Genomic DNA, 288,358 nt, shown 5'->3' on the forward strand with positions numbered 1-288,358 from the left:
CTGGGGTCACGAGATGTCAGAGCTAACTTTGGCTTCAGCAGGCCTAGTTGGGACCAGGGTCTTCCCTCAAAACAAGGGAACAAAGAGCTCTCTCAGCCCTGAGTTGGCCAACTTCACAGATCATTTAAACTGGCTTTCGGCACTTGGCAGGACTGCCTGACACTGCCATCTCTCACGGAAAAGCACATGTCTCCTGAAAACAAAATAATGGCGTTTGGTTCAATTTTACTGAACTCTTCTTTTGAGCTGGATGTGTATTATACTAGTTTTAAAAAACAGACTTTTAGCTAGCTCTGAGGATAACTAACACCAAGAGCCAATAAGTGGATGCAGGCATTTTAGCTGTCCTTAATTCTGGGGAAAGTTGCTTAATATGGTAAGAAGTAGCAGCCCATCTCATCATCCTGGCATTCCGCATTTCTGTGCTACTACTGCAGAACCTACCAGTTCTCCCATAGTCTTGCCTTAGATGGACAAAGAGTCTGGTCCTAAGGGAATAGTTTGATTAGCTGCTTCACATAATCTCAGACTTTTGGGGAATACACTTCCCATGTTATCAAAGAGAGAGAATGCTCTCTGACACGTGTGTCCCCTATGGATTGGCTGGTTCCATGGGAAGAGCACCTCAGGGCACTCCCCTCTGAGAAGGTGATGGTGTTTGTGCCAGGGATGCTCACCTACTGCCCTATAAGGAGCCGATGCCATGATCGTCACTTAGCACAATGTAAAAGTGCTTCTTAGTTGACAAAGTATTTGCAAGTATAGGTATTATTAGAGAATTTCTACCAGGGATGGGCCTTCAAAGACGAGTCAGATTTTGAAAGATGGAGGTGATATGAATTATTAGTGTCCAGGGGGCATGAAAGAGTAAAAGTAAATGTTGAGTTTTGGAGGGTGGGAGAATAAGCATTCCTATGATAATGGAAATTCATAATTCTTGAAAAGGTGCAATAATGGAAGTTGAAACACTGGGTTAAGATCAGATAAACCATGGAAAATGTTGAGCACCATGCTAAGGAAGTGAGAATCACTGTTTTTTAGGAGTGATAAAATCTGACCTAAAATCTCAGGAAGATAATTCTAGTGGCAGTGTTAATGGTGACATGAAGACACAAGGATGAGGTGGGAAGAACAGTTACAGAGTTTAATCAATAAGACAACAACAGGAGAAAAAAAAAGAAAGCTCAGATTTGAGAAACGTTACAGAGAACAGATTACTGGAATTTGAATACTGATTGGATATTGTGATAGAAACTGTAAGTGATCTCTCCCAGTATCTTCCTCCCTTGCATTGGCTTCCTAGAGATGCCATTCACAAGGCACCACGCGTTGCATGGCTTAAACCATTTGTTGTCTCACAGAACTCCATACTCAAAATCAAGGAGTCAGCAGGGCTGGTTCCTTTTGAGGCCTGTGAGGGAGACTCTATTCCAGGCTTCTCCCCTAGCTTCTGGTGACAGTCTGCAATTCTTGGCATCTTTTGGCTTGTCATTAGCTCAACCTCTGTCTCTATCTTCAACATGGCACTCTCTCTGTGTGTCTTAGAAGTGTTACAGAAACAGGGGAGTCCAAAAACAAACCCCAGAGTTTGCGGCTGGGAGATAGGGAGCAGGAAGCAGCTTTCAGGATGCCCTTGCATGCCTGGAGCTAGTGGCTGGAAACGTTGCAAAGATCCGCTTTACTTCTAAGACTCGGGAAGATGGGAGGGATCTTGGACTGTGGGCTGGTACGGAAGAAGCAAACCGAGCCTACGTAGGGTTCTGTGAATGGTCGGAACTGTTTGCAACACCCACTGCGTGATAGGACGCAGGGGGAAAGAGGAGGCAGGGAGGAAGAGAGAAGCAGCTGTGGACATTTTGGGCTGGCTCTGGCTCTAGGAGGCTCTCTCTCTCAGGCTCTCTCTGGCCCTCACGCCCTCACTCTCTGGCTCTTGTGGGCTCCCTCCATCTGGCTTGGAGAAGGGATCTCCAGGCTGCTTTAAGAAGAGGCTCTTGCCAGGCTGCTTTGAGAAGGAGAGGAGATCCATGCAGTTTGCAGGAAGAAGGCAGTTTACAAGGAGGCTGAGAATCCAGGAGGTCCTGCATTGAGAGCTGGAGGGCACCGCAGCACAGAAAGGACCTCCCCAATCAGAACTGAGTGATTGGCAGCTACTGGTAAAGCTGAACTGTGCCTAGGAAGTAGGGAAACAGTGTTTCTGACTTTCCTAAGACTGGCCAGGTCTGGGAGGGGGAGGCAGGACTATGTGTAAATAAACAATTCTTTTTCTTTTCACCAAACTCTGGTATTGAGAGTTATGATTCTGGCAGTGGGCAATCGGGCCCCTAACTAAACAGCCCATGGGTTCTGTTTCAATCGGAGCAGCCCAGGGTTCTGTTACAGAAGAATCTCAGTCGTCTTGGATTAGGGACCTACTCCATGTCCGTATAACATTGTATCTTAACTAATTATATCTGCAATGTCCCTACTTCCAATTAAGGCCACTTTCTGAGGAATTAGAATTTCAACATATCTTTGGGGGAACACAATTCAACCCATAACAACCCCCTTCCCTGAAAATGCAGCCCTCATTTGGGCTGAGCAGGTCCAGGACGGAGGCTGTTTTTTGGCCACGTGGAAGGATGCTGGCCAGTGAGGTGATGGTGGAATGGTTGTGTGGCAGATTCTTCTGCAAACTTTCCTTCAGAGACAGCGTACATGTGCCCTTTTGACCCATCTTAATGATTTCCTCCATCCTACTTCTAGGATTAAGATTGTCAGCTACAAACAAAGCGATCTTCACACTTAACCGATGATGATGACGAGTGAGTGACAGGGCATTTTGGACACCTCGGGTAAGGTGTTAACGTAGCCCTCTTTCAAAATGATAATCCAAAAGTTTCTACCTGAAGCTGACTGTAGCACACAAGTGACCTTTTTTTTTTTTTTTTTAATGGCTGACACAAATTTAAAAAATTAGAATTAAAATACATTTAGGTAGGACTAGTTTGTTGTAGGCCCAGCCACACCCATTTACCTTACTCCTGGCTTTACCTAGTTATAGTACATGCCTGTTCTCTGAAGGGTTTGCGTTTAAGACCTCTGAAACATCTTTGATTATCTGTTTAACATTTATTTGGAATAGAGGTTGAAGGCTGTGGGGAAGGCCCCCTGGTGGTGGTGGGCCACCCTTTCTTCACTACCCAGAGCAAGTGAGTTTTAGTACCAAACTCATAGATTCTACTTAGCTAAACAGAAACCCTGCAATTACCCTGACACCCACTGGGGAGAAGAAATTTAGCAATAGTTTGTGTTATTCTCCAGTATCTTAGGTCTCTCTTCACCGGTTAGCCCTTCCAGCAAAGCAGTTTATGAACACGTTTCTTCTATTTTAAAACACAGTCGCCTTCTTGAGAAGAATTTTGGTAAGGGGATTACCTTTAACTTGCTACATTTCCAAGGATATTTTAGCACCTTAAGATGGACACTTCCCAGGCCATCTTGCTCTGTCCGACATTTCAAACATAGCAGGGTGGTCTAGTTTCCTGAAACTGGGGATATTGCAAGGGGGGCAGTTTTTGAGGAGGAACTAACGAGCTCAATGAGTACATGTAGAAGTTGAATCACCAGTAAGCCATCCAGGTGGATTATTCAGAGCAGGAAGACCATATCCTACACTCTGGAGGCGTTGTCAAAGTGGATTTACACAGAGTCCTGCTGGATGTGCTGGGTTTGGATATGTGCCCACGGAGAGAGAGTTCAGGCTGGACAAACGGCATGGGCAAATGCACAGAAACATTTGGGGCAGTGGGAGGGTGTTTCAGATCTGTACCACCTCTAGACAGGACTCTCACCTGATCTCCACACTACTTTCTCTAAAGCTTTTCTGTGACTCTCCACAGAATCTTTGGTACTTAGAAATCTCCTCACTGAGTAGACTTCCCTATAGCAAATACAGCCCATTTATAAATCAGCAAAAACTGTCGCAATCAGCAACATGAGCACAACTGCCCATAGCTGCTGCTCATTGGCCTGTAAGTAACAGCCTCTTCCTGCTTAGTGGTAAAAATAAATAAAATAAAATAAAATAAATCTGACTAATTAAATGCACTGGTACTATGCTGCATACCTAAGTCAATTTTAAAAATCTGTAATGAGCATAAAAAAGAAGAGTAATTTTTACCCACTTCTTTCACTTACATCTTAATTTTTCCCAACTGCCTTCAATGGCAAAAGAGCTCTACTTGGCTGAATTCATATAAACATGTGTGTAATATACAGGTTGGGTTATAAAAGGGTGGTTTCTTAACTGGCGTTAAGCTACAAATAATCCTTAAAAGAGTGGTTTTCTCAGCTCAGAATGCAGACATTACAGTGTATTTGTAGCAATAAAAAGCTGGAATCAAGCTAAGTATCTAAAAACAGAAAAGTTTAAGCAAAATATATGTTCTTATTATGACATTTTATGTAATCATTTAACATAATTTTACAAAGAGTTTTAAATAGAGGACATTCTTATTAAATTTAAAGCAACAGAAATCTGTATGGTACAAATTCTTACCTAGTATGTCACAACAAATTAAGTAAACAGGGGTGGCCAAAGTAGGTTAATAATTATTATTATTATAATTAATAAATAAATATTAATTCAAGAATAAACTCTGTGTTTTGTATGTTCTTTTGCTCACCCCTGTATATTATAAAAAGACTTGCAGGTATATGCTGAAATGTTTGCAGTGTTTTCTCTGATTGGTGAGAGACTTTCCTATTTTAATATCATAAATATGCTACTTTTTTCATGAAGAAAAAATAATCAACTCAAAGCTGTATTTCTCTTTTTGTGTTGTGATACCAAAGGGACTTTTCCCATGCCCAAATCTCTCAAAGGAACACATCCCAACTTCTACCCTGTGGTGCAGACAAATGTGAAGGGGAAGAAAATGATTTGCTCAAATATATTGATATTGTTAGAAAATGCTTATCTAATGTAAACACAGAAAGGGAATGTATAAACATAGAATATTATAAAGATATATGTAAACAATTCTTCTTCCACATTTTTAAGCAAAGACCCATGACTATACGAAGTTGGCTTCTTGGAATACAACATAAGGGAGGCATAGGGGTCCCTGCCATTTCTAAAATAGTGAGGATTCTCATCACTAACATGTCAGGTACCCACCCCCTCAAAAAAACAAAAACAAAAAGCAACAACAAAAAGAGTATCAGTTTTTAGAATTACTCAAGGCAGTATACCTTCAGTCCATATAGAGACTAAGAGTAAGAGCTATTAACAATTAAAAACAAAAAACACAAAACACTAATGTAACTAGAAGCTAAAACAGGGTCTTGAAATCTTCTCTTGGGAAACATGTTTCCAGGAAATTCACCAGTATAAGGCTATTCTCCTCCATCCTCACTAATTCTGGGGTAGAATGAAAAAGATAAGTGACATGTAGATATTTCCTCTCATAATCTGTTCTTTAACTCAAATATGGAATCATCATGTAAATATTTATCACTGAATAATGTATTACAGTTAATAAAAAAAGGATAACTTTCTATGCAATGAAGTTTTAAAAGCAATATACCATCGTATTATTGGCCCATTTCTAGATTAATATTGTTTTCACTAAGAATACTTTTAAACATAATTAAGATTAGATAGTGTATACAAAGCAAAAAGAGCAACCTAGACATGTTAATGCATAATTATCAAGAAGTTCCCAAAATTGTGGACTGATATTCTCTGTAAAATATGAGTCAAGGTTTATGCAAATATTTTATTAACCCTTCCCCCCCACAAACTCACCATCTTACCATGGTTAGGCAATCACAAGATAACAAAGGCAACCCATCAGAACAGATTCAAAACACTTCTTTGAGTGCTATAGTTATTTATTTAAAAAGAAACTGACCACAGAATAAAATTTTAAGTGGCTTTGTGAAAATATTTTTATGTTTTGTAATAATGGGGATAGGGAGTCTTATTATTTTTCTAAATTGTAAGGTAGGAAGTCGTATCAAACTAAAAAATATCACATGAACTCATAAAATATTAACAAGGACTCAGCAAGACAAATCTTCCGATCTACTTTCCAATTTTGCAATCTTATAAACACTGAGCATACAGTTAAAAATAAATTAGACCCAACTTTTACATATCGAGAAAGCTACAAATCATCAATAATAAATAATTTTAGGGAATAATCTGGATTTTTTTTGTGTAACTGGGTTTCTTAATTTTGGTTTAGAGCTTGATTGGAAAACTTCAGGCAAACATTTGAGAGTTGCACTTTCACTCTGCTTTCCCCGCCCCCTCCTCCTTCCACAGTCTCTGACTCAGAGACTATTTGGAGAGGACACCTGTTTTAAATGAATCCACAGGAAATACCTATGCTGTCTTTTCATAATTTGCCCCTGCTTCTGGTTGGCTAAAATGTGATCATGTTGCCCACAAACTGATGAAACTCCAAATGTGACAACATTTACTGGAAGGCAAGGGGAGTGCAGTTTATATTTATTTTCCTTCCATTAAGCCCTGTATGTGTAGTGTAGGAAAAAATAAAGAAGTAAAAGGGCAAAACCAGTTTAACCCTGAAGATTAGTATTAAATTACATACACAGGTCTTACATCCAAACTCAGAATGATTTGTTTTTAGGCAGAAAGCAATCGTGTAGAACAGTTATCTGTTTCTTTATAATCTTTTATTTATAAACCTCTTTGTCCAAAGTTCACAGTCTGTCTTCTTATATATTAATAGGATATGTATAAACCTCCTGTGGAAAGAGCAGGGAAGTCTATCTGTTGGGATAGAATTTACAAGGGAAGCCCATAATGATGAACAGTAAGTATAGTCTAACACTAAAAACCACTTGGATCCAAATAAAGGAAGTCACTCTACCCGTGTTCAGCCTGACACCCCACGGGCTCCACAGCACCGAGCACCGAGAGGAACAACCCGGACATCCACTAGCTGGGGCACGGGTCGACACTTCGGTCCTTTCCTTCGAGCAGAGTTCCCGACCTCCCTCCCCGCCCCACTATTGTCACCCGCCCCGCCCCCAGAGGTCAGGGCGCGTTCCCTTTCCGAGGCCATCGGGGGCAACCCCTCCTCACCCGCCCCCGCCACTCCTGGGTCGCCTAGGGGGCGCCCCCGGCCGGGACTCCTGGGCCCTGAGATCGCTGGAACAGAATGACGGAGATGACGAAGGAGCTGACGCCACGCTGCCTGCCCGGCCACCAATAGCGCCCGCACAAGCCACCCCGCCCGCGCAGGTCGCCCGGGCACTCGCAGTCACCGGGCTCCAGCTGGGCGCGCCCCATTCAGCGCTGTCCCGCCCGGCAGTCCTCTGCGCCGACTTCCCACCGCGCGCGCACCCTGCGCTTCCAGCCCCCCCACCCCCCTTCCTCACCGCCCAGGCAGCCCAGGCCTCTGGCGAACATGGCGCTTGTTCCCTGTCAGGTGCTGCGGGTGGCGATCCTGCTGTCCTACTGCTCTATCCTGTGCAACTACAAGGCCATCGAAATGCCCTCGCACCAGACCTACGGAGGAAGCTGGAAATTCCTGACATTCATAGATCTGGTAAGGCCGTCACCTCCCTCCCCCCAACCCCCACCCCCCACCCCGTCCGCCCTGCACTTCAGCCTGAGTATATTTGTGGGCGCTCCAGCACCTGTGCGCACGCGCCGCTGGCATCCAGCCTTGTCCTCGTCTCTTCCCCAGTGATTGCATCTAAAGGCCTGTCTGCCGGCAGCCCTTCTGCACCACCCACGTTACCTGGTTGCTGTAGCTCAAGTGGAGGTGGGGTGCAGCCAGGCAGTGGGCTATTTGGAGGGGAACACAGACCTGCTTCTAAGAAGTGACATGGAAAGATGCTCAACTTAGTCAATGGATTGGACAACCCTGATCATGAGGGGCCTCTGACTAATTCACCCCCAAGGTGCTTTCCAGAGCACCCATCGTGGGATCAAGTTGCGGCAACTGTGGAAACGGTACTGTCGAATTACTCGGAGCTTCCTCTGCCAAGACCAAAGTCCTCCACACACAGAAGAGAAAGCGCCTAATAAAGTTGTCTTTTTGCCATCTGGTTATTTTTATTTTTTTGCCCAGCATCAGTCATTTCCTTACTACCTTTCACCCAGAAACATTAGGGAATAGGGATTTTCAAAATGCCTTTCCAGCGTGTGACCTTACACCCTGATTTCTTCTTTTTCCGTGTAAACACTGAATTAGTTTGCATAAGCAGCCCCTCTTTTGGCACAACATAACAGCCTTGGCAATTGCAGTTGTTTTTTGTTTGTTTCTTTGTTTTATAAACTATTGGCTTCTGGCACTATAAGGGCCAGAGAATCAGAACATGAACATAAGGCCCAAGGGTGGAACGTAAGAACTTCAGAATGAAAAGTGGCTAATTTACTCTGGATCCAAAAGATGATCAAGTCTGGGCAGAGGGTTCCAGCAAAAGCAACCACTGCTAAGGACTACAGAACCCATAGAACCAGTTCCTGGGAGGCCAGAACTGTCTGTCCAAAATTATATACCAGGCTGGCTACACAAGCAAGATTATCATCTCTGTTGACCCTCCATTTTGTTGAAGAGAACTTGATACTTGCTTTAAGGTATTTCCAAAGGCTTAGGATCCTTAAAAAAAATAAATAAAAAAGTCACAGAGTTTTTGTTTAGAAAAGTCACCTTATGTTTATGTCATATTAGATATGTTCAGAGAAGAATTTAAGTTCTTTTTTTCCTTAGACGTCTCCAAATTGTGCTCGTACCCTAGGGCACATGGTGTACCCAAGAATTTCAGTGTTTCAAGGTTTTCATTTTTCAAGTCTACTTCCGTGTCTTTTTTTGAAATATACCTCCCTCTGAATATGGATGATGCCTGCCAGTTCTTTTTCTTGTTCTCCATTCATCCAAGGGATGAGCAGTTGACAAAGCTCTGTGCTGTATTTATCTGTTTCTTTTAGCATTCAGAAGCTAAGATGATTGTCACCAGGACTGTCTTCATATTTGACTGAAAAACAAAGTCAGACTTATTTTGACAGGAAGGTGTATTGGCTTGATTGGCTTGTCAATGAGGATTGGCTCTGCCAATTATGATGTATAGCATGCAATTGCCATAGTTTGAATGAATGAAATCTACAGCTCTGAGGTTCTCATATATGTGTAGTAGAGTGTTAGAAATCATGTCCCTTCTTCAAGTGTTTAAACTTACATTAGAAATGTTTACATGTTATTTACAAATATGTGCCTAGGTTGTCATAATTCTTTTAGGGGCTATGCAAACAAAATTCCTCTTAGATCACCACAATATCCCCTTCCTCAATCAGATCTCACTGAGAGCTGGCCCACTGCCGTGTCACCAAGGAGCAGTGTTGAGCTAAAATACTGATGGAGACCACAGCAGGGCCATAGGAGCTATGAACAGTTCTCAGAAGCACCTTGGCCTTAGATATAGTGTGGAGAGGAGCAGAGGGGGATCAGCAGGTGAGAAAGATGGAAAGTGAAGGTGTTGGTTAAACCATGAGAGATCACTGCCTCTCATAGTGGCCTTGCTTACTGTGTGTTGAAAAACAAGACTCACACAAAACAATATATTTCTCATAACCTCTGTGTGACGAGAATCTGTAGTAGAGCCTGTTTGACTCTACTTAAACTGTCAAACACTCTATTTTAGCATTTGGTGACTGGACTTGTCTCGTAAATAACAATCATCAAAAATATACGGTGTCTATCAGAATTCAGGCATAAATTCAAATTTGAAACTTTTACTTTGTTTCATAGTTAGATTTAGTTTGTATGGGGCCTTCAACCAGTCAACCAGTCTTTGAAATTCCTTACTCTCTGAGGTTCTGATTGAGATATAATAATTCTCTTTAACCAAGAGTTCTTGTGAGAAATATATGTAGAATATATTCACAGGGGGACACTCATGCAAAGTGATATATAGATGTATCACTAATATATATAAATATACATATATACACACATACACGAGATCTGTCTGAAAGAAGTCCAACCATTGTTAATATAACGAGAATGGTTTGCGCAATATCAATGTGACCTGGCAGCCAAGGAGAGTGGACTGGAATGTGCATATATGAACAATGACAACGTCACGGTACTAGTCAGTGGGGGCAGTAGACCCAATCGGGTGAGCATGTATACTCTGACTATCGCATTCAAAATGAGCAAGTAGAGCAATGAATCGGCATCAGATTTTACATTAAGCTTGAACATTCCTCCATGGAAACGAATTGGATGATCCAGAAGGCTTTCGGGGATGATGCAATGAGTGCAGCACACATAAAAGTGTGCCACAGATGTGTGCTTTAAAGATGGTTGGGAATCTGTTAAAAGTGATCCACGTTCTGGGAGGCCTGCAACAAGCAGAACCCCTGAGAATGTTGAACATGCATGGGCTGCAATCAACAAAGATCAATGACTGACAGAGTGAGAACTAGAAGCTGATCCGGGGATTCCAAAAACTACTGTGTCCGAGAGCTTGATGCAGGATCTTGGCCTGAAACATGGCATGACAAAACTCATTCCCCGGCTTCTGCTACCAGAGCAGAAGAAACACCGTACTGTAGTTGCTAATGACTTGATTCAAGCCACTACCAATAAACCAGATTTCCTCAAGAAGGTCATAACTTTGAAGGGGACTGAGGCATCATTGTCCTATGGTCCTATGTACAGCGTTTCTTCTGTCTTCTATCTTCTTCAATGAGTTTCTATTTTTCCTATTACATGGCTGGATACATTGTAGACAGACTATATGGATTTATAGTCTTTAGGGCTTAAGCATTGTGTAGCTGTTAAAACAACCAACCTGTCAATTCTTAGGCATGGCATGAAAAAATTAGGCTACTATAATTTACCCATTTAACTTTTCATTTCTGTGTGTTTAAAAAAACTGAATAAACTTTTTTGCTTAGTGCCTTGGACAACTTTAACGATTCGAAGCTCATCAGAGCAATTCTGGAAGAGGGTTTAGCTTTTCAAAATTGTAAGGAGAAGGCCCTTTTTCTAGTCAATTTGGCTCACAGGGAGTCTGGACATTTATTCTGGTGGCCACAGTCTGGTTCCATGTTCCACAGCATCAGTTTACCAGAATGCAAGTTGGGAATCTCAGGCGATGTGTATCCAGGAGCAGATGGTTACATGACAGTGGCCATTCCAGCTCTAGCCATAGCTTTCTTTGAGTATGAGTCATCCCAGTAGAATCAAAGCACATGGTTTAAAATCGAAATGCAAGATATTGCTCTCAGTAATTTTATACTGTTATTCTCCTAGAGCTTCTTTTTCCAGCTTTGAAAAACTGAGAGAGAACTACAGTGCTTCAGGAAAATTGAAGTTAGTAAATGGAAATGAAATGCTGTGGTGTGGTAGGCAGAATAATGGGTCCCTAAAGATGTCCATGTCCCTGCAATCTATGAATATATTAGGTTACAAGGCAAAGGAGAGTTAAGGTTATTAATTAGCTGATGTTAAAATAGGGAGATTATCCTGGATTTTCCAGGTGGGCCCAAAGTAAATCACAGGAGTTCTTAAAAGTAGGGGAAGGCAGAAGAGGAGTCAGGTAGAAGAGGTTATTGCTGAAGAAAGTGACAGAGAGATGCAACATTGCTGGCTTTTAAGATGAAGGAAGGGGCCAAGAGCTAAGGAATGGAGGGAGTTATCTAGAAGCTGGAAAGGACAAGGAAATAAATTCTCCCCTGGAGCCTCCAGACCTGGGTTTTAACCTGGTGAGAACCATTTTGGACTTCTGCCCTCCAGAAATATAAAATGATAAATGTGTGTTGTTTAAGGCACTTAATGTATGGTAATTTGTTACTGCAGCAAAAGAAAGCTAGTATACATGGCTTTATATCCTCAGACCTAGAAAAAAAACATCTTAAATGTTGTTGTGCTTATGCAGTGACTCAGCTGGTTTCTTATGTATATTAGGTAATTGGTTAATTTGAGCTTTACCCAAAATACAGCTTTTAGCCTACTGCATCTATGAAGCTGTGCAGAGGAGACATACATGTAACAATAGGCAATATGAGAATCTACAAAAACTGAACAACAGTGGAAAAACCAGGTCTTTGTTTGACTGTGAAGTATTTTGGAGACTATCACTATGCAACATGCCATACCAGGAAGAAGAATACCCTTAACTAGAAATAAGCTTGAGAGAAAGAAAATCTAAACTGATTTCAAATACTTCCTTAACCAATATTACAGCTGATGAATTTTCTTCAAATGATACAGATTCATTCACTTATCACTAATGAAAGAATACCTACCCCTCTCAAGTTATGTAACAATACCCCCCAAAATTATTAAAATGAGAAATCAGAATAAAACCAGCATAAATAAGTTAAAAGAAAAAGGCAGACACATGTTGAGGCCTCAAACTAATGCTGGAGTATAATAATTATTTTTTAACATTTGAACAAATGGAAAGCTTTCTTAACAAACTTTCAGTGAGCCTTCTTTTCTTGCCCTAAGTCTCCCTAAGATATTTGAAATAATAGGGATTTTAAAAAGATATATCAATCAGAACTTTACTCAAATGTGTATAGTAGAATGCCTAACACATTAGCCAGAATCAACTGTTTTGAAAAACATGAACTGGACATTTGTTACTAAAAATTAAATTACTACTGACTTTGGATTTAGGACATTTGATTTTTAAAGATTAAGACAAAAATTTGATTATCCCATCTGCTCTGTCTGTGCTGCCACCATTTTGAGAGTTATCTCTTAGGGCTGCATTTCACCCGTTAGTTACTCTCTCTGTACTGACTTCATTTATGCATGTGCGGAAGATCGTTTGGGCCCTGCCTCCCGGAAGTGTGGTCTGGCAACCAGAGTATCCGTCTTACCTGGGAGCCTGTCAGAAAAATGGAGCCTCAGCTCCACCCCAGACCTTCTGAATCAGCATCTACACCTTAATAAGATCATCAGGTGGTTTGTCTGCACATTGTAATGTGACAAATGTTGCTCTAGGCCACATCGTTTCTGTTTTGTAATTTAACATGGAATAGCCTCAACATATTAATCCTGCCTACTATACTTAAAACATATTTAAACATGCCCTGGCAAGTGTGGCTCAGTTGGTTGGAGTGTCATCCTGTAAACCAAAAGGTTGCAGGTTCATCCCTGGTCAGGGCACATGCCTGGGTTGCAGGTTCGGTCCCCAGTCGGGGCATGTGTGGGAGACAGCCAATCAATGTTTCTTTCTTGTATCAATGTGTCTCTCTCTTTCTCTTCCTTTCCTTTCCCCTCTCTCTAAAAAATCAATAAGCCTGTCCTCAGGTAAGGATTAAAAAATATATATATTTAAACACATTTCAAAATATATTGAAGGTGACTTTTATGGTGACGTGGTTAAAAACATGTTGTTAAAAATGACAACTTTAAAATAAAAGGAAGAGAAAAATATGTGGTAGGCATTAGGTATAGATTATTTATTGCTGCTATGAAACAAATTTAGCTAATCTTCAGGGCAACCAAGGCGAAAAATAATACACATTTGATTGCATTGTCCCTAGTGTTGGCATAAAGGAAGCACAGCAATTTATCAGAAAAATACAGTTCTTTCCAGGCACCGACTTTTCAAGCTTATTTATCACTCAGATTGTCATATAAAGAACATTGGGCAGCATAGTAGATAATGCCTTTGATTGATTTTTAGCAGGATATATAGAAGTATTTATATAGTTGATGTTTCTTATATCATCATTTCAGAAAAGCCAAAGGCACGGTCTTATATTTTGACTGGGTGAAGAAGACATTTTTGTAGAGGTTTAAAATAATATAATCTAGGCACTTATTTTTGTTTTCTAAATCTGTATTGGGAAAAAATTTAAGAAAACCACAGAGTGAGGAGGATGAATAAGGTCCCAGATGTTGAAAAGCTTGGGGTGTTCAAAGAGCAGGAAATGGTCAAGTACACCTGGCAGATACTTATTTTGCTTTTAGACATGCTAAGAATTTTTGACACAAAATAAATGTTAAAAAGGTAGAACTACATAAGGATACCAAACAATGCACATGAGTTTGTCTTATATTTACTTATTACTTATAATAAAATATTCTTTTCTCATTTATGGCTTAATTTTAAATAGGAAATAAAATATCTTGAGAAGAGATTCTGTATGTCATTATGTAACTATGGTACTTAGTTTTGCCAGTTAAAACCACAGAATGCCACGTGAAGGCCAATAGTTCATTGAGTACTCAGTGAACAAAATGAAGTAAGTTTTTTGTTTTGTTTATATATATATATATTTTTTGGATATTATAAAAAGAGGGTGGAACTGCCATTTTATTTTAAGCAGAATCATCCTTGATCCTGAAATATGCACAGAAACTTGAAGGGTTAAATAATGCCTTTTCCTATCCCAGGGGAAGAATTGTGAGTATAATGCTTTGCCTAGCACCCTCTTTATCTTCTTTGAAAGTGTTTGTTTTGGATCAAACATCAAATAGAGGCCTGGTTTTGTCAGAGTGGGGAAGATAGTTGAGGATATAATCACCCATTCCCTTTCTCAGTTGCAACCGTTATTGAAATTACAGAAAGTCATCTGACAACTAGTTGAGGTCACTTCTTTTCCCATCCCTGTTATCCCCCATCTCTGCTATAACATTTAGCAAAATTAGTAGCTGCTCTTGAGGCTTTTCATTTGTTTCTGTTACCCTAAATGTCATGTGTTTCTGTGGAACTGTGAACAGTAGTACAATTTTCCATATTGAATCAGATATTCTTGTGATCCAAGCATGCTTGGAAAAATCTTAGTGCTTTGGATTCTGTAACAACAGAGCTTTCCTTTGTGTCCACCAGCCTATGGATAGACAGTTGAAGGGCCCATTTCTTACCTACAGAGCGGACCTACCATAGCACAGTGAGCACAGAGCCCTCTGTGAATGCAGGACTTCCATTGGTCAGATCTATTCTGGACCATGATATGGAATCTAGCTCTGATAGGTGTGGTCAAGATAGTCTAATCCAGAAAAACCAGAGAAATTATTTGAATACTGTTCTTTTGAATCTTGAGAAAATAGAACATGTTCATTACAGCATTTTAGAAGCATGGAATTCTAAAAAGTCAATTAGATAATGGTATAGCCCCTGCATATTGACTTATATTTAGATGTGTCATGCTGTTATTATTTAAGAATTTAATATCTCAAGAAATACATAGAATTATAGAAAATTTGTATAATACAGAAAACCATAGGGAAGATAATATATTCCATCTTAATTATCCTCAATTTTCTGTGCATCTTAACATTTGAGGGCTTTAATGTGGCATTTTTTAAGGAACTTTATACACATTTTTATTGAGATAATTGTAGATTCACATCAGCTGTAAGACATAATACAGAGAGACCTGTGTAGGCTTTACTAAGTTTCCCCCAATGGTAACATCTGGTACAACTGAATCATAATCTCACAACCAGGATATTGATATTAAAGCAGCCAAGATATGGAACAGTTACATCACCACAGATACCTGATGTAGCAATTTTATGGCCACACCTACCTTCTTCCTTAGCCCCATCTCTGAACCCTGTCAACTGTTAATTTGTTCTCTGTGATTTTGTCATTTTAATAATATGATATTATATAAATGGAATCGTAAATATGATTGGCTTTTTATACTCAGAATAATTCCCTGGAGATTCACCCAAGCTGCTACATGTGTTGATGGTTTGTTACTTTTTATTGCTGTGTGGTATTTCATGGTATGGGTGCATCACAGTTTGTTTAACCAGTCACCCCTTAAAGGATATCTGGATTGTTTCAAGTTTGGTGCTGCTGTTAATAAAGCCACTATCAACATTCATGTACAGGTTTTTGTGTGAACCTAAATTTTTAATTTTGCATAAATATTTAAGAGGGTGATTGCTGGTTGATTGTGTAATAGTTGCAATTTTAATTTTAGAAGAAACTGGCAAAATGTTTTTCAGTGTCTGTGTCATTTTACATTTTACCAGCAGTGTGTCAGTGATAAAGTTTTTCCTCATTCTTGCCAGTTATTTGATGTTGTCAGTATATTTAATTTTAGCAATTTTGATTGGTATGTAGTGATGTCTCATTGTGTTTGTAGTTTGCATTTGGCTAACAATGGCTAATAATGTTGAACATCTTTGAGTTTACTTGCCATCTGCTTATCCTTTCGAGTGAAATAAATAGTATTATATTGTTAAATTGCACTTTCTGGTTGTTTATTGTTAGTACATAGAGATACATTTGATTTTTGCACGTTGATCTGGTGTCTTGTGATTTTGCTAAACTAATTTATCCTTAGAGATTTGCAGTAGACTGCATGTGATTTTTTTGTTTGTTTGTTTTTGTTTTTGTTTTTGTTTTGTTTTGTTTTTTTAAGTAGACAATTACATCATCTGATGACAGTTTTCTTCTTTTCCAATCTTCAGGGCTTTTTTGTGTTTTTCATGTTTTATTGTATTGTTTAAGACTTCTAATATGATATTGCATAAAAATGATGAGAGTCGATATTTCTGCCTTATTTTTTAGGAGGAAAATAGTCTTTGCAGTTAAATATGATGTTAGTGATAGTATTTTTTTCATATATCATTTGTCAGTTTGATTGTATTTTCTTCTACTCCTTGTTTGCTGAAAAGCTTTAAAAATTATAAATGGGTGTTGAATTTTGTCACAGGCACTGACTGCATCTATTGATATATTCATATAGATTTTATTTCTTTTTTCTGTTAATATGATGAACTATATTGGTTGATTTTAAAATATTGAACCAGTCTTACATTCCCTAGGGCAAATGCACTTGATTGTGATATATTGCCTTTTTCTATATTGCTGTATTTAGTTTGCTATATTTTGCTGACTTTGCCTCTATATTTATTATGTTTATGAGGAATATTTGGTTTTTTTTTGTTCTGACTTCAATATTAGTGCAATTCTAGCCCTTGTTCTTCCTTAATGTTATGGAAGAGATTAATTAGACCTGATGCTATTTCTTTATTTCCCAATCTACCTGCAATGTGTACTTTTCAGGGCCCTCAGGTATTCTGTTCAGAGATTTTAGGTGTAACCAGTAATGGTGATGAGCTGTGGGCAGCTTTTTCTACCTTGGCTGGCACCAGAAATGGCTTGCATATAATTTTAATATCTGCTTTTTCCAGCTAGAATATTTTGTATACATTTTCCCATTTTTAATGAATGTATATTTCTTCATATGGGTGTTTACCCTGATTGTCTTAGTGAACATATGAATAGATAATTTTTTTCATGTATCTGCGATTATTTCCTTAGGATAAATTGTTAGAGGTGGAATTACTATACTAAAAACTTTAGGAGTGTATCTTAGCTTTAAGTCAATCAATTTCACTCCCTCCAATATTGAGAGTACTTATTTCTCTATATTCTTGCTAAACACTATGAATAGAAAAATAACACTAATGACTATGCAAGGTTCTTCAACTTAACAATTTCCTCTCTAGGAGTTGCCCTGCGAATATTCTATCATGTATCTTACAAATGTAAGTGAGTAGCTGTCATTAACTCTATGTTTGTAAAACGTTGTGGTATTGGCACGTTTAGTTTGGGCTCATTAATACTTGAACCAAACATGAACCTTCAAGTGCCTCGAGCATCCTAATTAGGACAGAACTGACATGGCTGAGCTGAGCACTAGTTTTCTGTGCACAGTAATCATGGGTTGCTTGTGCATTCCATTCACCTTACATTAAAATTGTACTGTAGCTAGTCATGAGTGATTTATTAAATCCAATTTGAAAAGTCAGCATTCAGAGCCCAAGGAAAGTGTGTTTGCTCTTATATTACACATCCTTTTCTTTGTGATTATATTTACACATTTTTGTTATTTTCAGAAAGACACATGAACATTAAGAATACATATAGAATGGGAAAATATCCTTTCTAAAATATTAAGGCCTGTGTTCCAGGCCAGAACAGATCACTTGTGTATCAGCCCAGGTCCTGGCAGAGAAAAGATGGCATACTCAAACTAGGTAATTTGATTGCGTTTAGTGAAGGAACAGTTTACAAGGGTGAGCAGGGTATAGAGAAGTAACTGTGGGCTACTAAGAAGGGCAAAATCACAGCTAGGCTGAGAGTAGCGGCCTTTGGTGCTCCTCCAGTACGCAGGGCCCTTCAGGGAGTCAGTGTCAAAACAAATACTCTAAGTTTCTTTACCTTGGGCTATCCAGTCTCCTGCTTAAACTGGAAGAAAGGTCAAAGGGTAAGAAAGCCTCTTCGAAGCAGTGCACAAAGACATACCAAAATGAATGAAGGAAAATTTATTGAATTTAAACCCCCTACCACAAATTCAGAAGTTTCTGGCTAATTTGCAACCAATTGTATATGATAAGGAATGTTTTCTGTTTCACAAAATAGTCTATTTATAGTTAAAGATATAAAATGGTAATTCTTAACATAGTATAAAAATGATAACTCTTAGCAGAACATACTGTCAGTTTTTATTGGAGATTTATACACAACCTACTGTATATCTATTAAATAGAGGCTTTATAGCAGGAGAGAAGAGCTCCTGGGTTCAGGAGTCAGACTGAATTTGAATCTCAGCCTTACCATCTACCAGTTACCCAACTGGTAAATTTCTTACCTCCTCTAAGGCCTAATTTTTTTTTTATTTGTTAAATGGGAATAATAATGGTACCTATCACATAGAATTGCAGTGAGGATGAAATAAGATGATGTGTTAGTTACATGAACCAATGCCTGGCACATACCAAGTACTTAATAAATGTTTTCTATTATTTTTTTATTATACTTTAATGATTATGCTATTACAGTTGTCCCAATTTTCCCCTTTGAACCCTCTACCTGGCACCCCCCCTCCAATCCCTCAGGCAATCTCCACACATGTCCATGGGTCGTGTGTATAGTTCTTTGGCTACTCCATTTCTTATACTGTACTTTACATCCTCATGGCTATTCTGTAACTACCGATTTGTACTTCTTAATCCCCTCACATCTTCACCTGTTCCTCCACAACCACTACCACTTGGCAACAATCAAAACGCTCTTCATATCCATGATTCTGTCTCTGTTCTTGTTTGCTTAGTTTTCTTTTTAGATTCAATCTTTGATAGATATGTATTTTTGCCATTGTATTGTTCATAGTTTTGATCTTCTTTCTCTTAAATAAGTCCCTTTAATATTTCATATAATAATGGTTTGGTGATGATGAACTCCTTTAGTTTTTTCTTGTCTGGGAAGCTCCTTTTCTGCCCTTCAATTCTAAATTATATCTTTGCTGGGTAGAGCAATCTTGGCTGTAGGTCCCTGCTTTTCATGACTTGAATATTTCTTGCCAGTCCTTTCTAGTCTGTAAAGTTGTTGTTGTTTTTTTTAGAAATCAGCTGACAATCTATGGGGACCTTTCTGCTTTTCTCTTGCTGATTTTAAGATAATCTCTTTAACTTTAACCTTTGGCATTTTAATTATGATGTGTCTTGGAGCGGGCCTCTTTGCATCCATCTTGTTTGGGACTCTGCACTTCCTGGACTTGCATGTCTATTTCCTTAACCAAATTAGGGAAGTTTTATTTCATTATTTCTTTCAAATGGATTTCCAATTTCTTCTTCTTTTTTTTTTTTACTTCAAAATTAGGCCCTTTATTTTTGGATTGTCACCAAAAGTCACTTTGGGTTCAGGTGCATTGTAAAGTGTCAGAGGAAAAGTGAATCAGTAGGAGACAGAAAGTAGGGCTACAGGCAGTGCTGACCTTTCCTTAAGGGAAGAGAATCAGCCATAGAACAGAATACTGTTGGTTTTGCTGTGCTGAATAAAGAAAAGGAAGGGATGGCCAGCACAGAACCTGGGGGTGATTCTTGCACATCAAAGCAACATGATGACAGCAGTGGCAGCCGCAGCCTCCGTGCCTTCCTCGTTGACCTCCTCAAAGGATTTGTGCATGACCTTGGACAGAAACAGGTCTCTCATGGACAACATTCCAGAAAAGTCTGCCTTGGCCTAATCATAGGTGTCAGCCAATCCCAAAGAGTGAAGTACATCCTTCATGTTATAACACTCCTCCAGTTTAAATCTAGGTAGGACCACTTCCACCTCTTCTTCATCCATCGTGTCTGGCTTGGTCAACTCTATGAATTTCTCATAAATTTTTTTCCCACCGTTTCCAGATCAACATTTCATCAGGAAGCATGATAATCATATTCTGCTCTTTGCCAACATAAGGAAGCACCAGAACTTTGGTGAATAGTTCTCCTATGTAGGTCATATTAAAGGCAGATTTCTTAAACATCATTTGCACAGGCTTCTCCTCATTCTTGCTGACTTGAAATGATCGTTCCTTGGTGTGCTCTTTGTTAAACTCAATATCCAATTTCCTTTGAAGTAGATGGCATTCACTAGAACCTGACAAGTAGCCAGATTAACTGAAGTTGGAGACAGCAACTCTGTAATTTTACCTCCTGTCTTGTTTGCTACCCAAGAGTTTATGTTTTCCTGGCCTCCTCTGTAACTTTGAAGAAGTTGACCTCTTCCATCTCTGCTTGGAAGAATTTGTGGTAGTAATCTTTGAAAGATAAGTTAAAAACATAAGACTTTTCTCCCAAGAGCCTGTTGGCAGTTCTAAGCAAGGACTGCGTGCCAGTCCTGTTAACTTCAGTGAGAAGTGATTGGAAACCCTGGAGGATGTCTTCACCTCCACCTTTACTTTTACTTAAAGAAAATGCCAGGACCATCTGGACAGCAGTGTTTCCTTTGCCCCCAGGAGGATCATAGCCAGGGCAGAGGAGATGCTCATCAGTAGTAAAAACACATTTTCTGAGTTGTCTTCACCCAGCTTTTTCAAAAAGTTTAAGGTAAAAGTACCATTTGTTTCTGACAGAATATCCATGATGGGGAGTCCCAGAGTGTCTGTGTTGCAGTGGGAGCGAGTGAAGCAGCAGATTTCCAATTTCTTGCTCTGTTCTTCTCCTTCTGGCCCCCTATAATGTGAATGTTGGAATGTCTGAAGTACCAGAGGCTGCTAACACTATCCTCATTTATTTCTTGTTCTGATTGGTTGTTTTTTGCTTCCTTATGTTCCAATTTATTGATTGGATTCTCAGCTTCATCTACTCGACAGTTGGTTCCCTGAAAATCGTCCTTTATTTCAATTGATGTATTCTTCATTTCTGACTGGTTCTTTTTTATGCTGCTGAGCTCCTCACTAAGTTCCTTGAGCATCCTTATAACCAGTGTTTTGAACTGTGCCTCTGATAGATTGCTTATCTTTATTTTGTTTATCTCTTTTCCTGGGTTTTGATTTGTTGTTTCACTTGGGCCATGTTTCTTTCTCTCCTTATTTGGCTGCCTCCCTGGATTTGCTTCTATCTATTAGGTAGAGCTGCTATGACTCCCTGTCATGGTAAGGTGGTTTAATGTAGGCCTAGCAGTAGTAGCAGCCAGCCTAGATTCATAGTTTGGCTTCACCTGGGATCTCCAAGCCGAACAACATGAGTAGCAGCCATCCCAGATTTCTCTATAGCTCATTCAGGGTAGCCCTGGATAGAACATAGGTGGTGGCTGACCTTGGCCTGTACAATCTGGGAAATCCCAGTGCCTGTGCACCAGTGGACACCTAAAGACAACGTCAGAGCACCACCACCTTGGCCCTGCACAGCTGAGCCTCCACAGAGGGCGGAGGTTAGTGGTCAGTGGTCACAGCCAGTCCTTACAGCTGACTGGCCTGTGTAAATACCCCCCATTAACCTGTCAACAGCAATCAAGGCTCAACTATAAGAGGAGGGTGTACTCAGCCCACACGAAGGGCACACCTCAAGTACCCAGCTTCGATGATAAGGGAGGCTGTGTCACTGGACCTTACAGGACACCTAAATGTTTTCTATTATTATTCTAATTGTTAAGTGCGTACCTGAGACCAAGGACAAGAACCATGATTTGAGAGGACTGTAGTCATTTTAGGATGAAATTAATTGTTTAACCAAGTATAGTGTTCAGAAAAGATAGAGAGTCCAGCAATTAGGTGCACAGGCTCTGGAGTAAGGTCTTGGAAAAGTTACTTATCTGTTTATATATATATATGAACACATGAGCTTTTTTTCCTGGTGAAAATTACACAGAACTAATCTGGCCAAATATTTTCTAATAGAGATAGTGCTTTAATGACAGCATAAGAATTATTTGTAATTAGCACCTGAAAATACTAATCTGAGTGGTGTGGGCTTTTACTGCTTCCATTGCAGTTTATATGAATAAATATAAATTGATATGCCTAAACTATCTAAATTAGCTTTAATAAATCATTAATACATTTTTATGATTGGTCAGTTTCAAAGGTAAATTCCAGTCTTATGTAGGCCTCATCCACTCAGACTGCTTTTAAACTGTGATTTCAAATAGCATAGTATAAAAGAAAGAACTTGTGTTGTTGTCACTATTAATAAGACTTAAATTTGATACCTCACAAGTTGGATTCCCTTGGACTAAGATTTCATCTGTAGGTATACTACCATAGTTCCATGTTTGTATGGACAGTCAATAGACAACTATATGACAATAATTGATAAGGTGTTTTCCTTAATGACTTATCTGTCTTCAAACAATAATAATAAAAAAGAAAATATATTTCAGTCTAGACATGGATCTCTAGCAAATATAAGTTAGAAGTCAGTAGGTGTATATCATAGATACTGTAATAAAATTGCAATTGCTTTATTCTTACTTCACATTTTTACTGAAGGTCAGCCTAACATTGTAACTTAAAATGATTTTTTATTCCAATACATTTAGTGTTTCCATATGTTAACACGAGTTAAACTCACAACTTCACTGTAATAAACATAATCTGAACCAACTTCTGTTTGCCATAGAAAGCCATTATGATGTGACCTGATTTGATATTTTAAAAATTGCCATTAGTGACCTTAGGCACAAATAGAAAAGGGAGCAACACTGTGCAAGCAAATCTAAATTGTAAATAGAATGCTTGTCAGATGTGACCTCCCTGTTATTTCTTTTTCCTGAAATGAGACTTGCACGGTTATTTTGTAGTGGGAGAATTTCCAGTCTTTATGCCTTCCTTATTTTCTCAATTTTTTAGAACCATAGATTCCACAGTCCATCATAAACACCTTTGCATATCCTCAGTTACCATATATATCCCTCTTTGCCTTTAAATTTATTCACCCAGAAAATTTGTCATCCTGATTAAACCAAACTACCTACCTACTCATGTCTGCAACTGAGCAGCTGAGCACTAGTAAAGAAAATCACAAAAGCATGCCATTAGGTTATGACCACAGATATCAAGTGGGCCCTCCATACTTCCAACAATGTACTACATTTCCCTGGTCAGTTGAACTTCTTGTTTTCACAGTGCCTCCTTCATCTATGGCCCTGTGTCCTCTAATCTTGGTCATCCTTCACTGATCCTCTCAGTGTTCATTCAGAGAATAATCTTCCTATTGGCCAAAGAGCATAATGAACTTGCTGCTTGTTTCAGTAGGACAGACCTGGAGAAAATTACGCTAAGTGAAATAAGCCAGTCAGAGAAAGACAAATACCATATGACTTCACTCCTATGTGGAATCTAAGGAACAAACTGAACTAACAAGGAAAGTGGGATAGACTCAGATGAAGAGCAGAAGACAGCTAGTGGGAGGAGGTTAGGGGGTGAGAGTATTGAGCAAAAAGGAAAAAGGACTCATGGGCATGGACAACAGAGTGGTGATTACTGGGGGAAGGGGAGTATTATGGGAGTAAATGGTGATGGTAAAAATGATAAAGATTTTTTTAAAAGCAATCAGAAGAGACTTCTGTATTCTCCCATCATCATCAAATCTCCAAATCTACTTTCAGCTGAAAATGTACTCTGTGTTCCTTAGTTACGATAGGTGAACTGTCTTCTTCTTGGACAACTCTTCTGTGTGTACACTCCACAACTTCTAGCCTACTTGAACATTCTATTACTGAGATTTTGTCCTCTTTCCCCTGTATTATCTAATTTTTCATTTCAATTGCTTCATTTCCATCCATTTGCAAACATACTATGCTATATCTCATCATAAATAAAGCAAAATAAAATTTATCTTGGTCCTGAGTTTTTAGTGCCACTCTATTTCTTAAAATCTATTTTCAGCAAAGCTCCTTAAAAGAACTGTCTACACATCCAGTTTCCACTTCCTCTTCTCACATTCTCTCTTAAACCCACTCTGCTGAAAGAGCTATAATTAAGGTCATCATTCACCACTATGTTGACAGATACAAGGGCCAATTTCAAGTCTTTATTTAACTCAAATTCTCAGGAATATTTGATCCAGTTAGTTACTTTCTGTTTCTTGAAACACTTTTTCAAACTTGGCATCTGTGAAAATATGCTCTTCTAACTTTCCTCCTACTCTTCTGGCTCTTTCTTCTTTGTTTTCCTGTATGATATCTCTTCCTCTTCTTAACCTCCCAGTGTCAAAGGCCCCCAAACCAGTCCTAGATCCTGTTCTATAGTCTTCGTTCACTAGCATGGCTTTAAGTACATTTTAGGTGATGATGGTCCTCTGAATTTATATCTGGAATCCCAGTCTCCCCTGAGTTCCATATTGCTATTTCCAACTGCCTGCTTTATGTCTCTGCTTAGAGAGTAATATATATTACAAACTCATGCTCAAAATCAATGTTCTTTGTTTCAACTCCCAAACCTGCTTCTACTACATTATTCTCTATCGCAATAAATACCACTACTATCCAGGACTACAGTGTAGTACAAATCCAAAGTTCATGTTCTGATGGGTCAATTGAATTTTTATTTGAATCTTCTATTTATTTTTCTCATTGGGCGTCTCATTTGTTTGAAATAGACTTAATAATGTAAACAATTTGGTAACTCTTTCTAACTCTTGAAATTTTCAACCTGTCTGAGAAACTACTATATTAATTACATAATGAAAATGATCAACTATTATTTCTTTGTTTGAGAAATTATTGAAGACCAGATAATAACCTTCATAATAGCCAAAGAACATAATGCAAAAAATATTCTTTTAACTAGTTTCAGGTCTTGGAAAAATTTCAGCAAAAGGCTTTTTGATTTTTTAAAATTAGTTTTCACCTAGCATTTAGTGGAATGACCATACCTATATTTTGATTCTACCAAAGATGGCCATGTTTGGATTTGACCAACAAGTGGCAAATATTGTGTAGAAAATCCAAAAGAATTGACCCCAAACCTCCTGGGACTAATAAGTGATTATATATAGTAAGGCTGTAGGATAGAGTCACTTTCCCATATACCAGCCATGAACAAATGGAATTTGAAGTTAAAAACAATACAATTTACATTAGGATTTCCCGCAAATGAAATACTTAGATATAAATCTAACAAAATGTGTACAGCATATATGAGGAAAACTATAAGATTCTGATGAACAAAAATAAGAAAGAACCAATAAATGGAGAGATAATCTATGTTCATGGCAGAAAGACTCAATATTATCAAAATGTCAGTTCTTCCCAACATGATCTATAGATTCAATGCAATTCTAATAAAAATTTCAGCAAGTTATTTTGTGGATAGCAATACACCAGTTCTAAAGTTTATATGGTGTGACAAAAATAAAAACACCCCCCCTCCACAGAATTGCCAACACAATATTGAAAGAGAAGGACAAAGTTAGATGATTGACAGGCCTGACTCTAAGACTTAGCTATAAAGCTACAGTAATGAAGACAGTGTGGTATCGGTGAATAAGTAGAAAAATAGATCAATGGAAAAATAATAGAGCCGAGAAACAGATCCAAGTAAATTCAGACAACTGATCCTTAACAAGGAACCAAAGGCAATTCAATGGAACAATGATAATTTTTTTTTAGCAAATGGTGCTGGAACAACTGGACAACCATGTGCCAAAAAGTAAATGTAGACATAGATCTTATACCCTGCATAAAAATTAACTCAAAATGGATCATAGACTTCCAGCCAAGATGAAGGCCTAGAGCAGTGGTTCTCAACCTTCCCAATGCCACGACCCTTTAATACAGTTCCTCATGTTGTGGTGATCCCCCAACCATAAAATTATTTTCGTTGCTACTTCATAATGGTAATTTTGCTACTGTTATGAATCGTAATGTAAATATCTGATATGCAGGATGTATTTTCATTGTTACAAATTGAACGTAATTAAAGCAGAGTGATAAATCACAAAAACAATATGTAATTATATATGTGTTTTCCGATGGTCTTAGGTGACCCCTGTGAAAGGGTCATTTGACCCCCAAAGGGGTCATGACCCACAGGTTGAGAACTGCTGGCCTAGACAGATACACTGTGCCTTCCTCCACAACTAAGAAAGAATACAACTATCTCAAAACTAGAGACAACCAGAAGTTCCATAAAATCAAGCTGCATGGAAGTCCAACAAACAAAGATATAAAGAAGAAATACTCACCCAGACAGGTAGGAGGGGTGGAGCCGGGGTGGAGAAGACACAGTGTGATGGTGGCAGCGGTGGTGGCAGCAGTTGTGGCAGCAGCGGCAGACTGGCAGAAAGCACAGTCTCACATTTAAAAAACTAGGGAGGGACACCTGGGGAGTACTCCCAGCACCAGACCAGACCATGCAGCTCACGGTCCCATCACTGGGGAAAATAAAGCCTCATTGCTTCTGACTGTGCAAACCAGTGGGGGTTGGGGCGGAGGCAGAAACTGCCAGTCTCTCAGTAGAGTCTGCTTGTTTAAAGGGAGCCCATGGTCCTAGAACATCTGCAAACCCTCCCACTCTGGAAACGACAGCCAGAGCAACAGCTAGAGAGGCACCAGTTCGATACAGAAGTGGGAGGAGTGCCTGGAAAAGGGGCGAGTGCTAAGCAAGCAGCGTTGTTCCCTCTCAGAACCCTCCCCCACATACAGAGCCACAATGTGGTGAAACGGGTCGCCCATACTGACGAATACCTAAGGCTCCACCCCTTACAACATAACAGGTGCAAGAGCTCTACCTAAGACACAGGCAAACAAAAACAGGAGCCTGTCAAGATGAGGAGACAGAGAAGTATGGCCCAAAAGAGTGAATGTATCAAGGTTCCAGTGGGATAACTAAGTGATGAGGAGATAGCCAACCTAACAAATGAGGAGATAGCCACCCTAACAGATGTAGAGTTCAAAACACTGGTGATAAAGATGCTCATAGACTTAACAAATATGCTTAACTATGGCAAATGCATAAGGGAAGAAGTGAAGGCTATGCTAAGTGAAACAGGGAAAATCCACACAAAACCAATGAGAGGAAGAAAACCGGGGTTCAAATCAATGATTTGGAATATAAGGAAGAAAAAAACAGTCAACCAGTACAAAATGAGGAAACAACAATTGAAAAAAATGAGGAGAGGTTTAAAAACCTCTGGGACAACCTTCAATGTGCCAATATCCAATTCAAGGGAGTGTCAGAAGGAGAAGTTGAAGAGCAAGAAATCGAAAGCTTATGTGAAAAAATAATGAAGGAAAACTTCCCTAATTTGGTGAAGGAAATAGACATACAAGTTTGGGAAGCACAGAGAGTCCCAAAGTAGCTAGACCCAAAGAGGATCACACTAAGATACATCATAATTAAAACGCCAAAGGTTCAAGATAAAGAGAGAACCTTAAAAGCAACAAGAGAAAAGCAGAGAGTTACCTACAAAGGGGTGCCTATAAGGCTATCAGCTGATTTCTCAGAAGGAACTTTGCAGGCAAGAAGGGACTAGCAAGAAATATTCAATATGATGAAAAGCAAGGACTTAAAACAAAGACTACTTTATCCAGCAAAGCCATCATTTAGAATGGAAAGGCAGAAAAAGTGCTTCCCAGACAAGGTAAAGCTAAAGGAGTTCATCCTCACCAAGCCATTGTTATATGAAATGTTAAAGGACTTATTTAAGAAAAAGAAGATCAAAACTATGAACATTAAAATGACAACAAACTCACAACTATCAACAACTGAATCTAAAAAATAAAAACAAAAACAAACTAAGCAAACAACCAGAAGAGGGAAAAAAAAAAAGGATCACAGATTGAAATGTAAACTGCAAAACTATAAAACTCCTGTAAAATAACATAGGAGAAAACATAAATGACCTTAGGTCATTAGATACAGCACCAAAAAGCATGATCCATGAAAGAAATAACTGATTGCCTGACTTTATTAACACACAAAAAAATGTATGCGCTATGAAAGATACTCTCAAGGCAATGAGAAAACAAACCACATACTGGAAGAAAATATTTGCAGAAGGCATACTGATAAGAGGCTGTTATCTAAAATATACAAAGAACTCTCTCCAAACTCAACAATAAAAAGAGAAACTGGATTAAAATTTGACCAGAGACCTTACCAAAGAAGATACATGGCAGCTAGTAAGCATATGAAAAGATTTTCCACATCATATGTCATCATGAAAATACAAATCAAAACAACAAAATGCCACTGTACACCTATTAAAATGGCCATTGACACAACAAATGCTGGCAAGGATGTGGAGCAACAGGAACTCTCATTCATTTCTGGAAATGGTGCAGCTATTTTGAAGGACAGTATGGCTATTTCTTAAAAAATTAAATATACTCTTACCATACAATCTAGCAATTTATGCTCCTTGGTATTTACCCAACGGCAGTGAAAAGGTATGTCCCACCAACACTTGCACACAGATGCTCGTAGAAACAATGGAATGTTACTCAGCGTGGAAAAAAATGAGCTATCAAGCCAAAAAAAGACATGGATAAATATTAAATGCATGTTACTAAGTTAAAGTAGTCAATCTGAAAAGGCTACCTATTGTATGAGTCCAACTATAAGACATTCTAAAAAAAGGCAAAACTATGGAGACAGTGGTTGCCCAGATTGAAGGAAGAGGGAGGGATGAATAAACAGAGAATAGATGATTTTTAGAGCAATTAAAATACTCTATGTGATACTTTAATAATGGATACATGTTGTTATACATTTATTCAAATCTATAGAATGTATATCACTGAGAGTGATCCCTAAGGTAAACTATGAACTTTGGATGGCATGTCCTTGTAAGTTTATAAGTTGTAACAATTGTACTGCTCTGGTGAGGGATGTTGATAACTGGGGAGGCTGTACTGTCGGCCAGGGAGTGGTATAGGAAATCTCTGTAATATCCTTTCAATTTTTTTGTTAAGCTGAATGTGCTCTAAAAAAAATTAAATCTTAATAAAAGAAAAAGTGGTAAATATCAAAGAACTGAAAGCACATTATTAGCTCTTTTTGTATGCTGTTACTACTACAGCTAATTTCATAAGCTTTTTGGCCAGAAATGTTGCAAAGATCAAAGAACTTTCAAAGGGATTTCTAATTAACAATGAATATAGGTTACTCTCTGCATAATCCAGGCTTTCTATGTCCTATTCCATGGTGTACATCACAGTCTAAGCAAGATAGAGACTTTTCAAAAGTAAATCATGGGAAAAATGATAAATACAAAGTAGCATAATCGATATATGCATAAGGTAATAAACATTTATAACATTGATTTGACTAGTACTGTTGCTTTTTTTGTTATGGTTCTTTTCCATCCTATATTTCTGCCTTCTGCCTGGAGATAGCTGCCATTCTGAATTTTGTGTTCATCATTCTCTTAAAAAAAAATAATAATATGTACTCCTAAACAATATACTGTGTTGGTTAGTTTAGTTTGATTAGGGCCTTCATAAAAATGGTATCATTATGAGGCTTTCTGTGTCCAAATAGAAATAGCATGCTTAAACAGGATAAACTTGACAGTACAATGAACCATTGTGATATTGTTTACATGCCTGTGTTTCTTATTGCCTTCAGTACTGTGTAATTTGGTCTTGCAACTGATTAGCCAATTAGGAATTGGAGGGATGATATGTAAATGTTACTGTCTAACAGACAGAATGATTTATTAGAAGCATATCTTTGTGGAATTTCACCTGCTTTGTTGTTTGGGAGGCTCAGTGCCAAACCAAAACATGTGTGTCAATGGCAGACCTGTGGCCAGCTTTTTAAGAGAATTCAGCCAAAGTTGAATTCCATTCAAGTACAAGTTTGGGTTGTTTAGCCAGTAGGGTTGGACTGGTTTAAAATATATCTACTTTTTCTATAGCTTCTATCAGCATTGTTGAAACTTTCAACACGCATGGCTCTCACCTAAGGGCTCTGATGCCACCCACGGACTACGCTAACTTAGTTTCTGCCACTGCTTGTGCTAGTTCTTTCTGTTCTCCCAGTGCCAGCTGCCAAGTGAATTCTCTGAACCACAGATTTACATGAAGATATCTTTCCTTTGCTCTTCACGTGTGCCTCATTGACCCAGGTTGTTTACTTTGATCTCAGAGATGGTTAGGATTTGGTTTTCATTTAAATAGTCTTTTGATTTTAGTATTTTGTCTTAATGTGATTTGGATAGAAAGTGCTATAAATTATTTTTATAAAGAAAGCAGAAGAAACTGACATTTTGCCATAACTTTAATCTACAAATAAAAAAAAAGCATTCATTTACTTTAGGAGATAGAAGTCAATATTATGAAAACTGTTAAAGCTTTCTAATTTTAAAAGTGCTCCCTTAATTTTCTGTTCTGTCTTTATTCTCTTTGTTTTAAAGGCAAGTGAAATATATTTACCCCCATAATGACTTTATAAAATGCTAATGGTGAATAAAATAATATGAGCATACTTCAAGTTTATTGTCTTAAATAATTAATTATACTTATTATAAAAGTTAGAATTTCATTTTGTATCATCTTTGTATGCATATCTGAGAGACTTTTATATTTCTTATAACTCTTTCTACTTGTATTGGTGTTGAATTGCTCTAAATAGTAGCTATAACTAAGTTTATAAAAGTGAGATGTTAGGTTTTTATCCTTCAAATTTCTATTTTAAGGGAAGAGGTGAGAAAATATGATGGTGAAGTCGCACATGTAGAGGCATCTAGGAGACCAGTGAGCCCGATGCTCAAAAAAATCCTGGTGAGCACATTTCATCAATTAAAGTACAATTAGCCTACAAGGGTGCTACCTGTCAATTATTCACAACATTGTATGAATTACTCTAATTAGGCAATCATGTTGTTTGCCTTCTACCATTCTAGCTTAATTTCTGGGGCATTATTTACTAGAGGAAAAAGGAGCAAGTTGGAAGGGTTGCGGGGAGGAAGACCATGCTTGAGAGTGTGAATTCCTTCTAGAATGGAGCTTGAAGCAGGTAGAGGTCTGCAGGGGCTGGAGAATGTTGGAGGACAGCATGCAGCGTGAGGCCCAGAAGATCGGACGGACAGAGCCCAGAACTGCTTGTCTGACCTGCCACCATAGAAACCATCTACTGTGACTTCTGACTTAATGTCTGAGCAACCATTTTCAGACCAAAGAATGACTTAAAACATCCAGGAGATGTTAAATGGAAATGTCTTTATTTTAGGATTCTTCAGATATTTTTCAAGACCACAGACAGATAATATTGTTTGGCACTGCATTCATTTTAACCTTCTGAACCCTGAAGGAAAAAGTGTCCTAGATAAAATAATAGTGGTTGGTATTAATTTTCATCACCATCATACACTTCTACTTTTTGTTTTGTTAACAGATATATAACTCAATAAAATACAAGAGTTCGTTATGAGCAGAGGTAGATGTATTCATTTAATCTTTCATCAAAGCTAAAACCAAACTAAAACAAAACAAAACTAAAAACCTATATACATTGGATTAACACTTTATTTATTATGTTATCCCCAAATCTGGAAGATTTGTGTATACATTAGGCACAAATACCTAGCGTACATATATGTTTTAGGCCATTAGCAGTGAATATGTTCTTTCAGAAAGTGTCATTGAATTATACATTTAAAAGGCAATGAAAAATAGCCATTTTTTATTAGTTAGCTTGTTCACTCAACAAACACTTGTCAGTACTTCCTATGTACCACTCTGTTAGGTTATGATAATACAATGACAAGCAATGCTGTCATTGAGGCATCATTTATAGCCTGACAGGGTAGGTGCGATAAATGCAGAAGTTTTCTGAAACGAGCCACTGTTACAGATCTCGTTTCATAGAAATGTACACTTGTAACCTATATGATCCTACTAATCACTGCTAGTCAACCCAGTAAATTTAATTTAAAATAAATAAATCATTAAAAAATGTTTTTAAAAGGTAATATAAAGTGAGGTATTTGAACGCCCTTCTTCTTGGTACCTTCTAACCCAGAATTGTTCACTAAAGGAGAATTACTAAGGCCTTGAAAGGGGTTAGTCATTTCATTAGCGAGGATTCTTCTGAGTAACTGAGTTAAAAGTACTTGCCACATCAGAACATTTTGCCTTCATTTTCTGCCCTAAATGGATGGACTTGAGAGTGTTTCTGAGAGTTGTGATTGCTGCTTCTGGTGGTGATGATAGTGTTGGAGGTGATGAAAAGAGATTTCCGTATTTATTGTAACCTAGCCCAGAGGTGCTCCCCTGAGGCTATATGATTAGCAGAAGTGCATGGAGGTGAGAGTTGTTCCACGCTGATTTTGGAGAATCATCTGCATTGCCTTTCCTGTGCTTCCTTAAGACTCCTTTAAATTTAAGAGTCTTAAAACTAGTCATTCCATGGAAACAGACAAGACACTAAAATGAAAAATACTAACACTGAAAAGTGACAGTGCTTACAGCCCTACTGTATAAAGGCCTTTGGCTTGAATTACTCTAATCCCTTCACAGTAGTAAACAGAGGACTCTGGTCTATCAATTCTGAGGGTGGAGTTTCCTTCTGACCTCAGTTTAGTGGAGGGATTCTTTTCTCTATGAGGGCCCCTCTTCCCAACTTGAAGATGCCATCTATGCAGAAGGCTAGTGGTTCTTTGTCTCAACTGGCCACTTTGTACTTCTGAAGACCTCTGGGTGTATGACATTTGGTTCATAAAGACCTTTTAGCCTTTCCCAGGCGTAAGCTCTCCTGTTTTCATTTTGTGTTTCAGTGCTGGCTCACAGAAAACCACAGAAGCCATAGAATGTCTTGAGTGTGTCCCACAGCTGTAGAGAGTAGGCCTAGAACTAAATGCTAGAAGTAGAGACTTGTATCCTGGGCAGAAAATGTATTAGCAATTTAGCTCAGCTAAGCTAGGATTGTCACTGTGCCTGACAACTCATTGCTACAGTCTACATTGTCACAAAATTTTGTTTAGAATAAGAGCAACATGACATAGATCAATGAGAATACAGCAGAATACTGAGGGTATCATCAAGCAAAAGTAATATAGGTGGTTAACTACGGTCCCAGGCCAAGAAAGCCAGATAAGCCAAAGGAATTTCATCAAAGAGAACATGCAAGACAACAGCAAGAGTGGGAGGTACTGAGGCAGTACTTGAGGGAGAAAAGCAGAGCCCTGATGGCTTTTGGGGGTGGTGAGTAATCTTCGAGATGGTGCTGCAGGCAAACCCACATGGGGTGAGCAAAGAGAGCATAGATCTTCAGAGGAGAAAAATCAGGAAGTTCCAAAATTTGTTGTGTATTGTAATTTTAATATCCCTTACATTCTTAAATTTAAAATATTTGCCTAGAAGTATGATAGCTGGAATGCTTCCTCAAATTGACTATAAACATCATGAAGTGTATGTAGGTTTTACTGAGGAAAAAGTGTCAAACAATATCAATGTTTTTCCCACAGCTCCAGAAAGAAAAAAAAAAAAGCATCTACAAGCACAATTCAAATCTTGAATTGGCAATACAAGTGAAATGGATCGTTTTCTATATTACGAAAGTTCTGATTTGTTTTTCTGAAACTTGGTAGTCTGGTTCTGATCTAGTTCTTTGCATTGGAAGAAAAGTAGAAGGTTGGGATTTTGACACAGCTGGGGTATACACTCAGTTGCAGTAGCTCCCATTCATTAAGATTTTAGCACTCCAGGCAGCCAATGGGGCAGATGATAGGAACAGGGACTGACTTTGGTGACTAGGTGGTAGGAATGGCTGTCATTCAGGAAATGGTAGCTTTTCTACAAGGATTTTCCAAAGTCTGATGAATGATTACAATGAGATTTTATGCCTTTCATTGTACATTGCTATGGGTTAAATTGTGACCCTCCTAAATTCTTATGTCAAAATCCTAAACCCCAATATCATCGAATGTAACCTTATATAGAAATAGCATTGTTGCAGATGTAATTAGTTAAGATGTGATCATAACGGCATAGAGTGGACCTGTAATCCAACAAGACTGGTGTCCTTATTAAAAGGAAAAATTTGGCACAGACACATGCAGGGAGGACACATGTAAAGATAAAGGCAGAGATTGCAGTGATGCTTCTACAAGCCAAGGATGCCAAGGATTGCCAGCAAACCACCAGAAACTGGGGGAGAGGCCTGGTATAGATTTCTTCTCACAGCCCTCAAGAGAAACCAATCTGCCAATACCTGGATCTCAGACTTCTAGCCTCTAGAACTGTGATGTCTCACAATGTGTTTCTGTTGGTTAAGCCCTTCAGGTTGTGGTATTAGAAAACGAATACGTGCATTATCTGTGTTTCTTATCTGTCTATCCCAATTCACTCTGCATTCATTGAGGTCAGGGACTACATTCTAGTCATTTCTGAATGCTCAAAACTTAGCAGTGTCCAGAACACTTTGGGGGCCCCAAAATATTTGTTGAATAAGTAAGTAACTATGCTGATGTCTACCAATAAACACTCAGACATCGCTCAATTAGGAAAGCATGTATTCTATTTTCCCAATTCTCAAACTTATTCCAGTTTAGTAATTTTGACCCTGGATTAGGTTCAAGGTGGCTTCCCTTGACTACTTCTCACCAGATTCTACCAGTGCACTTCATTCAGATATTTCTGTTCTTATAAATATAAACATAACAACTTTCACAGTATCTACAGATAAGTGAAGTTTTTATACCACCATTCTGGGAAAGCTGTCATTTACAAAAGAATTTGTATAGATTGTATTAAGTACTTGGTTAAGGTTTTCTAGAGCAAGGAAAAGCAATTTTTTAATTGATGGATGAAGTCAATAATCCATTTTAATATAAAGATAGCCACTCATTGTATAGATGTGTCTTGAATAAATAAAAGAACATAAGTAGACACTTTATTTACACCATGCAAAATGATAGCTTATCCAAAATATTCCCATAGATGCAGACATCTATCATCTAGATAGTAGAAAACAGTGATACAAAATTATGTGTTTATGCCAGTGAACTGAGGTATTTTTGAACTATAACTGAAAATGTAGTTCCTTAAGTGGAGCACTTCCTCCAAAAATGCCGGCAGCAAAAATATGCCAACTAGCCATATGTAAAAACTTCATCATCATTTACTTTAATTTTAGCCTTTGTACCAAGCGGGTAAAAGTAGAGGGGAAGGACCCTTACTGGAGCCTATTCAGAGGATGAGATGACTGAGGACAAGGGAAGAGGACAAGAATTCTTTACCTTCCGTAATCGTTCTTGGAAACTCCAAGTTAGAGATCTCTCTGGAAGCTTGAAGATCAACTAAAATATTCTCATACCATCATAAACAGGAAAACAATTTTAACTTAGTATCTTTCGTGTGTTTCAGTTCCTGTGGTTCTCTGTGCGTGTTTGGTCGTGTTTCTTCTAAAACAGGGACATAAACAACAAACCCTTCCACTAAATTCCCGATCCAGTTAAATGTGATGGACAACATGGTTTTACCTAAAACTTCCTTCTGAAACTCATTTGCTTGAATTACTGTTGTTTTCTCTGGAGTTATTCGTTTTCCTTAAAAGTGTAGGCTTTTCAACATTTCAGCACAGAAGCTTTTATGCTGAATTACATCTCTCAATTTACAGTTAAGGAAGAATTGTTTTCAAAGTACAGGGAGGAACATAAGCTCTGCGGTCAGAGGCTTATATTGGCTATTCTCTACTGTGTTTACTGCATACGATTACTAGAACAAGAGTGTGAATTCGAGACAGACACTACACTGAAACCTACTTCTAGAACATTGCAGATTTACTCTGCTAAAAATGATAAGATGAAAATCTTCTTTAAGAATCCTTCCTTGCTACATAGCATTTAAGAAAAATGTACTCAATTTAAGACAATATCTTGAGAAACCTAGAATCAAGCGAACAGACTTGGAAGGAAAACATCTTCTGACCACTATGGTCAAATGTTTGTGGTGTCTGTTTGATAGAGCAATAAGTGAAATAGAACTCCTTGCTTTTCTTTTTCCCTGACCTAACTAACTCTGTTTCTAGGAATAAAAAAAAAAAAAATAGAAGAGGAAGGGCAATTTGAAGCTCAGAGAATTCTCACTTAACAGCTTCAGCTAGATGGATCCCAGAATCTAGCTTTCGAGTATAAAATTACACCTTGAACTGTACGGGAGGATATTAGCATGTACCTTTGCCAGTTTCAGACACATAGATGTGGTATACATATAGATAACTTAGCTTTCTAAGATATTTACTGTCAGAAATGCCTTTTAAACCTTGTACTCGTCGGCACCCGTCCGTCTCGAGAGACGATGGTGTAGCTTCTTAAGAGTCTATCTGCACCGCCGAGAATGGCTGTGCAGTCCGACTCGGGAGTGACACGGTATCTGTCTCCTCCCGTGTTGAATCGACATCTTGCGATGACGCTGGAGTGTCCTCTCCAGTGAAGCTGAAGCTACAGAGCCTGGGCAGGGTGATATGGAGGGTCTGCTGTTGCCCATGCAGCAGACCCCCCCTCTCTTCGCAGCTGAAGGATCCAAGGGAAAGACGCAGTCAATACAGCTTGGCTTCAGGTGCGCCGCAGGAGTTGCCGGTGTTGACTATAACGTCAAACCGCCTTAGGGACTCCGGCTCCGGATTTCCTGTCGGGGTTTACTCCCTTAGCCTTTCCCCTGAAGAGGTATGCCGCAAGGCAGCGGAGGTTTTTTGGAGTCAGAGTTTTCCTTCTCTGAAATCTTGTACTATAGTTGTGTAATATCATGATTCCATACACTTGACTCCATCTTACTAAATTTATTTATTTACTCACTCACTTATTCACTTATTTTATTCCATTTATTCATCTATTTACTATCTAAGCCTAAGAAATACACTGAGAACTGCACACATTGCATATGATCAAAGCTCAAAACACTTTTACAAAAGGAACACATCTATATAAAGCAAGTTGTCAAACACCAACATGCCAGAAGCCAGTCTCTGTCCCCTCTATGTCATTAACCCTTCAGAGGTAACCACCATGATGACTTCTGTCACTGTAGACTAATGCTGTCCCTTCTTGAATTCTATAGAAATGGAATAGTGCATGTACTGTTTGTTTCTCTAGCTTCTTTTCTTCAGTTTTTTGTCTGTGAGGTTTATGCATGTGGTTGCTTATAGCAGTACTTTGTTCTTTTTCATTGTCGTGTAGAATTCCACATCATGTGTTTGAAATTTACTTTCCATCTTATTGCTGATGCATTTTTGAGTTATTTACAGTTTGAAGCTATTGAGAATAATGCATTTTTGAACATGCTTGTATATGTGTTTGGTGCATGTGTTTGGTGCATATCTGCCAATGAGTAGAATTGCTGGGTTAATGGATAAACGTATATGATCAGCTTAGTAGTACTTCCCAGTAGTTTTGTAGAGTGGCTAAAAATATATATATTCCTTCCAGCAATTATTCCGGTTATTCAGTATCTTCAGTGCTTTAAAGTGTCAATATTTTCTCAGATTTATTTATTTTATTACTTTTATTTGGCTCTTCTGGGGGTATACAATAATAAATGTGGTTTTAATTTGTATTTCTCTGATCACTAATGATGTTAAAAATTTTATTTGCTTATTGACCATTTAAGTAGCCTCTTTTATGAAGTGCCTATTGAGGTCCTTTGCCATTTTTAAGACTTGGGTGGTCTGCTTTTTACTTTCTGATTTGTAGGCAGCTTTAAAGAATATGAGACCTTTTCCAAATTTATATGTACTATAAATATATTTTCTTCCTTTATGGCTTATCTTCAATCTTTATGGTCTGTTTTGATCAACTGAAGTTCTTACTTTCAGAGAAGCTCAAATTGTTAATCTGTTTCATTATTGTACATGCTTCCTTTTGCCCTTTTAAGAGATATTTACCTAATCCAAGATCATGGAGATATTCTCCTATGCTATATTATAGAAGTTTTATCATTTTCAGTTTCACATTTATGATCCATTTGGTAGTGATTTTTGTGTGTGGTATGAGGTACAAGTCAAAGATTTTTTCTCTTTAGCCCAAAGAATGGCAGTGGCAGCTTTGTTATAAATCAGGTGACCGTATGTGTGGGTCTGTGTCTGGACTCTGTTCTACTCCACTGGTCTATTTATCTTTGCACTAATGTCATTCTCTTTTAATTACTACAACTATAAATTATGCCTTGATATCTGGTAGTATAAGTCCTTCAACTTTATTCTTCAAGATTATTTTTTCTTCTTCTTGGCCTTTTACATTTCCATTTAATTTTGGAATCAGCTTGCCAAATTTTAACTCTCCAAATTTAGGTTCTTAATTAAAATAACATAGAATCTGTCATCAATTTAGGGAGGGTTCCCATTTTGCAATATTGTACCTTCCAGGAACAGAATATGTTTCTCCATTCCTATAGGGCTTTTTTAATATTATCTCAGTAAAGTTTTGTGGTTTTCTCCGTGGTGGTCTTGCACATTTTTCATTAGCGTTATTCCTAGTCATGTGCCTTCTTTTTAGTAGAGAGCAGTTCTAGTTTGTACAGAAGCAGAATCTTCCTTTAGGCTCACTCCCTTAAACAAGATATTATGGAGAAACTTTTTCAAAACTAAAGAGAGGAAGTGCCCTTGCACCTTGAGGAGGAGGTGTGGGGTTTTCATCCGTCGGTTTGAGGTAGCTGAGATGCAGTACGTGTCGTCCAGATGGAATCTGAAATATCATTAAAAGCAGCAGATGTGTGTGGGACGACTGGCAGAGTACGTTGCAAAGCAGACTGGCTTACTGCCTTGGCTAATTTCATGGCTCAATGAAGAAACCAATGTGTATTTGAAGTATCCAAAGTACAGTCATTGATTGGAAACAAATGACCATTCTAAATAAATAGGTTATATCCTGCACTGGTCACCAGAGATTAAAAGTTTTAAAATGAATGATCACAATATTACCAAGGTGACTGAGTAGAGGATCCATTTGTTGGATTTATCATTAAGCGTATTTCCCACTAGATAAAAAACATCTTCAGGATTCAATACATCATGTTTGAGTCACTGAGAGCATTCCGTTTCAGAGTTGAAGTCTCTTGGGAATCCATCTAATTACTACTTTGTTTTTCTTTCCTTTCTCAGTCATGCTTCCGGAAAGAATATTTCTTACTCATTGACTTCAGTGTCTCAGCTGGCAATTCACTTCTCACTCTGGCTCTTACTCCTAAAGTCCATTGTAACTACTCTTATCATGAAGACACAAAGGCATCCTCATTGTCAGATGCAGTGAAAGCACTTCTCCTACTTCTTTCAACATTTGAGGTCATTGAAATATCTCTTCTCCATGGCACGATTCTTTCAGCGCTTCCCTGATAGTCACTGTCCTCTCCTGGTCTTCCCCCCACCACTGGGACACTCTCAGGCCCGTGTTCAGGCTCTCTTTCTTCCGCAAATGTTGGTATTGCACTTGACTGGTTCAGACTCATTGTTGCCTTATTGTAAACTTTCATTCTGGTGGAACTTGTTCACTCCCGTGGGTTCATTGGCAGCGCACTATATTGATGTTTTGGGAGGCTGTTTTCCTACCCTTCAAACACATAGGGCCAACTACCTGATGGACTTCTCCATTTCAGTGCTCCAATGGCACCTTAAATTCGCTATGTCCAAAAGGAAATTTGTAAACACACATATTGGTCAATGGCATCCTCTCCAGTAGTCCGGAAGCAGGGAAGTGGTGCTTATTGATCCTTCGTTCTCCTTTCTCCTTCTGTATCCACTGATGGTTAGTCTTCCTCCTTCACATCCTTAATATGGCCCCAGTCTTGGTCTTTTTCTCTATGTCCACTTCCTTTTTTTCTATTCTCACACTTGACCTTCATAAACAGCCTCCTCACTGGCCTCTGTGCCTTCAATATTGTCATGCTCTAATTCATTATCTGTTCTCGCAGTGATCTTTCCAGATGTGCTACTCCTGTTTAAAACTCTTTAATGGTTCCATTTTTTCCTTTAGCGCTTTTCCTTTTGCTTTAAACTCTTTATCATGGTTTTCTAAACCTAGTCATACTTGACCCCCTGTCCGCTTCTTGAGCCCTATCTCTTGACAATACCCCTCCTCTACCTGATGTGACTGGTCTCCTGAATTTCTTACAGTTCCTTGTACCACTCTGCCTTCCCTTTAGAAGTGCTGCTGCTTTTTCCCAGAACAGGCACACTGCCCTCCTTATCCATCACCCTCCTTGTAGGGATGGCCTCTTCCAGAACTCAACTCAGACAGAACCCACTCTAGGGGACACCTTTTCCCATTCTTCCCCACCAGTCTAGATTACATTATTTTGCATTGTAAGTGTTGGTCTATTTTGATCACCCAAACCTGAACTTCTTTTTTTTTTTAAGTACTTTATTTATTTATTTTTAGAGAGAGGGGAAGGGAGGGAGAGAAAGAGAGGGAGAGAAATATGAATGTGTTGTTTGCCTGTTGCGCGCCCCCAAATGGGAACGTGGCCTGCAATCCAGGCGTGGGCGCTGACTGGGAATCAAATCAGCAACCCTTTGATTCTCAGGCCAGTGCTCAATCCACTGAGCCACACCAGACAGGCCAACCTGAACTTCTTGAAGGCAAGGAGCCTTTCATGTTTATACCCTCTCTCAGTGTCTGTTTTTATAAATGGGCACTGTGCTAGGCTCTGGGGATGTAAAGATGAATAAGACTTTATCTCTGCCCACAGGGCTCTCACAGGGAAGAAGGTGATACAGAAATATCAACAGATAATTACTGTGCAATTTGTTCAGTGCCACATTACAGGTATTTACAAAACATGAAAGAACGAGCACCTGATTCTGGGTCTGAGAGACTTTTGTTTAAGTGTACACAAGGGATCTAGGGAAATGATGTGTGGAGAGGTAATCCTCCGAGTAAAGATCATCAAGGAAGATTCCTGGCAACGCGTGGCCAGTTTCACCAGTTGCTCTCCAGAGATCATTTCCTCGGATCGCTAGATTCCGAGAACCGTATGGCAGCTAAAATATTTAAAAACGGTACCTGAACATGCAAATAAACATTATGTAGCTTGAGTGGAGAGATAGATGCATTGAGATGTTTTTTGGTCGGAGAGATATATATGCATTAAGCTTAGCTGAGACTTGAAAGAAGCAGCAACTTATTTTGTGTGCCTAGGAGGTCGCTGACAAAAATTCTAACCCGGCTTGAAGCGAAAGTTCACCCTGACTTTGTCTGTAAATGTCTGCCTTTAGGGTGAATAAGGATCTAAAGCCTTGACAGATTAATGATGTCTTTTTCTGATATACTGTTAAATCTCAGAAAATAGTCCAGTAAAACAAGATCTCTATATTTTGCCGCCCTCTCCCCCCCACTAGCCATATCCAGCAGAGGAATTCAAAGGAGGGATCTGGGCTAGAAATGTAAGTATAGGAGTCATTACCATGAAGATGGTATGCTAAGTCAGGAGGCTGGATCAGATCTGTCAGGTAGTGATTGCAGCTGTAAGAGAGCAGAGGCTCATGACTGAGCCCTGGGGTACACCAGAATTTAGAGATGGAGAAGGTAAGAAAGACCCAGAAGAGAGGGTAATGCCCACTGGGAAAGAGGAAAGGGCCAACTTGAAGAACAATCTACATGAAAGCACATTATATGTCATATAAACTACCATATAGAAGATCATTTAAAAGCATTATGAGCTTTTGGAAAAATGCAGTATATCATGATTTTTGGTGCAGATTTTGATTGGGTCTATTTCATGTATTATCTTTACCCTATTCACTATGGTCACCACCAAAAATATTTTTTCTTGATGTGTGGTATTGAATTGTTTGTCTCAGGAGAAATTTCCTGATGAATCACTGTTTTTATAAGAAGAAACGTGTATTTTTATTAGTACCTGTTGGAACTCCAGAGGATTTTGATTTTCCTTCTTTATTCCACCCACAACAAAAATGAGGAGACTAGCTTTATCCCTGTATGGGGCATATTCACCGATTGTTTTAATTGTTCTTTCCATGCACAACATTGGCTTTTGATGGGGTTTTTTTCTATTTATTAGTATTTAAACACACACTTAATATGCTCATGAGAACAATATTGGTGCTAGGCATTCAGTTACTATCCATTGTTTTATAAACATATATTTTATATTAATACTTGTATCCTTAATTTATAGATTTCTACAATGTCTGAAATTTTTTAGAATCTATCGGGTTTTTTTGTTTTGTTTTGTTTTCATTTTTGTTTTTTTGTATTTTATCCCTGACTTTTATCTCATTCACCCTGGAGCTTACTGCCAAGGCCAGCCCTGGATCTCATTGTCATTAATAACAGCTTGACTTCTAGATCATTCTCCAACCAGTCTCTCATCTTTCAGTTTGTTCCCCCCTTCCAAACCTGTGACCCTTTAGGTAATTACTTTTTTACTGCTATATATTATTTTTTTAATATCTCTATTTATTCATGGTTCAGTCTGTGTACATCTGGATTGTTTTCTATGTTTTTCTCTTTACAGTAGTCCCACCTTATCCATGGGAGATATGTTTTAAAATCCCCAGTGGATGCCTGAAACCACAGCTAGTACAGAACCCTATATATACTATGATTTTTCCTATATATACATACCTATGAAAAAGTTTAATTTATAAGTTAGGTACAGTTAGAGACTAACAACAATAGCTAATAATAAAATAGGACAGTTATAAAAACATACTGTAGTAAAATGTGTGAATGTGGTCACTCTCTCAAAATCTCTTTGTGTACTTTACTCACCTAGTCACTTGAAAGAAGAACAAAAGGGTTCTCTGTGGCATATATGCATTGCCAGCATCGCTACTCTTGGGCTTTGGGACCATTATTAAGTGCAGTAGGGTTACTTGAACACAGGTGCTGCAATTCTGTGACAGTTAATCTGACAAGCAATGCAGCTGCTAAGAGACTAACACTGGACAAAGGGGATGATTCACGTGTGGGGCAGGGGCAGCACAAGTTTTCATATTTATTTTGTTGCCTAAGTAATTGAAAACTAGACGTATTTCTTAGTTTCCTAATATAATAAATAACAGTACCACTTCATACTTTAAAAAATTCACTATAATCTAAAGGATAGAAACATATACCTACAACTCCAATCTCATTCCAAGTTATACACTGTAGGGTCTAGGAGACATACATAAGACTTTTCTTGGGTATATGCATCCTCAGCAATACTAGATAATGCTATTATTTTACAAAATGATTGAGCCAAAATATACTTCTACTAGCATCATTCCATATCATCTTCCACACTTGATATTATCAGACATTTTTGTATCATTTAATAAGTTATACAATGTCATGGATACCTTTATTTTGTCTGAGATTTACATTGTCACTCTAGTTGGATGGTGGTAAGACTCCTGTAGCACAAGCTTCATATTCTCTCAAACTAAAAGAGTCCTGGGATTTTATAAATACTCAATATATAGGTAAAGTTTTGTGGACTCATTGATGAACTGGTGGAAAACAGAAATGAAAAGAATGGTAAATCTTATACCTTGTAGGCTCTGCACCAGTCAACTTCAAAATGATAATATTAAACAAATTAATATGATAATATTAAACAGCAGCCAGGTTGAGTTAAAAATACCAAACAGCCCTGGCTGGTGTGGCTCAGTGGATTGAGCACTGGCCTGTGAACCAAAGCCTTGCCAGTTCGATTCCCAATCAGGGCACATGCCTGGGTTGGAGGCCAGGTCTCCAGTTGGAGGCACGCAAGAGGCAACCACACATTGATGTTTCTCTCTCTCACACCCTCCTTCTCCCCTTCTCTAAAAGTAAATAAATAAAATCTTTGAAAAATTAAAAAAATACCAAACACTGTCGGATAGGGAGTGAGACTTCTCTAAGCCCATCCAGAAGCTTTTGTCTGAAAATCCTATTTCTGACGGCAGAAGTCAGCATCTAGAAACGGAACTAACTGTATAACTGTTTTCACATTCAGTTCCCTCTCAAGTATTTATCCACAATTGTACAGACATAGCCTTTATGTAGACTCAATATTAGACCAAAAGCAATAGATTTCTAAATATTTTGAATAGGAACTGCTAGGGACAGTCATGTCTTTCTATTAGCTATATTAACACAATTGCACCTGCATTTAGTTTATTAAATATAGATTGTGCATGACTACATGGGATTATCTGATTCTATAACATCTAATCAGTGAAGATCGGATTTGGTCTTACTTCAGGTCAAGGTCCTTTTTGTTTAGGTTTCAGATTTATCTAGATCCTTAATGATTATGTTTCACACTTAAATCATCTTCTGTTGAAGTAAATGGTTACCATGAGTAAAAATTTAAGAGGATAAAAAATCATTTTCTAATGTTAGAAAATCTTCAGAGTGGATTTGTGTTGTAAAAGACACACTGTTTTTCAATAATTGATCATCACTGTTATTGTGCTTAAATCTAGATATCGTATACTTAGCAAGTATAGATTTCACTAAGAAGTTAAGCTCTTTAAGCATGTTCACATTTGCAGCGCAACCTACAATCATTTAATAGTCTGCATTTCTGCATTAGTATTTACTAAGTGCTTTGTACATATTAGTTAATCAATAACTATTTGCTAAATAAATCAATGGTGTGTTTAATAGTGTTCAAAAAATTCATGCTAATATTAATAGTTTAAAAAATCTTTAAGCCTATAAAAGTGTTGAGTAGTTCATAGTGTCCACAAAGCCCAGTGGAACCACCCGAAGGGGAATTTTTTGTTATTATTTGCAGATTGGAATGGAATCTCTGGAAAGGTCCCGCCATGCTCTTACTGGGCTGCTGCTGGAGCATGGCATGATTGCGCCCGTTTGTGAAGCCTCTCCAAATGCCTTCTTTAAATGACTTCTCCCTGCTACTTATATATTGAAAGCGATTATGTGATATTGTAACGAATTTTGTGGACAAGCTTTCCTTTCCAAAGCTGTTATCTAAAAGCATTATTTCTGACAGCAACGCTTATTTTTCTTTCTTTTTATCTGAATGAATTGCTTGCCAGTGGTGATTTATGGTTTACTTCATCGATTTTCAGTAATGAGATAGAGCAGTATGAGGTAAATGTCTGTGTACATGGGCAAGGATTCTAAATCACATTCTGAAAACCACGGGCTTGATGATGCAGTGAGTCCATCTCCTCAAAAATGCTTGTGGTGAAGATTCCTTGAAAATGCTTGGGCTTAGAGCACATCACTTAAATGACAGATTTAGAAAAACAGAGCTACAATCATTACAGTGAGAGAACCATATTGGCTATTCAGGCTAACCCTCTCCAAGGGTAGTAGAGGCAATGCATCAGATGGGCATAGTCTCAGTGGATTAGGGAGGCAGAGAGAGCCTCTGGTACTTTTAAATACATTGACTTCTCTATAGAGTAATGTTCAGACATAATGGGTCATGGCTTCCATGTAACTGACAGACTCCCTACGGTCACTGAGAGGGACTCCCGTGGCTGTAGAATGGCTAGGGATGTATAGATGTCTCAGGCAAGGAAGGCACTGGAAATAAACGCAAAGGAATCCTTGTGGAATTCATTCATCTGATTTCATTCTGAGTCACTGTCCCATGGTGCTGAAGTTCTTTTGGCATTCATTCTTGATCTTGATACTAAGGAGAAGGAATTATGCACCATTAAAAAGTAAGATATGGGTGGAATGGAGGGGGAATCCCTTGAAGATGAGGTTTAATGGTTCTGCTATTTTATAGCTTTTGGATCCTTTTCACACATTTTTAACTCTTTCAGTCAAATTCACTCTTCACTGAGCAGCTACTGCCATGGGTTGGTTTCTGGCTAGAACCGCCTTGAAAGTTTTATGAACTGAAAACAAAACGTTTTTGGTCTATAATGCCACAGGCTATGTGACTATAGGTGAGATACAGGGAGGCTTCGAGCTCAGACCATTTCTCCAAATATATTCTTCAGTCTTCTGCATGGGAGAAATTACACACACACAAATACCATGTATGTTACAAATGTATGTTATCTATCTATCTAGTATACTCTTCTTCCCTAGACTACATACACATTTATTAAAAGTTACATAATACTTTGTATTAGATAGATTTTCATTTCTTCTTTATCATCTCCCCTTACATGAATGCTCGTATCCTCTCACATAGAGGACTCCTCGAAGACTTCCCTTGTGACACCTACAAACCTCCCTGTCTTCTCATCTGTTCTCTCCACAGTTTTTATTCATTTCATGATCTATATCATTTTGGTTTTATTGCTGCCCCCTGGAGTTCCGTCTTCTTATGTTTTCTGTCTACTATGTCTCAAAGTAACTTCAAGCAAAACCTTCAAAACAAACATTATGGTACACTTTATGTCCACTTTATGAAAATACAATATAAGTAAAACATGGTACACCATAGTATAAGTCATTGGAAAGGTCAAGACAACTATAATCTGGTTTTTAAAAATTCACATAAATAATTATTCAATTTCTTATTCAATGTGCTGCTTTTCCACTTTCGTACATTCTTGGTTCTTGCCTTACTTTGGCCAATCAGGCAGAAATGTAACAATTACCAACTAATTAAAGTAATGACGTGACCTGATATATAGACTATAGGTTTGGTGTAATTACACATAATTGAGGATTGTGAAGATGACCTAATAAAATGAAATTAAAAAAAACTATTCTGGATAAACCATATTACACATGTTTGGGACTAAATGGTGGAAGTCTAATCAATTTGCCTTCAAAACTGTGATTTCCTGACAAGGAGAGTTGAGGAGGTGGGGAAAGATATAGAGGGACTTAAACAGCAGAGAACGTTCTAGAAGAACAGATGCTAGAGTGACTCAATGTAAGCTGGGATGTATTTTTCATTCTGATAAATACCTATTTATATTTCTTGGACAGAAGTGGTACAATTGACCACTCCATCTCTACACATGACACAAAGTAATAAGAGCAACCAGCCTGGTAAGAACTCAAAGCCAGATGGTGCATGTGTGTGTCATGCTGAGTTGATGCCAGCTTCTCAGGATGGCTGGAGCTGAATAATGCTTCCAGGTAATCCTACTTAAAATCCACTTGTGCATCTCCGTGTAACCTTTACATTTTTAACAGTTATTTTAATGTTTCAAGTTGCAATAGACAACATGACACCTATTGGCAATAGAAAAACACAAGCAAAATGTCTCTGATGTGATTTGTTAGCTGTCAGCTCAAATCAAATTCTAACCAAGTAGCAGAAATTTGAAGTGGTTTGACAGTATTGGCTAATTGCTTCTTACGTGAGTAAATAACCGAAAGTCAGCCTGTATTTATCCCCAGGGAACGGCAACCTGTCCTATAAATTTTAGGGATTATATTTTGAGGATTAGTCAGTGTGAGTTTGAATTAAAAAAACTGACAGAACTTAACAGTTCCCTCTCTGCCTCCAGATGTTTGTAAATTAGGAGAAAATCATGTTGAGCTAGCTCTTTTCCCTGACCTCTGAGTACGCACTTTAGGGGAAGTCTTCCACAGCAGGTCAGGTCAGGTGCTGACAAGCAGAGGCCAACCTACTGGAGAGGTCTACAGAGAGTGACAGGGTAGCCACCTGGTAATAGTCAGGGGGCTGATGAGGTAGATGACTCCTTTAGATCAGAAGCTAAATCAACCGTAAAAAGTGTAGGACTTCAAATACCATTGATCTTATAAGTGGCAAAATGTTTGGACTATTACATTTATATTTGCAGAAATTCTTTTGTTTTTTGATTCTAGAATATGAGACTCGGTTCTCCCTTTCCTTTTTAAATCTTCAGAAAAACATCTGTGTCCCAAGAATCCCTGAGTTGTTTATTTATTTAACAAACTTTGAGTAATTTAATCCCTTGTTAAATCAGTTTTTGTTTCTTCTATTTTGAGGCCCAGCTTAATTAGGTATACACACATTTAAGATCATTATGCCATTTTAATGAATTGACCCTTTATCATTATGAAGTGTTCCCCTTTATTTTTGGTAATATTTCTTATCTTGAGACTTATTTTTGATATTAATATAACTATTCCAGCTTATATTTAGTGTTTGCATCTATACACGCCTAACAAATCTGTAACTTTATACTTAAAGTGCTTTTTGCGTACTTGATTTTTAAATGCAATCTACCAGTCTCTGACTTTTAATTGGAGAGTTTAATCCATTTGCATTTAATGTAATTATAAACATCATTGGCTTAAAGTCTGATAGCTTATTGTTCTCTTTGTTTCATCTATATTTTGTTACTTTTCCCCATTTTCTGACTTCTTTGATTGTCTTGATCTTGTTACTATTTTAGCTTATGGGCTGTGATAAACAGAATTCCTAAATTGCCCCCCAAAGATGTCCCCCTCTAGTCTCAGGAACCTCTGTATCAATGACTTATAACTCTTCTGATTGTATTATGGTATATAGCACAGTTGATCTTCTGAGAGGGACATTATCCATGTAAGTGTGGTCTTATCACATGAAGCCTTAAAGGCAGAAAGCTTTTTCAGGTTAATGGCAGAAGGGAAAGTTAAAAATATCTGAAGCATGAGAAAGGTTTGTATACTGCTGCTAGTTTTGAAGATAGAAGGGACCAGGTGTGAAGATTGGAGAGCATGTACAGGGAACCAAGACTAAATCTGGCTGACTGCCAATAAGTAAATTTGAAACTCAGTTTTACAGTCAACAGGGACTGGACTCTACCAACAACCAGATGGGCTTGGAAGTAAACCCTTTAATGGAGCCTTGAGATAAGAGCCCTGCATGAGGACCACTTTGATTTTGATGTTATAATTCCCTGAGAATTGAAGCCAGAATAACCCACTGGGTTTCTGACCTACAGGATTGTGAACTAATAAATTGGTGTTTATGTAGCAGAGACAATTAATACATTAGCTAAAGATCTCCACTTCATTCTTTTAGTGGTTGCTCTAGAGTTCACAGTATATGTCTTTAACTTAGCACTGTCCATTTCCAAATAATGATATATTATTTTATATATAAGAACTTAACAACAGTATACATTCCATTCCTTGCTCGTTGTCCTTTGTGCTATTGTTGTCATAATTTTATTTCTAAATATGTTTAAAGCCTCACAATATATCATTATATTTTTGCTGTAGTCAATTATCTTTAAAAAATAAAATAAATTAGAAGTTTATTCTGTGATATTTAACCACATATTTACTATTTTTAGCAACTGTCATGGCTTTGAAGAGATTTCTGTTTCTATCTAGTGTCCTATTCTCCATTCCGTTAACATCTTTTTATAGTGAAAGTCTACTGACAATGAATTCTCTCAGCTTCTTTTTGTCTGAAAAAGTCTTTCATCTCTGACAGTTTTTCCCCCTTAGAGGACTTAAAAGATATCAGTGTTTTCTGACTTGTGTTGTTTTACACAAGAACTCTGTATATTTCTTATCTTTATTTTTCTATATGTGATATGTCTCTTTCCTCTAGCATGTTTTAATAGCTCATCACATATTATCAGTATTTGATTGCCGTGTTCCTTATGTGGTTTTCTGTGTATATACTCCATTGTTTAGCTTCTCGAATCTATGGATGTCTAATTTTCATGAAATTTGGAAAAACTTTAGCCATTTTTTAAAATACTTTTTCTACCTGATCCCCTCTCCTCCCTAAGGGCTCTAGTACACATATTATTAGACTGCTCGACATATTCTAACAGTACACTGATGTTCTATTACTTAAAATTTTCTTTATCTGATTCATTTTGGATAGTTTCTGTTGCTGTGTTTTCGGGTTTTTAACCTTCCCTTCTGCAGTGTCTAATATGCTATTATTTCTATCCAATGACTTTTTAATTTTAGGTAATGTCTTTTTAATCTTTAAAGGTTTTATTTGGAGTTTTTTAAATATCTTTTACTTCTTTCATTATTTTCATTTAACTTCTTGACCTCATTTAATTTAGATGTTTAGTGTTCTTGTCTGTCAATTACAATATGTCTGTAATTTATCTGTTTTTATTGAATGAGTTTTCTCTGGGTTAAAGATTTCCTACTTCCTGATACGTCAAATAATTTTTTATTGTATGTTAGATATTATAATGTTGGATATTGTTGTGCATTTAGATTGTGTTACCCTCCTTCAGAGACTGTAGAATTTTGTGTTTGCAGGCACTTAAGTTACTTGTAAATCAGCTTGATATTTTTGAGGTTTGTTTTTAAGTGTTGTTGGAGTGGCTCTAGAGGAGCCTTTATTGCAAAGCTATTTTGTATTTTAGCACCAATATTTAGGTATGAAATTTGTTAGGTTTCTACTGAATACCTGTGGTAGTCAATAAGTCCTCTCTGATTGGTCAGAACTTGAATAACTCTCCATTCTGAGTGAACTCTGAAAATTGTTTAATCCACGGTTTGTGGTAGGCAGAATTCTAAAATGACCCTCAGTGTGATATTCACCTTTGTATAATTCTTTCCCACAGGATTTTGAAAGATCCTGTGAATATAACCATTCCTGTCATTATATTACTTTATCGGGGGGCGGGAGCAGAGAGAGAGAGAGAGAGAGAGAGAGAAAGAGAGAGAGAGAGAGAGAAAGAGAGAGAGAGAGATAGAGGAAGTCCACGGTGTGCCTGACTTCATCAGATGATCCTTTCAGAAAAATAAGGAATTTCTCTGGCTGATTGTAGAGGAAAAGTCCAGTATATGAAAAGGTTGATTATATATTTAATTCAAATGTCTAGATGTTTATGGTGAAAATTCAAATCTGGTACTAGTTACTTGATCATGGATTTTTAAAATTCACTTACTCTACTTAATTTGCAGCTCACTAAATCCTGCTATTATTAATCAGTGTTTAAAAGTAGGAGAAACTGAGTTGGAAGGAAAGGAATTGAAAGACACTAACCAACTATATCCCAAAAGTATTTTAAAACACTCTTTTTTTAACCTTTTAAGTTATGTAGAAATATTTTATAGTAATGAATTATATAGAGAATAATATAATAAACTTCTGTATACCTCATCATCAACTTAAGAAATAAAATATCATCAATACAGTTGAGGCCCTTGTGTCCTTTCCCTAATTCTTCCTCCTCATCGACATGCCTGCATTCAGTGTTTTTAATTCCTATGCATTTGTTTTACTTTATATACATGCATTCTTAAAATTATCTTTCATTTTTTGCAATTTATTTTAATTTCAAAATGTGGCTTTTTTCTGGTTTCCTTTTTTGTTTAATGTTTTGTTGTGAGAATGAAAAGTTGATAAGTGCTTAGAATTCCATCGAATGACTATAACACAATTTATCCAATCAACCATTAAGAGACATTCAGATGGCTTCAGCCTGCTTGAAGCAATGACTGCTGATACTAACTTTCAGATAGGTGTAACTATGCACATAGGACCATAAGAGAGTAGATGATAGAGTTTATGCATCTTTAAATTACTAAATATTACCAATTGTTCTTCAAAGTGTTGTCCTAATTTACATTCCCACTGTAAGGTTTCTAGTTTTTTCACATCCTTATAACCCTTGGCACTGTCAGAATTGAACTGAATAATTATATAGGTGAGAAATGCAATCTGTGATCTAAATTTGCATTTCCCTAGTAATTGATTAGAAGGGACACCGTTTAGTATGTTCACTGGTCAGATTGGTATGGGTATGATTATTCCTGGGTATGGCCACTTCGATTTCTCAAATCCTACTAGGGTTGACCTAAAGACCTAACATCTAAAGTCATAAGATATGCTATGGAAAATGTTCCCAAGTATAAAATTATTCCCCAAATCATTTAAATTATGTCTGGTCATCACAACAAAATTCTTGCCAGCTGTTCAGTGTGCCGTGCTCGGTTGCGGAAGTCTTAGCTTCTGCTCTGGTTTTTCTGGTTCTAGAAAGAACAACAATAAACCTAAGTCATTGAAGCTAAAAGAGAGGCTAAGTTATTAGACTATAACATTACTCTGGCAAAGATTGGCTAATAATAACAGGATTTGGTGAGCTCAAAAAAGCCCAGTGTATTATATATAAACATATTACAGGATTTTAGTTTATTTAACTAAGCCCAATGATGGAGCCTTCGTTATGGCTTCTGTAAGAGTTGGAACAAAATGAGTAACAATGTGAATATGCCAGTACTGTGCTAAGGGCTAGAACCAGGTAATTGTAAGGCTCCTTCTTCTCTTTGTACTGTGCTCAGTGGGGAACCCAATGACAGAGCTTTCACAGATTCTCTCCACTGCCAACATGGAAATGTGCCAAGAAAAAATTATGTTTCCTAAACAGGTAATGAGTAAAATTCTATCTTTTACAAATAAATACATCATAAGAAAATTATTTCTGGTAGAAGAAACCAGAATAATTCCCTGGAATCTCTTCTTGCTGCTAAATGGGTATGATTTTGAGCTCAGGGAATATATTTTCTTCCTGTACCATAACTTTAATTATGATTTGACAAGCTGTATTTCAGTATGCTGCCTGCCTGCACTCATAGCTCTAGATCATCAATACATTACCCCCACTTTTAGAATTTCACAAATAATTGGGCTGCAGCATTTCAGTGTTTCTCTCTGTGATAGTTCAAGTAAAACATACCTAAGGTATGTAATTCAATTCAATTTGCAATTGATTTGGGAATGTACAGTTGGTCACTTAATTTTTGGAAAATGGTGTGAGTATCTAAGTTTACAATGCTTTGTAAAGATTTGATTTCGTAACAACTGAAACCCTGAGGAGTTCATTTAGTTCCAGTTTGACAGCAATCTGCTCTGCTTCGGTATTAATAATTGCATTCAGTTGATTTCTCTATGACTCATGAACTAGACCCTTTCTACCACTTCCTTTGGTAAAAATTTCTGAATCTAACAGATGAAAGCATAAAAAGGTTTCTTCACATTCAGACTAAATTATTTATTATTCAGACTACCCTGATCCTCTTCTTTGCACATCTTAGATGTTTGTTAAACCCCACTAGTCAATATAATTAGACCACAAATGTGATATTTTAAAATAACGGGCATGTCATTTTGATAATTGATGTTCCTTTCTGTTGACCCGCATGTACATGCATGTTTTACATTAGTGCTTAGGTGAGCAAAAACGGAAGTAATGTTTTTAAGATGAATTTTCTCACGTATCTTTCTCTCCGTTTTATGTTTACAGCCAGCTCTTTAAATGTGCTTCTGATCCTTTCTTATCCTGAGTTGTGTTACAAACATGTAGCTGGTTTGCTGTTGTGCTGCTTGGGCCTCTGTAGACCTTATGGACTAATACCAGCCGTTGTCTCCCTCCAGGTTATCCAGGCTGTCTTTTTCGGCATCTGCGTGCTAACTGATCTTTCTAGTCTTCTGACTAGAGGAAGTGGGAACCAAGAACAAGAGAGACAGCTCAGGAAGCTCATTTCTCTTCGGGACTGGATGTTAGCTGTGCTGGCCTTTCCTGTTGGGGTTGTGAGTATGATGTAGAATGCATTTAACCACAAAGAAACTTGGGTCATACTTTAGACTTCTGAGAGAAAAAGGACTCATTACAGGAGGGTCCAATATTAGTTTGCTCTAACTGCCATCACAAAGCACCCCAGACTGGTGGCTTGAACGACAGAAATTTATTTTCTCACAGTTTTGGAGGCTAGAACTCTGAGATCAAGGATTGATTTTTCTGAGGCCTCTCTCCTTGGCTTGTAAGTGGCCTCTACATATATTGGATTATACCCTCCGCCAATGGCATCATTTAACCTAACTTCTTCTTTAAAGGCCCTACCTCTAAATGCAGTCTGAGGTACAATGAGATTAGAGCTTCGACATATGAATTTTGGTGGGACACAATTTAAATTTCTTAAACTGACCAAACTTTACATGTATGACCCTTGGGTCGATGATCATTCTAGTGTTTCTGAACTTGAGAGAGATGAAATCGGTATTAACTTATACTTCATCAGTTACTCAACTGTTCTGTTAGCCAATATCACTTAAGTAAATGTTGATTAATGTTTGAGTCTGTCTGGAACATAAACCATATTACTTTAAAGGACCAGAGACCCATGAGATTGTATAGGTTTTTGTTTTGTTTTGTTTTTGTTTTTGTACATGTGGGTAGCCAGGAGATGAAAGAATTCATAAATCTCAAGTTGTGAGTGCGAGTAAGAGGGTATATTACCTAATCCAAATTCAGACCTTTCATCTGACAGCTGATTTCTGGGAATAATAGACACCCAACTGACCTACGCTAGCACATATACCACATCCAAGGTCCAATGTAGCAAGAGTCAAAAGTTGTTTTTTAATCCTTCCAATGGCTCATGTTCATATTTTTCAGCTATATAGCTGGCGGAAGCTCAACATGCTTGCTCTAAAGCTAATTAGTAAGCACCCAAACTATCACTAAATTACTTTTTTTATGGACTGAGTTGTATGTTCCTGTATAAAATAGCCCTTAGCTCTTGACAACAACACAAGATGTTTATTATAATCTGGTCACACTCTTCCTTTTTATCCCCTGGAAACCTAAATGGGTGTTCAGATTGAAGTGATCTAACAAATCTGTCAAATTCTATTGCTTAACATAAAAGAGTTAAATGCCTTATGCATTATTTAATATTTCTTTCTTTGGACTTGCCTTATAAAATTCTAATGCTTTCTAGCAAAATAGTCATCTAAGAGAAAATTGCCATTGGCATAAGGTATAAAAACATATACTTTCTGCATGAAGAGTTATTCAAGTCTGTATACTTTTTTATTTCTTTTCATCTCTCACTCCCTTGGTGTTTCTATAGACATGTCATTGCCTCTGAAATTCTTCCCTGAATAGAAGGAATGCAATAGTAACACAATACAGAAGTAAATAGGAATACAATATTAACATGTTTTTGATTAGCTCTGCCTCTCCTTCTGTTATGTGATGATGTCAAACAGTGTCTCTGGGGCTTAAATTGTGAATCTCGCCACTCTCATCAAAGGCTCATTACATATGCTTTTTAGACGTTTGGACATTACTTTGGCCAGAAATTTTTGCACCGGCTTGAGACTTGAGATATTTGTTATGTACAGATATTTGGTCCATACACTTCTTGGTTTGTAGAAAGAATGCAGGGCAGACCTTTTTGTTTGCTTCCTTGTTTGATTACATCCGATAGTTTGTCCTATGTTTCACCATTTTTGTTGTTTTCTTTGTGTCTTGAAAGAGGAAAGAGAAGCAATAACACCTTTAACAGCTTCTCTCCTTGTTTAAACCAGAAGTCATTACATCACATTTTCATTACATATGTATGCACCTTCCCTAGCTGATGAACCTCACAGAGAAAATTACAAATAATCAATCAGAGAGGTACAGCTTCACTGATTGCGTTAACTGATTTTTTTCTTGCCCACTGATACTTTATAGTCAATATTTATATTTTTCATAATCTTCCTTCCTTTTTTGAGTCAGTTACCATTTTATAGTCACTGGTCTTAGGCCCCTCTGTTATATTTTTTCTCCCCTCCCTCCCTTTCTTCTTTTCTCCCTTCTTCTCTCTCTCTACCCCCTAAATATTAAGGAGAATCCTGGACAGTAGTCTCCAGAAATCTTATGTTTTCCACTGTCTCTCTCCTACTCTTTAATTTGACTATTTATCCAATTTATATCAGATTTCTCACTCTATTACACACAAATTCATTCTGAGGCAAAAACTGGCAAATGGCTTCTTCCCAGACCGCATTAATTTTATTGCAAAGTTGTATTAACAGAGGATATGAACTTGGGTTTTTATATGCATTTTAACCTGTTAAATAACAAAAATTTAACCTAGTGACATTAGGGATCAAATTGGCTTTATTCAGTGACTCGTGAATTGGACAGCATCTCATCTAGCCAACAGAAAGGAGCTCCACTGAGCTATAGAAAAGGAAAGGTTTTTTTAAAAGAAGGAAGCGGTCAGAAAAAGAAATTATTAGGCAAGAATGTGTTGTTTCAGGCAAGGTTGCCCTCCTAACGGGAATGCAAGGAGCCTATGGGCTGGATTATCTCACTAATGCTCACTAGGTCATGTTAACTGGTTAAAAGTTGCATTCCTGACAAGGGAAAACTACATCTAGCATAAATATTAAATCTTGGTTTGCTGACACGGGGCTTAGTACAAGTGACTCCATTTGGGGTTTGTTGTCTCTTTTCTAATAAACCCAAATATTTTCTTCATCAGCACATACAATTTTCCAGTTTCTTTTGCCTTCTCTTCCCCAAGGTTATTTCCAAGCTCTCTTCTTCCTTGTCTTTGCTGTAACCTCAGAGCTACCCCTGCCCCTTCTGTATCTCTCTTCAGAGCCCCCAACTGCTCCGTGGGTCCTGGAATCCCACTGTAGTTTTGTCTTTCTTCCTTATTAAAATGTGAACCCTTCCTGGAGCAATGCCACGAGGAATCACTTGAAGAGGCGTCCCGTTTGCTCTTGCTGTGGCTCCTGGCCTGGAGGGAGGCGCCCAGCCTGAAGGGTTTTTTTCTAACTTGAGAAAAATGGGAATAGCACTAATGCCCAGGATTGCTGGACATAGAATTATACGAGGAGGAATCTGTAGTGTAAGAATGTTTATCATATGAACAAATGATTAATTATAACATTTGTTATTAAGCATCTTTTACCGTGTTGGTTACCGTCAAAAACTCCAGAGCCTTGGGAGTGGCTTCCTAAGGAGGAAGGTGCAGAGCCACTCAGCACCGGCCTGCGATCCCTCCAGGCCCCAGGCTCTGAGTGCCAGGTGACTGCCAGCCTCTCACAGTGCCTTCCCTGCCACTGTCTGCTGCCTTCCTCTGCCCCTCACCTTTTGTTTGTTAGCCAGAAGTTTGTGGGGACAGCGATGTTTATCTTTGCTTCTCGGTGCAGGACAAAAGGGCAGCAGGCCAAAATCGAGGGCACCATGGCAGCTGAATTTATCACCTCTGCTCAGATTTTCCTGAGGAGACGTCTCAACCCCAAGCTTTTCCTAGCACTTTCATTATCTCTCTCTTTCTCTCTCACCTCAGCTGCGACTGTGGCAGCAAGAAAGACATGGGAGGTTACCTAGGATTTGTATTTTTTTATGCTAATGCTTCCTCCCATAACGAGGTTAATTGAGAGTTGACAGTAATTGCTTTGTGCGGGCACGAAGCATCAGTACGGTTTTGTGACCCATGGCCCTAATGCACCCACTGTGTGGACTCTCTCTTTCTCAAGGATATATAAAAATAACGGAACATTCCAATCAAAGATAATTGGAACAAAGTTTGCTTCAGTATAACCTTGGGGAGATCAGGCAGGGTGGCTGGAGCGCGCATAGCATGTGTCATCCTGATTTGAGTGGGTTCCCATAAACGCGAAGCTGGCCTTGGTTAGTAACGCTAATGGCCGGAAACCACCGCCACTCCCCAAGCCTTGCCACTCACTTTGCAGGCAGAAGCCACGGGAGGCTCTTCTTACCATGTGCCGTTTATTTCTGAACCCTGTCACCCTTTCAAAGAAGCATTACAAACAATTCAATGACATTATGCGGTCTGGAAGCACTGAAGCTTATTAGGAGCAATCAAACTAAGAATGTCTTTTGTCTCCTGTGAGTTCATTGACTTTTTGGCTGGCAGATATTCTTCTAGTTAAGAGAACAAGCTAAGGTTTCAACAAAAAAAAAAAAAAAAGAAAAAAATGAGGAAGAAAAAGAAAAAGAGAAACAACAAAAATGAGTATGATGAATCCTACATGTGTCTCCAACTACTATACAAACAGCTCTTTTGATGACAATGGTCGTATGTTTTCCATTAATTCAAGTCGATGCATCCCATTCAATTGCAGCTGCTCAGCTTGCGTAATACACGTAATCCAACCTCATCACTTTCCCAGGATACCTTTGTCCCTGGTGCTACTTAGTTGCTCTAGACCAGATGCTGGCTGCTGCTAAACTATCCTTGACCCACTCAGGGTGAAGATGGAGGATTCCCTTCCCTTAATAAAGAAGAATTGTGTCTGGGAAGGCCCTGGAAGATTGGATATGTTCTAACTTGTGATAAGCATCTAGCATATAAGAAAGAAATCAGCATGTACCAAGATGAACTTTTCTGAAATTTTGCCTTCTTAGTCAACTATTTCTCGTGTTATAATCATGTTCTTCTAAAGACTTAGTGAATATTTTATATGCACCAACCTGTTCTAGAATCCTTTAGAACTTATTTTCATTCTTGTGATGGGAACTCTTATGTGTAGTACCTGCTCCCTTAGGAAACATATGGAAAATGAAATTTGAAATCTCAAATGCAGACTCAAAGAAAATGCATCTAGGAATTATCTTTTAAAAAATGTTTCTCGAAAATCTTCATTTACTGACACACTAGCTAACACTAAGCCCTCCTTAAAGTGCATATACATTTAGATATTCATACTCCTACAATTTAAAATACATTACTTTTATTTCTGATTTTAAAAGTAAGAGTTTGATTTAAATGTAAAGAAAGCTTATTAAATGATATTAATCACTAATATTAATGTCTGTTAATATAACACACCAGGGAAGGAAATTTGATTCTACTTGAGAATGTAAATAAAAATAATGCCCTTCCTTTTTTAAATTATATTTTATTGATTATGTTATTACAGTTGTACTGATATTTTCCCCCTTTGCCTCCTCCACGCAACACTCCCTGTTCCCTCAGGCAATCCCCACACCGTTGTCCATTTCCACAGATCATGCATATTAGGTTTTGGCTGCTCCATTTCCTATACTGTACTTACATCCCCATGGCTATTCTGTAACTACCTATTTGTACTTCTTAATCCCTTTACCTCTTCACCAGTTCCCCCACACCCCATACTATCTGACAACCATCAAAATGCTCTCCATATTCATGATTCTGTCTCTGTTCTTCTTGTGTGCATAGTTAGTTTTTTCTATTCAGTTGTTGATAGATATGTATTTTTGCCATTTTATTGTTCTTAGTTTTGATGTTCTTTTTCTCAAATAACTACCTTTAACATTTCATATAATAATGGTTTGGTGATGATGAACTCCTTTAGTTTCTTTCTTGTCTGGGAAGCTCTTTGTCTGCCCTTCAATTCTAAATATCTTTGCTGGTTAAAGCAATCTTGGCTATGGATCCCTGCTTTTCATGACTTTGAATATTTCTTGCCAGTTCCAACTAGCCTGCAAATTTCTTTTTATAAATCAGCTGACAGTCTTATGGGAACTCCCCTGTAGGTAACCAACTACTTTTCTTTCGCTGCCCTTAAGATTCTGTCTTTATCTTTAACCTCAAACATTTTAAATATGATGTGTTTTGGAGTGGGCCTCTTTGCATCCATCTTGTTTGGGACTTTCTATGCTTCCTGATTTGCATGTTTATTTCCTTCACCAAATTAGGGAAGTTTTCTTTCATTATTTTTCAAGTAGATTTCCAAATTCTTGCTCTTTCTCTTCTCCTTCTGGAACCTCTATAATGTGAATGTTGGAATGCTTGAAGTTGTCCCAGAGGATGCTTACACTATCCTCATTTTTTGGATTCTTTTTCCTTCTTATTGTTCTGATTGGTTGTTGTTTGCTTCCTTAGGTTCCAAATCATTATTTTATTTCTCAGCTTCATCCACTCTACTGTTTATTTTTCTCTAAATTGTTCTTTTTTAAAAGTACATTTTATTGTTTATGTTGTTACAGTAGTTCCAATTTTTTCCTTTTGCTCCCCTCTTCCCAGTACCCCCCTTCCCTCCAGCAATCCCACACCCCTTAGTTCATGTCCATGGGTCATGCATGTAAGTTCTTTGGCTTCACCCTTTCCTATATTATTCTTAACGTCCCCCTGTCTATTTTGTACCAACCAATTATACTTCTTAATCCCTGCACCATTTCCCAATTTCTCCCCATTCCTCTGCCCAGCTGATAACCCTTGAAATGATCCCCATACCTATGATACTGCTCCTATTCTGGTTTGCTTAGTTGAATTTCGTTTTTATTTTTTAGATTCAGTTGTTGATAGTTGTGAGTTTCTTGTCATTTTAATGTTCATAATTTTGACCTTCTTTTTCTTAAGTAAGTCCTTTTGACATTTCATATAATAATGGTTTGATGATGAGTTCCTTTAGCTTTACCTTGTCTGGGAAGCACTTTATCTGCCCTTCCATTCTAAATGATAGCTTTGCTGGATAAAGTAATCTTGGTTGTGTGTCCTTGCTTTTCATCACATTGAATACTTCTTGCCTGTTCCTTCTTGCCTGCAGCGTTTCTTTTGAGAAATCAGCTGATAGTCTTATAGGCACCCTTTTGTTGGTAACTTTCTGCTTTTCTCTTACTGCTTTTAAGATTCTCTCTTCATGTTTAACCTTTGGCATTTTAATTCTGATGTGCCTTGGTGTGGTCCTCCTTGGGTCTAGCTTGTTTGGGACTTTCTGTGCTTCCTGGACTTGTATGTCTATTTCCTTTGCCAACTTTGGGGAGTTTTGCTTCATTATTACTTTGATTAAGCTTTCAATTTCTTGCTCTTCCTCTTTTCCTTCTGGCACCCTTACGACTCGGATTCAGGCATTGATATGTTTAAAGTTGTCCCAGAGGTTCCTAAGCCTCTCCTCATGTTTTTTAAATTTTTGTTTCCTCATTCTGTACTGGTTGACTGTTTTTTTCTTCCTTATGTTCCAACTCATTGATTTGATCACCAGTTTTCCTCCCTGTACCATTGGTTTTGTATGGATTTTCCCTCATTTCATTTAGCATAGCCTTCACTTCTTCCCTTATACATTTGCCATAGTTAAGCATACCTGCCAAGCCTGTGAGCATTTTTATCACCGGTATTTTGAGCTCTACATCTGTTAGGTTGGATATCTCTTTGTTTGTTAGGTTGGCTATCTCTTCGTCCCTTAGTTCTCCCACTGGAAGCTTGATCCTTTTCCTCTTTTGGGCCATACTTCTCTGTCTCCTCAATTTGACAGGTTCCTGTCTTTGTTTGCCTCTGTGTCTTAGGTAGAGCTGTCATACTTGTTATACTATATGGGCAGAGCCTTAGGTATTGGTCAGTATGGACCACCCCTTTCACCAGCTTGTGGTGCTGTATGTTGGGGGGGGGGGGATCTGAGTGGGAACAATGACGCTTGCTCAGCACTCACCCTTTTTCCAGGCACTTCTTCCACTTCTGTATGGGATTGGTGCCTCTATAGCTGTTGCCCTGGCTGTCATTCCCAAAGTGGGTGGGTCTGCGGATGTTCTAGGTCCATGGGGGCCCTTTAAACAAGCAGACTGCTGAGATACCTGCAGTTTCTTCCTCTGCCCCCACCCCCACTGATGAGCACAGTCAGAAGCAATGAGGCTTGATTTCCTCAGGCACTGGGATGGTGAGGTGTGCAGTCTGGTCTGGGGCTGGGAGCGCACCCCAGGTGTTTCTCCCTACTTTTCAAAATGCTTGACTGAGCTTTCTGCAGGCCTGCTGCTGCCACCGCTGCCACCACTGCCACCACCACACCACGTAATCTCTGCCCCGACTCCGCCTCTCCTACCTGTCTGGATGAGTATTTTTTCTTTATATCTTTGTTTGTTGGACTTCCATGCAGCTTGATTTTCTAGAACTTCTGGTTGTCTCTAGTTTTGAGGTAGTTGTATTCCTTCTTAGTTGTGGAGGGAGACACAGCATGTCCGTCTAAGCCTCCATTTTGGCCAGAAGTCCCTAAATTGTTCTTTATTTCAATTAGTGTATCTTTCATTTCTCACTGGATCTGTTTTATGCTTCTGAGGTCCTCACTAAGTTCCTTCAATAACCTTTAACCAGCGTTTTGAACTCTGCATCTGATAAATTGCTTATCGCCATTTTGTTTAGTTTTATCCTGGGGATTTGATCAATTCCCTCATTTGGACCATGTTTCTTTATCTCCTCATTTTGGCAGCCTCCCTGAATTTCTTTCTGTGTATTAGGTAGAGCAGCTATGCTTCCCTGTGTTGGTAACATGGCCTGATGTAGTAGGTGTCCTGTAGGGTCCAGTGGCACAGCCTCCTCCATCACCCAAGCTGGGTGCTCAGTGCGAGTCCTCTTTGTGAGCTGAGCACACTCTCCTCTTGTAGTTGAGCCTTAGTTTGGTTGCTGTTGGCAGGTCAATGGGAGGGATTTACCCAGACCAGTCAGCTGCAAGGATTGGCTGTGACCACTGACCACCAACCTTTGCCCTCTATAGAGGATCAGCTGTGAAGAGGCAGGGTGATAGTGCTCCAACGTGGTCTGTAGTTGTTCACTGGGTGTGCGAGCTCTGGGATTCCCCCGGTGGTGCAGGCCAGCCCCAACCTGTGTTCTACTCGGGTCCACCCTGTGTGAACGATAAAGCAGTCTGAGATGGCTGCTGCTTGTGCTGGACTTAGAGATTCCCAGGCTAAGCCAGGCTGTGAATCTAAGCTTCCTGCTGCTAGGGCTGGGCCTGGGGCCACTTAGCAAGAGGTACTGGGGCTGAGGGGTTGAAGAGGCTGGCTGTTGCTTGCTTGATAGGATTTAAGAAGTTGTGAAGCATGAGCCATGACCAGCCATTCATATGGAAAAGTCACAGTTCACAGTTTTGGAGTGCCCATAATTTGGATGGGATGAAGTCTCGGAGAATCTCCAGGGCTGGGCACACAGTGTTACCTGGGTTGATAGAATCTCAATTATGGTACCCACCTGCCGGCTCTGTGGCTCTGTGTGGAGAGGACTCAGAAAAAGGTCAAAGGCTGCTCCCCACCTTTCTGTCTGGGAGATAGTTGTCCCCAGCTCCACCTTGATACCAGACACCTCAATTCCTCCCTGTATGCCACTGGTGCCTTTCAAGCTGCTACCCTGGTGCCGGAGCTCAGAGGGAGTGAGTCTGAGTAAATTCTTTTGTGAGTTCTTTAAGGGGAACTGCTTAGGACTCCCACAGTTTCTTCCACCAACTTAATCTCCGCTGGCTTTTGCAGCCAGAAGTTGTGGGGTCTTATCTTCCTGGCACTGGAACGCTGGGCTGGGACTCCTTGCTCTCAAGGTATCTCTCCCAAATTTTTATCCACCACACATGGATGTAGGACCAGGCCATTTTGCATTTCTACCCCCTTTACCAGTCTGGATGGATGTCGTTTCTCTAACTCCTTAGTTGTCAGACTTCCATTTAGCTCAATTTCTGACTGTTCTGAGTGATGGCTGTTCTATATTTTAATTGTAATTTTGATGTGGCTGTGTAAGAAGGTGAGCCATGTTTACCTATGCTGCCATCTTGATTGGAAGTCTATCCTCCTTTTGTTATTTAGGGAGAAATTTTTAAAGAGCACATTGTTTACTTTGTTCTACAAGCTTTGGATTTAATTTTAAAATACAATTAATATCCACTGATCCTCTCTTTATTAAATTTTCACACAAGTTCCTACAATCAAATTCTTTTTTTTATTTTCTTTAAGCCTCCTCTGATATTTTCAGTTTCTTCACATGCTCTTTTCCTTTCTATTCACCTTTGACATTAAACATACAATATCTATTAGATTTTATTTTATTGCAAAACCCAGTTCATTTAGAGTTGAGTAAACAATATGCTTCTCCTCTGAACTGATATGAGTGTGAGTTGAGTTGCCTAAGAGGGAAGGTTCACAGATGAGGATTCAGTCAAGATCAATAAGCAAAATGAGCCCTTTCCTCCCCAATCAGGAGACTTACCTAACCTAGGTGACTTTTCTTACAATTAATTTTTTTATAGACTTTCAAAAGACCAAGGACATAATGTGATTAGCCACATGTAACTGGTAGAGAAACAGTTGCCTCTCAATCGTCTTACACATTCTTTTATTTTAAATGAAAATGGAAGATTTTTTGCCTAGGTGGCCTACTTAGTTTGTACAGTCATGCCAACTCATAGTAGTCAGCTTTATCAGTGCTTGCAAGACAAATCCCTTCAACACTAAACATAATCTCCCTTCAACAATATTTTATTCTAACTGCTCATTATTAATCATACTACTGTGAAAATCACACATTTCTATCCAGAACAGTCAGAGGAGTAAAGTCTACTAGGCAACAAGTACTTAATGCTGGGAGCCAAAATAGTAGAGACTAATGATTGATCTTGTTCTTCAAGGGTCTCACAGTTTAGAGGAGGTGACTTTATAAGCTATGTCACTAGGAAAATAAAATAGAGCATGGTGGCCCTGTTCACTTTGGCTCAGTTGGTTGGGCACCATCCTGCAAACCAAAAGGTCACTGGTTTGATTCCCAGTCAGGGCACGTGCCTGGATTGTGGGTTCGGTCCCTGGTTGGGGCACTTACAGAAGGCAACCAATAAATATTTCTATCTCACCCTGATGTTTCTCTCCCTCTCCTTCTCATTCCCTTCCCCTCTCTCTAAAAAAAAAAAAATTAATTAATAAAAATAGAGGAGGGCATGATGAATATAATAATACATGTTTAACGTACAGAGTAGCCCAGAAGAGGAAGGGATTAATTTTAGTGAGTGGGAGGTCCTGGAAGACATCCCAGAAATGATGATATTTGAGCTCTATTTTGAAGAACGACTAAAAACTTATTGGATGTATCATTTAATGGTACTTGTAAGTAACAATGTCCCCAGATATCCACCTGGTTCACTTTTTCATTTCATTCATGTCTGTGCGCAAATTATTACCCCTTAGAAAAGCTTCTATGAATACCCTATATAAATTAGCCTCCCATTATTCTCTATCCCCTTGCCTTGTTTTATATTCTCTACAACGATTACCATCAGCTGCTACATTCCATGTTAATTTTTTGTTACTGTAGTGTATGTCCTGTGACTTGGTACATTCCCTCTGAGGCCAAAGAGGCTGTATATCTGATATACTGCTGCAGCTCAAGCATCAGAAGCAATGTCTGAATAATTCAGTATTTGCTGACTGAAGATCCAACCAACCATGACTTTTAAGCAATAAAGGTATTTAATATGTCACAAGACAAGAAGCCTGTAAGCAGGTAGCTTCAGAGTGATATTGCCCAGTATTGTCATTTGAGACTTAGGCATTTCCTATTTTCCACTCTTCTGTCACCAGGTGTTGACTTTTTGTCCTTTGACTTGACACCTGCCATCTCAAAAGGGTTGATAAACACCAAACTTCATATTTTTCACAGCCATGTTCAAGACAGGAAGAGGAAGACACTCTCTAGCTTGCTTCTCCCCCTGTGTTTGCCTCTTCAAATGAATCTTTCCTAGAAGGCCTGCCAGCGGACTCTCCACAGGTCTCCTTGGCGAGGACTGTCACTTGGCTAGAACAAGCCACGTGGGAGGCTGAGACTGCTAGCAATGGAAGCGAAGGGGATGAAGTGACTGTGGAGGCTTAAACTAGGATTTGTCCTTATTGGTTGGCCCATCGGTACCAGACAAAATCAGGGGTTTCAGGATACATAAGTAAACAAATTTTGAGGATAACAATTAAACATCAAATAAATAAAAACTAATAAGATTTTAAGTAACGTTGTTTATCTGTGTTGATATGAAAGATAGATACAGCGGAACTATGAGACTAATCAGAGACATTTGCTATTCTAGCTATGAAAGATACATTTTTCTACTTCTTTTCTGCCAATACCATTTTTGTGCATTTTTATCACTATTGTCATAAAAAACTATCTAAATCTGAAATCTAAGAAGTTCTTCTCATACTACACACAAATGGTTTACGTTTAGTTTCTGAAGATATGAAGTTTGTCAGAAGTGGCCCTGTTTAGACCACCAGCTCAGATATGCAGACCAACCAGGTTCAATGAGTAGGCTCTTCCTTTCATAGTCCCCTAGAAATTGTAGAGAATTATCTTTCCCGGTGTATCATTTTACAGAGTTACCGCTCTCTCTGGGCGAAGGGCCACAAAATCATCTCAGAAAATGAAGATAGCTTCTTTCCTTATCTATATCCATAAGTGAAATATATTTATGAACTATGTGGTCAAGAAAAGGTAGAACTGATCATCAGTAACATTCATAATGTGATATGTGTTATAAAATAGACATACGATTCCTATTCTCAAAAACATAACCCCCAAACCAGGATCTTTTGTATGCCCTTGTTTGGGGACCAGGAATAAGATTCAATATTAGTTTTGGTTAAAAAACTAGAAAATGAAAAACGAAACACTGTTCATTTTCCTTCTTCCTTCTTTGCATATCTCTCTTCCTCCCTATCTCTCTCATTATCTTTATCTCTTTATCTCTGTCCGTCTCTCTTATCCGCCCCCCTATCCTTCTATCCTAGTCATTTCCTTCTTTGTATAAAAAAGAAAGAATGATTTGCTGTGTGGGTGTTCTTAAAATTACTACAGTTCCTGTGGGCTTGTTGAGCTAACTCTTACCTGTTTAACTGGATCAAAGTGTGCTGTGTTATATCAGCTGACATCAAAAGGAACATTTCCCCCCCAAGGAAGGAGCTACTGGACTTTCCACCTACACGACATTCAGCAGCTGTTAGCTGGGCCCATGCACTTACCATGCTAATGACTTGCCTGGATAGGACTTTCATTCAACGGGGATGAAAGTTGCAGCATCATTCTGACTCAGGGGGACGAGTCCTGGAGACACAGGTGGGAAGGGGAGATGACGAGGAAAGGAGACAGTGACAGTGAGGAGAGGGATGTGTATAGCCATACTTCACAGGCAGCCCTGCTAGCCCAGCGCACAGTCTCCCCAGCTCCTCTGAAGAGAACATTCCAAGGAGTTTCCCTTCCAAATGCACGGGAACAATTATGTGCTGGGACTTCAGCTTGTGCTGGCGGAGTTGACGGCCACAGGAGGAGAATGAAGGCAGCTGTGTCCCAGAGGGAGTCAGGGAGTCCTTCTGTCCAGTCCACTCCTTGGCTTCTCTGGGTTCCCCACCAACTTGTTCATCTGTCTCCAAATGGGTCCTGGGGAGGGACGTGAAACAAGAAAGAACCCCAAGCATAAATTAGAGGGGTACTCGAGTTGGAAGGTTCGAGTAGAGAGGGATTTTCTGCGTTTCTCTTTATAACCTTGCCCCTTCATTTTAGGAGAGCCCCTCTCCTCTGTTTCACCTTAAAAATCACCTAGCAGAGCAGCGTGACCACCTCCATACAAGCACAAATAGCTAGACAGAAAGGAAAGCCGCAGCGCACCTGCGCCCAGAGAGTGACACAGACAGGGGCTTGAGCATGGAGTCAGCAAAGGGAATCAGCCCTGAGCTCTGTTGCTATCGTCACATTTTTGTCTGACTATTCAGAAATACTACCTGTGCCCTTCCCCACCCAATGGCCTTAGAGTTCTAACAAAGACACCTCACTCCCAGAGGTGTTTGCTGTCCCCTTCCTTTTTGGGTCCAGCCTATGGACGAGCAGTTCCACTTCCACTGTCTGGGACCTTTCACCCTCTCCCCGTCCATCGTGGAAAAACCCACCAACAACTCAGGAGGATGAAAACGCTAGTAATGAGAGCTGACTTCTGCTACACGCTACTGTGGGCCTGACACTGCTCAAAGCTTTCTTCTAATTATGTAACTCTTCTTGTCCCAACGGGTAGGCCTTTCCATCATTCCCAGTTCACAGAAAGATGCTTCCACTTTAGTTTTTAAGAAGGGGTTTCCACTCTTCAGGTCACTTGCCTGAGGCCCACAGTTAGTGGGGTGGCCAGGACTTGAAGCCAAACACTCTGACTAATGGAGTCCTTGCTCTTAGCAAGTACTGTAAACTTTTTAAGAAAACAAACCTAACTTGGCTTTACATCATTCACTTGATGGACATTTTCAGCTTCATACACAAAGTCTGAGCTGACCACAATTTCTAATTTAGGAACATGCATCCAAATAAGAAAGGGAGTTATGCAGAGTCTGGATCAAAAGTCACTGAAGCTGTTTCCTTGAAGCTATTTAACAAAAGACTCTTCATTTGTGCTCACTATTGTTTCCCTTTGATGTATTATTTGGCACTACCCAGCCAGTGGTTTTAGGCAGTTTTATAGGCAGGTTTGCAAAGTACACATTTTGGCAAGAAAAGAAAATCTTTCCGGCGTGTCTTCTCATTTCAACAATTGAATACAGATTTAAGCTCCCACATATTTCCTCAGTATGCTTATTTTTAATATGTGAAAATAAGGTCTTATCAGTAGAAGTAAGTACATTTTTTTGAAGTGGTTACTAAATGTATCAAATATCATCTATAAATCACCCCTAGGCTTCCGAGAAGGCATGGTTCATAGCTGCACAATTGCAAAAGAATATTTTTGGCAAGAAATGATCCAATACATTCTGCATGTGTATCCTAACAAATGAACTGTGCCTACCCAGTGAAATATTTTACTAAGAATTCCTTCCTGAAAACTACTTTGTTCTGCTGTATCAAGAGAGTTTTCATTCAAATCTTCTTTCCTTTATAAATCTATAACTTAGCCTCTCACCTATTTTTAAAAAATATTTTATTTATTTATTTTTAGAAAGAGGAGAAAGGAGGGAGAAAGAGAGGGAAAGAAACATCAATGTGTGGTTGGCTCTTGCATACCCCAAACTGGGGATCTGGCCCACAACCCAAGCATGTGCCCTGACTGGGAATCGAACCAGTGACCCTTTGGTTTGCAGGCCAGTGTTCAATCCACTGAGCCACACCAGCCAGGGATCACCTATTTTTTGATAAGGATTTCAGGCAGGCTAAGTCTGAAGGGGTCTAACCTCATGGGCCTCAGTGTTGCTCAGCAAAATCTTCTTGTAAATAATCTTGTCTAGGTAAGTGTCTTCTATGTTATGTTGCAGGATACACAGAGGAACTTCTGTGCACTTTATCTTAAAAAGTGAGGCAAGCCAGTTAATTGGGGAGATATCTTCCATTTTGGCATATTTAGTTAACATTTATTGAGTGCTATGTCCAGCCACTGTGTTAGACACGGTGACATAATTTCACATACCTGGAAGGGCATTTTATGTAAACAAGAGGTAGTAAGAAGCTCCCTGGTCCCTGCCAACTGTGACAAGAGCAATGGGATGCTGAGGGGCGGGAATGCTGCCACCACCCTGGCTGTAACAGCTGGTGTTCGCTTTGTCCCAGACCCACCCAGAGAATAACGCCTGCCATAGTGGACCTTGGCCCGTGATGTCTGATGAACACTTTGTGCTTGAAGAGTCTCAAGCAGAAAAGGTAGTAAGGGAGGAGGAAAAAAAGTTCTAAGAGAAAAATATATCCACACATGGGAGATTTTCTTTGGGTCTCCTGGCTCTGTTTTGCACATCGGCATCAAAACAGGTATTTCTCCCCAATCTTGGCACCTTCATGAACTGCTGATCTTCAAATTAAATAGTTTAGTATAACATCCTGGCTCTTAATTGACTAAAAGATTTCTTCAGTCACTAAAAAACAAACAAACAAACAAAATCCATATTGGTTCACAATTCTAAGGGGTGGTCTAAGCAGATGACAAGGAATTCAGATAGACCAAATGCCAAGTGCTTGCTGTCAGAAGACGGATGGCTGAGGCTCAGGCTGAGACAGGCATCTGTGAGCCCTTTTGGTTCCAAAGATGTCCATTTGCTTGTTGATTCTTTCTGCTTTATTTATACAGCATAGATCATGATGGGGTAACTTAAAAGGCAAAAATGAATGTCCACACAAATTTCCACAATGAGCATTTATTACTTTTATAATTCAAAAAGAAAGAAAGAAAGAAAAACAGAAAGGTATTAGAAAAGCCCTCATGCAACTTCTCATATTTGGGAAAGAATCACAATTATATTGGCAACTGTATTCTCACTTAGAGATGTTCAAGCTCTAAATTTAGAGGGTAAATTGTTCATAGAGGGGAAAAAAGAAGGAAGATTTATACATAGTTGATATGATACTAAAAAAAATTCACCAACCTCTCCAAAAGTTCTTTTCCTGTTGCAAACTCTATACAGAACTTGCTTCATATTTTCCTAGTTTGTTTCTGCCTATAATCTAAACTGAAAAAAGACAGAAAACCTAACCTCCTTCCTGTCTTATCTCCATAACAATTGAGAGGCAATGAGGTAGTGATTTGTGGATGCCCCAGTGTGCTGGGACAGTATTCAAGTGTCGTTATAGCCCAGAACCAAAATTCAGACACTCGGTTTTATTAGTCTATTTTGAGGAAATCCTTCTCTCAGTAAAGGAACTCATGCCAGCTAAAGCTGAGCCCAGAAAGATAATTCAGCAATTTATAATGTCAAAAAGATTGTCAGCAAGACTGGAGTCTGCATAAACTCTCCTTAGAGTCAGACAACTTTGAGGAAGACAAAGGGTAGCCAGAAAAATTCTGGGTGAATTCAAAATCAAGGCAGTTATTGGATGATGTTCGTATTAGGTCATCAAATTTCTGTAGCAGGATGCATTCTTTTGCACCATAGGGGTTGACTTGCAGGGTAAAGCAGAATACTGCTTTGAGTGTCCAGGGGACCCTGTTCTCTGTACAAAGCTGAAGACACATTCCTGCTCTTTGATACCCATAAGCTACTACCCACTATGATGATCACTTTTCTCCTGTTGGACATGGCCTTCTGGGAGGCTGTGATTCATTTGATCAGGCTTCAGCTTCTACTCTTATATTCTCTGACATAATAGAACTAGTCTTGTGTGAGGTTTATGGGTATGTTTAATTATTTTATTTGTTGTCCCTTGACAGAGTGTGAAAGAAGCCTTGCTTCATTAGTTTAGAGTGAAATTCAGTTTAAAATGGACATAACTTTGAACCCATAAAAACAAGGTTAGTTATTAAAATGCTAAGATGACCCACCTTGTGGGGTGATCTCACTTGGGAGAGGCCTAAAGAAACAAGATGTAGTCAAAAGCTTGAGATGTGGAGACAGACCAACCCTGAGCTCTAATTTTGCATCCACCACTTACTTCCTAATGAACCGACCACTTCGTTTTATAAGCTCTCGAAATCTTGGTTTCCTAATGTAAAGAGAGGGTCAATAAAACCTAACTGGAGAGTATTATGTTTAGCGAAATAAACCAGACAGTGAAAGACAAATGACATATGATATCACCTAATACAGGAAACTAATGAACAACACAAACGAGCAAAATAGAACCAGAGGCATGTAAACAAGGAACAGACTGACAGTGACCAGAGGAGAGGGGGTGAAGGATAAGGGGGGAAAGAAGAGGAAGTGTCTAGTCAAAGAACTAGTATAAATGACCCATGGACATGGACAACGGGGTGGGGATTGACTGTGGGAGAAGGGGTGGATGGGGTGGGAGGGAGCAATGGGGGAAAAAGTGGGACAACTATAATAGAAAAACAATAAATAAATAAAAATAAAAATACTTTTTAAAAGAACAAAAATATCTAACTTCCCTGGGTTATTTTGAAGGACGGAGAAAGAGAGTCTTTAGAACAGTACCTGGCACATGACAAGCTGGCAAAGACTGTCAGCTTCCTTCAGTTTGCCCTAAAGATGGCCTCATGTCACAGAGAATGTCATGTTAGATGACAGCATCTATCGGTGTAGCACGATGCTGCCCCATTGCAAACACTCACTCTGAGGGGTACAGAATGCAGCCAAGGGGGTGTGTGGTCATCCCATCCAGAATCCCAGAAGGAATTCTTATGTTTTTAGATTTCTAAATGTTTAGTGATTTTTATCCTTTCTATTAGTGGTTTCAAACTTAATTGCATTTTGACCAGGGTCTATGATTAGTAAGATACCTATACTCTAAAACTGCTTTGAAATTTGCTTTCTTGGCCTCAACAGCGGCCAGTTTTCATATTCCCAAGGTGCGCTTAAAGAGAAAACATGTTTCAGACCACCTGAAAGCACCCGTCAGGCCTCAAGCCCACGTGGTAGTTATCTTACGGTGCTGTTGAATATCTTACGGTTACGAATTTTCAGGGAAATTTTCCATTCTCTTTCCTCTCAATACAAAGCTAAGGTTCCAGCAGGATGTTTCCTCACTGTCCTCTTCTCTGACTGTGGTTATTTCTCTTACACAAAAGGTGTGACCTAGTGGGGTACTAGCTTTATGTGTAGTCTATCTCTTGTCTCCTGAATGCCACAGAGAATCCTAGGACAAGCTCAGGGTCACTGTGTTTGATGGGTCCCTTTGGAGGAAAAATTGGCCCCTGTGATTGCTGACCTTCTGGGATTCTCACTTTTGCTTTATTTTGGCTTCTGCAGTTTTACCATTTTTTGTCACAGAGTGGTTTATTTTAAAAGATGATTTATGTTTCCTGGGTATGTTCTGAAACAATAAAAGCAAGGTTCTTTAGTATGATATTATATATTGTACACCTGAAAAGAGGATATGTATACACACATATATGAACCTACAAGTATAGACATATGTGTGGGTGTATACATTTTTTTTCTTGTATTTCCAAATGCAACACTAAAAAGATTTAAGAAAGAAACTCATAAGTTGGTATTCTCAGGAAACACCTGCATCCCCAAAATGAGATGAAAATAAAATGAAAACCTATTAACTAAAATTTGAGTAAGGAAGGGAGTGTGGTGCCAAGGTGTAAGACAAGACCCAAATATCAGTTAAGACCAGCAGATATTCTAGGATGGTACTGCCTTTCTATGCCATGGATATGTATTTGCCAGAAGGAAGGTGTATGTACCTGGTCAAATAATTCTTGTTGAGATGCTTGAAATTCCACAACTGCATTTACTTCTAGCAAAGGCAAGGAGAACTCTCCTGACTGGCCCTGGGTCCTGCACTACTGTCCTTGCGCTTCTCTACTCCATGTTCAATCCAGGGAACTAGCATGGTGGTTATTCTTCTTTCTTTTCCTTTTGGTTTTTCTAGAAGGATAAACCAAACATTTTACTTACCACACATTCATCGAGTTCCTGCTATATGCAAGCCTTTCAGGAGGACCCAGAAATGAAATAGTCTTTGGCATTTAATTTTTCATCCATTCAATTATTCATTCCTTCAGAAGTATATATTGCTATGTGCAAAATATATTCATGGGTTAAAATCATTGGCTCTAGGGTCTCACTGTCTGGTTTCCAGTTCTGGTTGGCCACTTACTAATTTTTTAACTTTGGGAAAGCTACTAAAATTCTCTAAGTTTTTTTCATCTACAAAACTGGAAAAATAGTAATAGCTACCTCAAGGTAGTTGTAATTGTAAAATAAGATCTTGCTTGTGAAGCCTCTGGCCAATACATAGTAGAGATGTAATCCAGGCTTCCTAAAACACTGGGAAAGGTAGAAATTATATAATATTCTCAAAAGGACAAAGTGCAGTAATGGAGAACAAAGCAGTGGTTGTCAGGCGTGAGGTTACAGGGAGGATGTGGCTCTAAAAGAACAGTCCTAGGAAGTTTCTCTGTGGTGATGGAACCCTTCTGAATCCTGAGCATGTTAGTGGCTACACAAATGTAGATGTATAGTAAAATTTCTACAACACATCCTCCAAAATACGGCTGCATGTAAAAACTGGTGGAATCTGCATAGGTCTATAATTTAGTCAGTAATCTTGTACCAGTGTCAGTTTTCTGGTTTTGAAATACCCATCATGCTTGCATAATATGTTATTATTGGGGCAAGCTAGGTGAAGAATACACAGGAGGACTTCTGGCCAAGATGGAAGCCTAGACAGACACACTGGGTCTCCCTCCACAACTAAGAAGGAATACAACTATCTCAAAACTAGAGACAACCAGAAGTTCCAGAAAATCAAGCTGCATGGAGGTCCAACAAACAAAGACATAAAGAAGAAATACTCACCCAGACAGGTAGGAGGGGCAGAGCCAGGAGGAAAGGACTCAGTGTGGTGACAGCAGCAATGGCAGCGGTGGCAGTGGTGGCAGTGGCAGTCTGGTGGAAAGCACAGTCATACATTGTAAAAACTAGGGAGGGATACCTGGGGAGCATTCCCAGCACCAGACCAGACCCCACAGCTCACAGTCCAGTGCCAGAGAAAATAAAGCCTCATTGCATCTGACTGTGCAAGCCAGTGGGGGTTGGGGCAGAGGAAGAAACTGCTGGTCTCTCAGCAAAGTCCACTTGTTTAAAGGGTGTCCATGGTCCTAGAACGTCTGCAGACCCACCCACTCTGGGAACAACAGCCAGGGCAACAGCTAGAGCGGTGCCAGTTCCATATGGACGTGGGAGAAGTTCCTGGAAAAGGGGCAAATGCTAGGCAAGCGACACTGTTCCCTCTCAGACCCCAACCCAACACACAGTGCCACAACATGGTGAAACAGGTTGCCCTGTACTGATGAATACCTAAGGATCCACCCCTTACAACATAACAGGTGTGACAGCTCCACCTAAGACACAGAGGCAAACAAACACAGGAGCCTGTCAAGATGAGGAGACAGAGAAGTATGGCCTAAAAGAGGGAATAGATCAAGGTTCCAGTGGGAGAGCTAGTCGACAAGAAGATAGCCAATCTCACAGATGAGGAGGTAGCCAACCTAACAGATGAAGAGTTCAAAGCACTGGTGATAAAGATGCTCACAGGCTTGGTAGATATGCTTGAGTACAGCAAATGCATAAGGGAAGAAATGAAGGCTATGTTGAATGAAATGAAGGAAAAGCCACACAAAACCAATGGTGAAGGGAAGGAAACGAGGATTCAAATCAATGATTTGGAATATAAAGAAGAAAAAAACAGTCAACCAGTGCAGAATAAGGAAACAAGAATTGGAGAACACGCAGAGAGGCTTAGGAACCTCTGAGACAACTTTAAATGTGCCAACATCCGAATCATGGGGGTGCCAGAAGGAGAAGAGGAAAAGCAAGAAATTGAAAGCTTGTGTGAGAAAATAATGAAGAAAAACTCTCCAAATTTGCCAAAGAAAATAGACATAGAAGTCTAGGAAGCACAAAGAGTCCCAAACAAGCTAGACCCACACCAAGACTCATCTTAATTAAAATGCCAAAGGTTCAAGATAAAGAGAGAGTCTTAAAATCAACAAGAGAAAAGCAGAGTTACCTACAAAGGGGTGCCTATAAGGCTATCAGCTGACTTCTCAAAAGAAACTTTGCAGGCAAGAATGGGCTGGCAAGAAGCATTCAAGGTAATGAAAAACAAGGACTTAAAACCAAGATTACTCTATCCAGCAAAGCTATCGTTTAGAATGGAAGGGCAGATAAAGTGCTTCCCAGACAAGATAAAGCTAAAGGAGTTAGTTCATCATCACCAAGCCATTATTATGTGAAATGTCAAAGGGACTTACTTAAGAAAAAGAAGATCAAAATTATGAACATTAAAGTGATAACAAACTCACATCTATCAACAACTGAATCTAAAAAAATAAAAACAAAATTCAACTAAGCAAACCAGAATAGGAACAGAGTCATAGGTATGGGGATCATTTGGCGGGTTATCAGCTAGGAGGAGGAAGGGGGAGAAATGGGGAAATGGTACAGGCATTAAGAAGTATAATCGGTTGTTACAAAATAGACAAGGGGAAGTTAAGAATAATATAGGAAAGGGTGAAGCCAAAGAACTTATATGCATGACCCATGAACGTGAACTAAGGGGGGTGGGATTGTTGGAGGGAAGGGCGATCCTGGGCAGAGGGAAACAAAGGGGGAAAAAATTGGGACAACTGTAACAACATAAACAATAAAATATACCCTCCCCCCCCAAAAGATTACACAGGAACTTTGTTATTTTTCAACTTCTTGTGAATCTTCAACTATTTCAAAATCCAGAGTTAAGAAATAAAAATATAAAGCACCAAGAGAGCTGTGACAATGCAACGACAAGGAAACAGACTGGTCCTTGCTCCCAAGGAGCTTGCATTGCACTGAGAAGAGAAACTAGTCATTACACTGTCAATTTTTGAGTCATAATTATGCTCAATATTATGTAGGAAAAAAAAGCATTATGCAGAATGATAGCACATGCAAGGAAAGGGGGCAACTCAGGGAAGGGTTCTCAGAGGTTATGAGATTTTTTATCCCATCTATATGGAAAGTGTGGTGGGAGTCATTCCAGGCTAAGGGACAGTGTGAGGCATCCTTGCAGATGGAAGGAGCCTTCTGGCAGCTGAGAAGAGCCAGCAAGTTAAAGAGCATATGAGAGTCTGTGTTAAATGAGCTAGTGTCGTAAGCAGAGTGTTGCGGTGGGCAGGGGAAAAGTAATTACTTCTGACAAGAAATTGGAGGGATAGGACTGCACAACAAAAGTAACACATGATGGAGCTCAAAGTTTGAAAAAAAAAGTAATGAATTTCAAGCTGCAGTTCTAAAAGCGCAAAGGAATGGATGCTTGAACTATGCAGTGAGTTTGGGAAGCTCCATGTAGTATGGGGACTGGAATCCTGGAAGAAGCTGGAAAGAGACTCAAAGAGAACTGGGGGCCAGGTCACAAAGGGACATTTTTCTTTCTTTGCATTCAATTTTATTTTATTTTATTTTTTTGAATTAACCTGATATCTTCATATATTTTACTTCATTTTTCAGATTGGTTTTTTTTTTAATTTTTATTGAATTTATTGGAGTGACATTGGTTAATAAACTTACGTAGGTTTCAGGTTCACCACCCAAAGTCAAGTCTCCTTCCATCACCATTTATCCCCCTTTACCTTCTTCCACCTTCCCCACCCCTCTTCCCGCTGGAAATCACCATACTGTTGTCTGTGTCTATGAGTTTATTTTCCTTAATCCCTTCGCCTTTTTCACCCAGCCCCCCATACGTCTCCCCTCTGACAGCTGTCAGTCTGTTCTCTGTCTCTGTGAGCCGGTTTCTATTTTGTTTGTTTATTTTGTTCATTAGATTCCACATATAAGTGAGATCATATGGTATTTGTCTTTCTCTGACTGCCTTATTCACGTAGCGTAATGTTCTCCAGGTTTATTCATGCTGTTGCAAAGGGTAAGATTTCCTTCTTCTTCTTTTTAAAAAAAGATATTTGTTTGTTCATTTGTTTTATTTTTAGAGAGAGGGGAAAGGAGAAAGAGAGGGAGAGAAACATCACTGTGTGGTTGCCTCTCACTCACGCCCCCAACTGGGGACCTGACATACAACCTAGTCATGTGCCCTGCCTGGGAATCGAACCAGCGACACTTGGTTCGCAGGCCAATGCTCAATCCACTGAACCACAGCAGCCAGGAAGATTTCCTTCTTTCTATGACTGAATAGTATTAATATTCAATTGTGTAAATGAACCACACCTTTATTATCCATTAATCTACTGATGAGCACTTGGGCTTCTTCCAAATCTTGGCTCTTGTAAGTATCTCTGCAGTGAACATAGGGGTGCACATATTCTTTCAAATTAATGTTTAAGGTTTCTTCAGATATATTCTCAGAAATGGAGCCACTGGGTCATAAGACAAGTTCCATTTTTAATTTTTGAAGACCGTCCATAATGCTTTCCATAGTGGCTGCACCAGTTTGCATTCCCACCAGCAGTGTGCTAGGGCTCCCCTTTTTCCACATTCTCACCAGCACTTGTTCATTGATTTATTGATGATGGCCATTCTGACATGTGTGTTGTGGTATCTCATTGTGGTTTTAATTTACATTTCTCTGATTATTAGTGAGTTGAGCATCTTTTAATATATCTATTAGCCATGTGTATGTCCTCCTTGGAGAAGTGTCTATTCAGGTCTTTTGCCCATTTTTTTTAAACTGGATTATTGGGGTTTTTGGTGTAAAGTCATATAAGTTCTTTATAAATTTTGGATATTAACCCCTTATCAGATGTACCATTGGTGAATATGTTCTTCCATTCAGTGGGTTTTCTTTACACTTTGTTGATGGGGTTTTTTGCTTTTATTCTGTGCAAAAAGTTTTGATTTTACTCTGCAAGCAAAGTTGTGGGGGCAGCACTAGAAGTTTTAAATAGAGAAGTTCTTAAAATTTATAATTAGATAACTCTGAAGACAAGATAAAGCATAGACAAATTTGTTTTTAACTGAAGTCAATGGGCCTCATTAAGAGGCTACCTCCATAGTCAGGAATGAGGACAGTATGGCCTGGGACCTTTTGTAAGTCAGCTCAGTGTACAGTGGGGACCTCAGATCTAGGCACTTCACTTCTAGGAATTTTTTCCTCTGATATATCATATGTAAAAACATTCACGTAACATGTCTATTGCAGAATTATTGGAAATGGCAATAATTGGAATGACTGTATATATCCATTAGTGTGTGCTTAAGTAAATTATGGAGGAAAATCATATAGTGGGGTACTATGAAGCACTTAAGAAAAATGGGGTATAATCAAGTCAAATAAATTGCATCAAGAGTATTTTCTCTAGCCTGTCCTTTCCCTGAAGGACGAGGATATGGCTGTACATGTTGGACAAGGAATTTAGGTCAGCCTAGACCAAGGGCCTTCAAAACTCTAAGCAAAAAGTACATGTTTGATTCCTGAATTAAGGGCTGCAACACTCTATCCTACATCAACTGAACTCAAATCAATCACTTCTATTAAACTAAGCGGCTTCTCTGTGAGCCCAGCCCCTCAGGTTCAGTGCTCACTGCACCAGCTTGCAGGAGGCCCAAGACCTTAGTCGTTCATCTCCTTGCCCATTATGCACAGAGCGCTCTGATGCTGGTATGGGTTTTTATGCCCAGAGCAACCCCATTTTCTGGACTTGCCACTGTTCTAATTTTTTCCCTGTCCTTTTTTCTTTTTTTGTTTTGGTCTGTGTGTTTTGTGTGTGTGCGTATGTTTTCTGGCTCCTAGTGATTCCTCTTCCTTTCTTATGTGCTCAGCGATACATTTAAAAGTATATTTGTTGTAATTTATTTAGCGCCCAGGGTTTCAGAGCAGGAAGGTTTTCCACTGTGCAGGACTGCAAAGAGCTAACCCCCAACCGTCGTTACCAAAGGCAGTCTTTCCTTTCATTGTTTATAATATGACTTGCAGTTTTTTATAGGTTTAGTTTTTGTCTTTTTTTTCATTTTTTAGGTTCTGTTCATTCACTTTTACAGTCTTCTCTTACTTTGTTTTTTCTTCTTTGTCTCAGTTTTTCTCCTTTGACCTCTATTCTTTAATGGATAATTATTTGATCATAAAGTACATTTATCTTGGCATAATTTTTCTGGTTTGTGTTATTCAATTGCCTTTGGTGGGGGGGTCATATTCTATTTTCTCTCTCTTTTTGGGAGACAGTGTGGTGTCTATGAATACATTCCATGCTATTCTTTTTCTTATGATTGCTCATCCTCAGATTGGTCTGTTCTTCCTGAGCCAGCTCTTTGTGAAAGGCTAGAACAGGGGACAGGCTGAGGAACTGAGCCAGAGCCATCTGAATTTCCAACTGTTTTCCACCACAACCACCCTCCCCGGTAAAATGGCTTCTTTCTGGGTTCCACTCATTTTTCTTCCTTGACTCATGTCGATCACAGCCCTTTTGTATGGTGGCAGCTTGGTCTTTGCCAGGTGAGCCTGAGGCTCAGCATGCAGGCTGGTTACCATGGATCCTTTCTTGTTTGCCTTAACATACCCACACCCGGTTTCTTGAACAGATGACACGCTGGCCCATTTTCACATATGATGTTATCACTTATGACCCTTGAAGTCAAGCAAGGATCAGGACATTTCCCCAGTGCTCTCATGCGTCTCAGACCTCCTGTCCCCAGCAAGGGCCATTTCATGTGCCTTAGAGTGTGCCGCCTGTAATGGCCTTTCTGTTCTGCTTGCTCGACCAGAGAGCCCTTGGATCTTGTTTTTTATATCAGAGTCTTCCCCGTCCTGGTTCAATTTTCCTAAGTATCAGCAGTCATTTTTTTAAAGATTTTATTTATTTATTTTTAGAGAGAGGGGAAGGGAGGGAGAAAGAGAGAAACATCAATGTGTGGTTGCCTGTTGCACGGCCCCAGCTGGGGACTTGGCCTGCAACTCAGGCCTGTGCCCTGACTGGGAATCAAACCGGTGACCCTCTGATTCTCAGTCCAGTGCTCAATCCCCTGAGCCACACCAGCCAGGGCGCTGGCAACGTTTTTAAAAGAATGATGTTTGGTTATGGGTGTTTCCTACTTCCATTAGTTTCATTTGTGTTTCTCATTCTCCTTGTTCTTGGTTGATTTCAGGAAAGAGAGCCTTTAATCTTCCGTTTTGATCTAGAAGTGCAGAGAAGGTTTATTTCAGGATGATGGGAAGACAAACAAATGAAGGAGAAGCTAACTCATAGGTCTGAGAAGGGATGGACTAGAAGAATAACCTTAGAAAGAGGAGTGTATGAAGGGCCTATCTTCCTTACTGACGAGAGGACAAAATGTAGGGAGAACAGAGAAAGAAATTTGAGGTCAAGAGGAAGAACAGTGAAGGTGTAAAAGAGCACTTTCTCCTATGGGAGATGTGGGGTCTGACACAGAGGAGAAGTAGCATTATAGCTTTGTTCATTTATTCAGTACATTTTTATCATAAACATGTTATATGCCCAGCATTGGAGAAATTGCATGGAACAAGACAGACATGTTCTCGTTCTCTGAGCCTTCTCTTTCTGATAAAAGAGCCAGGCAATGAACAATTGGATAACAATAAAAAGAGCCTTAAAAAAAAAAAAAGAATCAGGGTCTATGATAGAAAATAATGGCTCAATGGGGTCACTGGGGAGGCCTCTATGAAGAGGTGATGTTTAAGCTGAAGGAACAGAGAATCCGGCCACAGGAAAATGAGGGGAGACGATTCCTGGCATAGAGAGGAGAAAATGCTATGGCCCTGAGGCAGGAAAGAGCTTAATGAGTTTGAGGAACAATCAAATTGCCACTTGGAACTTATCGAGCAAGAGAGAATATGACAGAAACTGAGGGTGGAGGAAAGGCAAGCACCAATTCACATGGGCGCTTATAAGAGTTGCGCTTTTATTCTCACATTATTATTCAGTCAGAAGAGATCATTAAGGATCTAAGTGTATATAAATATGGATAAATGATCAATTCTACCAAAAAGATGAGAATTGAACGTCATGAAAAAAGGCATATAACATTAACATGTGCTTTGGAAACTCTCTAAATGGAGATTCTGGTTTTAAGATAATTTGAGCAGAATGCATAGCATGAAAAGTACAGCCCTGGCTGGTGTGGCTCAGTTGGTTGGAGCATTATCTTATAACCGAACGGTTGTGGGTTTGATTCCCCATCAGGGCACATACTTAGGTTGTGGGTTCAATCTCTGGCCCAGGAACCAATTGATGCTTCTCTCCCACACTGGTGTTTCTGTCTCTCCCTTCCTCTCTCTCTTAAAGCGATGTAAAAATATCCTCGGTGAGAATTTTTTAAAAGTGTAATGTTATTCATAATTATGAGCAGAGGAATTCCATGTCACACTTCTGAGAATGAGTACTAGAAACTAACTGTCCTCTGGAATAAAAGACACTATAACATTTAAGAGAGCCCTAGGCTTCACTACGCGTTTCTGAATTTGAGGGTATGGCTGATGGAAGTCAGCCAGGAGGGGAGCATTTGCTGAGTCAGGATGTCCTAAATCTGGAAAATGGCAAGACAAGGGCCATGTTAAAATGACACAGTCGCTCTGTGCATGGGGGCCATCTGAGACAAAGCCAACAGTCCAGAACACACACCTTATTCTCATGCTCTGTATGTTTGGTAAGACAAATCACAGCTGGGAACATGTCTAAGTACAATATTATCTCTCAATCACTCTATGACCATGGGAAGAATTAATGGGGGAAAAAATCACACATAGGAAATCTGCAAGCACATAGACTCCCAAAACAAAATTTAAATTCTTCCAGTCAGTATTCAGTAAAGTCTGAGTACTGGTAGATTTGTTTTAAAAGGAAAAGCAGTTTCATAGGATCATGTCATGTTGACGCTATAGACTTTAAACACATTTTCATTTATTTCTTCCTATTTTCCTTCTTTCTCTTTCCTTCCCTCTCTCAACAGTGGATATTTGATAGCATGCTAAGTAGCTTTATAGACCAATGATAAGTAACTTTTTCCTTTGACCACCTTCTTGGCACTATTCTCTGCAACATCCTTTGCATTCTGTTTTACTTAATTCCAAAATATTCCCCACTGACCAGTGAAGCTTCTTTTTACAGTAGGCTAGTGCTGATTAGCTTCAGCTTCTATTGGACTCCATATGAGAGACTCCTTACATAAAAGAAAAAGGGTGAATCCAGTTTTCTTTAGCTTTCATTTCTCACAGTTCCAGGGGTTCAAATGAGGGCTCAGTGACTTGCTGTGACACAGGTATTTTTGTCTGGGACACTTGAAGGACTGGAAAGTGACAGTGCTCCTTTCACTCCCAGTTCAAGTACAGTATCCTGGCCTGGCAGCTGAGAAGCAGCAGGTGTGCACTGAGGAGTAACTGGCCATTGGTCCTGGCCTGAGAAGGAGCTTTTCACAACAGTGGAATGTTTCACTATCGCTTAGCCTGTTCAAGAGCACCTATTTTTATTTTATCTTCGTGCCCTGGTAGTAGAGCTCAAGCTTATTTTGGGTTTTCTGAGACCATACTATCAAAAGGATATCAGTGCAGGAAGCCAAGAGACTATCACCTGTGCTGTGTTTATATCTCAAGAATTGTTTAGAAGGCTGATTACTCAGTTAGCTGTGCCTCTTGACCTTCTAGTATTACACTAAGAAAGGTGACTAACATGTTCTTGAAAGTCACTTCACTTTTAATAACCCATATAATTCCCTCAACATATGGTAGGAGATTGACCAAATTGCACTATTAAGTATTGATCCCACAATGCTCTTTGCATGTGGTAGGCACACTGAATGATCATTTATGGTTAACAGAAAGTAGTTCCCATCAGTGGTGTGCTGGTAAATGATTAACAACCAGTTCTCCGGGGGGGGTGGTGCCTGATCTGTCATATTTGCTGATTTCCATAGTAGAATATTAAGAACAACTTTATAAATTCAAAAACGTAGATGAAATGGAGAAATTCCACAAAATGCAAAAATGACTAAAACTAAAGAAGAATAGAATACCTGGAAGTTCTATATCTATTAAAGAAATTGAACTCATAGTTAAATCTCACAAGAAAACCTAGAAGTTCAGATGGTTTCACTAGAGAAGTATATCAAATAGGTAAGGCAGAAATAATATTAATCTTGCACAAGGTCCCTTAGAAAAGAGAGGAAGGAACATTTCCCAATTTATCTTGTGAGGATGGCATTATCCTGTTATCAAAATTAGAAAAAGATATAATGAAAAAAGAAAACTAACTATAGATCAACATTATGAATGAAGGTGGAAAATATATGCCCTGGCTGGTGTGGCTCAGTGGGCCAAGCGTCATTCACAAATGAAAAGGTCACCAATTCGATTCTCAATCAGGACACATTCATGGGTTGCAGGCCAGGCCCCTGGTTGAGGTTGTGTGAGAGGCAACCAATCGACATTTCCCTCCCACTTCCCCCCTCCCTTATCCTGTTTCTAAAAATAAATAAATAAGATTTGTTTTTAAAAAAAGGTGGAAAAAATATCATAACAAAATATCAGCAAGTTGAATCCAACAATACATAAAAATTACAATACATAACAACTAGGAATTTAAAGTTGCTTTAACACTAAAAATCAATAAATATAATTCATCATATTAAAAGAATAAAGGAGAAAAACTACATGATCACCTCAAAATATGCAGCAAAGCTATCTGAAAAAAATCAGTACTCATTCATTACATACATAATTTAGCAATAGATGAGATAGTCCTCAACTTGATAAAAGATGTGCAAGAAAATCCCGCAGCTAAGATTAAACTTAAATGTCGAAAGACTTAACACTTTACCAAAGAGAGGGAAGAAGGCAAGAAGACTCATTCTTAATTACCTCTAATGAACATTGTGCTGAAGGTCCTAGGTTGTGCAATAAGAAAAGAAAAGCAATAAAAGGCATACAACTTGTAAAGGAAGAAGAAAAAAACATCTTGATTTGTATAAATCTAAAATACTTTATAAAATATTTTAAAATACTTTGAAAATACTTTATAAGATAATTCAAACTATTAAGTGAATTTAACAAAGATACAGGATACAATGTCAACATACAAAAATCATTTGTGTTTTTATATACTATCAACAAAAAATGTAAAAGAAAGTCAGTGCTATCTACAATAGCATTAAAAAAATCAAATGCTTAGTGATAGAGTTAACAAGATAGGTGCAAGATCTATATATTGAGAACTACAAACATTGAGAATTTTAAGAACTAAATAAATGGAGACATAAATTAGGTTCATGGGTTATAAGACTTAATATTGTTAAGATGTCATACCTCCCCAAATTGAATATATTATTTCAATAGTTATAATCATAATTCTAGCAGGATATTTAATTTTATAAATTAATCAGCTGAGATTCTAAAACTTAGTAGGAAATGCAAAGGACTTAAAATAGCCAAAACAGTTTTGGGAAGAACAGAGAGGGAGCATGTGGTAAACAGAATCCTAAGATTGCCCCACGATTACACCCACTGTGCAGGCTCCAATACTTCCCTCCCCTTGAGTGTGGGAGGGGCCTGTGAATATGATGAGATATCACTCTCATGATTAGGTTACATTATATGGCAAAGGTAAAGGAATTTCCACCAGTGGCTCCATCTGGATTGAAGTGGCATAATGCCTATGCGCACACCAGACCGAATGTAAAACTTTGGTTCTTACCTACAGAAACAGATGTCTCTTAATCATCTCTCAGGTCAAAGGATACACTTCACAGTCAGCCCTCTGGGATCAGACCCAGGAAGGAGGCCCACGCAGGCCCTGAGGCATACTTGTGTCTATTAGGGAAGCCCAGGGTCTTGGTTTCCTGGGATGCAGTCTAGAAGAGAAGGGGTGCTGGCTCTGGGTAGACAAGCCACTAGGCCCTGGCATCGCCTGATTCCATAGTGAGGGAGGAGGCTCAAGGTGGCTAGAGTAGGGCCTGCGGAAGCAGCACACCTCACAGCTTCATATGCATACGAATGACCTCAGGCTCTTATCAAAGTGCAGGATCAGACCTTACCAGTTGGGAGGTGGTCTTCTGCACATCTCACAGGCTCTCAGGTGCTGCTGATCCATGGGACACACCTTGTTAGCAAGGCTGTGAAGCTTGGGGCCCAGGTCTAAGGGCGGTGACACTGATAGTCACTACATTTGAAGTCTGTAGTGGAATGAATAAACTAAAATTGTGGATAATTAGAAAATTACTCATTTTCCTTGGAAGAATCCTAATGATAGTTAACCTTAAGCTAAGAATAGACTTTTTTCTTTTTTCATCTTGTGCATTTATCAGCTGAGTGAAAGTAGTTGACCCAAAAGCAGGATAAAAAACTGAGGACCCCAGTAATATTAAAACTATGTGTGTAATCTACATTTGCCTATTGTAATTATCATTCAGTGTGTTTTATGAAAGAATAAATGTTCATAACACCTTAGGTTTTAAGAGTGATTTTTTTTCAGGCAAGATAACCCATGCTGTAATTGAGATATTTGCAATAGAACTTGGGAACCCATCTGATTACTAGCCTTGAGCTATAACCACCTGCGATTTCATAAAAAAATGGCATTATAATATTTATTAATTTCATTAATAAAAATGTGGGGACATAGATGACATAAGAAATGAGATTAAAATTATTTCTATTGAATATTCATGCTGCACTTATCATTTTGTAGTATTTATTATTTGAGTCATAACTGCAGAGACTTTGATCCCTTCCTCTAGGATGGTTCCCATTTTTGTGCTACATGTATTGACTATTTACGAAAGCATTCACTTTTTCTTTTAAATTCTATGTTGAAGGTTAAGACCTTGGGCCACTCATTTCTTTATTGTATCTGAATGTATTCTCTCATCCTTAATTTGAAGAAAGATGATAATAAATTCAGGACTCTTCTCTCTTTTGATGATTATGTTGCTGATGGGTCAAAATCAGCCTCTGGAACCCAGATGAACTTGTAGGTTATTCCGAGAGAATTAGGAATCTTTCTTTGCCCCTCACACTCTACTTCTCACTGCAGCGAAGGCCCCCGCTTAGGCCATAGAAATTAATATATTTGCTCGCAATGTGACTTAGAGACATTTTACAGCAAGGATTTTAATGCTGTTAGTGGTGAAATAGGAACTTGAGATTAATTTAAACCACATGATGGATTCAAGGAAAAGGGACACCCGCTACAGATTCTTGAATGTATGCTGACTCTGTACAGTGGGGAATGGGGTCCAAAAACCACCAGTGAACTTTTAAACCCTCTTGAGAGGAATCAAACCATCAGTCAGCCCTGGGAGGGAGCTGAGGCAGACAACAGACAGACCGTTTCTCTCTCTCACAAACACAGCTCTCTGCCTGAGAGAACACAATTGAGAAATCAGGGAAAGAAGAGGGACCCCGACCATTACCACTAATGGCATGAAGTTAGAACTGTCTTTCCGGTCATTAGCTGGTTTACCGATTTGTCTTTTATTATAGATTACAGATTCTGTGGGGTACTTTGAACAATAGATAATTAACAAATTGTATGTTGTGGACAGTTGGTGAATTTGAAATAAAGGATTTCTTTTCCCTTCCAGTTCGTTGTGGCGGTGTTCTGGATCATTTATGCCTATGACAGAGAGATGATTTACCCGAAGTTGCTTGATAATTTTGTCCCAGGGTGGCTGAACCACGGAATGGTGAGTTGACTAAAACAAATGATTACCTTTATTTAAAAAAACTAGTAAGTGCTACTTTCTAACTTAGGCTTTCCATTGACTCGTTCTAAACAGCTGTGAAATATTGGATGGTTGTAATGCAGTTATAACCAAAAAAGACTACTGAATGTAGATTTAAAAAGCCTTCCCATGAAATTGAGTCACAATTAAAACTCTGCAGTAGATGAGTCCACAGGTTATACAAAGCATCAGCGGTGTTAGATAGTACAATGGAACGAGCTCATTCTGGGATGAATTTGTGCCATTGAAAGGCTTGTCCACTCTTGGAACATGAGGATCGATTCTCACCTGCACAACTATTCACACCCTGCTCCACCTCCACTCACATCAGTGCGATTGTGTGGGAAGTAACTGCGTCTGGTGCCTGGAGAATTTCCCCCAGAGGAGCAGCAGGGCTGTTCTGTTCCCTGGGAGGCGGGCATTGGAGGTGTCCTCAGGAGTGGCATCCTTGTCAAGGCATATCTGCATGCAGATGTTAGGTCTTCTTTTTGCTGTCAAATTCTTTCTGATGTGTCAGCCATCAGGTCACCTTTCCAAGTTTCAAATCAAGTACTTTGGGTAGTTTGCACATCTCTTCACAAGATTTGAAAAGATATTTTGTGCAGAGAAATTGTGTATCATCTTCCTTTCTGCTTCTGGAATTGAGTATAGTTTTGGTCTTAAGTAAGAAACCTGCTGTGTGTGTGTGTGTGTGTGTGTGTGTGTGTGTGACAGCAACTTTTAGACTGTCACTGGGTGCTCCTGGTGAAAAGGGGCAACCCATCACAGAAATTATAGGGGAGCAAAGAAATGGAAATAATGTCTTGAAAGTGAAGGCTCTTTCATGACTATGTTTTAGCAGTCCTCTTCCCTGTATGACCTTCCATTCTTTGCTGGGAAACTCCTGCTTATCCTGCTAGTTTAACTGACATCTCTAAGAAGTTTTGCCTTACTCCCCCAAGCCAAGTTAGCGGTTTGGTCATTTGTGCGTGCACAGCACTTCCATATCTCTGTTATACACATCTGTATCCCCCAGGGTAAAACAGCGCCTGCAAATGCCAAGCGCTCTGTAAGCTGCCTGGCTTATCGTAGGATCAATACGTATTTATTAGGTTGATGAATAAATTCAATATTATGCCAGTTTCCATAATGCCTTGCTGGTCAATACTAACAGCTACTAGTTTTGAGAACCTGCTGTGCACTAGGCATTCTATAGTAGTTATATCATTTAATTTTCACACAGGTATTATGGATGAGAAAACATTATCCCTTTCACAGATGAAGAAACGTAAGCTCACAAAGTTTCTGATACCTGAAGGACCTTAGCAGAGTACCACTGATGCATCATATCCTATAGAAATACAGTCCTTGACTATTTGGATCCCTCAATTGCACAATATTACCTTCGGGCCAGAGAATTAATTACAACCTTAGCAGATCTTGGCAGTATTTAATGTTTCCGACAAATGGGTTTTTGAGCACGGATACAGCCATTAGAACTTTAGCATGGGTCTCGTCGTTTTCCCTTGATTCAGTTGGATGGGTTAAAATTCTCACTCTTAGAGGCAAACACTATACAGAAATACAAGGAGGATTTGAGTGACACAAATACTTAGGAAAGATAAGATATAAATTAATTAACATGTCAAATCCTCTCAGGTAATATGAGCTCAATAGATTTCTTTCACAGTGAATTTTGTCTCTTAGTACAGATAAATGACAATGTCCTTGCTTTTCTTCATATTTCAATTTATGGTTCCAAGAGTTACAAATAAAAAGTTGCATATGGTCACTGAGGAATATTTTGCAATTTTAAATAATTTACATTACTCTAAATTTGTACATATGAAATTTTAAATACAATATGCCTAAAACAATGTTGGTTATTGATTGGCAATTAAAATATGAACACTAAATGCTGGGATTATGAATGATTAAATTTTTATAAAATGTGTAATATTTGTGAAATATAAAAAAATTAAATAAGTGATTTCAGCTTTGTTTAAATTTTATTCGAAAGTTCAATAATAATTAACTACAATTTGTGTTTGCTTTGAATTTTAATAGACGATTTTGAATATTTAATTTTAAAAATAGAAAAATAATTTATAATTATTTTAATTTCATATTTTGATGAAAACATTTAAATTTTGTACACTTTGATTATAATTATACTTTATGTTAAATTAGTTAGATTTAGCTTAGAGTAATGCTATCCGTAGAGTTCACATTTTGTAAAAATTTTCTTTATAACAACAAATTTTATGAATTTATTGATATGAAGGCAAGAAAGTAAAACTTTGAAATATTTATACTATACTAAATCATTTATATTTATATTTGTAACTTAAGTCAATTTGTCTTTATTTTACTATTCATACACATATTTTTCTGTTTTTTGGGTTTTTTTCCAGTGAAAAGCTAGTTTATTTGTCTTTCATTGTCTATTTCAACTTGTACAGAGAGGGATATTTTTCCCTTGTCACTGGATGAAAGCTTGATGAAGATCCCGTAGATTTCTAGTCACGTTTAGAAGGTATAGAATCCCTTGATGCAAACACAATCTCATTATTTCAGTACATTAAAGTGTTCAGTCACATATATCAATTGGCATTTTCACCTTTATTCAAGATAATTTGCCTTCCCATTCCTCTGCCAGCTAGGGTCAGTCTTCAGGAAGGCTTCTGGTTATCTGAAAAACCAGTATTAGCAGTCTTCATTCTCTTTATCACTCAATTGTCACCCTGCTGCTAGATGCTAATTTTAATCCCTGTGGGGTTGGTATGAAGGGAAGGAGGATGAAAAAGGAAGCTAAGAAAGTTCCTCGTTGACTAATGTTACTGCATGCACGCTTGGTGCATCCTGTGCCTGGCAGACATGTTAAAGCTGTGGCCTCTGTTGCAGGGTCCTTTGTGGGTTTCTTGAAGGGAACATTGGTGTTTTTAGACTACAGCTTCCATGATAGAATGATGCCTTTCAGCCTCCTGGCCATATGGGGCCTCTTAGCTTCTGCCTCCAGGACCCACTATTGTTATCTCTGGCTGTTGGAGACTGCCTTCTTGGATAGGGATCATTTTGAATGACACAAAGCCTAATAATGTTCCTTTAGCTTGTGTCATATGTGGTCCCTAGAATTCTTTTTTTTTAAGTGTATTTTATTGATTATGTTGTTACAGTAGTACCAATTTTTCCCCTTTTGCTCCCCTCTGCCCAGTACACTTCTTCCCTCTAGCAATTCCACTCCCCTTAGTTCATGTCCATGGGTCGTGCATATAAGATCTTTGGCTTCACCCTTTCCTATGTCATTCTTCACTTCCCCCTGTCTATTTTGTACCAACCGATTATGCTTCTTAATCCCTGCACCATTTCCCTATTTCTCTCCCATCCCCCTCCCAGCTGATAACCCTCCAAATGATCTCTATACCTATGATACTGTTCCTATTCTGGTTTGCTTTAGTTGAATTTTGTTTATTTTTTAGATTCAGTTGTCGATAGTTGTGAGTTTGTTGTCATTTTAGTGTTCATAATTTTGATCTTCTTTTTCTTAAGTAAGTCCCTTTGACATTTCATATAATAATAGTTTGGTGATGATGAGTTCCTTTAGCTTCACCTTGTCTGGGAAGCACTTTATCTGCCTTTCCATTCTAAATGATAGCTTTGCTGGCTAGAGTATTCTTGGTTGTGTGTCCTTGCTTTTCATCACATTGAATACTTCTTGCCAGTCCTTTCTTGCCTGCAAAGTTTCTTTTGAGAAATCAGGTGATAGCCTTATAGGCACCCCTTTGTAGGGAAGTCTCAGCTTTTCTCTTGCTGCTTTTAAGGTTCTCTCTTTATCTTGAACCTTTGGCATTTTAATTATGTGTCTTGGCGTGGTCCTCCTTGGGTCTAGCTTGTTTAGGACTCTCTGTGCTTCCTGGACTTGTATTTCTATTTCCTTTGCCAAATTTGGAGAGTTTTTCTTCATTATTTTCTCATTTAAGTTTTCAATTTTTTGCTCTTCTTCCTCTCCTTCTGGCACCCCTATGGTTTGGATGTTGGCTTGTTTAAAGTTGTCCCAGAGGTTCCTAAGTCTCTCCTCATTTTTTTCAATTCTTCTTTTCTTATTCTGCACTGGTTGACTGTTTTTTTCTTCCTTATGTTCCAAATGATTGATTTGAACCCTGGTTTCTTTCCCTTCACCATTGGTTTTATGTGGATTTTCCCTCCTTTCATTTAGCATAGCCTTTACTTCTTCCCTTATGTGTTTACTGTACTTAAGCACATCTGTCAAGCCTGTGAGCATCTTTATCACCAGTGTTTTGAACTCTGTGTCTGTTAGGCTGGCCATCTCGTTTTTTAGGTTGGTTACCTCTTCATCACTTAGTTCTCCCACTGGAACCTTGATCTATTCCCCCTTTTGGGCCATACTTCTCTGTCTTCTCATCTTGACAGGCTCCTGTGTTTGTTTGCCTCTGAGTCTTAGGTAAAGCTGTCGCTCCTGTTCTATTATTCTATTTTGCTTTATGAAAATATATATAACAAGGTAGGGTGATAGAACATTTTAAAAAATACTTTACTTAATATGTAACCTCTAAATATTTCTGTAAATGATCTTTGACCCACTAGGCCTGCATATTTAAATTTTTATAACTACATGAATTCCTAGAGAGAACGTACCCTATACTTAGTAGAGCCTGAACATAATTTCTGGGGACCTGGAACCCTGAACCAAAAAACCAGATGCAGTTTATAAGTCTAACATGACACCAGTTCAGAAGACATTATTAAGTCAGTCTTGAATTTGCAGCATTTAAACTTCCCAGCACAAAATTAGTCAGAAAACAAGCACAAAGGAAAACTCACAGACTCTGACATCCACAGGGTTTTCATTATGACATACAATAAAATTGCCAGAAGTTAGACAGGAGTATAACTAAAGGCAAGTATTCTATCACTCCCTTTCCACGCTCTCTTTTTCTCAGCAAATAATCCTAGAATTTATTTGCAGAAGAGAAGAGGAAATGGTTAAATAGATGAGTTAGAACAGTAACACATCATTGGTGTGAACCACTAAGTTATCTCCAGGCTCCATGAAAATAATAACAAAATTTTTTAAAAATTTACTACAATTGAACTATAAACATATAAATATAGCAAACTTAAAAGGAATCGGTTCAGTGTCCAAAATCAAAAACTATCTATCCTTGAAGACCTATTTATCGTTGCATCCCCCACAATTCAAAAAGTACATGACGGCTATAAGGCATTCACTAAGAGTCAATGATAAAAAAGATGTTTGTGCATTTGCTTTTGAAACATGGAAGAATCTCAGGTTTACATTTATAGCCTTCTTCCACCTTTCTACCCTCAGCCCAGTGATGACCAGACAGAAGAAAAACAGGTGATATCAACAAATGAATCAGGTTCCAAAATGTAATGAGAAAGGTCATGGACAGTTGCGTGGGGATTCCACACAGCTGCAACATGGGGGTGGAGCGTAGTGCTGCACTTTGATCTAATTCAATCTAGCAAACATTTTTTGAATACCTATGATATGCAAAACACCCTGCTAGGCACTGGGTGGTTATAGGATGAAAAAGACACTTGTAATTTTAGAAGATAGAAATGGCACATTTGAAGTGAAGGAAAGTAAGTAGGAAAAGAACTCCACAAGCCAACAGAATAGTTCCCGACAGGCTATGTTCACTCTGACAAGGAGAAGCACTATTGTTTGGGTTGTGAAAATAGAACCCTGAACCTTTCTCTTCTGCTGATTATAGTTTTAAAACATTGCCAATGGAGTAAATATACATTAAAGCAATAGGTAAATAAATAAATATTTAAACTCCAGTATGATCACAGACTCTCATTAACACTATAACAGGAAAAAAGAAAACAAGGCAGTATCTCTGTTTATTGAAGACCTAATTAAATGTTTATGAAGTGCTTTGAGAATGCATAGTACTGTGGAAGGTTAGGATATTATTATTATTACCACAGCTCTTTAAGCATACATGACCTAGATATTCTCATAATCACAGCAGAAGTTGTTCATTCCCCATACAACTTATAAGGAGAGGAAAAAAATAAATCCCACCTCTCTTCATGCTTGATTTGTCAGTTGTTTTTGTTATATGTAACTGATCCTCAAGAGAACCTTACTTTAGGGCACTATTTATTCTGTTCAGTATTATTTTGACATTTGATAATTACTGAAGTTTTTGTACATCTGTCTTTCCCAGAAAAGAAATGCGTTAAATGCTGCTTGTATGATCATTGGTTTTGTAGAAACTCAGATTTGACATTATTCTTTCTGTGAATTTCCAATTCTGGGGTACACAGATTATGTCCTTCAGTGCCCAGGGAACCTGTGCCACCCTGAGAGTGAATATTTTATAAAATAATCTGTTAGTTGAAAGAAGACCATTGTAACCATTCCATTAAAAAACAAAAAACTTGAACTTTCTCAGTTTTCCCAATATATTCTAAAGTAGCTAGAAGATATCTGGAAATTTTTAAAAATAAAAGTTAAACTAGAACAGAGGTCATAAATTTCTTGGGAACCTCTTTCTAAGACTCCCAGTGGAGCTCCCAAAGAAAAAACAAATAAGACCCCAAAGACCTGGGAACAAGGAGTTAATCCACAGTGAAGCAGACACTTTCAGCAATGCAGCACACTGTTCTTGGGTGTAAGCTTTTTTCATACTCGATTTTACTGATCATAGCTTCTTCCCTTGTGCATTTTTATTTGTGATCATTAGTTCCACCAAGTCCAGTTCTTCTGTCAGAGTTTGCTGATCTAAATTTTGACATGAAGATTTGATTATGCTATTTACATCAGTAACAGCTTTAGATTATTCAATGTTAGCTGTTACCGATTTTATTGCTTATTATTCCAACCAGAAGTATTATAAATTGGAGAACATGTATCTTTTTAAACTGGTGTTTGAGAAACCTTTGAAGAATTTTTGAGATAGAGAGACCAAAAGGGTTTTCCGGTTTCACACGTGAGAAGCTTAGAAGTTACATCTTTATCCTAACAAATTAAAGGCGGAACAGACTGAAAAATCAACAGCTCTTCTTATATCCTTAAGAGACAGGAAGACATGGTGAAAACTGCTGGCCCCAAGATTGGAGAGACAGGTAGGCATATATAAAGAATAACAACTTACTGAAGCAGAGATTCATAAGCAGAAACTACCATGGGAACCGGTGGGAACTGGTACCAGAATACGGACAACTGAGCTGTAATTGATGGATTGCTGGAGGCTCAGAGTGGGAAAATCTGGGAGGTCAAAATTCTAGAGAGACCCAGTCTTAGGGGTCCCCACGATATTGTGCGATTTACTCCCATGAACTTGACTAGGTCCCCACAGTAAATATCTGAAAAAAATCCCCTCCTGCTTCCATCATCAGGAGGGGAAAAGCAACCTGTTTTTAAGGTATATTTTATTGATTATGCTATTACAGTTGTCCCAATACCCTGTAGTATCCTGTTCTTAGCAAGGTCTGCCCTGAGGGGAAGCCAACCACAGCCAAAATCACTGAGCGAGAGGATATATTGGGAAAGTCCTCAGAAAACTGAAAAGTAAAGAGAACAAAAACTGAAAAAAAGCAGAACAGAATACCCAAGGACTGTGGGACAAATTCAAAGGTGTGATACATGCATGATGAGATTACCAGAAGGAGAAGAAAGAGAAAGGGACAGAAAAATAAGACTGAGAATTTCCTCCAAATTGTCAGACACCAAACCACAGATCCAGTAAGCTTAGGAAACACCAAGTCGGATAAATACCAAAAAATCTACACCTAGGCATATTGTTTTTTAAATACAGAAAATCAGAGGTAAAGGAAAAATTCCTGAAAGAAGCAAGAAGGATTGAGAGAAGTAGAATGAGAAATGGGACCTAAGAGAGGCTAGAATAGAGAAGGGGAAAAGAGGGGAGAAGAGGAAAGGAAATGAGGTAATGTCATGGGTGAGCAGAGAGATGGCTGCAGGAAGAGGGGGACTGAATAAGGAGATGGGAAGAAGAAGATTGAGGGAGAGAGTTTAAAATGTCCTAGGATAAAGAAAGCACGGTGGCTACGTCATACAGGCTTTTTTAATACCATATCTCCTCCATAGCTTTTTGAGGTTTAGGGGTTAATTTTCTTCTCTGCAGGGCTTGGCAAAGGGCTTGGCATATTATAGGTACTCAGTAACTACTTTATGAATCAATAGATGTTAGTAGGTTGAGCTGGCACCCTTACTGTTCCTTAAATACATCAAGCACCCTCCTTGTCTCAGAATGCTGCTCCCCAGAAATCTATTTGGCTCACTCCTTCACCTCCTTCAAGTCTTTGCTCAATCTCACCTTCTCAGAAAGGCTTACTCTGAGCATCCTATTACGCACTGCAACTACCCCAGGGCCCCCCAGAGTTACTTACGATGCTTTTTATCACCCCCATGGCACTTACCAACCTTGACATATTACGTGATTTTGCTTATATTTTGTATTTGTGGCTTATTATTCATCTCCTTCTGCTAGAATATAATTTCCATAAGGGCAGAGATCTTTGTTTTATTTACTGAGTTATCCCAACCGGCTAGAACAGTACCTCTACACAATGGGCAGTCAATGAATATTTGTTGCATGTCCATGTGTTCCTTTGATTGTTTTCCCACTCCTTATCTTTTCCCCTTCTTAGTAATCGACAGAATATGCAACCCCAAACCATTCACTTCTTTCCTAACTTGTATTTTACTTCACTCTTTAATCTCAGCTTCACTGCAGCAAAATTCTGCATGCATGACCCCGCATCTCAGAGGGTCTTTTTGGTTTTTACGTGTCATGTTACTACTACTGCCTGAAAAGGCCTAAATTAAATTCTAAAGAACACACCATAGGTACCTGAAACACCTAAGAGCTACAGGCAAGTATCTAATAACCTGGATCAAATTTGTTGAAAAGCTTCTATATATTGATTATTTTATCTGGGTATTATTTATTTCTCCTCTAGGGTAATGGATGATGGCTTTTCAAAGCAATTTCCTGCCATCACAGCTCTCTTTGTAGAACTAATTTTTCATGTAAGAGTAGAATTCAAGGCTAATAATATGTGGCTTATACTCTGCCCTTTTTCTTGCTACATCTAATAGATGAGCAAGCCCAGCAGTAGTATGAGTTCATCAAAAGGTCTGTAAGTTATATTCAGATGTTTTGGGGTCAGCAAAACCCAAAGTGTGGTTTACTCAAGTTCTTTTACCCCTAATCCTTAAATCCATAGATATTTCAAAGTAAACTTAATTCATATGTTTCTCATTCATTTGCCATTAGCTCTTCATAGTCAGGGGAGGGAGTGGGACAGGGAGGAAGGTATTGTCTTAGGAACTGGCTTCCTTCTTCACTACCACAGACAGATCATTCATTAGTCACAGACCCAACTCCTTGGCAGAGGTCCATCCCTTTATCCTTTCCAGTTCCCTCTTAATTGAAGTTTCAACCTCAGCAAGCATCTGCGATAGCTGCCAAGGAAAGTGAAGTGGAAAAAAGCTGCATTTTCTGTCTATATCATGGAAGCACAGAATCCCAGAATCTTAAACTTAGGGAGTGATTTTAAAGATCAGCTTGTCCAGATACCATGTGATACTCGTATCTCCTGTACAACAACCTGAAAAATTCCCTCTCAGTCCCTGCTTGAGCATCTCCCACGATGGAGCTGCAGCAGTGGACCAAGACCATGGGTCTTCAGCTACACAAAAGACCTTTGTAAGGAACTGAGTCTTCTATTCAAGTTTCAATTCCCAGTCCCTTCCTCTAGTCTACAGGATTCAAATGCCAGTCCTCTTTGTCCCCCTCATGCTCTCTTCCAAGAGGATCTCACTCTCTCCCAAGGCTTTGGTCTCTGTCACACATGGGACATTCCCAAGTCTGTGTTTCCTGGTCCACTTTCCCAAGGAGCATCACACTCTGCATTTGACACAATGACATTGAGATGAACATATTGAAACAAACTCATTACATGAACCCCGCATCTAAATCTTGTTACTCATCTCATGTTGCCATCTTAATAAAGGCAAGATGCATCTCAAAGCTCCCCTTTATACCACATCCCCCAGAGTTAACAAGCCTATCAGATGTACCTCCAGAGTAGCTCCAAAGTCTGCCCCAGCCTCCTCATCTCCACCCTCTCTGCTTTGATTCAAGGTGTTATCATCTCTCATCTCTTTGCCTCCCCTCTGTCTCCTCACCACATTTTTCTCCACCTTGCTTCCTCCGTTATCTTTCTAGAAAAGTTGAAATTCTGATGGCTTCTTGCTATTGGGTTGGTCAAAAAGTTCACTTGCTTTTTTCCATAAGATGGTTCTAGTAGTGTTTAGTTGTCTTTAACTTCATTCAAAACAATTTTGTTCGATTGTATTGGGGCAGCTGTCATATCAGTGTGCATTAAAAAAAAGTATCAAAATTGCTGAAATTTGGTAAGCATTTTAATATTGAAGATGGAAGAAAATATGCAACATTTTTGGCATGTTATGCTTTATTATCTCAAGAAAGGTAAAAAGGAAACTGAAATGCAAAAAAAAATATCTGCGCAGTGTATGGAGAATGTGTCAAAAGTGGTTTGCGAAGTTTCATGCTGGAGATTTCTTGCTGGATGATGCTCCATAGTTGGGTAGACCAGTTGAATTTGATAACAATCAAATCAAGACATTAATTGGGAACAATCATTGTTATACCATGCAGGAGATAGCCAACATATTAAAAACATCCAAATCAATAAAGTTATTGGTGAAAATGTGTCTTTTATTTTGTGGGAAAGAACGAATGAACTTTTTGGCCAACCCAACACATTCCTTTTTCAGACACCACCCGTGAGTGAAGCAGTCCTTAGGCTCCTAAGCATCTGAGCGCCTCCTGCTGCACTCAGGACACCTTGTTCCTACACCTATTATTTCTCTTATCACATTGTTTGGTTACTAATTATTTATGTGTTCATTCTTGCGATGGTTTATGAGGCCATAAAGGACTGCAACTGTTTCTTTCCATCCTTTTCTCCAGAACCTAGTGGAATGTCAGGCATTTAGTGCACACTCAGCAAATGGTGATGGAAGAAATGGTGTGTAGGCCATTCACCATCATGCTCAGTCTCCCCGACCAAGCTTCAGCTTGTCTAGATTAAGTTTTATAGGTTCGTACGCTTTGTCAAGTGCGCAACAAAGCGATTTAGCCATTGTCTTTGCTTATTAGTGTTGTCCAAGCTTCCATGAATTTTTTGGTAGTTTCATTATACTTTACATTAAAACTTCCATGTGATTTTTAGCTGGCCACTATGTGGTTAAACTAATTTTTAAATTGTTCTTATTTTCATTTTTTATATGCAAAATGTAGGACCCTTATATGTATACCTAGTGGATTCCATCTTGTTAAACTCAATGTGAATAGGGAATCGGCTCTGGAGGAGCCACAGCACCAAGAACTTGAGGATCAATGAATGGATATACTGGGATTTGATAAAATGATGTTTTATTTGTTTTGAATTGAGATACTAAAGTTTGCGCCATTGAGTAGAAGATACTTTGAAGGCTACATACTGAGTAAAGTCAGTAACAAAACAGCTGAATTTTCAGGGCAGTAGATTTTAACCACATGTAACCATGCTTAGAGAGGAATGTTGAGCCTTAAGGTCAAGACAAGTATTTGGATTGAGATGGTACATGTGATGGCAGAAGGCAGGGTGGACAGCAGGAATGAAAATGAAAATGATTTCTATTTCCCAGAATGGAGAAACAGGAAAATTATTAAATATGTATAGTGGAGATAGTTCTGTGACAAGGGTTCTTGAGAGGAAAAGGTTAGGGGCTGGGAATTGGCAACAAGTGATCGGTGGCCTGGGGACCAAACTTACCTATGAAGGAGAGGTGTTGCTTTTCCCATGTTGGCTGGATTCTATATATCTAGAGTTTCTCAGGGGCCATTGTGCTTAGGGAAAGTAGGAAAAGAAACTTCTGAGAGCCCAGAATCATTGTCCCAAATCCATACCTTGGCTTCAGACTATGGAGACAGCAAGAATGGGTTGATGGTCTCCATGTTTTCCTCTGATCTGCACACTTCTTTTAAGTTGTGTAGAAAAATCATCGGCTAAAGAGAAGAACGGAAAAGACTGTAGCAGTCCACTATAATACATCCAACCCAACTTTTTTTTTTTTTTTTCTGTTCGTTTTATTCTAAACCTAAGCTACCAAATCTGTCTCCGAGCTGCCTGGCCTTTTAAGGACACTGGCTAACTTCCCTGAGCCTATCTATACTTCTTCTCAGGTGAGGCTTCCCCAGGAGGTTTCCAGGATCCCCCTCTGCTAACCTGTGGCTAAAAGAGAACTGGAGCCAAAGTTAGCAAAGCCTCTCCAACCTGCCCTCCAGGACATCCCAGGGCTGAGTGTCCCTCCCACCCTCATTTCTCCTTGGAACTTAGCCTCTGCGCCTGTTCATGCACCAGTCCTCTCCTGACATCATGGAACTCGCTCTTCTTTGTGAGCGTCTTTACCCAGTATGCACCTCTGCTGCAGCATCCGCTGCACTGGACTTGCAGTTTGCTGGCACATTTCTTTGGGGGCAGGCGCATGGTCTCAGCCCCTTCTGTATATTCCCATCACCTGCTCAGTGCTTGGCACATAGTAGGCCTCAGAAAATGGTGTTTGAAAGAATGAATGAATAAATGATTAAGTGAATGGATTTCTATCATATTATTTAATGTCTCAGACTGGTAACACTTTCTGGAGAGGAAATAAGATTACTTTCTCTAAGGAGACTTAGGCTGGTACCTATAGTCACCATTTAATTTTCTACATTTCATACCCTAGTCCTTCAGTCTAGAACCTTATAGTGTCTTCGTTCAGCTCATTGGTTTATAATTTTGATGATCAATCTTCCCCTTTTGAATAGCAGAACTGTATCTGCTAGCCTCTGTGTGTGTCCAGCATAATAATAATTAGTCCAAGTTCACATGGCTTGTGAGTGAACTGTCTGGGAGTAGAATGCTAAGGACCTATCTCCATGGAACTTTGTTAACATCTCATTAAAAAATTTTTAAACATGAAATGTCATTATATTTCACCAAACATAATTCATTAGGACACATTCGTGGCATTGTAGATTATTTTCCTTTTCATCTAAGCAAGGATGATTTTTTTCCTACTGTTTTACCATGTTCATATACATATCCAGGGAATGAGCTTGCAGTTGATCTAATGAGGATGTATTGTAACCTAGATGCAAGGATTAGCCAGCTGGTGGAAATACTTCCCCTTAATACAACCCCTTTCCTCCTTATCAAATGCATTAATTTTTGTGGCCTGGTAATATATCTTACAATCCTATATGTGCACTTGCTCACATTGCTACTATCTATATGTGCTAGGATAAAAAGACTGATGTTTGTAAGCACCCCTTTCTGTACTGACCCTGCTGCTATCACCACACACAACAGAATGTCTGTTTTGCTCCCTTCTTTTTGTTACACTGGATTGACCAAAAGAGCCACTGTGTTTCTGGATGCTGTGCTTCTAATTGATGCAGACAAGTGAGTAACCTAGAAAGAGGGACTGAGCCAAATGACCGCTCCACTTTTCTCTGGTTTTATTATTCTGTGAAAACAGTTCCACCAGTGGAGAACTTAAGAGTTTTTGTGGGAATTCATGAGGTTGGTCATGGAAGTACATAGCACAATGTCTGACACATATAGTAAGCCTAATAAATATAAGTCACCGAAGTCTTCTAAAATAGGATAGAATAGGACAAGATCATATAAGATGAGATGAAAGTTTTACTGTGGCTAATGATTTTCATTTATTATCATCTAACAAGTAACAAGTTAGTGTCTAACTGTCTAAAGCTTCAAGGAAGGAAGCCCTGGTGGAAATCCTATATTTTTAGCAACCCTGAATTTATCTATACTCCTAAAGTAAAAAGGTAGTTAACAAAGTTCTCTAAAAGCTTATATAAAATGCAAGATAGTTATCCTTGGACATAGAATTCAAATCTTATTCTTAAGCATTTCCCCTCAGTTGCACCTATTCAAAAGAACATTGCTTAAATTCAGAATTTGACTGCTAATATTCACACATATGGCAAATATGAACTAATCAGACCACAGATATTTTGCTGCATTCCACGGTGTCTCATTTATTTGTTTAATTTGCAGCTATAGCAACTAGATTCTGCCACTTTAGGCTTTTACACAGAGACCTACAGTCTGATCAGCTTGGTTGAAGTTTGGCACTCAGCACTATACTCAATTGAACACATATGCACAAACTCACCACATTTTTTAAGCTGGTTCTCACACAGGGCAGATATATACTATTTGCATTAAAATATGAAAAGCAGTCTTCTGCATGGACAGTAGACAATTAAAAATGTAGCGACTTTCTCTTCTGTACCATTTCAAATCTTACACTTTTCTTGGCATGCTTCTCCAAAGCCCATCTGACGTTGAGGTAGCCTGTCTCTCCACGGAAAGCTCACTCCAGCAATGACTAATGGATTGACCTGGTGCCACACTAGTGCTGCTCCATGCATGCTGCTCTGCACAAGATGAGCATTTGGAAATGACCTTGAAAAAGAATGTTTCCAAGTTAATGAAATATGGGCCTTCAAGAAGTGCCATTCCACAAGCAACTTACAGAAAGGTATTTGCAGCATTGTCAAAGCTCAGCCTCTTAATTTGGCATTGGTTTACCAAGAGTGTTTAACATATGAGGAATGATGCTCCTTCTTGATTTTATTAGTTGCACTTTGTAACAGGTTGGAAAAATTAGGTAATGGAGAAACTGGCATTCCACCATTGTTTCTCTTAGGTGTTTTCTTTTCAAGCTTTTGCTGAAGGAACGGAAGATGCCCAAAGGGTGAAGGTGCAGTTAGTGGATAAAGAGAAGATGGTTAGAAGGTGTCTCTCTGTACTTGTAAACTGCCCAATTGATGGGATTCCATCTACCAGATTTAGGCTCCAGGAGAGGAGCATTGCCTTCTCACAGCATGCCCAGCCATAGAATAATCTGTTGTAGTTTAAAAATGCTCGTTGATGATGACGTCAACTGTGGCTATATGGTTTTCCAGACACTGAGTAATGTGTTTGTATTGATGCACAATGTCTCCTTCCAACTGCGCTTCTCACGCTGGTGAAGTTGGCTGGCATTTCAGGACACGGATAATGAAGCTGTGCTTTAACTTTATTTGGTAGTCAGTGATCAGTCTCCTGGATTGGCATGACTTTGGAATGTCCCCATCAGCTTCCTTCCCTGTGACCTTGCTTTCACAGTCGCAGAGAGTGTATGACAGGTCCAGGTCAGGGCCAAAGTGGGATGTTGGAAGAACTGGGGAGCAAGACATATTTCTCTGAATTCACTCTTAATTAATTCTCTTAAGCTAACTTTCAGATTCATATGCAAGATCAGATGCAATACTTCTTTAAAAAAAAAAAAAGAAAGACCAAAGGGCTCTGGCTGTCTTGGCATTGTGTCTTTGGTGCTGACGGTTCCCAATCTGCCAGTTCTATCTTCAAGTGCCAGGACATGATTCAAAAGAAAAAAGAAGACCATTCAATCCTTTTAGAACATTCTGAGCAGACTGTAAAAGAGTTCTGGCCATTCTTATTTTTTAAATGCTGATAATCCTCACTAAGTAATCCTAGGAAACACACATCTATAAGATCAGGGCAACATACCCTCCACAGCAACTTCCCAGAGCATTTCTTCTTACTTCATCTGGGATTTTTCAATAAGTAATTTGATATTTCTGTAAGTTTATACTGGAATCACTAAAATGAAGACGTTTTTTCCTTTTAAGCTCAAGTCTTCCAGACTCATCATTTTGTAGAGTTACATAAGTAAGCCTTGCAACTAAGCTAAAAATCTAAATTATAGAATATAGCTGTTGCAAAACTTCATATTTTATACAGTAACTTAGGTTAAAACCAAAACATATTTGCAAAAGTTTTTTCATGCAGTCAGTCATATTGAAGTGAAGCTTGGTGATGCTAAATGTCATATGCTAAGTTATTTGCTTGTAAATTTTTTCCCCAGTTGCCTGTTTTGGGTATTTCCTGAAAGACTCTGTCATAGAAAACTCAGAAAGTTTTCATTATCTCACCCTATTTCCTTTAACTACCTATATTTATGGTGATTTGCTTTATATTATAATGCCACACCTTTTTTTTTCACTCTTAAATGTTTTTAGTTAGGCAACACATTTTCTTGAGTAGCCTTCATCCTTAATTTAGAGTAATCTCATATTAATATGCCTAATCTTTAATGTATTTTCTAAGACACTTCTCAATTTCTTAAATCAAGAAGGGATGTGGGTAGGGAGACCAAAAAAGGGATGATAAAAAGAAAAATGCAGCAGGGAACATCAACCATCAGGTATACCATGACTTCTGGTACTTAATATTGTAGCTCTCAGGAATCAAGATGCAGAATAAAAAGAGAATGCCCAAGCCAGTGAGATTTGACACTCAATAACCCTTTGTCCTTGCCCTTCTGCTCACTTCAGCACTGAGCACTACCTTTCTCTTCTTGATGATATTTTTTTTATTTATCTTTTCAGGGGACATTTAAAAATGAGTTGGTAGAGAGCTTAGCATAGTCAGCATAGTCAGGCAATACATTTACCCTTAAGGTATATTCACAGTCTCACCATCCTAATTTTTAGAATCATATGAGATTATTCATGTGTATTGGGAATAGAATGTAAAGCATTTTCTTATGGAAAAGCTAATTCTGCATCCTCACAGAGCTTCCCACAATTGAACGGGTGCTTTCTTTCCAAAGCCTGAGGTAGGGACTTTCTCAACCTTTATTTTAACATGATGGCACTTTGTCCTACTTGCTTTCATTGCGAAATATCTTAGATATTTTCTTTGTACCTTCATATATATTTATACTGGAATATACAATTGAAAGAAATATGATATTGTATTAGTCAGGATTCTCCAGAGAAATAGCATCAACAAGACACACGTATATAATAAGGAATTGGCTCACATGATTATGGAGGCTAAGAAGTCCCAAGGTATGCAGTCAACAAGCTAGAACCCCAGGAGAGCAAATCACCTAGTTTTAGTCCAAGTCAAAAAGCCTGAGAACCAGAAGAGGCAATGCAGTGGGTTCTAGTCTAAGTCTGAGACCAAAGACAGAAGGTGAATGATGTCCCAGCTTTAGAAAGAGTAAAAGAGCAACAAATTCTCCCTTAGTCAACCTTTTATTCTATTTAGCGGATTGGATGAGACCCACCCTCATTGGGGAGAACAATCTGCTTTCCTCAGCCTACTGATCCAAATATTAAACTCATTAAAAGCACCTTTCTAAGCCCTGGCTGCTGTGGCTCAGTGGATTGAGTGTTGGCCTGCAAACCAAGTGTTGCTGGTTCAATTCCCAGTCAGGGCACATGACTAGGTTGCACATCAGGTCCTCAGCTGGGGGTGCGAGTGAGAGGCAACCACACAGTGATGTTTCTCTCCCTCTCTTTCTCCTTTTCCCTCTCTCTAAAAATAAATAAGTAAGTAAATAAACAAATTATATATTTTTAAAAACAAACAAACAAAAAACACCCTCCTAGACACAGAAAAATGTTTAACCAAATACCTGGGTATGCCATGGCCCAACGAAGCTGACACATAAAGTTAACCATCACAGATACCCATTGAAAACCCCTTTTTTCTTTAAAGAACAGCTCCGCTTGTGGAAGTCTGCAGACTTCCATGCCATGAGAGTTGCATTCATGTTGATCAACTCTGCTTGGCCCACATCTCATGCTCCAAGGTGTTGATGGACTCAGTCTGGGAGAGGACCCACGCACCATGAGCACTTTTTAATGCTCCGCTCCGATGGCTCTGAGGCATGGCTCTGAAGCATGGTCAAGGATGGTTTGAGAACCCTTAAATTTGTTGGTCTCTAGGCTTCCTTGGAGTCAATGGAAGTGGCTAATGGAAGAACACAAGAGGAATGTCACCTTGGTTTATGGCTGGAGCTGAGCTGAATGGAGCGTATGGCACACAGACAAACCTGGATAAATGTGCATAACCACGTTAACTTAACCCTTATGAGGTTGTTACAAGGTGGCATCTGTGCCTTGGTTTCTGCTGGGATAAAATACTGGCACCATCCCCAGATTCTAGGAAAAATGAATCAATAGTAACATTTCTTAGAAGATTAAAAACATAATACATGTGTCAATTAGTATTAATCCTTGAAAATATTTATAGAGTTAAATTGTCTGTAACTAATTAGAGATGGCAGTTAACAGGGGACATGGGTTTCCTCTGAGTTATATGAAATGAAATATAAATATTTTATATAACTATTTCCTACAGAAAGGATTTTTTTGCTTGTCGGTGGGATTTTTTTAAGTTTTATTTTATTTTCTTGGAGCTCATTACTTTTCCATAAATCCTATAAACAGAATTACATTGAAGTGAGTCATAGTCTTAACACTTTTTTGAAGCTTCTTTTTGCCAATGCAACTTGGAATATAGGGGATTTTTTAAAAAACTGTGTTTGAAAAACATGGGAAAGGAAGGGAAGAAAGGAAAGAGGCAAGAAAGGAAGGAGAAAGAAGAAGGAGGCGGGAAAGAGGGGAGGAAGGAAGGAAGCAAAAAAGGAAGAGAGGGAAGAAGGGAGGGAGAGAAGGCACAAAATATTTTACTTTAGATTACATTTTTTAACTCAGTGACATTATAAAGGTGAAATGTTTCATGGTATCTCATTGGGAACGTATTTTCCCACAGAAATTTTGTTATATAAGTGGTAATTAATTTTCGAGGCAAGCTATAAACTCTCCTCATTCCATGTTGAAGCCGAATGATTGCACATCCCACTGATAAATAGTAGACTACAGTATCGAAAACTTGTAGTTCTGAAGAACATAAAAGCAATAGAGTCAGTTGTGGGGTTGCTTAAAACTTTTCACTTAAATGCTGGTGCTGGAGGCAAAGCAGATTTGATGTGAGAGGCCTGAAGATGTTCAAAGCATGTAATGCTGATATTTGGGAGCACTGCTCAAAGGAGCACAAGCCATTCCTTTTGAGAGTCTCCGCAGCCAGACGTACGCTTTATGCTTTGCACCGAAAATCAACACACCTTAGACCATATTCATAGGTCTGCAATAAAATGCTGCCCTTCCTTTCTACAACAAATATTGATGGAACACACACTATGTGTGACTTGCTCCTTACCTCTTATCCCAGAAGGAGAGCGGGAAGAATCCCTCTTCTTGTGGAACTTATAATCTAGGGGGGGAGACAATCAAATAATCATACAGAGAGATGACCTGTGATTCATACATTTTTATGAAAAAAAGATATTATATGACTATTAAAGTTGATACCTATTTACAAGAAATAATGATGATTCGCATAGTATGTACCTGGGGATAGAGAGGAAATCTTTGTTAAATACTTGCCATGGATCAGCCACTTACTTTAGGCCATCCTATTTAATCCTAGTGATGCTGAGCGGTAGAGGTCATTATCACCACTTCTCAGATTCTCATCTGAGACTCAGAGACATTAAGAAATGTGTCCAAGATGGGAAGACCCTGTGCAGCAGAGCTGGGGTGCAAACCAAGCCTGTTAGGCTCCAGGCACTTGCTGCCAATCTAAACTGTCTATTCCACAAAACCACTCTGGAAATATTTCCTATTATTTTAATCAACATTTTTTAATATAAGTATCCAAACAATAATCTTCACCTTGAATTTAGTAATGAAAACAGTGCTTTTTCTCCTGATGCTGGTGTTTCTTTTCCTCGGTGTGAGTTATTTCTGCTTCTGCTCTGATGCCATATTTAATTCCCTCATGTCGTAGCCAGCTCACCTGTGGCTTCTAGTACAGTTTCTGCTCCTTCTTTCCCACTATATATTTTTTTATCTGATTTTTTATATTTTGTGTTGGTTTTTACTACCCTGAACATTGCATTGCAAGCTGCCTTCCTGTTTTGAGAATTAGTTAGAATACACATTACATAAATAGAAAAGAAACAGATGTGACTTCTGGAATTCTTTGATGGTCTCTTTCTGTACCTCCATTGGACCTAGAGCAGGCCTTGCACTCAAGAGTGAGAAATAAGAACCAATTGATTGTTAACTGGTTAACTGCAGCAGTTCTGAAGGACAGTCTGGTTCCTTTAAAGAGGACCAAGAAGTTGTTGGCTCCAGCTTTGTACGTTAACTTCATCATAAGTCTTACCACTTTCCTTTTCCTTACTAGAGATGTATCTCCTGCATTTTCTTCTGCCACTCATAAATGGATATAAAGGGCCATCAGCACAGCTAGCATGCAGAACACTGCTCCTTCTTGCTGGGCTAAGCACTTTCTGGATATTGTCTTCTCGATCCTTACAACCCTATTATTATTCCTATTTCACAGAAGGAGAAACTGAGGGTTAACGAACTTAAGTGATTAATGAGGAAAGTGAGAAATAACCTTTTTCCTGGTAATTCAGCAGTAGATGGAAGAAAAGATTAGGGAAAGAAAAAAAAAGGATTAAGAGAAATAAATAGCTTCAGATATGATCAGCAAAAGGCTCAATGATTTGGGGAGAAGGTTCATCTGTGCTGAATTTAGGGAACACGAACTCATTAGGTATATCTGGAAGAGGAGTCAAAGGTGGGGGCATAGCTGGAGCTGTGGTTAGAGAAATAAGAAGAGTCTCAGATCTGAGGACCCTCATGTACCAAAAACTACTTTAGGTTTTACCTTTTGGGAGACAAGAAACATAGCAACGTTTTGCATGAGGAGATGATTCAATTCACACATTAAAGAGTTGGGAAAAGAAAAGAAGGGAGACCCAAGCAGAGGAACAGCATGTGCAGTCAGGAAATACCACCAATATGTTGAACAAACCTCATGCAGTGTGATTCCAAGAAGAGCTGTAAGGCAGCAAGGACACTGGGAGGTCACCCGGGGCCAGTCCCCAAACAACCAGTGTCCTGGCCAAAGAGACTGAACTTGATCCCAATAGCTTGGAGGAGCTGTTGAAGGATTTTAAACAGAGGGAAAGAAGCGTCAGGCAAGCATTTTAGAAGGCTTCCCCCTTTAGCGTCGAGGGAGAAGAACTGACAGGGACAGCCTGGGTTTGGGAGGGAAGACAGGATGTCTGGGAACAGAGCTTTGGTCCACACCCACACTCCAGGGAGGAAAAGCCGAGAAGATACCATCACAGTGGTGGGAGAAAAGCTCAGGGAGCAAGGAAGCCAAGAGAGGAGGACACTTCTGGAAGAAGGCGGGTCAGTCACACGTCCTGGGCCACAGAGACATGAGAGCTGAGGAGTGGCCAAATGACTTCAAGGGGACAGACCAGCAGAGAAAAGAGGAGCCTGCCCGAAAAGCAAAACGCAATAAAAGAAAACCCCATTGATGTGTTTTTTTATTTTTAAGTGAGGAAAGGTGGATGGTTCCATGTTTGGAGCCAGAAATAAGGGCAGATTGAGGACCAAGATTTGAGGGATAAAGATTTTCCCTTATTGACCTCAGCTCCATTTTTTTCCAGGTAGATGATGTGTTATTTCTAACACATGCCCCTCACAGGGTCAGCAGTCTCCCCAGCTACACGACGATGGTCCTCAGTGTCCTCCCTACCGCCTAACGTACTGTCCATGCAGAATAATTTTCTCTGTATTGACCTGAATGTTAGTCTATACATATTAAGGATAAGTCAGAGGAGAACGTGCAGGAACATAGTGAGAAAGAAGTTCCTTGTTTGGCGCATTTCTTGAGAAACTTTAAAATAATTCTTCCCATTTGTGTCTTCTCATTTGTCAGCACACCCCAAGCAACAAAAGCAAAAGTAACAAAAACATGATTTGGTTCACTGGAAAGCTACATGGTTTAGATTATGTCTTTAAAATGTTCTGGAATATGACTTAGATATTTAAGAGCCTTCAGAAATTTCTGTAGACCTGTCATTAGAGACAAGCCATTTGTTTTTGTGAGGATTCAGAAAAAGAGAAATGTATTTTAGAAAATAGATGAAATTAGACTTGACTTGGAGAAAGAGTTCTCTAGCCAAATGTTATTTAGACACATTGGACCATGGACTCCAGGCTTTGACTGTTTCTCAAGATAAATATGCAGGTAGGAATCAGGAGGAACAGTTTCAGAGATTGCTGCAAAGCTGGTATTATAATGAGCTCAGCCTGCCCAGGACATCTTTGGAGGTATAAGAACACAGATGAGAGAGAAATGCCTCTCAGTTCTTTCACATAATTTCTCTAATCTTCCTGGCAATTAAAAAAAAAAAAAGAAAAATTCTTCAGGAGTATAAAATGTTATTGAATCTGCAGCAGTCGCCATGGTTACCTGCATAGTTTCGTTGCTTTATTAATGTGTAATTCCCTTTATTTCTGGAAATATCATTATAGTGAAACATAATAGTCTGCAACCTCTTAGCAAGTTTCACCATGTATCTCAGAGACTCTGCCGATGGCTGTGACAAACGTGTGTGGTTTCTGGGCCACCTGCGTGCTGTGTATCCAGTAACTAGGACATCATTGTTTAGGAAAAAACAACTTGAAGTTAATCACTCTTGAGAATTCCTTAAAAGTTCAAATGCTTTCTTAAACAAAAGTGCTTATTTTTTCCTAAAGAGAAATGTTCCAAAGCTCAGTCTTTTTCCTAACTACAAGAATTTAGGTTTTCTGCCATTAAATTTTAAAGTAATTATTATTACTTACTAAAGTCACTTTGAGGGGTTCAGGATTTTTTTAATGATTCTTTTGAAAATTATCTTTTCTAAATTTCTTTCTTGTATCATAGAAAGATTTTTGTGAGATTGTTAATCAAGGTTTTTGAGCAAGTATTTCTAAATATATTCTCTCACTAAGCAAGTTGAGGTTAAATAAAATAGATCAGTAAATTATCTTTCGGGCTAACTGCTTATGGCAGATGCTGCTAGCTGGCCCCCACACTCCTTTCTTTCTTCCCGCGAACGCACCAGACTGTATTTCCCAGAATCCCTTGCAGTTAGTTCTGACCATAGGACTCATGTGATAGTGGAATGTGAATGGAAGTTAGGAAACTACTTCCAGGTCTGGCTCACAAATACCTCCCACTTAGTCCTCTCACCTCGTTTCCAGGCTGATCTGCCAGTCTGGACTCTTGAGCAACTGGGTGGAGCAGAGCCACACTGCTGACCAGGAACCTCTATTGTCATGGAAAAGAGACAAACCCTCTGAGCTGTGAGGATGGCACGCTATGTTGCCGCATGTTACCCTAACCAATATACTGTTATCAATATTTTTTCCACGTGCACATACAAGCCTTGGGAAAAGGTCCATGTTTTCCATCCACAAGTTTTTTTTCTGTAGCTTATCTCATATCCTTTAGAAAGAAACTGGCTTTGTAAATCTTAGAGCCCCTAATCAGGGTCTGATGGTAACTTTGCTATTTTGACAAACACTAGAGGCCTGAATGGCTATAGCAATTGTACATAATTGGAAAATATCATAGATCCTTGTGACTTACATGGGCAGAAATCCCAAGAAGATGGAATTAACCTTTTCTGAATACTTCTATGTGCCAAGTACTATGTTTACTCTTCTAATATACATTATTTATTGTCTTTAATCCTCAAGGAAACGCTGTTATTCCCATTTTACAGATTTTTAAAGTATATTTTATTGATTATGTTATTATAGCTGTCCCAACTTTTTTCCCTTGGACCCCTCCACCTGGTATCTCCCTTCCCTCCAGCAATGTCCCACCCCACCTTAGTTCATGTCCATGAGTTGTTCCATGTAAGTTCTTTGGCTTCTCCCTTTCCTCTACTATTCTTAACATCCCCCTGTCTATTTTGTTCCAACTAATTATGCTTCTTGATCTCTGCACCATGTCCCCCTTTCTCCCCCTCCCCCCTCCCAGCTGGCAATCTCCAAATGATCCACATATCTATGATTCTGTACCTTCTGGTTGTTTGCTTAGTTTGTCTTTGTTTTTGTTTTTTAGGTTCTGTTGTTGATAGTTGGGAGTGTGTTGTCATTTTAATGTTCATAGTTTTGATCTTCTTTTCCTTAAATAAGTCCCTTTAACATTTCATGTAGTAATGGCTTGGTGATAATGAACTGCTTTAGCTTTTCCTTGTCTGGGAAGCGCTTTATCTACCCTTCCATTCTAAATGATAGCATTGCTGGATAGAGTGATCTAGGTTGTATATCTTGCCAGTCCCTTCTTGCCTATAAAGTTTCTTTTGAGAAATCAGCTGATGGTCTCATGGGAACTTCTTTATAGGTAACTCTGCTTTTCTCTTGCTTTTTTAAAGATTCTCTCTTCATCTTTAGCCTTTGGCATTTTAATTATGATGTGTCTTGTTGTAGTCCTCTTTGGGTTCAACTTGTTTGGGATCCTGTGCTTCCTGGACTTGTATGTCTATTTCCTTCACCAAATTAGAGAATTTTCTTTTATTATTTTTTCAAATAAGTCTTCAATTTCTTGTTCTTCCTCTTCTCATTCTGGCACTCTTATGATTCCAATGTTGGTATGTTTAAAGTTGTCCCAGAGGTTCCTAAGTATCTCCTCATTTTTTGAATTCTTGTTTCTTCTTTCTGTTCTGGTTGAATATTTATTTCTTCCTTTTATTCCAAATCATTGATTTGAATCCCAGCTTCCTTTCCTTTACTGTTGGTTTCCTATATATTTTTCTTTATTTCACTTTGTGTAACCTTAATTTCTTCCTTTATTTTTTGCCATACTCTATGAGTTCTCTGAGTATCCTTATCACCAGTGTTTTAAATTCTGCATCTGATAAGTTGGCTACCTCTGTTTTGTTTAGTTCTTTTTCTGGGCTTTTGTTCTATTCTTTCATTTGGGCCATATTTCTTTACTCCTTGTGTTTGTTTCTATGTATTAGGTAGAGCTGCTTTTACTCCCTACGTAGCATGGCCTAGGTAGCAAAGACACTTGTAAATTGTGTGGGTAAAGCCTTAGGTAATTGCCAGGGCAGGTCTTTCTCCTTCACCACTTTGTGGCTTTGTTTGTGGTGAGGGCTCAGAGAGGACAATGCTGCTGCCTGTCTTTTGGCAATTTTCCCAGCTTTTGCCTGTTTCCGGTCACTTCACCCACTTCCTGTATGCGATTAGTGCCCTTCCAGTTGCTGCCCTGGGGCTTATGTGAGTTTTAAGACCATGTGGGCCCATTAAGCAGTGAAAATCCTACAGTTTCTTCCACCGCCCCAACTCCACTGGTTTTTACAGTCAGAGGTAATGGGAGTTTATCTTCCCAGTACTGGAATCCTGGGCTGTGTAGTCTGGCCTGAGGCTGGGATTGCTCACTTCCAGAGTATCCATCCTTATTTTTATTCACCACACATGAATGTGGGACTGTCTGTTCCTCTGTCACCACTTGTCCAAGCCACACAGCCTCTCCGCCCCATCTCCGCAACTCTGATCCTCCTATCCATCTGGATGAATGTGGCTTCTTTACATCATTGGTTGTCAGACTTCCATATAGCTCAGTTTTGTGATGGTTCTGGTTGTTATTTGCTTTTGAGAGCTGGTTGTAATTCTTTCTATGGTGGCACAAGGAGGTGAAACGTGTCTACCTACACCTCCATCTTGACTGGAAGTTCCATTTTACAGACTTTTAAAGTGTCAAATAGTTTTAATAAATTCTTCATAGCTAGGGAGTAGCAAGGAAGGATTAAAATAAATGTTTGCCTGGAACAAAATTTAGCCAAGCTTTCTAGTTTGCTGCTTTTTATGGTTTACGCTAAGTTAACTACATCAGTTGATCATTATGCTCTAAGACAGAATGATAGCTAGTAATAATTGGAAACACATGCAAAGAATATTTGATTATCTGTGATGTTGGGAACAGAAACTCTCATTAGATTTTTAGAAAGTTGTAATACTGATATTATTGAGTTTTACCTTCTATCTTAATTAAAATATCAGAACAGTTGCCGTTAACAGATAGCAAAATAACAGTACTCCAAAACTGATGGTCTGGAGGTTGGCAGGCCAGCTCTTCCTCATGACGTCAACTAGGGCCCCAGGCTCTTTCATCTGGTTGCTTCTGGATCCTCAAGGATTGTTCTTCATCTGCATGGTGGCAGTTGACTTACCACATCTGCATGTAAGCCTTAAGAAGAGGGTACAAGAGAGAAAAGAGCAGATGTCCTTCCACTTAAAGGCATGATCCAGAAATTACACCCATTACTTTTGCTCAAAAAGTTACATGGTTACATGGTCTTTTTGCTATCCAACTGCAAGAGAGTCAGGATATGTCATCTTTAAATGCTTGGCCTTGTGTCAATACTTATTTCATTATAGAAGAAGGAGACAGATATTGTGGGACAAATAGCAGCCTCTGCCAACCTCCTCTTACTTCCCATTTTTGATAAACATGATAATGAGAAAGATGCAAAGCAGCAGTAGCAGAAAAAAAGAAGAAAATGAATCAAAGAAACTAAGTCATTCAGAAATTGAGTATCTTCTTCCTCCTTAACTTCTTCCAGAACATATGCAAAAAGAATCAAGAATTAGTGCCTTTCACGAAACTACTTTAAATTAGGCTAGAACTGTTAAATCAAACATCCTCTGAATAAAATGATTGCAACAAATTGAGGACATAGAAACAAAGGCTAGGTATTGAATAATATAATATTAAGTAATTAGAATTAATTTCATTATGTTTCACAGGTGGTTAAATTATAGCGCAAAAACCTCATCTGGTAGAGATATTTACTGAGGTCTGTATAAGTGAAATGATGTCTGGAGTTTGCTTTAAAATACTCCAGAAAAAAATTAGGAAAGGGGTTGATGAATAGATAAAATTAGATTGGGAAAATGTTCTGAGTCGTTGAAACTGGATGATAGGTTCATGGTGGTTCATTATGCTATTCTTTCTACTTTTAGGTATATTTGAAATATTCCATACCATAATAAAAAGTTAAATAAATAGTTGTTCCAGGAAAGAAAAGCAATTTTTGGCAGTGGTCTGACATTCACATGAGCTCATTTCTGTACTCCAGTTAACTGCATTCTTAAATTTCCAGGGTATTATTATTTATTCTGCATGCATACAGTGGGACAAAACTAATTTCATCTAAAGAATTCACTAACAATTTGCTTTTGAGCCAATTAAGTAAAGACATTTGTGAGTTCCTCTTGCATCTCATTATGCAAAGGGTGCAAAAAAATGAGTAAGATGAGGTCCCTGACTACTAAGTTTAAAGTCTAATCAGGCAGATAAGACAGTCTCTCAAATATATCTAACTGAAGTGCACAAGAAGACTTAAATGTTAGGAAATCACATCAAATTGGAAGGGTCAGGAAAGTTTCCTGGATCAGATATCATGAGCTTTAAAGAGAGGATAGTCTTTGATAGAGGAAGTGGTGAGGAGAAACGCTCTAAGCCAGAGAATTTGAGATGTGTTCCTGGTGACAGGCAAGGAAGACATGGTTTTGAGTGTATCTGAATGTCCCATTAAAGGAAATAGGGAGTAAAGTGGGTCTGACAGAGAAAATTCGTGTTTTTTACAAGGACATGTCATTTTTGAGACATTGGTGAGACTCGAGATGAGATGTCCATCTGCAGATGTGGCGATGGAGCACAGAACGAGGTCAGTGTGGGTAGTCAGCTGCGTGTATGGACAGTTGAATATGTTGTTAGATGACACGCTTACTACTGAAAAGAATAAAGGTTTTTTAAGGTCAGTCTTATTGGAGGGTGGAAATGATGACATCATTATTGTGAAAATGCTAGAATGGTTTGGAAGACGATTTGAGTCCCTGGTGTGACGAGGTCTGTATTTCTCTCTCAGCACTCCTTTCTCTCACAGGGCCACTTAGCTCTCATTTCTCTCCTCTTTCCTTCCTGCTAAGCCCCACCAAGGAGCTGTCTGCACAGGATGTCTCTACTACCTGACTTCCATTCACTCTTGGACCCAGTCCGAGTCAGAATCCTGCTTCACCCCTCTGCCGAAATTGTGTTTGAGTCAACATGGAGGATTCACAGTGACTTCCATGTTGACCAGTTCCATTGATACCTTTCACCTCTCTCTTCCCTTGACTCTCTGAGAAGTGTTTGACCTAACTAGCTACTTCCTTTTCCTTGGAACTCTTTCTGCTTGGCCTCTCCTGGCTGCTGTTTCTCATTTTCATCAGACTCCTTCTTTCCTGAACCTGGACATGTTGTGCTACCATAGGACCAGTGCTGGCCTTCCTACAATCTCTCCTGGAGGGTTTCCTGTTCTATGGTTTCCCCTAAGAAAAGTCAACAATGCGCTGACATTTGTATCTCATTTGAGTTCTGGACCTACCTAATACCTCCACTTGGATTTTGCACAGGTATTTCATATGTAACACATCCAAAACCCACATTTGGACTCCCATCCCCCTCCCTGTTCTCCATCTCAGTAAATATCACCACCATCTCTCTATAGTACCATACCGTTCAGGCCGATAAAATGAGTCATTTCATTTGCAAAAGATCCACAGGACAGTTGTGCTAGGAAGCTCAAACAAATAGCACTCTGTTATAGAATGTCCTTTGATTTTCAGACTGTTCCCTCAAGTGGCTGAAGTGTGTAAGCTGTAAAAATAAAGGTTTCCCACATAACTTCATTGTAACACAGCAGTTTGATTTTGGCACCAGCGCTGGCTGTAAATTTAGATCTGTGGTTAGATTTAAGCTATATGGTTTAAGCTATATATCTTGTGGTCTGCTTGTCATGAGCAGCCAAACTCTCTGAGCCCGACCACACTCGGTTACAGTCAGGACCAGCCCCCAGGAGTTCCATCTAGGAGATACAAATTCTACTCTTCTTTCAGCTGGGTTAGAAATCCACAGGTGTGGACCCCTCCACTGCCCTTTACTTGGCCCCGAGTTGGTGAACAACAGTAACCCTAATTCTCCTTTTGTAGCAAGGAACTAGAGACACTGTCCTTTCTCAAGAGAATAGAATTAGAACAGGCTTGCGTTTTATTTATGTCTTATGGGTCTGTGTTCTCAGTGAAAAAGCAAAAGGAAAGAGAACCAGCTGCGACTTTCACCTGCAGAACTAGCAAGTTAGTTGTAAATTTGATTAGTAGAGTTGTCTTTACCTCACCTTATAACTCCCTCCACATCCAACACATAATAATAACTAATACTTCTTGAGTATCAACCAATATTTAACAGATGAGGAAACTGAGGCATAAGAAGTCAGTATATTGCTCAAAGACATCAAGCATTAAATTCAGATTATTGGATTCCTGTTTGTACCCTCTGGACCACTCTGTTACACCAAGTTGACTGCAGACTACCACTGAATTACTTCTTCCCCTCATTCCTATTGTGCTCTTGATGTAACAGGTACTATAAAATTAATTTAATAACAGTTTTCCAGAATAAAGTAAGCACTAACAGATCAGGTGTAGTTATAGCAGGACTGTTTTGTTTTTTTAATTCTAACCCATGTTTTCTCCTTCTTGGTAAATCCTTTTTACCTCAGGCTCTTAGCTTCAGGATACGCTAATTGCAGAAAACTGAGGCAAATTCTTGTCTATTGACTTCTAAAATTGTGTCATGAAATTCATAAAGAATAGTCAGTAGCCAGGGTTGGTTTTAGTTTACTTTTGTTAATTACAAGACAGGCGTTTTAAAAGATAAACTTAAAAAAATCTTCAAGGCTTGGTGTGACAAGTTAAACTGTCGAGCCTGACCATTGAGTTGAGTTGGGGAGAATGAAAGGTGATATCCTAGAAGCTTCTTGTGGTGGAAATAACACTTCAGCTGTGGCGGGAAGAGAGGGTGCAGTGGACAGAAGTGCAGGAGGCCACCGAGAAGGCACTCCTGCCCCGGCTTTCCTGGAGATGGGAGGTAGTAGAAATCCCAGAGTACAGGCAACCTGGGGTTTGATTCCTATCATGGTTCTGGAAGAGGCCACACCTAATAGGGAAATCTTGTGGCAGCATGATGTTTGGAGTGGAAAAACAGCACCGACTGGTTGAGATGTCCAGGCTACATGGAAAATATCTTAAAATTCCCTGTGTCCCCAGAGACTGCCTGCGAGGGTATCAGAAGGGCCTTGCTGTCCTGCAAAGGTCACCGAGATCCCATCAGCAGATTTGATGTGGATTCCGTGCTGTGGAAACAGAGGCAGTGTGAGCAGCACAAGCAGCGTGGGTGATGTTCCCAACAAAGATCAGCAGGAACAGGGGTTAATGGACCTGATGCCTCTTCCCTGATATCATGACACATGTGGGCCTTCTTAGAATTTAGATACTATCAGGCAGAAGAGGGGCAAGGACAGAACACTAACTTCACTATGTTTAACTTCCGATTTTGAATGTGAAATAACTGAACATGATTGAGTGTCCCTCAAAGTGGCTGCAGTTTTAGTAGCTAGGTTACTCGAGGTCACATAGCTGGAGATGCCTGCAGCCGGATTCCAGCCAGGCAGTCTGACTGCACAGTCCACATTCTAAGCCCGCATCTATGCTGTATCGTTCTCTGCTGCGCTCTCTCCCCGTTTCCCAGAACTAAATGAAATGGTGGCTCATGAGCTAAGTTAAATTCCATTATAGAAGGATAAAAGATGATGATGAGGTTCACTCTGTGACTTTACACATGGATTTTAAGATGCATACAAATGTCAGTAACACTAAAATGTCATCTAGACTTTCTCTTCATCTCTACTACCACCACCTAATCCATGTCTTACCCGGACGATTACAGATGCCTCCAATTGTAGAGATTAGGCTTTTTCTATATAATTAGGAGCAAGAGAACCAAGATCAATGGATAAAAGCTTTAAAGAGACAGACTTCTATGCAGAATCAGAGAGAACTTCCTCATAATTTCAAATATCCAAAGACAGAATGAGCGTCCTCGGGTGGCACCAAATGCCACATCCCTTGAGATGTTAGAGCATCATTGAGACACCTACAGCTAAGAAGGAACCTTATGGTGCGTGTGTGTGTGTGGGGGGGGGAGATTCAGTAGAGAACATATGGCTGGATAATGCAGCTTTTATGGTCCCTTTCAACTTCGAAGCCCTGCCACTTTAGAATGGGATTGTGAACACCAGATTGCTATGTGTTTAAAGTGTGAAAAATGAGGACCTGGAAGCAGTGGGATAGACTAGTTTTTTGAAGGTAGTTACCACTGAGGGAAGCAAAGCCTTATAGTATTGATATTATAAGTTGGGACTGAGGAAAGATTTTAACACTGGGAAGAACTGAGCCGATTTGTATGTAGAAGGTAAGGAATTCATTAAAAACAAACAAACAAACACACAAAAAAACATTAGAAGTGAGGATTCTGTTCCTGCATCTACTGCTGCATGACATTTCAAAATGTGATGGCTTTAAAAAACAGCACTATCTCAGAATTCTTTAGGCCTAGTGTTGAGGCAGGGCTCACCCGGGTGGTTTTTCTGTTCCTCATGGTGTCATCAAAGATCACACAGCTGCATTCAGCTGGCACTGTTGGTGGGGATGCCTGGAAAGTTGTGGTCACCTGGGACTTGAGCAGAGGCCCTACATATGGCCTCGCCAGGCTCTCAGAATAGTCCGTCCTCTTACGTGCTGAGTCTAGAGAAGCATTCCAGGAGGTCCAGGCAACACAACATGGCTTCTTCTGACCTAGCTAAGAAGCCTTAAAGCACTGATTCCACTCCATCCTGCTGGTCAGTCAAGGCCCTAAGGCCAGGTAAGTCTAAGAGGAAAGGAACTTGGCACCACCGCTCAGGGAGAGCATTAGCAAAGAATTTAATCTCTCATGGAAACTATTGAGGGAACCATGTTGGGAGTCCAAGTTGAGAGCAAAGATAGGATTATCCTTAGAATGGTGGAGGAATGTCTCTGCTCTGGAGATGAAAACAAAGAAGTTCCAGGCAGTGGAGACAGAAATTTTGAGATGAAAACAAGAGAAATTGGAATGGGTTATTGCAGAGCTCAAGTAATGCAGGGCTGTCTCGTGGAAGGGGAGTTCCACATAATGAAAATTATGCCACCCACCCACTGTCTGTATATTTTACCTCTGCCTTGTTCCCCTATTCTGATAGAAGAAGTCTATCTTCCCTGGTTTCACACGGCATGCCTCACACAGCCTTTTGTTTGAAGTCAGTGTTTGCAAGGTTTTTGGTTCCTGTGTTCAATATTCTTCATGTAGCCTGCAGCACACCAAACTTCAATGTTGTCCGGGGCTGCGGGGAGGTGAACTGGTCTCCCTGAAAAATGAGCCCCTCTGTGGCTTCAGTCCCAAGTCCATAGTTCAAGGATTAAGCAGAAAAACCATGAACTAGGGCTTAAGTAGCAAAAATGCAATATCCACTTCTTACAAATCATCCAGATAATCTCTTCCAGACCTCTTATGGATAAAAAAATAAATAAACAAATAAGACAAAACCAAAACAGAGTCACTTGAGGGTGACATGGGCACGTATTCAAAGCTGCAGTGATGGCGGCTTGGCTCCTGTTGTGTGCACAGAGCTGTTGGGTTGAATTGATGGGTGCAGGTCTGCTTGTATGTATCCTTTTGATAAGTATCTTTAGAAATTTGGTAATTAGGGGGGTGGGGGAAGTGGAAGTGGGCAAAGGAGGGATAAACGGGGACAGAAGGAGACTTTACTTTGGAAGACGAGTGGCACAATGCAGTGAGCAGATGACGTTTTATTGAGTTGTGCACTAGAAACCTGTATGGTTTTATTGACTCATGTCACCTCCAATAAATTCAGTAAAAAGAAATGAAAGGAAAGAAGTTTGCCAATTAATTTTAAAGAAATGTTTTCTTTTGGCATGGTGTCTCATTCTTTTCACATTATATATTCTGGTGATAAGTGATGGAAGCATAAATATATTACCTTTGTTCCATCAGTGTTTTCTGTTGTTGATATAAAGTACTCAAATTGGATTTGTTTTAGGATAGCTGAATTTGAAATGGGACCTTTTGCCAAATCAGAATCTCACTCGCCCAGACAACACACATGTGGATTTGCAGTTGTTTTCTTTAAAAAGTAATTTATGTGTATGTTGCCATTGATTAATGTAGCACTGCATTAATGTGCTGTTACAACAACCCAGGACATGCACGAGTTCTTTCAGCCAGCAGCCAAGAGTTCCCCAAACTTAAGTTTTTAATAAAATACAGATTGCGGGGCAAAAAGAAAAAAGCATGAACGTGAGAATTTATGGATAACAAAAGTGCGTAAGGAATCAACTTTTCACGGACTTGCCAATGGAAATACAGTGCAATTATTACATGATTTCATTCTCCTAAATCATTAGACATTGGCTATCTCTATTGATTTACTGAATCTGGGCTTTCAAATGGCCCAGCTCTCTGTTGTTTCACAACTTTTAATTTATAAATTTTCACTTGCTCCAGTGTTTGTATAGTTGTAGGGTCACACCCAAAACTTCAGTGAAGGCTGACATGGCCACACAGGTGACATGGCTTGTGCTGCCAAAAGTAAAATTGAGTTCTTCACCATCCATTGCAAATAGTGAGCAGGGAGCTTGCATCTGTGCAGTGCTGCTATGACTCTGGCATGGGTCATTCCAGACCTATTTTAAGTAAAAACTTTTATTTTGTCTTTCCTAAGGTTGTTTTCAACCTTTAACTACCGTATTTTTCCTATTCCAAAATCTGGAATAGTATTTTTCTAGGTCAATTAACTGATACAAAATTTAACTGAATAAAAACACTCTTCATACAATATATTCAGCTTTATATATTAAGATGTTACTAGAGTCTGCTAAAGTAGGGCCTGAATCTACCCTTCTCTTTTTGAGATTCCAGGAGTGTTATGTTTTCAAACATCTATTTGATAGGAGAAACAAAGACAAGTTTTTGTTTTGTGAGTATGAACAAACCTTTGCCTTAGAGTGTATTTAAAATACAGAAAGTGACATTTGTTCTTTATTCCCCTTAAACTTTTAAGGTCCTTAAGAAAGCAAAAGATATAAAAACAAACAAACAAAACTACGGTGCTCCTTAATGGAAATATTACTCTGTAGCTTCATAAGCCAGCATTTGGCTATAAATAATTTACAGCTATAATCAGAAGATCATTAAGTTCAAGCATGCAGAAAAACATTTCATGGTTTTTGCTAATAGTGCTAATAGAGCCCAATGAAAGTGAACTGGGCCACTGATATTGATAATACGCCCTCAAAGTCCAACTGATGTTGAGGTAAAGCAGAGGGTATTTCGCTTGTATTCCAGTGTTTTTAGACCCTGATATTTTTCTATGGATTCTGTAAAATAAATATCAGTTGAGATCAACAACTAAAACTTAAGGTAGAAGAGAGTATCTCTGTGGTGGATGGTTGTGTTTAAAAACCATATGCCAAGGGAACAGTGTTCATGATGTTGCGAGCAATATAAACTCAGGAGGCATTAGAATGGACACCACCTTATTCCACAGAGTGGCATGGTGCAAGGGTTCTGGAGGAATGTGTGGGGGAAACCTCCACTCCCTCCTAGATATCACCTCTCTGGTGAAGAATGCAGTTTTCTTCCCTTTTGCCCAAGTTGTAACGACCCAAGACTTAGATTTCATCCCATGACTATCCTTTCCATAAAACCACCAACTAGAATACCTCCCATGTCCCAATTATACAGCCCTCTTGTGCTTTTCTGCTGTTTGGATTCCCATAGTTGCAAATAAAAAGTGTATTTTTAGTTTTAGAATTTTCTTTTCCATTAAAAAAAATCCCTTAAGATTTGTGGCACCACTGTTATTTCTGTTAATGTCATTGCTTCCATAGCAGCAAGCTAAGACTGTGTGAAACTATGTTTACGACAAAGCAATTATCCCGGTGAACATTATAGCTACATGTAGCAAAGCCTCAATTTAGATTTCCTGTAACCACACACACACACATACACACGTACGCACGCACGCACGCACGCAAACACACACGTGCACTCGTGCACCTGCCATTTCACATTGTAAGCACGGTATAATTGGCTGGACTCGCCTGTCCCTGTCCATGGAGCTGAGATGTGACTAGTTCTTTGGGGCTGTGGAGCAGAATGAAACCTCAGGCAGTGAATGTTCTGAGCCACAGAGATGGTGTATTCTTCCCTGCTCTCAATTTCAAATGGGAGTAGCATATAAAATAAAGGCATTTGTACTGACATTTAATCCTTAGGATAGGTTTAAGGGAAAGAAAGAGAGGAAACAAAGAAAATAAATTCCCAGTTTTTTACAACTCATTTTGCTAAGCATAAACCCAATCTTTTTTTTGCCTTGAAGGTCTTTTCCTTTCAGAATTTCAGTTGGTAGAGTCATGTCTTTAATTTAGAACATGCCAAGTTTGCTTTAACATCATCTAGGTCAGAGATTTCAGTGGCCATTCCATGGAGAAAGCAAAGGTCTGCGTGAATGTTAATTTCTAATGAAATCTAACTCGGTCTAAAATAATGACATATAGAGAAAACATACTAGGGAATGCACTGTAGTTTTTATCTTCTTGTGAATAAGGTTGGACGTCCCAAATGTTTGAACGTGGCTTGGCATTATCCAATCTTAATTCCAAAATATTTCTGACGGACACAGCTCACATCCAGTTGTGCAGGTAAAAGCTAGCTAAGAAATCAAATTCGTGTTTTTGCAGTATATCAAGCAACATTCTTTACCAAAACAATCAAATTCAACAGCATTGGCCACAGAATTTTGTAGCCATTGTGCAGAAGTCCCAGAAAATCAAGAGCAATGGGCGTCTTCCTCCCTTCCTGCTGAGAGCTTATAGTTGCGTGGAGAACACAGCCGCGCATCCACAGCAAGATAGATGGCTACAAATAAAAGAAGAAAATTGACAGGCATGCAGCCAGCCAGGTTATATAATTGGGGGCAGGAGATGTCAGTGGACGCAAGGTCTTGTTAGGCTGTCAAGGCTTAAATCGTGAGACATTTGGAGGAAAGGAAGGCTGTAATGTACTGAGGAAGAAGAATGACGTGCTTCAGATGCATGCAGTGAAATCATGGCACCATAAAATCGAGCAACACTGCAGAAATTAAAAATTAAACTCACCATAGTCATACTGCATAAAAGCAACCCCATAAAACTGTCTCATCTCGCATTCACCAAGCCAAAGCCTTTCTAAAGCATTTTCAATCTTTCCCCGGCTATTCTAAAATTCAGTTTCTTTATCTGGAACATGAGCACCTAGGATCCTTAAAAAACCCTGTATTTTATAATTCAGGAAAAATGCCACAACCAACAGAAATAAAGGCAAGGTGGTGTGGGGGGCTCTCAGGAAGCCACAGGAGAGGGGCTTCTTAGAGGAGAGGAGGGAAGAGCACCACCAGGGGTACCCCACTAGTGATTCTGATAAGGCAGAGCCAGCCCCAAAGGAGACGCCAGATAAAAGCATAGGGACGTATCACAAATGAGAATGGCACAAATGTGTATGCTGCCTGGCGCTACAAAGGGGACAGAGTGCAGGATGCTGAGAGTGAAAACCGGGTGCAGGTCTCATGCTTATAGTCTGTACCAAGAGCTAAGGAATATTTGTGTGTGAATATGTCTCTAGAAGCGCCTCATATGCAAACACTAGTTGAGGAGGATGGAGGTTAGGATGTGATCTGAATGATTTTTAAAGATTCCAACAGTAAGTTAATTTCTACTAGTTTTTCCCATTCTTATGTGTAGTATGACACCTGCTCTGCATGTTCGTTGTCTAGCCCAGGGTTTCTCAGCCTCAGCAGTATCAAATATGTGGACCCAATAATTGTTTGGAGGAAGGAAGTGCTTTGTAGGATGTTTACCAACCTTCCACTAGTAGCAACCCCTCCTTGCCCCCAAGTGTGACAACCAAAAATGTCTGCAGACATTGCTCAATGTCCCCTGGAGAGCAAAACTGCCCTGGGTTGGGAAGCACTGGTAATCAACCAATAACTCAAATCCCGCCTATCCTCAAAGAACAATTATGTTGGCTAATGCCTCTGATGCGTTCTCCTCTCCATCTTCCCTTCTCACCAACACTGTGGTCTTTGAAGCTCAGCAGTTACTTTCCCTAAATTCAACCAACTCCACTCCCCACACCACCCCAGCCAAGCTGGCTGCCCTAGGGTGGGAAGAAGTACGTACCCAGAAGGAAATCAGTCCACCTCACCTTGCCGTTGCTCTGCACAAGGGTTGATTTGGGTTTTCCACACAACTCTGCCCCACAAACTTTCTCCTCCCCATTCCTGAACTTAAAAAAAAAAAAAACGCTTTATTGATTATGCTGTTACAGTTGTCCCAATTTCTTTTCCCTTTGTTCCCCTCCACCCAGTGACCCCCCATCCCTCCAGTTGCCTCCCCCTTATTCCATGCTCATTGGTTGTGCATATAGTTCTTCTCAACGTCTTCCTGTCTACTCCACTCCCTCCTACTATGTTTCTCAATTTCTGTACCATCTCCCTCCCTCTCCCCTTTCCCCTCCTTGCTGACCTCCCCCCATATTGTTCCCCATACCTATAATTCTTTTTCCACTCTCGTTGCCTACTTAGTTTGCCTTTGTTTCAATTCCCTAGCTTCTGTTGTTGGTTGTTGTGATAGTTTTCACTTTAATGTTCATAGTTTTGATCCTCTTTCTCCTAAAAAAAGTCCCTTTAACATTTCATATAACAGTGATTTGGATCTGATGAACTTCTTCAGTTTTACTTTGTCCTGGAAGCACTTTCTCTGCCCTTCTATTCTGAATGTCAGCTTCACTGAATAGAGTAATCATGGTTGTAGATTTTTGCTTTTCATTACTTTGAATATTTCTTGCCTGCAGAGTTGCTTTTGAGAAATCAGCTTAGAGTCTTATTGGGACCCCTTTGTACGTAATTCTTTTCTTCTCTCTTGCTGCTTTTAAGATTTTCTCTTTATCCTTAATTTTTGACATTTTGATTATAATGTGTCTTGGTGTGGTTCTCCCTGGGTCCAGTTTTTCTGGAACTCTCTGTGCTTCCTAGACCTATAAGTCTATTTCCTTCCACAAGGTAGGGAAGTTCTGCTTCATTATTTGTTCACATAATTTTTCAATTTCTAGTTCTTCTTCATCACTTGCCGGCAATCCTATGAGTCAGATGTTGGCTTGCTTATAGCTGTCCTATAGGTTTCTGAGCCTCTCCTCGTTTTCTTCACTTTTCATTTCCCCTTTCTGCACTGTTCCTTTTTTATGTTCTGATTTGTTGATTTGAGCCCTGGTTTTCCTTCCTCACCACTTGTTTTGTATGTGTTTTCATTCATTTCAGCAGGACTATCCTTCATTCCTTCCCCATCTTGTTTAAGATTTGCTGTCAGGTCTGTAAGCATTCATATAACCAAAGCTCTGAACTGTGCCTCAGAAAGATTTTCTATCTGCTGATCTGTTAGATTAGATACTTGTGTAACTGGGGTCTCTATCATGATCGCTGCCATCCTGACAGTTCTGTGTTTACCTTTGCTTCCTGGGCGGGGCTGTCACACCTCCTACCCTAGAGGGGGTGGAGCCCTGTGCACTCATCACTACTGGACGACCCTTCTCACCACACTGTGGCATTTTGTGTGGGAACAGGGTTCCAAGATGGATTCTTGCCATTTATTCTCCACTGAGAGACTGGGAGCCTCCTCCTCCATCCCCATCCCCTCTGGGCCTCACAGTCCAAGGCAGTGGGGATCTGCCTTCCCTGGCATTGGAATCGCAAGCTGATGGGTTTGGTCTACAGCTAGGGGTGCTCCCCAGGCCCTTCTCGCCTTCCCTTAAATATGAGTGTCTGTGTTTACCGCTGTGCCGCCGCTGTCGCCACAGCTGCTGCCGCCAGCACAGCTTTACCTCTCTGCCCCAGCTTTGCCCCTCCTACCCATCCAGATGAGCAGCACTTGTTTATAACTGCATACGTTCGACTTCCATGTAGCTTTACTTTCTAGAACTTCTGATTATTTCTGGTTTTGCTATAGTTGTATTCCTTCTTAGTTGTGGAAGGAGATGGAACGTGTCAGTCTAGGCCTCTATCTTAACCAGAAGTCCTGCATCTCTGAAATTTGAAGATGTTAGGGTTTGGGGACTCAAGAGCAGAAGAAAAGAGGAAGAGTGACCTTATCAGAGCAATTGGAAGGAAAAAAGAAAGAGTGGAAAGAATCATTCTAGAGTTGGAGACTGGTTTAGAGCATGGGTATGAACAGGGTCTAAGACAAGTCTAAGAGATGCTCCCAGATGCGTTTTGAGCAAGGGACCAACCAAATAATGAATTCTGACCTGTTGGTGGAAATTTCTCATTACTTTATAGTTACACCTATTGAGGCCTTAAAATTGAATTATAAAATGAAAATGCGTACCATACAGTACTGCACTCTTGAAGAGACAAGGTGAGATGTACGAGTGTGGAAGAGCTTGGAACGTCTGTGCTTGGCACAGGAAGACCTTTGAGTTCAGCTCCCATTCAGACAAAAGCATAGAGACTCCCTTCTGTGCAATACCAGCATGGAGAACAGTCAAACCGTAGAAATCCAAGTGAATTTGAAAGGCGTATGTGCCCATAGCATAAGACCTGGTCTCCTAAGACAACAACTCAAGAAAGCTTCAAGACTTCTGCTTTTAAACCAAGAAAGGCAGACTTAATCTGTAAAGCCTATGTGTAAGAGTTGTGCAAGAGGAGAGAAAATGGAACATGGAGCAGTCATCAGCTTCTTAAAGAGCATTGACCCCAAGGCTTTAATATTGAAATGGACCCATAAATAACCCCTCTGGATGCCACACCCTGAAGCTGTTCCAAAAGTTTTTGACATTTTTCAGTAAAATTACAATGGCGGTAGTTCTTTTTTCCTTAAATGTGCTAAATAGTTCATTATAGTACGATTTTAAATATAAGTGTATGTGTTTAATTACATGATTGCCCCATTTTATTAATTGATCTCTGAATAGTTATTGTGGACTATTAAATGTCAACTACTATGCTTACAAATAATATAAATTAAATAAATAAGTAAATAAATAATAAATACCCTGTTGCTAACTTTAAGGATCTTATCATCTAGTGGAAAAAAAGATGAGAAAACTAACAATCATAATGCAGGTTTTTAAATGTATTGACAGAATGTGGGATAGTATAATACATGAAGGTCAGGAGCAGCAAACAGGTATCTGGAAAGTTCTTTGTAAGAAGACAAAAATCTGTGAGAACAATTTAAGAAGTAAAATTATTATATATCAGAGTTGATTTGAGATTTTAACAAATCTATTTTAAGAATTCTTATGACTCCCCATATAGATGAGGAAAGATGGACTGTAATCAAATAGAGAGTTGGAATCATAAAGAAACATAGATTGCTCAGTTTGAATAATTGCCACATCACCAAATAAGTGAATAATAAAATATATGGTTGACTTTTGCTATTGAGAGAACTTGCCAAAGCCTAATAAAATACTCTTGATATCTTGCCTCATGAAGTAACTGAAGGGAAATGTCTCCGTGTGTTCCTGTATTTAATGTCACTAAGATACGGTATTGCCAAGACATGCAAAGAGTACTGCCTGGACTGGATTTAGGGGTGACAGGCTGGGCCTGGAATGCTGGTTACTCTCAACATGCAATAAGAAGAGCACTAGACTTGGGATCAGAAAACCTTAATGCAGGCCCCGCTCTGCCACTTCCTAGCTGCGAGTTTTAGACAGGCCACTTAATTTTTCTGATCCTCAGTTTCCTCATGTGTAAGATGGGGCTTCACGGGATGGCTGCAAAGATTAAATGAAATATAGGTTACTTTTATCCATTGTGTCTCTTGACTAGCTATTGAGTGAATGGATCTTGTGCAACAATACAAGGTCGTACTTTAACTTAAGTATAATTGCAAAATATGTGATGTGAGATAAATGGAAGTCTTCGACTGTCTTCCTACCTTCTCATCCTGCCTCAGTCTGTCCTCACTATGGCAGAATTAGCTTTGTGAAACACGGATTGATCATGTCACTCTCCTAAGTGATACCCTTCAGTGCCCACTCATCACTGTCCAGAGGAAACCCAATGTCTTGGTGCCAAGGCCCCTTCTGTTCTAGTGGGTGATCTGTGCCCACCTCTCTGGCTGACCTCTGGTGTCCCCCAGACAGGCTAATGAGGCTCATCCTCTCTCTCTTTCTCCTCTATGTCTTTGCACTGCTCCCTCATATTGAAAGGCCCTTGTTCCCACATCTTTACCCTGAAGATTCCTTCCTAGTTCTTCAACGTTCTGCTCAAGTCGTAAGATATTCCTATGTGTGTCAATATCTACCTTCCCAAGAAACTTCTCTTCCTGAAATTTTATTGTCCATGTGATTGCCTGTCTCCCTTGTTGACTCGGATTCCTTCAGGGCAGGGAGTAGGGATCATTGCACTTGCCTTTCCCTCATGCCATGCCTGGAACATTGTTGATCCTCAGTAAGTCTTGTTGAATAAATGAATTGATCAATCACTGCAATGGACTACACCCCCAAAAGTGATGGTATTAAGAAGAGGGGCTCTTGGAAGTTGATTAGATCATGAGGGTGGGGTCCTCATGAATAGCATTAGTGTCCTTATAAAGAGGTCCCTGAGAACATGCTCTTCTCCTTCTACCACATGAGGATTCAGTGAGGAAAAGGCTGGCTATGAGCCAAGAATTATATCCTCAGTACACACTGAATCTTCTAGTACTTTGATCTTGGATTTACCAGCATCAAGAGCCATGAGAAACAAATGTTTGTTGCATAAGCCACATCATCTATGATAACTTTGTTATTTTTGTCATAGCAGCCCCAATGGACTAAGACAATCTCTCACATAATTGGCTAATATACATACCAAATGACTAAATATAGGACAAAAGTAGTAGTATTTATGATGTCAGCATAAACATTCTTTATTCTTCAAAAATCCCCACTCCCAAAAGGAGAAAGATATAGATTACCTGTGAATCTACTGTTCATGATGTCACTAAATAGTCTTTCAGAGCCATGAATGCTAATTGCCTAACTCAGCATCCACTCTCTCTTTAGTCCTAAATTATGGACTCATTTTTAGCTGGGCACATGACTACCAGAAATTTTTTAAAAACAAAAATAATAAATAAACAAAACAAAACAAAACAAAACCTTTCCCAGGCCCCTTTGCAGCTAGATATGACAAGTGGCTATGTTCTGGTAAATAAAAATTAAGTGGAAGTGTTTTATAGAACTTCCAGGAAAGTTACTTAATGAGACCTGACTCATCAGGGAGGGGTCCACTTTACCCTTCTTTTTCCTTTCTTTCTTCTTCCTTCCTTCCTTCCTTCTTTCTTTCTTTCTTTCTTTCTTGCTTGCTTGCTTGCTTTCCTTCTTTCTTTTTCTTTCTCTTTCCTCCCTTCCTTCCTCCCTTCTTCCCATTCTCTCTCTCTCTCTCTCTCTCTCTCTCTCTCTCTCTCTCTCTCTCTCTCTCTCTCTCTTCTTTTCTTCCTTTCTCATAAATAGTAATGAGTCACAGAAGCCATGTTGGACCATGAGGTGCCCTTGACAATGAAAGCCATGTGCGAGGTGGTCAAAGCAGAAAGATAGAAGGAGTCTGTTCCCTGGTGACCATATTGCTGGCCTCTGGACTTCTTTACATTAGCACTAAATTGACACTCTATGGCAGCAGTTAGCAAACTTCTCCTGTAAAGGGCCAGGTAGCAAATATTTTATACTTTGTAGGCTGTAGAAATTGTCACAACTGCTTGACTCTGCTCTTAGAGTGCAAAGGCAGCCAGAGACAATGAAAAAACAGACAAGCGATTGTGTTCAAAAAAATTTTAATTTACAAAAATAGGTGGCAGGCTGTATTGAATCCATGAGCTGGAGCTTGCTCGAAAGTACTGAGATGTTGAGGCTTTCTGATATGCAAGTATATAGCTAGATACAACCTGAACTAAATACATTGTGTTTGGTCTGATGAATATTTTGATTTAGAAGAGAGAAAGTATCAAGACTCTTGTTTAATTTTTTTCTTTCAGTAAACTATTCTTCTCTTACTTGATTTAATCATACAAAGTTCTGACATTTCTTTTTTCAGAGTTTTTTGGTTATTGAGACCAACTAAATCAGACAGGGTTTCTAGTTTTCCTTGAGTTCCATTATGTTCAGTTTGAGACATTCTCACAGAATATAAATGAGACAGTCATCGGGTGTGTAGACAAGGAGATTGGAGGACAAAAAGCAAGGCTGGTAAGAAGCGAACAAAGAACACCACACTGAGAGCTCCTAAAATGTGTTTGAATTATACTACAAATTGTTCAGGCTGACTGAATGATAGCTCACTGGGCTCTGTTACCAGGGAAATTGTGCAAACTGAGCTGATGTTTAACAGCAGGGCAAGAACTAGCCTTGAAGATACTTTTCAGGGAAGACTTTGCCTGATGTTCTAGGAAGTCTTGGCTTTTCTGGTTCCTGTGAAAGTGGAACAGCATTGTACAGACCATGAATGGCAGACTAATTTCCTCTTAGAGGTAAATTTTAACTACTGGGTAGTAGATATCTAGAGCTCTGTATTGAGAGGGATTCTATGTCTGTGCTTCCCTACCAGTCTTTCCCAGGGGCATGCGGGTGGAAGAGGAGAGGTCTCACATCATCCTCACTCTTGGTATAGACTCAAGGAACCTAAAAGCTAGAAGGAAGCTGTAGTTTAACAGTCTCTAACCTGGCTCTTCATTTTATAGACGGACATATTAGGGCTCAGAAATGTAAAATAAGTCATGCAGGGTTACACAGCTAGTTAAAGGTAAAATCATAATTAGAAGTCAACAATGGTTTTTTTTTTTTCATCGTATAATACTACACATATTTAATTAAGATCTTTTTACACTTTTCACTATTTTTTATAATTTCTTTCTAACATTGAACTTGAACCTGCTTATTAATGAGATCTTGTTTGGCCCCCCAACAACCATATTTCTAGAGATCTTATTCCTGGCATTTTATGAGATTGATCCTTCAAACTTAGTTCCATGAACCCCGATAACCTTCCAAAAGTTGCTGTTATGTTATTGGGTTAATGATGATCAGAGTCCATTTCTGTTGTCTGAGATCGAGAACTAGGGTTGATATGGAAATTGATGCAGGAATATGTTTCAGGAAAGAAACTCTCAGGGAAATATGAAGAATTGGGAATTGATTATCTAACCTAGATTAGGTAGAATGCAGAGCAGTCCTATTTAATATCCAGAACACGATTCTAATAGCTCATGGAACCCAGTCATGAATGAGTTAATTAAATGAACTTCTGTTTACCTGGTGTCAACTGCTCATAGAGGTCTTGGATCGTTACTGCCATGGAAGATCAGAAAGGATATGAAGGGGTCAAGGCACCTGGAGTAGAAGACAGCATGACAGGCTCACATCTACACATGCTTAGTCCAAGATAAAAGAAAAGTCCAAGAGTTTTTGATGGTCACATAAAAAGATTCCTTTATATGACCTCAAAATAGAGATTTTTTTAAAACCCCACCAAGTTTGATCTTGTGGATTTCTAATCATAGTGTTAACTGAACTCACAGTGTCTTCAGGTCTCTGGGAAAGAGCCAGGGCCCAGGGAATTGAAGCAGTTAATTTGGGGGTCTCAGCATACCTGGAAATCCCTGCTCCTGTGAGCCTCCCTTGCTCTTGGACATGGCTTCTCCTCCTTGCAAAAGCCCTGCTGCTCCATTACCTGCAGGGGTCTTGCCAGGAGAAGCCACTTTCTCCAACTGTGTCAGGACACCAGAATATTATCTGTTCTTCAAGACCAGCTCTTTGGAGTGAATTTTAGCCTATTGTTTTTAAGTGCCAGAATTTCTTAAGTTCATGCTTCAGAGTAACTTATATTTGTGTGGGATTCTGAAAGCCTCCATGAGTGAGGTTCAATGAATCTCTGCTTTAGAACCCCTGTGGTTGTCCCTACTAAAATAAAAGTTTATTGAATTAATAAATCATAAGTACCAAGTCTATACCACTAAAAGCAATGTTTAAATAAATAAAAATTCTGAAGTATACTTGGTACTTGCCTTATTAATCATCATTTTTATTCAATAACTGCTCTTTTTTTTGTTCCCCTTCTTGTTTTTATCACTGGTCTTTTTATTTTAAAGGAAATATAACCACATTACAAAAAAGTAAAGAAAAAGAAAACATGGCTCATTATTTCATCATTGTTACCATTTTGACTTATTTCTTTCTGGGTTTTTTTATTTGCTTTCCCCCCCTAAACATATGGTAAAGGTAATGCATGTGTAGAGCCTTTTAAATTTAATATATTTCACACATTTTAATCTTTTCATGTGGCCATACCCTCTTTTTCAATGGTTGCATATTACTGAAAAGAGTACAGTCATTAATTTGTGATTATGAATTATTGAGGAAAGGAACTCTGCTTTATTATACCCAGCTACTGGTAGGTATTCAGTTACCATCTGTTAAATTAAATGAAATTCCTTGCCCAGTCTACCTTTGTAATATTTTAAACACTATTCCAACATGTATCTTTATAGGTATAGCTTTTCACGTATTTTTATTTAAGATAGATTCCCACAAGTGGAATTACTGGTCATGAGGTATGGCCATGTTTATGGCTCAGTGTGTATTGCCAAATTACTTTCCTCTGAAAGGGCTGGAGTGACGGACAGAAAACCCCTGCAATGCATGAGATCACCCATTTCACTACGCCCTTTTCAGCACTCATGCAATGGAAGGAAGTACAGCCTCGCATTGTGATTTTAGTGTGAACGTTTTCTCATTTGTATATTTAGTGATGGCGTTTGCTCATTTGGGAGTTCACTTACTTTAGCAATTTGAATGAACTCTAAATAAATAGAATGAGGATATTAACTTATATGAACTGCTAGGATCTGTCCTCTTTTGTGGGATTTGGGGGGAATGCCTTTCCTCTCCTCTGTAGAGAAACCTGTTAGCCCTCTTCTAAAAGTGCCTTGAGCTCTGAAATTTGGCAACCTTGTGAAAATGTTCCTGTCCCCTTGCTTTAGCTGCCAGCGTTAACTGACCCTATGAGGACAACTTATTCATAACTACTGTAGCTAATCCAGGAAACACTTTAAATTACCTCATCCTACATGCCAGTATTGCTTCCACAGGCAAAAATAGAATAAAATACCATATGTTCCCCATTGTTACTGTTCTTTTCCAACTAGGAAATTTGCTTCTATTTGACCCAATTTTCCCACCCAACTTCCTGTCCTTGAAGCAGGTGTTTGACATATGTCTTTGCAAATCTTCGTAGGTTTCTGTCTTTTTCTAAACCTGTCTGTAATGTTTTCAAGTAGCCAGGTCCCCGTCTCCTTACCAGAGCTTGAGTCTAAACAGAATCTAAACCGTTTCCACTATCTCAGGTAGTGATTCCTGAAAAATAGGCATCCTGAAGGATTCCTTGTTCGCTCTCAACATTTTGCAAATCATGTCTTTTATTGTTTTCCTAACCTCTGCTACTTCCTGATTCTGTAGTTTATTCTTTCACCAATTTTCAACGTTTTTATAATCCTTTGAGAGATTGCTGCCTTAATCTTACTCCCTCAAATTTCACCCCTAAACCCTAACTGAAACATCTTTTGGTTCTGAAGAAAACCTTTGTGAATTGCAAGACAGTGAACACGGGCCCTGTGCTCATTGTTTCAACTTAATTAGGTGAAAATGGTATTTTATAAAGCATCAGAACTCAGATATATGCTTTTATTAAAGGGAATACACATTGGCTTGTGTAAACTAGAATAGAAACAAATTCCATACCTATAAAGATCAGTCTCTGTGTTTTATGTAATAAACCATGGGGAAATTATTAAATCAGAGATCAGGCCACAAATTAGAGATTTTTAGTATGTTACTTAACATTTTGTAGGTTCAGTTTTCTTATCTAGGTGATTTTCAAAACGTAGAAGAGACACTTGTAGAATTCCTCGGACTGAAATAAAGGCAGAATGCCAGCTTAGAGTTCCATCCCCTTAACCGCCCCTAATCTTCCATGCCTCGTGGCTTCAGAGGCTCCAAGGGCCCTCAGATTACTCCTCATCAGGGTGTGATCATTGATACAGGGACCAACCAAGTATTTTTCCAGCTTTGATATTCTGTACTCTCCAATGGTTAAAATGTGGATCATGCTAGGATTCAATCAGGTAGATTAGATTAGCAGGTTGGCAGGTTCCTGGGGTGAGTCCTGGGCATTTTGGGATGTCCATGGATGGATAACTGATCTCTCCCTATGCCCTGACTCTATAAGGTCATTGATATGTCATGGAATTATTTTTAGTATGAATAATGTGTTTCTGTGTGCCATAGAATGTGATGCAGATCATTCTACATTCCCTCCTTTAATCTTCACCACCAGCCTCATCTTGAACTACTCACCCTGACCCACTTCACACACACTAGTCCAGCTTGGTGGGGCCACAGAGCCTTTGCTGCTTCCTCTGCTGGAGCTTCTCAAAGCTGGCCCTTTCTCTTATTTTAGATTCCAGTGTGTTTATCCCCTGCTAAGAAAAGGTATCTTGCTAACTGAAGGTGTCCTTATTTAATTCATAGCATTTGTTTCTATTTGCATATTACTAGTTAGTTCATTATATTTATGTTTACTTGTACTGTTTCTGACTCTTCTCACACACTCAACTGTGAACCCCTAGAGAATAATGATATTGTCTGTCTTATTCATCACCAAATCCCCAACACCTAGAAAAGTGTCTAGCCCACAGCAGATGCTTATATCTGAAAGAATAAATGAACAGGAGAGGTAGTTACTATAATCTCTATTGTACAGATGAGTAAAGGGCGGCTTAGAGAGGTTTAATGACCAACTCTAAGGCACATAAGTAGTAAATGATAGAACCTAGATTCAAACTCAAGTTTGACCCAAGAGCAACTCTTGTTATTTGGCCTCTCTTGGTTGAAGCATTTTCAACTCTAATCAATGCCAATATCTACTTGGTGAGATACTAATAAGATAATGAGTACAATGACAATGAAAATTATGATGCAAATCATTGTGCACCCCATGAGTGTTTCCTGGGCCTCTTCCATGATCACCTGCAGAGCTCATACCGCCTCAGCCGACAGCATGTTCATTGTTGGATACCTCTGATTTTTAAAAGGTGTTCTCTTACCTTGAGCCAGAATCTGCCTTCATGAATCTTCCACTCAATGATTCTAGTTTATCCCTCTTTAGCAAAACAGAATGAATCCTTTCTAGCTTCCAGTTTGGAGAGGAAGTCAGTAGCAGTAGGATGGACTCTGGATTTCTCTGGTTTCTTGCCTGTGTTCAAGTACCTGGTACACCAAGCATTCCCATGTGGGCGGTTTACCTTCCATGGGTTCTTGAATGAGCAGTAGTGTTGTTGTTTCATCTTAATTAATGGTGATATTCTTTTCCTTCGCCAGTGGATCAGCGCATTCTTGTTAAGGCATCTGGGTTCTCATCGCAGGCTTTGCATGATCAGTGTTGTCTTTGCAAACTGTCCTCACATGAAAGAGGTGTTCACACCAGATTCACTGTTCACCTCCAACTTAAGCATGGTAAAAATTGATGAGATGTCTAGTAAACTCTTGGAGCTCCTTGAAACCAAGGCCCAATACAAACCTGTTTAATTCTGTTCTTTTTGTGGTCTCTGGCTTTAACTTTTGGCCTTTGAGAGTGTTTTACTCCAAGCTATACTGCGGTCACTGTGGTTTCCTCTGGTGGCAACTGGCTCTCAAGGATATTCCCTATGTTTGAATCTCGTATGGCTTATAACTTTTATCTAAATCCAATTTATTTGGGTGGTTCCACATGGAGAAACAGAAAAATGTGATAATAACAGCTAGTATTTAGTATGCTCTGTCAGCCAAGAACTGTTCTAAATCCCTTACTTGGATTATCGCATTTACTAGACAATAACTTGTCCTTGTGCTGAGTGCTTCACATTAATTATTTCATTTCATCCTTACTTTCCATTCTTGTATTATGGTATTCTAGCTTCTCAATGATATGACTGATTAGATGCAAGAATCCATGTAAAGTGCTTAGGACAGTGCCTGGCATAGACTTAGCACTCAAGAAATGTGAGCTGTTATTATTACCATATTTCTTACTTAATGCTGAAGAGATTCAATATTTTTGGATCTAGATTCACATTGAAGCATTCATTTTTCTGGCTTAAATCAACACACTGTAGTACAGTAGACAGGATAATAAGGTAGAAGTGGCAACAACCTTCAGGGTAAGAGATCTGCGGTTGGGTGTTGAGTTCTGCTGTTTAATAGATTGAACACCCCAGCCAGTTCCTCAACTCCTGAGAGCCTTCATTTCTTTGTATATATGTGAGATGTGTGAACCCAATGATCCCCAAGATCCTCCTCCCCCAAATATTTCTTTGTCAAAATGTGAAATTTACCAAGAGGCTTATATTTCTACCATCTCAGCCCACACATCACGTTAAAAAAGACCCAAATTCCTATAATGGAAAATGCTTCAGAAAATGCTTAGTAAGGAAGATAAGAAAAGCACCCTCCAAGATTCCTTTTGTCTGCTCCCCAGCACTCTCAGTACTAGGGCAAAGTATCAGTCACTGATGGATTTAGGCATTTTCAGGGAAGTACAGCATAAATTGCACTTTGGTAGTAACTTTTGTTTGTTTGTTTTAATTTTTTTTTTTTTTTTTAATGATTCAACTGCATGGGAGGCGGCAGGCTGTGGTAAGGAAAGTACTAGCCCAGCAACCTCAGAGATTTATTCCAGCTGCAGCTCTGCCACTGTCTGGCCCTTAAGCAAGTGACATTCACCTTCCTTGGGCCTTAGTTGTTTCAATTGTCAAAGGCCTTAGTTGTTTCAGTTGTCAAAAGAGATTGTTAAAAATTTCTAACCCATGTAACTGTATTAACCAATGTCACCCCAATAACATCAATAAAATTAAATTTAAAAAATGTCTTCCAATTCTAAAAACTCTGTGCTACTAAGTCCTTTCTACGAGAACAACTCTCAGCTGAAATCTTATGGACAGAAAAGCATTTTGTCTCCCCTTTCTCTCTTCTTGGCTAAGTGTAATGAGAGTTGGTGTGGAAAAAAAAATCTGCTGTGAAAAGGTTCATTCAGCCTTTCCTTAATAGATCGAGTGGTTGGTATTTCTGCTGGCTTCTGAAGTACATTACAAATCACAACCTGGAGAAAGTCCCAAAACAGCTCCAAGCCTTCCTGCTGAATTTGGATCCATCTTCAGGTCTTACACTGCTGCTCATCCTTAACAACTGACAAAATATTTACTTTGCTCGGTACAGAAAAGGGTAACATTTTCCAAAATATTAAACTGGGTTGGATTCAGAACACAGACAATGAGGCAAAAAGTTGGACCTCCGTTTGAAGCCCTGTCGTTGAATCATTTTCCAGAGTGCCATGAGAAACAGAGCCTCAGTGGATGTTTGTGCTCCACAGTGATTCAGAAACAGGCAAAGCCAGCCAGCCCCTGCCTAGCATACTCACTGGCAGGTAGCCAGAGGTTCTCAAAGTGGGGTCCCCGGACCGGCAGCATCAGCACCCCCTGGGCACTGGTAAAAGATGCCAACTCTCACCAACCCTTCCCAGCCCTGCTGAATCAGCAAGGCCCAGCAATCTGCGTTGTCAGGAGTCCTCCAGGTAAACAGTTCAATAAAAGTGCTGGTCAAAGTCTAGAACCACTGGTGAGGGCCTAGGAAGGCAACAGGTGCTTATTACCTTTGACTTTAAAGTTACTAGTGACAAGACTAGTAATGTAAGTTCTTATTAATAAAGTAATTTTTCTAATATGAGTGAACTGGTTTGTAAATTTGAACCTTGGGCATATTGCTTTTTGAAATGCCTTCCCCCGCCACCACCACCCCAGCCCCTCCTCTGTCCCCTAACTTCCTCTCCCCTTGCCCACCTACATGCCTATGGCGATAGTGTCCGAGGTGTATTCGGCCCTTGTTGGGTCTATAAAATGCACTGCAATTTGTTCTAACGTACTTGTATGTAGCTACTGATTTTGATAAGAGTAATTGCGCTTTTTAAAAACTCATTTGAGGTTCCTCCTAGGATAGAGAAAGGAGGGGGACCACAAATTTGTAAATGCTATTTATAATTTTCTGTTCTATTAATTAGTTTTATGGTTAACAAAACTATTTTTATAAATCAACTGTGACTTATTTTAAATTAAATTACTGTAAATTTTTCTAGTTGTCAGCTTTAATTAAGAAATGAACTACCATTTTAATGGCTATATTGTTTCTATCTCCAATTGCCAGTAATTTCTGGCAGAAATTAAGCTAATCCTCACCAACACCTCCTCCTGCCACTCCCTAATGTCTCATTCCCGCCCCCTCACCCATGTGTGTTACCTGCCCAGCCACTGCAGGCATCTGAGCTGTGACCTTTGTCCTGCAGTCTTATGCTTGGCAATGTCACCTGGTCCCAGGGTCCTGCATCTGTTGAATTGGAAGGCTCACAAATCTGGAACTAGAGTGTGATTTTGCTCCCGGGTTCCAGCCAATATATCCAACTGTTTCAATATCCTTCCAGCACCTTCAAGACCTTACAGACTACACATCGAAACCAGAACTTATTGTTTACCCTAACCCAACTCTTTCTGACATCTTTGTTTCCTTTAATGAACCTTTCCCTCTCTGTGTCCTCACAGCCTGTTATAGTCGGGGGCAGGAAACCGGGTATAGCAGAACAGTCATGTGTTTTGGAACTGTATAGAGCTGGATTCAAATCCAGGCTCTACCACCTACTGGCTACAAGTGCCATAAGACACTTCCTCAGATCTTCAGCTTTTTCGTGTATAAACTGAAGGATAATTTGGAGAAATCAAAGAGCAAAAGTGCATAAGAATAGGATTGTAAAATGTATTGTCCAAAGCAGAAACATTGAGAATGAGAGAGCACATTGCTAATAATTATGCCATAATTAAAAAAATAAAATAAAAGGCACAAGCTCAGAGTGTGCCAAGGAAAGCGGGACATGTGTTCAGCCTCTATATTTACTATTATAAGTAAAACATGGTGTGTCTTCAATCCATACTGAACCCCTTTCCCTTCCTCCCTGCAATTCCAGTTTGCCTTCCATGGCTTCTGAATCTGCCCTTCACTTTCATTCCTTCTGCCCCCAAAGCCGTCCTCAGCACACATCACTGAAAGACAATCATCTTCTCTTGATTAAGCTGCTTGCTTTTTATTTCTCCCCTCTACTACATTCTGCGCTCTGTTGTCAAATTAACCTACTGAAACCACATTTCTTAAGCCATTCTCTGCCTCAAGACCCTTACATGACTTCCATTTGTCCACTTCCTAAAGTTAAAACTCCCAAGTGTGGCATTTAAAAGTCTTCATGTTTGGGGTCCAATGTATTTTTTCAGACTTACCTCTCAGCGCCATCCTTTTCCTACACCAGCGTCTTGGCAAACTCAACCATATCCCTGACTGTCTTGCCTTCTCTTACACCTTTGTAAATTATGCTCTCCTCCCTGGCTGTCACATGCTTCCATCCTGTCTCCACTCTTAAAATCCACTTTGTCCTCCATGCTGGAGTATGACCTCTTTCAAAACGCCATCCCCAATCTTCCCAATGAGAAGCTCTTCCTTCATCTCCGCTAGTCTCCTAAGGATGTTGCATTCATAATATATAGCACTGAATGCTCTCTGTTTTATAGTGTAGTTAACCAGGTTTAGATTTCAGATGCCATACAAGTCAGGGGGCAGCTAGAGGAGGCAGAGAATACGCCTGGCCCATGCCTCTTTGCACATAAGAGGAACTTGGCAAATTCTTGTTGAATGAATAAATGGCTGAATGGAAGTCACTCTTACCCTGCCAGCAATTAAATATTGCCATTACCTCCTCAATTAGCCAGAAGTTCCTAAAAACCTATGACAAAGATCTCGTTTGTTTGGCTCCTTTTAAGAAATAAGAGATCGAAATGATCAGTGACAGAAAAGATTCTAAAACTACACATAACTTTCCCTTGAATCTTCACTTTGATGCCATTAGCCTTATTTGGCCAATTTTTTTTTTAAAAAAAAACCTATTCGTCAAAGAAATTTTATACATGCATTTAGGGAAAGTTGGGCATCTGCTTACAACTTGAGCATTGGAAAATACTTAAAAATCAGTCTCCTCGAATGCCTTTTTCCAAAGTCCAAAATGTGTAGAGCAATTTTGTCTTGATTTTTTCTTGCTTCTGTCCCAGTTTGAGAAGCAAACTTGTATATATATGCTACGGCAATGTGACTTTACTATCTCTTTTGGCATTTGTTTGTGTGAGCACTTTATAGCCATTATGACAAACAGGGTTTTGTTAAGAGAACATATATGGTTAAAGGAATAGCTCTTACTTTAAATTTTTAATTTTTGCTCAAAATATCATTAAGAGGAAGTTCCTTGTTTCCAAAGAGATCTTTTGAAAAGGTAACAATATAACTCAGTTATAATTTTCAGAATTTTCCTGTTTTGATATTTACCACTGGTTTGACCTACAAAAGTGCTCTAGTATAGTGAAAAGTCACACCTGTACAATCGTGCCTTAAAATGACAGCTCTAGATTCCATTCTCTCTAACTTTTTTAATTCAAGAGATCATTTTCTTTGCATTCAGTAATTGCTCAAACAATTCTATCAACTGCTGTGAATATTTTTACCTAAGACTTTTATCTCAGTATGAGTTTTCAGAAATGAAAATATAGGCAGTTAACCTTCATTGAATTTGAAATGCTTAGGCCTTCATATACACATAATTTTATGAACATTATATAGGGACTACTTATCTTAGGTGCCTATCAAAAATTAATGGAATTACAGGTGGGTCGCTAATTCACATCACGTCTCAGGAACCTGGGATGTCAGGGACAAGTCACCAATCATGCTATAATATTTCAAAAGATAATCTAAAGTCCTAAAGAAAGATAATTAACTGTCTTTCTGAGCTTCTGTCATTGAGTTAAGACTCTTGAACACAGATAATAGACTCAGAGGTCGGAGGGTTGACCCAGAAAGCAAGAATCTTACCTGTAGTCAGTCAGTTAGTCATAAATGCTTACTCAGTGCCTGCTGTGTACTAGGCACTGTGCTCATACTGGGGTACATTGAAAGTAACCAGGCATGGCTGTACCAGTGCCTTTGTCCTGCACCCTTCCTTCACCCCCATCTGACTCAATTGTCACCAGGAGAAAGGCTTGGGAAAACAGCAGTGAGAGGTATCCTTTACATGTCCTCCAGTTTGGGACCTGGACGATTCTAAACTGTTTGATCTACAAGATTGTAAAATTGAAATAAAAACAAGAGCCAAAGCAAAAAAAAAAAACGAAAAAAAAAACCATCCTAACTTTTAAGGCCTAAAAGATCTCTATAACTATGCAGAGGTCTAGGCTTCCAACTTTAGGCCAAAAGAGCTGTGATCTCTTTGAGATACAATCTTTTTCAACATAGAAAAATATCCTTGTGACTATTTTAGGTTTTTTTCACCAACATTCTTTAGAAGGAAGGACCAAAGACTCAGCAGCCTCAGTGGTTGGGTCAGGGAGGAGCTAGGGGTAGGGTAGTTTACTACAAGGTTACACACGCTCAGGTGCCAGGAAAAGCCAGGAAGGTCGGGACTACAGAAGAACAGAAGTACTGTGGTCTTCGGTTAGGGGTCTGTGTTAATGTGACTCAGATGGTCTCCCAGGGCCTACTGCGTTCTCCTTTATCTGTTGCATATCTATTATTAGCTTCTTTAACCTTCTCTGGTTCTTTTTTCTTTCTTTCTCTTCTTTATAATTTTCAAACACTTTTTAGCAGTGAAAACCGTTCTGCAAGGAATATCTTGTATGTGAGGCTGATGAAGGTGGAACTGCTCTGGATAAAGTGGCGTGGGCTTGGCTCCTCCCCCCCAGACCTCTTGTCGTCTGCACAGCAGGCCCTGTGTTGCCTCCACAGAATGCCAATGATTCCTTAGAATATTCTTCAAAACTTCTGCTGTGCTTTTAGCTTTGGTTTCCTCAGTTTACTTTCTTCCATGACCACCACTTTACACCCGAAGAGAGAATCTAAGGGGCTTCCTTTTGTCTTGTTGCACCTTACTGGACTGTTCTTCAAGAAAGTGTCCACCCTTGATCCAGTCAGCAATGGCCGAGGTGGGGGTGGAGTTAACTCACGTAAAAATGTGGCCACATAGGGCTGTCCCTTCAACAGAGGCTGGGTAAAGTAGTGGCTCCACAGGGATTGTGTGTGTGGCAGCACCAGGCCTGCCACGTCTACTACATGGTGGGGTTGGAGCAAGTGTCTCGGCATGTGAACAAGGAGAGACAGCAGAAGTTTCAAACAGCCAAGGCCAACACATAGGAGAGAACAGCTGAGGCACAGGCAGGAGAATCTAAATAGTCATTATGGGGATCCGAACATCCTTTACTCACAAGAACGAGAGACTCGGTGCTTTGAACTCAGGGGCCTGTGGGATAAGATAGATAAAGTTGTCACCAAAAGGATGGGTGTGGTCTAAGGGACAGGGGAAACAAAGGTAACCTCCATCTGCCTCTTTTTGTAGGTGTAGAGCTAGCTTTTATAAAATATGGTCTTTCCATTTTCAAGATGTCAAGTGTAAAACGTCAACTCATTCTCAGGAGTTAAATTCTTATTCCTGGGAAAGGCAGAAGTTGCTTTTGTGGCCACATGAGACATGGCTTTGAAGGATGCCTGGCCAAGGTCCTTTAGGCAGAGCTGGACTGCACCAGCACCATGGCAGAAACCCAGACTGGGGGCCAGAAGAGGAGCTGTGGTTCTCCCCGCCAGAGGAAGCCGAATGTGGCCCTGCGTGGGCCTTGTGCCTCCAGCAGATGGAAGGCCTGCTTCCAGCAGTGCCCTTGGACTTGGCGTAAGACACTGTGAAGAAAGCAGCTCTGCTGCCTGCAATTTGAACAAAGTATTTGTACTTACTACTCATGCTTGAAAACCTTTGCCTCCAAAAAGAAATTAGTCTGAAGAAACTCAAGTTATAACAATTCTCTTCCACCTGCTCTGGTGTTCTACCACAAATAGGAGTAGCTTGTTGGGAATTAAGGGAAAATAAGTATTTTATTATGTACTGTACATTTTTGCATTTGCTTTCCGGAAGAGATGATAATGAAACTGAGTCTTAAAGGATGAAGAGGAGCTACCTCCATGAACACAGTGAAAAAGGGCCCCCTCACTGAGGGATCATGGGCATACCTGTAGACAAGCTCTACTCAATAGAAACATAATGCAAACCACAAATGTGAACCAGATTAAACAAAAGTACAAAGAAGCAGGTGAAATCAATTGAATAGTGTATTTTATTTAATTCAACAAATCCTAAATGTTGTCATTTAACAAGTAGTCAATATTTTAAAGTTAATGAGATACTTTATATTCTCTATTTTATACTAAAATTTAACAGTCTGGTGTGTACAGTATACACTTATAGTACAGATCAGTTTGAATGAACCATATCCCATGTGTGCAGTAGCCACATGTGTTAGAGGCTGTGTATTTGACAGCCCAGATTCAGATGCTAAAGGAAAACTGAAGTATTAAATAAGCAGGGAGTTCTCTGAGATGCCTCTTGCACAGGCTGGGTGTGGATGATGGGTGGGAGATGAAAGGGGAATGCAGGCGGACACCAGGCCACAAAGATCTTAGGTGTCACATTAGGGGAGTCTCACCTGAATTGCGAAGGCATTCAGGAGCCTCTGATGCCTTTGAGAGGTTTTCTAGAACACATTTGGGCTTTAGGAAGATTATGCTGGCAACCGTGTGGAGGGTTGATTGAGGAGGCAAGAAATATTGGTGTCTTCTCTCCATCCTTTGTGTTTCTCTGTGTTTAATGAAACTACAGACTCTAGCCATGAGTAAACAGCTGTTCTCAATCTTCAGTGTTTCATGGGTTTTGTATCATTTTCTGGGCCTTTATGAGAATTTGAAGGGTAAGGTGGACAAGGAATTACGAGTATCAGGTTGTAAAAGAGAAAACGTTGGGTGGGAACACGTTGGCCTTGGACGAAGCAGCTCCTGTTGATCAGCTCTTATGCGGTTACTCACTTCATGTGAGCATGGCAGAAGGCAAGCTTCCTGGATTCATTTTCTCTTCAGGATTGCCTCTTTCATGGGGCCCGTCCTTCTTCCTGCCTGCCCTTCTGCCACTTTGCTCCATGGCTCCATTGGTTTCTAATCCAAAAGATAGCATATCAATAAATTTTTATTTGTGAAAGTAGATCACCCTGAATCTTTTTAAAAGTAATATACTAGGCACGCCCCCTTTTTGAGGCCCGGGAGCTTCCTGAACTATGCTAGTCCTCTTGAGCCAAATAATAGTAACTAACGTATACATGGAGCATCTGGTAAGATCGGAGGCCACAAGCAAAGGGAAGTGTTGCTCTCACTGATGGAGCAGGCGTCCTCTCACATCTGCCTCCACTCCAGGCACCGTCCAGACCTCTGGTTCCTAAGACCCAGAAGTCACTAAAGCAGGAGATGTTTCCGATGACTATCAATCACCTCAGGATATGGACCACTGGGGCGGCTCCTCCCGGCACTGCAACCACCTCTTAAGTCTTTTATTTCAAAAACCACAATTTCTTACATTTCAAAACCAAGCCCTCAGATTACATAACGTTAATGGGTTAACTTATTTTGCTCAAATTAGAGCCCAAGCAATTCACGAATGATTGGCGGTTTGATGAGATAATAGAAATGAAGGGAAGCAATGAACCCTGTTTATGTCGTCAGGAAAACGCCTGGACTTTGCTGGGCCAGTTGTCACTAACCGCTGTTCTTTCTCCATCATGGCCATAGTTTACTGAGTTAGTAGATTATTAGAAAAGGATTTTTGCCCTGACTGGTGTGGCTCAGTGGGTTGGATGTCATCCCAAACCGAAAGATCACCTGTTCGATTCCCAGGCAGGGCACATGCCTGGGTTGCAGGCCACGTCCCCTGTTGGGGGTGTGTGAGAGGCAACCGATCAATGTTTCTTGCCCTCTCTTTCTCTCTTCTTTCCCCTCCCCTAGAAATAAATAAATAAATAAAATTTTGTAAAGGATTTTTTTTCTCTCTTTCCCAAAAAGGATCTGCATTTTGAGTCAAATGGTTCTGGGAAGCCAGCTGCAGTGCCTGTCTGGCATCTGTCCATGGTGCTTGCACTGCAGCGGTGGCGTTCTGAAAATTACAAAGCCCCCAACACCCTGGGGACAGGCAGTGTCCTTGCAAAGAGAGGGAGACCTGGACTGAGATGGTTTTCCCCACTGTTAAAATAAAACACAAGGTCATTTACTTTTTCAAAGGTAAAGGATTTCTTTTTATGAGCTCTCCACACATGCTCACTTGTAAAAATAGAGAGAGAGAGAGAGAGAGAGAGAGAGAGAGAGAAAGTATGAGCTGGAAAACTGCATGAGGTCAATTTCTGTTGCTTTGTCAATTGTCTTCTTTCAAAGGCAGACTTGAGTGATTAAGTGATAATAAGATGAGTATCCCTATGGGGTTTCCCAAGGAAAAGAGAAAATCCTCGAGATTTCCCCACCTGGTTGCTTTTGAGGAGCTTCTCTCAAAAGAGAGGAAAATATTGATTGAGCGCAAACTAGGAGGTTTTGTCTTTATATGGAAAAACATTATTGCTGGAGAAATAAAGCAGGAAGGGAAAAAATAATTCAGCCAGCCAGTGTCTCCTCGCTGGATTCTTCAAGGGTCCTTTTTGGGTAGTGGGACTGAGGAATCCTCAGACAGATCCTGATGAGGATCTTTTTATCAGGAAAAATGGATCCAAATTCGACTCGAGAACCTAAATCAATACCATTGATAATGAGATGGAACAGAAATCCTTGGACCTTTCAGTTAGAAAGTTGCCTTTCACAGCCAGTGGTGAATGTTCGAATACATAAGTAGGAAAAGCAGTTGGGAGATGAGGATGCAAATGAACTTTGATTAGATTGGCTGAGGATGTGGCAAAGAGGTTATTCCATGAGAAACTCAAATACCCTCCCCTTCCTGGGAAAATGAAAACAAAACTGAACTACTTATCAATCCATAGCTCATTTATTCATTCATTCTTCAGTCATTAATTGAGAGCCTACTGTCAGGTAGATGGTGTGAGGGGTTTAAAAATGAATGATATATGACGCTGACTTGAGAGGGACTACAATCTTAGTGGCAGAAGTGGGTTAGGGAATGGTTACCTACAAGGAAAGGGGCAGGATATATGTGTGGAGACACGGAACCCCAGGCAGTGGGCTTTTGCTTCAAGTGGGATGCTGTGAGAATTTTAGCTCATATAAGGCTTTCTTTTTTAAAATAGAATTTGGCATTTTCTTTCATCATTGACGGTCTCCATTAGGACGTGTTACATATTTTTGTAATATACTGTTGGAAGAATAAAAATCTGCACTTTGGATACTTTTGCACTTGGTTTTGCATGTGGCTATATTTTATAAAATAATAGCAGGGAAAATTTGTGGGAAATGTTCAGATCTACAGGATTTTTGTGATTTGAAGCTGAACTTGTATGTCAAAAGGGAAGTATATCAGATTATGCTCCTGGGATGGAGAACATGGCCTTTTTCTGCTAAATGCCTCCCCTTGCTTCCCCATCTTCCTCTCTTCTCTCTCCCCTGATTCATTTTTATTTTTGTGTAGCTAGTAGCTAGTAAGTGCAAAAAGAAGTGTGATGTTTTCCCTACCCAGGATATTTTGGTTTGTTTGATCCTGGGAAGCCTCTGTGGGCTTCACAGGTTGTGCCAGTTCTCAAGAGTAGACCGTGTACGACTGGTGTCCCTCCCGGTGACCTTCGAGCCATCTGGGTCCAGACCTGCGTCTGCCTGCTCAGCCCAGCAGGACAGGGTCTCAGCTCTGAGTTTGCAGATGCTTCACATGGACTCGGCTTCCATGACTCACACCATCTGTTGGTAATTTGTCGTTGTTCTGAGTTAGGGGTTTTCAAAGGCTTCGATTTCTGGAGTCCCTCCATGAGGTGCACTGTCTGGCCACGGTATCCTGACACCAGCTTCCCATCCGGTCTCGGGCCAGGCCCCAGCTCTGAGTCAAGCTGCCACAAATGTAATGATAATGTTCTTTGCACTTTAGGGAGCTTCACACCAAGTTCCTGGCCCCTCCTGAGCGAGTTTCACTCTTCATGGGACTTGTTTGAAGTTCAGCCAAGCTGGCAGCCCTGGGGCTCCACTTTTACAAGCTCTAGCAACAGTAGGCTTCGGTCCTTTGTGTCACCATGCCATCTGCTTAGCTTTTTCCCTTTTCAGACTATAAGCAAAGTGAGTGAGCTACCTATACCAAAAACACACCCCTCCACTTAAAACACATTTGCATCAAGTCATCCTAAATAACACTGCTTTGTCTGTACTAAATCACATCTCTTTCTCATACTTCTCTAAAATTTAATTTTTGTCAGGAACATAAACAATAAGAATAATGAATATGTATTAATTTTTTTCTATATACCGAGTACTGTATGTTTTATGTTCTCATGATTCCATTTTATTTACAAAAATTCAATGAACTACTGTCCCTATCCTTGTTTTTGCATATAAGGAAATTAGGGCTCAGATACATTAATTAACTTACCTGGGGCTATGCCACTAGCAAATGATAAAACCTAAATACAACCCCACTGCCTGGCTCCTGAGTATGCAAGAGCTTAACAATTTTTGTATACTGCCCCTCTCTTAGTATTAATTATCCAACCCTTTGAATTTCAGTGCCTTTGACTTAAAAAGTCCTTACTTCTTCAATAAAGCTTCACACATCCATTAGCAATTCCCATTCATTTTTTCCATCCAACAAATATTTATTGAGCATCTATTGCGTACACCATACTGGGCCTTGAGGAGCCAATTATGAAAAAGTCTTGTCTCATGGAGCTTATAGTAAGTTTGGGCTATATTTATTTGTTTAACAAATCTTTTTAAGAAACAGTATACACTCACTGTGCTAGGACTGGAGCTAAAAGTCAAAAACATACCATCCCTTAGCTGTATTAACCTCACAGTCAAGCTTTCCAATATGTAAGAACTCTCAGAAATTGTAATTCCCGGACTAGGAATCAAAAGAGCTGGATTTAGCGCCAGTCTTTATCATGTGTGCCTTGGCCATGTGATGGAACTCCTCTCTCTCTTTCTTTCTTGGTTTCTTCACATATTAAATAGATACCATGTCAGGTTCAGAGAAGGAAAACTCTGATTCCAAAAAACCTCCGCTGCCTTGCGGCATACCTCTTCAGGGGAAAGGCTAAGGGAGTAAACCCCGACAGAAAATCCGGAGCCGGAGTCCCTAAGGCGGTTTGACGTTGTAGTCAACACCGGCAACTCCTGCGGCGCACCTGAAGCCAAGCTGTATTGACTCCGTCTTTCCCTTGGATCCTTCAGCTGCGAAGAGAGGGGGGGGTCTGCTGCATGGGCAACAGCAGACCCTCCATATCACCCTGCCCAGGCTCTGTAGCTTCAGCTTCACTGGAGAGGACACTCCAGCGTCATCGCAAGATGTCGATTCAACATGGGAGGAGACAGATACCGTGTCACTCCCGAGTCGGACTGCACAGCCATTCTCGGCAGTGCAGATAGACTCTTAAGAAGCTACACCATCATCTCTCGAGGCTCTGTAGCTTCAGCTTCACTGGAGAGGACACTCCAACGTCATCGCAAGATGTCGATTCAACACGGGAGGAGACAGATACCGTGTCATTCCCGAGTCAGACTGCACAACCATTCTCGGCGGTGCAGATAGACTCTTAAGAAGCTACACCATCGTCTCTCGAGACGGACGGCTGCCGACGACCATGTCAGGTTACCTCCAGCTCTATCAAAATCATCTCTCCTTTAACTGACCTCACACGGGAGAGGCTGGGGTTTTGAGTTGTGGGGAAAGGGAAAAGAATCATAGTTAGTCTAGGTTTGTGAGAGAAGCAGGAAAAACTTCAAGAAGCATGTTAACCAGATGGTTTCAAGCAACAGAAAACATGGTCAATCACTTAAAAACAAATAGGAATTACTTTTTCCACATAAAAAGACATCCAAGTGGAAGTGTTTCTGCTGTCATTTCATTTGCTCAGCAATGCCATAAAGGCCCTGGTTTCTTTCTAGGTTTCTGATCTGCCACCCTTATGGCGTTGGCCTTTTTCTTCCTCACAGTTACTGCCTCATGGTTACAAGATGGTTTCTGTTGTTTCCAGAATTATTTTCTCATCCTGGTGTCCACAGCAGAAAGGCAGCCATAAGAGAAAAATGTCTTTCTCCCTCGTGTGGTACTTTGGTTGTTGTTTTCTCTCTGGAATAGAAGCCCCCCTCCTGCTGACATTTCCTTTTATCTTATTGGCTAGACCTGAGTTACATGTCAAGCCCTAAACCAATCATAATTAAACCTTTGGATCTGAGGAGGGGCTTCTGTTTTCTCTGAAGTCATGGAAACTCGACCTGCTACAGTATCTGGGTTTGATCTGCAAGGAAGAGAGTGGAATAGGCAAGTAAGAGTCCCATAGAGAACTGAGTGGAAGCAGAAACTCAAGCAATGGTCATTGAGCCCCAGAAAAGCCTAGAATACTTGAAGACATTGTAATGAGCAGGAATACTCAATGCATTAATTCTAGGAAAGATAGATCCTAAAAAAAAAAAAAGAAAAATGACAACCTTTGTTGTCCAGAAAGGTTGTGTTCAGAGTAAATTCTCCAGAGAAGGGAAAGCAAAGGGATAAAATTGCCTCTTTGAGATGCCTACAAACTCCACATGACTGTGTTGTATTTGGAATGGAGAAGGACCAACTGAACTTCTCTTTCATCTTAAATTCAGATACTATAGAAGTCATTAACAGAGAAGATTAATGCTCACTGAGGCAGCCTAAAAGAACTCCATCATCCAAAAGTCTTTGTTGAACTGAATGCCATGACACAAAGATGAATAACATACAGTCTACTCACAGGCAGAAATTGTAGATTTCTGTGCATTTCCAACTGTAATTGCAATGCAATGAATGCTTTACCACCCATCAATGTTTATGCTCAGAATACAGTTGGAGCACTGGGAAGGGACTGGTCAGTTCTGCTTGGAATGGGGCAGGTGAGGATGCGGGGGGAATGTGCAGTGGGAATGACATTTGAGCTGGACCCGGGAGAAGGAAAAGAGGTATTCAGCGTTAAAGCAGAGGGAAGGACAATGTAGCCAAGGGAATCATAACAGAAATCAAATTCCTCTGAATCTTTTTCAGCAGATACTTAACGATAAGTCATTTAGGATCAAAAGAATCAACACTTACACCAGCTAATTGGAAAACCTACAATATTTTTTCTTCGTTGGGGTAGACTGTTGCTGTGGCTTAAAAAAAAAAAAAAAGTGAAATAAGCCAATCAGAGGAAAATAAATACATGTGATTTCACTTGTATGTGGACTCTGATGAACAAACTGAACTAACAAGCAAAATAGACAGACTCATAGAGCACAGGATGACAGCTATTGGGGTGGTCAGGGGGTGGAGGGGTTGAGCTGAAAAGGAAAAAGGACTCATGGACATGGACCACAGTGTGGGGATTGCAGGGGAGAGGGGGTGTAAGGGAGTTAAATGGTAATGGAAATAATACAATTAAAATTTGTTTTAAATAAGAAGGTGATGGGTGCTTATATATGGATGTTTGCTGATGAGCTGAGGAGCTGCCCTTGGGTAGAACAGTGAACAAGCAGCCCCTAACGGGTGTAGGAAGGACTGTGTGTTTGATTCCTGAGCTCTGTTACCACGCAATCTTGTTTCCCTCTCATCTTTCCACTTCCATATCCACATTTATGAGTCCATCTTGACATGCTCAGCTCCACCTCCTAAATAGTCAGATATGTGTCATTACAGCTTTGACATTCTGGTGCCCTACCACCAGACCTGACACACTGTCGCTGTTCAAAGCATAGGAGTTAACGAAATGGATGATTAAATGCAACGAGAAGTTGGCCATAGAGGGCCTATGTGTTGGCCACAGAGGCAATTGGAACTTATGAAGTACTCTCCTGACTACATTATATTAAGCATTTCTGGTTCAGGATGTTTTATCTGAACTAGAATGTATGAAGTGCGCCAATAGGTGGGGAGTCGAGGCAGAAGGTCTCCCTGTAATTAGGTATATGTAACTATAAGGGTCTGGGTCAAAGTGAGCCGCTACCAAAGCTCACCTAAAATGGGCCAAGAGACTAAATAAGCAGGGAGCAAACATTTATTCAAACTGCACATGATATAGGGGTTTTAATTTTAGAGTCGTCAACCACCTATTTGAATCTTAGTTTTATCACTTCCTGGTTCCATGACTTTGGGCACATCACTAAAACCCTTCATGCCTCAGTTTCCTCATCTGCAAAAAAGGGTTGTTGTGAAAATGAAATGAATATATGTGTGTCATTCTATATTATTGCAGGCCTGGCAAATAGTGAATACAAGCGTTAACGACGTTAGCTACAGAACAACCTAGGAAATGAGTATTACTTTCCCACTTTACAGATGGTGAAAGCTTGGTTTTGTGATAGTAGATGAGGCCCTGGATCTGCAAGGTCACGTAAGTAGTCAGTGACACAATCAGGATTGAAATTTAAATCTGACACGATAACCTCTGTTGTAAGAAATTAAAACTGCAGATTATGCTATTCGTGGCAATCTGTTGACCTTAACATGGCTAGAGAGTAGCTGAATTTCCATTAATATGTCTCCTTTAACAAACTTGGCATTTCTACATGAAACCCGTAACCCACAGACACCCTTTCTGCCTGGGATCATTAAATCATGGAATCACAGGTTTGAGCATATCAACCAATCACAGTGCTTCACCTCCAGACCGATTTTCCTAACACTTAAGACTGTCTGTGGTAAAGAAACATTTTGTTTTCTTTCTTTTTAATTTGGAGTCTGCACCCTGGCTGCGTGGCTCAGTGGATTGAGCATCGGCCTGCAAGCCAAGTGTCGCTGGTTCGATTCCCAGTCAGGGCACATTACTAGGTTGCACGTCAGGTCTCCAGTTAGGGGCACGAGTGAGAGGCAACCACACAGTGATCTTTCTCTCCCTCTCTTTCTCCTTTCCCCTCTCTCTAAAAAAAAATTAAATTAAACAAATAAATAAATTATTTAAGATAAAAAAAAAATAATAATAATTTGGAGTCTGCCATGAGCCAAAATTTTTATAAATTTTAATTTAAAAATTAATTGCTAAAAAAAGGAAATAAAAAAAAGCAGTCTAACCCCAATTTTTATATTATTAGATTTAATGGGCAAATTGCTAGAGCAATTTCTAGATGCTTATTCTCAATTTCTGTGCTTATTGTTTTATGGTTTTGTACCGATGGCCAGTCATGGTCTGCAGACCATACCCAGAGTTTCTGATTAAAAGAACTTCTGTGACAGAATATCAGATGAAAATGATACCAGTTCCTACTTGCTTTTTGTTTATGAAGAAGTTCTTCAGATTTCTATGGATTTTTCCTATAAAATAATTGACCTGATATTTGCAAGGCCACTTGGAGAACCTCTATCCATCATCAGAGGGCATTAGAAAAGTGATATGAAAAAAATAAAAAACAAAACAAGAAAATTACAGCCTCTACAGTGGATCTTGTGCTGGGCACAAGGTAAATGTTAACGTCACTTTTAACAAAAGCTCAGGAGAGCACCTGAAAGAGACAGGCCCTGGGAGTACCTCAGAAACCCTATTTTTGGCCCAGAACCAGTCTGAACCCCTCAGTGAGACCCCTAGCCCTCCTCGTGAATAAGACTGAGCCATTTTAGAGTTAGGTGGAGTTAGGCAGAGTTAACTGGAGCCCTCTCCCTCACCCCTCAGCCTATATCCCTGACTCGAACCAGACTTGCTTGACAACTTTTCCCGCAGGTCCAAACTCAAAGTGGCTGTCACCATCTTCGCACTTTTAGGGTGAGGCATTAAGAGAAAAAAAACAGAAAGAAAGAAGCCAGGCAAGGAGACTTTATTCCCATGAAGAGCTGCTATTATATCTCCTATCAGATGTTCCACTTCCTATTTTATTCGTTTTTATTTTTACTTAACAAATACTCCCACTGTGCTCATTGTGTGTCGGGCACTGTTCTAAGAAATTTGTAAACATCGGCTCACTTAATCCTCACAACAACCCTATGAGGTGGGTTCTATTACTCCCTCTGTTTTACAGATGAGGAAACTAAGGCCCAGAGCGTTTGAGGATCACCCCAAAGTCACACAGCTGGTTTTGATTTGTCAACATATCACCTCCTCCTCCTGGGTGGAAAGGAAAAGTTAGAAGGAAAGGATTAGAGTGAGTGGGAGTCATAGCAGTGTGAAGAGAATAGAGTCTGAGTCCAGAAGAGCCTAAGACACTTAGCATGACAAAGCAACGGAATTTCTAAAGAGCAAAAAGGGATGCTGGCCATCCTAAGGGCAAACAGGCTTAAGACTGAGGGCAGGGTTGGTATGGAATGTGAGCAAATAGAACCCAAATCGCATATCTGTCGTAACCAAACTCACATCAAAAGACATGGTAAAACATTTGCAACCATAACAATAATGATAAAATAGCTATGTTCTTTTTGAATCTCTACTGTGGGGCAGCTTACATATGTAACTTAGTTTAATCTTCACAACCCTATGAAAAAGACAGTATTATCGCCATTTCTCAAATGAAAATGTAAACAAAGGTACAGAGAGGCATAATAACTTGAAAGCCATGAGCAAAGTCTCTCTGTGTCCCAGAGTCTCAGAACTATGTTACCTACGAATGAAACTGAGTTATTTGTTTGTTTGTTTTTCAGTAGGGAACACCCAAGAAAGACAAACCTAGCTACCCATTAACTAGACACAGACCACTTCCATTTCATAAAGTGGTAATGTCTTATGTACCTTACAGGAGGAATATAGACATGATAGCTGAGAATATGTCCCCACTGAAACTCCTGGGGTAGATCTGTCTCTGTTATACCAGGTCGTATGAGGTCTGCAGAAGGTGAAATGTTACTGGGCCTAATACCTATCTGATGCCCTGGATGGATGACCCACTAGAGTGATTGGGTTCTTCCAACATTATTTCCATCCTAGATCTACACAAAGTTTGTTGAGAGATAGAGCTGATTCCTGAGACCAGACCACATAGGATGTTTGCATTGCTCCATGGAGCTTGGATGAAATGTATTCTTTTTCTTTTACAATATTCTTCAGTCCAGCTACTTTTCAGTCCTTCATAAACACTTGATTGTGTGGGAACATTTGCAGTAGTCATACATAGATGCTAAAGCTATATTGGGTGTGGAATTGGAATTCTATCTAGGATAGTCACAGTTTATCTAAAGCAATTCAAGAATAAGATAATAAAAAAACAAGTAATTCCGGAATGTGTCACCAGGAGTGATACTCCTAGAATGCCAAATGAAATTGTGAAAACAGCACTGATAGCAGTTTCAAAAAAAAGCAGGGGGGTGATGGGGGAGCTTGTGCATTCTTGGAATTGCCAGGGTACTTCTCCATAATGCTATCCTTACTTGGAACCCTAGAATTATTTCTCTTTGAATGGTCTCCCAGTTAAAAATAGCCAGATAAAGTATCCTAGATTCCAAAATGCCAGGAATCTTTTGACCAGGTGAAGTCTCATCTTTCAAGGTATCTGATGTTAAGTCACCCCGGATGAACCTGTCCATTTTATTTGATGACAGACAGTGGTAACATGGGTATTGTTAAGGGACTGATAAAGGACAGCAGAGGAAGGAGGCTTTCTGTGACTTGCTTACAGAAGAAATAATTCTATATTCCCACCTGGCTATAGCTCAGAAGTATTGCTATGGGCTACGGCCTTACTGCCACTGAAAGTGGAATGGGAGAAGAAATCCATCCCCTGTGGTATGGGAAAAAGGAAGGTTTAATAGACAGAGACTTTCTGGACAGAGTTGAGGTTAAGGGGAATGGGGTGGGGGCGAGTGTGTAACAAACATTTATAACCTGTGCTTGCCGGGTTCATCTGTGACTAGATCCATTTAGTTTGAATAAAAAGCATTCTTCATCCACTCCTCCATCCTCAATGGAAAGGATGCAAATGAGGTCCTCATATCTCAGCTATCCCCTCTTGCACTCAGCACAGACATAGCTAATCAATCACAGCACTCTTCCCTGACATGCCAGGACTTGGCATCTAAATCCTTCTCAGCCAGTGCTCCAGGCATGACAGTTGGCAGATGAGTTGAAACCTGTTTCCCTTCTCTTGTCAGCATTCTAATGCAAAGGTGAATAAAACACAGCTCCTGACCTTAAACAGCTCTTAGACTTGAGGGAAACAGACCTAGCGAGAATGACTTACATATACTATTTCAAGATCAAATGATAGAATTATGCATTTGATGGTGTGGAAACATAGAATGAAGAGTAATTATTCCCAAAAAAGTATTTGCTGGAGGAAATGAATGTGAATGAGAGTAAAAGGAGAGAGCTCACTTCTCAGTAAAAGTGGGGTAGGCCTGGGGGCTTAATCTGCATGGCCTGGGATGGTGCTTTCTCAGCCTAGGGTCTGAGTGGGGAATGTCAAGGGGTGGCATTGGGTGGCAGACCACAGGTCAAGAGCTGTCTCTCCTTGATTGCCAGGTAAGATGACAAGGGTTTTTCTTGTAGAAGAATTCCCAGTCTGAATGGAACTCCAGGGGACCCATGAACTTATTACAAGAGTTCCACGAATTCACAGCCCACTGAGTCGTTCATGGAACATGGTGAACATACCACATAGGTGTGCACTTTTATAATGTCACTGCTAAGAATACACAGCATTCTTGGCGCCGCAGAAGATAAAGGGAAAAGAAGGCTTTCCCCCTCGACAGTTTAATCCGAAGTGCCACAAACCAAGCACGGTGGCCATCAAGGTACCGGCCTAAGAATTGATTTAATTGTGAAAATGTGCTTCCTGTGCAAGCTGGGAAAATGTGGGGTGTTTAGAAGAGTCTTGAGATCTGAACAGTTACTCGGGTGCTCTTATGATATCTCACATAATCAAGTTAATTCTTCTTTTTTTGAAAAATATGTAAATTCAGTTTGGGTTCATGAGCTCATAACACGTGTTACCACTAAAGCCTTATTCTGACAACCCAAAGTACTTGAACTTAGGTTCATTCTCTGGGAAATCATTATATTTAAATAAATACTCTATGAAGGAAACATGCTCAGCTACTAATCTGACTAATAGTTCAACTTTAGAGGGAGAAATTAGCTGTAACATTATCCCTACAGTAGCGTTTTTAAGGATCAGCCACCATTATCACTTTTGTGGGGGGTCGCACCTCTGAAATGCCAGTTAATAAACGAGACTTCTGGGTTTATTTATCAAAACATTGAACATTAGCCAGCCCTCATTACCCAAGTTAATATTAAAATCTTACATTTGCACAGCACAGTTGGCAAAGCACTTTCTCTCACACACATTACATCAATAACCATTCAAGGTAGATGGAAAGATATTATGACACCTTTGTAAGTGGCAAGAATTACCATTATCCTGTGCTTAGATTTTTTTTAAAACAAATACCTATATATAAACAGAATGAAAAAGAAGATTGGATAATTATCAACAATGAGAAATTGGGACAATTATATGTATTAGCCCTTTCCCATCCCATGCCAGTTAAGTCATAGAAAGGTTACTCACATTTATGAGAGTCCTTTCATATTTTTCAAGGTGAGTTTGCACCCCAAAGATGAACCCAGTGAACCTAGTAACAAATTGGGCCCCATGGCAACCAGGCAGCATGGAATTTGAGGAATTATCCCAATTTGAAACATTGCTATTAATAGCACATGTTTCATAAGTACAAAATGCACCCCTGGAAGCATGAAAAATGAAGTCAAATTTGTAAGGAACTAAAAAAAAGGAAGGAGGTTGAAATGGGCAGGGCTGGGGAGAACAAGGGAAAGAGGTGCTGGTCTCTGAAGAAAGGCCAGGTAGTGGGTGTGTAATTAGTACAGTCCCTCAAAGGAGAGGAATTGTAGGATTTGCTGTCAGATTTTTTTCTAACCCACATTTTGATATGTGCAGCGGCAAAGTTTACTGACATCACCTCTCTTTATACAAAATAATGAAAGCAGATGAAGAAGAAAGAACTTAGCTCCTAGAGATTTGGGGTATGTAGAGTTTCATGGCAGTTTTATTTCCCCCCAAGGGCTCTGCACTAAATTGACTGCTCCTTTCATTTTACTGATACTCTAATGGAATTTGATGCCTTCTAATTCAGAAACTAAAATCTTTATTCATTTCATATGTCAGTATAAAATCCAATCAGAAACAAATATTGCCCCTCCCAGAGCTGCAATCATACAGAATGCTAATTGCTTTGAAAAGAAATAAACAAGTTTTGGATGAGGGTGCTATTCTTTGCTATCAACCTATGAAGCGGTCTCAGAAGTAGAGCTCTTCAACCACATTTGAGTGTTTCTGTCCTGCAAGGAGTCTTGATAGCCGCTGCTCCCATTCCTGGATCTCTCCTCAGGGGCTTGCAAACATCCCATGTAATCCTGATAGCAATGTGGTTGATGAATATCCTCCCCAGAGGTGTGTTATGGGACAGTCTAGCTTATCAGCTAACAGCATAGACTTTTAAGAAGTATAGGTCTGTGTTCAAGTCACAAAGATCAAGATGTAAGTTCTCACTTCCGCTTACTAACTGACTCAGCCTAGGTAAGTTACTGAAGCCCTCTAAGTTTCATTCAGTTTCCTCTTAGAGTTAGGTGAGAAAGAAGTGAGATGATCCATGTGAGCCATTCAGCACAGAAATGGGCGTGTAGGACGCATTCATTTTAAAAACGAATAGTAAATGTTTGTGTGTGAAGGCCATAAGATAATGGCCAACATTTACTGGGCAACGTATATACCATGCACTCTTGTAATCCTCTCAACAACCATATGAGGAAATAAAAAAGCTTTAGCTAACTGTGAGAGTTAGTCATCTAGATGATTAGAAGGAGCAATATCCACACAAGGCCATCCTCAATCCTGTCATCAATTGTAAGTTCAGGGATTCTCAAAATCCTGCACAGGTTCGAAAATCTGCTAGCGTGACTCACGGAACTCATTGAGCACTGTTGTACTTGTGATTATGGTTTGTTCCAGGAAAAAGATGCAGATTAAAATCAGTCAGGAGAATAAGGACATAGAGAAGGGTCTAGGAGGTGTCCAAAGTGGGTTCCAGTATTCCTCTCCCCTGATAGCAATGGATGGTGTTAATCCTTCTCAGTGACATTGTGTGACAGCGTGCACAGAATATTGCCAACCAGGGAAGCTCCCCTGAGCCTTTGGTGTCCAGAGTTTTTGTAGGGGTTCATCACATACTTCCTACATGGCTGACCCTTAGTCTCCGGTCCTTTCTTGGAGGCAGAACTGATACTAAGTAACCTGAAGCTCCCATCATAAAATCACATTGTTAGGACTGTGTGGTGGCCAAAGCTCCCAGGCAGACAGACACTACTGTCAGCCAGGACTTTTCAAGGGCTTTGAGAGCCCCTTCTGGGAGCAGAGGGCAGCAGCCAGACCTCTCCTTGGGCAAGGTTAATTCTTCACTACTAATATACCCATTTTATGGATGGAGAAACTGAAATACACAGAGGTTAAGAAACTTGCCTAAGCACTCCTAGCTGGTAAGGAGAGAGCTGGGATTCAAATCCAGGCCGTGTTTCGCTGGGGTCTTTAAACATTATTCCTTGCTGCTTGAAGATATCTTCATTGACTCTCAAGATCAGACTGATCGTAAATGGTAGGACCTGGGTGGCTCTGATTCAAGAGTTCTCTGTCTTTCCATATTCCTCTGGCTTTTCCTTGCAAAAATATGAGAGTCTCACTGACCACCTGTCTAAAAGGCTCTTGCTTCTTCATAAGTGAATCTGCTAATAACTCTCCCTGGCACCTCCATCTGGCACACTGAGCCATGCTGAGTATCAATGACTCTCAATAGTACAGTCAGTGTTCCTTCGTGGTGTCCTGGAAGCATCAATGGGATTTTATGAGCCTTGAAAATATTATTATTTAGGAGGCTAATAATTCCGTATTATTTCTACAGGAAAAAAAAAAAAGTGTTACCAGTATTGATTAGTATATGCATGTAAGCTCAAGGGAAGGTATTGATAATCATGTGCCTTAAAAGTCTTTAAGAAAGCATGATTAGGGTCCCTTTGTTTACTATAGTATATCACAATGGCACAAGAGTGATGCTTCCTTATATTTTTAAAGATTTTTTTATTTATTGATTTGAGAGAGACAGAAACATCGATTTGTTGTTTCACTTATTGATACATTCATTGGTTGAACCTTCAACCTTGGCATATTGGGATGAGGCTCTAACCAACTGAGCTACCTGACCAGGGCCCTCACATGTTTCTCCAGAGGCTGTCTCCAGTACTCTGAAATTTAGGCTACAGTTATAGATACCAAGCTACAGTTGTTCCCTTCAGAAACCCCGTCTCAGTTGCTTGTCAGGAGTGGATGGTTTTGAGGGGAATAGTGGGAGAAGAGTCACACCCCCATCACCACCCTTGGAAAAGAGATTTTCTGAGTAACCACTGCAAACAGGAGGGGGCTCATTGATGAAATTGAAAAGCAGACAATTCCCACCCATGGATCAACCTTGCTGATGTACAAGACCAGCTCATCACAATGGTAGGAGTCAAGGCATGTGAGTTCAGTTGACTTAACTTGAATCAAGGCAGAAAACCAGTGCACTTCCTTCCCTACTTCCTACAACTTTCATTAGTTAGTTGAAATCCTCATTAATCCAGGATAAGGCATAAGCAACAATTGACATTTTTTAAGTTCTACGGAGATCCCGAGGCACAGCAAATGTCAGGCCTGCAATAGAACTGAAGTTATGCCATCCTTTAAAAACTTAAATTTGCAAAATACGTGAAACAAGACAACCTGTCATCGAATATTCCTTTTTGGCATCTAGGGCAGGTTTAGTCTTTAAAGGGAAATGAAATGACCAACCCCCTCTTATATTTAATTTTGGTTTGAAAGAGGGGCTGTTATCATTAATTAAAAAGTTAAACACATAATTAGATAGTAGGAATGTTTTTAAAATTAGGGCAAGTTTACCACAAGGTAATTTAATTGTCATGTATCAATACACTAGCTGTTGAAGTGTTTTCACACTGCATGTAAATGACTACAAATGAAGAAAATTCTGAAGCTACTTTCAGGTAGAGAGATGGCCTTTAACTGTGTATCTATCTCTGTGGGGACAGAGGGTTGATTAGAACCTATTTCCTGTCAGGATCTCACTGCCAGAGTTTTGGATAGTCTTACCTTTCAGTTTATCTTTCTCTTAATGAATAATATAAGAGGAGCTAACAGTATATAGGAACCCAACAAATATTGCATAATTGAATAGAAGGAAAATGAGGAGAATTGAGGAGGTTAAATAAGAGTAGAAAAAAATGTAATGATAAATTCTTTAATGTGCTAGGAAGTTAATAAGGTAAATAAAATTATTTTGAAACAACGTTAAGGGCCCAAATGAAATGGTGGTGACTTGGTCCAAACTCATAAGAGTAAGGTCAGAATGATTAATCTATTGCTTTCTTTATTTTTCTTATTGCTCCACAACAGTTTATCACAAACTTAGCATCTTAAAACAGTGCACATTTTACCCTGGCCACTGTTGCTCAGTTAGTTGGAGTGTTGTCTAGTAAACAAAAATGTTGCATGTTCAATCCCCAGTCAGGGCACGTACCTAGGTTGCAGATTCAATCCCTCTGGGCATGTACAGTAGGCAACTGATCAATCTCTCTCTCTCTCAAAATCAATGAAAAAATGTTCTTGGGTGACGATTAAGAAAAAAACAATGCACATCTATCATCTCACAATTTCTCTAGGTCAGGAGTTCAAACATGATTTAACTGGGTCTTTTACATCAGGGCCTCTTACAAGATGTAATCAAAGTGTCATCTAGGTTGGAATCTTATTTGAAGGACTGAGTGGGGAAGGATGTCCTAAGATCCCTTGGTTATTAGCAGGATTCTTTAAGAGCTGTTGGCCTGAGACCCTCAGTTTCTAACAGGCTGTCAGACCCTCAATTTTTGCCATCTAGTCCTCCTTGCCATGTAGCTACTTGCAAAATGGAAGTCACAGTCTTATCTAGCTTAATTGTAGAAGTGGCATTCCTTCAACCTTATCATATACTGGAAGTTAGAAGCAAGTCCCTGGGCCAGCCTACACTCAGACAAGGCCATAAATACCAGGAAGCTGGGATCATTGAAAACACATCTTAGAATTTGCCTGCTGCCCGCGACAAATACCATAGGTGCTCCCTAAGTTTTTCAAATGGGTCATAGTCTAAACAATTATTTCTTCCTCAGTTGGAATTAAGAATTTAGTAAGATTTTTTTAAAATAGAAACAATGGAGTTAGATTTCTGAGCTTACTACCCAGTTAAGGGCATTTTACCTACAATATACCAAAGATCATGCTACCCAAACTACTACAACCAACATTTATTTATTCCATTGTTAGCCTTTGAGTATATGTTTTCAAGATTTCAAGTTGCGATACTGGAACAAATTCTTCAGTTAACAGATCTTCAGCATAGCATATAGAAAGTTAGAAGTTCTATACCTCCACCATCAGGAACTCATTAACTATTTTACACTATGTATAGGAACAGATTATTCCCAAGCAAAATATTTATCCACACGCTGATGGTTATCTATGATGCATTTACTGTGTAGCCATTCTATAAAGTCCTCAATATTTGCACTAAAACTCTAAATGTTTTTACAAGGAGAGTAAATCATTTTCAAAGTTGTTCAGAATATGTTCATTCAAGGAACCATTTGAAATCATTTTTAAATCCTTAAAGGCAGAACAAAAGCTTTCACTGCAATAATACCAAATCCCCTAAGCTGAAGTTCCCGGTTCTGGTTTGTTTACATTAAATCTCATGGGTTAATATCGATGCCACCTCCTCTCCCTGCAGCCCAATGTGGAAAATCTGCCTATTTCTTCTGCTAGCAGAAGAAAGTCTTTTGAATTTTTAGTTTCATCAAAGACTGGGCCTTTCCCTTTTTGAAGTCTCTTACTTCCTAGCCATTGGGGAGTGCTTTGAACTCAGCTCCCACTGACCCCGTTTCCGCTTCAAAGGCTTCTTCTTTTCCATGCTGGGAGAAAGTGCCTTTTGAAAGTGGTGGGTTCCTGCCTTACATGGATCTGTCAGCAGCAATAAACAAAAATAATAATAAGCAGCGGTAGCAGGTCGTGGTTATTACAGAGATCTGGGGAAAGTGTGGAAATCAAAGAAAAGCCACTTAGCAGCACTACTTGCAGGACAGGAGAATAAACATGCATTTTTCTCAGTGTTGCTGCAGCTTCTGTAACTTGCATAAAGCAGGCAGTGGCTTCTAAAGCGGCCCATCCTTAGGTGGAAATTTGGGCCCAGGCAAATTTCCCAGACCATTATACATGAGAGAGTCCAAATGTAAAACAAGTTACTGCCATGGGAATCTTCCCCAGGCTCCAGAGCAGTTAGATCTGGCTCTGAGGCCAAGTCCTAGACATTCTGGTGATCTGTCTGCTTTGTTTCATCTGTAAACACAACCTGAGGTTGAAACTCTTGGAAATTTTTCTTTTCCTTTACTTTCTTCTTTGTTCTAGATCTGGACCCATAGACTAGTTACAGGTCGATTCTGTTGTGCTTCTTTTTATTTTTATTTTTTTCAGTTTAATCCTCTAATTAGACGTAGAATTTTAGCTCTAATGATTTTTTGTTTTGTTTCCCAACAAAAAAAAATATTACTAGAGTTGTTGTGATGCCTTGCAAGGCAATTAAAAGTAGATTTTTCCCACTCTAGGAGTCTCCGATTCTGTGAACTATCACGTAAATTGTCAGGGAAGAGTATCAGCCAGTGTGACATAGAATAGCCCCGTAAATTGCTACATGCTACAGAATAGTTCATGTGAAAGCTGGGTCTGCAATGAGCAACAGCAATTGAACCACACTTTCCTCCATGTCTGATCATGGTTCTTTCAGTCATGGGGTATATTGCTAAGGCTGCCAGAACAAAATAACACTGACTAAGTGGCTTAAACCATGGGTCCCCAACCCCTCGGGCCATGGACTAGTACTGGTCCCTGGCCTGTTGGGAACTGGGCAGTGCAGCAGGAGGTGAGTGGCAGGCGAGGGAGTGAAGCTTCACTTGCTTTACCCTCCGAGCTCCGCCTCCTGTCCCCCTGCTCCCCTACTGCACCCCACGCCACCCTCCTGCCCCCGCCATGGAAAAATTGTCTTCCACAAAAAGGGTCCCTGGTGCCAAAAAGCTTGAGACTGCTGGCTTAAACAACAGAAATTTATTTCTCACAGTTCTAGAGGCTGGAAGTTCAAGTTCAAGGTGTCTCAGGTTTGGTTTCTCCTGAGGCCCCACTGCTTGGCTTGCAGATGGCTGCCTTCTGTGTCCTCACGTGGCTTTTTCTCTATGTGCTTGCTTCCCTGGTGTCTCTACTTCTTATAAGTCCTGTCGGATTAGGGCCTCACCCTTTGATCTCATTTAACCTCAGTTTTCTCTTTAAAGGTTCTTTGGGGGTCAGGGCTTAAACATATGCATTTAGGGAAGACATGATACAGTTTATAATATGGGATTACCCACAATGCTCATAAAGAGATTGAAAGTCATAAATAGTTGATAAAATGTATGTGAGCATGTGCATATGTGGATTTTTCTGGAAAGAGAGTTTACAGCTTTAGTGGGAATTTCCAAGAATTCTAATAGCTAAGACATACTGCATATCAATCTCCCTAATTATTTTTCCAGGTGTGATGATATATGTGAATCATTCATAAGGATTCTATGATTCTGTAATCCCTGTTGCTCCAACTCCTCTAGATTTTGAGATCTAGACTCTGTTTGGCTGCTAATCATTAATCTTTCCAAAGATTAGGGAGTAGTTGGTGACCATGTTTTTCTCTCTTGCTGAGATAACAAAAATGATTATGTTTTTTTTATTATTGTACAGTGTTAGAATATCTCCCTTTGTAAATGGTGGCTTAAGTGCTTAAGAAAATCTATAGCTTTATAAATCTAAATATCAGAGGTAGGTAAAGAGAATAACAATTAAAAATAAATTATGAATTTAGGACATAGTAATCACATTACAAAAATTAATTAGTTAATTAATGAATAAAGTTGAAGTTCCCAATAAGGCAGTGTTGTATATGCCTTTATAATATGTGGCAGAAACCAATAAAAAATGTGGCCAGGAAATGGGCCCTATGGTAAAAACCTAAATAAATTAAATTTTTTTAAAGTGGAAAATAGAGGATAAATGACACTAAAAGTTATCCCTTCCCATGTTTTCTCTCCCTCTCTTGGAGCTCTACAACTTTATTTGGGTCCTATCGTATGCTCATCTGTGAGGCTACTATTTTTATTGCGTATTTGTGCCACTGACTCCTTTAACCTGAACTTTGGGTTTTCATTCACCATCAGTAGATTTTATTTTCATAGCTTTAGACATTTTTCTTGCCCAGTGATTTTCAAAGTTTTCTCTAGTTATAGAGATGTTAAAGCCAAACACAATCATCTGTGAATGGCAAGTAGATACAAATAGAACTTATAGCTGATCTGAAATGGGAAAAGAGCTGTTACTGGTGTAGTTCAGTGGGTTGGGTGTTGTCGGTTCGATTCCCAGCAGGTTGCCAGTTCTATTCCCAGTCAGGGCACGTGCCTGGATTACAGGCCAGGTCCCCAGTTGGGGGCGAGCAAGAGGCAACCAATCGATGTTTCTCTCACACATATCAATGTTTCTCTCCTTCACTTTCTCCGTCCCTTCCCCTCACTCTAAAAATAAATAAATAAAATATTTTTAAAAAATAAAAGATAAAGTGGCAAAAGAATCCCGCCAAAATAAAAATATACTGTAATGTGGTACTTCCCTAATCCAAGTAGTATATACTCTGTGGAATATCCCAATTCATTAGCAGTTCATAGTCAATTATTGCTTTCTTCGTTTAGCCGTTTAGCACTCCCTATATCCTGGAATATCAGAAACAAAACATTAAATTATGTTCCCATTTTGTTCGTTTGTTTTTTTAAGAGCAAAATTAGCTGAGACATTTATTTTTCTCTGACTGTGACCTCTTGTAAAAATGTCAGTAGTAGATGGGAAAATTAAAACCAGCTCGTGCCCTGGCTGGTGTGGCTCAGGGGATTAAGTGCCGGCCTGTGAACCAAAGGGTCACTGGTTCGATTTCCAGTCAGGGCACATGCCTGGCTTGCCGGGCCAGCTCCCCAGCTTGGGGCACGTGCGCGAGAGGCAACCAAACATTGATGCTTCTCGCCCTCCTTTTCTCCCTCCCTTCCTCTCTCTCTAAAAATAAATAAACAAAATCTTTAAAACAAAAACAAAAAACGCTTCCTTTTCCTCATTTTAGGACTATGACAGCAGGAGGGCGCTAGAAAGCTTAAATCCTATCATTGGCTTTGGAAGCATTTTCAACCTTTGGTCTCATATGCCCCCAAAACCTGCAACTGGAGTCACAGAAGGAAATGTTTAAGACATCCTATGACTTTGTGGTGAATGGCTCTTTTGGAAAGAGTCGTTTCAAACCCCTATGTCATTTTTACTGCAGTCACTGTGTCAGGATCAAAGACAGCTGGCAGCTCCCACTGCCATGGTCTGTGCCTGATGGCTTTCAGGGAGCGCTCCAAGATCCTGGGGTCCCATCCATTCCATTCCTGCAGTCAGTAGCTCTTGAAATGCTAAAATAAAAAGAAGTTTGAAATATGTTTCTTAGTATTTAGAGAGACTCTGAATATTTCCAGATAGCATGACTATTTTTAAAAAAAAAAGTCTTCATTCACTGACTCTGAAAATGATTGAGGAAACCTTTAAAAAAACAAATAACCTCTTAAATTAGTACAAATACAACATTTGTGAGTTTGGGGGATTTTCAGTAGGAGAATACACTACTGATCTTCTGTGTTGTGTATGTCAACAAACTGCTATACTTAAGCATTTATATCGTTACAAAATCTTTACTTCTGCTATTTTGGATTTGCTTTTATTTTTGTCTTGGTTTGTTTTGTTTTGGTTTGGTTTGGTTTGATTTAGTTTGGTTTGGGGTTTTCTTTTGTTTTTTCCTTACAACATTTTGGATCTCAATTGATCAGCAAAGAAATAAAGATGTGATGTTTTATGCAGTTTGCCTTAGGTCATGCAAAATTTGTGTCAAAGCCAAGGGTTTTTAATGTGCTGCTTTAACCAGCCAACACACCATCCCTTGTTTCTTGAGTTATCTGGTGGGTTCTGATACTATAGGGGCCATGGGGACTTAGAAATCTAAGTCACAGAGCCTCTCCTTGTGCATGTGTACTCTGCCTTGACTCCACAATCTCGGTCAGTCGATAGGCCAGGATAACCTCTTCCCAGGTTCTAATTCTTACTTTTGCCCGGTAATAGGAAAATGGAGACTTAGTTCCAAAATTATGCACTTTGGTGACAGGCTGAGTTCCCCTTACTGTTCATCACTTCCTGCCAGCCCTCAAGGTTAAGCATGTCCATGTGCAGCTGGCAGTGCTTTCTCTACTGGGCTTTTCAAAGTTAAAGAAGAGGGGAGGAAGGGAAAAGAAACCAACAACTGTTGAGTGCCTGTTTAGCCCAGTTATGGGTTTTATATAATTTAATCCTCATGACAACCCCATGAAAACCTCATTGTCATCCCCACTTAACAGATGAGGAACTGAGGATGAGAAAAACAAAGTCGATGCTCAAGGTCCTCCGGTTTGATCCATGACGTCATCAGTATTTGAATCTAGGTTTCTCCTAAGACAAAGGCCAGATGTTTCCCATTAGACTGAACCATTTCTATACAAGTGCTGATGAAGATAAGCCTTCAATTTCTTTATCAGTAAAATACACTCAAAAGTCTGCCACTTTGATTAATCTGCCATTAAATGGTAGAGTCTTGAACATGGCTGAACAAATTAAAGAGAATTTGTGTTCCTTCAGCCTCTTTATGAATGGTGAACAACCACTAGCAAATTATGACTCAAATCATTAATAGAATTAATGCTCGCACTGACTCAGGAATGCTGAATTACATGTCATCCCAGTGCAAAGATTTCTTCTTAACCATTGCTAACATAAAGAGAGGAGTATTCCATTTTTACCTACACTTTCTTGCAAAACTTATAAAACATTTATTTAAAGATTTTTCTTCTCTCAAATGTTTCTTACCCTACAGCCTCTGCTAGCCAGTGAAAGCATTTCCTGGACTTGATTGACAGAGAGAATCAAAGAGGGGCATGTAGGTAGAATAGAGTAAGAAACCAATAGGGGGACTGGCATAGCCAAGGCAGAGACACTTTGAAAATTATAAATGGATGCTTAATTGAAAACAACTTGAGGAACAGTTGATGAAAGGCCTTAAATTCTAGACCTAAGAGTTCTGATTGAATAGTATAGGCTAGCAGGATCCACTGCACTCTTGCTTTCTGTCCCCATCATCTGATGAAATGTCTTTTTCCAGGCTCTCTGTTGACCTATATTTGCCAGAATATCAATAGATATTCTCAGTCCTTATTTTGCCTTCTCAAGAATATTAAATACTATTGACTGTTCTCTCCACTTACCACCTGGCTAAGGATTCTTCTTCAAGCTTCAGACCCACATGAATTTGAACATCATAAAGGTTCCTCATGTCTAACATGCTCATAGCCAAAGCTGGGAATGTACACCCCTCACCCCTGCCAAAACCTGGTCCACTCTGTGTTCACTATTCAGTTTTGCCAGCTAGAAACCAAGAGGGAAGGCAGGAATGATTGTCAATGTCTTGTTTGAGCAGTTGGATAGTGGACAGAGAATACTAGAAGAGTAATAACAGGGAAAAATGGCTGATGAGTAATTTATTTTGAGACTTACAGCATTGGAGCTGCCTAAAAGTTTCAGTTCAATAAGATTAAGATATAGTGACCTACAAGCCAACTGAAGCAATTTCTGCAGACGGTATAGGCCAAAGTTATATTGGAGAAGAGGTTAGTTGGAGACAGGGAAGTTTTCTACTTGAGTGTAACATTTTTGAAAACACCTGGAGAAATAAAATCACCACCAAACTAACCCCACAATGGATTGAATTCACACACACAAAAAATGGAAAGTTAGAGGAACCCTCATTAAGTTAGAGTTTTCTTTGCCTCATGAGAGGAAATCTAGGTAAAGACACCTTCAATGAGAGCAGTGAGCTAAGCAGACTCTACTTCGCAGTGATTTAAGGAACCTCTTGAGTTCTCTTCCTTCCTTGATGTCACTGCCATAAATTTAAGTTGGCTGATGATCTTTGCACTCTAGGAAAAGCAAATGGTTAGTTTATGGTCAATTTCTCTCAGTGATTATCTTTCAGAAAGCATGTGAGTTATGAGAGAGTATCTAACCTATTCCGCTGTTGAAAAAGAGAATTGAATGACATGTTCTAGGCGCCGCTGCTAAGAGCCTTTCAGCAATTGCTGCAGCCCAGCCATGGATGTTTCAGTGAAATAAATCATAGAAAGCAATCTAAGAATCTGCAAGAGGAAGCATTTTCATAATATGGCTTAGCAAAAACATCTCTATATTAAATCTACTTGCAAATTTAAACTGTACCAGGGGAAGGTAAATGGGCTTATGTAAGCCAAGTAGCATAGGAAGTATTAAATAGTTCATGTTGTTAAAACCGGGTGACATCATAGCCAAAGTTCTGTTTTTCTCCAGGAAATTGAAGGTTCCACCCACAAGTAAGAGGTAGAAAGATCTATTTCCTGTGGGATAAACTTTAACAAACTCACAGCCCGGCATTATGTTATTGATGTTGCTGGAAAACAAGAACTGCCTTATTTTATCTCATCTTTTTTTTTTTTTTTTTTGTCAAGCTGAAAAATGAAAAAGGGAGCAAAGGTAGGGAAAATAAGGAAATCTGGGGAAGCCTTGGCCTTTACATGAAGAAAACTGCTGCCAAGAATCACATGAACTGTTTGATCATATATCGGTTTTGAGAAATGATTCTTAAGGGTTTCTAGAATGAAGGGAGGGATTTTATGCAAGATTAGAAAAAGATGGAGGAGACCAATATACATCAAACAGAACTAAAAATTAAATATTTCTTTTTTGAAAAGGTTTAACAACCTAACAAGGGCAAAGTCTTAGAAAGATGTGTATAACAGTTATGGTCTCCACTAGAGATTCCCAGAGGGCCAATCCAGCGGTAAAAAAATTGTTAGGTGGACCACAGATGGGAGTTGGGCAATATACACATTTCTGGCTAAACATTGTGGTCAATTTTTTTAGAAGTGTTTTCAAAGTCAAGTTTCAATGAGCTATTACTGCACACCTTTCTAATTTTCTCCCCTTAAAATTCTTCCTCAAATAAATCTGCTCAGCTAGCCTCAAATATTACACATAAAATTTAACACCAGAGATAAGCAGGAGGGTAGTAATCCAGCTGGCAGGGGACAGCCACAAGGGATATTTGTTAGGGCACTTATGTCCCTGTGGACTTATATGAAAACTTAAAACCTAAAACACCATGGCTCTTTTGGCCATGACTGTGTATAAGGGAAATCAGATTAATACATCATCCTTACTCAGCCCAATTGTCTTTGACTTTTCTGTTTGTAAAATCACATGGCCTTACCCCAGCATGACTTATGGTGACCAAGCATTTTTAAATGGTCCTCTAACAAAGCAAAAGTGATCTAACATTCAACTGTACAACTTTTACTGGATAGCTTTTTCTTTCCATTTTCTGGGTCCTGGTATGTTCCTCATTTCTCTACCTTTCTCTTTACTTAGCTAAGTTTCTTCCTCCTCCTCACTTCTATTTTATTTCTGATCCTAGAAACTCACTCACTTGCCCTTTCTCCCGTTCATCTTCTAATGTTACTATAAGCTGTGCTCTGTCTTTTCATATTTCTGTGTTTTCTCAAAATCACTATACTTGTATTCTAATATTTTCCTATGCCACATTCTCTTTATTGTATTCTTTTTAAGTTTTTTATGAATTTATATTTAATAAAAAAGTAATACATACAGGTAGAGAACATTTGAAAAATATAGCAATGTAGTCAAAAGAAGAATGATCACTCATGGTCTTTCAGACAAAGAAAATCAGTGTTAACATTATAATCTGTTCCTTTTATGTTGTTTTACAAATAAGATTTTTTAAACTAAATAAGTGTTTCTTTATGTTCTTTGATGCCCAAATATGATAAGTATTTTTATTAATATCTTTTAATGATTATGCAATATCCATTGAGTGCATGTATCTCAGTTTAAAAACCATTCCCTCATTGTAGATCATTAAGAAAATTTTTCATTATTTTGCTGTTGAAAATAGTGTCAGGGAAAATATCTTTGTTTACTAAGCTGAGGAATAGCGTGTTTTTATCTGTGTTGATTTGTTTTATTTAGGCTGATTTTTATTGCTTTAGCACAGGTCTCAAAAGTTCAATTACAGTCTTTGGGAAATGGTCACGGCCCTTGATAATAGGGTCAATTTGCTTCCAAAACAGTGGTTGCAATGTATTCTTTATCCAGCATTCGTGAGTGTGTGCTTTTACCCATTCTTTCAACATGAAGTGTTTTTATTTAGAAAGGAAGCTTTGCTAATTTAATATGTGAAAATGGTTTTTCATTTAAGTGTGACCACTTATTAGTAAGAGTGCATGTATTTCCATGAACCTGTTCATTGTTAGTCTTAATTCATTAATTCTTTCACCCCTTCTTTACCTTTTATTACCTTGTGCCCACACTGCTAATTTTCAGTGTTCCTCCTTATTCCCTCTGCTTGCGTTCCCTCCCCCCTAAGTTATTTTTGTAATTCTCTTTTGTCTTGTGTCCAGTAACTTGTGGGGCAGTGGGACCCAAATTGCATTTTAAGATCAATTTTATGAGTCGTTCTCAGCAGGTGCCTTCAAGGCCTCGAGTTCTTTTTGGGTCCCCCACTGCGGAAAACTGATCGGCAGCTGGTGACGGGCAGGGCACTGGCACTTGGCACTCACAGGAAGCCCTGCAGGAGATGCCCACAGCCATGGCAGAGGAAGTATGGCCAAGCCAGCGCAAGGTGGGGTACCAGATGTCGCCCGATTATGTTCCATTGAAATCCAAACAAAGCCCCACATTCAGGATCATTTCCTTGAGACTCCCCGGTTGGACACTGGCACCAGTCCAGAATCTCGCAACAGCTGGTCTCCCCGTGCTAGGACTTCTGTGCTTTGCATAAAACTTTACCTGCGTGTTATTGATTGGTTTCTATACAGCAATCAAACAATATTTTGAAGACCCAAACCACACTGCTCTCTGCCGAAAATAAAAAGAGACTGGATATCACTGAATGTGCCTGCAGGCTTATTACAGGTTTGGGAACTCTGGGAAAGATGCGTTTTCCTTGTTATTTATGCTGCCCGTGTGAACCCCGAGGCTGTAGCCCAACATTAGCAGCTTCACGATGACAACACTCTGCTCTGAAGAGGAGTCAAGGCCTGTTCTCTGGAAATAAATTATGTTATTAAGAAAAAAAAAGCTTTCCGGGGACACCAGCAGATGAGAAATCATGCTTATGTTTCTCATCACACATTTCATGGAGGCAAAACAAAGCATCTTTCCGAACGCTCATTACTTGTCATGGTCCAGGACATTTGCATTTATGCCTCCATTCTCCTCCTCTGAAGGAAGGTGCGCTGTAGCCTGGTAGTTTCATGTTCTGAATATCAGGGAGGAAAAACAAAACAAACAGAAACCATCCTCTTTACTCCCCACCCCCGCCCCCACAATAAAAAAAAAGAAAAGATGGTAGTTGTGCTGAAGAGCAGAGGAAGGTTTTAATTTTAATACAAAACAAACATTTTTAAGAAAAAATGGAAGAATTGTGAAAGCACATCAATAGAAATAGCTAAATATTCCTTCCTGACCTAAATCCAGGAACTGTATATTATGCACCGCTTTTATAACTGCCTGTTCCTGCTGTTCCAACGACCTGATAAGGTCTTGGTGACTCACCCCCCCTCTCCTTTGGTCCTTTTCTCCCTCTCTCCCTCTGGCTGCCTGGCGGTCCTCAACCCAGATTCTCAGACCTCACAGTGAGATTTTGGAGCAAACCCTTTCCATTAGAAACAAACAAAATAAATTGTTTCCATTCCCCCAAAGGAATGTGCTAAAGCCTTTTTCCCTCTTTAACATGGATGCAATTTAAGTTTGGCAAGAGCTGAACCCAGTATACCTCACTTAGAAGAGAAAGCTTTGTGAGAGAGACCCTTGTAGGAAGACTCCCTCATCCTCCCTGTGAACTTAAAGTGACAAGACAGCTCAGTCCATGCCTTGGGGATCCTTGGTGTTTCTGCAGAATCCTCATCCATTCCCTCATTTTGCAAAAATACTATCTGGAAACCCCACGGGCGTGTTCCTCCCCGCTCTGTCCCTGCGAGGCTGTGAAGTCAGTGGTTCTTACGGCTGCGTTTCCTTTGTGTACACTCTAGCCCTTCCCATGCCAGGGGCGTCTGCATATCGCTCAGTGACATCATCTCCCTTCCCTACTCTGGTTTAGAACCCTGCTTATCTGTGATGTTCCAGAGGTGATGAATGAAAAGGAAAAAAGGAGAAGACCATGGCCCATTCACTGCAGGTATTAAATGGAAATTAACTGAGGTGATCTGTCAAGAATTAATCAAAGACAATAACATGGTCAAGGACCAAGTGAAGCAGAGCTAAAGAACTCACCTTCATGGAATAGGCATGACTTAGAAAAGCGACCCTGGTCCTTGCCAGCGTCCTGCCTCTCTCTCCTTCCCTTCCCTGTTCCTCATCTATGTTTGTGTCTATGTATGTAAAACATCTCCTCAAGGATCTGACATCTTTGCTCCAATGCTGGGAGTCAGGTGGCTTCCCCTGGTTGGAAGCAATCACCACAAAGGGCCAGACCCTGGGTCAGTTCAGGCTGGAGGAAAAGGTGCCCTGAGGCCATATTGGACAAGGTCTTATTTCTCTCTTAATATAAGGACACCTGATATTCTGAATGCACCCTAACTTTTCCTAGAAAATTTTTGTTCACACATTTATCAAAACATTATTTAGATCAATAGCTGAATCAATATTTGAATCAATAATTGGATCAATATTTGAAATCATTTATACTTGCAGTCTGTTCCACTTTCATAGCCCATGTGGGCTGCCTGTCCTTGGCTAGCACAGCACACAGCTACTTTATAATCCCCAGCCCTCTTTATTCCAGCCCCAATCATTCCAGGGACCGGCTGTCACATCTGGGTCGTGCACCCCACACAATTCCTCATTTTACTCCTTTAAACAGGTCATCTACCATTCTTTCTCTCCCTATCTTCTCGGACTCTTCAAAGTGAAAAGGTTCTCAAGGCTCTCAGGAAGCTCTGACCTCATCCCCCTTCCTTCTTTAATGGCTCCCAGAGAGCTCGATTTTACAACTGTCAGAGCTAGACGGATACGCTGGCTGGAGTGATGGGCTGACCTGAAGGCAAGAGCTGACGGCCAGCCCTTGAAGGCCCAGTCTCCACAAAAGGAAGTCTCCTGGTGAAGAAACATAAGTCCCACTCATCATCATAGACTGGGGCCTTTTCTGTTTGCCTAAGATATTCACAGAACAAGAAACTGACTCTGAGGAGCCAACATCAGGAGGTGAGGGGAAGAGTCCACAAGCTGCGTTTGAACTTATAAAAATGTCTCTCTCCAGTGATTAGGCTGCAGGGGCTAATGAAAATGGCAGGGCTCTTTGATTTAGCTGGACTTTATGAGCACAGTGCAGTAAAACCACTGATCTCATACTGATTTGAAACGGGTCAAAATACAGGGGCGGGCCAAAGTAGGTTTACAGTTGACAGTTGTTTGTATGGAAAAAAATGAATTAACAATAATAAAATTGTGTTTTGCATACTCACAACTATAAATCTATGCTTACCCACCCTGTATATGTCTTTGATTATATTAAAATGGGGAGGGTTATGACTCAATATCTGTGGCTTAGGAATTAAAGCTGTTTAAAATATCGGTCCATGGGTAAACATTACAAAGCATAAGGCCCGTGAGGAAAAATAAAACCAAAGCTCATTTGTGCGCTCTAGATACGGAGCCCGAAGCAGATTTTTCTCTCCAGCTACCCCCCCTCCCCGCCACCCAAGTGCACTGTCTCCCAGGGAATAAGAGCTTCGTGTTCTCCACGCACCTGGCACTGTCCCTGGAGCCTCAGATCCACAGACACCTAAACTAGATGGCCTACTGTGCGCCTCATTTCACTAAAGAAGGTGTTGAATAGCAACAAATGGATAATAACTCTTTAAATGACTAAGTGGTCACTAACTATGACCTGTTTAACAAGAAATCCAGTTACATGTCAAGGAGACTTAATAGTCATGCATGACCATTTATCACATTACAGTAGCTGACTTTATAGCCCCACATTAGGCAGCAGTGAGGAATTTTCTCATACGCTGACCAGCTTCATGTCTCCTGAAAACGTGCAGTCCCTGCAAACGTGGCTGCCAGTGCACTCACTGCCACGCAGTGCAACTGTGAAGTGTCAGGCTCCGTCACTGCAGGGGCTTCCTTGAATTTGACAGACGGGGCTTCAGACCGAATGCACTGATGATTGTGTGGTCAAGACCTGGACGGTGAAGGGAAGTTCGGCTTGAACAAAGACCACCCATAGTCGGGCGATGCTGCAGTGTGCCATGCAGGTCCCCTTTGGGACTGAAGGACCCACCTCCCCAGCATCTGGGGGCGTTGTCTTCTTCAGCTTGGCACCCTAAGCTGTCTGCAGGAGCCGCCTTCATCTGAAGAGCCTGTTTTCCTGCTGGTCACACCCCCTTCGCGGGGGCAGCCCGCATCCCATAATTGGTCCTTGCAAGAGTATGAAGACTTGGCCCCTTGCCCTGATTTGGGGCATCTCTTCAGAGCCCCTGGCGGGGCCAACGAAGGCCCTCACATCGAAGGCACACTGGGTCCGCTGCTGTAACACATTCCTTCTTCTCTCTGGGCAGGTGTGGATCCTCCAAACTCCCTCATTAATGTTCTGCATGCTGATTTCCCTCTCAGCGTCTGCTTCACAAGGAACCCAACCTGTAACTCAGCAGCAGTCTGGGGAGCTTGCAGCCAAAAGGTGCTAGGTTAGGAATATTACATTATAACTTAAAGAATGAGAATGATTGAAATGAAAAAGCATGAGAATAACTAAAAAGAAAAAAGACACTGTCAAGAGTTGATGAGGATATGGAACAAGGGAAACGCTTAGGTACTGCTCATGGGGATATAAACTGGTACCACCACTTTGGAAAACTCTTTGACATTATTTACTAAACCTAAATAGCCAGTATTCTGTCTTACAGTTCCCCTCCTCCATATGTAACCAAGAAAAAGCAAACATATTCACTAAAAGAAAAGTGCACATGAATGTTCATAACAGCACACTTCTTCAAGGAATAAACTGGAAAGAACCACAATGCCATCCACAGTACAGTGGGTGAATTAACAGTGTTGTATTCACACACTGGAGTACTATATGGCAATGAGAATGGAAACCTGCAACTCCGCACCTCAGTGTGGATGAATCTCACAAACATAATATTGAATGAAAACAAACAGGAAAAAAAAAGATACATAGTGTATAATTTCACTTATGTCAGTTTCAAAATCAGACAAAACTACTCTCTGGTGTTCCAAGTCAGAGTAATGGTCACCCCAGAGGAGGTTAGTTGTAACAAGAAGAGGTATAAGGAAGATAATGGGGGCAACATGAACTTTTCTGTATATATGTTATATTTAAACTGAACATTTACACAGCAAGAGAAGGAGGAAAAAAGGGCTTGATACAGAAATGTATTTTTAAGGATATGGACAGAAATTCCCAATATTTGAACACGGTTTCTGCTGTCCACTGCTATAGACTCTTACTGATAATTCTGGGGTCCAGAAGGGCTCCAATTGGCTCAGAGTTATATAGCCAACTAATGCTGAACGGCTTCCTAGCCTGTCTTCTCTCCATTTCCCTACAACATGCAGAGCCTATGCAATCGCTAGAGTCCTGATTAATCTGGACTCACTGTTGGCCATATAATAATGATCAGTGAAGCCTAAGCAAAACACCATGTGCAGGAAAATAGGCTGAACAAAAACCTAGAAGGGGCATTGAACTTGATATACTGTGTCCAAGGTAACAGAGATGTCATCCATTCTCAGAGGCCTCTCTCCTCACCTATCTTCCCACTCACACTTGTATAACCATCAGTATTGCCTTAGGTTGAAAGTGTGTCCTCTTCTCTTTAAGAGGCTACAGAGAAAAAGGTTTGAGCCATGAACTAAATTCCCCCCTTCTCCCTGGACTTCCCCTGTAACCTTTGAGAGAACATTTGACTACTCAGTGCTTTAAGGACTTCTCCTGACAGAATTACCTAAGTCATGGAGTCACTGTAAAAAAGAGCGAAGTTATAGCTGCCTTATATTATTTAAAATAGCGCTTCTGTAAGAGCTTGGATTTAGCTTAATAGGCAGTAGAGATGAACTTCAAGATTAAAACTGGAATGTTCCCTATTCCTTAAGTATGTGGTGTGTGCACACATGTGTGTATGCACATGTATGTTTGCATGGCTGTGTGTGTGCATATGTTTGCATATGTGTGTGTATGGGTGGGTGCTTGCAAGTATGTGCTATGTGTGTGTGTGTGTGCATGGATGTATGCATATCTGTATTTGCATGCATGTGTGTATACCCGTGCATATTCTGTTAATGTGATTCCATTTGCAGGGTGCCTGTCACTCTCTGGCTCTCTGCTTTCGATTACACTCAGACTACTCCAAACCCCCTCTGAACTAATCCTAATCAATTTGGAAGCCACCACACTCAGGCATGAGGCTGTCAAATGTGAGTGCTTGCAGATGTCAGTGCAGGAATCCAGAGGACAGATCAAGGCTCAGTCGCTGAAGAAGGCATGCCAGCGCAGCCCAGCTCTAGAGCTCTAGCGCAGCCATGAGAAAAACGTGTCGTGACAGTAAATCAATAACCTCTGGGACACCGTTCATTTCTGAAATGTCCCTGATTAATTATGCCAGGGCACACTTGGCAACAGTACTTTGCTCCAGCATTAACCTAATGCTTTTTGCATGAAGCAGGATTATGACTGGTTCTCATAAGTCAAATGTGACATTTCAAATCAGGCTTTAAAGGTTTGGGTTATAGATTTTATAATGTCTTCATGTCAAGCATAATTGCTCTTATTGCTGCTAGTAGACATTTGCCAATCAATCAGAATAACATTTATTTTGTCATAAAAAAAGAGTAAATCAAAACCATTTGAAGTCTTTGTAGTTGAAGACTCAGAGAAGAAACTTCTTTAGGATCATTGAAATTGCCTTGGACATGTGACAGAGGAGTGTGATGGAATTATAGAAGTCAGTGGAAATGTTACCATTTTTTCACTTCAAAAAATTAATGCCTCTATATATTTTGTGAATATACAGCTTTAGTTTGATGACTTGATCCCATATGGTTTGGGGCAAAGTAGCCTCTTTCCTTTCTGTAAGAGAAAATTATAATTTTTTTGCTTCAAGATGAATGTATTATTTTTATTTACTTACATATTTCAGGTAGAAACTTATTTTTTATAAATTGCCCATTAAATAGGGTTTACTTAAGGGAAAGTCATAATATCATGTTCCTTGAATGAAGGTTTATTGAGACACCATTAATTTCCCTGCACTGTGAAGAGAGCTAAGAATACAATGGTCAATAAGGTTTGTTCTTACTCCCTAAATATGTGCTTCCAACATATCAGGGTTACTTCCCTTCATGTTAACTAGAGCATTATAAGACATAATTTCCCAGTTAATATAAGAATATTTCAGAAACCTAAGACGCAGTCCATCAAATGAAGTTGTGAGATGTCCTACTCATTTAATGTTATGTTCTTCCCCCTCTCAGTGTTAAAAATTACAGTCACTCTTCAGATCTCTTCAGACACCTTCAGATCTATTTGGAAAAGTAGCAAGAAACCTAGTATTATCCACAAAAAGAAGAAAAAGGTACGCTCTTGAATGTTCCTGCCCGTTAGTCATAACCACCAGAGGGTACTGCATAGAGGTTGGGCACTTAGTTGGGGCAGACTATGCCATCACAGCAGATTTTGTACTTGATAATATGAGAATTTTAGGTCCTGGAGGGGGCAGGTGGCTCAGACACCAAGTGGGCCATCTCTACTCCTGTAAAGCAGGAAAGAGGAAGGACATCTCTAAAATCAGAGAAGGAAAACTCTGACTCCAAAAAACCTCCGCTGCCTTGCGGCATACCTCTTCAGGGGAAAGGCTAAGGGAGTAAACCCCGACAGAAAATCCAGAGCCGGAGTCCCTAAGGCGGTTTGACATTGTAGTCAACACCGGCAACTCCTGCGGCGCACCTGAAGCCAAGCTGTATTGACTCCGTCTTTCCCTTGGACCCTTCAGCTGCGAAGAGAGGGGGGGTCTGCTGCATGGGCAACAGCAGACCCTCCATATCACCCTGCCCAGGCTCTGTAGCTTCAGTTTCACTGGAGAGGACACTCCAGCGTCATCACAAGATGTCGACTCAACACGGGAGGAGACAGATACTGGTTATAAGCTCATCCGATTGGCGAAGGAAACGAGCGTCAGGGGTCTCCTCTGACGGTGGGAGAGGTCATCGCACCTCACTGGACAGCTACCGCCCGCCTCAAGCTGGGCAGCCCCAGCCAATTAGGTGCCGTCTCGCCATGGCTCGCCTGCCCCACTGGGTGCGTGGGGATCAGAGAGGCGCCTCTCGAAAAGTGGGCCACAAAACACCCGCACCAGTTAATTCCAAGCAAACAACAAGAAAGAAGCCTCCAGCTCTTCGTCTCGCTAGCTGGAACATCAGGACCATGTGCCCCGGACTTACTACAGACCTTCCGTGGATCAATGGTGCCAGGAAAACCGCTGTCATCGATAGGGAACTGGCACGACTAAACATCGACATTGCGGCTCTACAGGAGACCCGGTTGGCCGACAACGGAACTATCAGAGAAACCAACTACACCTTCTACTGGCAAGGGAAGTCTCCGGACCAACCAAGACAGCACGGTGTTGGGTTCGCTGTGAAGAACACGCTTGTTAACTCCATAGAGCCACCCACAGGAGGCACAGAGAGATTACTTACCCTCCGATTGTCAACAACTTTCGGCCCAGTCAGCATTCTTAGCGCGTAGGCCCCAACCCTCTGCGCCACCATCGAAGAGAAAGAACAGTTCTACCATGCACTGGATGAAGCGTTACCCAAGATCCCCAGAAGTAACGCTCTCTATCTCCTTGGAGACTTCAACGCAAGAGTAGGAGCCGACCACATGGCCTGGCCCACCTGCCTTGGAAACTTTGGGAGAGGAAAGATCAATGAGAATGGTCGGCGACTGCTTGAGCTTTCGTGTCACCACGGCCTGTGCGTGACAAACACATTCTTCAAGTGCAAAGAGATCCACCAGGTGTCATGGAGGCACCCCCGCTCCCGCCATTGGCACCAGCTTGACCTCGTCATCACCAGAAGAACGGATATTGGCAGCACCCTCCTCACCCGCAGCTACCACAGTGCAGACTGCGACACGGACCATGCCCTCGTGGTAAGCAAGGTGCACATAATGCCGAAGAGGTTGCACCAGTCCAAGATGAAGGGTCGCCCACGCATCAACACCAGTTGTGCCAGCAACCCAGTTAAGACCCAGCAATTCATCAACAAGATGGAAGATGCACTCGGCGAGGGAGTGGCGGCAGATGACATTATCGAATCCAATTGGCCACGTCTCCGCGACGCCATATACAACTCCGCCATTATTGCTTACGGGAAGAAAGAGCGGAAGAACGCTGACTGGTACGAGGCTCACTGGGAAGAAATGGAACCCGTGATCGAGGCTAAGAGGAAGGCCCTACTGGCTTACAAGGTCACGCCCACTCCCAGTACACTTCAAGCTCTACGGGCTGCCAGGAACAAAGTCCAGAAGACCGCCCGCCACTGTGCCAACACCTATTGGCTAAACCTGTGCAGAAGCATTCAGGAAGCCACCGATATAGGCAACGCACGAGGAATGTATGAGGGTATCAAGAAGGCAACAGGCCCAATCCCCTCCAAGATCGCCCCCCCTTAAGTCCAAGACAGGTGAGGTCATCACTGACCAGGAACAGCAAATGCGGCAGTGGACTGAGCACTACCTCGAGCTGTACGCAACGAAGAACACCGTAACAGACACTGCTCTTAACGCCATCCCAGACCTACCAGTCATGGAGGAGCTAGACACCCCACCTACCGCGGCAGAGCTCAGCAAAGCCATCGACCGCCTCGCTTGCGGGAAAGCACCAGGAAGCGACGGAATCCCTCCAGAAATCCTAAAGAGCAGGAAACCAGTCCTGCTACAGCCGCTCCACCATCTACTCTGTCACTGCTGGAAGGAGGGTTACATCCCCCAGGATATGAGAGACGCCAACATTATCACCATGTACAAGAACAAAGGAGACCGCAGCGACTGCAACAACTACCGGGGCATCTCTCTCCTCAGCATCGTCAGCAAAGTATTCGCCCGGGTCGCTCTTGCCCGCCTGCAGACCCTTGCTTCCCGCGTCTACCCAGAGTCCCAGTGTGGCTTCAGAGCTGGCCGTTCAACAGTGGACATGATCTTCTCCCTACGCCAGCTGCAGGAGAAGTGTCACGAGCAGCATAAACCACTCTACCTCGCCTTTATCGACCTCACGAAGGCGTTTGATCTGGTCAATCGAAGCGGTCTCTTCAGCTTGCTACGGAAGATTGGCTGTCCACCACATCTGCTTGCTGTGGTCATGTCCTTTCACGACAACATGCACAGCACGGTGTCCTACAACGGCGCAACCTCTGAGGCCTTCCCAGTCAGCAGCGGAGTAAAGCAGGGCTGCGTCCTCGCGCCTACGCTGTTCGGAATCTTCTTCTCCATGCTCCTCCAATACGCCTTTAAGGACTGCAGCGAGGGTGTCTTCATTCACACCAGATCCGATGGCAAGCTCTACAACCTGGCCCGTCTACGAGCCAAGACCAAAGTCAAAGAGGTGCTCATCCGTGAGATGCTCTTCGCCGACGACGCAGCTTTGACATCACACTCCGAAGAGGGACTCCAGCAGCTAGTCACTTGCCTTTCCCACGCATGCAAGGAGTTCGGACTAGCCATCAGCCTGACGAAGACGAATGTTATGGCTCAAGGCACGGGGACTCCCCCATGCATCACCATCGACGGATACACCCTGGAGGTTGTCAACGACTTCACTTACCTCGGGTCCACCATCTTGAGCTCTCTGTCAGTCGACCTGGAGGTCAACCGGAGAATCGCCAGGGCAGCCACAGTTATGGCCAGACTGAACCGGCGAGCGTGGAACAATTCCAGCCTCACTGAGAAAACCAGACTGCGCATCTACCAAGCCTGCGTACTCAGCACTCTCCTCTATGGCAGCGAGACGTGGACCACCTACGCAAGGCACGAAAGGAAACTCAACAGCTTCCACATGAGGTGCCTGCGACGCGTCCTGCATGTCGCCTGGCAGGATAAGGTCCCCAACACCGAGGTGCTGAAGCGAGCCAATATGAGCGGTTTGCATGCAGTTCTTAGCGAGAGACGCCTCAGGTGGCTCGGCCATGTCAAAAGAATGGATGCAGGCCGTATCCCCAAAGACCTCCTCTACGGCGAGCTAGCAGAAGGCAAGAGGATGAGAGGGCGCCCAAAACTGCGGTTCAAAGACATCTGCAAAAAGGACATGACACAATGCTCCATCAATCTCAACACATGGGAAGTTCAAGCAGACGAACGCCTAGCCTGGAGACTCGCGGTCAGGCAAGGTACGTCACGTGCAGAGGCTGCGCGCAACGAGGAGGCGGTCCAGAAAAGATCGAGGCGGAAGCAGCATCAACAGCAGCAACAACGGCCATCTGCCTTCACCTGTACCAAGTGCGGCAGGGACTGTCACTCCCGAATCGGACTGCACAGCCATTCTCGGCGGTGCAGATAGACTCTCAGGAAGCTACGCCATCGTCTCTTGAGACGGACGGCTGCCGACGATAAGACATATTAATATACTATATGTATAGTATATGTGTATACACACACACACACACCATATACTCACACATACACCATTATAAACCATTGTGCATGTTGCCCTGGCTGGTTTAGCTCAGTGGATTGAGCGTCGGCCTGCGAGCTAAGTGTCGCTGGTTCGATCTTCCAGTCAGGGCACATCAGAGAAGGAAAACTCTGACTCCAAAAAACCTCCGCTGCCTTGCGGCATACCTCTTCAGGGGAAAGGCTAAGGGAGTAAACCCCGACAGAAAATCCGGAGCCGGAGTCCCTAAGGCGGTTTGACGTTGTAGTCAACACCGGCAACTCCTGCGGCGCACCTGAACCCAAGCTGTATCGACTCCGTCTTTCCCTTGGACCCTTCAGCTGCGAAGAGAGGGGGGGTCTGCTGCATGGGCAACAGCAGACCCTCCATATTACCCTGCCCAGGCTCTGTAGCTTCAGCGTCATCACAAGATGTCGATTCAACACGGGAGGAGACAGATACCATGTCACTCCCGAGTCGGACTGCACAGCCATTCTCGGCGGTGCAGATAGACTCTTAAGAAGCTACACCATCGTCTCTCGAGACGGACGGCTGCCGACGATATCATATGTAGCATTAAGCACCATAGTGTAGATATGTAATGGGAGCAATAATAAAAAAGGGGGATTAAGTCTTTCTGGGATAGGGCTGATGATATAGAATAGCATTAGTCAGAATAAGCTAGTTTATTCTGAGGTAGCAAGTTAACCCTAAAATTTTAGTGCATGAACCTCTCAGAGGTGTATTTCTCATTCCACAATGTCTGCTGCAGTCCAATTGACTCCAGGGCAGCTTCTTTCTAGGCAGTGACTTGGGGATCTAGGATGCTTTCACCTTGTGGCTTCATCATTTGAATACAGCTTACAGGTCACTGTGACAAGGGAAGTAAATTCACACCAGTTTTGAAATGCATTGGCCTGGAAGTGTTCATATCACTTTTTATTTATTTATTTTTCATAATTACTTTAGTTATTTATTTTTTATTATTGTTTTTCAATTACAGTTGTCCCATTTTTCTCCCATTGCTCCCCCACCCAGCCAGCCAACCCCTTCTCCCACAGTCAGTCCCCACCCCATTGTCCATGTCCATGTGTCATTTATACATGTTTTTTGACTAAACCCTTCCGTTACTTATCCCCCTTCTCACCCTCCCCCCTCCCCCCTGGTAACTGTTATTCTGTTCCTTGTTCAATTTTGTTCATTTGTTGTGTTGTTCCTTAGTCTCCTGTATTAGGTGATAGCATATGGTATTTTTCTTTCATTGCCTGGCTTATTTCACTAAGCATAATACTCTCTAGTTCCATCCATGTTGATGCAAATGGCAGGAGTTCCTTCTTTCTCTTTGCTGCATAGTATTCCATTGTGTAAATGTACCACAGTTTTTTAATCCACTCATCTACAGATGGGCACTTAGGTTGTTTCCAGCACTTGGCTATTGTAAATAGCGCTGCTATGAGCACAGGGGTGCATAAGTTCTTTTGAACTGGGGTTTCAGGATTTTTCGGGTATAATCCTAGCAGTGGAATCGCTGGTTCAAAAGGCAGTTCCATTTTTAATCTTTTGAGGTAATTCCATACTGTTTTCCATAGTGGCTTCACCAGTCTGCATTCCCACCAACAGTGCACTAGGGTTCCCTTTTCTCCACATCCTCTCCAGCACTTGTCGTTTGTTGATGTGTTGATGATGTCCATTCTGACAGCTGTAAAGTGGTATCTCATTGTGGTTTTTATTTGCATCTCTCTGATGGCTAGTGATGTTGAGCATTCTTTCATGTGTCTATGGACCTTCTGTATGTCCTCTTCGGAGAAGTGTTTGTTCAGGTCCTTTGCCCATTTTTTAATTGGGCTGTCTGTCTTCTTGATGTTGAGATGTACAAATTCTTTATATATTTTGGAGATCAATCCCTTGTCTGAGGTATCACTGGCAAATATGTTTTCCCATATGGTTGGTTTCCTTTTCATCATGCTAATGTTTTCTTTTGCTGAGCAGAAACTCTTTAGTTTGATGTAGTCCCATTTGTTTATTTTTTCCTTTATTTCCCTTGCCTTGGGAGATGTATCGGTGAAAATATTGCTACGTGGGATACCTGAAATTTTCCTGCCTATATTTTCCTCTAGGACTTTTATGGTGTCACAGCTTACATTTAAGTCTTTGATTCATCTTGAGTTTATTCTGGTATATGGTGTAAGTTGGTGGTCTAGTTTCATTTTTTTAATGTCCCTGCCCAGCTCTCCCAGCACCATTTGTTGAAGAGGCTCTTCTCACTCCATTTTATGCTTCTTCTCCCTTTGTCAAATATTAGCTGACCATATAGTCCTGGGTTTATTTCTGGGTTCTCTATTCTGTTCCTTGACCTATATGTCTGTTATTACGCCAGTACCAGACTGTTTTGATCACAGTGGCTTTGTAGTATAGTGTGATGTCTGGTATTGTGATTCCTCCTGCTGTTTTCTTCAGTCTCAAGATTGTTTTGACTATTCCAGGTCTTTTTTGGTTCCATATAAATTTTTGAAGTATTTGTTCTAGGTCTGTGAAATGTGTCATTGGAATTTTAATAGGGATTGCGTTGAATCTGTAAATTGCTTTGGGTAGTATTGACATTTTAATGATGTTGATTCTTCCTATCTGTGAACATGGTATTTGCTTCCATTTATTTGTATCTTCCTTAATTTCTTTCTTCACCGTTACATAGTTTTCCAAGTACAGGTCTTTTATCTCTTTGATTAAGTTTATTCCTAGGTACTTTATTTTTCTTGTTGCTATAATAAATGGAATTTTTTAAAAATTTTTATCTCTGATATTTTATTGTTGGTGTACAGAAATGCCTTAGATTTCTGTATATTTAATTTGTACCCTGCTATTTTGCCAAATTCACTTATTATATCGAGTAGTCTTTTAGTGGAATTTATAGGATTTTCTAGGTATACTATCATGTCATCTGTGTATAATGATAGTTTTACTTCTTCTTTCCCAATTTGGATGCCTTTTATTTCTTTTTCTTGTCTGATTGCTGTGGCTAGGACTTCCAACACTATGTTGAATAGGAGTGGAGAGAGTTGACAGCCTTGTCTAGTTCCTGATTTCAGGGGGAATGCTTTCAGTTTTTGTCCATTGAGTATGATGTTGGCTTCAGGCTTCTCATATATAGCCTTAATTATATTAAGGTATGATCCCTCTATTCCCATTTTGCTGAGTGTTTTCATCATAAATGGGTGTTGTACTTTATCAAATGCTTTTTCTGCATCTATTGATATGATCATGTGATTTTTGTCTTTCATTTTGTTTAGGTGATGTATTATATTTATTGATTTGCGAATATTGAACTATCCTTGCATCCCTGGGATGAGTCCCACTTGATCGTGGTGTATGATCTTTTTGATGTATTGCTGGATCCTGTTTGCCAATATTTTATTGAGGATTTTAGCATCTATGTTCATCAGTGATATTAGCCTGTAGTTTTCTTTCTTTGTTGTGTCTTGACCTGGTTTTGGAATTAGGATTATACTGGCTTCATAGAAAGAGTTTGGGATTTTTCCCTCTTCTTGGATTTTTTGGAATAGTTTAAGAAGGGTAGGAGTTAGTTCTTCTCTAAATGTTTTGTAATATTTGCCCGTGAAGCCATCCAGTCCAGGGCTTTTGTGTGCCGGGAGATTTTTGATTAGTGTTTCAGTTTCACTCTTTGTTATTGGTCTGTTATTGGTCTTTCTACTTCTTGACTCAGTTTTGAAAGATTATATGTTTCTAGAAATTTGTTCATTTCATCTAGGTTGTCAAGTTTCTTGCCATACAGTTGTTTGTAGTAATTTCTTACAATCCTTTGTATTTCTGATATCAGTCGTGATTTTTCCTCTTTGATTTCTGATTTTGTTTATTTTGGTCCTCTCTCTTTTTTTCTTGATGAGCCTGGCTAAAGGCTTGTAGATTTTGTTTATTTTTTCAAGTAATCAGCCCCTACTTCTGTTGATCTTTTGAATTGTTTCTTGAGTCTCTACATCATTTAATTCTGCTCTAATCTTGATGATTTCCTTCCTTCTACCTGCTGTGGGCTTTGTTTGTTGTTGTTGTTGTTCTACTTCTTGTAGCTCTAGGGTTAGATTTTTTATTTGAGATTCTTCATCCTTTTCAGGTAGGCCTTTATTGCTATGAACTTTCCTCTCAGGACTGCTTTTGCTGTGTCCCATAGGTTTTGGGCTGTTGTGTGTTCATTATCATTAATTTCCAGAAACTTCTTGATTTCTTCCTTGATGTCATTGTTAACCCATTAATTATTTAATAGCATGTTATTCATTCTTTATGAGTTTGGATGTCTGATTTTTTTCCTTGAGGTTGATTTCTAGTTTCAAGGCATTGTGGTCTGAAAAGATGGTTGATATGATTTCAATTTTCTTGAATTTGTTGAGGCTTGTTTTGTGTCCTATCATGTGGTTTATCTTTGAAAATGTCCCATGTGCATTTGAAAAGAATGTATATTTTGTTCTTTGGGGTTAAAAGTTATATATATATCAGTTATGTCCATTTGGTTTAGTGTGTTGTTCAATGCCTGTATATCCTTGGTGTTTCTTTGCTTCAAAGATCTGTCTATTGTTGATAATGGGGTGTTACAGTTCCCTACTATGAGTGTGTTGCTGTTGATATCTTTCTTATAGTCTTCTAGTATTTTCCTTACATATTTGGGAGCTCCTATGTTGGGTGCATATATGTTTACCAGGGTTACATCTTCTTGATGGATTGTTCCCTAAGTATTATGAAATGTCCTTCTTTGTCTCTTTTTATAGCCCTTGCTGTGAAATCCGTTTTGTCTGATATAAGTATTGCTACCCCAGCTTTTTTTTTCGTGTCTGTTTGCTTGGAATACTTTTTTCTATCCCTTCACTTTCAGTCTGTGTAAATCTTTTGTTTTGAGGTGTGTCTCTTGTATACAGCATATATGTGGGTCATGTTTTTATATCCATTCTGCTACCCTATGTCTATTAATTGGAGCATTTAATCCATTTACATTTAAGGTTATTATTGACAGGTATTTATTCATTTCCCTTTGTATCTGTGTTTCTCTCCCCCCCTCTCTCTCTCTCTCCCTCTCTCTCTCTCTCTCTCTTTTTTCTTTTTGTTTTTCTTAAAGCATTCCCTTTAGCATCTCTTGCAGTTCTGGTTAGGTGGAGATATATTCTTTTAGTCTTCTTATTTCCTTATTTCACCTTCCATTTTAAATAAGAGCCTTGCTGAGTAGAGTAGTCTTGGTTGTAGGCCTGTGTTATTCATTGTTTGAAATATTTTTTGCCATTCCCTTCTGGCTTGTATTGTTTCTGTTGAGAAATTGGTTGATAACCTTATTGGAGCTTCCTTGCATGTTATTTGCTGTTTTTCTCTTGTTGCTTTTAGGATTCTCGCTTTGTCTTTGAATGTTGCCATTTTAATTATGATGTGCCTTGGAGTGGGCCTTTTTGGGTTGATCTTCATTGGGACCCTCTGTGCTTCCTGGGCTTGTATGACTTTTTCTCTCATCAGATCAGGAAAATTTTCTGTCATTACTTTTTCTATCAGGTTTTCTATCCCTTGCTCCTCCTCTTCTCCTTGTATCCCTATGATCCTAATGTTGTTTAGTCTCATGTTGTTCTGCAGTTCTCTTAAACCCTCTTTATTCTTTTCAAATCTTTTTTCATTTTGTTGTATTGTCTGGGAACTTTTTTCTACATTGTCCTCTTAACTCACTGATCCAGTCCTCTACTTCATTTAGCGTGCTTTTGATTGATTCTACTGTATTCTTCAGTTCAGAAATTGTATTCTTCATTTCTTCTTGGTTCTTATTAATAGTTTATATGTCCTTTTATATGCTGGTGTAGTTCTCTGTAAGTTCCTTGTAGCTTCCCTGGAATTTTTTGTAGTTTCCTTGGAGTTCCTTGTAATTTCCCTGGAGTTTGTTGTAGTTTTCTTCGAGATTGTCTAGTATTGAGCTTCTTTATAACCATTATTTTGAATTCCATGTCTGATAGTTGGCTTATGTCTATTCCATCTATCTCTCTTTCTGGGGATCCCTCTTTTCCTTTTATTGGGAGGTTGTTTCTGTGTCTCCTCATGTTGGAGTCTTCTTGTTTGTTTTTGTTTATTAGATTTGTCTGCTTTGATTTCCTGCCTTTGTGGTATGAGATTTTTTATAGGAGACTTGGGGGTTCAGTTGTGCAGTCTCTTTGATCTCCTGAGCCTGATGCTCTTGGGATGCCCTTTATGCCGTTTGTTTAAGCTGTCTGGTTGTATTTCAGTTACTCTTTGGTGGATCCTTCCCTCTGGCTAGTTGATTGAGAGTCTCTCTGCCCACCTTGTCTTGAGTTCTTTTGTGGGGATGCTGTTAAAACATAAACACACAACCCAGGCAAGAGACCCACACCCTCCAAAATATCCCCCACCCACAATCCCACTATCAGCAGCAAATGAGCCAGTATTAATATAAATGTAGAGAGGTTAAGACTATTCTACTATAGGAGAAAGAGATAAGAGTTGTTTTAAATGAAAGAAAGTGATTTTTGAGAAGGAAATGTTAGAATAATAATAGTAGCAAGTAGGGTCAAGGCTATGCAAGACAGTAAGTAATATTTACATTGTATGTTAAAAAAGAGAGGAAAGAATGCAGAATGAAGTGAGAAAGTGGAAGTGTATAGTATTAGGTTTATATAGCAGTTATATGCTATCTGTTTAGTGTGAGAGGGAGGATAAACAAAGCAGACAAACAAAAATTAAAGAAGTAGGATAGGAGGGAGAGAAGGTAAGAAACAGATTAAAGAAAGAGTTTTTAAAAAAGAGAAAAAAGAAAGAGTTTTTACTCAGTTCAACCTTTGGGCACAGTCTTCCTTTTCTGGATCCACCCCTGGTCAAAATTCCATGGGTTTCAAACCTTTTCTGGCTGGCTGGCTGTGAGGAGATCCAGCTTGATTCTGGGGTTGCTAGTCTCTCACTCGTGGGCCTGCTGCCGCTCTGCTGTGAGCCGCACTTAGTTGAGTCCCCTCCCCCCTGGTCCTGTGGCACCGTCAGCGCTCCTCAGGCTGTTCTGCTGGTGGGCCAGCGTGCGCCTGCCAATAATCTCTGCTCAGCCTCAAGTCCTGTCTCCGTTCCCAAGCTGCAGCACCGGCTCGTGTCCCTGCCTGAACGCCTGCACACACGTCACCTGCCCGCTTGGGGTCCCTACCAAGTCTGCAGTTCCACCGCAGCTTTCCCATATGGGCCTCTCTCCATGGCTGAGTTCTGCCCCTTTGTTTGGTGGGGCCCTGGCACGAGTGCCCAGAGCACAGAGCTGTCAGCCCAGGGTTGCCAGCCAAGGGAGTCCCCACCTAGACTCAGTTCATACAGTTTCTCACAGTCCGGGCTGTTCATTGTCTTCCCACACCTCCAGCTGTTTCAGCCAAACCTTCTCGCTGACTCCCTCCAGGACTTTGCTCATCGGTGCACCCTTGGCAAGGGGAAGCCTCCAAGCAGATCCCAGCTAAAGAGCTGGTCAGCAGCTGCCCCTTTCGGGTGCGGTGAGGCAAAGGAGCCAGGCTGAGGGGCCCAGCGACTCAGCCTGGCAACTCAGCCTGGAGAACAAGGCCGAACTTTCTGCCCTCTTTCACGCCACTCCCTCACTCCCTTCCCTGTTTGCACTGTCTGGAATCCGCACTCACTCACTCCTCTCTATGGTTACACTCCAAGTCCTTCCACGATGGGAGCAAGCAGACAACACTGCTACCTACTCCGCTGCCATCTTCCCCCACCCTCCAGAAATAACTTCTTCTGCATGAATTTATGATTCAAGTATTGTCTACCGCTCCCACTGACTAGCACAGTGAAGTCATCATTGTTCACATATGCTCATTCCAGTCCACTCTTTTTGGCTGCCAGGTTACATCAATGTTGGGCAAACCATTCTTGTTATATTCACAATGGCTGCATGCAGTATTATTCAAGTGCAAGCTTAGACCCCAGGGCCTCATAAAGCGTGGCCCAGACCCGGGGCTGGCAGGTTCACAAATCTCCTGCCAATCAAACATGGTTTTCCTCCAAAAACCATATCACTTTTTAAATAATAGGTTATTGACTAGAACTAATGACAGTGGCCTTGCCTAACTGAGAAGATGCAGGGAACTGTGAGGGATGATTCTTTGATGAACTGAAGATGACCCTGTCATAAATATATACAAAAGAGGAGGTGCCAAATATCAGGGGATTCCAGTAAGAGTGTGAGCAAAGACATGAACAGGTAAGGTCTTTTGGTGGAACAATGACCATTGCCCGTACAGAGCGGTATGAGATTAATCCAGAAAAGTAGTTGAATGTGATAGTATGAACCTTTGAAGTCAGTGCCAAGAAACTTGGACTTTATTCTGATGATAGTGAGAAGGTTTTAGAGAAGAGAACCAAATAGTCATAACTTTGTTTCTAGAGGAATACTCTGACATTAGAGAAGGCTGCTATATATGGATGAGTAGAATCATTTGAGCTCAAAATAATTTTTGAGCAGCATGTAACATTAAAGTCCTAGTTTCCTATTTTTTAAGTTTCTTTTTTAATTTCAGTGTGCCCCTAGTAATGAGTTTCATATTTTTCTATCCTTGCTCTTAAAACTTAGCAGTATGTCATGATCTTTAAGAATGCTTTCAGTTTTACTGACTGTAGAACAGTTGATTAAATTCTCTTTTGCCTTGTCTCTTACCTCTACCATAACCCCATTGCTCTCCCTTCCACCATGGTCCAACACACCCTCAAAACGTTTTGAAATACTTTTAAGGATTGTAGGCCAAAGAAAAGACAAGGAAGACAGCACAAATAGCATCTCAGAAAGAGAATGCCTCTCTGTGTCCATGGATTGGGGTTATTCTCACTACGGCCCTTCTGCCTACCTGACACCATCAGTTCCCACAGGATGAGTATAAAGTCTGGTCTGATAGTGTTCATTTTGAACTTGAATATAGAAGCCATTCATCCTTCAACCCCAAGAATCTTCCCAAGTTGAATGGTGTGGATGAGAGAAGGTCCCTGGGTTTTTCTTTTAGATACGGCCATAAGACAGAGTTACCCTTCTTAATACCAGTTCTTCCACTGGCTCCTCCTCTATCCTCAGGTCTTCCCAAGTGTTCCAGTGTTGGTATAGCATCATGGTTAAAAGCTGGGTTCAGAAGCCAAAATGTCAAAGTCTAAGCCCAAATCTACCACCTTCCAGTTAGTAACTTTGAGCAACTGTCTTCACTTCCCTGTGCCTCAGTTTTTGTAATATGAAATTGATAATAATATATGTGTCAATGGATCATTGTGAAATGTAAATGAGGTTTCATCCATGAAAAGTACTTACTACAGTTCCTGACATGCAGTAAATATATTAGATAGTATTATTTAGCAATTTGTCTTCTATAGGAGATTTCACAAAAAAATAAAATAAAATAAAATAAAATAACTTGAGTGGTTGTTTGTATATACTGAATAAGCCACTTTTACTATAAGATCTCATGTAACCCTAATGCAAACCCTAGTGAATTTGGTCTTTTCTCACATCAGAGACTTCAAATTTGTACTTGCTTAATTGAAATGCATTCCCAAGGGACAGTGACTCATTGGGAGCAATGATCATTTTCTGCTGTGATCTGGGATATATTTTAAGTACCTGGAGCCATGAGTGGCACATAGTAGAAGTACAATAAGTATTTATTGAATGGACACACAAACAAGCCTGGGAAGCAGTGTGTCTCACTCAGTAAACACAGAGGTTTTGGAGTCAGGTAGACCGGAGGTCTAATGTTGGCCACACCACTTACTGGTTCTGCATTACCTCTGGCAAGTTAATTACTCTGTTCCTCCATTGCCTCATTTATGAAATTAAGGTGAAAATAGCTATTTCATTTGAGTTGCTGTGATAATTAAATACAATACTTGTGGAAAATATCTAGTATAAAACTGAGCGTATATTGGTAGCTATTTTTATTACTATGTATTCAGTATTTGTGCATATAAATTAATAACAGAAGAATCAACATAAAGCACAGAGGGATAAAAGAAAGCATAGTTTCATGTTTACCTGTCAAATATAAATTTTCCAAAATTAAAGACCAGCTTGCTTTTTTGGTTCTTTTCCCTATGTTGTTTTCAGTGTTATATATATGGTATGTATAAAGTAAAAGAGAAAAGAAGGGTAGAACAGGGGAAATCATAGGTAGGGAGGCTGCAGAGAGTCAGGGTAGAGGGGAGGCTGAGGAAGACCTAGAAGAAAGTCATGGAGAGAATTAAGTTCCTTCCTTGAGGAAAGAGCAAGTAAGATAGAAGGAAGGAAGGGGGGCAGTGAGTTAACAGATAAAACTCTCCTCTCTCTAATCCATTCTCCACCTTGCCTCCAGCTTGCTCTTTCTACTATTAATACCCAAATATGTTTCTCCTACCTCTATACACCTTACACTCCTTAGAAGGGGTTTAAGCTTATACAGGTGTCTCTGCTTCCCACATGACCAAGTCCATAGGAAAACCCTCCATGATTTGGTTCATGCCTACCTCACCTGTCTAAACTCAACTTTTCATGCTCTTCCATGTTCTACAACAGTGACAGTCCCCTTAGTGGTCCAGGCTGTGCCTTTATGCCCTTTTAATTGAGAGCCTTGTAAATAAACTCTTTCCTTTACCCTTCCTGATGGCAAAGCCTTAGTCACACTTATCAGCTCAGTTCCAATGTCTCTGCTGTGTACCGTTGTCCTTGACCCCCCATTACACCATCACAGGGCTGCACGTCTGCATATATGTCATCATATTGTAGTCCTGTGATTGTCTGAAGGCTGTCATTAGAGGTGCTGTTCTATGAGAACCACAAATATGAATTTAAAATGTTCATGGGTGAAGCGAATCCCTCTAAGTCACTTTAAAGTCACTGTTAGGTTTTAAGATACCACGTGAGACATCTCTGACATCACATTCCCCAGAAGAAAAATTCCTTCCAGTGGCCTACACTGCTGGACTGAAAAAGAGTCCCCACCCTGAAGCCCCCTCATGGTGCACAGCCCCTTAACACCTACCTTGTGGATAACTTCATTAGGAAGATTCAGCAGGAGATATTAACTGCCCTCAAGTCAAAATGCTTTCTGAACTCAAAAATAAAAAACCAGTAAAATGGTGCTACTCACCTAGTATAACTGATTCTTCCTTTGCTCTTAATTGCAAAGATATGCATGTCTCGGTTTAATGTGGGTCACTATTTTGTTTATTGGGCCTAATTATTAAAACCATATCCTAAGAGTTGTTGGGACTAATGTTAGAACTGGATGAGTCCCAAAGTTAGTCTTGTGCCCATACCGAGTTTGGAAAGTGCCTGGAACATACTGGCACTCAATAAATATTGGTTCCATCTGAATCTGAGTTTCTGATACTGGGTCACATTTCTAACCTGATTCAGAGATGCCTGTGTAAGAGCATCTCAGACTGATGTGGAAGCCACGAGAAACAGGTATCCAACACCATTCCACAAAGGCTCAACCAGAAAGGCTCCAGCAGTTTCTGGGGAGATTCTGTCGTATTGCATAGGCATTGATTGTCACATCAACCAGCCCTGCAGCCTCAGGAGAGGGAGGCCCGTGACAAGGGAAAGTTCCTGGAGACTGCAACAGTTAAGACGTGCATTTCCCTGTCATCTGAAGCACTAAACAACCTCTACTACGAAGACAATGAAGAAGGGTTGCAGACTTTGAGCTGACCCATTAATAAAATGAATGACAGTTTCTGGTGGCACAATAAAACATTTGGTCAGGTTTTCAGGTTTAAAAAACAGGTTTTTTAGAGCTGGCCTCTGTTGTCTCCAAGCTGCCAGGGATGTCACTGATGCCTCCTGGCACCCACTGACTGAATTGCTCCCACCCCACACTGCCTTTCCCTGTTTTCACCAAACATTCAACTTACATGGAGAGCCCAGAGCTTCACAAAAGTGAAGAGCGGTCCGGGTTTTCTAATCTTTGCCAGTTTTTCTGACATCACCATTTCTGTTGTTTTAGATCATGTTTTGCTAATAGAATAGGCATTATCTTCAAACTTGAAATTCCTTTTTGCTTTATCACAGACTATAACAATTTCTCTTTTTTAATCCCCTCTTATTCTAGAGGGGATTGAGAGGGAAAAAATAAACAAAATATTCAGGTTACAGTCTGAAGGGTACAACTCTCTGCACCCTAGAGGAGTTTTCCATGTTACTTCCATTTGTGATATACCTGTAAGCTTGGCAGGTCACCACAGGGACTCTCCCTTCCTCCCAGGCAGGTCTGCTCACATCTCCAGTTCTGCCTGCATCCCGATGTGCACACAAGAGCAGGGGTCAGTGCCTCGTGTGCACACACATGCACTTGCACACAGCCATCCTTCATCGTTTTATTCATGATCAAAAGTCATCATAGAAATATAGGAAAACCCAGATACCCTGATGAACATGAAGGCAGGAACTGGTCTACTTGCGTGGATGCTCCACATCCAGTAAAGCAGACACCTTGGGAGTTAGGCCCAGCAATCTCATTTTTAACAAGCTCATATTACTTTGAAGACACCCCCGGAGCTCTGCCTGAGCCCCACAGATGCATATATGTAGACATGGGCTCGCCAGCTCTCTTATTAGACAGCTAGACAGGGGCTTGTCTGGCTCACCACACATTCAAAAGCTGGTTTTGCTTCCAAGGAAGAAAACTACTTGTGTCTGGTATTCATATGGTAAGGGAGCAGTACTCTCCTATTTAAAAAATATTTTGGAGAAAAGAGAAAAACCAGAGAAATAGCAGTTAAATGTAGTCTTCAAATCTCATGTATTAATTTTATAATGTACACTCTGATTACAACTATAGTGCCTAGAGCTCTAAAATGATCTTGTGTGGTCCCCTACTTCGTCCATTCTACTTGCCTGAATTCATATCATCACGCAGCATAGTTTTTATTCAGCATAGTTTTATTCTAAAACTTTCCTTAGTTCGTAGGTTACTGATCTCCATCACAGATAACCAAAATGTTTCTCCCAGTAGCAAGACCAGATTCTTCTTGTGTAGTGTAAATCCATTTCTTCAATCCTGTTATAGCCTACTAAATTCCTTCACCTATACCTAAACTTCCTACTGATCCACTTTTCTGGTAAAAGAACATCTGTTCATAAATCAAATAATTTAACTTTTAGGAAGCACAGCTACAATTTATGATCATCTGTTTTAGTGCATAGGCCTTGTGCCCTGATGACATGCAAGGTAATTTATGTGGCACAGAGACCTGGCATTAAATAATATTGAATCACAGAGTGGAAAAGTAATTCCCTCTCAATTATCTTTCAATCCTTTTGATTCTATTTAGGAGAGTCTCTATTTCATGCTAGTGTATCTTTAATGCCCCTCTCATACTTTCAATATTCCTACTTAACATATATAGAGCAGGCCTCAGAATCAGAGTCTTTACCAGCAAACATATCTAACAAATGTTTATTAAGGTCAATTACTTTTCACTGTATTTGTGGTTATCTTCTATTCATGACAAATGATATTCCATCTGTGAAAGTTTATAAGTTCCATAAGTTTCCCTTTAAATATATTTATTTAAGAAAAAATTTGAATAAGAATATAATTTTTAAAAAAAATCAGGTAGCATGTAACAGGCTGAATTATGACTTTTTACTTTTGTAGGCCTAGGTACTTTGTATTCATCAGTTTTTTTCTCCATTTATTTATTAATATACACATTTTTATATATACATACATATGTGTCATATAATACACTTTAAAACATAAAAATATTTATATATGTGTATATATAAATATGTATATTTTTATATATAACATTTATGATTGCATTGGTAAAAACATGTATATAATCTTCAACTCGGAAAGTTAATTTTTTTCCTTCTAATGGTGAAAGAAATTAGAATATTTTCATGGCCTAAGGCACTGCGTCTACCATGCCTAATGCATATATGGGCCCTGGTATGTGATATAGCAGAGCTGAAAGTAGTAGTTCTTCATGACTGAAGTTGAACATGCACAGTTGTGTCCAACCTTCTCATTTTACAAAGAACAACAATGAGCTTCACACATGTGCAAGAACCTGCCTACAGTCTTATAACGAGGTGGGAACAATCAGAACTGGATCACAGATGCCAGTTTCCTGATCTTTCTGCTTAATTACACTGCTTTCTTTTTTGGAGCCTCTTCTTCAAAAGCTTTTCTTATCCTATCTCCTTCCCATCATAATTAAGTCATGGGTCCTTTCTTGAATCCAGCCCTCTGCTCAGATCTGAGTTCCTCTGTGTGGAGGCAACACCACCTGGTGGATCCCCTCTGCAGGGAGATGTTTGCCATGGGATGCCGTTCAGTTCATGGTGATAATCTGATCATCACTGCCTTATGAGGGGAATCTATACATTCCCTATTGAGGAAAACCCAAAGGATGCAGAAGACGAAGATAGATTTGGGCTTTCCTTTTTAGGTGCAATCTTCCAAATACAGTCTCATTAAAATGAGCAGCAACGGAAGATTGGGCGTGGGTTAAAATAACATTTTAACACCCTAGACCAGTACTTTCTAGCACAGAGTTTATAGGGTTGATCAAGGATTTCCTCCTTAGGCTGTCAACCCTTCATCTCATTTGGCACTTAAAAAAAGTCAAACCTCAGTAACTCAGCTGCTGGGCGATTGTCCTATTGATAATATACTGCAGAAAATAGTCCAAAACAATTCTGAAGAGGCCCCTCTGGCAACTAGCCTTTATCTCTTTCTCTGTTTATCCAAAGTATATCTACACCTGCCTGAGAAAACTGTAGGTCAGAAGGTTTGAGGAATAGAAACAGATCATTCCGGGGTTTGCTTTCTTGTCAAATGATCCTTTATTGAAATATTTTCCTCTGTAGTTTGTAAGTAGCTAAGCATTCTATCGCATCACTGTGGATGTTGCCCATGATGTCATGAGGGTGGTGGCCATCAACATCACAGCCAACAGACCAGGCAGTTGCAGATTCTCTCTCTTTCACGGTTCCAGAGAGCTCTCTGGCTGTACAGATTGGTGCTACATCTGCCAGGCGATGCTGACAATCTCATGCAAGGTGCTATTTCCAGTGTGCTTGATGGGTTTTTGCTTCTCTCCGTCTGTCTGGTTTGTGGAGGGCTTTGATGACCAGGGAAGAGGCAGAATGTACCGCTCAATCTGGCCCTGTTAGTTCTGAATGATCAGTTCACTGTAATTCTCAGAGCTTCCCAGCTCCCTGTTACCTTTTTTGGGGACACACCCTGGGGGTCCGATCCTGGGGGCCAGGGCAGAGGTGGCTACAAATTCACACTCTTGACTTCAGATGTAAGACTTGGATCTCATTGGGTGGAACTTGGAGTGACATGGCAGAGGCAGCTGGTGCCGGGGGAACCCTGATGCAGGGTGACCAGGAAAGTTGCATGTTGGCCTCTTCTGAGCCCAAAGCTGAGAAAGCTGCCTCTGGCCATCTTTTACTATCATTGCACCACTGAAATTTATGCCAGCTGATTTTATTGGTTATTATTAATTCAGAATGCTTATATGCCACAGGAAGGAAAAACAAATTTTGGCAAAATACATTTTTTTAAAAAGTGAAGACCTTTCTGTTTATTTTGAGGCTCAACAAAAAAATAGATCTGGTCTGTTGAGTGGCAATCATGTACTTCCACAAGTATATTGAGTCAAAGATTATTTAACTCATATCTTTTAAAGATATAATTCTAATGGGAAAAACAGAGTATGGGATTTGGAAGCAGTCAGAACTGGTCTTGAACCTTACCTCCAGACTTACTAGCTCTATTATTTGGGGCAGGCTAATTCCCTTTTTCAAGTCTTCAGTACCTCATCTGCATAATGGAGTTAATAATTCCCATTTAAGATGTTGTTTTGAAGAGTAAATGAATCATCTTCACAAATATTTGTTGATCACCTCCAGTGTGCCAGGCTCTTATCTAAGTGCTACAAATACCACAGTTAGCAAAACATGAGATTACCTTTTTTGGACAGCTGATGGTCTTACGTGGTTCTTGAATCACTTACGCACAGTGTAGCCTGTGAGTAGATAAGACCTGGATTTCTTGCACCTGTACTTCTCAAACAATTATCCCTCTTGCTAATGCAGATTTTGAGTTATAACTGAGCTTCTAAAGGTTACTTAGAGATTCCACAGGACCATCTTGAGAGTTCTACAATTTTTCTAATTCATAACATTTTAACTTCCCACAGGGCAACATTTATATTTGTTATAAATATTTTGCACTATTTTTCCTTTTATTAATATACACTGTTATTGGTAAACTTTAACCAAAGGATACATTTTTAGACAGGGAGATATACATCCTTTAGTGCTTGGAAATTCCTAATGATAAGCAGTTAAGTTATCCTGATATAGAAAAAACCTTCTCCTGAGATTTGCCATTAGCCCAACTGGCACAGGCACAGCTAGACACAAAAAGATCTTTTGTCATTGGTTATGTCACTGATAGAACAAGTAGCTCCTTTTTAGTGGTAATGATGCCAGGGATGAAGTAATCTAGAAAGATCTTTGTTTTTCAAAGGAGTGTTCTGTCTGGCATCATCAAAGTACATTCTAACACTTCCAGGTATGACTTCTAATAATCAGCAACTAAGCCAGGTGAAATAATGATAACCGCATGACTAAAAATATTCAGAACTATATAACTTTATTTAAAAAATGAATGATTTTTCTACTCAATTTGGAGCAATGGATGAAGAGGTAGAGTTTAGACATTAGTATTAAGTCAAAAATAATATTTATTCTTTAACCCGCATGCCCACTGGAGTCAGCATTATCTTCAGTGTAAACATTTTATTTGCACAGATTTCTCTTCTATGTAATATTTGATGAGACTAGGCCTTATCGCTAGCCATATATTTGGATTTTACATGAATGCACCATTGTAAAACTATTGTTGGCAGCTGAAATTGTTGGTGAAATTCCAGGCCAGTGTCATCTGAAGTGACCAGGTTATAGTGAGAAAAAAAACGACAATAAGATAGATCTTTAAAATACATACTGTCTCTGAATTACCACCCAGGTACATTTTGCATAGTTCCTTTTGGAGCTAATTATGCTGTTTTAAAACAATAATAGAGAAACAAAGAATAAAGAAATATAAAGCTACCTAACTGTGGACTCACCCACCTGACATCCTAGGAACACCATACTCTAATTACTAATATATTGACAGTCAGAGCAGTTATCTGGAGAAGAATGCTTAAGGCAAAGAATTTCCAGTCTTAGTATTTCTTACAAATTCCTGTTGTTATTTTTTTCTATGAATATAAATAATAAGTTTCTCCAAAAATGTTCATCTTGATCCCCACCATGTCTTTTCTTGATAAGGCCTACCTGCAACCTGATTCCATGTTGCCACAGTACGCATTAGAGTTTAAAAACCATGACATTCAATGTCCTGCCTTTTCCTTGAATATGCAAACCGTATAGCAAGAACAGGATGAAGATTCCTTCGTAGCTGTTATGGGGACACTAAATAGACTCAAACTTGCTGATGGTTCAGTTTTTAGTTCTGTCATCTTCTTACTCTTGGGAAACTTTACAAAGTTAAAAGGTAAATCTATACCCTGACCCTGTTTTACCTAAGAAGCTCTTTGTCTTTTATATCTGTCCACCAAATTTCAATACCAAGACCACTTGACTTTCTTTTCTTCCTACTACATGGAGGAGATAAATTTCATCCCCAACCTGGCCCCCTGAGCTGAGTATATAGAGTAGCCCCTGGGTTTGAAAAACAAATGGTGATGTTCCACCCCGCTTTTTTACATTCTGTCTTCAAACATCTAAATGTATGCACTGCTGGTACAAACTGGTACATTATTTCTGGGAACTAATTTGGCATTATTCCTAACTTGTTGCTTGTGCACAGGTAACTAGACATTATATATCAACATCCTTAAAATCTTCATAGCCTCTGACTATACAAAAAAATTTAACATTCAGACTTTCATACAAAGACTTCTGCAAAAGATATTTATTGTAATACTATCATTTTTTAGTAAGTGAAAAATAGAAAATCTTTTACTACTTGCTGTTCAAGAGCAGGAACTGGTGAAATAAATTTTTGTACATCCATAAGATGGAATTCTAAGCAGCTATGATCAGGGTTGATATTCTTAGAAGGATTTTTTTTAAATGGCATATCAAAAATTATCATGCTACAATTTAAAATGAAATCCATACACAGTATGATCTTAACTATGTGTAAATAATATAACTGGGGCGTTGGGACATATACCAAAATATTAACACTGGTTATTTTTATTCCTTTCTTATGTCCGTTTTCTTCCTATACATCTTTCTATGTTATAGAAGTGTCTTGTAACAGACATAAATAAAATGTCAAAAGTCAAGATACAGAAAAAAAATACCAGTGGGGCAAGAGACGCATTCCGTGATTTCATGTTTCTACACAGACAGCTCTCTGATGCTTCACTTTCGCTAGGGATTTACACTCCCCATTCTCCGAGTGGAGACTAATAGCTACTGCGGGGCAATGATGAGCACCTGTGTCACCTGGCGTCTGTTCTTTTTCAGCACACAACAGTGTTGCCCTTTATATTGATCGAGATGAGGACATCACACCATGCGTATCCCAGCAGGAGCAGCGGACTCGCCGCCATATGTACCTTCTCTGTTGGCTATATATTATGGTAAGGACGGTGCCTGCTGGGCTTTTGTATTGCATTAGATTTAGCACTGCTAAATTTGGGCACATATTTCATTATGGATATAATCACTAACAGATTCACACTGCTGCCTCATTTGGTCCAAGACCTGGGCTTTGTCTCATTTCCCCAGATGCTTATATTTTTAGAAAGTATATGCCAAACCTCACACAACAGGAATTTGTTGAACAATCCCATGTAAGCAGTGGTTCTTCCAAAGCTACATTTTTCAACTCTTTTTCAAACTAAATGTTTTTCTTGGACACTGCTTTTATTGCTTAAGGGCTTTCTTGCTTGGGATTTTTTTGTTGTTGCTTTTGTTAGGGAATTGTAGAGAATGCAAATAAGGACAAAAGAAATGATCTCTTAGAGAAGTGACTTTAGACTTCATAGGAAACAAGTGAAAATATACATTTTCCGGAGTCAGCTTAAAACCTATTCCAGAATTAGCTACTAATATAGCAGTCCCTTAATGTTTCGGGTTTGAAACATTGGGCTAAACAAATCACAAGAAATCTCCCAGTTGGTCATCTATTGGGCATGAGTAAGTCCCAAGTAGGAGTTGCCAAATTTATTTGATAAGAGTTTTTGCCTGATGAGTTTATTTCACATTAATTGCAGAGCTTACCATGTTTTAATGTTTCAAAATTGTTTATCTTAAGATAGAAAATTTCTTAATTCTCTTTATAATTCCAAGTCCTCTTTGATATAGTAGTATACACAGAAGAGGTCTCTACCACCAGGATATCTGTCTCTCAGGACTCTTGTCCTAAATTCTGGGTCACCGGCCCTTTTGTTAAGCCTGAAAGACGGAATAATGTTCTTCCAATCCCCCCAAACTGTACTTAATCCCATCAAACTCCTGGAGAGCTTTGGGAGGCCCTATGATCATTGAGGGTTTTGCTCCAGCCAGCCTAGAAATATAAAATAAAGTACTTCACATACTCAGCACGAATTTTCACATAATGCCCCAGATATGAACAGAAAGGGGATTTGCTTCTAGGAAGTCATGCCATATGACTAGATCTAAGGGGGCATCCAGACTACAGACCTCAGAACAAACGTGCAGTAATGTTCATTCCACATGCCACTTCACCGACTAGTCAAAGACCATTTATGAGAGATGGGGAATGTTTGTTTTCCTAGTCACTGTCTAGATTTGTTTGCCACCTAAAATGTTAAGTATTAACTTTGTCTGATAGGGACCAAATGAGCAGGGCTCATGGGTGAAGTGTGACTATGAAATTCCATCTTAAAAATGAAAATGAATGTATGTACTCTGTACTTATGAACTTGATAGTCAAGTGACTCATGTCTTTCAGAAGAGCCATGTGGGGAAGCTACACAATTATTCCAAAGACTGCAATGTTCACAACATACCTGAAATTGCCTATAACATTTGTTTAAACATCAAATGCCCTTCTCCCCTTCCTCCCCAAAATACACTCTCATTATTTTTCACTCACATTTGCTTATCTACGGGAAGGGAATTTTCTTACTCTGGGAACTCTGGGTGTATTTCCATGAATTCATCTACCTAAACCTTGTAGAGCCCCAGAGGTTTCAAGAACTACGTACTTTCATATGTTTTTTCTTCTTTTCACCGTGGATACAATCAATTCATGTTCCAAAGACACACGTGGGAAATACTGCACCACATCGTCTTCGTTATGGACCCCCAAAATCCCTCATTATAATGAAACATTACTCACGCTCTCCATGCCAAGTGAGGCTTGCCAGCTCTGTGTACTCCCTAAGCAAACCAGCACTTGTTTGGACATGTATTTGCATTAACTAGCAAATTCTCTCAGATATGTCTGAGAAAGCTTTCAGAATAGACTTTTTGTTGTTGTTGTTCTGTCCTAGGCATTTAAAGTTATGCCAAGACCTAAACAATGTCTCTCGCATCATGTCCTATTTTATAAATCTAAGGATTTTAATGGTTATCAAAAGGTACTGGATTTTGCTCCCTTTAAGACTATCTCAAGGCTGATAGACCAGCAGAAGGTTTGGAATATGAAATCTGTTGAGAGCATACCAGGGGCGTGACTGGACATTCCAGGACCTCATGTCAGATGGAAGAAAGCATTCCTCTAATCACATACTAGTTATAAAATAAATAGATCTCCCTTCCAAGTCTCTGTAAGGTTGAGCTGATCTATACCTCTGAGACTGCTGGCCAGGCTGGCTGTCTGCTTTGCTCTGATTCCATTGTCTCTCTATCTCACAAGTCTCCCTCCCTGTCTGAAGCTGTTCTTTTTCCTGGATTTGGATAGTGAGCATTGAGAAAGAGGGGGATACCAGAACTTTCTCTCATAGCCTAGAACCCATTGTGCTCCTACCTCAGTGGCTCCATTTCCCAGCCGCTATGTCAGCCCCACCCTAGCCCTGTGTCTTGAAATCATCTCAGACTCCATTCATGGTCACTTCCAGCTCCTCACATTTCTCTGTCCACTTACCCAGGGGTGTGGGACATAAACATCTCTTTGTCCAGTTATGGTGGCTCCTTTCCTGTACCCCTCCCTCCATCATCACTTCCCCACACACTTCTCTGCACCCTCTTGGTGGGATTTCCCTAATCACTGGGATGATCCACATTGACTTCTACAGGATACGACACAGGGCCCCATGGTTTCCAATGCAACAGCGTTGACCAGGAATTGTAATGCAACCCATTCTTTTGAGAGCTATGCCAGTGCTTTTCAAATATAATTTAGCTCCCAAACTACCCTTCGAGATGGGGATTACCTGGCCTGTTTTACATAGAAGGAAACTAAAGCTTAGAGGGATTTCATGACTTGCCCAAGGAAAAGCCACCGGTGTTCTTGCTGTGGTTGCTGCCAGAACTTCAGTGCCTGCCTGCCCTGGTGTGTTGCTGCAAAGTCTGTACATTCACCACACCCTCCACTGCCTCCTGCCATGTAAAGAGCGACTCCATGGGTGAACAGATTAAGTGGGATTTTAGTTTTGTTTCAATTGTGAAGCAAACGTCAGAATCAGCCATGTCTAATAGATAAGGTCACTTCCTGGATTTGAATTCTGATTCCTCCGGTTCACCTTTATGGGCTTTAATTTATTCAGATATGAAATAGGGACAAGGATCGTGTGTACTTCACAGGACAGCCGTGAGTTCTCGGTTACTTGTATGTAGAACCCATAGAATGATACCTGGCATACAGTAAAAAGTTTCTATATTCTTTATTATTATTATTATTATTGTTATATTTGCAGTTCTGAGAAGCTCTTCCACGAATAGTAGCAAGAGGGCATAATGCTTTTAATCGAGTGTTTCAGAATTTTAGTTACAATGATGTTAATTCTTTTCCCTTCCTTTAACTCATCCTCACTCACTCATACACTTTTCACTTTAAAAATCCTACACACCTGCCAGGATATAAAATATCACTTTTTTTTTTTTAAGTTTAAAAGGATCATCAGATAATCTTGAAAGGGAGCTGAGTAAAACAGAGAGCTTTAAGATCATGGGACGCTGACTGCTGTCATCGTCTAGTTGACAAATTCTGCAAAGCAGACATCCTCACTTCACCTGGTGCAGGACACCTTTTGGCTGCTCCATTCCTTGGCTGTGTCCCCACCCCGCCCCCAGCAACTCACATCCTCGTCTTCCTGGGACACTGCTGTTACTTACTGCTCTGATTTCTAATCTGTAAGACGCAGAAAGAGGAAACCATTCCAGATAGGAAATTTACATCCCCAAGGGTTCAACAGTGAGTCTCCTCTGTCCTGGGAAGTGTGATCACACCACTCCTTTGCTCAGAGACTATTAATGATTTCCCATTGCTTCTAGGGATAAAGTCCAATATTTTTTTACATGGCTTAGGGGGCCCTGCATTATTATCTGAGCCTGCCAACCTCTCTACTTTCATCTCCTTCCTATTCCCATTGGTTGTTCACCAGTTCCAGCCCCAGTGACCTTCTGTCTGATTGTCAAGAGCAATATGTTCCTTCCAGCTTCAAAGCTTTCACCTTGTCCATACCACTACTCAACCCTCCCGGTGTGTCTCCCACAATGTTAACTGCAAAATTTACTCATCCTTCAGCTCTCAGCTATGCATCTCTTTCTCAGGGAGGCCTTCACTGTGTCCCAAGATTTGGAACTAGCTGCTCTGTGGTACACTACTCTAATCCCCCATTCATTTCTAGCTAGGGAGTTAAAAAATAAAAACAGTTGTTTTTATGTGGTTATTTGGTTAACTTTTTTCAAAGTCTGCCACCCAAATTCCCTTCCCTCACTATCTAGAGCAAAAGAATGGTGAGTAGTTGAAATGATTTAAAGAAAATAAAGAGAGCTTTCTTATCTATCATTTTCTAAGTGTTAATGCAAGCACATTTTCTTTAGACATCACAGCAATAAACATGTCGGAGAAAAATATTCTTAATATAGAATGCTTCATAAAAGAAATTATGATAGTATATGAGTTTTAAATACAAACAGATAAAGTAGAAAAATTCTTAATTATATTTATGTTATATATATTTAAAAATTACATATACCTTCCACTTAGTTCATCTGTAATCATGAGAAGTGTTTATAATATTTCTACCATCTGTTTCTCTAATATTGACTTTCAACTTTATTATCTCTTCTCCCACCTGCCTGATTCATTTAAATTGCCCACTGAACCTGATAGACTTGTAGGAGGAATCCCACAGACACATTCTGTGCCAAAGTGGCATCCTGTATGGGAGACAGCTCAGTTCAGGCAATAAAAACATTTCAAGTAGAGGAAAATCCATTTATTAGCCACATTCTAGCCTCCTTACTTTCCCGAGAGAGGCTTCAAGTTGTCTTTGAGAGTATGGGAGCAGGTTGAAGGCTCGAAACATATTCTCCAGTAGCTACATGGGAGGGATTTTGTGATCATCTTTAAGGTGGCCCCAGTCCTGCCCCGTCGCACCTTCAGCAGATGATTTCCACAGCCTGCAAGAGTTGGGAGGAAGAGTGCCTTCACCAGCCCCCAGCAGGGTTACGACCCTGGGGGGCACAAAATAAAAACAGATTGAAAACAAACAATTTAGATGAGGAAATATCTGCAGCAGATTTGACACGCCCCCGCCCCCCAGTCAATAAAAATTTACAGGCAAAAAGATATTTTGTTTGAGATAAAATGGAAATGGGAAGAAAATATGCATGCAAAACATTGACTTTATCCAGTTAAGTAGACCCATTTTCCTAATTTCAAAGTAAGAAAAGGAACTGGCTTGGTTATTTCTGCCATCGCATTTTGGTTCTCCCATAATCTGAAAGATCTGTGTTCATGTTGACTCAGAAGAAATTCATTAACTCTCTCAGACAAGTGTTATTTGAATCTCTACCATGTGTCAGGCCTTGTGCTAGGTGCAGGGGGTAAACAGTGTATCACTCTTCTGCTCTGCCTTTCAAGGAGCTGACAGTCTGTTGAAGGATAAGAGAAATAAAAAAGCAATGACCATACAGTTGAAAAACGTTATTAATGATAGGACAAATACAAACACATATGGCCTAACTCAGACTTACAGGGCTATGGAAGGCTTCTCAGAAGTGATGTGGAAGCTGGCCTTTGGAGGTTGACTAAGATTAGCTATATGAGGGCTGGATAAGAATGTTGCAGGCAGAAAAAAAAAAAAATGGCCCAGGGGCAAGAGGGAGAAAATCATAAGCAGTCGAAGAAGTTTAGTGTACCTGGAACCATTGATATTCTGTCTTCTTCTCATCACTACAATCTCAGTTCTACCTCTACTCTCTCCACCAAGTCAGCTTTTATTTTTCCTCTCCACAACATGCTACTTTGAAGCAGTTTTCTGTTTCTTTGTTCATTTGGTTGTTTGTTGGTCAGTTGGTTGGTTGATTTGCCCATTTCCCATGATGCCCAGCTCTCTCTGGCTGCTCCTTCTCAGCCCTCTTGGCCAGCCCCATCCATCTCATTCTCTAATGCACAAACCTTCATGGCAAGCTTTCTTACACTGCCTCCCACCTGTTTTCCACTTGGTTGTTGGAGTTTGTTTTAAAATGAAAATCTGGTCATGCCAATTCCCCCACTTCAAACTCTTTAATAGTGTAGTCATTTTTCCCAATTTGGGTTTTTTCTTTTTTTTTTTTTTTTCTATTTTTTTTTTTTTTTTTTTTTGGTAGCACTTTTATTTTGCCTTATAACAATGACATACCTTTGGCGCTGTAATACTCTCACATGACAGTAGAAAAACAGGATGTGTAAGTCATCCTTAAAAGCTGAGAATCATGTACAAAAATCTTATTTAAATTAGTGCATAAATTTACAGGCACTCACACCAATCATTTTGTGACTATACTGAGTAATTTAGCCCCATGATATCTTGCTGAAAAAACATCAGATGAGAAAAAAATGGAGTCTGAAGGCTTAGATTAGCTATTTTCTAGCCCTGGGAAACTGCAAGAAAGAAGGGACAATTCACGCATAAGCTCATGCAGCCTCTAGAGAAATCCAGGAATTGTCATTAGTACTTTGTTCAGATCTGATCAGACTCTAGAGGGATGAACAGCTCACAACAAATTGTCATTCAGCCAAAGAGCCATGATTAGGCCAAGTTCCTTCCATAAACACAAAACCCATAGTCTCCCTTTGTTACACAAAATGCCCAACTAGGGGACTTCCGGCCAAGATGGAGGCTTAGACGGACGCGCTAGGTCTCCCTCTACAACTAGAGAGGAATACAACTACTTCAAAACAAAGGATAACTAGAAATTCCAGAAAATAAAACTACACGGAAGCCCAACATATGAAGCTATAAACCAGCGGCCATCTTTGGGCAGGTAAGGGGAGCGAAAGGGGGCGGTGCTGTTTGCAGTCGCACCTGGGACAGCGGCGGGGAGAACAACCCCGGCTGCAGTCGAACCCCCGGCAGTTCGCGACCCCAACGCTGGGGAAAGCAGCCACCACATCGCCTTGAACAGTGAGGCCCAGGGGGGCGGGAGGACGGATCCCGGTCTCCTAGCGGAATAACTGTGTGAATCCATCTTGGACCCCCGCCCCCAAAGAAAGCGCCACAGGGCTGCGAAATAGGTCGCGGACAGGCACCGGTCGCTGGATTGTGACGACAAAGCACCACGGCACAGCAAGAAAGGTTGCCGAACGGCGCCGGTCGCTGGGTCATTATGAGTACACAGGCACTGCCCCCTACAGCCGGCCCAAGAAAACAAAACGCATCTGTCAAAATGAGGCAGACAACTATAGAGATCCCGGTGACACAGCTCACCAGGCAACAGATGGAGAACCTGACAGATGAACAGATAAGAAACCTGTCAGATGCTCAGTTCTGGGCCATTGTTATCAGGTGGCTTACAGAATTCACAAAAGATCTGGAAAAAGATGAGAAAGAAGCGAAAAACACTCATAACGAAAGGAACAAAACCACATACGAGACAGATGGTGAGGAAAAAAAATCCAGAGTTCATTTCAACAAACTGGAATATGGAGAAGGAACAAGCAGTCAACCAATGCAGGGAGAGGAAATGGGAAGCAACGATGAGAGGATCAGAAACCTCTGGGACAGCTATAAAAGGCCCAACATAAGAATCATTGGTTTGCCAGAGAGCGAGGAAGATGAACTAGAACTTGAAAAATTGGGTGAAAATATAATAAAGGAGAACTTCCCAGACTTGGGGAAGGAAATAGACTTACAGGTCCAGGAAGCACAGAGAGTTCCAAAAAAACTGGACCCAGGGAGAACCACTCCAAGACACATTATAATCAAAATGTCAAAAATTAAAGATAAAGAGAGAATCTTAAAAGCAGCAAGAGGGAAGAAAAGAATTATGTACAAAGGGGTCCCAATTAGACTATCAGCTGACTTCTCAAGGGAGACCCTGCAGGCAAGAAGGGACTGGCAAGAAATATTCAAAGTAATGAAAATCCAAAACCTACAACCACGAATACTCTATCCAGCGAAATTGTCATTCAGAATAGAAGGACAGAGAAAGTGTTTCCAGGACAAAATAAAACTGAAAGAGTTCGTTAGATCCAAACCACTGTTGTATGAGATGTTAAAGGGACTGGTTTAGAAAAAGGAGGATCAAGACAATGAAATCTAAAATGAAAACTGCATCACAAGAAACAACAGAAGCTAGGGAATTGAAACAAAGGCAAACTAAACAGGCAACGAGAGTGGAAAAGGAACTGTGGGTACCGGGAACATGTTGGGGGGAGGTCAACGGGGAGGGGGAATGGGGAGAGGGAGGGAGATGATATAGGAATTAAGGATCATGGTAGGAGGGAATGGAATAGACAGAGAGAGGTTGAGAAGAACTGTATGCACAACTAATGGACATGATCTAAAAGGGGGGGACAACTGGAGGGAGGGGGGGCCACCGGGTGGAGGGGAGCAGAGGGAAGGGAAATTGGCACAAATGTAATATTATAATCAATAAAACACATTTAAAAAAATGCCCAACTAACTGCATTATGATTTACGTCAACAGTATATACAGAATTTTATTAAATGTATTATAAAAATAGTTAACTTCATTACAATGTGAAATAATTCTATTTGCCTGCCTATAAGACAAGGACAGATCTCTTTCTTAAAAAGGCATATTCCAGGTGGAAGAGTCTAACGTAACATGTATATCTCTGCTAGGGTAAACTTGTACTTGGGAACTAACTTGTACAGAAAGTGTAGTGTCTCTGCCAGCAGTCCATTTAAAAGTATTTGCAGTGGCCAACAGACAGGCTAAACTTATTGGTGTCTTCTTACTAATTCACATTTGCTGGAAGGTAAAGAGAGTAACTCTAAGCATACTTGCACTCAAAGGAGTGACTGTCTTGATTTTCATTGTAGTTAGTTCCAGGCCTGTGACATCTCTTTGTTCTAAAGTCAGTAACACCAGGATACCTGGTAATACTATGAGACCAGGTGGTGCACGTTCCACTGGCATATCGGTCCTTTCCAATGTAAGCATCACATGTTATGGTTGAATGGGAAGCGTGCTCATGAATGCCATGATTTCTTGCCTATGAAGGATGGCCAGAAAGAGCTTCTGGACCTAAGACCATCTTTCAGAGAACCTCAGCTGACCTTGGAACCCCAGTGCACTTCTCCAGGGAGCACAGTTAGTAGTAATAGCTCCTGACTGACGTCTATGATAGGGCAGACCACTTCTCCTTAACATCATGTGCAATTTCCTTCTCAGCTGTAACAGTGAAGCTGAAACATCTTTTTTCTCACCACCTTTAGCAATGCCAAGTCTCAGGTAGCTGAGTTGGGAAATAAGATAACATGGAGCAGGTATAATTATCATAGATAGGCTTGTGTAGGTGACATCATAACCCAAGTCCCTATACCTAGCAGTGTGTGACCAGAGGCATACAGGGACATACAGCCAGAATAGCAGCATGTATAACTGGGCTACTGAAGCTGTCAAATAGGACCTGTAGCAGGAGGTCCTGATGCTCAGAGGAGCTTCCCTGGGAGAACACGATGTTTCTCAAGATCTACAAGAATCACTGTAGAAGGTGTGATGTCTAATTCCCATCTCATCCAGCAGAAATCTTACCCTTCTCAAGTAGCATGGCAGATACTCTCTTGTTCTGGGTTCACCATCCATATGGTTCTCCTTCTGCCTCATACACAACCATGGCATCAGTTATCTTGGCCAATGAACAAATGAGGGCAACCAGGCACAGCTGTTATCGTACCCAACAGAGACACCTCTGTTTATGCCTGAGCCAATGTGGAGGAAAAGAACAGTGATTCTTGATTCTTTTCAATACTTATATTTGCTGCACACACACACAGATGGGGAACTGGGAGTGAAGCAGTAACAGCATCTAGAGAGCCCTTCGTTGCTGAAATGCCAAGGTGGTCTCAAAAGCCATGTGTGACCTCGCCCCTGCCTACCTGAGCCATCTCATCTTTTGTCCTTGCCCACTCTTCAGCCACTGCACTTCTCCATCCTTCAGGCGTTCCAGGTTCCTTCTTGCCTCGTGACACTGACGTATGTTCTTCCCTCACCAGGCACTCTATTCCCAACCCAACCTCTTGTGTCAGTTGCTGTATACCCACCTCCTGACACAATGTGTGGCTCAAAAAATGTATTAAGCACAGTGATGAATATGTAAGGAAATGTTAATTTAAGGTTTGGTGACCACAAGCTGAGCAGATGGTTATCTCTTGGTTTCTATTTTCTTAGTGATATCAAATAATCTAAGTGCAAGGAGGAAGGTGGATGACTTGGAAGGATTTGTTTGTTTGTTTTGTTTTTGTTTTTTTCAAAAGAATTATATAATAAGCCGCTATTACCCAACACCAAGCTTCAACAATTATCAATAATACATTGCCAAACTCATTTCATCTACACCTCTACCTTGTTGGCTTTCTATAGATATCATTCATATACCATAGTATCCACCCTTTTAAGTGTACAATCCAGTGGATTTTTGAATATTCACAAAATGTTTGCAACCATCCCCACTACTCAAGAACATTTTTATAGCTCCTGAAAGAATCTCTGAATACTTTACACAGTCATTCCCTATTTCCCCTTCCCCACAGATACTGGCAATGACTAATCTACTTTCTGTCTATTTGAATTTCCTATTCTGTCTATTTGGATTTCCTATATGAAATTCATATAAATGGAATTTTATAATATGTAATTTTTTGTGTCTGGATTTCTTCTTTTATCATAATGTTTTCAAGGTTCACTCATGTTGTAGCATGTACCAGTACTTCATTCTTTTTTATAGCCAAATAATATTCCATTGTATGAATATACCACATTTTGTTTACCCATTAATCAACTGATGGACATTTTGGGGGTTATGTAAACTTTTTTGGCTAAAGACGAACATATAACATTATGAAGAATCCGCACAGTTAAAGGAAGAAAGAGCTAATGGGAAAAAGAAGGCATTCAGGTGACAGAGAAGGCCTAGTTGAATGAGACCACAAAATAATTCTGCACAGTCATATAATTTTATGGCACAAAAAACCCATTGAAGTTTGCTCTGCTTCTTCTCCAGAACTCCCCTCAAACTTCTTATAGTTCCATGAACCTACCTTTATCTTATCGTTCTTACAATGTTCTTCTCTCTGTGGGGATCATTGTCTTCCGGGCCTCACCCCCACTCGAAGTCTATGGTAAATAGCAGATCAGATGTCATTTCCTGCAGGAAAGTATGCCTGGACGCTCTGGGTTGGTGTTAGGTGCCTTTTTCAAGTACTCCCATGCATTCCCCGTCCCCTCATCACAGCACTTACACCACTGCTTGGAAACTTCACCCCTGCACCTGCACTGAGCTGTAAGCATGTAGGCATGAACTACTGTTATTGCCAGTACCTGAGACTGCCTGGTGCATAACTGGGGTTCTATAACTTTGGAAAAATGGCGGAAAGGAAGGGATGAAAGGAGGGAGGGAAGAAATGTACAATCACAACCATGAATCCGTGAGGGTCAAAGAACTAGGGCAGGATAGTAATGTGAATTTCATTCCAATACAATGTTGGCTGTGATTCCTCAGAGATGAGTTTTTAAAATAATGAGATCTAGAGTGATTAATGTTTGTCAAAACGTTTATTTGTATTTTTGAACAAGTTCTCCATCAAAGTTGAAAATAAATCTTTCAGACATATTTGCTTATTAATTCTCCCATCTTTCTTTGTCTACATTTGATGTTCCATTCTTGAATGAAGGCTTCTAGAACAAAACTGGAAAATGGCAAGAGGCTATTCACTCAGGTGGACCCAGGTAGAGAAGAATAGGATACTAGCCAGGGCTTCAAATATAACCTAGCATAAGATATAGTATCTTAATTGACATTGGAGAGTGGTTTTTCCCCACCCATTATCATTGATTTTTTTAATTCAATTTTTATTTCTTTTTGTTAATTCTATTAAAAATTTTGCCTATTCACTTTCTCCAAAATTATTAAATTATGGAAAATCAGGATTTTAATATTATTGAATTAATACAGATATCACCTGAACGTGACCAAATAAATCTTTCTTTAAAATATCCAGCTATATAAAATACAGCTATATTTAAAACATTGTATGCTTTAAACTTTCTAATAAATTTTCATTGAGAAAGGCACCGTGTAAATGAAGAAATATTTGACACCTGCTAATTAACTGAGTTTGAACTATTGAAATATAGCAGGCAATGATCCAACTCTTCATTTTGTTTTTAATAGTTTATTTCTAAGTGCATACATCTTTAAACTAACTACGTAGCTTGTTTTTACAAGAGACAAATAAAAGGAGATGGTCTTAAGTTGACTCCTGCTTTGCAACCCAAAATATACTTAATGCAAGTTCCCCTGTGCTTATCTAATAATGAGGTCAGACAAGAATAATGCTGCTTCGGATTGCGATGTTCAAGGCATTCATTAAAGTTAATAATCAGTGCTCTTCCATAGAAGCTTTATGCTTAACGTCGATCGGCCCTTTGTTGTGTGGGGTTTGCTTGCATTCAAGTACCAAGGAGCTCGCCACAAAGGCCATCAGGTAAGTTTCCATGGCAGCAGTTCTCCCTTTGTTATTTCCATTTGAAACATAGACAGTATCGAAATACTCACTGTGTCACAGCTTAATGAAAAGAAATTGAATATTGGTAATGCCAGTATCGTCAGGAAGCTGGTCTTTGGGTGCAACAGTAAGGGAGGGCATGCTGTCTACTCAGGTTTTCTTTCAAGCAGCTTTCCACCTAGTGAGACCAGTGTCCCTTTGATCTTATTATATTATGTCCTATTAATGACCTTCAGTGGTCTTGTTATTGCTGTAGGGACAAATGGAATTAAGTGGTGAATAGAATTACTTCCTTAGTGCTGAACCTTACAAAAGGCAGGTTTGTGTTCAGACACTATTAAGAATGCAGTGTAAAACTATGGAAGAGGGGGAAAAATCAACTTTTCAAGATATGAGGATGATATTGAGGAATGAAACTAGCCTTGGATTTTTGTTCTGTTTGTGTATGTGTTCATTTTTCTGAGTGACTCAGTATCTGGATTTGCTCATTATCTTTGTTGTCTAAAACAAATGCATTCTGGTGTCGCTTCCCCACGGTCATGAGAGCATTACTTGAGCCACATAGCAGCACAGGGGGGCTTTATTATGTAGCCTTTCTTGTTCTAACAGAGATCGCCGGAGAAGTCAACTGGTGCCCAGTCATTCAAATAAAGAGAACAACTTATTTACTAAGGCTTAGCATCTGTTCTTCTATTCAGTCCTGCCAAAACATTGTTTCTGCCACTTACAGGAGAGTAAAAACTGTAACTTTACTCTTAATTTCATTTACTTTTCTCTTTCCTTCAGGTTAGGAGATTTGAAAACTTTTATGAACTGGCAGGATTTTAGTGCTTCAGTTTTAGCAACTTTAATTTATTAAATTTTCCCAAGGCATTGTATAACTTTCCCTTGTAGTATTAGTCTTCATTACATACCTTCATGCATAGAGGTATGTAAAATTTATGCCATACATTACACATACTTTAAAATACTTTAAAAAGAAAACTTCAGTGAGATGGAAAATATAAATTAATAAGAAATTAGATAAGAACTTGGCCAATGAAGCAAAAATGGAAAGGACCCAGGATTGAGGTGGAAGATTTAAACTGAATCGAGGGTTTAATATTTCAAGCTTGAAGTTATTGGGAAGCAACAGTCACCTTTTAGGAGGGGTGGAGAATAGGGGGAATGTGGGCTTTCCCAACGGGCAGGCAAGAGTGAGATCAGGGCAACTAAAAGAAATTGAAGATCAGCAGAACTAAAACTTGTGGGGGGGCTACTAACCAAGTACAGGGGATACAGTGGAGAACTATGAGTGGGAAGGAGTGGAGGCAGAGCTCCAAAAGACAGCCTGATAGGGTCCTGCACAGCTTCCAGAAACCAGACCACTGTTCTGGAAGAGGAAGGCCTTCAATTGCTTCTGCAGTATGCAAAGCACCACTCTTTTCTCATTTTAAAAATTAGCAATAAACAACATTTTGCCTCTTTTTAATGGTTTTGTGGTAACTGTATTCCTTCCCAGTTGTGGAGGGAGATGGAGCATGTCAGTCTAGGCCTCCATCTTGGCCAGAAGTCCAAAGACTTTCTTTAAAGGGGAAAAGACTTTACCAGACTCTTATAAACCCAAGGAAAGGGCAATTACCCAGTTCTAGCCCTCTCTAGATTTCCTTTCTCACATGCCAAGAACTCAAGCCCACTAAAACACTAATATTTAACCATATTATTTTTATAAAACACATCCCTACCCCCATCCCTCCCCCATCCCCATCCCAGACTAACCACCACATCAACAGGGCTCCAGTGTATAGTGGAGTACAACCGAGCAAGCTACAAGACACAGACTTATTTAACAAGGAGTTCTTAGGGAAACAAAGTCAACGGGGAGAGAAAAACAAGGATACTAAAGGAAATTGAAGCTTCTGGCACCCATGGCTATCATGAACATTAAATACAGCCCAAATCCTAGTCAGACTAACACACAAGTTCTATTTGCCTTAATTTCTAGTGCCAAAGACATCAAGCCTAACTTTAAAAAATGATAATAGTAAAAAATAAATAAAAATTAAAAGTTTAAAGGGACAAAACAAGCATCAGAACCAGATATGGCAAAGATTTTGAAGTTATTAGACAAGGAATTTAAAATAACTATGATTTATATGTTAAGGGCTCTTGTGGTAAAAGTAGACAACATGTAAAAACAGGGGTGTTATAATCAGAGAGTTAGAAACTCTAAGAATGAATAAAAAAGAAAGGCTACAAATCAAAAATACTAACAGAACTAAAGAATGCCTTTGATGGGTTTACCAGTAGACTAGACACAGCCAACAACCAAATCAGTGAGCTTGACAATATTCAATAAAAATTTCTCAAATGAAACAAGAAGAGAAAAAAAAAAGAATGACAAAAATGAAACAGAATATCCAAGAACCATGGAGCAAGATTTAAAGGTATCACATACACAAAATTAGAATACCAGAAGAAAAGAGAATAAAGTAGAAGAAATACTTGAAGTAATAATGGCCAAGAATTTTCCAAAATTGATGACACCAAAGCACAGATCCAGAATCAGGAAGCTCAGAGATTACCAAGTAGGATAAATACCAAAAAAATGTACAAAGGTCATGTTCAATCTCAGAAGACCAAAGACAATATATTGAAAGAAGCTAGGGTTGAGGTGGAGGTAGGGGAGCACTATATACCTTTAGAAGAGTGAGGATAGGATTTATAGCATACTTTTCATCAGAAACCACTGCAAGCAGTGAACAACTGGCCTTTGTAATCGAAAACAATACCATTTACATTAGCATCCAAAAAAGGAAATACTTAGATATAAATTTAACAAAATATATACAAGAGCTATATGCAAAAACTATAAAACTGATGGAAGAAAGAAATAATATGTAAATAAGTGGATAGACAGTCTATGTTCATGGATTGAAAGAACCAATATTGTTAAGATGTCACTTCTTACCAGCTTGATCTATGGATTCCACACAAGCCTAATTAAAATCTCAGCAAATTATTTTGTGGATATTGACAAACTGATTCTAAAATTTATGCTCAAAAGCAAAATACCCAGAATAGTCAACTCAATATTTAAGAGGAAAGAGAAAGCTGGAGAACTGACACTACCTGACTTCTAGATTTTCTATAAAGCTCCATTTACCAAGACACTGTGGTCTTGGCAAAAGAATAAATACAAAGATCAATGAAACATAAAAGAGAGCCCAGAAATAGATTCATATAAACATAATCAACTGATATTTAACTAAAGAGGAAAGGGAATTCAATGAAGAAGGGATATTTTTTCAACAAATGATGTTGGAACAATCAGAAGTCTGCATTAAAAAAAATGAATTTAGACACAAACCTTATACTTTCCCTAATAATTAACTCAAAATACATCATAAGCCAAAATGTAAACCTCAATATTATAAACTTCCCAAAGAAAATGAAAGGAATATAGGTTTATCAGAGCTTTTAGATACAACACAAAAAGCATAAAGAAAAAAAACACTGAAAACTGATGTAGGCCCAACAAAATATGATATAAATGTATTTGGTGGATAAAAGAGAGAAGAAAATGAGAGGAGAGGTTATAAGAGGGTTGAACGCACATATTCATATTAAGAAGTCTCAGTATGATACCTAAATGTGATGACTCAAAACAGTAATATGTGGTTATTTTCAGCTGAAACTGTCGAAGGTGGCCTCCTCTGTAAGCAGGACAAGGCATGGGAAAGAGCTGCAGTTGGGTGGGGCAGGGAGTTTCTGCCTTTTAATGAGCTTTCTAGAACTTTTGGATGGTTTAATTTTGATTTTTAAAAATCAAAGTTGAAAAACGAACACTAACTCTCAACTTGAAAAAAAAAAAGTTGACTCTACCACTCCTCCCTTGCACTAGTCAGGGTGTAATACTAGGGTGTCATCTAATGTCTGTATTACTGTTGGACAGGGAAGCCTGTCACAAGGGCCGGGACCACATCTGCCTCACGTACTAATGCATTCACGGGTCTGACACATTCTAGGCACTGATACACATTTGGCGAATGAAAAAGTAAAAGAAACATTTATCAGTTGTGGAAGCAGCACACAGAGGAGCGTTGTGACCGATAATACAGAGACGGCTTCACTATAATTTGACACTGGGCACTGCCACAAAGCAGGAGCTCAAGAAATGTCTGGAAAGCCTGCTATTTATTAAAGAAAGTTGACGATTAGAGAGAGAGGAAGATTGGTAGTCCCAGGAGGTTGCATGATCAAGGAAGATGTAATCATGGCAGAGATAACCAGAACATTGTTTGTAATGCTAAAAATAAGAATCGACTCGAAGGAGGAGCACAAAATGTGCTAAAGAAACACTACAGATCGTTTCCGCAAAATGTGGAAAATGGTGATTTTTCTGTTGTGGCATTTAGGATGTTCCTCTGCCCCTTCCAGAACTAGCAGTTTGAACGCATGGGTTTCTCACTACCAAAGCCAGCCCTGATGACTGTTTGGGCCGTGACTCCCTCACTGACTATGCTCCCCACTTCCCTCCAGGAAGAACACATGTTCCCTACCATGGTCAATGTGTCAACTTGATGTTTGGCACCTGTATGCTTTGAGAAGGTCCAAATGATTCAAGTTAAGCAAAACTGGTATGAATTTTATTAAGGGCAATTCAAATTGAAGCCTCTCCAGGGAAACATCACCATAGGACAGGTAGGCTGTAGAAAGTGTGGCTCAAAGGAGGTAAATCATTTGAGACCGGTTTAGACATGTGCCAGGACATGTGTTGGGGGAAAATATTCTGCAGCAGATGATTGGCCTGCCTGTGTGGATAAATTACTCTGATATTTATGATCAAGAATCAGGAGGAAAACACATTCATTCCCTCATTACCTCACTACAGGAATTCAATCTGGGAGGCACGCACAATTTGCCTCTTCCCCCAGGGATGGGTGGAGAGACTTGTAACCTTGAAAACATCTTTGTGTGTGAGAAGTACAGAAAAATATTGTATATTTCTGCATAAGGAGCAGCAATAGAAAGATGTTTTGTTTTTTACCTAACCTAAGTGGACAGTGCTTAGAATTTTACATTATTTCATGAATACACCTCTAAGGTAGGTAGTTTATACCCCTTTACCAAAGAAGGAACTGAGGCTCAGGAAGTTAAATGATATCCCAAGTGACCTACTACTATGTGAATGAGCTGGAAGTTGATCCAAAGTATAGGTGACACAGCTACATAGACAGGACTGACTATGTGATTTGTGGGGTCCGTACAAAATAAAAATGTGGAGCCCCTGGTACAAAAGTGATCAAGAATTTCAAGACAGTGGCAGCAGAGCATTGAACCAAGTGCGGGGCCCTTCTGAGCACAGGTGACTGTCTGGGAGGCACAACCATAAGGCCGTCTGACGCATAGATTCATCTCAGGCTAGCTACAAAAAGAACATCGGAAAGACTTGGATCAATCTTAAGCTATGATTATGCCTTAAAAGATGGCCTTGAAGAACACGCCATGAACCCCACAGTAAGTGACGGATCACTTAGTTCTGTCTGTAACTTCTAACAGTATCTCTGTAATTGAGTTAGAAGGTACTTCCGTACTGACTCAGATGGGACCCCTTCATTTGGAGGGTATTTGCATGTGCATTGATGCCTTAATTCTCTAGCACTATCACACATATCACCAGGGAGAACTTTTTGGGCACTGTCTCCAGAGCCATGTTTCTATCCCTAGGCAGATGTCCTTTGTCATACGTATTCCATGGGACCTACAGTCTTTTCAGTGGGAACCTTGGCAGCCCCTCTGCACTGTCATCTCCTCGAGGAACACATACCTTTGCATCCTCACTGTTGCGTGCCCCACCTGGCACAAAATGGGGGCTCCAGAAACGTTTGCTGAATAGGTGAATGAGTACACGAATTCCAGAAAACTCCAGTAGAATTCTAGGTTTTCAAAAATGTAATAGGAACCAGGCTTCACACAGTCAATACTCGGGAGATGGTCCAAGGGGCCTAAAATGAGACGAATGGATCTAAACAGAGGGCCAGGTCTACAGTTAGCATTTGAGCCAAAAGTCTAACGTGCCCTTGAAACATCCTTCAGAAGCTTTGGGTTGGAGGTACCGTGGGAGACACACAGAGGCCCACGGGGTGAGAAGTTGAGGCATATCCCTCCTCTTCCTCCACCCTGAGGTACCTGCTCATAGCCTGCCAAGCAGTGCAGTGAATTCCAGTAGGCTAAGTGCATACATGATATGACAGTTTCTTAAGAGGTAATCAGTGTCTTCTCTGAAGGAAGTGTTTATGACTATCCCTGCAGTGGTTTTCTCCTCCTCTGGGGAAGTTTTAAAGTCTGATCTTGAGTTTTATAAGGGACTTAAGTCTTGTATTAAAACTTCACTAAGACTGACTTATCTTGCATCTTGCAACATTTCTATCCTTCATACATTTTCCATAAAGAGCATGATTTACTTTTAGAATTAGTGGGGGAGTGGTTTACACAGAGGTTTTATACTTGGATTGTTTTTGGTTATGAGCATATGAAAAGCCATGCAGAGCCCTGTTCCCATCCATCGCATTTTAGTCTTCAGAGCACGAGCATGCTGCTGAGGTCTCTATCCTGCTTCTCCGTGGATTGAACCTCCTTGGGCCTGTGTTCTCGTCTATAAAATGGTGCTACTGTAATACCTTCCCCAAAGAGTTTCACAGTGCTTGTGATGAAGAATTCAATATCATTAGCTATAGCTATTAGCTGTTACTGCACTGAATGTGTTCTGTTTTTGTCTTCCAGCCTAAGAACCTGGCTACCAAATAGCCTAGCTCCTTACCAAAATGTGAATAATAAAACAATTTTTAAATCCCCTTTAAAAGAAACTAATCATAAGAACGGAAAGGTCATCAGTAGTAGGATAGGTACATGTGTTTATTCAGGGTAAAGAAGGGTCACAGAGCCAGAAACGGAAGGGACATTGCGTCCTCTTCACTACAGCTCCTCAAGGGCTCCAGTGACCTCCGCCGCTCATAGGTTATGTGACAGGATGAAACGTGGCCATGTGGCCTAAATAGGTACTCAGTTTGACAACGTCCATTTTTCTTTACTTATTATTTACTATTTATACCCATTTAGCATCCAAAGAGGTTTGAATGATAGATTTACCACTCGAAATCAGAAAAATACCTTGCTTCTCTTTTGTAGGTGGGAAATCTGTTTTCTAATTATTCTTAGTTCTTCTCAAAGTTACTGTACTAGTAAAAAGTGGTCTCCTCTACCCTTGGACCACTTGTTTTTCAGCTTCAGGATGCTACACTTTTCTGTCTTCCTCCCATATCACTAGCGCACATTTTTTGCTTTCCATTTTTGCTTCATCTTTCTCAAATCTAGATCTTTTTGGGGACCCCTCATGGACTCACTTTAGTCATACCTTATCCTGTACCTGGATGATCTCAATCTGTTCTGGGGGGCGTCAAGCACCATCTCTTTGCCAGTGCACCCGATATCTGTATTGCCACATCAGCCCTTTCTCTACAGTTCAGCCCCGTGTAACTGCCTTCAGGATATCTCCCCTTGGGTATCTTCCAGGCACATCAGACTCGACGTGTCCAAACTGGACTCCTCATCGCCTGCAACCAGCTCCCTGTCAGCGTTCCCCATCTCAGGAAATGGAGCCTCCTCCACCCACTTAGTCAGGCCAGGAATCTATGATTAATCCTCAGCACATCTCAGTTCCCTAACTGCCTAAGTCCAAGCATAATCACCAAGCTCTCTGAATTCTCGTTCCCAAATCAGTGCCTTTCAGATTTATGTTACTATGAATAAAAAGTATTAAAAAAATGACTTTTGCATCATGGCCCCAACATGCATGCACATGTGTGTACATACCTACATATACACATACAAGTGAAACAGAAGTTTCACAAACTTATTTTTGTCATCACCATTAGCAAGGTCTTCTGATATTTTCTATTATGTTTTCTCCTATTTTACTTTTTAAGTGATAGTAACCAGTGAGTTACTGGCAAATATTGGGTTGACCAAAAGTTTGTTTGGTTTTTTCCCATAAGATGACTCTAGTAGCACTTAGTTGTCTTTCACTTCATCCAAAACAATGATGTTAGATTATATGGTGACAGTTGTCATATCAGCATGCATTTTTTTTAAATTATCAAAATTGGTAAACTTTTGTGTAGCCATTTTAACTTTGAAGATGGAAGAAAATATGCAACATTTTCAGCATATTATGCTTTATTTTGTCAAGGAAGGTAAAAAGGCAACTGAAATGCAAAAAAAAAAAGAAAAGAAAAAGATTTGTGCAGTGTATGGAGAAGGTGCTGTGACTAATCAAACGTGTCAAAGGTGGTTTGTAAAATTATGTTCTGGAGATTTCTCATTGAACAATGCTCCATGATTGGGTAGATGAGTTGAAATTGATAGCTATCAAATCAAGACATTAATTGAGAACAATCAAGTTTCTACCACTCAGAAGATAGCCAACATATTCAAAATACCCAGATCAACAAAGTTATTGGTGAAAATAAAAAATGTGTCTTTTATTTTACAGAAAAAAATGCACAGACTTTTTGGTCAACCCAATATTTAACAACCAGCTCTTCAGGAGTTGAGGTGGGGGAGATGCCTGATGCACAGCATTTAACAGTCCTTGGTTGAATTTAAGCTACCAACCGACCAGCTTGCAAACATTCTGAAGATCCAATGGCTCGCTCTCCTGACCACCTGATCTGTTTCACATTTATTTAATACCCCTCAAAGACTTCCTGATGTCCCCACCAGGAGAGAGTCTACATTTCTTACCATGGCTTAAAAAGCCACCCATAGTGTGGCACCTGCCTGCCCCTCAGGCCCTCTCTCTCTCTTGATCTCAACAAAATGTTTTCTTCTTGAATATTTGGAAGCTCTCCCTTGTTTCCAGGTCTTTTGGACATGTGATTTCATTTGGCTAGAAAGCGCTTGCCTCCCATCTTTCTTCAGTTAACTCTCACCCCTCCTATTACAACCTAAGTGACACTCTGTTCGTTTATTCTTTCTTCTGCTGTGTGACAGGCCTCATGGTAAGTGCTGAGGCTACAATGAGAAATAAAAATAAACACAGTCCCTCACCTCACAAAATTTAGATACTCTAAAGAGGGAGAAACATTATTCAAATAAATATGTCATTCAAATTTAAGTACTAATAAAAATAAAGTTTTAAAAATAAAAGAGATTCACAGTTCTGAAAGAGTTTATAAAATCTGACCTAATCTAATAGGCCAGCGAAAGCTTTCTTAAGTGATGATTGGTTAGTTATCATAATTGAGCTAAATATAAAAGCAAAATATAATTTAATGAGTCTAGGGGGTAGGTAACAGCATTGACAGCCAGAAAAAAGGGAGCATGTGAAAATCCGCATGGGAGGAAGGAACATGGCAAAATCAAGGAGCCCAATGAAAGCCAGAGTAACAAAAGCAAGGTATGATATGGAGGGATGAAACAGGTAGAAGCCACTCTGTGAAGGGCACTCTTGACTTTGTTAAAAATGTAGGTTTTTAACAAAATACAATAGGAAGCCATTGATATGTCTGAGGCAAGGATGTAATGTGTTCAGATTTCTGGTTTGAAAGGATCCCTCTGGAAATTAGGAGGATGAATTGGAAGCAGACAAAAGTAGATACGGAGAGAAATCAGAAACTATGACAATACTCTGAACAGAGAGAGATTATTGAAGTACAAATTAAGATTCTGATGATGGAGATGGAAACAAAAACATACTGGAGAAACATGTGAGATAACCTGGACAGGACAAAGTCATGGGTGGAAAATGTGTGATGAAAGAGAGGGAAGTAACAAAGGCAACTCCCAGGCTTGAGTTGCAAAACTGAATGGAAGTAGTAGCATTCGCAGACGTAAGGAAGACCAGTGGAGGACCAGGTGTGTAAGGGAAATGAGCATATTGTTGGCAGCAGATATATCAAGATGGAAGTATCTTTATGATGTGCGAGATGAAATGAGATGAGGACTGTTTGATAGACTGTTCACAGGACATAAATTTGTGAGATCTATGTATAGGTAGCACATTCCTCCGTGGAAACTATTTGGATGATTCTGAAGGCTGCGGCCACGGGCAGCTGGTGATTGGCAGCTTCATCCCAACAACGCGCCCACTCATGCATCACATCTCGTGCACGGTTTTTTTGTGAAACATCAAATCACCCAGGTGATGCAGCCCCCCCTATAGCCCACATTTCGCACCCTGCAACTTCTGGCTTTTCCCAAAACTAAAATCACCTTTGAAAGAGAAGGCAGCAATGTTCAAGCTTAACACAAAATCTGATGCAGATTGTTGCTCTACTCGCTCAGTCATTTTGCATGTAACGTCCACACAGTACAGGTGCTCACCCAGCGGCATCCACCACCCCCCCTGACTAGTTCAGTGAAGTCATCATGGTTCACACATGTGCATCCCAGGCCACTCTCCTTGGCCGCCAGGTTGCATTAATGTCCTGCAAACTGTTTTCATTATATTAACAATGGCCAGACTTTTTCCGGACAGACTTTGTGTGTGTGTGTATATCGTCATCGGCAGCCGTCCGTCTCGAGAGACGATGGTGTAGCTTCTTAAGAGTCTATCTGCACCGCCGAGAATGGCTGTGCAGTCCGACTCGGGAGTGACACGGTATCTGTCTCCTCCCGTGTTGAATCGACATCTTGCGATGAAGCTACAGAGCCTGGGAAGGGTGATATGGAGGGTCTGCTGTTGCCCATGCAGCAGACCCCCCCTCTCTTCGCAGCTGAAGGGTCCAAGGGAAAGACGGAGTCAATACAGCTTGGCTTCAGGTGCGCCGCAGGAGTTGCCGGTGTTGACTACAACGCCAAACCGCCTTAGGGACTCCGGCTCCGGATTTTCTGTCGGGGTTTACTCCCTTAGCCTTTCCCCTGAAGAGGTATGCCGCAAGGCAGCGGAGGTTTTTTGGAATCAGAGTTTTCCTTCTCTGATGTGCCCTGACTGGAAGATCGAACCAGTGACACTTAGCTCGCAGGCCGACGCTCAATCCACTGAGCCAAACCAGCCAGGGATATGTGTGTATATACATATATATATATATGCACACATGTGCACTCACACACACAAACACACCATGGTTATCAATTTTTTAGGCTAAAATTAAAATTGGTATTGTTTCATGAAGCAGAAGCTATTCGGGCATTAAGACAAGAGAGCCATAGATTGAGATAGAAATTGAAAATCAACCAAAAGCCAAGAACTCTCCACAAACAGTTGAGTAAGTCCATGAGTCATTTTTGTGCAGAAAATTGAGCCTTGATCATATCAAGGAAACGAGTGGTGAAAGAAGAACCTGTTGGAGCAACCAGATACATCACTCACACCAAACCCGGTGAAACCCCACATAACAGCACTTCTGAGTCTGAGACGGTGAGGCGGCCTACCAAGTCAAGAAGACTTTTTAAAGAGAAAGCCTTCACTTCATTTTTGGCGGCAATGAAAATGCCTCATTTAGGGAAATAAGTTTGTGCAGCAGAAAAGAAATCAGATGTGCATTCCCTTCCCATGTTACTAGACAAGGTCTTTCGTCCACTTTCACGTTCTTTATCTGTGAAATGGGGGTAATCGTACTTCGTAAGACAGTTGAATAAGGTAAAGGGATGATACATCATATTAAAGCATCATGTTCAGAAGCTCTCCACTTCCCCGACCTGAGCCTTTTTTCATTTCCGTTGTCTGTTCTGACATAACCTATAAACTCTGATTGTTACCTCAGTAAAATGATATGATATGCTGTATGTAGCATTGCTGAGATGAGTACATGACATGATTGCGGGTGGCATTTTGTGAAAGACAAAGAACTACTCAAACTAAGGATCAGCAAACTGCAGCCCATGGGCCACATCCAGCCCACCACCTGTTTTATTTTTGTCTCTTTTATGGCCTACAAACTAAGGATGGTTTTGTTAGATTTTTAAATGACTAAAGAAAAATCAAAATGAGATGCATATTTTATCACATGTGAACATTATATTAAACTCAGGCTTCAGGGTCCACAAGTAAAGTTTTATTGGAAAACAATGCACTGGTAGCCTCTAGTGTCAGAAGCAAAATGTGACTGGCATTGATGAAGAATAGTTGGAATGGGGAGGGTCCATATTTGTAATATCAGCAGCTTTAAAACCTGACATGAGAGTAACCCCTGTCTTTGTCTCTGTTGCAATTACATTGTAGGGTGTGTTGGATACATCATGTAACCGGGATGTGGGTGTACCCTTTCCTGGAACACATTGGCCCAGGAGCCAGAATCATCTTCTTCGGGTCTACAACCATCTTAATGAACTTTTTGTACCTGCTGGGAGAAGTTCTGAACAGCTATATCTGGGATACACAGAAAAGTAAGTATTGTTTAGGGAGCACAAAACAACAGAATTCCTGTCATAAAAAGTGTGTGCAGAAACCAAAGGAAAATTCCTCTGTAGCACAGGATCACTTAGAAAGACTTACCTTTTGTAATGACAGTGTTAATTAAAGAACTCCTGGCAGTTACCCCAAAGGTTTATTACTCACCTTGTCGTATTAGCTAGTAAAATATCCAAATCCAAGAGAAAATAAGCATGTCTATAAAATTTTATAGGGAGTTCACTCTGATTAGTAAAAGACTGCCTTAGCTAAAGAACCTTCAGTTAAATAGATAAATGATTCAATGTAACCAGTCTTAAGAGCAGTCACCCAGATCTCCACTGTTTATATCTTCCTTTCAATGGGTGCAGTAGCCTGAGAGGCATCTCACCATCAGTCTCCTAGGCCACTGTGATTCACCAGTGACTGTCATGTTCAAGGGTTGAAGGTGGCAAAGAAGTCCAGATAGGAAAGGGTGATGTTTCACTGATGCCTAAGCTCTCTTAACTTACAATTTGATTTCTCTTTTGTTTCTATTTATGGCAGAGCCTCCATCTTGGCAAGGCACATAATCTTACCCAAGCTGTGCAAAATCTGCCCAAAGTGTATGTAAGATAACATAAACTTGGGAAGCTGGCAAAAGCAACAGCACAGATATGTAGTGTTTGAGTCCTGCATGAAAATACATCCAAAGGCGAGATGATTTGGGGATTTTTAGAGAGCTCTGTAGACATCACCAGAAAAGGATCTATGTTCCACAAACATCAAGTATCCTACTTTGTGCCAGACATTATGCCAGGAACATGGTATAATTAGACAAATAAAATAGTCATTGAATTGAACTTCTTTTGTGCGTGGATCTTCTAAGATGGTATGTATCTAAGTACTAGCCAATGTTAAATGGCCCAGAAATAGTTGAGAGTATCTTTTCTCAGCATCTGGCTTGATTTTAATAAGTGGTCTATTTGAAAAAGTGTCAAAATTTTTACGTTAGTTCAGTCCATAACTTGAAGGACCAGAAATTATATTTTAATAATTTTCCTTTCTGTTCAAAGGGAATAGTAATCTTTTTCTATTAATTAACTTATAGAAGTATTTAGATAACTTTCAAAATGTATTAAAAATAAAATGTGCCCTGGCGGGATAGCTCAGTTGCTTAGAGTGTTGCAGATTCAATCCGCAGTCAGGCGCATATCTAGGTTATGGGTTCAAGCCCTGGTCAGGGAGTGGATGTGTATGGGAGGTTAGTGTTTCTCTCTCACCTCAATGTCTGTCTATCTGTCTCTCTCTCTTCCTCTTTCTCTAAAAATCAATAAACATATCCTCAGGTGAGGATAAAAAAAATTTTTTTAAATAAAAAATTTAATGTAAACTTTCTCAGATTTTTGGAGAAAGGCCATATTTCAACTTAAGCTGGTATGTCCAATACATGTTATTCAGGAAGTATTTATGACTGCCTGGTTCCCCTCAATTGGCTTGATTCCAACAGTCATTTGGCCATTGTTCTATTACTTCCAAGAGGAGATGGCCTGAAAACCAGGAAAGAAAAGAGTCCAATCTACATTAATAGACTGCTACATTTTAGCAGCTTTGAGTAAGAAGTTAAAAATGAATAGTAGTGAAACTAAGGGTTTTTTTTTGTTTGTTTGTTTGTTTTTTTTTTTGTTTGGTTGTTTTTTTTTAGTCATCTGTTCAATTTAATTTGTACCGTTCTTTGAAGCAACGTGAGTTAGAGTTGACTAATATTTTGTAACTCGTGTCGGGTTTAGAGATCAATTTTATCTGCTTGGGACCGTCTAGTTAATTCCATGGAGACAAATGTTTTGTGCCAAGTGGACACCTTTTTCATATCGGAGAGCCATCATAAACTGATGATGGCCTCCTCCAAATCTTACCTGCAAAAGGTTTTGTTAGGCCTACATTGTGGGACTTTTGTTTGGAACCAACATTTCAAAATTGGGAGATTTCACATGAAAGCCAGATTTTTTATCTTCCCAAATATTTTAAGATCTGCCAATACTGAGCCCACCGTTCTGTTCTGGCAACAACAGTTTGGAATTGAGTGTCAGTTGTCCCCTTGAGATGGCGCTCTAATTTTCCTTAGTCCTTACCTGACCACTTTTCTCAGTCACATTAGTTGTCTGGTTCTGTGGGTATTTGACTTGAAACTGCCAATTAAAAGCAGCGGAGAAATTGAACAAAACAGATAAAGAACTCATGGACGTGGACAGCAGTGTGGCGACTGGGGGAAGCGGAGGATGGGCAGAGGTGAAAGAAGGTATAAGGGGTCTAAATGGCAATGGAAAAATACAATAAAAAGGTATTTAAAGATCAAAACATAAATAAAAGCAGTGTGTGTTGTGTTTGTGTGTTGTGAGAATGAATTGAACACCATCAAGCACAGTATTACAATCCTGAGTACAATTACTATACCCAAAAAATTCCTCCAAGAAGCAGGAATATCACATTTGACCCCTCCCTTCCTTTTACCCATAATGATTTTTAATGGCTCAATATCCCCTACTTGGTATGTTATGTTGGCCTCAACTATAAGGTGAAATCACATTATTACAGAATCTTAAAACTGAAAAGGAGATTAGAAATCACCTAAGCCAACCCTTTCCTTTTATTAAGAAACAACTGAGGCCCAGAAATCTTAAGTAACGCACCAAAAAAGTGGTAGCAGAGCCAATGCCTGATGGATGTTCAATCCAGTGTTATTTCTAGTGAACCATCAGAATGTCTCCATTGGAAAACCAGACACGTGAGAGTTCAGAAAGTTCTCTCAGAACCATGAGCCTAGCTTATAAAATAACAAAATAGACCAACCTGATATGAACTATGAAAAAGGGCCTTTAATATAGGCTAAACTAACAGGTGATCATTTATTCTTTTTTGTAAACATTTTATTTATTTATTTTTGGAGAGAGGGGAAGGGAGCAAGAAAGAGGGAGAGAAACATCAATTAGTGAGAGAAACATCCATCGGTTGCTTTTCCCATGCCCTCAACTTGGGACCTAACCCACAACCCTGGCATGCGCCCTGGCTGGGAATCGAACCAGCAACCCTTTGGTTTGCAGGCTGGCATTCAATCCACTGAGTCACACCAGCCAGGGATCGTTTGCCCTTTATAAAATAAAGTAATTTCATGTGACTTTGTAGATATTGTATTAGTTCGTTAGGGCTGCTACAATTAAGTACCACAAACTGGGTGACTTTAACAATGTCATGTCTCACAGTTACGGATGCCAAAAATCCAAAATCAAGATATGAGCAAGGTTGGTTCCTTCTGAGGACCGTGAAGGGGCATCTATTCCAGGCCTCTCTCCTTGGCCTGTAGATGGCCACCTTCATGTTCACATGGCATTCTCTTATATGTGAGGCTGTCTCCAGATTTCTTTTTTTTTTTTTTTTAATTCTTTTAATTCTCACCTGAGGACTTTTTTATTACTTTTAGATAGAAAGGAAGGGGGAGAGAGAGAGAGACGCATCGATGTAAGAAAGAAACATTGAATGGTTGCCTTCTCATATGTGCCCCAACAGGGGATCAAACCCGCAGCCAGGGTATGTGTACTGACTAGGAATCAAACCCACACCCTGTCAGTCTATGGGAGAATGCTACAACCAACTGAGCCACACCAGCCAGGGCTAAATTTCTTTTTTTCATAAAGACATCAGTCAAATCTGATTAGGCCTCACCCTGATGACTTCATTTTAACTTGGTAAAGACCCAATCTCCAAATATAGTCACATTCTTAAAGTACTGGGAGTTAGGTTTGGGGAGACATCATTTAACTCATAACACTTTGCCTTATGCCCCCAAGTTTTATGCCCTTCATCCATGCAAAATAACATTCCTAGTAGCCCTCAAAGTCATTCCAGCCTCTTATGTTCAAAATGTCACCTTAAATATTATCTAAATCACATATCGGTAAAATTGGGGATATGATTCATCCTGAAGCAACATTGGTCTCCAGTTGTGAACCTGTGAACCCAGACAGAAAGTTATCTGCTTCCAAAATACAATGGTTGGGCAGGCATAGAACATATATCCCCTTTCCAAATGAAAGAAATCACAGGGTAAAAAAAGGTCATGGTTCCCAACCAAATCTAAAAGCTAGCAGGACAAATTCTGTTCGATTTCAAGGCTTGAGAATAATCCTCTTTGGCTGACTATTCTGTCCTCAGGACTCACCAGGAGGGAAGCTGTGGCCCTGGGCAGCGGCCCTACCTCTGGAACCAAGAAGGATCCAGTCTCTTAACATGCCTTTGGAGTCATTCCTCCTTCGTTTCATCCCATCTCTTTCAGGGTTTCTGCTGGTACAAAGTTCTAAAAAACCCTTGTGGCTTCCCATGTCATTCATGGGGGTCCAAATCTTCAGACAGAGGGACCCACCCAGGTCTTCCCTGACTTCTGCTGAGATGATTAATTGGATTCACAGGCCACATCCCTAATCTCTTTAGCAAACAGTTGTCTGGCCACATCCTTGGCCTTCTCTCACATTCTAAGGTCCTGGGGATTAGGATTTCAGCAGATGAATCTGGTGGCAGCACATCACAATTCAACCTACAATAGCTGAAATATTTCTATACTTTAGCTAAGAATTATTCCAAATCCAACGTGTCGTCTTATTAAAGTCAAACCTCCTACAACAAGAAATGAAAGTGTCCAAAGGTGAAAGGTTGGGGTGAGGGTAGAGAAAGCAGACAGCAGGATGAAGGAGGTCGGTGCCAGGTCTTTGTCACACAAACTTGCACCTTTCTTCTCTGCCAGCTGCCCATCCTGTCAGGCCCCTCACAGACCCACCCAGCAGTGATGTCCCAGCCCTACCCTCAGGTTGCACCCCTCCGCCAGCCTAGGGGACTCTCACAGGTGACTGAGTCTCTCGGGATCCATCGGCTGTTCCTCTTATGTTCCTGCCTCAGCTTTGGGACAGGTTTCTTTCAGCTGTTTGTGTGGAAATTATACCTCTGGTTCTTCCAAATATTATTTACAGCTGTCTAATTTTTTCCCTCTACCTCCAAGTTGCCAAACGAAAGTAGGCGGGGAGCCATTTTCTCTGTCTGGGTCAGTGAACACCCCCTGTTCTCCACCCTGCTTTTGAAGATTCCACTCTTGCTGCCAAGTCAACCCATATGCAGGAAGACACTTAGGAGGAAACAGACTTGAAAAAGAAAAGCGAGCAGTTAGCTCCCAACAGCTTCTCCACAAGGATGAACATGGGCTGAAGTGGGGACTCAGGTCACGTGGGTTGTCTGAACGAAATCTGTGTTGTGTTTTTCTGCCTTTGCCTTGGTTACCCAACAACTAAGGCAGTGCCTGCCTTTCCCCCTCTGCCCTATGCCTCCTCCCTTTAGATGTCCTGACTCCTGACTTGAAGTTTTCCTTAATATGATTCTGAGAATTACTTTGGAAACAGGGTTGCAGATCTCTGCCAGTTCCTTAGTCATGAAAACCAAACTTAAAAGAATGTCTAAGGACACCTGTTCGGAGCATGTTATCCACAGTCCACTGCCACCACCCTGGCCCCACAAAACACATATGAAGAGCCTCTCCGAATATAAGCCCTATCATTGTGACCCCCTGCAGTTAGGCTTCATTATTTTTTATATTGCGAAGTTCCATCTTTTGTTTTGTTTTCCCCGCTAGTCCAGCCTGCTGAGGCCTCCTCTTTGTTTACTGTTTATTAATTGATTCAGTAAAGATGAATTGAGTTCCTACTGTGAGACAGACACTGTGTCATGTGCTAGGGATATAATCCAGAATAAAGCAGAGAGCTTGCAATTTACAAGAGAATGCCAACAAAACCTTCTAAGCAACATTTGGGTGTTCTTTTGTTCCAACAAAAAGTCTTTAAGAATTTAGTATGAGAAGAAAAATCTTTAGCTAGAAAAAGAGAAGCGAGGAGCCATTTGCCAGATTTCACTTTAATTCATGAGAATGACTTGAACCTTTTCATCCCAGGAAAACGAAACACCATGAACTATTAGCTCCAGACAACAGACAGGGGTTTTACCATTCCAATCCATATGAGTTCTCATTCTCAGGAAGAAAAATATAGTTCTGCCAGGCTTCGGTTGAACAGGGAGAGAACTTAAGTTTAAGCACAAATGGGTTTGAACATAAACAGCTCTTGTGGCTAATGACCTTTAAAATATAAATATTTCTTGACTTTTGAAAATCCAGAGTCCTTGTCTTAGGAAAGGACAGGACTGAAAAAACAAATAAATAAGGTCAGTTAGAAACTTATCAGCCGTACACCCCCTATCGCTAGAAGCCCGTGACAAAGCAGTCCGGTTTCTCTGCAAACTCAGTGACTCAGGAACTAACTTGAGTCCCTCACTCCCAGTAGCCATAAGAACTGGGTGTGTCCCAGAGGTGTTCTGTCCTGATTTGGTGGAAGAGGGTGGGGAGAGAGGTCACTGAGGAAATTTCTGGAAAAAACTGTAAAGGACATTCCTTCTTAGTGGGAGAGAAGGGGTGGGTGTGGGCAGGTGGATGAGAAGTGTCAAGAGAAGAGAGGGTTTTTTTCTTAATCAGCTTGGCGAAGCTGCTCCAAGTTTAATCTGACGCTCAGATAAAAGAGCTTTGCCTGTTTTTCAGGTATGGAAGAAGAGAAAGAGAAGCCTAAACTGGAATGAGATCGAAGTCTACCTGAAAGAGCTGCATTGAGCCACCACTGGAGACTCGTTAACCCTGGACATTGGCAGTCCCCGAGAGGACGCCTCCAGGGGCTGGACCGCATAAGCCTCCACCTGCTGGCCCCAGAAGGAGGGCACCTTTTAGAGAGAAACACGCTCTATGGGAAGAGAACCCAGTTGTTTCCCAAATAAGTACCCCTCATTGTTTGTTGAAGGACTCTTTCAAAATTCATGACTGATGATAACATCTTTTTTTTTTTTTTTCCCTCTTCTGGTTTCTTAAACTAAAATGGGTCCGTGGATTTTAATGTGTGCAACGTAATACCATAAAGAATAAAATTCCATTGTGTTTCTTGTTGAGGAATTTGTGAAAATCAGAGGAGCAGATGGGGAGCAAGGCATTCGCGTATTTGTCCCCAGGGGGCTGGGATAATGAGCCTAGGCCACAGTGTCCGTCTGGAGGAAATGTGATGGATGGTCCCTATAGCAATAATGTCACTGTTGCCTCGAACAGGCAATGTTAGTAAAATGTACATCGATTTAGTCAAATCCCTGAATGTTTTTGGATCTAATGGTTTAACCTTGTGAAACTTTTCCTAAATGCAAACTCTAACCTTAATAAAGACCAGCCAACCCTTAGTCTGATGTCTGAATGATACATCTCAAACCCTAATAACATCAGTGTGTCCTTTCTGACTGTATTTCTATTACCTGTTGAAAATGGGTTTATCGAACATGGTTCTTATAATTTGATGATCGTACATCAAAAAAGACTCATTAAAAAAACTAATTAATGAAGCATTTGATTATAATTAATTTTAAATAATACTAACGCAAAATATATAGTAAAGACATAAAAACAAATCTTAGAGAAATATAATGAAGGAACTAATAAAAATAAAAGCAGAAATTTTGTAAGGTAGCAAAAAAAATACAGTGGAATTGATAAATAAATTGATTACTATAGTATCCCATCTATACAAATAGCATTAAAACATGCAAATTACTGATATGTTAACTGAAAGAAGAAGACGAATATAAGCACAGATGTGAAGCAATTTTTAACTATAAAAATATTTTTTATTTTTAATTCTTAGGATCCAGTAAAATGTGCAGTTTTTAAGGGAAATAAATTCAGTAAGAATTAGAAAGCTGAAATGGAATGACATTCATGGAAGATATTTTTTTAATGTTCTATTAACTATCTTCCAAAGAGAAGTTGGATCCAAAGTGTTCTATGAGCAAGTTCTTCAAAACTTTCAAGTAACAATTCTCATGTTTTTTACATCATTCCAAAATTACAGAATGATAAAACACTTCCCAAATTATTTTTTAAAGTTAATATAACCCTAAAAAAATTAAAGCCAACACAGAAAAGAAAAACATTTCACTTACTTTAACTAAAATGTTGACATCAAACCAACAGTACACAAATAATTTTTTCAAAACTATAAATAAGGTCTACTCAAAAAATTCAAGGATGGCTTAATACTAGGATTTTTATTAAAAACCTTGTCTCAATAATGCACAAAATAAAAAATCATATGATTTTCTGCATAGTTGCTCTAAGGCACTTGAGAAATTCAAACATTTATTTCTGATAATGCCATTAGCAGTATAAAAATATTTCATATTATGAGAAGTAAGAGTCATCTCAAAAACCAAAGGCATTTCATTTTCAGGTCAGAAAAAAGACGCCCAGTGACAGTATTATTGTTATTGTTCTGAGATGTTTGGGAAGGTCATATCTAGCATCAAATAAGTTATATTTTGACCTGGACAGAAAAAGTTTTATATTTAAAAAAATAGTTTTATGTAACTATGTAACTATAGAATTGATGTTATTGATGGAAAAGAAAAATGTGGTTAAAAAATAACAGGAAAGGAGCAAAACCACCATTTAAAAGGAAACCATTTTTCCAGATGACTCTCAGAAGTGGAAACCTCAAGGAGTGGAATATTTTTAAGGAGTTTCTGGGACAATTCCTCAGGGACCCAGTGACTAACCATCTCTGCCAGCAAATAACACTTTCTTACTTTGAACACCAAACTGACCCTAAAAGAAGGTGATGCCCATGGGCTTTAGATAGAAAGCTGATTCACTTTATAGGATAGCAGTTTGATATATGCCTTACTGCTGTTTGAAATACAATTATGTGATCAGATTTGGGGTTTGGTTTGGTTTTCTCATGGTGAGTCATTTTTGCTTTGGGAACGCTGACCGGAAACCCTGGCCACACTTCTTGCTAGACAGATGGACACCCAGGGCTGTCTGTCCAGGTGTGTGGAATGCCCACCAACCAGGACACTGACACTAACCCAGCATAGAAACTCAGCTTGCCCTGGAGCAGAATGCATCAAGATGATTCTACCTACTGTTCTGTAGGCACTAAGTGATGAGGAAAAAATTACCAGCAATTTCTCCTTTGGGCTGGTAACCCCCCTGTTTTCCCCTATCAGTTCTCAGGAGGAAGTTGTATTTTACCCTTTTCTCTGCTCACAACTGTAAAGACCAACCCAACACCCACCTCTCAGGGCGGAATGTGCTTTTAGCCCAACTTCTGGAAGAAAATCAACAAGTAACTAATACAAAGTAACAGAAAAACATTTAACAGGAAATTGTACGAAAGCTGTAGAACAGTGAAAAGCTTCTCATACTGTTTTTCGGAATTAATATACTTCCCAAAACAAAATCAGAAGAGTACGAAATTTCACGTATCATAGGTAAAAATACTAGCCACATAAGTCTAATACTATCATATAATAATTGTCATTGACCTAATCATGTATATTTTTCTCCAGGGGACTTTTAGAAGAGACAAATATAATGAAAAGATAGACTAAATTCTGGAAAAGAAGACTTTATTCTTAAGATCTCATTTCTTCCTTCAAATAATTTATAAGTGCTATATAACTCCATTTCAAAGTTGCCAAAGTTGTTGTTTTTTAATTTAACAGAAAAATAAGCAAGCAAAACTGAAAAAAAAATATTGAAGAGAACAAATAATTAAAGCATATAGTGCTGTTAAAACAAAGAAAAATGGAACAATTAAAATAGTGTGGTATGGCTCAAAAATAGAGAGAAAAATCAACAAAATAGAAGAAAGCAAACCCAGAAGCAGGACTGTGGGGGTAGGGGGAGGTGGCAAACATAGGTACACAGTTGTCTGTATGGAAAATGATACAATATTTAATAAAAAATAATACAAGAATACACTCTGTGTTTCACATACTCACAACTATAAGCCTACTTTTGCCCACCCCTGAGTGTGTAGGTACATATATAAATTTAGTAAATGATAAAGATGGGATTTCAGATCAGTTAGGGAATAATAAATGATTAAATGGTGCTGCAACAAATGAATAGTTATTTGTTTTTTTTAAAAAAAGCTCAATTTGCTCCCTTAAACCACAAACACACCATACATACACTTTCAGGTATATTACATAATGTAATGTTCTAAAAAGGTATAAAATAAATGCAATAAAATATAGATGAATAGCTGATCCTACAGTAAAATAATGGAAAAAAGCATGTAGCATCTATGTATGATGTATATATTGGGAAATTGAATATTATATGAAATGTAATGAGGAAATTGAATAATACACATACGTGTGTGTGTGTGTGTGTTAGGAACTTGAATCTATAGGTCTGGTAATTGACATAGTGTGCGGTAATTGAGACAAAACCATCTAAGATGTGTTCAAGACAATGTTAGTATCATTTCCTTATTTAAGAAACCTGGAGAAGTAGGCTGGGATGGGGTTTGATGATGAACTGGACTTTGGATTTTCTGTATATAGGACAAGGGCTATTTCAGTGAAATCGTAGGGACAGAAAATATTCTCCATGTAATTGAGGATCTTCTGAAATTAGTGTATTATAAAAAAGAAGAGATAGCAACTACAGAAGACTACTTCAAAAATAGAACTTATACCTATAGAACAGAAACTGTAAAGATAATATGAATCGAATGTGAAAAATCTTGGTTGGTAAAAATTCTGGGTTAGCCTTAGATGGGAGCGCCTCCACCAGTCACAGGAAAGAAAGAGAAAGAAGTGAGTTAGCAAGACAAAGAACAAAATCCATGCACTTCTTCCTGATGGCTGAAATGTACTCCTCCAAGAATTGCCTGAAGAAAATGAGAGAACAGATAAGGACTGGCATTTGCAACACACCCCGAGGGTAACACAGACAAGATAATACAGAAGCCTTTCTGAGTGGCACTGATGGCCCAGAGAGGTTGCAGATCAGGTATTTACCTTGGTGATAACAGGACCATTTAGAGATTTTCTCCAAGAGACCTCAACAGGCATAGTAAAGGAGTTGAAAGTTTGGTTTAGCAGGGAAGGTACCACAAAAGGACAAGCCAGTGAGCATCAAGGGTGATTGGAAGGATGAACATGGGTCTGGAACTGAGGACAAAAGAAAGAGGATCAACGCTGGGACACAACAAAATGATCCAGAAATTGGCAGTCTCAGTATGTCTCAAAAATAAATGTATCAAGGAAATGAGGGTAATAGACAGGCAGTCATAATCAGAAATGAAATGTTAGGATTTACCATTTCAGGGATGCAGGAGATCTAACTATTTCTGGCTTTCTTTAGTTAATATGGTGTGATACTAGTGCCCCTCCCCAAAGATGTCCATGTTCTAATCACCAGAGACTTTGAATATTACCTTTTATAGCAAAAGCGACTTTAGGTGTGATTAAGTTAATGATTTTGAGATGTGGAGTTTACACTAGATTTTCCAGGGCACTCAATGTAATTACAAGTGTCTTTCAAAGAGGGAGACAGGAAGGTCACAATGAAAGAAAAAAGTGTGACAATCATAGCAGAGGTTCTCTGGAAACTCAAAAAACACAAGGAAATGGATTCTCACCTGGAACCTCAAAAGTAATTCTACTCTACTGACACCTTGATTTAGGACTTCCAACCTCTGGAGCTGTTAGGTAATAAATCTGAGTTTTAAGCTACTAAGTTTGTAATATAGAAAATTAAAACAGATGTTAAAATTAAGCATTTTACATATGTCTGTGGGCTATTCTTGTGCCTTGCTAAAAAGAGAGAGAGAAAGTAACAGCCACATGGCACTATCTAAAATTCATATTTGTGATTTTCTAATAATTGAATGACCAACACGGTTGTCCGTCAGTAAGCCAAACCAAGCATCCAGTGCTGACAAGCCGATCCAAGTTATTCAAACTCATCTGATGTATTGAAATGGAAGCGCTGATGATCACTGAAAAAGTCCCCATGGAAACATTCAAAACATTTGGATGCTTTCATGCCTACTCATCGGCTTAAGCAATAAAAATGTTTGAGGCAGATGACCCTAGTTTCAAGTACAATTTAAAGGACTTTGGAGTAACGACAAATACATTTGCTTATAATAGAGAGATTTGCCAGGAAGAGAGATAGGCATCTTATGTCCAAGCTTTATTGAAAATATATTTTTAAAGCCTCAGTCAAAACAATCCATGCAGTAAAAGTCTCTCAAGGGAATTTTGCAAGTGTGTAAAAGCAAACACAACCTAAAAGCTGTATAAAATTCTGTGTCTGGTTTTACATATACACACTAACATATTAATAAGTTCAATTGAATAGTCTTATCCTAGATGTGTGCAAGAATGAAAGTCATTCATTTTCAAGCAGCACTGAATATTGTGGGCTCTAAAACCTCCATACTGACCAACCCAGACATATTATTTCATATCCCACTCAGGTTTAATATTTACTCCTGTGCTTTTTGAAATCTGAACTGTCAAAACTTTCTCTCCCTTCTCTCTTTTCCTTGTGGCTGGGGAGGAGGGGAAATGACCTAGGTTTATACCAGAAATGGCGATGGAGCTGGCAAGTCCCCTCTCTGCCTCTGAGAGCAACACAGAGGGTTTGGGGTCAAGTGCTGGCCCTGAGTTTTGAGTGAGGATGAAATTGTTAGCTTTTTAGGGAGCTCCCCGAAGTCCCACCCTTGTGCACTTCCCCTGTCCTCTTGTCCCCTATTACCAAGGCAACAAGCAATACATCCAAAAGTCTCTGCTTCTGGCAAGCCCCAACTACCTTCCATGGCATGCACTCACCAATCCTTTCTAAGCGAAGAGTAGAAACACAGGCTGCCCTAGGGCACTCTCTCTTACAGCTGCATCAATAACGGCACCAATTGGTGTCTCAGCTCAGTGGCACACACCCCCATCTCACCCCCACAGTCCTTACTCAGGGGTGGAGGGAACTTGGGAAACACAGATTTCAACAGAAGAGGTTGGAACAGATAGACATTTCTCTGCTGCCTACCCCCAGGCTCTCCAACAAGGGAAGGAGAGGGAAAAGGCATTGTTAATATTTATTTCATGAACCTTCCTTCAAAGGTCTGATATCCTTGTCCCCACTGTGTCCTTTATTCTATAAAGACCAAAAGAGTAGGGTTTAAGAAACTGGTTGTGCCGAATGCCTCTTTTAGTAAATATCACAGTGTGGGACTGGCATCAAGAAGGCATTTCACTGAACTTAAAAGGTGAGACACTTGGCAAGTTTTATCTTGAACCAAACACTATAGTTGACAATTTCAGGGAAGCAAAAATGTCCCTCATCACCACTTTACCGCTGTTTTTATATCTATATTAATTTTGTATTATGATTATCATTAATTTTAGAATTTTTATATTACAAGATGATTTTTCCAAGGCAAATTCTCCATTTATAACATTGTTATAAATTGTTTTAGGGGCAGTTTTGAAGTAAGTTTTTTATTTGAGCTGGTTCAATTTGAGAGTATAATCTTTGCAGTAACTCAATTATAATTTAGGAGGTCACATATTATTTTCAAGAATTCATTTGTAAGTCTGGGATAAAGATTTCTGAGCTCGAAGGGTAGAAGGGGTGAAGTGGGGAAGTCCAGGAAGAGAGTTTGCATTTGTGACTCAGCCTCATGATTAGCAGTATTTATTCTACATTCTAATGGAATATTAAGGCAAAGTTGAAAGAAGGTATATTGTGTCTGGGGAATTTCTTCCTTCCGCCATGAAGAAATTAGAAGGTCTGGAAATATACCCATGTGCAACTGTAAACAACTAGAAAAGACTGGTAACTTTCAGATATTGGTCAACAGAGCTGCTTAAGACTGTGATCCCTGAGAAAAGGAAATAAACTAAATGTGCCCTATGATCAGTCTGGCTTTGTGCCTAGAGACATTTCCATACTGCAGGGCTGGGCAGGAAACTCCATACTAAGCCTATTGGTCTCACTGAGTGAATTATGCATAATTATGCATAATTCAGGAAGGACAGGGTGACTAGGTCTTGTGCAGGAGAGTGCCAGATGTGAGGGAGTTATAAAGAGAAGGAGTTCCAGAAATCTGCATGAAATCCCCTCCAGGCTTATCTGAATATTATGTGCACATGAATAGGATGAAATGCTATAATTGGGGGGGAAGGGGGACACTTACAAATGAGTTATAAACTAAATAAATCCAAGAACTCATTTAATACCAGGAATTATTTATGTTCCCACTAGGCAGAGAGAAGAGGCCTTATTGAACACATGGAGTATTCAGAAGGGTCAGGTATTTGTCAGAGTTATTAGGTAAAAGTTACTCTAGCCCCACTCTGAAAAAACTTTAAAAGAAGCCTCAAAATTAGTTAACAAAGCCTCAGTAACTTAATTGCTTGCCAGAATAAAGCACAACAGTCTCTAAGGAAAACTCTTCAAAAAAATAAATTAAAAAATCAGTACTCAAGACAAAATTTGTCATGCCTGGCATACAATCAAAATTTCAAGACATGTCAAGAGTCAAGAGAACTTGACCCAAAACCAGGGGAAAAGCCAATCAATAAAAATAGACCCAGAGTGATAAAGAGATGAAATAAGCAGACAGGGACATTAAAACAACTATTATAAATATACTCTGTATATCAAGAAGGCAGAGAGAAAAATTAACCTGACTAGGAGACAAATGGGATACATAAAAAATGCAAAAATACGCTGAATGGATTGAACAAGATTAGAGGCTTCAGGGTGTTAGATGTCAAAAATACACTGAGTGGATCAAACTGAGGATTAGAGACTGCAGGGGGGAAAGGATCAGTGGATCGGAAGACATTGCAATAGAAACTAACCAAACTGAAGCACAGAGAACAAAGACTGAAGAAATAAACACAGTTTCACTGACCTGTGAAATGATATATGTATAATTGAAGTCCATTAAAAAGGAGAGAAAAGGGGAAGAGAGGAAATAGTATTTGAATAAATAATGGCAAAATATATGCTAAATTTGTTGAAAACTGTAAATCCACAAAACTTAACAAACCCCATACAGGATAAAAGCAAAAGAAATCACACCAACAGGAACAATAATAATATTACTGAAAACAAGTGATAAAGAGCCAATCTTAACATAATAAAAGTCACTTTTATGTAGAGAGGAACAAAGAATCATAGATTTCTTCTCAGAAATTATGCAAGCCCAAAGACAATGGCATGACATCTTTATAGTGCTGAAAGATCACAACTGTCAGCCTACGGTTATATACCCAGAGAAGTATATTTCAACAAATAAGGCAAAATAAAGATTCTTTTCAGACAAATAAAAGTCGAGAAAACCTCATCACCATACCTGCGCAACAGGCAGAGGCAAGTGGTGCAGATGGGAGCTTGACTTTCCACACAGAATGAGGAACATTTTTAAAATAGCAAATTTCTGGATAAGTATAAAAGTTAATTTTCTCATAGTATAATTTCTTTAAAGAGAATGAATGTCTAAAGCAAAAATAAAAACAATATATAAACAACATATGGTTAAAATACATGTAGGAGTAAAACATATAAAAACTTTATAGCACAAAAAATAAGAGGAGAAAATTTTGTAAGCTTCTTCCATAATTCTTAAATTGGTATAATATTTTTGAAGGTAAAATGTCAAAAATTAAAGCAGCAATATTTAAACCCAATGCTAGTAATAAAAAGGTGAGATTTACCTAATAAACTGATATTAAAGATAAAATGGGATACTAAAAATACTCAGTTATTAAATTGTTCTGTATCTTGATTGTGGTGGTGATTTCACATGTGTATACAACTGTCAAAACTCACCAAATTGTACAATTTGAGAGACTGCATGAATTATTTCTCAATTAAGTTGATAAAATAATGTAATGAAAAACAAGAAAAAATGGGGAAAGAAGCATAACAAAGGTAGGACAAATAGAAAATAAATCATAAGATTTTGTATTTAAATCTAGCCATCCAATAATTACATTAAATCTAAATACTTGAATAGAGGCAGGAATTTTCTGACTGAATAAAAAGGCAAGACCAAACCATATCCTGCCTACAAGAAATTCACTTAAAAAAAGGACACAGATTAAAAGTAAAAGAATTGAAAATATATACCATGCACTATTGGTCATAAGAATCTATAGACTAGCTGTACTAGTAACAGATAAAATAAACTTTATGACAAAGGATATTACTAGGAATAAAGAAGAACATGTTATAATTCATCAAAAAGACATCATCTTGAATGTGAGTACAACTAACAGTAGAGTTTCAAAATTCATAAGGAAAAAAGAGAAATATACAAATCTATAATTATAATTGAATATTTAAACATTCCTCTCCATAATTGATAAAACAACTATAAAAGACAGCAAGGAAATAGAAAATTCAACACTATCAGCCAACTTAACCTAATTGACATGTATAGACCACTCTACCTACCTACAGAATACACATTCAAGTGCTCATGGACATATGTCAAGGTAAACTACTTACTGAGTCATAAAACAAGTCTCAAACATTTAAAAATATTTAAATCATACCAACTATATTCTTCAGCTACAATGGAATTCAAGTGAACTAAGTAAAACCGAAAATTCAACAGATCCCAATTCAGTGCTGCGACTGAAATAGTGCTTAGATGGAAATGTATAGCAATAGATACTTATTTAGAAAAGAAGGTCTGAAATGAATTATGTAATCTTTTACCTTAAAAAGCTAGAAAAATAAATCAAAACAAACCTGAAGTAAAGATAGATGGAAGTAGTAAGAATAAGAGCAAAAATGAAGAAAATAGAAAATGAACAGGTAGAAGAGGGGGTGAGGGGGGATAAATAGTGTTGGACAGAAACTTGACTTGGGGTGATGAACACACACAACATACACATGATGCATTAGAGAACTGTACACCTGAAACCCCTGTCACCCCAATAAATTCAGTAAAAACAAATAAGTAAAATAAACAAACAATAATAAAGACAACCAATGAAACCAAAAGCTGGTTCTTTGAAAATAACAATATAATTGGTAAACTTCCACCTAGACTAATTAAGAAAGAAAGAGGGCAAATATCTACTGTTACAGGAAATAAAAGAGGAGAAATCCTACCCTACACAAGAAAAGCTACAGACATTAAAAGAGTAATTAGAGAATATTATGGATAAATTTATGCCAAACATTTAAATTCCAATAAAATAGACAAATTCCTTGAAAAGCAAAAATTACCAAAATGTACTCAAGAAGAAATAGAAAACCAGAATACCCTATATTAATTGAATAAATTTAATACCTAATTCAATTTCCACAAAGAACTCCAGGCCCAGATGGTTTTGCTGGTAATTCTATAAAATGCAGAAGGAAGGAAATGATACTGATCTTGCACACACTTATGGACCATAGAGGAGAGGCATATACTTTCCAACTCATTTATGAGGTCAAAATCACCGTGGTATTTAATACTGCCCTTAGACCCGAGCAGTCAGGACCCTTGCTCCAGGCTCTTATGCCTCAGGGAGCCCCAGACTTTGGATCCCCTTGGTCAAGATTCCCTAAGTTCCTCTCTGGTGCCTGGGATCAGTTGAGACTAGCAATGCCATCTGGGTGAGGTGCCTTAAGCTTGTCCCAGGACCTTCATTGGTCCTAGTCCCATGTTCTCCCTTCCCTGACACTCTACCCTTCACACAGGATCAACCATGTGCCTAATTTGCTCAGGGACTCACACTTATGCGGTCATCGCAGGACTCCAGGGTAAGATTCCAGCTCCAGGAAGGAAGCCTGGCAGACAGATGGCTCCCTCTGACTTGCACAGTATTACCTTTGTGGGATCATGAAAGAATGTGCCTTCAGAATGGTGCTGACATGCTGATTTTGAGCGACTCTCGCTTCAGTCAGACACAGAGTAAGTTTAGATGCCTGGACTGCTGCCAGAGTTCATTGCCAGTCCTTGGATTTGAGCCACACATTTGGACCCATGCCCAGCTCACCCATCTATACCTTCTGACTTCAGTGCTGACCATGATCACCTGAAGGCAGCAGGAGTCTTACCTACAATGACAATAATGCTTTACCCTGTGCACTCCCCACTTCTGAAGTTCAGGTTGATCCCCAAAAGTCTCCTACAAGGTCCCTAGGATGTATCAGACATCCTCGAGAAGCACTTGTGCCTGTCTCCTCTGGAGCCTTTTGAGATAGTTGCCCGCTGCCTTTCTAACTGATGTTCTCCCTGGCTTTAGATCAGTGTGGTCATGCTCTCCTAGGATGGTTCTAAGTCGTGACAAGGGGGAGATCTTCCTTACACAAATGAGACTGCCGGCTTTCTCTACGCACAGGCTCACCTTGTTTCTCTCTGTGAGGGCCTGTGCGTAGAAGGTAGCAATGTGGTCAGCATTGGAGGAGATCACTTTCTAAAAACATGCAGCCTATAGTAGTCTAAAGAGTTCTGCATTTAGGCTATAAAATTCCAAAGAGTAACCAGAAAACATGTTAACATGACCAGAAAACAATATCCTTCACAGTTTTTTTGGACACTCTGGGTGAGATCTACATTTGTGGTCATCATGAACAAAGTAAGCAACAACCTTTGTTGTGTCTCATTGGAAGCCAGCATTCATGGGTGGCAGATGGGTGACATGGCATCATGAGTAATGATCTAACCATAATTGAATAAATAGTAGCAGAGAATTGCAGAGGTAAGAAGATCTATGTTGTTTCAATGCAAACGGGTTCCAGCTGTGTAAGAACAGCACTGCCACATTTTCTCTAGATGGGAGATAGCAAATAAGTCAGAAGCAAGAATTTCAAGATAAAGAACTGAAAAAATTGTTTCTGGACCTAAATATGAAGGAAGAGATGGGTACTATAAAGAAACATCATTTTCATTGATTAGACAATAGAGAAATACATGATAACCTCTTTTCTACCTATTTTTCTAAATTTCCACTATATCTCACATAGGCCCATGGACTTTGTCAGATATTCTTAGTCAAAAATTTTATACAAACAAAGCCCTGGCAAAAAAAAATATCTGCCTGGAGCTCCACACCCCCTAGGGGCACCCCTGCCAATATCAAAACAAAACACATCATACAGGAAAGAATTCTATATACCAGTATCTTTTGAGCTTATAAACATTATAAAAATCTTAATATAATACACCACTAACAAGGAATTTATCCCAGTAATACAAGTTCTGTTTAACATTATAAAAATCAGTCAATTCACCCTATTAGATGAATAGAAGAGAAAATTGTCTGATAATCTCAATAGCTGCTGGGAAAACACTTGACAGAATTGAAAATTCATTCATGAAAGCGCTTTGTGTCTGGCAGTGGGGGCCTGGCCACACAGCCTTCTGAAATAGAGCTCTGGTCCTGGCGGTGGACTGGTTCACACTGGTGTGATTACTCTGCATCGTTCCCGTACTGATGAGGGAACCGAGGCCCAGGGAACACCAGCCACCTTCGCCCTGGCTGGTTTGGCTCAGTGGATTGCGCGTCGGCCTGCGAGCTAAGTGTCGCTGGTTCGATCTTCCAGTCAGGGCACATCAGAGAAGGAAAACTCTGATTCCAAAAAACCTCCGCTGCCTTGCGGCATACCTCTTCAGGGGAAAGGCTAAGGGAGTAAACCCCGACAGAAAATCCGGAGCCGGAGTCCCTAAGGCGGTTTGACGTTGTAGTCAACACCGGCAACTCCTGCGGCGCACCTGAAGCCAAGCTGTATTGACTCCGTCTTTCCCTTGGGCCCTTCAGCTGCGAAGAGAGGGGGGGTCTGCTGCATGGGCAACAGCAGACCCTCCATATCACCCTGTCCAGGCTCTGTAGCTTCAGCTTCACTGGAGAGGACACTCCAGCGTCATCGCAAGATGTCGATTCAACACGGGAGGAGACAGATACCATGTCACTCCCGAGTCGGACTGCACAACCATTCTCGGCGGTGCAGATAGACTCTTAAGAAGCTACACCATCGTCTCTCGAGACGGACGGCTGCCGCCGCCGCTGCCGCCGACGAGTCCAATGAGATTATTACTATATAGTCAGGATTAATAAAACATACAACTTCACACACAGATGTACTATCTGTATAGTTTGTGCCCTATGGACACAGAGATCTTTACAAATTCTATTTCTACAGTTCCCATTAAAAACAAACAAGATGTTTATATTCACATAAACCGCATTATGGATTATATTCTTACATGAGAGAATTCCAGGACAAAAGCAAAGCATGGGATGCCTCTGCCTGAGCCCTCTCTGAGTGAAATGGCCTTTTTCTTGTCCTCCTCTATCCCACCAACAACTTGGCGCAACATGGAGTGTAGGCTACAAGGCCTCCTCTTTTGGGATCTACCTCTAACCTTCTCCAACTCTCTCATTTTCTCCAGCTTAGAGGGTTTTATCTGCTTGTGACAGGGGCCAGAGATACCCAACTGCATCTTCTTCCAAACTTCACCTGTCTCCTGTTTGGGCTGAGGAGTTTTGCACATAGAAGACAGGATTTGACATTTTTATTCTCAGGTATCTATGTGTTTCCACCCTTGTTATTTGGACTGGGGCAAAGAGTCCCCATGAACAGGGTAAGAAATTGAATAAACAGGAGCAGGAAACACCTGGGTTGGCATTCCTGAGGTGACACCACCCCATGGGACCAAAGCCTAGTCAGGCTCCTTGTCAGGCTGAACACTCTTGACAGATTCCTTTTCAAGTTTTGCAGTTGTTTAATTTTTGCAAATAACATTCCCTAAGTTAACCTCTTGCTACACAATCTAATTTTGAAAAAGAATTATTTGGGGCACAGAGTGCTCTATTATTGGACCATCATTTAAGACCATGACCAAGAGAAAAGACCGTTTCCCTGCAAGAGGGCCTGAATGTAAAGCCTGGCTCCAATTTCATTGTGTAGGGCATGTGCAGGCGAAGCCTCAAAACACGGCAAAGTTTCTGTTTCCCTGAGTGTAACTGGCTTTTTACCTGCGATTTACTCTTTCAAGCAGTAAAAGGGAAATCTTCAGTGCTCCCCTCCAGATAAAGACACATCTCTTCTTGCATTCTCACCCAGGCACAGAACAAACTGTCTTACCCACTGTGTGTTTTCTCACACTTGATTTAGACATGATTCAAACGGCTTAAGAACAATCTGGGATATATCCAAATCCTTTTGTATGCATCAAAAATTACATTTAAAAAGACAATACAGGAAAAGTAATTTGGGGATGGCCCTGGCATGGAGCCTGTAGTAAGAGTGGCTGTGTACAGTTTTTTCTCTCCTTTCTCATGTGATCCAACCCCCCCACCCCCATTTCTACAGGGATCCCTCTCCTTTCTCTCACAGATTTCTGGCTGTTTTCTAGCAAGGGGTTCTCTCAACTCACTGTTTTTGCCCAATTATCAGCCTTCAGCCCCTTCTTTTTATTCCCGTCTGCATCGCCCCTTTCCCTGGCAATTGTCATACTTTCTTCTTCTTTGAGACAGCGGGTTTCACAACCTAAACTGGGGGTGGTGAGAATTGCCCACCGCTGTGAAACTTGATCCTTTTTATCAAGAAAAATGACAGGTGATGGAGCCTTGAGACAGGGTGTGGGTGTGGGGAGAGAGTGGAGCTGGGATTCTGCCAGCCGCCCCCCCCCCCCGCCCCCGCTCACCTGAACAGTGTTCTTTTGTGTCCCCCACACTCCGGGAATAGAAATGGAAAGCATTGGCCCCAGGACACTGCAAGTACTACCATTAACTGGTTTGAGGATTGTTAGGTGATTAGCATATTGATTGTTGCCTCAGACCCCCAAGCTGTGGATCTCCCCAAGATCTTCAGCATTCCCTCCTTTCTGCCACTGTCCCAGCCATGGCCCCTTTAGTTAGTGAAAAGGGACTATCATAACAGAGAGCAGAGAGACAAGAAAAGGGCAAAATGGACAGAATAACAGCGATAACTTGCCCAGTTTACCGTCCTAAAGCTGAAAGAAAACTATTTTGTCTGAAACAAGAAAGGAAATGAAGAATGGTGAGCTCAAAGAGGGTAGTGCTTGGATCTCAAGCTGCAGACTCTGGGGCAGCTTGGATTCCCGGCTCTGCCGTTCGCTAGTTGAGGGGCCTCTTTATTAAGCCCTCGAAGCCTCGGTGTTCTCACCTACAAAGTGGGAATAGTAATGTTCCCTTCTTTATTGAGCGATTGTGGAATTGCAATGTTTAACTTAGCTTAGAATAAGAACTGAAGGGATGGGAGCCAGCATTACTTATTCGATGCAATGTGGTAACAGCTTAAAAGCAAATTAAAAGTGAAGGTATTTGCTGCCCTTCAGGAGCTCACAATCCAATTTTTTTTAATTCATGAAAATAACAATATAATTCAGGAAAAGGTCACTTTATAAACAATAGCCTCTGTAGGCATTCTAAGGCAAGAGAAATTTGTGAACACAGAGGAAGAGGGTTTGGATGCTATAAAGGACACAGAACTACTGTTTAACTTAAAGATATCAGTAAATTTTAATGTATAGCAATTCCTATACTGTCTTCATCATCCTTAAAGTTCGAGACAGTGAAAAGTTACATGTGATTTTAGAGGATAAAATCTGTAACTCTGCATATTGAAAATGGCCTGAGTCTTAACCTCTTGCCCTAATGGCTATGGGAATCCCGACAAAAGGGTAATTGGAAGAAGTTCCCAAGACTCCTGATACTTTGTATGCATCTTATCAAAGAGACTCTCTCTCTCTCTTTCAGTTTATAGAATCTTCTATTCATCCCCAGTGTTTCCAAATTCCATTTCAATGGTCCTTGGAATGCATTGTTTTCATTTATGGTTCTGGGCAGAGATCCTTCTCAATCCCCTTTTAATTAAGAGGCTAATGTCTTTCAGGCCTAGGAAATATCTTAAATTATTTATTGGTAATTTCTTCCCTTCATTTTTCTCTGTTCTTTGTGTCTGGATATTCTGTTTCCCAGATGTTAGACAGCCTAGAATGATCCTCTTAATTCTACAGCTTTTCCTCTTATGTTTTATCTCTTTGACTTTTTGCTCTACTCTCTTGGGAATTTTCTTATGTTATCTTCCAGTCCTTCACTTGAGCTTTTCGACCACTAACATGTTTTTAATTTCAGAAAGTTCTATCTATGTTTCCTGAATATTCTTATTTTATAGCATCCTGTCCTTGTTGTAATCTCACACTGTGAAGAGCAAAGAGAGGAAGATCTTATGACTCTTCTTATAAGGGCAGTAATCCCATTCATAAAGGCTCCACCCCATGATAGATGATAGATCGATAGATAGATGATATTCTACACAAATACACGTACAGAGAGAAAGAGAGAATAAATCACATAATTTTCTGACCTGAAGCCTGAGATTAAAAATCAGTGAAGTGTTTGGATGAAAATGAGAAGCATTAAAACTGTATTGAATTATTTGGCTCTAATTGAGAGGATTCGAGTATACAATTTATTATGATAGTCAAAAAATTATGTTTAAAGCCTTTTAAAAAGCTTTTATCAAAAAATTATTATTTTAAATAAAATATACATTATATTCTAGACTAGATATGAGCCAATACAGTTTATATTGCAAAACGCCTTCGATGAGGCTGATGTAAAATATACACATCAAACTTCCTCCTCCACAACCGAGATCGGACAGTCTTGATCAGGTCCACATAACACATTGATAAAACCAGCTATATACTAACCCACAAGGAAAACCTCAGCAAATTCCTAAAACAAACAGGCGATGGGGCCAAAGATTGTCCAATTGAGCTTGAAGAACTCACAGATAAGGTCATTTTTAAATTTAAAAATATAAGCATAAAAATACCAAGTAGAGATGCAAGTGGAGAGCTTTCTAGGCAGAGGGTGAATGAAGCAAAGTGGCTAGAGAACAGGCACATGGAATTGAAGGAGGAAAACAGGGCAGGCGATGAGGATGAACTGGTCCTTCCCATCACTTCTATTTGCGGGAGTTTGCATTTCATCTCGTGGGCGAGTTTGAGCGGGAGTGTGTCGAGCACATTTGCACTTTAGAAAGATTCTCCTGCTTTCGATGTGGAGGCAGAAAGCAGGAGACCTCTGCTCGGATAAGGGCACAGAGTAAGGTGGGGTGTGGACATGAGAATGAGGGTGAATGGGAAAACGGTTTACAACCATGCTGTCCAGTAGGAATTTCTGCAATGGCGACAATGTTCCATGTCTGCACTGTCTGGTATGGGAGCCACTGGCCATGTGTGGCTGTTGAGCACTTGAAATGTGTCTAGTGCAACTAAAAAATTAAATTTCTAATTTTCTTCAGTTTTGATTAACTTCAAGAGCTGCCAAAATGTATTCAGCAGTGGAGGTTTACAAGATAGAACTCTGTGTGTGTGTGTGTGTACCTATATGCAGGTGTGCATGCCTTTTTAAAATTTTAAAAATATCTTTATTGTGATATAACTGGCAAAAAAAAAAAAATCTAACTTGTGCATGCTTACAGTGCACATGCTGATGTTTTGACACATGTGTATGCCAGGACACCATAACCACAGTCAGGAAGGTAAGCATAGGCATCACTCTTGACGATTATAAATAAAATTAATGCACCTGAAAAAGAGACACCTGATAAATATTAAAGGGCACTCAGTTTTACCAGCTGCTTCTTTGCCTGTTTTAAGGATAAAAATGCAGGAAGAAAAGAAAAGCTTCACACCTTTTTTGGTGTGGATTCTTTGGGATTTTGTTTCTCATTGTCAACATTATATAAAGGTTCTTAGAGCTGAGGCAAAATTCTGGAATGGGATGGAAGTAAGAAATAGATTCAGACACAGAAAACAATGTGGGCACAGGAAGGCATGAGGCAGTTTCTGCACCAGGCTTCTTTGCCGGGCCTCCGGGAGGAGCTGTCACCGTTGCGAGAACACTTTCTGCACGAAATTTGGGCTGCTTTCAATAAGTTACCATTAGGCCTACACTGGCAGAATTCTATTGTCCTCAGAGATTTAAGATTTTCTGAATACACCAGTGCACGTGAGTGTGTGTCTGTGTGTGTGTGCTTCATCCTATAGTTTTTGCCACTTTAACACTTGCATCACCTAGGATTTCTGTCAAGGACGTGCTAATATGGGGCACTTAGCTATTTTCAACATTTCTGGGAAAAAGAAAGAAAACAATGTGAATGAAAGCCAATTAGGGAGCATTTTTACTTTTTTAAATGAGGATTTCTTTTTTTATTTTAAAATACATCTGTCTTAGGATGTGCTCCTTTACTGGTCTTGACTCTGACGTCTTGGGACTCCCGGGGCTCCAGGTCACGTGGCATCTGCCATGGGCCCTGCACACTCTTGGGCAATCTCCCCTCTCTTGAAGTATTTTTAAAGTCTTTGAAAAATCAGTCATGTTGACTTATGAACTCCCCTTAGAGGTTGATATGGGCCTCTTCATTTAATGATAAATATGAGAGAATTCCTTTTATTAAAAAATAGATCTGAGCTAAATCCAGGCACTCGACTTAGCCCTGGCCTTTCATTTTTCTTCACAGTGCTTCTGCATCCATCCATCCATCCATTTATTTCACTCACTGAATATTTACTAAAAAATGTCTATGTGGTAGCACTCTTTCACAAATTGGAGATACAATAGTGAACAACAACAAAAAATCCTACTTTCATCCTAGCTGACAATGGAGAAGACAAAACTTAAAACAACAACAGTAAATATACAGTAGGTCAGGTAAAGATGAGAACTACAGGAAAATTGGAATAAGGTGATGAGTATTGTCAGAGGAATGAGAGTTCCTACTTTATATAAATTTGTCAAGAGTTATACTGGTAAGTTGACATGAGATCAAATTTCTGCAGTTAATGAGGGAGTAAGCCATGTGGATATCTGAGGAAAAGGCCCTGAGACAAGATTTTCCTCAGTATGTTTGGGACTGGTGGGCACACGGCAAGCCATAGATTAAGAAGAAAGAAGAGGTTTAGACTGTGTAAGATACAGGATGTATTATTACAAGGACTTTTACCCTAACTGAACTCAGAAGTTATTGACATCAAGCAGAGCTGTGATGTTATCTAACATATATTTTTTAATGGATTGTTCTAAAGTTCAGAGGTAAGAATAGACATGATGTGGTAGACAGAATAATGTCCATCTCCGAATCCCTGGAATTTCTGAATATGTGATATCACATGGCAAAGGGGAATTCAGGTTGCAGACGGAATTAAGGTTGCTGATCAAATCGGGAGAGATGGGAAGATTATCTTGGATTATCTGAGTGGCCCCAATATAACCACAAGGGTTGTTGTAAGTGAAAGAGGAGACAGGAGAGTCAGAGGGAGGGTGATGCAGTGTGAAAGACTTGACCACCATTGCTGGTTTTGAAGACGGAAGGTAGTCACGAGCCAAGAAATGTAGGCAGCCTCTAGAAGCCGGAAAAGGCAAGGGAGCAGATTCACCCTTGGCACTACTGCAAGGAACACAAACTGCCAACACATTTTAGACTTCTCACCTCCAGAACTATAAGATAATTTTGTTTTTTTGAAGCCACTAAGCCTGTGCTAAGTTGCTACAGCAACGATCAGAAACTAATACAGATAAGGGTGCAAAGGTGGAAGCAGAGAGGCCATTAAGTCACTGTAAACTCACCGTGTGCCAGACACTGGGTTAGATGTTAATGATAAAAAGAGAAAAGATACTGTTCCTATCATCAAAAAGCACACAGTCTAAAAGAGAAAGACATATAAGCAAGTAATTCTAGACTAGAATAAAAGCTACAACACACAATGATGGAGGCCTAGCAGACATGCTGTGTCTCCCTCCACAACTAAGAAGGAGTACAACTACCTCAAAACTAGAGACAACCAGAAGTTCCAGAAAATCGAGATGCATGGAAGTCCAACAAACAAAGAAATAAAGAAGAAATACTCATCCAGACAGGTAGGAGGGGCGGAGCCAGGGCAGGGAGGACTTGGTGTGGTGGTGGCAGCAGTGGCAGCAGCTACAGGCTGGTGGAAATTGTGGTCACGTGTTTTAAAAACTAGGGAGGGACACCTGGGGAGTGCTCCCAGCAGCAGACCAGACCACACAGCTCAAGGTCCCACCACCAGGGAGAATAAAGCCTCATTGTTTCTGCCTGTGCAAACCCTTGGGGGTTGGGGCAGAGGAAGAAACTGCTGGTCTCTCAGTAGTGTCCACCTGTTTAAAGGGCCCCCACAGTCCTAGAACATCTGCAGACCCACCCACTCTGGGAACGACAGCCAGGGCAACAGCTAGAGAGGCGCCAGTCCCATACAGAAGTGGGAGAAGTGCCTGGAAAGGGAGAAAGTGCTGAGCAAGTGGCATTGTTCCCTCTCAGACCCCTCCCACACACACAGCGCCACAACGTGGTGAAAGGGGTTGCCCTGTACTGATGAATACCTAAGGCTCCACCCCTTACAACGTAACAGGTGCAACAGCTCTACCTAAGACACAGAGGCAAACAAACACAGGAGCCTGTCAAGTTGAGGAGACAGAGAAGTATGGCCAAAATAGGGAACAAATCAAGGTTCCCCTGGGAGAACTAAGGGATGAGGAGATAGCCAACCTAACAGACAAGGAGATAGCCAACCTAACAGATGAAGAGTTCAAAACACTGGTGATAAAGATGCTCACAGGCTTGACAAATATGATTAAGTATGGCAGACACATAAGGGAAGAAGTGAAGGCTATGCTAAATCAAACTAATGAAAATCCACACAAAACCAATGGTGAAGAGAAGGAAACCGGGGTTCAAATCAATGATTTGGGAACATAAGGAAGAAAAAAACAGTCAACCAGTGCAGAATGAGGAAACAAGAATTGAAAAACATGAGAAGAGGCTTAGGAACCTCTGGGATGACTTTAAACATGCCAACATCTGAATCATAGGGGTGCCAGAAGAAGAAGAGGAAGAGCAAGAAATTGAAAACTTATGTGAAAAAATAATGAAGGGAAACTTCCCAAATTTGGTAAAGGAAATAGACATACAAGTTCAGGAAGCACAGAGAGTCTCAAACAAGCTAGACCCAAAGAGGGCCACACCACAGTACATTATAATTAAAAGGCCAAAGTTTCAAGATAAAAAGAGAATCTCAAAAACAACAAGAGAAAAACAGAGAGTTACCTATAAAGGGGTGCCTATAAGACTCTCAGCTGATTTCTCAAAAGAAACTTGGCAGGCAAGAAGGGACGGGCAATAAGTATTCAATGTGATGAAAAGCAAGGACACACAACCAAGATTACTCTATCCAGCAAAGCTATTATTTAGAATGGAAGGGCAGATGAAGTGCTTCCCAGACAAGATAAAGCTAAAGGAGCTTGTCATCACCAAGCCATTATTATATGAAATGTCAAAGGGACTTAAGGAAAAAAAAAAGATCAAAATTATGAACATTAAAATGACAGCAAACTCACAACTAACAACAACTGAATCAAAAAAATAAAAACAAAATCCAACTAAGCAAACCAGAATAGGAACAGAATCACAGGTATGGGGATCATTTGGAGGGTTATCACCTGGGAGGGGGATGGGGGGAAAATGGGGAAATGGTGCAGGGATTAAGAAGTATAATCAGTTGGTACAAAATAGACAGGGAGAAGTTAATAATAATATAGGAAAGGGTGAAGCCAAAGAACTTATATGAATGACCCATGGACATGATCTAAGGGAGGTGGGATTGATTGAGGGAAGGGGGTACTGGGTGTAGGGGAGCAAAGGGAAAAGAAATTGGAACTACTGTAACAACATAATCAATAAAATATACTTTAAAAAAAACTACAACACAGATGTACATGTAAGGTTCACTCCTGCTGCAAAGGGAGATATTATCAGTCCCCTTTCTTTCTTTGGGGATTAGGAGGTCGCATAAAGGTTCAGATGAATGTTGAGGGAGAAAAAGCCCTGGGAATACCAAAGTATAGGGCCAGCACATGCAGAGGCACAGAGATATGATAGAGGGTGGCATGGTCACAACTATTAAGAGCTTGGAGAATCATGAATATGGCAGAGCAACAAGAGATAAATTAAGAGAAATAGATCATGAAAGCTTTTCCATACTAAGAATTGTAGAAAGTAGGGAATAATTGCAGGAGATTAAGCAGTGATTTGATTCATTTTAGAAAGGTCATTCTGGTGGCCACGTGGAGCATATACTGGAGAAGAATGAAGCTGAAGGTTAAAACTGGAAAAGTAAAGACGTAAAAGAATATAGAAAGATACCAGAGCGGTAAGACTTAATAGAACATGATGACTGATTGATTGTGGCTCTTGGAAGAGAAGGAATTGTCTAGCATTACTCTAGGATTTTGGTTTGGCTAATATATCAGTTAGGATTAGGTTTGGCGGTGAGTAACAAAAACAAAATATAGCAAAGGCTACACAATGTGAAAACTTATCATCACTTGTGTGTAAATCCAGAAGTCGGCAATATAGGATTAGAACAGCTCTGCTCCTTGAAGCCCTCAGAAACGTAGGCTTCTTCCTGCAAATGTCAATATTCCTAAGGTGTGGCCTCAGTCCTGTGGTCCAGTGTGGTCACTCATTATATCCACATTCCAGGCAGTGGGATGAGGGGAGGCACAAAGAAAATAAAGGCAAAGGAAAGATCCTAGCAATATTTTTTAAAAACTTTCAAAAGTTGCCACATGACATAACCATTAGCATTCCTTTGGCCAAAACTTAGCCACAAAGAGAATGGGAAAGTAGCCTTTATTCTGAGTGGCCATCAGTTCAGCTAAAAATATGGAATTGTATTACTATGGAAAGAGGGGAGAACAGAGTTTGGGAAACAACAGAAACTCTGTCCCAGCTGATTGCTGGACAATGTTATCATTGAGAACCAGACAGAGTCATGAAGGAAGAGGAAGAGACAAAGAGAAAGAACTTGATTTGTGTGGTACTGCGTTTCAGAGGTTTAGAGACTACGAAGATGGAATTGTTCAATAGCTGTTGAAAAAACAAGTCTGAAGAACAGGAGTAAGAAGTTCCCAAGAGGTAAGTACTTGGAAATGATAATGATGTAGGAGCAAAGATGAGTTCACCCAAATAAAATCTAGAAAATGTCCAAAGAAAAAGATGAAGAAGACCCTTTGGCAATGCCAACATTTACAGGAAACAGAGGAAGAAGGTACAGAAAGAGAGAACCACAAAAAAGTGATACCCTGGAAACCAAAGGAGTATTGAGTTTCAAAAATGTGGAAATAGCAGTATCAAATCTTTGAAAGAAGAAGGAAGATCAGTTGGAGTAGGAACCATAAAAATTAATAGTGAGGAAGTCATTGTAGAGATTGACAAGATGATTTCAGAGGCATGATGAAGATAGGAGCTAGAACGAAGACAGTTAAGAAGTAAAATACCATGTTTTTAAATAAGTGGAACAAAAACAGACATCTTTTAAAGATGAAAAGTTTAGCAAAACAGAAACAGGATGATAGAGGTAACTTACAAAGAGAGACTTGGACATATGTAGAGGAGGATTTCATTTGACCTGAATTTCCTTTTGAATTGTTGGGAATTGTGCCCCCAGGGGAAGGAAAGGCCCAGGGGTGTCTGCAAGAACCACCAGGGCACTACTGCAGAAAGCAGCCTCCATACCCACACACAGGCACCAGCAAGGGACAGGGGGTATTCAGACCTCATTTTGGCCTATAATTTCATTTTAAACTGATTCTCTCTAATCACACCTCCCTCTATATCACCAGTTCCTGCTCCCTCACTGACCTCCCCCCACTGCAAAAACTTCATCCCCCCACACACACTACACAAGGTCCACACATTCAAAAACATAGTCTTTCTCTCTCTCTCTTTCTCCCTGTCTCTCTCCTTTTTTCTCTCCTCCAGAGCTGGATCTGGAGTTCACTCATAGAGAGCACTACTTTGTTAAAAACAAAAACAATTTACAATGTAATCAATCTCCCAGGATAATCGAGTCAGAAAAATATTATAGCAGATATAGACATAATTAGATTAATTTTAGCATTAAAGGAACAGGCTGACTTAGCCACTGTAAGAAACTAGAAAAGCAGCCAGACACGAGACTTTCAGAGCCAAAACCAGAAAAGTCCCAGAAACACTGGGACAAGCTCATCACCCCAATGGAAAGCTGTCAGGATATAAGGTCACATTAGGCATTGGTTTTTCTCCACTTCTGTGTGTCATGGATATTTGGTCTCTTCAGAAGAGTCTTCTCTCCTCTCTTTTTGCTAGGAAGTAACTAGTATTCCCTGATCCACATCCTATAGGAGACAATATAAATCACTTAGCTAATGACCTTTGCACATACTACCCTCCACCATAACACACACATGCATGCACACACACTGGATTACCCTCCAGCTTGGGATATGAATGGGCTGGCCTTGGGTCAGGTGACTATCCCTGTCCAATCTGTGAGCATCTCTCTATAAAGCTATCTCGCAAACTTTCTGAACCCAGAACTCAATATATTTAAACCAGAAACATACAGAATAAAATTAAGTTTGGCCAGTTGGTAAGCACTGGAAGGCTTTAAACATATTTGTGGCTCTCCAGGTACACCGACATGAAGTTGAACACAAAGAGAATGTCCAAGGATACTGAATTACCTTTCACACACAAAGTATAGACTTGAGGTCATGCGAATTAATATGACAGCAAAAAAAAACAACAAGAAGAGTAAATATAAAAATATTAAGACTGTGCTTTCTAAAAAGATGTTAGAAAAGAGAGAGAGATGTTTGCTTTAAATTTCACAAATAGGCCTTGGCTGGTGTAGCTCAGTGGACTGAGTACCAGCCTGCAAACCAAAGGGTCACTCATTCGATTCCTGGTCGGGGCACATGCCTGGGTTGCGGGCTGGTCTCCAGTTGGGGGGTCATGCGAGAGACCAGCACACATTGCTGTTTCTCTCCCTCTCTTTCTCCCTCCCATCCCCTTTCTCTAAAAGTAAATAAATAAATCTTTAAATTTCACAAATACTACTTTTACAAGCATTTAATTGTTCTTATAATACTTACAATCCAAATGTGAAAGTAAAATTAGAATAACATAAATAATCCATTAACATAAAACTCAACCACAAGAAAGAAATGTTGCATAAATGTCTGAATGGACAAAGATTACATTAAGTGATTCTGGGACTGTTGCTGTTATTCACATGCTCCGAGAGAAAAAAAAGAAATTGATTAATTGTACAATTGCCCAGATTTTACTGCAATACAAGTTTCAGTTCCCTGTATCTTCATACAATTACATTTTTTTAAAGATATACCTTGATCAGAAAAAAAAAAATTAGTCCTATTACAATCCAGCAATATTTTCCAAGTTAAAATTTACTTTTACACCCATGGAGTAAAAATTTTTAACTGAGTTGAAACACATCAAAACATGCTCATTATTTTTACACCCAAGCACATTTTTGATTCCTCATATTTTTTTTTCCCGGGCACCCAGATGGGTTCTGAGAAAAACTCTACTAGGGTTACATTTCATCTGCATGGTTGAAAGAAGAAAGATTGACATTCTTCTAATTTGGTGGTGGTTTTAACTCAAATTCCAGATGGAAGAGGTTTAAGTTCCTGCAACCACAGTGCTTTAGAACATATCCATGAATCTTCATAGGCTTCATTAGAAATTGTACAACTAAAAAGATGAGAGAAAAATGACATCCCCTTTAATTTGTCCTTTTACAAATTCATCCTCTGGATGTTATAGACATTCCTCAACTTAATTATAACACATGAAAGGTATCTAAGGAAAAGAAGGTGAACAGATCCCATAAGGACTTTGGATATGCCTCATTAATTACTATTTTCATGGGGCTCTAGAACTTTCTGTAGTTAATGATTACCACTATCTGGTGGCCTGCAGAAGAGGTGGCAAGCTCAGGCTCATTCAGGCTCAAATGGGTCTTTAAAAGCCATTTAAATCCATTTCTCTGCCTTTCAGCAGAACAACTGGAAAAATATGAGATGCTATTAACTTTATGTAGAATTCCAAGAAAATAGATTCTAAGGCTTATGAACAATAAAAGCTCAAAAAATCCTTCAATTCCTAACAACCCTCATTGTCCAGTCTCCTTGTCATCCTTAAGGTATTTCAAATCCATGAACCTGAAATTAGATGCATGACACAACGAATCTCTGGATGTCCGCCTGTGACTCTCCAGAAAGTGTATGTAAATCATGTCTGTACTTTAAGAAAGAAGAGTTCAAAGTCCTCACCATTTCTAAAGAGGTTCTAAGCCAGAGTGACTTCCATTCCCTTCAGAATAAAATACTGATTTCAGGAGGGTTAAACCACCTGCTCCGTTTCTATTCAGCAGAACGAGTCAGCTTTTCAGATTGCATTCCTCTCTTTGGAATTTGTCTTTACATTTGAAACATGAATGTGAACATGTGTTTTAAGGATTTAAAAAGAAACACTCTCTTTAAATGATATGTCTATAATTACTTTGCACCTGCTTAAAGAAAAGCAAAGACTGCTCCAGAGAGAAGGTTACTTATTTTTGGTTGATCATAGAATCCTGGAGAAAAAGGTGAGGTTTGCAGGGAGGGGAGACAACTTTCTGAGAGCATGACCAGGAGAAACTAGCTAAAACTACAATAATTACAGAGCAAGAACTTCCCAGGCCAGTAACTGCATTCATTGTTTCTCTTTGATTATATCAAATCACAAATCATATCAGAAATTACATTACACTGTGAAGTTTGTCCCTTTATCAATCTCAATTAGCAACCAAGAGCCCTGGGTGACATCATGTTCTTAAACAGATGTGCCTTGAAAAACACATTGTGGGTACAGAACATAAGATGGCTACAGACCTACCAGTCAGGATATAAAAAGCAGATTGGTGCATATTCCCAAACAGATGTTTATGGTGAGCAAAACTGTGCTGGCATGACTATGAAAAAAAAAAAATAGTAGAGGGGAAAAAGCTAAGGAATGTATGGAAACATTATAAGAATAGATAAAGAAAAGAATATAAATAAAAGCAAAAGGAGATGAGAGTATTGACTCACAGTAAGATCGTGACTTTCATGGAAGCTGAATATATATGCACATGTTCATATGTATGTACATTAATGCAGCAGAGTGTTAGGAAAAGAGCTTGGGACCTGAAATCTGAATTCAAAAGATCTGTATTTTGTCCCCAAATTTAGCCTTTACTGGTGACATGACCACGGCACATGCATTAGTTAGCTAGGGCTGCCAAAATAAAATACCACAGACTGGATGGCTAAACCAATAGAAACTGATTTCTCCAAGTTCTGGAAGATGAAAGTCCAAAATCAAGGTGTCTGCAGGTTTGATTTCTTTTGAGGCCTTGTAGATGTACAGCCTTCTCCCTGTGTCTTCACATGGTCTTCCCTCTGTAACTGTGTCTTAATTTTCTTTTCTTATAGAGACATCAGTCACGTTAAACTAGGACCCTTGCTAACTACCTCATTTTAACTTAATTACCTCATTAAAGACCCAATCTCCACATGTAGTCATATTCTGAGGTACTGGGGGTTAGGACTTCAGCATAGGAATTTGGGGGAATGTAACTCAGTCCATAATAGCACATTATGTAATGTTTTCAAGGTTCCTTTTTTTAAAATCATTTTTTATTGTTATTCTATTACAGTTGTCCCAATTTTTCTCCCTTTGCCTCCCCCCGCACCACACACACTCCTGAAGTCAATTCCCACACTGTTGTTCATATCAGTAGGTCATTCATACATGTTCTAGTCCCTTCCCCTTTTTTCCACCATTATCCCCCTCCCACCTCCCCTCAAGGTTCCTTTTTAAAGAAGGTTATAATGAGACTAATTCATAATGCTATTGTAATGACTAAATGAAATAATAAATTTTAAAAGTTAAATGCCCAGTCATAGAAAAATGAATAATTATATAATGTCCATAGAATTGAATAGTGTATGAAAAATTAGGACAAGGTTTTAATCACATAAGAGAATACCTATGACATTAAGTATTTTAAACAAACAGAATCCATATATATATATATATATATATGAATATATTTAGTTTATAACAAAAATGTTCATTGGAGGAAAACACACTAAAATGTCAATTATAGCTAAATTTGGGTGGCAAAGTAATTAATAGATAATCTTTGTTATTGCTATACTAATCTGTATTTTCTGTTATCTACAATGTACATGCATTTGTTGTACCTATTAAGTCCTGCTATGCAAGTGACTACTTTCAATTCTTTCCACTATATCTGCTGATATCTATATTCATGTTTTTAATCCAGGTTTAACTTAAAAAAAATATTTCCATATTCTTTTTATCGGCTTTCTACCATGGACAAAGAGGAATTAGGTCTTTTGTACTTATGACTTCTCACCCCCCCCCAAATATTTTCCCTCTCTTATCACCCTCATATAATTTTATTACATTGTTATTAAATACCTAGTGTTTAGATCTTATAGCAAATAAAACCTTCTTTCTTAGTTCTAAAAATTTTTTGACATGTGTCATCAATTGTCATGTTCTCTCCCAAGTCAATTTTTATATAACAATGCTGTATTTTCAAAATAACCATTCTTGAAAATAAAATAGACATGAGGATGATTCAGCATATAATCTATATGATACATATAAATATATACACATAAGAGTGTTAATATATACATCTGTGCTGAAATTTTGGCTCTGCTATTTGCTAGCTGTGTAGTTTTGGCAAAGATATCTACCTTTTCTAATGGTCAGCTTTTCTCCACTTGAAAAATACAAATAATACTACCTATCTTTCATGGTTATGGTTTGAAATGGAAATTATGTGTATAAAATGACAGTGGTGTACACCGAATGTACTAATGGCTCAGACTAGGTGACAGTTTATATTAACATAAATATAACTTTTAATTTTAAACTGCTTTGCATAAATATATGACATAAAATCTAAAACTATCATGTTTCAAGTCAAACAATGCAAGAAGAGATCAAGGAACTATTAAAAAATTGTTTTGGACTTCCGGCCAAGATGGAGGCATAGACAGACATGCTGCATCTCCCTCCACAACTAAGAAGGAATACAACTACCTCAAAACTAGAAACAACCAGAAGTTCCAGAAAATCAAAGTGCATGGAAGTCCAGCAAACAAAGACATAAAGAAGAAATACTCATCCAGACAGGTAGGAGGGGCGGAGTCAGGGCAGAGAGGACATGGTGTGGTGGGGGCAGCAGCAGCAACAGCAGAAGGCCGGTGGAAAGTGCAGTTATACGTTTTAAAAAGACAGGAGGGACACCTGGGGAGAGTTCCCAGCCCCTCACCAGACTGCGCAACTCACAGTCCCAGCACTGGGGAAGAGCAAGCCTCATTGCTTTTGACTGTGCAAATCAGTGGGGATTGGGACGGAGGCAGAAACTGCTGGTCTCTCAGCAGAGTCCACTTGTTTAAAGGGTCCCCACCATCCTAGAATGTCCACAGACCCACCCACTCTGGGAACGATGGCCAGGGCAGCAGCTACAGGGGCGCCAGTCCAGTGAGGAAGTGGGAGAGGTGCCTGGAAAGAGGACGAGTGCTGGGCAAGCAGCATTGTTCCTTCCCAGACCCCTCCCCACTTACAGCGCCACAATGTTCTGAAACAGGTCACCTGTTACTGACAAATCCCTAAGGCTCTGCCCCTTACAATGTAGTAGGAGCGACAGCTCTCCCTGGGACATGGAAGCAAACAAACACAGGAGACTTCTGGCCAAAATGGAGGCCTAGACTGACACGCTCCGTCTCCCTCCACAACTAAGAAGGAGTACAACTACCGCAAAACCAGAAATAACCAGAATTTCCAGAACATAAATGGAAGTCCAACATATGAAGTTATAAAGAAGTGGTGCTCATCCAGACAGGTAGGAGGGGCGAAGCCGGGATGGAGAGGTCAAGCTGTGCTGTCTTCGGCAGCAGCAGCGACAGAGGTGGGAAAGCAGTAAGCACAGGCACCCATATTTAGGGGGTGGTGAGAAGCACCTGGGGAGCACCCCCGGCTGCAAACCAGACCCGTCATCTTGCGATTCCAAAGCTGGGGAAGGCAGACCTCCACTGCCTTGGATTGTGAGGCCCGGAGGGGGTGGGGATGGAGGAGGAGGCTCCTGGTCTCTCAGGAAAGAGTGAACAGCAGAAATCCATCTTGGACTCCCACCCCTGCAGAAAACACCGCAGCATGGTGAGATGGGTCGCCTGGTTGTGACAAGGGCACGGAGCTCTGCCCCCTATAGCATAGGAGGTGTGATAGCCCTGCCCAGGAAGCAAAGTTAAACACAAAACAGTCAGGATGGCACAGATCATGATAGAGATCCCAGTGATGCAACTGAGCAAATATCTAATCTAATGGCTCAGCAGATAGAAAATCTTTCTGAGGCTCAGTTCGGAGCTTCGGTTATAAAAATGCTTACAGACCTAACAGCAGATCTTAAACAAGACGGGGAAGGAATGAAGGCTAGTCCTGCTGAAATGAACAAAAATCACATACGAAACTAGTAGTGAGGGCAAGAAAACCAGGGATCAAATCAACAGATGGGAACATAGGGAAGGAACAGTCAACCAGTGCAGAAAGAGGAAACGAGAAGTGAGGAAAATGAGGAGAGGCTCAGAAACTTATCGGACAACTGTAAGCGGGCCAACATCCAAATCATAGGGCTGCCAGAAGGTGAAGAAGAAGAACTAGAAATTGAAAAGTTATGTGAAAAAATAATGAAGCAGAACTTCCCTAACTTGGGCAAGGAAATAGACTTACAGGTCCAGGAAGCACAGACAGTTCCAAAAAATCTGGATCCAGGGAGAACCACACCAAGACACATTATAATCAAAATGTCAAAAATTAAGGATAAAGAGAGAATCTTAAAAGAAGCAAGAGAGAAGAAGAGAGTTACGTACACAGGGGTTCCAATAAGACTATTGGCTGATTTCTCAAAAGAAACTCTGCAGACAAGAAGGGACTGGCAAGAAATATTCAAAGTAATGAAAAGCAAAAACCTTCAACCACGATTACTCTATCCAGTGAAGCTGTCATTCAGATAGAAGGGCAGAGAAAGTGCTTCCAGGACAAAGTAAAACTGAAGGAGTTCATCAGATCCAAACCACTGTTATATGAAATGTTAAATGGACTTATTTAGGAGGAGGGTCAAAAATATGAACATTAAAGTGAAAACTGTATCACAGCAACCAACAACAGAAGCTAGGGAATTGAAACAAAGGCAAACTAAGTAGGCAACGAGAGTGGGAAAAGAATTATAGGTATGGGGAACATTTTGGGGGGAGGTCAGTGGGGAGGGAGAAGAGGAGAAAGGGAGGGAGATGGTACAGGAATTAAGAAGCATAGTAGGAGGGAGTGGAGTAGACAGGAAGAAGTTGAGAAGAACTATATGCACAACCAATGGGCATGGACTAAGGGGGGGCAACTGAAGGGGGGCGGTCACTGGGTGGAGGGGAACAAAGGGAAAGAAATTGGGACAACTGTAATAACATAAACAATAAAGTATTTTTTTAAAAATCGTTTTGCCTCTGTTTCCCAGTGGAGATATGACTTAATTAGTAAGAATAAAACTGGCTACTTTTTTTAAAAGTATCGGTAATTTGGAGGAATTAATAGCTAGTGTTGCCCTTACTATAGTCCAGATGGTCTTATGAGGTTTCTTGAACATTAAGAAACAGTTTAGTGAGCCAACGGCACCCTGAAGCAGGCTGGCAATAAATTCAGCGACCACACCTGGTCGCTTGACACACAGCCTCTTCCCCACCTGTGGCAAAGAAGGGAGTCTTGACTCCAGAGCAGCACTTACCTTCAGCATATAGATGGGTGGCTCTTAGAAAGGCTCTTGTAAACATGTTTTTGAGACAAAAATTAAAGAAACTGAGAGACTGGGCATTATTCTTCCCATTTTGGAACAAGAGAGCCAAAGAAGAGTCATTTCTCACTTAGACCACTGGGTTGTGAAAGGAAATGAAAAGCAGACGTTGGTGAGGAGATGGTGAAAAAAGATTGTCAGAGGGTAGAGGATGGTTTTGTGAGGAAGAAACAGAGGCATAAAGAAATGAAGGGAAGGAGGGAAGGAGGGAGGAAGGGGAAGAGGACAGGAAGCAGGAGAGGAAAGGAAAGAAGAAAAGGAAAATGCCCTCTCTTGATTTTCAATGTCTGATGCATCTTCCTCAGCCAAACCACAGACTAGAGCAGGCAAGGAGATGCATCCTCTTGGTTCCATTAGAGGCCTCAAATATGTCAATATCTACCAGAACGATTATTCCTGTAACTGTAACACAAGTAAACCTGTCTGTTCTACTCAACTCCACATTCCTTAAAGCCATAGAACATGGTTAATGCTCTTTGCATCAATAAAACTTAACACAGTCTCTGGCACATAGTAGGCACTCTATAAACAAGTATTTTTTTGTTAAAAAAAACTTTAGGGCTCATATATTCTATGTTTTTCATATGAGGGCCATGGTTTATCCTGGGCTGTAAAAATTTAGCTTATGTGATAATAACCTATCAAGAGCTCTTCACTGGGTATTTAATTTATTTCTAATTTTTACAATCTTCCCTTAAGATTCTATCTCCATTTGATAGGTGAGGAACCTCAGTTTATGCAGATGACAAAACCCATTCAAAGTCACACAGAAATTTGAGCCCAGGGTTGCCTGATTCCAAGCTTGAACTCTTTGTCTTCTGCCTCTCAAATGACTAGAAAAAGAGGATTGAAGTACAGAATTTCATTGTAGATTGTTCTTACCAGTTGTGTTTTATGTAAAATTCCATATGGGTCAAAATTTGTAATAAGTTTAAGAGAACCTCTGAGCCATTTTGTTACAGGGAAGCAGCCTGGTATTTGAATCACCATTTATTATATTGGGCATTTTTTTGAAATAAGTAACACTTCATTGAAAATTAAAAGAATTTTATTATAGATAATTTAAAAATAAATGAATAAACAAATAACTTCATTCATGTGTTTCCCGGGATCTGAAATTCTTTACTCTATGTAAATCTCATTTAAACACAAACCTGTAGCTGAATTGCAGAGAACAGAGTACTATTTGAGTGTTACTTAATTATGGGTACTTTTCTGTTGCTATTTTTCTGCTAATAGATATTAGCTCAAGATTGCCTCATTTTTATCTCTCTGTCCTTGGTTTTGTCAAATCTATGAATTTCAACACTGTGCTTCTCAGAACACACCCTCTCTCTCTCTCTCTCTCTCTCTCTCTCTCACACACACACACACACACACACACACCTTCTACAGAGAAATCAACTCTCTGGAAGATTTTGAGGGCAGAATAAAATGCTTTTTGCTCAGACCAGCAAAAAACAGAGATGGGCCAACTCCCTGGCTCTGGATCTGGTGTCTAACTAACTCTTTGATATTGATCAATAATATTCACCAGGTATAAATCTGGCCTTGGTTGCTGCAGACTGTGACCCTGACAAAAACAGTCCTCACACATCCATGAGTGCTGGGTAATAGAACTAGAACATTAAATGTAGAATGGACCTTAAAGATATCCTCATTCACCCTCCAGGATCACTAGGTGAAGAAATAAGGTCTTGGATTACTAAGGTTAGAGGATTGCTAGGTAATTAGGATGTGAAATGTGACCAGAGCTCAGCTCTTCTTACCTCCAGGGAAACTGCCCAACCTCAACACCAAGCTCTCTCCTGAATTCAAGAACAGACTGTGTATTCTTATAAAACCTGAACTAGGAAGAACTCATCTGTATGAAACCCTTGTTCCCTGATACTAATAACTTCTGATTTCCCTGGATGGAGCTCATTTCTCTTTTCCCATCTTCACAGCTCAGTAATTGTAACTTCTTTCCTCTGAAATGCCATGATGCCTGTGAACATTCACCTGTAGGGACTTCAAAATTCAGAACAAATCTTTGTTGAAAAGCAAGGAGATCGAGGGAACATTGCCTCTTCCTGAATAGAAATTTTATGGCATTTCTCCCAAGTGTGCAATGAGTGTGTGGCTGTATTATATGAAACTTTTATGAGAGCACGTCATTTCAGTTCTCCTCTTCCTCTTACAGTAGGCCTGTGCCTGTTATTTTTCTGTAACTGAGATTTTATTTTTTAATATTAAATTGTGATTATGAAAAGATGTTCTTTATTCCCATAGCTGCACTCCTATATATGTAACTTCTTCTGACTTGTGTAGAAGCAACTCCCACATCAGAGCTTCAGCTCTGGGCCCATAATTTCCAGGCATCAAATGAAGCCTCATATTGCAATGCGAATTACAGTACCCAGGGATCTGCAGTATAATCACCCAGTTACAAAGAAGGTAAAGAGGAGAAGAAATTACCATAATGGACCACAGAATATACACAAGTGAATGCTCAGAGGCCTATTTGGAGAACTTCTCCACCGTTATAAAGATATGCTTGCTTTCCCTTGAAAATGTGCCCTTGTTTGTAGAGAAATGTTGGCTCCATCTTGGAGGAACTTGAATTTCAGCTACTTTTATGGTAGTGATGGATTGGGTTGAATTATTCATATCCATTCATCCAAACTATGAAATAGCCAACCAGGAATTGGGATAGTTTTAGAAGCTGTAACTTCAGTGGATATGTAGGTTGAAATATGAAACCACAAAGAGTGAGCGAGAACAGCATTCTCAGAGGGAGAAAAGGAGTGAACAAAGGCGTCTAGAAAGGAAGGCATGTCTGAAGACAAGCACAGTCTAGTTTGGCTAACGTGGGGGCTGAGACATTGTTGGCACATAACAATTTGAACTTAGGCCTCATTGCCCAATGGAGAGTAGAGCCTAGGATCCCGGGCCCTGGTATGTAAGTCCATCTGAGTGGAAAGCTTCCTCTGATACACTAAATATCTATTGCTGGGCCAGGATTCCAGAAAGCCCTCGCTACAGGGGATGAAGTAGACCTGGAATTCTGCCATTGCGATTCCTAGGATTTCTCCAATTGGGAGAAAAATCACAATTTCTTCTAGGATAATACATAACAGAATATCTAGGATAATATATAACAGAACATTGAACACAGGTGGTTCTTTCTCAAATTACTTGGAAAATGGCAAGCAATATCCAATATTTCTTAATTAAGAAATATTTGTTAAGTAATTTGAATTCATTTTCTTCAATTATTCCACAAATAATTATTGAGCATTTATTAAATATGAAGATACAAAATAGATAAGACACAGTCTCTTCCCATAGTCCATTCTTGGACTGTTAGTGATGACAATCACATAGTAAACTATGGTAAGAGAAATGCTAGAGAAATGTGAATGGGATATGGGAGTCCGAGAAAGGGGACTGATCCCACCTAGTGGGTGCAGGATGAAGGCCAGGGAACTCTTTCTTGCAGTGGGAACGCCCAAGCTGAGTCATACAGGTAAATAGGATTTGACCCAGCAAACAGGCTGGAGTGAGAAAGAAAAATGGGTGGGAAGGAAAGGGCATTCCAGGCAGCGGGGATGGCCGCGAAACAGCAATGCAGCCTAGGGTGTGATGTGGATGCCGAACGTCAAACAGACTGGTGTTTCTGGAACATAAAGCACTGAGTAGGGTGGACTATGTCCTGTGACACATTGTCACAAACACAGTGGCTTAAACAACAGGAATTTATTCTCTTTACAATCTGAAGATCAGATGTCTGTACTGAGATTCAATGGGCTCAAGTCAAGAGGTCAGAAGGACTGGTTTCTTCTGGGGGCTCCTTGCCTTTTTCATCTTCTACTGTTGTTCTACATTCCTTGGCTTGTGGTTCTTTCCTTCATCTTCAAAGCAAATGGCTTCAGTTTGTACCTCGGTCATCATATAACCTTTTCCTCTGACTGACATCCTTTCTATTTCCTGTATCCTCATTGACTGTCTTGGCTTCCTGTCATTAGGATTGTCATACTGCATCAGGCTCACACAGATAATTTTAGGATAATCTCCCTAGCGCAAGAGGATGCAGAAAAAGGGAGGGATATCATCAGAGGAAAAGGCCATATGATGACACAGAGGCACAGACTGAAGACCCTTGCTTTGAAGATACAGGAAGGAACCACAACCCAACAGTAGAAGATGATACTATTCACAGGCTCTAAGGATTAGGGTGAGGGCATATTTGGGAGGCTGGGATTCAGGCTTTCACATAGTGAATGTCAGGAAATGAGTTTTAGGAAGCAAAAGGGACTCAGAAAAAGAGGGCATTATAAGCTACATTAGGAATATAGATATAAATCTGTAGACAATGGGGGACCATTAAAGAGTTGTAACCAGGGAAAAGACAGGACAGCAGAAGCTGAACTGAGGGGGACACCCAGGAAGCAGAGAAGCCACTTAGGAGGTTACTGTGAGATTTAATGAGCAGCACTGTTTATGCTTAAATGTGAGACAAAGTACTTCCTGTCCCCTCATAATTTGTCAGGTAAATTAATGTGACCTTTTATTTGAATCCTTGTAAGTCCTTATTAAGGGAGTTCTCTCAATTACTTTAATTAGAACAGCAAACTGGTATTTGATTATATGAATAATGATCTAAGCTGAAATGCTTTTTGAAATGGTTCTATTGATAATTACACAGAAACAACATGTTAAACCAAGGCTGTCCCAGCCAATTGGGCATATGGTCACCCTATGTTTGGAGGCACATTTGTCTGAGATGGCTTAAAAAAAATGCTAGTTTGGAGTGTTAGATCTCCTGACTGATTCATTTTTTAAATAAAGACAAAGTCAACGTATAGAGCTGCAGTAATCGTTGCTGGGGTTATGACTTCATAACACAAATGTTGGATAGTGTCATAAACAAGCCTTTGAAAGATTACGTCGAAATGGATGTATTAAGTGATTACAGAGTGAGGATTACAATACACAGTTGAGAAAAACAGCTGTTTCATGGATTCTTGTGACTCTAGCAAACATTTCCCAAGACAGAATCACATCTGGATTCCAAAAATGCTGTCTCAAACACCACAGAATTGACCATGATTTGCTCTAGAAAACCACCTTAATTCTATAGTTGGCTCCACTGATGATAAAGGCCCTGCTGTCAAAACTGCACATGAGAAGTTTGATTAAAACTGTGTCATGAAATATGAGGATATTAATTTCTAAATTAGTATCTTGTATTTTATGTTATTTGCAATGTGCATGTGAAGCTAATCTAATCATTCAAGTATAGATATTTGACAATGTAGTGATTAAATTAGCCCCCCTCCAAATATGGTTACATTTTAGGGAGATGATCTTCTAATTGAAAAAAACCTATTTTAATGCTCCTTTCCTTCCTTCCTGATACCTGCAGTATTTTGAGAGTAAACCCTACAAGAGCTGATATGTAGGATGATGGACCACCAAGGACAGGTCCGTTGGGTGGGTGGTGGCATTACCAACTGAACTAGACAATGGCACAGACATAGGTACGGGCAAAGGCTGGGCAAAGGGAGATTAAAAGTCATTCTTGGCCATGTGGGGCCTGTTGAGAGGCTTTGGGGGGCACACAGAAGATCTTTGGATATGGAAGGAGGTACAGAAATAGGAAAGTTGCTTTACACTGGAGCCACAGAGGGAAGACAGCAGCAGAACCTAGAAGAAACGAGAAACACGGGGACTGAGCATGACGACCCAGCAAAGGTGAGATGACCGTAGGGCTCTATTTTTGAGGAAGTTAACAAATATTCGCAGAACGTGGGGCACCGCGAAATCAGGTTTCTGATAGTACTCATTGAAAGGAACTGAGCAAAGGCATCAGCTAAGCCTCCACTATAGTCAAAACCCAAATCCCGGTGCGGTCAGCACAGGGTGCCGGGTAAGCACTGTGCGTGGAGTTGGAGCAGGGCGACAGGCCTGCAGGAGGCCCACGGCCCATCTGGAGGGAATAGGACCTGCTCAGGAGCCTGTGACTCTGCATTTCTCAGTTCTCAAAACTGAGACTCAGTAAAGAAATGAGTGGCAGAAAAAAACAAAGAGCACGTTTCATTATTGTGAGGGATGGAAGAGCTGGGTCCCCTCGAAATTCATATGTTGAAGCCAGAGCCCCCAATCTGATGGTGCTTGGGACACAGTTCGGTTTACTTGTGGTTATGAGAGTGAAGCCCTTGTGAGGGGACTTGTATCTTTACAAGACGAGAAGGAGACACCAGAGCCTCCTGTCTCCACCATGTGACAATACCATGAGAAGGTAAAAGCAGCCACCTGCAAGCCAGAAAGGGGCCCTTCACTGAGAAACAAATCTGCTGGACCCTTGATGATGGACTTTCCAGCCTTCAGAACCATGAGAAAGAAGTGTTGTTTTAGCACCCCCATCCCTGGTGTTGTGGTACAGCAGCCCACGCTGACTAAGACAATTGTGCCTCAGAGGCATTGTGTGACTACAGGGACTTTGTGCCTCTGCCTTTTCCGTGACCTGGAATTTCCTAGCTGCTGAAGAATGGGACCAGGAGCTCTGGGTTACCAAGAGCGAATATGGGCCCACCTCCCATAGGTGCATCTCTCCAGTTCCCCACCTGCGGGATTCAGTGCCATCCAAGATAAGCAATGGGACCTGCCCACACGCGCCTCTCTCCTGCCTCCCTGAGGTGGGGAGACCCTGCTTCCTGCTCTTGCTGGCTCATGGGAACCTTGTGAGTGCCAAGACCTGGTGATGGAACTAACCCCCTGTCACTGCCCTGAGGTCACTGGCCCTGAGACAGACACAAGCATCTTCTCTTCCCACAAACATCTGTTCCATTGGGCCCCCAAGTGGGAGGGTGGGCACTTGGTGGCTGCCTGGCTTGGAAAGTGCCCATTACGAGCAGTGGATCATCTTGCATTCCATTAAGCATGTGATTACAGCCAGATGCTGTGGTGATGGGCACACAACAACTGCCTATAATAACCGTAATTATGATCCTAGTGTTTCTTTAGCTCAACACACTCTGAACTTCTTCAGTCAGAAGAAATTTGAAAGAATTGCTTATTAGAGGCTGCAATCAAATGGAGAGGGAGAACTTTTCTAAAGAAGGGGGGAAATTCCTCCCTGACACCTTGGCTTCCATACAGCCTGCTCTGACACCCTGCGGTGCGGTTCTGGGGTCCAGTGTGAACACGGCTCTGGCCCCAGATCCCTGCTCTTACTGCTCTCCTTCCCTTTGCTCTGCGCTACGCCCACCTCCCCTGGCGCCTTCTCAGCTGAAAGAGAAAAAAGAAAAACCAGCACCTGCCTGCCTATCGACTCACATGCCCCCTGCTGTGGCGGCTTCCTGAGACTGCCACCGCCCCTGCCCATTTGGGTGAACTTCTTGGAATGCCCAGTGAGAGGGGGTCGTTGAAAAACTAAAATTAGCTGCTTGCTGCGATGACTAATAGCCACCTGGGCCTGCCATTTTTGTGGATCCATCTATTTGTGGAACACGGAGCTGTTTAGGGTATATTTGTGCACACGCGAAGTCTGTACTTATAGGAGCACATTTAAAAGAGCTGGAAACCCAGTCTGTGAAGAAATATGTTGCATTCATTTCCTAGGGCTGCCACACACGGGGCAGCTTAAGAATACAAACTCACTGTCTCCCCGTTCTGGGGTTAGAAGTCTGAATCAAGGCGTCAGCAAACTCAGTTCCTTCTGAGGACTATGAGGGCAGATCTGCTGCAGGTCTCTCTTCTTGGCCTATGGACTGTCTTCTCCCTGATTATCTTCATGCTATTTTCTGTGTGTGTGTGTGTCTTTCTCCTCACATGGTGTTCTTTTTTATAAGGACACCTGTGACATTGAATGAAGGGCCTATCCACCTAACTCCAATATGACCTCATTGATAACTAATAACACTTGCAACAATCTTATCTCCAAATAAGGTCACATTCTGAGGGACTGAAGGTCAGGACTTCAACATGAGGATTTAGGGGAGACAAAATTTAATCCGTAAATGTATTATGAACCTACCGCATGCCAGGCACTGTGCCAATTCTGGGGATACACTCTTGAAGAAGAAAGGCAGTTTCTACCCTCCCGGGGCATGTGTGGGGAAAGGGGACAGATATAATAAAAGAAAAATTACACCATCCGCGCTGTGCTAAAGCCCTAAGAGGGGCCGTGGGAGAAGACAGGCAGGGTACTCATTGTAACTGTGGAGCCCAGAAGAGGTGGCCCTGAGGAAGTGAGGTTGAAGCTGAGGTCTGAAGGGTGAGCAGAGGGTGCCAGGGAAAAGGTGGGGCAGAGCAGGTAGCTATTCCGGGTGGAGGTGACAAAATAAGAAGTCCATGGTTTTGGAGTACGCTGTGTGAGGGTATATCTTAGATGTTATGGGACAGGCACAATGCCGGAAGTGATGAGGGCCTTGTGAGCCCGCTGAGGAGTTTGGATATCAACCTGAGGGTGTTTAGGAGCCACTGAAGAATGCCATTTTGGAAAGGACATGATCTAAGATTTAGAAAAACCAACTGGCTGCAGTCTGGGCAGGAGGCAAACAGGAAGCAGACCACTAAGAAGGGCATTTCTGTGGTCAGATGAGAGGTGACCACGGCTTGAACTAGAAGAGCGGCAGGAGATGGAGGCCACAGAACACTAACGCGCACTTGCCCTTCACATCCAGGACCAAACTCCGCACCCTGGCCTGGCCCCCGCACCCCAGCCCAGGATCCTCGGACCTCACAGACACCATCCTCTCCCAGCAGCCACTTCAGTTGTCTGCGCCAAGACTTGATACAAATCTCTCCCCCATGATTTTATTTTTCAAATACATGGTATGGACCATGGTCCAGGCACTGAGTGCATTCGACATTTTAGCTCAGGCAGATATCAGAAAGCAAGTGCTACGTTGTCTGCGTGGGGTGACAGGAAGGCTTGCCCAGCTCACCGAGCTAGGAGGTGGCAGCGCCGTGGGCGACCTCTGGCCTCAGAGCCCACACCCGCCACCCTGGGCCTACACTGTCTCTTCCGAGCAGACGGCCATTTCGTCAGCGCATCCTGCAGAATGCCTGGAACACACAAGCGCTCAATAAACTCTTGTTGAATGAATGTTGGCGATAATCAGATGTGGGTGGTGAAAATGGTGGGGGCATGGAGGTTGGGGGCAGGTGTCAAAGATCACTTCCAGATCACCTGCGTGGGTAGGAAGTGAGGATCACAAAAGGGGAAGCTCCGACCAGGGGCTGCGGAGAGAATGAACTTCAAAATCTCCTCCTGGGACCTCTGCGCGGTGGAGCAGCTGGGACAGGCTGATGGGGCGCATCTCCTCCCACGTGTCAGGCATCTGGAGTCCCGGCCACCCCGCAACAGTTTCACGTCAGCCGTTGACCTGGGGAGAATAATATCAATCTGAGACTTTTTAGGCCTTACCCATAAGAGCTGAATAACAGCTATTAGCTTTGGACTCTCGGCATTTTTATGAGATCTTAGTTCCAGGGCTTGAGGTTTGGCAAAATGAGCATATTATTCACACACAAAACAACTGCATTAAAATAGCATTATGAGTCTGGCTTCTACTGACAAAACCTAGGAAATTCAGAATTATGGTGAAAAGCCTGTCCTGAGTTCACCCTCACCACTAGGCCTGGTGTTACTTCTGCCGAGGCATGAAGGGTGGAGAGAAAGGCCTCCAGCGGGCAGAGGAGCCCCATGGAGGGATTTAAGGCCGCCCAGGTGACGGGGAAAAGGAAGAGGAGGATGTCCTGGAGGAAGGCCTATGACAGCAGGGGCCATAGTCCCTGGCCCAGGCCTACCTCTTGGAGCCTGTGTGGTGATACAAGCATGAAGTGCTGGCCCCAGAGGCAGGGTCTCTGACCTGGGCCCAGGCTAAACTTGCCAGCACCTGCTTCTAGCACCTCCGGGCTGAATACCTACGTGCTCTATGCTGATGACAATGAGATAGGCACACCTTTGTCCCGTGGTACAGAAGCATCATTCGAACTTCCGTCCTTCCACCGACCTTGAGCACAGGAAAATCCGCAGGCAGGCACTTCACTTCCCACTTGATTTCCATTTTTTGAAAGGAATTGAGTAGAAAGAAGCTCTATCATGGGCGAACAAAAGGCGTTGACTGTTTAAAGATGTCAGTGTGGCTGATTGTTCCATTGGGAGACCACAAAGAAAACTTGAGAATTGAAACAATTTTTATTTGGGGTTGCAAAGTGAGGAAAAGAAATTCCCTCCTCTTGGCCAAAAAGAAAAAAAAAAATCGGTCTCCATGTGAGATGAAATGGAACAATTTGTTCTAAGTTATTTAGTTATTTCAGCTTTAGTGAGGTACCGCTGACAGATGAAATGGTAAGATATTTACACTGTACAGTGTGATGATATGATGTGTGCATACATTGTGAAAGGATTCCCCCATCAAGTTAGTTACATATCGATCACCTCACACATTCGCCTTAAGTTCCACTTTCTCAACAAAGTTCAATTATATAACACAATGTTGTCAACTATAGTAATCATGTTGTGCATTAGATCCTCAGACTTCATTCATCTTATAACTGACAGTGTACGTAACTGGTTCTTTGATTATGATTTGGGAAGAAATTTCTGTCATTCCAGAATGTGCCAGGCATTTTTGGTGAGAACTCCCCACAAGCTTTTGAAAATAGTTAAGTGTAATCCAAGACCTCAAAAATGGGCCAAGATCATTTTAAGTATAGTGACTCTTACCCCCCATCTAGTCAACTTTAAAGTGACCAAATACAGGCCTTGGGGAGGCTGCCTCGGCCTAGCATAACGTGTCAGGAGTGGCAGGGAAGGTGAGCTGCCACCCCTACATATGAAAGAAACCCAAAGAGCTTTTGTAAAATAAAAATAAAATGTGACCTTAATTACACAAAATGACTGTCTTCTTCCAATAGCTTTTGAATTTCTTTCAACTTTTAATTGTCCCAGTCTCTCAGTGATTAATAAATCTATCACCATGGTACACCAGAGTAATAACCAAAGTGTGTGAGCCCATTTAACCTTTGCAGTAATCCTATGAGGAGCTACTCATATGATCCCACTGATAACTGTTATTTATCATAGTGATCCAGAATGATGTTAACTTACATGAACAAGGTCACACCTAAGTGGTGGGGCTGGAATTGGCACTCCACATGTCCTGCTTCAGAGGCTGTACTCCTAACCATGTCTGGAGTTCTCACCCCACCCACCAGCCCCATATTTGATTGAAGATGGAGCTTAGCCATTGAGCTCACCCCAGACTTGTGTTACCTGTGAAAATTAGAACCATAGAGCTCAGGATCCTTTCAGAAGTCTCCATCTTAGCTCAAGAAACCCTGTTCTCTATTAGGCAGCTGAAGGACAGCAAAAGCAATTGTGCTCATTTCTAAATTGTTCAAAATGACTATGAAAACTATGTCTTTCTGAAAGCACATTGAAGGCTCATATCATTTCCTCTTCTTCATAAATAGGAAAGCTGAGAGGGTTCTGTGCTACCAGGTCGACAGCTGAGCTGCAGATAAAATGCAGGCAGACTTGGGCCTTAGAAAATGACCTGGCAATCACTTTTCCAATGTGCTATAAAATGTTAATAATTCTGAGTAATCTCAATGAAAATGCATTAAAGTACAGAACAGCTGAAAGCTGAAAGAAAATAATTTCTTGTCCCCTTGACCTGTCATTTAGCAAAGCAAAGACAAGTTGGGTTTTGCCACAGAGTGCTGCTGTTTAGATGTCACAGCCATGATTTTGTGACACTCCGTCAGAGGGCACTGGTGATGCTTCCCCTTTCTTGTTTGGAAGAAATAGACATGAGAGATTGATCTAATAAAATGACTGGTTGCAGATGGAGAATAAAAAGATGGTGTAAATCTGGGTTCTAACAAGTTCAGAGAGACACCCAGGACACGGTGACATCAGCAGAACCAGGCATCTGAAAGCCAGTGACAGATTGCACTTGGCAGATTTCTTGTGGAGCTCTAGATAATTCTCTTCCAGCAGGAATTTTTATTTAACAGTCTTATGAGCCTGTTAACTGTAACTTAACCCTAAGTCTGAATGAAAAGTGCAAGTGTGTAACGTGTTTCTTGGCAATACCTTTTGCCATAAGGATGCATTTCTCTGATTTTGTATTTGAATTCTTCACCGGGGACACTCTTAAATTAAATCATCCTCTTTGAAGGTTGAATTTTGAGACTTCTTTATATCCTCCTCCTCGTGGGCCTCCCCTCTGCACATACACACACTCATACACATGCACGCGCATGCTGACACACACATGCTCACACACGCATGCACACATTGCATAGATCCATCAATCCTGGGTGAGGGGCTCTCTCAGCCTGGATGAGGGCAGCCGGCCAGTGTTCAGTGGATTCCCAGGGCAGAAAGGCCCTGGTGGGGCAAACACAGGCAATCGGACAAAGTCTCACTCCCTGTCTTGCAGTAAATGCTTTTCCTCGATCGTGCCTGTTGGTGATTCTTTTCCTTGCTTGCTTTCCACCTGAGCAGTGAGAACGCAGCCAGGAGAAAATAGTAAAGGAAGAAATGCCTGGGTATCAGAAACAGCGTTGGTGAGAAATGAAAATCATTTCCAGGGTTTCACCGGCCTCTGCTCTTTCTCTTTCCCTGCTTTTTATAATTCAAAATCCCACAGGTATGAACACAGCAAACTATGCATCCTTGTCTGACCATGTTATTAAGTAATACCTCATGGTGAGTCAGGTCAAGTTATGAAATCTTACAGTTTATAAAATTAGGTCGAGGATGTTGGGGGAAACGCCTGCTGTGGCAAGTCACAGGGTTCACCTCTGGCACCAGGGAAAGAAGGCCGTCACCTCATGACCAGCGTCTCATGGAGATCCCTGAACCCACACAAACACTTCTGCTCCATGGGAACCACAGGAATGGGGCTGGCCTCTGAGCCTGGGAAAGGAAACTGAGCATCCTGCTGGGTTGGCCTTGCAGCTGGTTTCCTGCGTTGTCACTTCACAGCACCAGGCCATGCTTTTGCCTTTCGGAATGCCACAAAGAGAGCCTCTGGGGATCTTGTCAACGCCCTCCATTTGCATTAGCTTTCTTCATGCCCAGGGCAGGAGAAAGGACCAGATGACTGAACCCAATTCTTTGATTCTAGGACAGTGCTGAATGGCTTCCCTGGGTCTCTCCTGAGGTGTGAGGTGAGCAGAGAAGACGTCCTTCAGCCCTGTCACTCACAGGAATAGAGCCCTTCATGATGTCCTCTGTCAAGGACCATGGGATGGCACGTTCTCATTACCAGAAGGGATAAGTCCATTCTGAAAGGATACACTCACATTGGGTATTTTAAGTTTTAGGCAGTAGGTAACATGACCTTGTTGTTTCTTTCAGACAGTGAATCACCTTTCTGAACATCACAATAAGCCCATTTAGTAAAAGACTCAGGTAGCTTCTTATGTCAGTTCATAGAGTGAGAAAATTTTTGCAAAAGAAAAAAATCAAGTTTTACGTTGAAAGACTTGAAGATATGATTAGGAAGTGCCTTGCCCATTCCCTCCCTGCCACCTGCCACCCCAAAGGATAAAGTACTGTTCTGAACAGGATATCAGCAAATGCAAATTCACACCGGATGCGTCTGAATGCCAAGCACCAGGGCATGCTGAGGGGCGTGGGGGAGGGAGAGGCTGATGAGAAAGGCTTCTGCAGGGTGGTGATTCCGCATCAGGCTTCAGTGACTGACAGTGGAGTGAGGTTAGGAAGCAGGGAGGCTGGGAGCGGCAAGTGGAAACGGAACAGTCTGGGATAAGAGGGTTGTACTTTATCATCTCCCTAAAAGGAATGTACCAGGAAACGCAGATTATGACATGGCAAGGACAATTGTTCAGTAGACCTTTTTATTCTTTTAATCCTCACTTGAGGACATGAGGACATGCTCACTGATTTTAGAGAGAGAAAGGAGTGGGGAGAGAGGGGAGAAAAACATCCATGTGAGAGAGAAACCCTGATCGGGGACCAAACCCACAACCCAGGCATGTTCCCCAACCAGAACATGCAACCTTTTGGTTTATGGAATGAAGCTTGAACCAACTGAGCCACACTGGCCAGGGCTAGACCTTTTTTTTTTTTTTTTAGTGTTTGTTGTTCCTCTGACTCTGAAAACATAAGCCTCACTTTGCAGCCAGTGCATGGACAGTCATGGAGCCCACGAATGTGTACCCAGCCAGCCCTCTGTGCCAGGTCCTCTCCCAGGCGCTGGCCTTGGGCCTCAGACAACATCAGCAATGTCCTCAGAGCCATGGAACCTATACTGGGCAAGAGATGGGCAAAGAGCAAGTCAATAGACAGAGAGCAGTTCTGGGTGATGAGTTTCAAGGAAAACAAAACTTTCCTATGACAAAGACATAGGGAGGGAGTAGCACTCACTAAGGGAATAAGGAAAGACCTGTCCAAGGTCATGACCCACGGGCAGAGACCTAAGTGACAAGAAGCAGCCAACCTTGCAGAATGAGATTTACATTCAAGGCAGAGGGAACAGGAAGTGCAGAGGCCCCCAAGAAATGGGATTGCTGCATGCCAGGGACAGAAAGAAGACCAAGGCAGCTGAGGAGAGTGATCAGGGGACAGAGTGACAGGAGAAGGGTGAGAGCGTGGCAGGAACCAGGTCAGAGGGGGGCTTGCAACTCTTGGTGAGGATTTGACTTTGTGTGATATGTAATAGGAAAGTGAATGGGGGGAATTTAGGTAGAAGAAGTTTATAATTCAGCCTATAAATACAGTGTATGAATTAGACCCTAGTGGGAAATCCCAGAAGCTCTCAGAGCACCTGGGACCCAAGGGAGTGGATGGCAACTGTCTAGTGATCAGACATGTACCTGGGATCTATAAAGTGGCCATACGCCCCTGGTAATTCTGGACCCTTAAAGAGACTCTGCTGCCTTACACAGATACTGTTTTACCTGTATACATATTGTACCATGAGTATCCAGATAATATATGCATACTCCATTTCCGAAGCATGCATGTGGTCATGAATGATAATTAATGTAAAACACAGTGAATTCTACATATTGCACATAGAGTTCGCAGAGGCTCTCCTATGACTCCATGTCTAGCGAGCATGTTGTGAACGTGCTGAAAGGGCGAGAGGGGAATCTCAGCTCTCTGTCCAAACCTGCTCCCATCCCCCGGAGCACCGCAGGGCTCTGGGGAAAATCCAAGCTGTCTGTTCTCATCACTGTGACAGATCAGAATCACGGGTATCAAGTCATCATCTCCTGGCCAAGGTTTTCTCTCCAGATTGCAGCTCACTCATCTCTGACAATATGTTGAAAGGGAAACATGCCTCCCTGCCCTCCTTCTTCCTTTTAAAATGTATGAATTCTGAAATTTCTTAAAAAAACAAAAGTTACTGAAGGTTTTCAGAATGAGCTATCCCTTTGCACATCAGCATACAGATGGCAAAAGCGGAAGGGGCAGAAAAATATTAAACATAGATAGATCATCTTGGAACATACAGAATAAGAATTAAAAGTTTTTAGAACAAGAAAGAGGATTATAAAATTCAGACGGCACAGCAAACACCAACGAGAGCCTAACTGGCAGGAGTGCATCATAATTGTTCTTATTCATCAATTTTGATGGCTCCTGGGCCCCAGCATAGACACCATCCCATTCTCTGTTGCCTAATGGATGTTGGCTAAAAGGTTACCACGCAGAAAAGTGGCGCCCAGCGCTAACGCTGTCTTGTTCCGTCAAGTCAGAGTTGATGAGAGAGGCCCAGGTAATTTGTTCTGTTGCCTTGTTCCTATATCTGATTTCAGGAAGACACTAGATCTGGTGTTTGCCATTTGGCCATCTGCCACGAGTCCTGTATTTTAAAGAACTTTAAATAGACACACACGCATGCCTCAAAATGTTAAGCTGGAAGAATCTTATTTTCTATTTGAAATCTTTCTACCTGCAATGCAGGAAATAGACCCATGGTGAATGGGTCATTTTTGAGGCAGCGACAGAACCAGGACAGAAAGTCACATATCCTATTCAATTCATGGAAAAGCCACCCCAAGTGGCTATGTTATACAGTCTCAAAGCATCCAGACTCGGTGACAGTTTTCCTAGTGCTCAGCCACTTGACCTTAAAGCAGTAGAAGGGACCCTTCCTTAATGTGGTCAGAGGAGAAAAAAAAAACTATTTTTAGTCACCTTCTTCCTTTGAATTACAGTGATTCCTAATCTATCCTCAATGAGGGCAGAAAAAAACCTCATCTACACAAAACACAGCCTGAAATCAGGGAGTCGTCAAGAAAGGCCCCTATGAAGGCAAAAATGCCCCCTTGTGGCCCATGTTGAAGATCATGGTGAGCCCCTCAGGCCTTTGTTGACAGTGTCCCTGACTCTGGATTAATATCCTTAACAAGTGTTTGAAGGGTTTTCAAGCTCCCAGAAGACTGGGGACAACAAGGAAATAGAAAAGAAACTACTACCGCCACTGGCCACAACCAGACCATGGAGAGCACCCAGAAGGGACCCGGGCGGCTAGGTGGAGACACCACCCACAGAACACAAAATGCAGACGCACTATGCCAAAGGGCGCTCTGCAGGTCGCTTCCCTAGGCCTAGCCCATGGGGTCAACAGCTCAGTTCTGCACGGTCGCTTTCAATGCTATCTCCATTTAAGCATCAAGAGAAAGGTTTACTTCAGTCACCATGCTTTGAAGACATAGAGGCGTATGATACATCTTAGCAAGACTGGCCAGGCTATAATTTCCTGTGGCCATAACTGTTATGATTGTGTTGTTTAAAGGGTGTAACCACACAAGGGAATGAGCAAATCTCCTCAGCTTTGTAGAATCCCCCCGGGTGTCGGTTTTCTTCTCTTCATCCTTCCGTGAGTCTCCAGGCCAGGCGGACTCTGAGATCCTGCGCTGACGCCCAGATGTTTTCTGCTAAGGAATGTTGATGGTTGTGGAAAAGAGCTTCCACTCTGCCTCAATGCAAATTACAAATGACTTGGACCGGGAGCATTTGGGAGGCGAGGCAATCCTGGCTCTCTCTCCAGCAGTCGGCAAACCCCCGAGGGGACAGGTGGATCCTTTCACATTTTCCATCTAAATCAGACACTCAACCTCCTTCCTATAAGAGTGAGTTGTTGGTACTGGAAATTTTTTTTTTTTTTTTTTTACAATGTCCTGGGTCATGCTGTTGCCGTAGAATGGGTAGCAGAGGGAAATAAAGGCAGGACCCTCACCACTGCAATCTAACGAAGAACTTAATAGAGGAGGATAGAAGCAGGGGGAGAGACATGTCTCACCCGCTAACTCGGCAGTCCTGGGCCTGGTCTGATAATATTGCCAGATGCCCCAACATCATAAGAAACACTATGTTAACATGGGAGGAGGAAAGTCCTTGAAATCCTATGTATCCTTTCTACTGCTGGAAAGGAAAGCCTTTGAAACTGTGCTTTCATTCCAACCCAAAAAGGTGGGAGAGGGTCCACAGTACCCAAGGGAAGAGACCCATAAAACAGTCTTGGTTAATTGCCTACCTCTGGTCACTATCTGTTTTACGAGGGAATCCCTAATGCTTACAGAAAGAGCCCATAAATATCTTTGGGTAACTGCCCCAACTTTAATTAACTGCCTCTCTTCACTTAGGTGCTTTACAAGATGAACAAATGGAGTCTGGAGCAAGATAAGGATTCAGGCTAACAGAACCCCACACACACCTAAGGGTGGGTAGTCAGGTTCCTCCCCCCGCCCCTGAGAAAAGCTGGCACCATCTTTATCCATCAATCACTATGTAACTTCTTCACCCTCATCCTGCTTGCTATATAAGTCCTCAGAACAAAGGGCTGGCGCTCTGGCCACCGGGCCTCTCACCACACTAGGGCGAGCTTTTGGCCACCCTTGCTCTAGACACCCTTGCTCTAGCCACCCTTGCTTTTGTTCTCCCATTCCCTAGTGAACTTTGCTTTCATGCTAATAGATTTGCTGATCTGTAATTCTTTACATGCGTCAGCCAGAAGAACTAGGTCTCTCCCGTTGACAATGCTGGTTAGACATTGTCCCAGCTTTTTTTGTTTGAGTATGCGTTCCTTGTATGACCTCTTTACCCCTCCTTATAAATGAATACATTTTCATGGTTTCTGCTCATACAAAGTAACTTGGAAACCCAAAATATTATTTTTAAAATAAAGACTCTAAATGTCAAGATTCTCTCTTGAGAAAGTGTGGCCCCCTCCACCACCACCAAAGTTACAAAACAGGAAAAAAAAAATGGCTCAATATAACCCTAGAGACACAGTGGTATTCTTTTGAAGATATTTACAAACAGAGCTGTTGTTCAAACCCTGGAGTCGGGGGTCACAAAATCTAAGGATGTAGGAGCCACTGTCCTGGAGTGCTGGGGCAGCCTCATGGGAGGCTCATGAACATGTTAGTAATTTTTCTAAGGTCAAAGACACAGCTTTCAAGAAAGAAAGGTATTCAAGCGTCCCCCTCTCTAGTGGCTAACTACAAACAAACCATTTGCCCAAGGTAAAAATATAAAAATAAATGAGAAGAAAAGACGGCACCAATTAATTTGGATTTTCATACTCAACTCATTATCTGCCTCATATGTGGCCAACTGTAAACTGATCTTTTCCTTGTTGGAGTGAACAACCCAGGACAATGATAATTGAAAAGTAACAAACAAACAAACAAAGAGTCAAAAAAAAAAAAAAAAAACCCAACACACTGGCCTTTCTTTATGGAGTAATTACTTCATCCCTGCACACCACCCCTACTATGGACTTAGAAATAGCCCCAGCCTAACTCAAACCATCTCACCAATGCTGTCGCTGGCTGAGAGTTGAACTAACATGATCATCATAGTCAACTGGAATTCTGAAACAAGTAATACACGGTTTGGTGCTGCTTACTGGAAACGGGTGAATTATTCCATGATCTAAGTGCTGACCCCTTTAGGATGCCTCCCCAGACAGCGGTGCTCTTGGGAAACTACAAAAGAACATCAGAGAGAGCACAAGAGCGCAAGATGACTGAGAAACACTTTGCTGGCACAAAAGCCAAGGGAAAAAAAGTGTTTTTGAACAATACCATGTAGCTTTAGCAATCTAAGTACATGTTTTCTCTGAGGAGCGTACACATGACTGACCCAAACCAATTATGAATGAGTGAGTGAGCATCAAAAAGAAGTGTAAAATGGAAGAGAATTTCAAGTAAGTTATCGTGTTATGTTTCTGAAATTAAGGTTTGATTAAATGTGTTAGAGGAAGCACAGACTTTAGCGCCCTCTCTTAAAACTCCTTGAGAAAAATTGTCTTCTGTGAAACAGAAGAATGACCATTCTCCAAATGGAACTACCTAACATGCTGCCCCAAACTCTAATGCCTGGACTGAGGTGGGGAAGGAGGCTGAGAACCATATCCTTAGAGCTCAGGCAAAGCACCAGTCTCCCAGATCTCAGACCTGAAAGACAATTCCAGCACCCTTTGCAGGCCCTTGGACAGGTTGTGTGGGCAATACCCTGGAAAGGGTGCCAGGCCCAGGGGTGGGCAGAAGGGAGGCCTTGCTCTGCGGGTAGAGCTAAATCCCTTCACACAAAAGCAGTGTCTGCTCACCAAGTAGCCCACAGGTGATTTTTTTTTGTAACTCACACAGGCACCAAATGGGCCAGTGAGAGTCCTGGGTCTTCGGTTACAGAGGGGTGACCCAGAAGCCAGGCAGGCCATGGATGAAGAGGAGAGGTTCAGAGTAGACCCCAATTCCACCCTTTGGAGTGGCAAAGAGTCAACTGTGCTGGAGGTATCTCACTGGATCTGCTCATTTTTTTTCCCTTGGGGCTGTGTCTCCCATTTATTTTCAGTCTCTATGAATGAGGATGGTTCTCAGCAAAATCTCTTAAATAAGAAAAGAACTTGGTTGTGTTTCTCTCTCTAATGAAGCAAGCAAAGCTACAAGGAACTCAGGCGAAAGCAAGTGAAGGACACGCGTGGTGGGAAGAATCTCCTAAGGAAACAAGTTTCGGCCCACAAGATTTTAAATATAAAAAACAAAAAGAAAGAGCAATGGTTATTTTATGTATCAACATGACTGAGCTAAGGAATGCCCAGATAGCTGGTAAAACATGACTTCCAGGTGTGTCTGAGAGGGTGTTGTTGGAAGAGACCAGCATCAGAATCGATAGAAACGATAAATAAAGCAAATAGCTCTTCCCAACATGATGTGCGTGCTCCAGTTGGGGGCAGGTCTGGATAAAACAAAAAGGAACAGGAAGGCAGATTTTGCTCTTTTGGCCTGAGCTGGGACATCATCTTCCTTCAGCTGCCCTCAGACATCAATTCTCCTGGTCCTCAGGCCTTCAGGCTCTGATCAGGACTTACCTGCTAGCCCCTAATTCTCAGGCCCTTGCACTGGACTGAATTACACACGACAGGTTTTGCTGGTTCTCCAGCTTGCAAATGACAGATTATGGAACTTCTCAGCCTCCATAATTACATAAGCCAGTTCCTATAGTAAATCCTCCGCCCCTTTCTCTTTCTCTTTCTCTTTCTCTCTCTCTCTCTCTCTCTCTCTCTATACACACACATACATAATATATATACACACACACATACAGGGGCGGGGCAAAATGAGGTTTACAGTATGAGTACACCAAACACAGAGTTTATTCTTGTATTATTATTTATTAATTATTGTATTATTTTCCATAAGAAAAATTGTAAACCTACTTTTGTCCCACTCTGTATTTTATTTTTCTGCAGAACCTTGACTAATACAGAGGAAAAAGATACAAAAATCCAAAAAATGATTAGAAAACAAAAGAGCAAAAGTAAACTAGCAAAAATGCACATTTAAGAAAATTTTTAATCCTTACATGAAGATATGTTTACTGATTTTAGAGAGAGAGGCAAGGAGAGACAGCAAGAGAAAGACATTATTGTGAAGGGAAAACATTGATAGGTTGCCTCCCATATGTGCCCTGACCGAGGATTGAACCCATAACCTAGGTATGTGCCCTGACTAGGGATTGAATCTGCAGACCTTTAGTGTATGGAATGATGCTTCAACCAGCTGAGCGACCCGGCCAGGGATGCACCTTTCAAATTTCGATCAGTACTCTTAATTGGGCAACTTAATATGTTTATCAATCTTCACTCTCATCAAAATATATGAGCGTTTTCCTGCATTCATGCTGCCTTTAGATATTATCAATCTTTTGACTTTGAGGTAATCTGTGAGCTGCAAAAAAGGTCTTCTCTTCGTTTTAATTAGCATTCCCCCGATGATTAGCGTGGTCAAGCATGTTTACATATACTTACTGGCCTTTGTCTTTGGCTGCATCTAGAAGCACCCTCCTGTTCTGGGAAGAATCCTTAAAAGAAATGTGAATGACATTCCCAGTTGGGAAGAAGCAGATGCAGGGCTTTTCATGTCAGACTTGGTTGGAACATTAATAATGTGGGGCACATTCCGCCATTAGCTACCAACAAACTTTTGAGAAAATCTACAGACCAAATTATGTTATGAGATTTTCTAAATTTGGGGGTCAGCCCAAGGTACAGAAAAGAGAAGAAACAGCATCAGAAGTCCAAGGGATCTTATTCCAGGTCAGACAAGGCAGGCTCCTGAGCTGTGTGGCTGGGATACAAAGGCCATACGGAGAAGATCTTCATCTACCCAGTATCCTTGCTGGTGCCCGAACCTTTCAAAGTAATGATTTGGGGTCCAGGCTTTCAATCTCTGACAGCACACGATTAAGCTTCAAATCACCACAATGCTCTTGAGCACCTGCTGTGCACTAAACACTGCCACAGGCATTGACTAAATCGGAAGGCACCATAGTTCAGCATGGGCTCTGGGTCAGGCAGAGGCAAGAGAAAACTTGGCGCACTAATGACACAGCAAAAAATGAGGATAAAAATGCTCATTTCATAGAGAGTTATGACAAATGGGTGAAGCAAGGTATTTAAGGCATTTTTGCCTTGGACAAAGTAGGTCCTCTGTGGATAGTAATTCCCTCCCTCTTTCTTCTAATTCCCTTTAACAGTTAACTTGCCAACAGCAATCCCTGTGAACCCAGCAATGTTCACAAGATGGAAAATAGGACTGGGGACAACGGGTGTGTCTAGGCAGTGGGGCAGGATGACATGGTGCCGTGGGAAACAGGGGTGAGGATGTGACAAATTCTGCTTACTTCACTGTCTTGTCACCTGGTAGACATAATCTGTGCTAGATTCCACATACGAGCAGTAAACTAAAATACAAAGCCCTTGAATTTACTTTAGAAAAAAGAAACCATGGCATGTGGCATTCACATTCTTCTGAGAATAGACTTGGGGGGGGTGAGGTGCAAAGGGAATTCAGGTCTTGTTTTTCTTTGTGGGAGGGAAGAAGTGAAATGTGGAGCAGGGGGGTGGGGTGGGCAGGACTGGCAGAGCCCCATGTGGCAGGGTGCAGGGTGGGAGTGAATTTGAAGCCCCAGCTGACCACCAGGATACAAGTTCTAAGTTTCCACTCAGGGCAGGGAGGTTGTCCTTCTGCAAAGTTCAAGCCCGACACCATCTAAATTCTTTTATCATTAGTATTTTACTTCCTGAAATATTTTCAATTTACAGTAACAGTGCTTTAGAAAAGCACCCGTCCAAGGGTACCATGCTCAAGACTATTTAAGGAAAGAAACCCTTTGCCTTCTCTGCAAACTCTGAAATAGCCCCAACTGTGAGAAATTGCATCAGCTCTCACTGCTATGCAAATCAGAGAGTGGCTTGTAGGGTGGCCTTGCTTATTTTGGTAAATGTGTGGGTCCAGGAGGGGAAATGGCTGTTTAAGATGCATTTAAAACTTTTAGTTTCCAATTATTAAAATCTGCATGAAGGAACTTAGGTTTCCCAGGAACAAAATAAAACAAAACTTACTCCAGAAATATGTCAGGCATAAATGCACTTTATTTTCTTTTTTAACTTAAGTTTTACTGTTGACACTATTACAGATGTCCTCCTTTTCCCTCCCTTTGTCCACCTCCACCCAGCTCCCACCCCCCTTCCCTCTGGCCATCACCACACTATTGTCTGTGTCTATGGGTCATGCATATATGTTCTTTGGCTAATCCCCTCACCTTCTTTTATCCAGCCCTCCCGTCCCCCTCCCCTCTGACAGCTGTCAGTCTGTTCCATGTATCCATGCCTCTGTTTCTAATTTGTTTCTCAGTTTATTTTGTGTATCAGATTCCACATATAAATGAGATCATATGGTATTTGTCTTTCACTGATTGGTGCACTTCACTTAGCACAATAATATCCAGGTTCAATAAATGCACATTAAAGCCATCTTGCTGGCTATCCGAACAGAGAGTAGAGAATTTTCCTGCAAAATGGATAACATGAGTTCACTTCACCTGCAGCTCAGAACTTGTGGGCTCCATATCAAACCTGCTGGCACCACATCAAACCTCTTTACCACCACTGGGCAAGGTCATGATTCCCGAGCTCTCCTGTGACTGGCCACTGCTTTTGACCTTCAGATTTGATGCTTTAACCATCTGTGACTTCCAATACCTGGTTCATAGCTGGGGTTTGCCTCCTCCCTCTATGATTTTCTTCATCACATCTGGGATGCGGACACTTGGTACTCAGTCTTCTTCCAGGATCCAGGTCTCTGCCATGGATTCCCATTGGCTGAATTATTCACTGTTAATGTAACCATAGCTCTGGTCTCCAGAATTGCTTCCTCGATTTGGCATTACATAATTGAATCATATGAACTATCAAAAACAAGGTGTTATTAATATTAGTATGGAAAAATAATCATGCAAGAATAGCCAGAGTAAACTAGCTCTTCTAAACACTAAAGCTGGCTATAAAGCCTCCATATCTGAAAAAGTCTGGTACTGGCTACTGAATAGACAAACAGAGCCATAGAATAGGGTAAAAAGCCACCAAAGGTACCCAAGTACATATAAATATTTAATGTGACAAAGGGAGCATCTTAAATTGCTGGGGCAAAAATAAGAAAAACTGGGTAGCTGCTGGAAAAAGAGCAGGTCTGTGTCCTGTACCATACACAAGAATAAACTTTAAATGGATTGGGAATCTGAATGGAAACATTTAAAAAACACGAGTACCAGAAGAAAACATGGATGGATTCCTCTTTAACTGTGCTAGAGGGAAAGTCTTTCTAACCATGATTCACAGTTCAGAAATAAATAAATAAAGGACTATACCAATAAATGTGCCTAAATAAAATTAGGAAAACGCTTGTGTGGCAAAAGTACCATATGCAAAGTCAAAAGACCACTGACATGCTGGGAAAATGTTTATAACTTCTACCACAGACAAGGGGCTAATATCCTCAATATTTAGAGAATCTTAAGAGGGAGAAATAAGCAAAATCAACAGAACAATAGGGGAAAAACGTAAACAAAAATTTTATTTAAAAGCGTACGGCATTTAAACATACAGAAAGATATTCAGATAACCCATAATTTAAAAAGTACAAGTTAGAACGACGCTATTTCTCAGCTATCAGATAAGCAGAAAAGTTCAAGTATGACAACACATCCTGTTGGCAAGGCTGGGAGAGCACAGGCACCCTCACGCGTTGCTAGTGGGGATACAAGTTGGCACAGCCTTTTGAGAGGGGAACTTGGCAATGACTAAGAAAA

At 40.2% G+C, this 288,358-nt stretch overlaps 1 protein-coding gene and 2 pseudogenes across 2 annotated transcripts; 2 read left to right on the plus strand and 1 right to left on the minus strand.

Moving 5' to 3' along the window:
• Positions 1–7,376: 7,376 nt before the first annotated feature.
• On the plus strand, positions 7,377–232,288 carry AIG1 (androgen induced 1). 2 transcript variants are annotated; one of them, XM_090279925.1, is made up of 6 exons: positions 7,377–7,562; positions 53,374–53,529; positions 86,402–86,503; positions 200,003–200,118; positions 224,840–225,003; positions 231,612–232,288. In XM_090279925.1, exons 1-6 carry the CDS (start codon positions 7,422–7,424, stop codon positions 231,647–231,649), a joined length of 717 nt encoding a protein of 238 aa, XP_090136051.1. In that variant the 5' UTR covers positions 7,377–7,421; the 3' UTR covers positions 231,650–232,288. The 2 variants fall into 2 exon arrangements, with proteins under 2 accessions (XP_090136051.1, XP_090136052.1); XM_090279926.1 differs by lacking the exon at positions 231,612–232,288 and adding an exon at positions 225,554–225,849.
• On the minus strand, positions 19,690–20,863 carry LOC150007871 (serpin B6 pseudogene; annotated as a pseudogene).
• On the plus strand, positions 101,941–102,051 carry LOC150007872 (small nucleolar RNA SNORA57; annotated as a pseudogene).
• Positions 232,289–288,358: the final 56,070 nt, after the last annotated feature.

This window comes from Furipterus horrens, unplaced genomic scaffold (genome assembly GCF_987537825.1).
Source record: "Furipterus horrens unplaced genomic scaffold, mFurHor1.1.pri manual_scaffold_6, whole genome shotgun sequence".
In the NCBI taxonomy this organism is placed as follows: domain Eukaryota; kingdom Metazoa; phylum Chordata; class Mammalia; order Chiroptera; family Furipteridae; genus Furipterus; species Furipterus horrens.

Excerpts from the sequence above, each read along its gene's own strand:
- AIG1 (XM_090279925.1), top strand. The coding sequence starts at position 7,422 with ATGGCGCTTGTTCCCTGTCAGGTGCTGCGGGTGGCGATCCTGCTGTCC. Across the intron at positions 7,563-53,373 it reads TCCTGACATTCATAGATCTG|GTTATCCAGGCTGTCTTTTT; the intron begins GTAAGGCCGTCA and ends GTCTCCCTCCAG. Across the intron at positions 200,119-224,839 it reads TCTGTTGGCTATATATTATG|GGTGTGTTGGATACATCATG; the intron begins GTAAGGACGGTG and ends ATTACATTGTAG.